The following is a 288,358-nucleotide window of genomic DNA, read 5'->3' as shown; positions in this document are numbered from 1 at the left end:
AGGAAAAGTGTTTGCTAACAAGTGGCCCTGTCTCTACCTCTTAAAGAATCAGCAAGCTTGTCTTGGGTTTGCCTTAGTGAGAGCAAGATGAATCACTGTCTTTTACCAGTAAAGGAAAACCCTCAAAGGTTGCCACCAAACTACTGCTGATCTCCAAAAATAAATAGCTCTTAACATTTCCTGGGAATTAAGGATAGATGGCTACACATTTTTTAATACCTCAATTTTTAGATTTATATAAGCTATTTATGACTCCATAATATGACTACATGTGTTATTTAAAAATAAATGCTGAGAACTGTGGATTTTCTGTGATTCATTTGGGAAAGGTTGTGGTTCTTTGTGGTTTGGTTAAAAAGAAAAAGGAACAGAAATTTAAAGATTAAAATAAAAAAAGATGGTATTCTCTGTTGTTCTGGACTGGTGCAGGCACAGTTTCTGGGCCTAAGATTTGATATAAGATTATTTCCTCTCTGTCCCATCCCCATCACTCCACCTCAGAGATTTTCACAGACTCATCTCCATGCCTTGTGATACAGCAGAGTAAAGCTTTGCAAACACAACAGACTGTTAGAAAGTGGATCCTGTATAAGAAACATTATGGAATTGCTTGCTTGTCTCTCCTCCTTGTATAGTTTTTTGAAATTCAGAGAAAACAAATCAAAATTTCTGAGGGAGAGAGTTTATCTTCTGAAGAAGAGAGAAAACATTCAGTTGCAACACGCTGTGAACATTTCAGGGCCTGCTTCTGATTCCAGCTGCATGGCGTGCCTGGCTACTTAAGACAGAAAATCCCCTGCCGTGTTCCCTAAGCAGGCACATTCAGCAGCTTTCATGAACTCCTGGGCACAGTTTAGACTTTGGCTCTTAATGCTCAGTCATTAAAATTGCTATAGGAGATGGAACTCTGTGGGGAGTTATTTGGGAAGATTCCCCCCACTCCCCAAATGGAATCTCCCCAAATATGGTGGGGAGAAGGAATGGAGCTCAATTCAGCAACAAGGAAAGTGTGTGCTTGGTATGAGGCTTAATCAGCTTGCTTTGGAAGATGCTGCCCTTTGAACAGAAAGCTTTGCTCCATTGCACCATCAACTTCAAAGATTCCTGAAACTCTCTGAACCTGGGGAAAAATGCTAACAGGCTTATGGTCCTTTTTGAGTATGGGGCTGAGACTGGGTAAGTCATGCAGCAGCACATGACTGACAAGCAACTGCTAGCAATTCTCATTTAGGAAAATCAGAAGATTTGCATGAGGACCTGGTGGCAATTGTAGCAATTATACAAATTGCTCAAGTGTGAAAGTTAAATCTCGTGAAAGATTCAGTTCTTGGTGAATGAAACCCTTCTGGATGCTTTTTAAATCATTTTTTTTTCATGACTCATTCTTCTCAAGACTAAGCTTTCATCATTCTCTCTAAAGTCATATTGTTTTCCCTGTGACAAACATATATCCATTTAATGAGGACACGTAGGAATTTGCAGCATAAAATAAGTCTTATAGTAAAAAAAATTTGTACTGTATGCCTGATTTCTGGAGGTGGTTTTCTTCTTATATTATTGCTGATTTTTGGATGTCTTACTCTCAACCCCTCATGTGCTTAACAGATTACTCATCTTTGAGTTGAAATAATCCATTAACTCTTTCACTGCAGAAAATCTTCCAGGTTGTTCCTTCCAAGGGAATGCGAGACTTAATGGTCAGATATTCAAACACATGTGATGAGGACACATCAAATTTACAGATGGACTCACCAACCTCCTTTCAAGAGCTACCAGTGACTAAATGTGCAGCTTGTATGTCTGGTAATCTAACTTATCAGGACAATACTCATTTCAAATATTTGATATATTTTTAAAAATTACACTCACTTCGTATTTTGTTTATATTGGTTAAAAATGCCGTGTGGAACCAAGAGGGAACACTTAAGATAGAAAAATAGCTGACTGATTTTGCCATTCTAGATACATAAGAAGCTATGGCTGGGTTTGCTGTAAAGGGAACAAAACAAAACTCTTCCCCAAGGGTAGAATATGTGAGACCCAGTGGGTCCTCCTGAATGACAATGTCCAAAGGTGAATTGCAAGTCCTGCAGTCAGACTGACTTTTATGAGTTCTGGAAGAAGTACACTGAAATAAATCGTAGATGAAGAGGTGGCCCAGGTTTAGGTGGTTCACTGGCAAGTTCTAGAAAGCCTTCAGGATATGGTAATTTCTATATTATTTGATCTATTTGAGAGTATACAAAAAGATGGAAAGTCTTTCAAGACATTTGACTAAATACCCTACCTAAAATCTCATTGAAATGACACAAGAAATATGAAAAGTCAGAATAACCAACAGCAGAACTAAGAAACCAGAAAGGGTACCATTAGCAGACTCAGAACAGGGAGAACAGTGAGAAAGTCTTGAAAATTATACAAGATAAAATTGGTATAAGTATATATATAAGTATACCAGTTTCCCAGAGTCTATTTCCTCAAGGAATAGACAATTCCTTAGTTATTTGAATTGTTATAGAGCAAAGACAAAGGAAGAAAACATCCCATCTAATGAATAAGGACAACATAACGATATTGATATTTCAGAGAAGGCAGTGACACCCTAGTCCAGTACTCTTGCCTGGAAAATCCCACAGACAGAGGAGCCTGGAAGGCTGCAGTCCTTGGGGTTGTGAAGAGTCGGACACGACTGAGTGATTTCACTTTCACTTTTCACTTTCATGCATTGGAGAAGGAAATGGCAACCCACTCCAGTGTTCTTGCCTGGAAAATCCCAGGGACGGGGGAGCCTGGTGGGCTGCCATCTATGGGGTCGCACAAGGTCGGACACGACTGAAGTGCCTTAGCAGCAGCAGCAGCAATGCTGATATTTAAGCTTAGCACAAAACACATACCAGTTAAAAAAAAAAAAAAAAAGATACAATGAGGTATCACCTCACATCAGCCAGAATTCCAATCATCAAAAAGTCTACAAATAACAAATGCTGAAGAGGGTGTGGAGAAAAAGGAACCCTCCTGAACTCTTGGTGGGACTGTAAATTGGCACAGTCACTATGCAGAACAGTATGGCAGTTCCTTAAAAAGCTAAAAGTAGACCTACAAGTAAAACTCAAAGTATGATCCTACAATTTCACTACTAGACACTTATCCGGAGAAAACCAGAATTCAAAAAACATACACGCACCCCAATGTTCACTGTAGCACTATTTACAATAGCCAAGACATGCAAGCTATTGTAAATAGCCAAATGTACATTGACAGAGGAATAGACAAAGAAGATGTGGTAATATATACAAAGGAATATTATTCCCATAATAATGAAAGAATGAAATAGGAAAAAAAGAATGAAATAATGTCATTTTCAGCAACATAGATGGACCTAGATTATACTAAGTGAAGTAAGCCAGACAAAGATAAATATCACAATATTGCTTATACGCGGAATCTAAAAAAAAAATTATACATATGAACTTATATATGAAACAGAAATAGATCCACAGACATAGAAAACAGATTTATGATTACTAAAGAAGGTGGAGGAGGGATAAATTAGGAATTTGGGATTAATGTAAACTCACTACTATAATATAAAATAGATAACCAGTGAAGACCTACTGTATAGCACAGAGAACTATACTCAATATTTTGTAATAACCTATAAGAGAAAAGAATCTGAAATAGAATATATTAAATATATAGAATATATAATATATAGGGAATATATATATATGTAACTGAATCACTTTGCTGTACACTTGAAACTAACACAACATTATAAGTCAACTACACTTCAATTTAAAAAAATAATTAAAGAAAGAAGAAAAAGAAATGACTACATCAATACAACTCATGTATCAAATATAAAAAATCTTAATAGCAAATCAAAATGCATTGCAGAAATAAAATACTGTAACCAACTAGTGTTAACATAAGAATGCAAAAATAAATTTAATAAATGTTAGGAAATCTGTTAAAGTAACCCATTACATATATAGGTTAAAAGAAAAAATCCACATAATCATCTTAATAGATGCTTCAACATATATCAAAAATGAATGTACCTTTTGAAAATTATTAGCAAGACAAAACTAGAAGGAAAACTTTTTATTTGATATCAGAAACAATAAATATTATCCATAAAAGTGAAATATTAGAAGCAATCCCATTAATTTTTTGAAAGGGTGCATATAATTATTACTAGTTAATAATGTGTTGGGTAATTGTAATAAGGTAATGAGAGGGATTGGGGGCAGGAGGAGAAGGGGACGACAGAGGATGAGATGGCTGGATGGCATCACTGACTTGATGGACATGAGTTTGAGTGAACTTTGGGAGTTGGTGATGGACAGGGAGGCCTGGCGTGCTGCGATTCATGGGGTTGCAAAGAGTCAGACACGACTGAGTGACTGAACTGAAATGAACTAAAGAAAAAAGATATTATTAATAGAAGTGGTAGAAATAAAAAGAAAAGTTGTCATTTGTAGTTATTATAAAAAGCTACTTAGGAAATCCAAGATAATTAATTGGAAAAAAATTAGAACTAACAAGAGTTAAAATTTACTAATGTGACCAGATATTATATTAATATACAAAAAACAAAAAGCTTTACTATAATTAGAATTCCAATTACAACAGCAACAAAACAGTACAAGAAGTATACAAGACCCATACAAAGAAAACTATAAAACTTAACCCAAGAGTATATAAAGGAAGAGCTGAATAATGGCAGAAATGCCCATGTTATTGGATGGAGAGACTCAAGATTATAAAGCTATTGATTTTTTCCTAAATTAATATCTAAATTTAATCAACTCCAATCAAAATTCCACTAGCATTATTTAAAATGAAATGGAGCTTCCCTGATGGTCCAGTGGCTAAGACTCTATGCTCTGAATGCAGGGACTCCTTGACTTGATTCCTAGTCAAAGAACTAGGTCTCACATGCTGCAACTAAGAGTTCACATGCCACAACTAAAGATCCTGCCTGCCCCAACAAAGACTGAAGATCTCACGTGCTGCAACTAAGACCCAACACAGCCAAATAAATAACTTTTTTATTTAAAAAAATTAAATGACATGCTCATTCTAAATGGCAAATGGGTAAAAATAGCAAAGAGAGCTGAAAAAGCAGAACAAGGAAAAATAACTGACATGTCTCAACCAAATACAGCATTTAAGTACATTATAAAGGTATAGTAATTATAAAAAGTGATTTTTAGCATGAAATAAATCAGTAGTTCACTAAAATGGAATTGAAGGTCCAAACAGTTTGTCATAAATAGGTAGATGAAGGATAGAACTTTCAATATATATCTTTTAATAATAAAGGTGGCATTTTAATGGAGGGAAAAATAGACTATTTGGTAATTGATATTAGAAAATTGCTATTCAATTAGAAAATAGTAAAGTATATCTTTACCTCATAACATACACAATAATGAATTCCATATACATTACAGAGCTATGCACTAAATATAAAAAAGTATTCAAAGAAAAAAAGAAGTGTTTTTTTATAATTTGGGGACGTTAAAGAGCATCTCTAAGCATATAAAAACTAGAAATTAAGAAAAAAAGGTTGACAAAATTGATCAAACATTTTCAATACTAGAGTATGGTTAAAGACTTCACAGACAAAGTTATGGGAGAAATACCTGCCATGTACATAACAAAGGATTACTACACATAATATATAAAATATTCCTGTAAATCTATAATAGTCAGACAATATGAGCAGTTAATTAACAGAAAAAAGACAAGTTGTCAGGATTCCAAGCTTCACTTGTAATAAAAGAGATGGGAAACAAAATGCCTAGGTTTTGAATTTTTCTTTTATCTTGTTTGGTATCTGTGGAGGGTTGCTGTCTATAACTGATTTTGGAAAATTCTCAGACATTATTATCTCAAATCTGTTTTATGCTCTGTTCCCTTCTCCTTCCAGTATTCCAATAACACACATGTTGGCCTTTTTGATATTGTCCCACCATTTTTTTTCTTTCTTTTTTCATTGGGGGATAATTGCTTTACAATATTGTGTTCGCCTCTGCCATGTATCAACATGAATGAACCACAGTTATACATATATCCCCTCCCTCCCGCTCCCATCTCCCACCCCATCCCACCACTCTAGGTTGTCACAGAGCACTGGTTTGAGTCCCCTGTGTGTGTGTGTCTGTGTGTGTAAGTCACTTCAGTCATGTCCAACTCTTTGCAACTCCATGACTGTAGCCCACCAGGTTCCTCTGTCCATGGGATTCCCTAGGCAAGAATACTGGAATCAGTTACCATGCCCTCCTCTAGGGGAACTTCCTGAGCCAGGAATCAAACCCACATTTCTTGTCTCCTGCTCTGGCAGGTGGGGTTCTTTACCACTAGCACCACCTGGGAAGCCCATGTTACACAACAAATTCCCACTTGCCATCTATTTTACATATGGTAATGTATACGTAGTCATGTATGGATGTGAGAGTTGGACTATAAAGAAAGCTGAGTGCCAAAGAATTGATGCTTCTGAACTGTGGTGTTGGAGAAGGCTCTTGATAGTCCCTTGGACTGCAAGGAGATCCAACCAGTCCATCCTAAAGGAAATCAGTCCTGAATGTTCATTGGAAGGACTGATGCTAAAGCTGAAACTCCAATACTTTGGCCACCTGATGTGAAGAACTGACTCACTGGAAAAGACCCTGATGCTGGGAAAGATTGAAGGCAGGAGGAGAAGGCAACAGCAGAGGATGAGATGGTTGGATGGCATCACTGACTCAAAGGGCATGAGTTTGAGTAAGCTCTGGGAATTGGTGATGGACACGGAGGCCTGGCATGCTGCAGTCCATGGGGTCGCAAAAAGTCGGACACAACTGAGCGACTGAACTGACTGAATGTATATGTTTCCGTGCTATTCTCTCAATTTGTCCCACCTTCTTCCCCTAGTGTCCACAAATCTGTTCTCTACATCTGAGTCTCAAGTGAAAGTGAAAGTTGCTCAGTTGTGGCCAACTCTTTGTGACCCTGGAATTCTCCAGGCCAGAATACTGGAGTGGGTAGCCTTTCCCTTCTCCAGGGGAATCTTCCCAACCCAGGGATAGAACCCAGATCTCCTGCATTGCAGGTGGATTCTTTACCAGCTGAGTTACAAGGGAAGCCCGAGAATACTGGAGTGGGTAGCTTATCCCTTCTCCAGTGGATCTTCTCGACCCAGGAATTGAACTAGGGTCTCCTGCATTGCAGATGGATTCTTTACCAACTGAGCTATGAAGGAAGCTCATTGCTACCCTGCAAATAGTTTTATCAGTACCATCTTTCTAGATTCCATACGCATGCATTAATATACAACATCTGTCTTTCTCTTTCTGACTTACTTCACTCTGTATTTTTGAATGTTATTATTTTTTTTAATTCTTTTTTCTCTTTGAGTTTCTGTTTTTGAAGTTTCTATTGGGCTACCTCAAATTCACTCTTTTTCCTTACTGCATCCAGCAGATGAGCTTACTGAAGAAAGTCTTCATTTCCATTACAGTTTTTAATTTCTAGTACTTCCTTCTGATTCTTACAGTTTCCATCTTTCTGCTGATGTTACTGAATTGGCTTTATATTTGGTTTTATTAGTGCTTTTAACATATTAATCATAGTTATTTTAATTCCTTGTCTGATAATTCCAACATCTGTATTATATCTGAATCTGGTTCTGGGGCTTTCTTTGTGTCCTCAGACTTTTTTTCTTGTCTTTTAGTATGCCTTGTAATTTTTTTGGTTGAAAACCTGATATGTTGTAGTAGGTAGTGAGGTAATTAGGCCTTTAGAGTAAGGATTTATGTTAATCTGGCTTGCAGCTGGACTATGTTTCATGTTTGTAGTAAAAGTTCCACAGGCTTCAAATTCCTCTGGTGCTCTTATTTTTCTATGCTCTCTTGGCTTCAGGCTTCCCTACTCCCACTCAGAAAGCCATGGGGCTTTGCAGATCTTTCAGCTGTAATCCATTGTAAGCTTATTGGAATGGCAGTAAGGTATAGGGGAAGGGAAGTTTTTATAAACTGATTAGGTTCATCTTTGGTGGGCCTGTGTCTTAAAAGTGTTTCTCTCCCTCTTCACTAAGTATAGGACTTTCTCCCATACTCCATTCCCAGTGTCCTATTAACTATATTTTGGGAGGTTGTTTTAGTTGAGACAGGAAGGCTAGGGGCTGGCTATGGTGGAAATGCCCGCCTCCAAGTGGGATACAGTTTCAGTATTGTCCCTGGAGAGTGAGACTTTACTATGGAGAAGGATCCAGGAGGGCTATATCTTTGCTATTCTTCCCATCTCCTCCCTCTGCCTCCCTATCCCATGGGGGAGGAGGAGGTTTTTCTCAGATCCTCACCGTAAGAATGTGGTGGGGTTCCTGGAGGAAGAAACACTTCAAAGCTGGGGGGCCCTCTGACCATTGGGGCCCCAGGTGTTTCTCAGTCACACTAGTCCATACTCTGCCTCCAGCAATTCGTCACAATTACTAGTTAAATTAAGTGGTCACACCCTTATTGGTCCACTGACTTCTGCTGTCTCTCTCTGGATGCACCTGTCTCTCCAGATTTCAAGGGTGTGGTTTACCTTGAAACTTAAATTCTGTGATGAAAAGTCATTGATTTTCAGCTTGTCCAGATTTTCCTTGTAAGAAAATGGTGTTTTCCAAGCTTTTTACATGTCAGAGTAGAAACCAGAAGTTTGCAAACTAGAATGAAATTCCATTTTGCCCATCAGACTGGCAAACTTCAGAATGATAATATTCAGAGAGGGAGGAAGTGAGTATTTTCATATGGTGTTGACAGGAAACTAAATTGGGTGTCATCTTTCTTGAAGGCAATTTTACATTTTCAAAGTTTAAAAGGCACAACTCCTTTGACCTAGCAATTTCACTTAAAGGATTCTAGTCCAGATAAGCCATACAAATGAGAAAATATATATGTACAAGAACATTTACTAAGTAATTGTCTGTAATATCAATACAAGTTCTAGTGATAGAAGAAGGTTAAAAAACAAGTACGATTAATTCTATAACTATTGTGTAGCACACTAAAAATGCAGTTAGATTAATATGCTGAAATATGTCCATGACATACTGCTAAGTAAAAAAAGTCCAGTTACAGAACAGTATGATATTTGTTAAAAAAACAAAGCAGACAAAACATTGGGTATCTATGGGACATGGGAGTGGGTATGAACAGATATGCATTTGTTTCTTCTTAGAAAAAAGACTGAGAAGTGTAGATACCAAATTCTAATTGCTTCTCTTCTGGCAAGGAGAAGAAGCTTCCCACTTTAGGGGAAATTAACACATTTTAAAGCAAGCCATGTGTTATTTTTGTAATTAAAAATATACACACAAAGAAGTAGATCCTATTCCTCGATGAAAGAGAAAGTTCTCTGGGAAAAGATGGCAATAACCTTTAGTTCCTATTTCCAAACAATTCCAGGAATCTTAAACAAGTTGCCTTTGCAAGTAAGTGAATGACCTCTTGTGAATGGAGCAGGGGAGGGACATCACAGTGGAACGGGCTGTTTAACCTTGGCCTGTGCAAGAGTGAGTGCAGGGACTGTGTCCACCTTGCTCATCATGGTCACTCCCATGTCTACCTTGTGTTGGGCACCTAGTTGGGCCTTTGTATATACTAGTTGAATTAACAAATGAGAAAAAAAAGGCAATGGTTCTGTGGCAGATTTATTGAACCGTGTACTATAGAGAAATTTGGCAATCAGTTGCTCGGAAGTTTTTCTGTTATTACTGGGTTCAGATACTAAATTCAAATTCTATAATTTAAATAGGAAGTTTCAGCACTGTCCCAGTGCTGAGGAAATTAACCAGGCTGAGAAACAGTGCTGCTCCCTGAGTGAGAATTTTTCTCATACTGTAACAGCAGAAGTTGCCTAGACAATTTTCTCTCTGCCAGCTCACAAAAAGGATCACTGATTCAGGAAGTGACCTATGAGTATAACATTTTAATTTTAACATTCAAAAAGTAATGTAGTGAATGGGGCCAGAACCAGAATTACCTGGGGTTTTAGTGGGTTAGAGTCTGTTACTGGAATGAAGAGAGATGAGACCAAGATTTTTTGAGGATCTCCTAGCAACTCATCGAGGCACGGGGTTAGTCACTCAGCACATGGTATCTCATTAAAGCTCACAGCAAGCTTGTGAAGTATCGTCATCATTAATAGAGGAGGAAACTGAGACTTGGAGAACTTGGGTAACTTGTCTTAGGACACATAGCCAGAAAATGGCAGAGCTGGGATTTGAAGACAGATGGCCTAGTTCCAAAGCCCCTGGTCACTGCCTGGGCCACTGGACTCTGTGTTGATTAGTGTTGGCATGCCTCACGTTTCATATTAACATGAGACCTGTCCCTGTAGAAGACTTGAAGGGTTTGGTTTCTAAGAACTGACTGGACTGGACCATCACTCCTGCAGAACTAATCCAGAGATTTTACACATATAAGTACAATTCCCACCCTATCTAATTTCTCAAAGCATTGGGGAAATGACTCAGTATTACCAAACAGGACTCTCCAAATCATGAATAAACACAGGTGTGCTATAGTTTTCCCCAAACTCATCCCAGGACACAGAGCAGCCCTATCTGAGACAAATCACGGCACCTGAAGAACTGTTTACAAGGGTGGCAGTGATGCAGAGACAGTCACGTGTTATAAATACCCTCATGGAATAAAGACCATGTATTTTTCCATGATATTTGCTAACTCAGATGAAATGAATTTCATCTTTATTTTCACCACAGCAGGAAGTTAACATGCCCAAGTGCTGCAGTTTTCAGCATGTTTATGACACCTTTGATTCTTCCTCTAATGCATTTTATATCCAGCATTTGGCCTCCATTTATAGTATATTAAGTACTACGCTTATTTCCTTGTTACTCTGTCCTGAACTTCTAATGTTGGAGTGCCTCATGGCCCAGTCCTGGGCTTCCTACTTTTCTCTCCTCCCATAGTTTTACATCATCTTTTACAAACCAATTGTACCTACTTTATTTCTCCAGTCTTCATATCTCCAGTCAGATGTCCAAAAGAAAAGAAAACTCCCATGTAACAAGCTGCAAAGAATTCTCCATTCCTACCTTCACATCAAATCTTTTCCTCTGTGAATTCACTTCTCCATCTTATGACACTGTCATTCTCTGTTGTTCAAACCTTAACATTTTTCCTGGTTTCCTACCTTTCCCTCACCTCCATATCTAATTATTCAGCAAGTTTAGAGGTTCTGCTTCTAAAACATCTCAAATCCATCCACTGTACTTCCTGTCCCTGCCAATATTAAGCTACTAATTGCTTATCACAATTACTTTAAGCTGGCCTTCTTGCTTCCACCTGTTTTCCATAAATTGGCCAGAATGATAAATCTAAAGCACAAATAATATTGATACCCCGCAGTCTTTCAATGTTATCCAGTTGTACTTTACTATAGTCTATCCAGCCCCTTCCCACCTGTATGACCTCACCTCGTAGATCTCTTTTAACTCAAAGCTCTGCAGGCAACTTGTCCTTCTTATTCCTTGACTACACCAAGGTTACCCCCTTGGGGATTTCCCTGAATGCTCCCCAGGTTCTTCCTTCAAATTTTCCATGGCTGGGGCCTTCCTCATAATTCAGGTCTAAGATCACATGTTGTTGCTGTTTAGTTGCTAAGTTGTGTCTGACTCTTTTGTGACCCCATGGACCGTAGCCTGCCAGGTTCCTCTGTCCATGGGACTTCCCAGGCAAGAATACTGGAGTGGGTTGCCATTTCCTTCTCCAGGGGATCTTCCTGACCCAGGGATTGAACCTGCATCTCCTGCACACATCCCCTGCACTGTAAGCAGATTCTTTTACCACTGAGCCACCAGGGAAGCCCAAGATCATACGAGACCTCCTGAGTGAGTCTTCCACAATCACTTTAGAGGAGTTATCCCTTACTTTGCCAGACTCTATCAAAAGCTCCTGTTTTTAGTGTTTTTTTTTTAATTACCGAAAATTTACAATTATTTATAATTATTTTTCAATTATTTACTTACCCATCTGCTTCTCTCTGGAGAAAGAAAGATACCTCCACATGGGGAGGGAACTTTTTTTCTTTTTAGGACTGTATTTCCAGATCTCAGTAGTAGAAGACGTTCCCTGGGCAATTTTCTCTCTGCCAGCCTACAGAAAAATAGGAAAAGAGCTTAAAGTATAACATATTAGTTTTAATTTTTGCATTAAAAATAATGTGAATGGGACAAGAATCAAGGTTCTGAATCAGAATCAGACTAGCACACAGTAGGTGTTCAATGAGAGTTTGTTGACTGCTAAATATGCAATTTTATTGCTTGCTTATGAAGACAAAGAACTGAAATACTGCCTTTTACTAAACTGAGGCTATAATTGTGGTAAAAGAACAGTTCTAATTTTAAGCAACATTCAAACTAAATGACAAATTCTGGCTTGTATTTAAAATATATATTGCACTGTGTCATGACTTACTGGATCATTTATCACATTAGTTGGACTTTGCAATGTTCACTGCTTGAATTCAAACAAAGAGGAATAGTACAGGGGAAATCTGCTTTCCTAACAGTGACCAGTTGCCCTTATTGAACATTCCTGTTTGATTTTCATCACTTTCCATGTCTAGCATCACTTCAGAATGCTGAGATAGCCAAATAAGGGCTGCCCTGTTTAATGACCTCCATTCCCCTTGAAAACAGTCCTTCCCAGCTAGTTAAACTGGAGCATGGCAGTCCTGGCCCCAACCTGATGAGCTGGCAGTAGAGATGTCTGGTTGCCTTTGAATGCCACCTTTCCTAAGCAGAGGTCCATGGTGAGGATACTGATCCCTCTTGGTAGGGGTGGCAGCAATGAATTTTCTCCTAAAAAAACAGTAATATATTATTTATTCTCAGCCTCATTCACAAAACATTATCTGAAAGAAGCCTAAGATTTCCTTTTGCCTCCTAAAGAGGACTTCTAAATAGAGGCATTTTATAAACAGCTGCATGTGCTTTTGGAGAGGAAATTGGAGGAACTGAAAAAAAAAAATGAAACATGGGGCTCTATGAATGCCTTTTCTTCTGACAAATTGTGGGTAAACCTGAAGGGGCAGAGAAGACAGCAGTCCTTTCATTATCTGCAAACTAAGCCCAGGGCATGTGGTACAGCCCAGGGCATGTGGTACGGCCCAGGGTGATTTCTCCAAATCAAAGTGAATACTTTAACTCTGGGCTAAAAACAACAACAATAGCAATATAAAATTAAAAACAGTCTTGATAAATTGCAAGGAAAAGCCATTCAATTCCATTAGATTTCTCCGGATTAGGTTCAGCTAAATTGGGCAACAATGTCTTTTGCAGATTGTAAGAGATTTATTTCAGGACTCTCTGTCAACAAAGAATGCAAAATGAGTTCAAGTCAGATTCCATAAAGATCTGGAGGAAGGAGAACATACAAATCATAATGAATAAAGTAGACACACATTTCCTGAGGTGTCACAACAGTTAATTCTTTGGGCTTTTTTTGCTTGTTTGTTTTTTTTAATCTGGACAGGGGGATGCAAGATGCCTTATACCTGCAAGGGAATTGGGTTGCGCTCTTTGTTCTTGAAACTCAGGGAAGACAAAAGCTAATTTGAGCTTCTCTGAGGTCTCTGCACATATCAGGACTAAAACATCTCAGGTCTTGGAAAGCCAGAGTTAGAAAGGTCTTTGGGGACCTTCTACTCAATTTATGGATGAGGCCACAGGTCCATGAAGCTTTCTGTCCCAAAGCTAGAAGTCAAGTCAGTTTTAGGCTTGCATCACTTTTCTCTGTCTATCTCTCTCTTCTTTAACTTGGCAATTCTAAGCCTGTTTGAAACTATAGTGGTCAGAAAACAGCTTAGGAAAGAATGCGGGCTAGACTTCATGTCATGTTGGAAACACATCTCCAATTACAAAATGAAAACTATTTAGGAAAAGAGAGTTCAACAGAGGGAACTCCTATTTAGACAAATTTTCATGAGTGTTTCTGTTTTATATATTAAGATTCCTTTATATTTTGGAGGTTTCCAAATAGAGTGAAATCAAACTTTGGTATGATTCAAGGAGGGTGGTTTCAGATGATTTTCATTTCTATTGACTAACTAATTATATATTATCCTGTTCCTCAAACTCCAACCACCCCGTTTCTAAGGTTAAATGCCACCTAATTTCTTTCTGCTTCTGTGTGCTCAAAGAGAAGCTGGAGACAATGAGGATTCAGGCATGTAGATATACTTGGTCTAGAATACTTGGACGTTAGTATCTTGATTTGGAAGTTATTAGGAAACTACTTTAACTTGTGAATCAAATTATTTCATTGGCCTTCTAAACACATGAGGACCCCTCTCAAACATCCTCTAAGTGTGTTAGTTGCTCAGTTGTGTTTGATTCTTTGCAACCCCATGGACTCTAGCCCACCAGGCTCCTCTGTCCATGGAATTCTCCAGGCAAGAATACTAGAGTAGGTAACCATTCCCTTCTCCCAGGGATCTTCCTGACCCAGGGAACAAACTAGGTCTCCTGCATTGCAGGCAGATTCTTTACCGTATGAGCCACCAGGGAAGCCCAATCATCCTCTAAACTACCATCAATGGCCTACCATCATTGACACCAACTGGGAAAAATGAAACTCCTCTTTTTTCCCCACTAACTCATATTCTACCCTTCTTGTAAGAAAAAGAAAAAAAACAAAAACTCTGTTTATGAGAAAACAACCTTTTTGCACAAAAAATACTCTACTGCATTGATTATAATAGTGAACTGGGAGAAATCTTCATATCCAATAAGGCAGTGACTAAGTAAATTGTGGCATATAACCCACATAAAGTATTGTGCAAAGACCAAAAATTATAATGGAAACTACAGTAGTATGGAAATGCTTATTTAATAATTATACATTGAGTGGCTACTGTATCCCAGGACTCTCCTAGACAGTGGAAATAAAGAAACACCACAAATAGCTTGCAGGGTAGTAAGGAAGTCAGACATAAACAAAGGATTTTAGGAAGAAAGTGAGACAGAAAGGAAGGGAGCAGGGCACGACCATTAAAAGAATGACACAACCGTTAAGAAGAACAGGATACAACAAAAACCAGTTAGAACATACAAGGCCCAGGATGGTGAAAGGTTCAACTCCCAGCAGACCTTGAGCCTCATTATACACTCATTGTAATACATTAGCATATTCTAAATGTCATGCCCACAGATGCCATGACAGTTCCAAGGTTGACCTTGAAAGGCCAAAAAGGGGGTGGTGCCCCAACCCTGGGAATCCCCACCCCTTCTCCAAAGTAGTTAGAATACTCCTCCCACTCTTTACTTTATCCTATGAAGTTATCCAGTCTGTAAAAACTAACCAACCCCTCACCTCAGGGTCCTCTCATCTTTTGAGATGGGCTGCAATCTGTCTATGGAATATGTACCTCCCAGGGCCACTCTCACCTCCTGAGATGGGCCACATTCTGTTCCTAGAGTGTGTATCTCTCTAAATAAACCAGCTTTCACTTTACTATGGCTTGCTTTTGAATTCTTTCCTGTGCAAAGCCAAGGATCTTCACTTGGCGGCCAGTGATAGGGATTCACTGGAGACCTGGAACATGACTATCCTCTCACACCCCATTTTTCCGACAACAAAAGGACAGTGAGGACGGAGGCCTGGAGGGGTGTTCTGAGAGCTGAGAGCCATACAATGTGGCTGAAATAAAAGGGGTGGGAGGGAGATAAAACTGAAGAGGAAAGCGCCAGATTGAGGGATGCTTTGGGATTTATTGTATAGATGAAGAGATGTCATTGTAGTTTTAGCAGGATAAAATACATGACTATTATAGTATTCATGCAATCATTTGATTGTTCATTTGTTAATTCAGGGACCAGTTATTGAGTGTATATTTACTGTGACAGGCTCAGGTACCATAAAGATGAATAAGACAAAAATCTCTACTTCTGACAGTCTAACCCAGGAATGGGACACTCATATAAGAAAGTCATTATAACATATTGTGATAAGCACTTCAAAGGAGTCATATGAAAGGTAGTGGGGAAGCACAGAAACAAACACTTTGATGCGGAGGGAGTGCATGAATGGTCCAGGTAGTCCTATGTAGGGAAGGAAAATCTTTTCCTTCTACCCATCCAAGATTTATTGGCTGAGACTCTGCAAACTAGACTGACAAAAGAACAGATTCACAAAAGAAAAACAAGCAAAAATCTATCAGTGCATGCATTGCATACATACATGGGAGCAGTCAGTGATGAATAACTCAAAGGAGTGGTTAGAACTTGTGCTTCATAGCATCTTGCCAAAAAAATAATAGATTTTTTTTAGAAAAATGACTAAACAAAGGGAAAAGACTTTGAGTTTCTAGGGCAGTAAATTGCAGAAGGTAAATGTATGGAGGAATTAATGGAACATAAGGGCTAGTCAGTAAGGTCTGTGAAGTAGATATCTCTGGGGTAATTAACTTCTTCCTGGTAGAGAAGGGAGTGGGGAACACCTTTACAAATTTATGTATTTTAGGCAAATAGGGAGAGGGCACAGGGCTTTTCTTGTATTTATTTCTTCTCAGTTTCCTTCGGCTCTAAATAATACTTATGTCAAAACGGCATATTTTGAGGTGGCATATTCTGCTACCTTTCACTTAACAGAGAACAAGTATCAGTCAGGGAAACAAAAGCACATTAAGAATTCCAACAGAGAAAATTTAATATTAGAAATTAGTCAGGTCTTGGAGAACTGAAAATGCAAAAAGGGAACACTGAGGTTTCATAGAGACAACAACTTCAGGAAGCAACCACCACCTCCTAGGTCTAAGCAAACCAAGGGAAGAGATCAGAGATATTAGAATATAGAAGCTGAATGAAACACTATGCACAGGTAGGACCCAGACCTTGGAGGAGGAGATATGGCTGGCTGGTGCTGGTGTTTCTGAGGAAGGTAGGATGAAGCTGGTTCTTCTAGGGATGGAAACAACTGCTATTGTCAAAATAAGGGTCACTGCTGGGTGACTTTACAGAAACAGCAAGCAAATAGGAAGGAACTAGTCCCTTCAACTTCCTCATGCCTTCCCATCTCCCGGTCTTCCTTTAGTGCCCCCTATTGACAGAAACCAACAGGAATTCTGATGGCTAAAAAGGAAGCTGGTTTGCACAGCTCCAACCTGAGAAAGGTGGGTTTGGCACTGACAGAAAATAGCTTAATCTCCAGTTTAGGAGTGTATCTTATAAAATGAGGAGGCAGGCTTAAAAGGAAGGTATTTCAGGCAAAAGGAAACCACATGTGCAAAGGCATGATGCCATCAAAGTGCTCTGTGCTCTTGGGAATTACAAGTATGAAATCAGTTGTAGCTTGAGTGCAAAATGCATTGATAAAGTATCAGGCAGAGCAACTGGAATGATAGAAAGGGATCTTGTTCTGAAGGGCAGGGAATCCTATGCTAAGAAGCAAAGGAAAATATTATTTTTAATATCTCTTGAATTTTTCAGTAGTTTATGTTTTTTTCACCCTCATTGCCATTAAAAGTATACCTTGAATCTAAGGCTTATTGTCCTAGGAAAGGAGGAGTATTTGATACAGCAGAGAACAAAGAGGTCACTGCCTAGATTTCTGAATTTCAAAATAGTTTTTTAATTACCTAGGGAGACAAAGGTCCGTCTAGTCAAAGCTGTGGTTTTTCCAGTAGTAATGTACAGATGTGAGAGTTGGACCATAAAGAAAGCTGAGTGCAGAACTGATGCTTTTGAACTGGTGTTGGAGAAGATTCTTGAGAGTCCCTTGGATTACAAGGAGATGAAACCAATCCTAAAGGAAGTTAAGTCCTGAATATTCATTGGAAGGACTGATGCTGAAGCTGAAATTCCAATATTTTGGCCACCTGATGTGAAGAACTGACTCATTGGAAGACTGTGATGCTGGGCTAGATTGAAGGCAGGGGGAGAAGGGGATGACAGAAAATGAGATGGTTGGATGGCATCACTGATTCAATGGACATGAGTTTGAGCAAGCTCCGGGAGTTGGTGATGGACAGGGAAGCCTGATGTGCTGTAGTCCATGGGGTTGCAAAGAGTTGGACATGACTGAGTGACTGAACTGACTGACTAACTGAGGGAGATAAAATAGCCCGAGGGTGAGATCTTTTGATCTGCAAAAATTTGGCTTTTTGAAATAGAAAATATCGACACTTTGTGACTCCATGGACTGTAGCCCACCAGGCTCCTCTGTCGGCAGAATTCTCCAGGCAAGTATGCTGAAGTAGGTTGCCATTTTCTTCTCCAAGGGATCCTCCTGACCCAGAGATTGAACCCAGGTCTTCTGCATTGCAGGCAAATTCTTTACCATTTGAGCCACTGGGGAAGCACACAAAAGGCTATGAAGAGCCAATAAACCATAGTTTATTCTAAGAAACCATAGAGCAGGAATACATTGGATAGGATATAAAGCAAGTTCCTATTCCACAGGACGAAAAAGTCTTCTGCAGCTGAGGGAGGAACCACCCACAAATTCAGATTCAGATTCCAGTGTTCTGTGTTCCTTCCTTGCCTCTCACCTCTGGGTCAGTCCTGGGCGGGGCAGGGCAGGCCATGTGTGTATGTGTGAACTTCTTGAAGACCTTCTGTGACAAATCACAGAACAAAAAGTTTATTCCTCAGTTCTTCAGTTGCACCTATTCAAACTGTCTACTCCTCAGAGAAGCCCTGTGTTGACATGGGTCTGCAATGATAACTTAAGTTGGGTTTTGGATACTGTTATCACCAAACACTGACTCAAAGGACATGAATTTGAGCAAACTCTGGGAGATAGTGGAGGATGGAGGAGCCTGGCATGCTACAGCCCGTGGGGTTGCAGAGAGTCAGATGTCTTAGTGGCTGAACGACAAGAACAAATCACCAAAAAATATGATGCATTATTATTATTTTTGGTTTTGAGTGTTATAAAAAATAGTATCATTCTCTATGTATGGACCTTGATTCTTCCATATTGTTTGATGAAGCTGCAGTTCATTCTAATTGTAAAACATTTACACTTAAACATAATGCATTATGAGAATGTTCTATATTAATCCATTTTCTGATCAGTAGATGTTTGTGTTGTTTCTCATTTGTACTGTTATGAAGAGTGAGGCAATGAACAAGCCATTAATTTCATTAGGATATTATCAGGGATGGAATTGTTCGGCTATGTGATTATTCTATTTTATAAAATAATGTTAATAGTTTTTCAAGTTGGTTTTACCAATTTGAAATCTCAGAAAATTTTTAAGAGTTTCTGGTTACTGCATCCTTTTCAATACCTGGTATTGCTTGACTTCCTAATTTTGTCAATTCAGCAGATGTAAAGTATTATCTCATTATCATCTTAATGTACATTTTTAAATTTATTAAAAAGGCTGGACATCTTTCCTGTCTAAAATACAGGAGACCTGGGTTCGATCCCTGGGTCGGGAATATCCCCGGGAGAAGGGAATGGCAACCCACTTCAGTATTTCTGCCTGGAGAATTCCATGGGCAGAGGAACCTGGTGGGCTACAGTCCATAGGGTGGCAAAGAGTTGGACACGTCTGACGGACCTAAACTTGTCTTTCCATATGTCAATTTGTCATTAAGGATTTCTCTACTATGAAATTTTTTTTATATGTTCTTTGCTTTTTCTGCCAAGTCACTTGTCCAGTGATATTGATTGGTAGGAGATCTTGAGATATCCTGGATTCTAATCCATTGTGGTTGTAGTTGTTGCAAACATTCCCAATTCTACTTTGTGATTTGAGTTTTCACTTTCTAAATGGTCTCTCTTGAGAAACAAATTGTTCTTAATTTTAATGCAAATTTATGATTCATTACTTTAATGGTTAGAACTTTATCTTAAGAAATTCTTCTCTACCATGAGGTTATAAAATTTCAAAAAATTTTCTCCTAAAGGACAAAATAATGTTGGCTTTCACTTTACATCCCTGATCCACCTGTGACTGATACACCAAATGATGTGAGGTAGGGATTCAATTTTACTCTTTCCATATAGATAACCAGTCATTCCATTGACCAAATAATCTGTCATGCAATGCCATGCATCAGTTCAGTTCAGTCGCTCAGTAGTGTCTGACTCTTTGCGACGCCATGGGCTACAGCATGCCAGGCCTCCCTGTCCATCACCAACTCCCAGAGCTTACTCAAACTCATGTCCATCGAATCAGTGATGCCATCCAACCATCTCATCCTCTGTCGTCCCCTTCTGCTCCCACCTTCAATCATTCCCAGCATCAGGGTCTTTTCAAATGAGTCAGTTCTTCACATCAGGTGGCCAAAATATTGGAGTTTCAGCTTCAGCATCAGTCCTTCCAACGAATATTCAGGACTGATTTCCTTTAGGATGGACTGGTTGGATCTCCTTGCAGTCCAAGGGACTCTCAAGAGTCTTCTCCAATACCACAGTTCAAAAGCGTCATTTTTGGTGCTCAGCTTTCTGTATAGTCCAACTCTCACATCCATACATGACTACTAGAAAAATCATAGCTTTGACTAGATGGACCTTTGTTGGCAAAATAATGTCTCTGCTTTTAAATATGCTGTCTAGGTTGGTCACAGCTTTTCTTCCAAGGAGCAAGCGTCTTTTAATTTCATGGCTGCAATCACCATCTGCAGTGATTTTGGAGCCCAGAAAAAGAAAGTCAGCCACCGTTTCCACTGTCTCCCCATCTATCTGCCATGAAGTGATGGAACCAGATGCCATGATCTTAGTTTTCTGAATGTTCAGTTTTTTTTTTTAAATTTTTTATTTTATTTAACTTTACAATATTGTATTGGTTTTGCCATATATCAAAATGAATCTGCCACAGGTATACATGTGTTTCCCATCCTGAACCCTCCTCCCTCCCCATACCATCCCTCTGGGTTGTCCCAGTGCACTAGCCCCAAGCATCCAGTATCGTGCATCGAACCTGGACTGGCGACTCGTTTCATATATGATATTATACATATTTTAATGCCATTCTCCCAAATCATCCCACCCTCTCCCTCTCCCACAGAGTCCAAAAGACTGTTCTATACATCAGTGTCTCTTTTGCTGTCTCGTATACAGGGCTATTGTTCAGTTTTAAGCCAACTTTTTCACTCTCCTCTTTCACTTTCATCAAGAGACTCTTTAGTTCTTTCTTGCTTTCTGCCATAAGGGTGGTGTCATCTGCATATCTGAGGTTATTGATATTTCACCTGGCAATCTTGATTCCAGCTTGTGCTTCATCCAGCCGAGTTTCTCATGATGTACTCTGCATGTAAGTTAAATAAGCAGAGTGACAATATACAGCCTTGACGTACTCCTTTCCCTATTTGGAACCAGTCTGTTGTTCCATGTCCAGTTCTAACTGTTGCTTCCTGACCTGCATACAGATTTCTCAAGAGGCAGATCAGGTGGTCTGGTATTCCCATCTCTTTCAGAATTTTCCACAGTTTGTTGTGATACACACAATTAAAGGCCTTGGCATAGTCAATAAAACAGAAGTAGATGTTTTTCTACAACTCTCTTGCTTTTTCGATGATGCAACGGATGTTGGCAATTTGATCTGTGGTTCCTCTGCCTTTTCTAAATCCAGCTTGAACATCTGGAAGTTCACAGTTCACATACTATTGAAGCCTGGCTTGGAGAATTTTGAGCATTACTTGGCTAGAGTGTGAGATGAGTGCAATTGTTTGGTAGTTTGGACATTCTTTGGCATTGCCTTTCTTTGGGACTGGGATGAAAATTGACCATGCATGTCCATATATGAATGTTCCATAACTATTTTAGATTTTTAACAAGTCTTGATGAAAGTGAAAGTGTTAGTCACCCAGTAATATCTGACTCTTTGCAACCCTATGGACTATAGACCGCCAGGCTCCTCTGTCCATGGAATACTCCAGGCAGGAATACTGGAGTGGGTAGCAATTCCCTTCTCCAGGGGATCTTCCCAACCTAGGAACTGAACCCAGGTCTCCTGCATTGCAGGTAGATTCTTTATACTGTTTGAGCCACCAGGGAAACTATGCAATGCCATGCATGTCCATATATCAATGTTCCATAACTATTTTAGATTTTTAACAAGTCTTGGTATCTTATATGAAAAAATCCCCCACTGATCTTTAAGAGTAATTTGGCTATTCTTGGCCCTTTTCTATTCTATGTACATTTTAGAATCAATTTGTCAATTTTTAAGAAATATTCTATTTAGATTTTCACTGCAATTGCATTACATTTATTCAATCGCTACCACTCCATTCTAGCTTTAATCTCTAGGACTCCAGTAAAATTGATATTGTCAAAATCTCCAGAAGTCTCCACATTGCCAAATCAAATGGATTTGTCTTCACTCTCACTTTATGTGACCTATTAACTGCATTCATAAGAACTGTCTCCTTTTTGACTCAATTTGTGTTCTGGACTTCAGAAACATCACATTGTCCTGGTTTTCTTCCTAAACCATTGAACTAGTCTCAGTTTTTATAGCTGGCTCTTTCTCCTCTGCCTGAAATCTGAAAGTTGGACTGTTGCAGGGTCTAATTTTCAATTATTTCTTCTTCATTTTCTTCTGGTTCCATGGCTTTAAATGTTACTATCTGTTGATGTCTCCCAGCTATGTAATTGACCTAAGCTTCAGACTTGTGTATCCAATTGCTGACATTTCCAGTTGAATTCCAAATAGGCCTTACAAACTAAATATGTTTCCTTCTCAGTCTAAGTATATACTCCCATCATATACCCAATTACTTAACCCAAAAAACTGAGATCTCAATCATTCTAGATTCTCCCTTTCCCTCATTCTCTGCATCTAATCCATTGGGAAGTTTGTATGTGCTACTTCTAAAATATACCTTGAATCCATCTACTCTAGTCCATTTCCACTGCCATCACTTGAGTCTAAGTCACCGTCCTCTCTTGGTTTGACTACTGTGATTGGATAGACTACTAATGGGTCTATCTCGTGCTCTTGCCTCACCATAGTTCACTCTCCACTAAAAAACCAGAGTAGCCTAAGAGTAACGACAGGATATGTACTACCTCTGGTTAAAATCTTCCAAAAGCTTCTTGTTGCACTTAGAATAAAATCTTAAGCTCCTCACCATGGCCTACAGGCCCTACTAAGCTGACTCCTGCCTATCTCCTGGGCCTCTGCTGACAAATCCCATTCCCGTTGGCCACCTTTTGCTTCCTTGAATATGTTAAGCTGGCTCCCACGCTAGGGCTTTTGCATGTGTTCCTCCCTATGCCTTCAGCTTGTTTGGATGGCTTGTATTAGTACCTCCTTTAACATTCTTCTATCAGTTCAAATGTCCTCAGAGGGGACTTCCCTGAACCCAAAAGGTCTGGGATTATTTTGTTTATTTATTGATTTACTTATTTATTCCCAACTAGAATTAAGTTCTTTGAGGACTGGGGCATTAGGCTGTCTTGTTCATAACCATGAAATGTTCAACAAATATTTACTGGATGGATAAAAACTTCTCCTAGTGGATAAGGAAAGAGGACAGGTGACTGAGGCTTATTAAGCATCTTACTTTTTTTTCCCAACCACTTGGTATAGAAAGAAACAAAGCAAAATAAACACAACTGTTGTGTTAGGGAATAAGTGTTAATGGTATTTCCTTCCTTCTAATATTGTTGTTATGCTATTTGGGTAATAAATTCAAATTAGTAGAGCAAATTAACTTCTCTGAATTTACATATTCTCATAATGAAATGGATAATAGTCAACTTAGGAAAACAATTTATATTTATGACTTTGGAAGAAGAAGTGAAACCTGTAAGAAGATGTTCAGCTTTACTGACAATCCAATTTATGTCCAAAATACTGAACCTAATATTTGTTTCAAAATCTTAAATAGTACCTTATTGCTAAGAATGTAACTCATATTTTTCATGTCTAGTCTATTTTAGAGAAGGAGAGGTTTTAAACAACTCTCAATATATTATTTTTCTCTCAGCTTTAATTATTGTCTCAGTAAAATTTGAGTCAGATGTATAACTGGAAGTGTACTATGACTAATATAGTATTTTGTTTAATAGACTATGCTGGAATAGTCAGTAAATGATAACAAACAGGTACTTGTAATTTTTACTTATTTAACAAATCCATACATAAAGCTTAGTATGCGCCTGGCACTGTTTTAAGGATTTTGAAATATGTACATGTTTAATTCAATTCTTATAAAAACTCTACAATCAGGCACTATTAACATCCTTACATTATATGTGGAAACTGATATAGAAAGGTTACGCAGCATTCCCAAGGCTCACAAAACTAGTAGGAAATGCAAAAGCTGGGATTAAAATCCAGGCTATTCTTGGCACTGTGTATTTACTACAACTTAATGTAATAGTGATTGACAGCTGGTTAAGTAAATAAAAATATGTTTTCTTTGTCTAGCTGAAATAATTTTGTGTTGAATATCTGCTTGTTCTGAATACAAGAAGAGCTAGTAAGACAGGCAGACTGCTTAAGTTTCATTGACCACAATGGCGTTCTGAAAGAAATCACTATTGTTTCTATGGTCAGGGTCACTACGGAGTACACTGTGACTCGTGCAATGTACAGCTCCAGAGGGCACTACCCACATAGGTTCTATGTGAGTGGCACCCCTTAGAGCTGTTCAAGGTACAACCATCCATGGTGGAACTGCCAGTGGTCTAAAGACTTATTGGCAATCTCAGAGTATAACTTTCAAGCAGGAGACCCTTCTCTCTACATAATCCAGTTTTAGTTTTACATTCATCAAAATTTATTACTGATACAGTATATTAAAATGCCACTCTGTGTACTGGATAATTGTCATGTCTCTTCCATTTTCAACTTACCAGAAATAAAGACATGCTTAAGTGTCTCCATATATGGTACACTATAGAAACCCTTTTCTTTTTTTTCTCTATGAAATGTTAGGATTTTAAATGCCTTTCCTGGTAATTTTGGAAATAGTAACAAATCTAAGCCAAGATTTCTTGAAAGGCCAAATCCATTTCATAGTCCATTTGCCTTTAGATACTTCTGATAACATCTTATTAAATTCTTAGTTTAGTCAACTGGCAATCATCTGGTTGGGTACTCTTGGCCCACTGTACTTAATGCCAAAAAGTGTGAATTGTCATTGCCAGAATGGGCAGAGCTGGAGGAGTCATGGGTACATGGGGTCTGAATGGTTGTCTGGCCTAATTTTTCCCTAGATGAAGAATCTGAGGCCTGGAAAGTTGACAGTAGTCCAAGTGTACACAGCTGGTTGGTGGCAGGAAAATAAGACTTGAATCTGAGATTCTAAACTCTTACTTTTTGGCCTTTTTCTGTTATATCTCACTATATCCTATACCCTGTAGAAAACACAGACGTTATTTTGTATAAATACTTCAAACCACTATGTTCCAACTTTGCTATTAGCCCTTGTCCACATTCACTGGTACAATCGGTACAGTTCTTTGAGCATTAAATGTGATCCATTCCATTATTAAGAAAGGAAAATCCATTACTAGTTCAGAAATATGGACTGGTGGTTTACTGGCCAGGTGTCAGGGCTCCACCATCAATTGTGTGAATTAATGAAGTGGTCAGTTAACTTCTATGGGCTTCTTCCAACTATGAAGAGAGGGCTGGAAAAGCGGCCTGCCATGTACTTTCTAGCTCTTATACTTTGTGTTCCTTTGAACTACCATTGTGATTCCCAACTATCCTGTTCTTAAGGTGCATTTGGAATATATAACACTCTCTTTAGGTCTTAACTAAATGAGATCATGTTTTTTAGTAGCCTTTTATTTTTCACATGTCGCTTAGCACCTTACACTTAAGTGAAGTCGCTCAGTCATGTCCGACTCTTTGCGACCCCATGGACTATAGACTACCAGGCTCCTCTGTCCATGGGATTTTCCAGGCAATAGTACTGGAGTGGATTGCCATTTCCTTCTCCAGCGGATCTTCCCAACCCAGGGATCGAACCCAGATCTCCCGCATTGTAGATAGACGCTTTACTGTCTGAGCCACCAGGGAAGTCAACCATGTATACAGTGACCTGTCCTTCTGTTGTGCCTAGTCTGGTCTTTGTTTTTGTTTTGGTTGGGAAAGAATTGTTGCTAAAAGGAGATGAGAAGGAAATCTCCCAGGTGGAGTCTTTAGCATGCCAGGGACCTGCCAAGGGTTGCCAGGGTGCTCAGGAGCACAAGACTAGTTAAACCAGGGGTTGTTGCCTGGTCCACAGGGAACTCATGAGGGAGCCCAGTAGATGCTGGGAAGTAGATGCTCAGAACTAGACAATAACCAATGGACCCAAACATATCCTCTCTTGGAGTCTTTGAATGGAGACAAAAAGTAGGTTACGGGCAGGAGAGAACAACAGAGATCCAGAGGGATGTGATTCAAAGTCTCAAAACAAGCGTTGAGGTAGTAGAAACCATGAAGTGGGGAAAACTGAGTCAGAAAGAAAGAGAAATAAATGAAGATAGACAGTAGCTGAGTCACAATAGTGGACTCACTAGAGCAAGGATAAATAAGCCTGAGGCAATGATCAGATGACCAGAGTTCTTGTATCATGAGGGTGTCAGAAGCTCTTGCTGTGCACTGTACTACATTCTGATTCTCTGTGAGACCTGGCCAGCTAAAAGTTGCTTTTTTATAGCTCTATAGTGCCCCATCTATTGTTCTAGTAATTTCCATCTCCTGAAGTATCCCAAATAGGCCCTCTGCATCTTGTCACTTGAAAAAACCTAAATATCACAGTATCTTTGTCAAATCCACGTCCCAGGCTCTTGGAGGGCCTGCAGGCTGCTTTGTGCCGTCACGCAGGCAGTTCTCCAGAGAGTCTGCTGAGTCAAGCTTTGAGATGTATGGAACTAGTTTGGGAGTGATCAAGTCCAAGTTAGCTGGTGAAAGAATAGTTCTGTATAAGGATCAAGGTGTGTTCAAAGTTATCTGATAAGTCGTGGGCTGGACCAGAGTGGAGCCTTGTGAGTAGATGAAGGAAGACTGGTTTATGTAGCAAGATTGCCAGGAAGCGCCCCTACCCCAAATAGTCTGCCTCCAATTTGCCACACTGCCTGAAATTTCACACTGAGAGATTAACCCCTTCTGATGGAAGTCAAAATCTCTCCAAAAACCTACTTATAAAGTACTTTATAAAGTTCAGAGATAGGATTAACAGTTAAAGTTATTACCAGCCTTTCACATCTCAGTGAGCATTCATTCAGCAAGCCCATTCCTTGCAGTTTATTCTCTTAAGGGGCTGAAGAAATTGGAGTTCTGATGGTGTCAGGTCATGGGGGGTAGAGAGGGGACACTTTCAGAGCATGATACACTACTGAAGGAAATTATACCAGACAAAATAAACTCTGGCTAATGTTGGTAAAGGGAAAAGTGGAGGAAACAGCAGGAATGAAGCCAGTTGTCAATACCTCCAAGCCTCACTCTAGAGGACCCAAAATACTAAATATAATGCAAAAAGGACAGCCTTCAAGGTTGATATATGCTTAAGAAGATCTGAGCTCTATGCCCATTCTCTACTGCTTGCTTAGTATACATATAGCTTAGAGTCTCTGGACCTCAGTTTCCCAATCCATAAAATGGGACATATCAAAAATCTATAATTCTTCAGATAGAGGTGGTCAGGAGCAACTAAGAGGATGGAGGTCAAATGACTTTGAAATTGTAAACAGCAGTATGTTGCTAAGTAGTTCAATCCAAGGGCTGATGGGGAGGGTCTTACCCTCAGGGTAGATCCTTCCTGCTACTAAACCCCACCCCTGCCTGGGCCCAGGAAGATACATAGATTGACTTGTCTCCCACCCACATTACTATGGTGGTTACTCATCACTGTGAAACATGTTTTTGCCTCATCCTGTTCTCAATAGCAATCACTCTTCTTTTCCTTACTCACCTTGGCCTTTTATATTTAGTTATAAAATGAACCTCCAAAGTAACCCATTAGATTTTCTCTTTATCCTCTTCCCTTTGTTTTATAAATGTTTTCTAACAGATAGGTATGGGACTTATGAAACAATCACAGAAAACTTGAATCAAGCTAATACAAACAACATGGGAGGTTAATGGTTTATATTGTTAAATGGTGTAGAGACAGAACTTTAAGCCAAGCTTGATCCAGCAGTAAAATGGTGACATCTGGGGCCTAGTTTAATTCAGTTTCTCTATTCTGCCCTCCACAGTATTTGCTTTATTTCAAGGCTGATCCCCGTTATGACCCTAATATGACTGCCAATTACTTCAGTGTTCTTGTCTACCAGGAAAAACAGAATGACTTTTTTCCCCAGAAAATGCCTCAAGATTCACTTTGATTGGATGAGCTTAGATCACATGCCCTCTTTGAATAAATCTCTGTGGCTGGGGGAGAGAATGCATTGAATAGTTTAACCTGACTCACATTCTCTATTCCTGGGACTGGAAGATTAAGTTTTTCCAGAGCCTAATGAATCTCCAGATATTTTCTGGGCTGCTAAGGAAGTAAATAGGGAGAAATGGACCTGAGGAGGACACTAACCAAAGACCACTGTAACAGGTTGGAAAGAGATACCATCCCTATGTGAAAAGCTGCAGTGACCAGCTGCTTAAAGCTTTTCCATTTGAAAATTAGAACACATGCTGTTTAAACCAAATTTGATGTGTCTAATGTGATACAAATTGACTTTCATCAGTAGGCATGAAGAACAATCATTAACCTTTGAATTTTGTGATTTTTATAAAGCACTGAATTCTATACTTCAGTGCTCTCATGAGAGAAGCTTTTTTGTTTATGCATTTTAGCCATTTCCAACATTCTTAAAATTGAAACAGAGAATTTTTTTTTCCTTCTAGTGTAAAACTGAATAAGCAACAGCACACTGTGGGAAGTCAGTCTAGACACAGCAAATCTGTACTTGTTTTTGTGAGAGAGGATGGGAAGAATGAATATTTGCCCTGTGGCATCAATTTCCTGTTTAATGTTCTCCAAGAGGCATTTGGAAAATGCCCAGCAACACAGATGTACGTAAATACCATACATAACTTGTTTTCATGAGTGGAAGGAGAAGTCTGTAAAATTATGACAAGGCTGATTTACCCTCACTGCCTGGTAGTTGGTGAGTCACTCTACCTTTTACTTAATAATTTGAAAGATGGATCATTCCAGAGTGTGGCAAGTATAGGAATAGCTTTGGCTTCTTAGCCCAAGTTCTTATTCATTCAGGGCCACTTAACATTCTGAAATTTGCATCTGCTTGTTCCTGCTGGAGGTTGCCTTCAGACTGCCTATAAGAAAAAAAAAAATTTATATATATATGTGTGTGTGTGTGTGTGTGTGTATATATATATATATCTCATGACAGTTTTCTAAAAAACAAACAAAATAACCTGTCCCAAACAGGAACCCATCTGTAAGGTCTGCAGACACGAATCTGTTTTCAAACCACAGAAAAACATATGCACATACCACATAGTATCTCTCAAGGTGTGGGCAGATGTGTTCTCAGTTCTGTAGTGACAAATTACCCCAGACCGCTTACACACCATTTCTGAACAACTTATTTAAAAGGTCATGGCTTGGTTGTAAAAGTCTTATTTTTGTTTAAACAACTAACCTCTAGGGCTGCTACATAATTTAAGAACTTGACATAGAAAGGAAGATTCAGACATGAAGAATCCATCTTCTAACTTATCCTTTTGACTCATTTTCTCACACAAGGCAAGGTGAGAAATAATAGTTATGATCTATTTAGCATCTACATAGTTGGGTGCTTAGGAAGACTATGAGAGGAATGCCTTTATATATCTCAGTGTTAACTTTTCTTATTTCCTACTGTTTGTTCACATCTCCACATCTTAGACATGAGGAAACTAGCACTTACAGAAAATAAAGTATAGCCCAGGGTCTCCTGAGTGGAGTCAGTAGTCAAGCCCAGAAGCCCATACTCTATTCTCAAATTTAGAAATTATTAATTTAGGATTCATGGATGGGCTCCAGAAGATTCACAAGAATCTAAAATTAAATTTATAAATAAATATATATACATTTTTTTCCTCTGCGGAAAGCATCTAAAACTTTCCTCAGATTTATCAGCTGTATTTTCAGAGCCTGTCATAGTCTGGAATACAGTACACACGTAATTTAAATATTTGTTCAATGAACAATATGGGTACATGACACAAAAAAGCATTAGTACCACTGCTTGACCAATTATTTGATCTACAGTTTAACAGATTTGAATTTCCAGTACTACTGGCTGTTTGGATACCTAAATTTAGTTGATAATCCATTTGAAACTATTTGATATTTCTATAAAGAGATTAAACATTTTTAGAAGCTATTGTCTAAGGAGATGTTTTTTCTTAAATAGACCTGGCTAATGCAAAGGACTGGAAACTATTTAGACCACTCTAGAATAGAAATACAATCTGAGCCAAAAAGGCAAGCCACATTTGTGATTTTTAACTTTCTTAGCCACAGTCAAAAATATTAAAAAAAAAAAAGAAAAAGGTAAAGTTAATTTTAATCATGCTTTAAGTCAATACATCCAAATTACTTTTATTTCAACCTGAAAGCAATGTGAAAAATTATTAATAAGATATTTTCCTTTTTTTCATACTAAGTCTTGGAGAGCCAGTGTGTACACTTACTTCAGACTGGCTTCATTTTTCATGCTCAGTGGCCACACTGGCTCCTGGCTGCTGTATTTAAGTGGTGCACATGAAGATCCAGGTAGTTGAAAGAAGCAGGCATTGTTGATGAAGCACGGAGGAAGGTAGGAAGAGAATGTGGCAGGTTTGGACATGTGGAAAGACACTTCCATAATCCAAGATACAGCAACGTTATGTTAGGTTGCCAGCTCATGTTGCCAAAATTGTAGTTTTGCAGGTGATTACTAAGACAGGTTCTAGAAAACAAAACAGTGCAAAATCCATCATTTCAACAGAAGTCTTTTCCTAGTCCAGCAGTCACCTTTTTTCTTGGTAACAACATGTAGATCCAGGGTACACATTTAGGGAAGATGTGATGCAGAGTGACTCAAGTTATGCCTAGTAATTATAATAATAATTTTGTTCTTTTGACCACACCTAGAGCAAAGGGTCTGTGAGTTTCACAGTACAGAGCTTAGGTTGTGTCCACTAACCAGGAGGAGCATTCCTCCATTTGACAGACCCAGGGAGGAGTCTGCGGAGCCCTGAGGTCACAGACTGCAAGAACAGACAGAGCCATAAAAGAGCCCAGGAAATTTTGTTCTGCACCCTACCCAAGCTTCATTCGTGTTCTTTTATGCGCTGTTTTGAGGTTGTCCTAAGGCTTTTCCACAGGGTGTGGTCTTAGTCTACTCTTCTATCTGCCTCTCCTAAGGCTGAGATTGAGCTCATTGAAATACCTTTTGCTCCTAGGTGGGCAGCTTGTGATCTCTAAACACATCCAGAAATTCTTTGTTGATATAAAGTATCTTTTAGAGCTACATTTCTTCTTCTAAATTGTTTAGTTACTCAACATGACAAGCATAATATTGTCTTTTTCCATAAATTACGTAGAATCCATTTAGGAGCTTACGGTCTTGTTAGCATAGGTACCATACCTAGAATTCCCAAGAACTGAGACATTACCTGAATCCATGTTATCCCTGGTGTTATGGTTTTTTGTGGCGTTTTGTTTGTTTTGGGGATTTTTGACAGCTGGGCTAGTAGGATTTTAGTTCCCCAACCAAGATCAAACCTGGGCCTATGACAGTGAAAGCACCAATACTGGACCACCAGGGAATTCCCTCCCTGGCCTTCTGTTAAAAGCATTTGTTTCACGCAAGTGGTGGAAGATCTTTTAAATTTTAAAGGAAAAAAATACAACCAAACATATGAAGACATATGCCACTTGAGGAATAGAGATACTGTTTGCTTGGGAACTTTCAATTTTAATATCATATGCTTCTGATAAACTATGAAACATTGGTAAGTTCAACTTATCAGAACGGAATGAAATCCCATGTCCATACAAATATTTGCTGGGTGAAATGCAGATGTAGTTGAACAAACTCTTTCCACCACCACTTGTCACCACTTGTCACCAATACCATCACTACCACCAGCACCACCACTACAGTTACCACCACCACCACCATACCTCTCCTTCCACTAACCTGCTTCAAGTGATTGGGGTAAAAGAGCCTAGGGAAAGAATGCTTCATGGGGAGTCACCTCTGTACTCAGGGCCATGTGCTCCCTCAAGTTACTGGGTCAGGGAGTGGTATGAATTGGAAAGAACAACATTTCTAAACCAATCCAAACACCAACTTCTTCCTCTATAACAACAGAAAGATATGTGGTGAAATAGACATTGACTAGAGTAATAGAAGAGTCTAAGAAAGCAAATAACTAGGAGGGTAAAAATACATGTCAGAGATGACTGTGGCTGAAAACCCTGGGGGAGTAAAGAGACAGGAAGTTCTCAGGACTCAATTCATAACGGAGAGTGTCCAGGGGTGGAGGAGGGGATGGATAGGGGATGATGCATATTCCCTGCAATGGGTACAGCCTCAAAATACTGAGGCTGCTTCTACAAAGGGTTTATGAAAACCAGTCTCAGAACTGCAGTCACTACTCACCAGTGACCATTGATGCTGTGCTGGTTAATTTCTAAGTTTGTTTTTGTAGCAAAATAGTGCCTTGTTAACCTAGTTTACAAGCAGAAGCCAAAAGGAAGAAGCTCTTCAACACGTATGATCTGTTTCTTAATTCTCTGAGCCTTAGTGGCTTTACCTGCAAAATGGGAATGCATGCATGTGTGCTAAGTCTCTTCAGTCATGTTCGATTCTTTGAGACCTTAGGGACTGTAGCCCTCCAGGCTCCTCTGTCCATGGGGTTCTCCAGGCAAGAATACTTGAGTGTTCCTCCTCCAGGGAATCTTCCTGACTCAGGGATCGAATATGCATCTCCTGTGTCTCCTGCATTGGCAGGAGAGTTCTTTACCACTAGCACCACCTGAGAAGCCCAAAATGGGAATAATGCAGGATAAATTAGAAAATGCATGATTTATTACATAGGATCTTCAACACATATTAGGAATGATCGTGATAACAGGGACCTTATTTACTAAGAGAACGCTTGCTTTATCTCTACTATCTTTATCTCGAAACATCCCTAGGAAATAGATACTATCACCCCCATTTTATAAACAAGACTCAGCAAGGTTAAAATCACACAGATTGCAAAAGATTTCTTCTACTCTACTTTTCACTGTTGGGTGCAACTAGATTTCTTTAATATGTAAACTGTGTGATTTGCAATGGTTTAGACATCAGTGAAAGATGAAAATTATCCAAACCCAAATACAAATACATACAGAAAAACTCACTAATTTGGACCAACTAGGCCATTTTGAAGGAAATGTAGCTTTATTACTTTCAAGTACATACAGTAACCAGAAAAATGACTAACAAGTACTGGCAGTTAAGACCTAGATTTAGTAAATAGATAAAAATAATTAGCATATCCAAGAAGGTCTGGTCTTGCCTATACTTTGAATAGAATGCTTTATAAATAAAAGAAATCTCAAGTGCTGGAAGACAAATTACTTTCTTTGGTAAGTAAATGCTTCCTTTCAAATATTATTTATATTATTCATTTACTTATTAAGCCATGTTTTCATAGATAGTATAAAAGTACACACCAACTCAGTCCCTGTACACATGATAGAGGTTAAAATGGTCCAAATTAACTGCTGATATTTTCAATTAGCTTAACTTTTTTGTCTTTTAATTCTTTAGAATATAATGTTCCAAATAAATGTAAATTTCTAAAATATTTTTCAAATATTACAATTATTCAAACTTCATAAAAAAGACTTATTCTGGTATTAATATGAATGGCACAGTATCAACTATGTCTTTTGTTACTGTAGACATTTTGAGTAATGCAGTCTTTTCTCAAATGAAATATTTATGTCATTTATGAGTACTCTTTATATTAACAGTAGGAAATGGAAAAAATTAAGAAAGTGTTCAGAATATAGTCTTTGACAACCCTGGCAACAAATCTGCCCTCAGTAATATATTCAACACTTCTATTTACTTCAGTGTACCATATATGGCCCAATCTGGGTGTGGACTCTAATATCTATTGCTGTTAATCCATGGAAAATATTTTAGTGTGATGTCTTCCCCTTAAAAGTTAATGGATTGTTGCAGAAAGAATAAAGGGATTTATTAAATATGGTGGTCTTGAACTATGCCAAATATTTTGTGGTTTTGTGGGAATACAGCAAAGGTAATAATTGGTATTATAACAAATGAGGGTCTCAGCAAGTCCCAGCTGTTGAACACATGACTGTTACTTGGGAGGGCAAATAGCAATATTTTTTTCACCTCTTGAGTACAATCTGCTCTTGATACACCCGCAGAACTACAATGAACTGTTAGTGGGAGCTACATACAGACAAAGAAGACTGAGAGACATTTCGTTCCTCCTGCCTATGTGAAACTTCATCTGGTTGATATCTGTCCAGAGTTAAATTCTCCATATCATATAAACTCTGTGTTAGTATTTTAATTACATTTGATATGATGTCTTTCTTTGTAAAAGCCAAACAAACATTTGTAATAAAGTTTTTATTAGGTAGTATTTGGTTTTTACTGCATATTTGTATATATAACTAAATTTAACATTCAACAAACAACTTTTAAGCATCTGCTTTATCTGAGCACTATAATCTGCATAAGCAAAGAAAAATAACCAGGCACTATCCTTCAAGGCACTATAACTTCAAGTCTTGGTAGAGAGATAAGATACATTTATCTAGAATCCTCATATGCTAGTAAAGTAATGCTCAAAATTCTCCAAGCCAGGCTTCAGCAATACATGAACCATGAACTTCCAGATGTTCAAGCTGGTTTTAGAAAAGGCAGAGGAACCAGAGATCAAATTGCCAACAGTCACACAGAGTTGGACACAACTAAAGTGACTTAGCAGCAGCAGCAGCAGCTGGATCATTGAAAAGGCAAGAGCGTTCCAGAAAAACATCTATTCCTGCTTTATTGACTATGCCAAAGCCTTTGACTGTGTGGATCACAATAAACTGTGGAAAATTCTGAAAGACATGGGAATACCAGACCACCTGACCTGCCTCTTGAGAAACCTGTATGCAGGTCAGGAAGCAACGGTTAGAACTGGACATGGAACAACAGACTGGTTCCAAATAGGAAAAGGAGTACATCAAGGCTGTATATTGTCACCCTGCTTATTTAACTTCTATGCAGAGTACATCATGAGAAACGCTGGGCTGGAAGAAGTACAAGATGGAATCAAGATTTCTGGGAGAAATATCAATAACCTCAGATATGCAGATCACACCACCCTTATGGCAGAAAGTGAAGAGTAACTCAAAAGCCTCTTGATGAAAGTGAAAGAGGAGAGTGAAAAGGTTGGCTTAAAGCTCAACATTCAGAAAACGAAGATCATGGCATCTGGTCCCATCACTTCATGGGAAATAGATGGGGAAACAGTGGAAACAGTGTCAGACTTTATTATTTTGGGCTCCAAAATCACTACAGATGGTGACTGCAGCCATGAAATTAAAAGACGCTTACTCCTTGGAAGGAAAGTTATGACCAACCTAGATAGCATATTCAAAAGCAGAGACATTACTTTGCCAACAAAGGTCTGTCTAGTCAAGGCTATGGATTTTCCAGTGGTCATGTATGGATGTGAGAGTTGAACTGTGAAGAAGGCTGAGCACCGAAGAATTGATGCTTTTGAACTGTGGTGTTGGAGAAGACTCTTGAGAGTCCCTTGGACTGCAAGGAGATCCAACCAGTCCATCCTAAAGGAGATCAGTCCTGGGATTTCTTTGGAAGGAATGATGCTAAAGCTGAAACTCCAATACTTTGGCCACCTCATGTGAAGAGCTGACTCACTGGGAAAGACCCTGATGCTGGGAGGGATTGGGGGCAGGAGGAGAAGGGGACGACAGAGGATGAGATGGCTGGATGGCATCACCGACTCAATGGACGTGAGTTTGAGTGAACTCCAGGAGTTGGTGATGGACAGGGAGGCCTGGTGTGCTGCAGTTCATGGGGTCCTAAAGAGTCAGACACGACTGAGCGACTGAACTAAACTGAACTGATAGATATATAGAGTTAGAAGGGACCTCAGAATTGATACAATCTTGGGGTTATATATTCAAACTCTTAACAGAGAGTTAGCATAAACAAATGAAGTGAAGTACCAGGCAACTAGGGCACCATGTCACATCAGAGAGTTCCTACCCTGTGTTAAGGGACAGTCACTTTTCCTTCTCAGTGGATTTGTTCCCATGTAGAAATGTAGGCTTCTTATTGCCCCATCTGTTGATTTCTTTTTCTTCTTTTTTGTCCAGAGAGGGTAGAATTCCAAGTTCTGCAAAAATTTCCCAGTTTTTTAACATTGCCAACTAATTTGAATTTTCCTCAGGCCAGATGAAACACATGTGTGTGTCTCATTCAACCTGTAGGCTGCCATTTTGTTCTAGACTAGACTAACACTTCTGTTCTAGACTAACTGTTCCATTTTATAGATGTGGGAAGTAGCCTGTTCAAAGTGGCCTGAAATTGTTCTCTAGGACTTCCAGTCTAAAGCTTCCATCACTTAACTACACCTTCTTTCAACAGGAAAACAATTTTAGATGACTTCAGAAAGCACACACACACACACACACACACACAAATTGCAGTTACAAAGCAACACACTGATCTATTTTTTTAAAGCACAAGATGATACAAAAACCATGGGGTGAATTTATGGGAGAGGAGCAATAGAATGCTCACATTAGGAAGAATTTAAGAAGGGTTTTTGCAAGCGGCGGCACTTGTGCTAGATCTTGAAAGTTAATGAAAATTGAAAAGTTAAATTGCTCAGTCGTGTCCAACTCTTTGTGACCCCATGGACTGTAGCCTACCAGGCTTCTCCGTTTACGAGATTCTCCGTCCATGGGATTCTCAAGGCAAGAATACTAGAGAGTGGGTTACCGTTTCCTTCTCCAGGGGATCTTCCCGACCCAGGGATCAAACCCGGGTCTCCCACATTGGAGGCAGATGCTTTAACCTCTGAGCCACCAGGGAAGCCCACTAGATTTTGAAGGAAGTGATTAATACAAATTCATAAGAAGGAACAATAGGGGAATTCAGTAGAAGGAAACATAATAAAGAAAATTCTTGATTATGAGTTTGTAAATGGACAGGCAAGACAGCACAGAGAATGGCTTGATTTAATTAGGGGGTAAAAATCATGTCACTATCATTCACTCAAGAAATATTTCCTGAGCTGCAACTGTGTGCTAGGCACTGTTCTAAGCCCTGCAGTAAACAAGAGAGCCAAGGTCCTGGTTTTTTGTGGACTGGTTTTTCCAATGGCACAGACAGGTAATAAACAAGTGAAAAATGATATAAAGTACTATGAATAAAATAAAACTAAACAAGGTGACAGTAGCAGCAGAGAATGCACATTCGATGGGATGATCAGGGAAGACTTCTCCGAGGAATCAGCAGTTGCTGACTGAGTCCCAAATGATGAGAAAAAGCCAGTCATACAGTGATCTGAGAACTTTCACATCAGAGGGAAAAGCTAGTGTAAAGCGCTTTGGGCAAGAAGGAACAGAAAGAAACAAGCGACCTGTGGCAAGCACAGTAGGAACAAGGTCAGAAAGATAGGCAGACACTTTATTAGGCCTTGGTAAGCAGTCTGGAGTGAAATGAGGTTTCCCATAGAGAAGCAGCATAATTTGATTATAAATGCTCAATTTTCAACAAGAAAGTAGCATAATTTGATAAGAAAAGGAGGTAGATAATGGAACTCTTAAATGGAAGCTGATAAAATGCAGTTAATTTTAGGGAATTGCTGAAGATTCCAGTGGGCAGAACAAGGATGAAAATGGTAGCTGAAGAGTCTGTTCTGCCTCCTGACTGCAGACTGGGTTGGGGTCAGGGGCTCTGGGTAGAGACTGTTGGACAATCCAGGCATAAGGAGGATTAGGATTCATTCAGGAGTGGTAGAAATGAAGGGGAGGAAGCAGTTATCACGAACTCTAAACAGAACAAATTGAGACAAATCAGAACAACCAGATGAGAAAAACTGTTGTGAGGGACTCTCAAGTGTCAGAGTTGAAGTGGCCTTGGTGATTAAGAAGGGAGAGAATTCTATCAAGATACTAACTCTTAGGGGATCATGAGACATCTATTATAAACAACAAAAAATATAAAATTAAAGAGGCTTTGGAGGTGACAGAGCAGGGCAGGAGAGAGGTTTGGAACTACTCTTTGTCTCAATAGAAATTGAGGCTAATAGACAAGCAGAACTCCCAGGAGGTAGTATAAAGAAGAGAAACAGATTTAAAAAACCTCAATCCTGATTTTATCCATAGTAAGGTTGAGAATACAGTGTAACTAGGTGTTTGTTCTTCTTTTTTAATTGATCTGCTCAACCAAGGACAAAAGCACAAAGCCCATCTGTCAACCAGGGTATGGGGAAAAAATAGTGTGCTAGAAACACGTAGCTATTCTAATCAATGTATTAATAATAAACACTAATATGTTTGACTATAAAAAAGTGTTATTTGGAGCAAAATTTAAAGGAATGTAAAACAGACTCATATGGCTTCTCTCTCATTTTCACTTACTATTGATGATTGGGCTTCCTTCATAGCTCAGTCGGTAAATAATCTGCCGGCAATACAGGAAACCTGGGTTAAAGTTCTAAGTCAGGAAGATCCCCTGGAGAAGGAAATGGCAACCCACTCCAGTATTCTTGCCTGGAGAATTCCATGGACAGAGGAGCATGTCAGGCTACAGTCCATGGGGTTGCAAGAGTTGGACACAACTTAGCGACTAAATCACCACCACATTGATGATTTCTTAATATTTGAATGTAAACCTGAGTGTTTTCCTAGAATCTTCAGCCTCTCTATACAGTCTGGGAAGGTTGATAGTCCTGAACTGGAAAGCTCTGAGTTTGAAAACAAAACAAAACAAAATTTTAGGCAGACTTTTAAACCAGCTCTTTACTCTTAATATAGCAAAGCACTGATTCTATATTTTAAGAAAAAAATTTTAAAACATTTATACCCACAAATATTTATCAGTACCTATGTACAAGAATGAAGAAGATATGGTCCCTGTTCTCGTGGAGTTTACAATTTTATCAACAACAAAGAAGTTTGGTAAGATCTTTACAGTTAGAGGAATAACTTTTAGCAGAGCAGAGAGAGTTAAAAGAATAAGCAGTTGATTGTTTTCTAGGAAGAACCATGGCTATTGTCAGTTCCCTTTAAGAAGAATCAAGTTCATAATATGAGTACAGAGGAAAAGATCAAGTACCTATTTTCCCATTAAAAATGCCAAATTGTGCCTGCCTCAGAAAAATTCTCATAAATTTTGCTTGGCCAGTGAGGAAAATTCTAGAAGATTTCCTTCAATTATTTTTAACAATGCATTCAAATTTCATTGTTTTGATTTTGAGGAAAATCGCTACTGCTTTTGTAGCCATTAACATGTTCATCAATGCTTGTCATGAAGAATTCAAACACTGAACATAGTACAAATACGAACACGAAAAAAATCATTCCACTTTCCACTACTTCATAATGACTTCATCATGATTATGAGTAGAAAAACATTATCTGGGTGCAGATAGAAAGATCAATTAGAAGGGTAAAAAGGAGGAGGGAGATAGAGAGCTATAACACTTTTATATAAATTAGGTTCTGTGTTGCTATTTTCAATAAAATATATTACATTTAATTGTATCTGAATTTCAACTGGGAGAAAAGGAAAACAAAAAGGTAAAAGTAGAAGAGAAAAAAAGGTGGAATAAAGTGTGAGAAAACACCACCAACCACTGAACTCTGGCCTCTGGTGCCATGGCACTCTATACTAGGTGTACTAATCTGTGACAGTAGAGATTTATTAGCTTTACTTACGTTAAGGTACACGTTTAACACTTTGCTTTCATGTATTACCCTTAACGTTTCGTGTTTAATCCAATTTGGTTGTAACATATGAGATAGCTTTCTATCATGAGAACATATTTTTCTACTGATATACTCTGAAATCTAACAAAGATACGTAGAATAGAAGGTCTTCTACATGGTTTCGATATGTGTGGATTTCAGCTATTACACATTAATTAATAATACTAGGCCCTCAATAACACAGTTCAAATCTTACTCGGCATGCTCTATGGTATATTAACTGTAAGTGCATAAAGTACAAACTTTGTTCCTAACACTTCAGTGCACCAATCACTATGTAAATAACAGATGTACATCACGATCCATGACTAATCACATCACTTCCTCCAAAGCCTGTATGGTCACCTTGCATCTGTTATTCAGTTCACCCAGATTTTTTTCTTATCACAGAGATAGTAAAGTGTGCAGTTGCCCTGCTTCCTTGTCTCCGAGAGATAAACCTCTGTGACATTTTACAGAAATGGTTAATCAAAAGAGGGAATTGATCAACAATGAGGAAAGTGCAGCCAAGTACAGAAAGAGATAATGCTGGAAGTAAAATCTGAATCCAGTGTGAATGGAATTATAGAAGAAATAACAGACTGTGGTGATGTTGGCATTGCTGCAGTGTGAGCCCTTCTCCATGTGCAGCCAGAGGCACCTAGTGAACAAACTAATGACATTAAAGAGGAAAGTGGTTGTGATGAAAAGGGTGACGAAGTCCCAGAGGAAGTGAATCCAGGAAAAGACGTCATATTAAAAAAGCTCTTGGATACATTTCACAACAGTGAACATGCAAGGGATAAAATGTTGGAAGCTGATCCAAACTTAGAAAGAAATGATAATTTTGCCAATGCATGGAAAAGATTTATAGCAAGTTATATGATAAGACTATAAGTACAGTTGAAACTACTCTTGATGTGGCTTTCACAAAGAAATAAAATACTTTAATCCTCAATATTTCTAATGCTTTATAGTTTACAGACTGTGAGTATTTACTACTTTTTTCTTTTTCCTATACATTTAAGAGGAGACTTGAGGATTTTTAATGTTTTCAGAGAAAATTTTAAATGTCTTGGAATAATCATAATGTTTCCCATTGATTAAGAAGATCACTTGGCACGGCTTCAGCTTGCATAGTCATTTTTACGTTCTACACTCGAAGCAAGGTGAGATCTGTCTGTATTTAATTATCCTGTGCAAATTAGTACTTAAATATAATCTGTCCCCATTTTTTGTATCTCGACTTCTCAACTGAATTTGAAACTGCTTAATTTCAGATATGGAGAAGGCAATGGCACCCCACTCCAGTACTCTTCCCTGGAAAATCCCATGGACGGAGGAGCCAGGTAGGCTGCAGTCCATTGGGTCGCTGAGAGTTGGACACGACTGAGCAACTTCACTTTCACTTTTCACTTTCATGCATTGGAGAAGGAAATGGCAACTCACTCCAGTGTTCTTGCCTGGAGAATCCCAGGGACGGGGGAGCCTGGTCGGCTGCCGTCTATGGGGTCGCACAGAGTCGGACATGACTGAAGCGACTTAGCAGCAGCAGCAATTTCAGATATAAGGCAAGCCCTCTTACTCCTACATTGCCTATTCCACCTAGCATAGCACTGAATATTTGGTAACTGCTGAAACAGCACTATGTTTATGCCCAAGTCTATGCCCCAACCAGTAATGCTGAAGAAGCTGAAGTTGAATGGTTCTATGAAGACCTACAAGACCTTTTAGAACTAACACCCAAAAAAGATGTCCTTTTCATTATAGGGGACTGGAATGCAAAAGTAGGAAGTCAAGAAACACCTGGAGTAACAGGCAAATTTGGCCTTGGTATACGGAATGAAGCAGGGCAAAGACTAATAGGGTTTTGCCAAGAAAATGCGCTGGTCATAACAAACACCCTCTTCCAACAACACAAGAGAAGACTCTATACATGGAAATCACCAGATGGTCAACACCGAAATCAGATTGATTATATTTTTGCAGCCAAAGATGGAGAAGCTCTATACAGTCAGCAAAAACAAGACTGGGAGCTGATTGTGACTCAGATCATGAACTCCTTATTGCCAAATTCAGACTTAAATTGAAGAAAGTAGGGAAAACCACTAGACCATTCACATATGATATAAATCAAATCCCTTATGATTATACAGTGGAAGTGAGAAATAGATTTAAGGGCCTAGATCTGATAGAGTGCCTGATGAACTATGGAATGAGGTTCGTGACATTGTACAGGAGACAGGGATCAAGACCATCCCCATGGAAAAGAAATGCAAAAAAACAAAATGGCTGTCTGGGGAGGCGTTACAAATAGCTGTGAAAAGAAGAGAAGCGAAAAGCAAAGGAGAAAAGGAAAGATACAAACATCTGAATGCAGAGTTCCAAAGAATAGCAAGAAGAGATAAGAAAGCCTTCCTCAGCGATCAGTTCAAAGAAATAGAGGAAAACAACAGAATGGGAAAGACTAGAGATCTCTTCAAGAAAATTAGAGATACCAAGGGGACATTTCATGCAAAGGTGGGCTCAATAAAGGACAGAAATGGTATGGACCTAACAGAAGCAGAAGATATTAAGAAGAGATGGCAAGAATACACAGAAGAACTGTACAAAAAAAGATCTTCACGATCCAGATAATCACGATGGTGTGATCACTCACCTAGAGCCAGACATCCTGGAATGTGAAGTCAAGTGGGCCTTAGAAAACACCTCTATGAACAAAGCTAGTGGAGGTGATGGAATTCCAGTTGAGCTATTCCAAATCCTGAAAGATGATGCTGTGAAAGTGCTGTACTCAATATGCCAGCAAATTTGGAAAACTCAGCAGTGGCCACAGGACTGGAAAAGGTCAGTTCTCATTCCAATCCCAAAGAAAGGCAATGCCAAAGAGTGCTCAAACTACCACACAATTGCACTCATCTCAATTCACACTAGTAAAGTAATGCTCAAAATTCTCCAAGCCAGGCTTCAGCAATATGTGAACCATGAACTTCCTGATGTTCAAGCTGGTTTTAGAAAAGGCAGAGGAACCAGAGATCAAATTGCCAACATCTGCTGGATCATGGAAAAAGCAAGAGAGTTCCAGAAAAACATCTATTTCTGCTTTATTGACTATGCCAAAGCCTTTGACTGTGTGGATCACAAGAAATTGTGGAAAATTCTGAAAGAGATGGGAATACCAGACCACCTGACCTGCCTCTTGAGAAATTTGTATGCAGGTCAGGAAGCAACAGTTAGAACTGGACATGGAACAACAGACTGGTTCCAAATAGGAAAAGGAGTACATCAAGGCTGTATATTGTCACCCTGCTTATTTAACTTCTATGCAGAGTACATCATGAGAAACGCTGGGCTGAAAGAAGCACAAGCTGGAATCAAGATTTCTGGGAGAAATATCAATAACCTCAGATATGCAGATCACACCACCCTCATGGCAAAAAGTCAAGAGGAACTAAAAAGCCTCTTGATGAAAGTGAAAGTGGAGAGTGAAAAAGTTGGCTTAAAGCTCAACATTCAGAAAACAAAGATCATGGCATCTGATCCCATCACTTCATGGGAAATGATGGGGAACCAGTGAAAACAGTGTCAGATTTTATTTTTTTGGGCTCCAAAATCACTGCAGATGGTGACTGCAGCCATGAAATTAAAAGACGCTTACTCCTTGGAAGGAAAGTTATGACCAACCTAGATAGCATATTCAAAAGCAGAGACATTACTTTGCCAACAAAGGTTCGTCTAGTCAAGGCTATGGTTTTTCCTGTGGTCATGTATGGATGTGAGAGTTGGACTGTGAAGAAGGCTGAGCTCCAGAGAATTGATGCTTTTGAACTGTGGTGTTGGAGAAGACTCTTGAGAGTCCCTTGGACTGCAAGGAGATCCAACCAGTCCATTCTGAAGGAGATCAGCCTTGGGTGTTCTTTGGAAAGAATGATGCTGAGGCTGAAACTCCAGTCCTTTGGCCACCTCATGCGAAGAGTTGACTCATTGGAAAAGACTCTGATGCTGGGAGGGATTGGGGGCAAGAGGAGAAGGGGATGCCAGAGGATGAGATGGCTGGATGGCATCACCAACTCGATGGACGTGAGTCTGGGTGAACTCCAGGAGTTGGTGATGGACAGGGAGGCCTGGCGTGCTGCGATTCATGGGGTCGCAAAGAGTCGGACACGACTAAGTGACTGAACTGAACTGAAACAGCACTTATTGGTTTACTAAATAGCTACTCTTAGGGTGAACGAATGAGAGGGATTTTATAAAATGTAAAGCCATAATAATAAATATTATTCCTTTCATGAGAGTGTAAGATTTACCCATTTTCCACTGTTAGAATAACAAAGTATGGCTCCCAAGATTGTATGCTCCTAGCTCACAGGTACAGTATTCTTTTGAATGATGGTCTTTGGATTTGCTTTGTATATGATCTGTGTAAAATCCCACAGGTAGCCCTGATATCTATCCCTAGCACCTAGAACAATGCCTACCTTACCAAAGGCACATGATAAACATTTGTCATATGAATGTAATTAGTAATAATCACTAGGGCTGTGCATAGCACACTACTTTGTGCCAGATGTTTTATACATATTATCTTACATCATCCTTACCAATCCTATGGTCACCATTTTATAGATGGAAAAAACTTGGCTCAGAGAGATTATGTGACTCACCCAGCAAGGGTCTACTAGAGTTGGAATGCAAATATAGGGCTGTTTGATACTAATTCCACTACACTAATAATATAGTGACATTAGTGACATCAAATGATATGAAAATGGATTAGAAAGAAAGAGATGATGCAATTTAAAATCTCTTCAAATTCATTTCCTTTTATCCCAGGCCTATTTTGACAAGGGGAGAACTTATCATCAAATTTATTTTTGCACAATTTTCCATTTATAATTTCCTTTGTGACATTCCTTTTCTAAAAACCAATTTTTAAAAAGAAACACAAAAATTTCCTATAATATTAGCTTAAAGCAGAAATGATTATTTAGAACAGTCTCTATGTAAGTTCATGAAGCTCTCTCCATATATGTGTGTGTGTCTATGTCTGTATCACCTTATACATTTTCAAACATGAACAAAAGTTCATGTTTTAAAAAATCATTTCAGACTTCCCTGGTGGCCCAGTGGCTAAGATTCTGAGGTTCAAATGCAGGTGGCCTGAGTTCAATCCCTGGAATCCCTGCCTAGGGAACTAGATCCCACATGCTAAATTCTGCATCCTGCAACTAAAAAAAAAAGATGCTGCAATGAAGACTGAAGACCCTGTGTGCTGTAACTAAGACTGGTACAGCCAAATAAATTAAAAAAAAAAATTTTTTTTAATCACTTTGTTTTCTGCTTTGATACTTCCCTACACAAACATTTTATAGGTACTTCATGGCTAATAAACTAGCAATTGCCAGAGAAGATGCATCACTGTAGTAGCACACACTACATAAATTTCTATTAATTTGCCATTCTAGTAGCGGCACCTCAGATCAACCACAGCAGGCTCTTCATGGGAAGGGTCAGGAGGCACATGAAACCTGAAAAGGCCATCATGGGCCATCAGAAACTGTGATAAACCTGGGCAAACCCACTATTATTGGTGGAGGGTTGTTATCACTGTCAACCCAGCAAATGTCCCTGCTTCAAACTTGAGTTAGTCTGAATTCACTGTTGAACAGAATATGGCTTACTATCTAATTTCTCTCCATCCCCTCTCTGTGTTTGTCTTTCTCTTTTTTCCTGCTTTCTCTCCCTGATGGTATCCCCCTGCTGCTCCATCCCTTTTCTCTCCCTAGGATTCTTTGCTAAAACTGCTTTTTAAAATTAAGCTTTTGTTCTTTGGTATTTTTTCTACTTTTAGACTTCTTACTGTGTGCCTTACAATGCTCTTTCCTGGCCATTTACTTTGTCCTCCTTCAAATCTTCATAGTTGTCTTCTTCTCTCTTTAAACTAGATCTGTTGCCTGAGCATTTAGTAAATGCTCTATTAGGGTAGTAGCTTGTGCTCAGGACCAGAAACAAACAGTTCTATCAGTGGTGGCCAGTTAGTGGGACTTTCCCTTCAATATTCTCTCTCAAATATCTCACTCTCCTTGGGACTTAAACTATATCCCCTCTGTAGAGATTCATTTATGGAGCATGACTATGTGCCAAGCCTATAGATATGATAGTAAACAGAACAAACAATTTCCTACCTTCACTGAGCTTTCATTTTAGTGGGGATGACATTGAACAAAACATCAGCTCAGTTCAGTTCAATCGCTCAGTGGTATCCGACTCTTTGCAACCCCATAGACTGCAGCATGCCCAGGCCTCCCTGTCCATCACCAACTCCAGGATAAACAATATAGATTTTGGTAGGTAAGTGCAATGATAGAGGAGGAAAAACTCTTCCTCTACTGTCTTACGATCTGTAGCTTGGACCTGTCTGACAAATGACAGATTAAGCGCAGAAAAACATACACATTTTATCTGATGTTCATATTTTTATATGGTATGGGGGCTTTAAAGAGGAAAGAGGTAAAACCGTAAAGAAGCAGTGAGACATGGGGGCTTATACACCATTTTAACAAAGAGTGATAAATTGTGGAAAAGTAACTAGAAAAGGAAAGGGTTTAGGTTTCTAGAGGTAGTAAATTGTGAAAATGTGACTAGGAAAAATATGAGAGGACCTAATGGAAGGGAAAGGTTATTATAATAAGATTTATTTGTGCAGATTCATCTTGGTATCAATTCATCTCCAGATAAGAATGTTTTATTTTTCTTGATACCAGGGTGAGATCTTTTTCACTGGAAATTTATGCCATGCTTTTAGGTAGAAAGGGTGAAGAGCAGAGAACCCTTGCTGCATCTGCTGTTTCTCAATTGTCTTCAGCTCAAAATAATAAATACGCCAAAGCAGTGTGTTTGGAGGTGCATGTTCTGAATCTCTGTGAAGGCAATAACTGGGTACTGTGATGGGGTAGAGATGCATTGCTTCAGATAGGGTGGTTACAGAAGGTTTTTCTTAGGAATTGACATTTGCTCTGAGAATTGAAAGCTGGTATCTTGGATAGTCAAGTGAAGATCCCAAGAAAGAAGTTTGCAGATAGAGGGAACAGCATCACTGCCCTGTGGCAGCAATGAGCCACAGAGACAGCCCTGCTAAAGAACAGAAAGGTAGCCAGAGGGGCAGAGGAAGGTGAGCAAGGGTGAGCATGGAGGAGATGAGGTCAGGGAATCATCAGGGGCTGGATCCTGTGAGGCCTTTCAGAGCCATGGGAAGGAATTTGGATTCCATTTTGAATGCCATGGGGGACCTCTGGAAGATTTACACTTGAGAGTGACAAAAGCCAGTGTACTTAAAGCTTACACAGAATATGTGTGGAAAGCAGATTTTAGGAGGTAGGATGGTGAAAACAGGAAGTCTGGGAGATGAATGCAGTAATCCAGGCAAGAGATGGTGATGGCTTGGACAAGATGGTAGCAGTAGCAACGGAAAAGTATATAGATTTAGAATACATTTTGAAGTAGAACTTCCCAGAACATGCTGATGAGGTAGACATATATGGGAAAGGGTGGAATGAAAAATGACACTTGAGCTTGAGTGGAATGAAAAATGACCACTACTATGGTGTATTTACTGAGATAGGAAGGATCAGGGAAGGAAGTGTTTGTGGAAGAGGAATGAAGAGTTCTGTTTGTACATGTTCAGTGTGAGTGGCCTATTAGATATCCCAGGGGAGCTGTGTAAAGCTTGAAGTTCAGTAGAAGTCAACATCTCTTGCCCTTAAGTTTGGCAGAAATTTTACTGAGCAAATAGTTTAAGAGAAATAACAATACATCTATACTGAAGTTAGAATTATCAATATATCTTCATTTATTAATGTTTGAGTCAATTGCCTTATTTTGGAAAGCAAATGACTGGTGACAACAGGTTAATGCAAGAGTAGGGCACTTTTGACATTTGCTGTTAAATCAGTGTACATAGTATTTTTCAGAGCAGGATTCTTAAAGTATGCACCTGGGAATGTTCCAAACAATTTACCAGTGGATTCTGATGTTTGACTAGATTTAAAACCCAACTCCATCATTTACTAACCTTATGGTTGTGGCAAGTTATTAAAGTTTCCACAGACCTGTTTTCTTGTGTGGAAATGGAGATAATATTGACCTCAGAGTGTAGATTTCATCAGTGGCCTCTTTAGTCTAATGTGGACATTATGCAAAAGGAGACAAGAAATCAATGAAAGTTATATTTGTCTATGTCTCCCAAAGCCGACCTAGATCCAAGCTGGACAGGCCCAAGAGATGCTAGCTAAGGTGCTCAGTACAACACTATAAGAAGGCCTGAGCCCTACCCATCACCTCCTCCACTTTGAGATGCATGAAGATAGTGAGGCCTGCTGGCAACCTGGAATGGATGATCATTTAATAAAATCAGAGGAGGGTGTGGCATTGATCCGAGTGTTAGCCTGGGACCATTAAGATGTGCCTTGAGAAAAAGACTACATGCTTGTTATTCAGACTGATTCCACTAAGGCAGTGGTTCTCAAATTTACTGCTACTGCTACTGCTAAGTCGCTTCAGTCGTGTCCGACTCAGTGTGACCCCATAGACGGCAGCCCACGAGGCTCCCCCGTCCCTGAGATTCTCCAGGCAAGAACACTGGAGTGAGTTGCCATTTCCCTCTCCAATGCATGAAAGTGAAAAGTGAAAGTGAAGTCGCTGAGTCTTGTCTGACTCTTAGCGACCCCATGGACTGCAGCCCACCAGGCTCCTCTGTCCATGGGATTTTCCAGGCAAGAGTGCTGGAGTGGGGTGCCATTGCCTTCTCCTCTCAAATTTAAGTGTGCATCAAATCCCTGGAGGGCTTATTAAAGTACAGATCACTGAGCCCCACTTCCAGAATCTTAAATTCAGTAGCTGTTGGATGAGGCCCAAGAATTAGCATTTCAACAAGTTTCCAGGGGATGCTGATGCTCTGAGAACCATACTGCCCTCCTGCATCCCAGAGAGCTAGGCTGTATGTATGACTGTGACCTCATACTCTGTACATGGTACAGGCAGGAGTTATCTATCTCAGCAACAATGTTGACAACACTCATAAAACAATTGTTATTGATTCCAAGTTTGGTCTGGTTGCTGCAAGACAGACCAATTAACCTAAGGGCTAGGCGTTGAGGCATCCTAAAAGATGATGCTATAAAAGTGCTGCACTCAATATGCTAGCAAATTTGGAAAACTCAGCAGTGGCCACGGGACTGGAAAAGGTCAGTTTTCATTCCAATCCCAAAGAAAGGCAATGTCAAAGAATGTCCAAACTACCGTACAATTGCACTCATCTCACATGCTAGCAAAGTAATGTTCAAAATTCTCCAAGTTAGGTTTCAATAGTACGTGAACTGAGAACTTCCAGATGTTCAAGCTGGATTTAGAAAAGGCAGAGGAACCAGAGATCAAACTGCCAACATTTGTTGGATCATAGAAAAAGCAAGAGAATTCCAGAAAGATATCTACTTCTGCTTCATTGACTATGCTAAAGCCTTTGACTGTGTGGATCACAACAAACTGTGGAAAAATTTTCAAGAGATGAGAATACCAGACCACCTTACCTACCTCCTGAGAAATCTGTATGCAGGTCAAGAAGCAACAGTTAGAATTGGACATGGAACAATGGACTGGTTCCAAATTGGTAAAGGAGTATGTCAAGACTGCATATTGTCACCTTGCTTATTTAACTTATAAGCAGAGTATATCATGAGAAATGCTGGGCTGGAGGAAGCACAAGCTGGAATCAAGATTATGAGGAGAAATATCAAAACTTCAGATAGGCACATGACACCACCCTTATGTCAGAAAGCAAAGAGGAACTAAAGAGCCTCTTGATGAAAGTGAAAGAGAAGAGTGAAAGAGCTGGGTTAAAACTCAACATTCAAAACACTAAGAGCATGGCATCTGGTCCCATCACTTTATGGCAAATAGATGGGGAAACAATGGAAACAGTGACAGATTTTATTTTTGGGGGCTCCAAAATCACTACAGATGGTGACTGCAGCCATGAAATTAAAAGACTCTTAGTCCTTGGAAGAAAAACTATGACAAACCTAGACAACATATTAAAAAGCAGAGACATTCTTTTGCCAACAAAGGTTCATCTAGTCAAAGCTATGGTTTTTCCAGTAGTCATGTACAGATGTGAAAGTTGGATTATAAAGAAAGCTGAGCACTGAAGAATTGATGCTTTTGAACTGTGGTGTTGGAGAAGACTCTGAGAGTTCCTTCAACTGCAAGGAGATCCAACCAGTCCATACTAAAGGAAATCAGTCCTGAATATTCATTGGAAGGACTGATTATGAAGCAGAAGCTCCAATACTTTGGCCACCTGATGTGAAGAACTAACTCATTTGAAAAGACCCTGATGCTGGGAAAGACTGAAGGCAGGAGGAGAAGGGGATGACAGGATGAGATGGTTGGATGGTCTCACTGACTCAATGAACAAGAGTCTGAGCAAGCTCTGGGGAGTTAGTGATGGACAGGGAAGCTTGGTGTGCTGTGGTCCATGGGGTCTCAAAGAGCTGGACATGACTGAGTGACTGAACTGACTGAAGTGTTGAACCAAGGAATACAATTTTATTTGGAGAGGTGGCTGACCAAGAAGATGGCAGATTAATGTCTCAAAACAACCATCTTGTGAGATCTAGATGCCAGGTTCTTTTATAGGACAGAGAAGGGGCAGTTTAAAGACTGTTGTCTTGCAAATGTTTCCTGGAATGGCCAACTTCAGAGAGGGGATGTGTTAATCTCTGCAGGAAGTGGGGCATGATTCCATGAGGCAGGTCATTATGTATGATTACAATAACAAAAGCAATGAAAAACAAAGGTTAAAGTCAAAGAAACCATCTATCATGGAGTTAGAATTGGCTCTTTCCTGCAACACAATGATGATTGCATACAATAATCCTCAATGTGTGGGAAAAACCTATCTCTAAATACAACTTCTCTCAGCTCCTGAGAGAAATTAGAATCCTGGCTTTCAAGATCAATTGGATCTGAAACCCATATGAAATGAAGAATATAGGAAAGTAAAAAACTGCCCTAAAATGCACCTCCCCATGAGCTGTACACCAATCCAGGGCCTGGGACCTGCAACCTCCATAGTTTGTATCTAACCACAGGAACTGGGCCCAGGCAGTAGGCTGAACCTGACCTACTGCAGCTCCCATTTTCTCTCTGAAATGGCCCTTCTTCATAGAGATTTTTGTGGGATACATTAAGAATTTCATCTGGGGCTTTCAATCATACCACAGGCAGTCAAACTTGGCCCAGAGGAAAGAAAAGGCTTGGAGTTTCACTTAGTCCTATCCCTCAAATCTATTTCATTTCTACCCTGTAGACAAGTAAGCATACGTTATTTTTGTTATTCAGTATATTCTAAATTTTATGTCCTTTTTCTCTCCTCCTATCTCCTGAAAGAAAGTCATTGTACAGGTTTGCTCCATTTGGTTCCTCTGATTCTGGATTGATCACTTACTCCTTGGAAGAAAAGTTATGACCAACCTAGACAACATATTAAAAAGCAGAGACATTACTTTGCCAACGAAGATCCATCTAGTCAAGGCTATGGTTTTTCCAGTAATCATGTATGGATGTGAGATTTGGACTACAAAGCTGAGCGCCGAAGAATTGATGCGTTTGAACTGTGGTGTTGGAGAAGACTCTTGAGAGTCCCTTGGACTGCAAGGAGATCCAACCAGTCCATCCTAAAGGAAATCAGTCCTGAATATTCACTGGAAGGACTGATGCTGAAGCTGAAACTCCAATACTTTGGCCACCTGATGTGAAGAACTGACTCATTTGAAAAGACCCTAATGCTGGGAAAGATTGAAGGTAGGAGGAGAAGGGGATGACAGAGGATGAGATGGTTGGATGGTATCACCAACTCAATGGACATGAGTTTGAGTAAACTCTGGGAGTTGGTGGTGGACAGGGAAGCTTGGCATGCTGCGGTCCATGGGGTAACAAAGAGTTGGACACAACTGAGCGACTGAACTGAACTGAACTGATCCTGGATCTTCCTGTCAGAGCCTATATTGTTCTCATTGGAGGTTTACCTGATGTCTGACTGGCACCTTAATCTCCTGTCTCGTTGTGCCACAATCTCCTTGACTTGTATTACCCCTCCCACACATCCCGACTTCTGTTCTCTCTGCCTTCTGGAATGAATGTCTCTTCAATTAGGTCAAGGTATTATGCTGCAATAACATGAAATCCCGATAGTCTAGTGGTTTACAACAACAAAAGTTGTTTTTTGATTTAATTTCTCATTCATGTTCTATTCCATGTCACTTTTATTTTGGGACTTGGACTGAAGGAGTAATCACTACCTGTGACACACTGGTCATTTTAGAGCAGAGAAAAAAGCAATGGCTGCTGCTGCTAAGTCGCTTCAGTCGTGTCCAACTCTGTGTGACCCCCATAGACGGCAGCCCACCAGGCTCCCCCATCCCTGGGATTCTCCAGGCAAGAACACTGGAGTGGGTTGCCATTGCCTTCTCCAATGCATGAAAGTGAAAAATGAAAGTGAAGTCACTTAGTCGTGTCCGACTCTTAGCGACCCCATGGACTGTAGCATACTAGGCTCCTCTGCCCATGGGATTTTCCAGGCAAGAGTACCGGAGTGGGTTGCCACTGCCTTCTCCGAAAGCAATGGCAGAACTATGCAATCTCTTTTAAAAGTCACGTGTCCCTTCTACTCATATTTCCTTAGTCAAAGCAAGTCAGAAAGCCAAGCCTAATACTGGTGTGTGGAAAATATAATCTTCTCTTAGTATAATTCCTTCTATAATATAATCTTTCCCTGTTGGGAGGGGCTGGCAGGGTGGAGCTGGACCTGTGTTTGTTTTTGCAAACTGATACAAATTAAATTCTAACTTTATGGACATGTAGGAGATCCAAGTTAGCAGTGATCTACTCCACCCTTCTTCCCTTTTTATTTTTGCAGCCTCCCTGTTTTCACTGGCCATTTTACTCATTTTCTTTCCATCCTTCAAGCCATAATCAGCTTCTTTGGACTCCACAAAAGATCGTAAGCTATCTTTGGTTGAGAGGTTGAGAAAAGGAAGAAAGAAGTGAAACAAGGAGAAAGAGGAAAGGAAACTACTTTATTTAAGAAGCTTAAACCAATGTACTTTCATAGATTTAAACAAAACTATGCTCCATAGCAAAATTTCATCTGTCCAGCATGGTACAGACTAATGATATTATCAGTTTTCAGTGGCCATTTTTTAGTCACTGCCATGTTTGCTGTGATCGTGCATAGATGTGGGGGTACTTTATGAAACCTCTTGACTCTGTTTTGTCCAGAGAGTACAAAGACCATGGGACTGTTGGAATAGCTGGTAAGAAGATGCATATGGCTGTGATGGAAACCAAAGTAGAGAGAATAAACATTTTAAATGAGGAGAAAATGATGAGAGTTGCATGTGTGTAAGGGATGAGTTGTTTCCCAGAAGGAATAGTTCTGAAGGACAAAGAGAATCAGGCAGCAATTGAAGAACTGGGCTTTTGCAATCAAGGGTAATCAGCAAGAGATGAGGCACGGTGATTAACAAAATGGAAAGCCTTGCCCACAGAGATAGATGATCAGAATCAACACAGATGTCCTTTAGCCTGTGTTAATTCAGGAGAAGGCCAAGAGTTTGTTTGAGAACTTAAAGGCTAAATATGTTTGTGGTAGACCAAGGCCGGGCCTGCCTACAAAATAAGTGGAAAACTCCTACACCCTGCCGCCCAGGTGTAGATAAGGAGCAACTGCCCCAGGCTGGGCACAGCAAGCATTTCAAGGTCTGGAATCTGGACATTAGCCTGCATGAAATGGCTTACTGAGTAACTACATTTTTGCCTTATATGGTAGCATAAATTATTTCTGGTTGCTAACGTGTCTGGAGGTATGAAAGATATTGAGCCCACACTTCTGGGCTCCCCTGACCTCCCAGACATCTCAGTCTCTTCAGGCTGCCAAGACGAACAAATTTGTGATGACTCTGTGAAAAACAAAGGAGGCACTGGACAGCTGCATCTGCCTTACCTCATGTCTATCCTTTGCACTGCTTACATGCTGCTTTGGAAGTAAATCAAAGTGTAGCATCTTTGAACTGAACTCAGAGTGTCACTTGCGCCCGTTCTCTCACCTAGACCAGACTCCGTGTTCTGACTCCGCGTGGGGTGAAAGTACTGCTAAGGAAGCTCCTGTTAAAAGCCACGAGTGGCCCATTAGTTTAAGGCCGGGCCCCATCTGCACTGTCAAATCACTAGGTAAGTGCAGATATTATATCTGCAGAGGTCAAGGGATTACTGCCTTGAAAGGTTTTCAAGGGTCTATTCTGGTGGAGAAAATGCCCAGTGGCACACATGTGTCAGGAGAGACAGGACAAATGATTTAAGTTTTGAGAACCGTCTAACTCCTATTAGATAAAAATATGCTTATTTATTACAAGTTTAAATTCCCAGTCACATTAAACAGTGGCAATGGGGCCCTAGTCCCACCTGCTTGGTATCTCCCTTTCCCTCTTACACTCTCTCCCCAGGCACCTTTACAAACCCCAGGCTCCTTTCAACATAATATGAACAGCACTGCCCAACTTTATTCAATATTAGTAAGTTATAGTACAAACTGGGGCATTTTTAACCATGGAAGAGAAAACTGTTGGTAATGATGCCAAACCATAGACCTAACTTGGGACCCTCATGGGAAAACTGGAATTACAGTCACCCTGTAGATGTCCTAATTCCAGTATCTGCCTGCTGAGGTTCCTTCTGAAGAGAGCCTGTTCTGTCCACAACCCCTGCTGGAGAGGCAGCCCCAGGCTCATCAGGCTGACCCTAAGCCACAAGACTGAATTCTAGTTGAGCATGTGACCCAAGGCTGGTAAACAACCCTAGGCTAGTGACTCTGGGAGACCTTGAGGCTTGGCTGGACATGATAAGCCTGGTCAAATGGATTCTCTCCTTCATAAATCAGAAATACTGACCAAAAGAAGCTGAGGGGGTGTGATGCTTCTATTTTTTCTGCCTCTATACTGTTAACATGGAGAACAAGCATTGCCATTGTCAGTAAGTAACTTCTGTCATTACACTGCAACAATTTTCAACTTCTTAGGGAGTGGAGTAGGGAAGTGGCAATGTAAAAGTCTCCAGCAATATCTGCTAAAATCACAAATGTATATCCTTGACCGAGTAATTTCAAGTAAGTCTAGAAATTTATCGGATATCCTTGCACATTTGCAAAGTGATATGCTGCTGCTGCTAAGTCACTTCAGTCGTGTTCGACTCTGTGCGACCCCATAGATGGCAGCCCACCAGGCTCCCCCATCCCTGGGATTCTCCATGCAAGAACACTGGAGTGGGTTGCCATTTCCTTCTCCAATGCATGAAAGTGAAAAGTGAAAGTGAAGTCGCTCAGTTGTGTCCAACCCTCAGCGACCCCATGGACTGCAGCCTTCCAGGCTTCTCCGTCCATGGGATTTTCCAGGCAAGAGTACTGGCGTGGGGTGCCATTGCCTTCTCCAGCAAAGTGATATAGGTAGATGTTATTCACTGTGTGCGTGTATGTATGTGCATGCTAAGTTGTGTCCAATTCTTTGCGACCCCATAGACTGTAGACTGCCAGGCTCCTCTATCCATGGGATTTCCCAGGCAAGAATACTGGTGTGGGTTGCCATTTCCTTCTCTAGGGGAGCTTCCCAACCCAGGGATTGAACCCATGTCTCCTGCATTGTAGGCAAATTCTTTTACCATTAAGCTACTGGGGAAGCCCTGGCATTTTATAATAGACAAATATAATGTCAAAGACATTAACTGTTTATTGAAATATATGAAAGACACAGGAATACCTTTGATTCCACCAGATTTTCATAAAGATTAATACTGATTCAGTGAATCCCCTCCCCAAACCATTTTGTTTTTAATGCCTGAGGTCATATAGCTGGACTTTTTATACTATTCCTTTTGCTTAAACCTGCTTTTGCAGTGAGGGTTTCCCAGGTGGCTCAGTGGTAAAGAATCCGCTTGTCAAGCAGGAAACACAGGTTTGATCCCTGGGTCAGGAAGATTCCCTGGAGAGGGAAATTGCAACCCACTCCAATATTCCTGCCTGGGAAATCTTATGGACAAAGGAGTTTGACGGGCTACAGTCCATAGGGTCACAATGAGTCAGATACGACTTAGCACTTAAAACACCACCACTACCACTTACGCAGTGAACAGAATTATCACCACACAGAAAAACATGGAGAGTCTGTCCTCCACAGTTAAGAAGAAAATGCGTTGTTTTGAGGATTTAACAACTATTGTACATATTTTATTTGTTCTCTTGGTGACTCAAAGCAATGTCAAGAAGACTATGCTTTTAGGCTGGTGTGTACTCATTAATATTGCAAGTAGTGTTTGTAATGCTCAACAGTTTTTGAAATGGACTGCGAACATATCAGAATATAATTATAACTGGAACAACTTCTTGGGAAGTTCCTTTGCTTATACAAGAAATGGTTCAAATATGATAGTGTACAGTTGCTTAATTACTCTTTGTTTTCATTTTTTATGAAATGCTTCTCTCTGGTTTATGATGTTGTGATGTAACTTTACCATTAGCCTCTACACACACACACATATATCCCAACTACTTACCACATTTCTAAGATAATTTTTCCCCTGAGTAAGATAAGACTTAAATGTTGAAAGAGGAGGGAATTCATGGGCTCTCTGCTAAAATTACAGAATATTTGTTGTGGAAATGGTTTTAGAGAATATTTGTCTAAAACTTTCATTTTGTAGATTATGAAAAATGAGATCCCAGGAGGCAAAATTACATACCCAATGTCACACAGATGGTCTGAGAGGCAGGACTGGAATCCATTTCTTCTGACTTTCAGGTTGAGATTTGGTAGACTGATCAGAAGGAGCAAACCTTTAAACAATTTGTGTTAAAGGTGCTACTTGGAACCCATGTTCCCTTGTTCCTGGTGACTTTCTGCCCCCTCCTGTTTCCTTATCAGTACTTTTAGTTGAAATGTACAGCCCAGACCCTTCTCTGTCTTTCACCTCCTTGCAGCCTTTCTTTTATCCTTCCCCAACTCCACTCCAGTTCTTATGTGTACCACTGCTCCTTCCTACTGTGCAAGGATTTTACAAATCTGCTCAAAATTCAAAGGAAGTCACTGAGAGAAGCATTATGTAATACAGAAGACTAATGGTTTAAAATAGACAGCAATGCAAGAGAGGTTTTTATTTGTTGATTACATTAATTAAGTGAATAATCTTGGTTGGAAGATGGGAGAGCTTAGTAGCATGGTTTTCAGCCTTTGAATAATAACCATCTAGTGCACTATGAATCACCAAACCTTACAACCACCTTTGTATAAAGTAAAGCTTAAAATCCATAGGAAAAATAAGAACTATGATTTAAAAGATTGCCCTTTAAGCCTATAAAACAACTAACGTTTTTAGAGTTCTTTACAGTTTATAAAGCACTTACACATTCCTTTTCCTCTTTGGGCTTCAAACAATCAGGTGAGCTCAGTAAGACAATCTGTGTTGTTATCTAGAGGAAAAACAGAGATTCAAAGTTAGAGTTACCCAGGTGAGAGTCAAATCTTAGTCTTCTAATTCTATAAATCCCATGTTTCTATCATCTTACCGTTCTGTCTCCCAAAAGTCCAACCACAAACCCTCACAATTTAGAAACTGAGGAAATTGGACCAAATCTGTTTAGAAGATATGATGGTTAATTTAATGTACTGTCTGTAACAGGTCCAGGCTGCTGTGCAAGGTGTTCTGCTGTTTGGGCCAAATGATCCTGGAAGGTTATATGGATAATATTTTAAGGTACTATTTCCTGGATGCTGTGGCAGATGAGATCAGAGCACAAGGCGTAGATATGCATGCTGGAGAGAACCTGGTTGGTTTGAGATGGTATAAATATGAGAGTATGCACTTGCTTACTTACTCATTTTTATGAAATGCTTCTCTCTTGAGTACATACTGACAGATTTTACTGATGAGAAGGCTGATATCTGACAGAGAGCTACCTCATTTAAAACCCCGGTATGAGACTTCTCTTTCTGCTCACAAGACCGAAAAAGGCCTCCTTCTGCCCTATTGGTCTTTGGGCCCAAAGGAGCAAAGAACATTCCCTTCAGGACAGCTCAGTCCTAAAGAAGGGGAGGTGCTGGGCTACTCATGAGCTGTTACTCTTTCCTAACTCAGATGTCGAGAGAGGAGCCAGGATTATTACATTTATTGAGCTCCCACCACACAGAAGGAGACATCAGGAGTGGAAAGACATGTTCCTCCTTACTAAAGTTAGGGAAGATTTCAAGACTTAATGTAGGTGAAATACTTAGGGCCTGGTCCAGAGCTAGTACTTGACCAATGCAAGTTGTGTTAATTAGAAATACACAGACTCATTTCTGATTCTAGCTCCTCCATTAACTGTGTGTTTTAAGGCAAGAAGCCACATCTGTCTGGTTCACTGTTGAATGCCCCAAACCAAGATTGGTGCCTTGTACAGCACCTGTAATAATAATAACAATAATTAAAAAAATAAATTATCCTCTTGGAATTTATTTCCTCATCCATAAAATGAGGAATTTGATGTCTTGATGATACTTAAGTTTCTTCTTTGCTCTAATTCTATAAGAGGGAGTTGCAGCAAGTCTAATACACCTATTTTGTTTTAAAAAAATATATAAAAGGATTTGCTGCCAGCATCTAGTCTGTGTATATTGAATCCCAATATTTTAAAAGAGCAAATTCAATTAGAATAGCAATATATGTACAATTCTTTAATAATGTTGGGGTTAATTAATTTTACTCTACCCTCCAAATATCCCAATTTTAGTAATAGTGCAAGTATTTTCTTTTATTCTTTATAATTTTTCAAAAAACTTTCATTTGGGGTACTAAAAATCTTAACCCTATCAGTAAATGTCCACAGCTATGCTACTATAAAATCTTCTCACTTTAAAAGTTTAGGATTTTATGGGACAAATCCAATGTTGCCAAGCATTCAGATAATTGTTTTAGAAAATAATCTCTTCCTTGCTCACCAAGCCAAAAACAAAACCATCCTCCTCAATCGTTATCATGTGAGAGATGAGAAAATAGGCTCAGGTAGTAATCTTGACCTTCTGAGCCACCAGGGAAGCCCTAGTAATGTGACCAGGGCACAAAGTCAGTAAGTGGCTGAATCTAGTTCTGAGCTTTTTAAGGTGGCTTTGTATCTTATTAATATCTTATCAAGCAATTGGTACTTATAATCATGTGCCCCACTGTCCACTACACTGCTAGAAATTTAACATGGTCTGGAAGAGAACACGCACTGAACATAGTAGAATTTAGATTTTTTCCATTAGAAAATACAAAGTTCCTTATTTACATCTGAATAGATTTGCCAACAAGGACAAATATCATAAATCTAAAGTGAACAGCCTTAAACCTGAAATAATCACATTGTTAATTGGCTATACCCTGATACAAAATAAAATGATGGCACTAAAAAAATTTTTTTTAATTAAAAATAAAGTGAACTGCCTCAAAAGGCAGTGAAAAATATCACAGAAGGTGACTGAATTCTGCAACTTCAAAAACAAAGTTTCTTCAAGACTCAGATCTCCTTTCTGCCCTGCTGTTTCAGTTTGGAGTCTAAAAGACTATCTATCTACTTTGTGTCTGACTTATTTTCCTGTCAGACAGGAACTGGAATTTGAACTTTGCTCTCCAAAAGCCAAAGGCCAACTAATTTAGAAGGAGACTCTCAAAATCAATGATAGTTTCTTCTAGTTTCATTAGTTTTGTCTAAAGTGATTAAAGGATTTGATTTCCAGATAGCCATGAAACTTACTGCTATTTTTACAAATCACATTAATTTCTATACTTAATTCTGATCACTTGTGGCATTCCTGAGGCAAGTCTGGATTCATGCAGCATTCCAACCCCAGTGCCTTTTCAAGTTTCCAACAAAATCCTGTGCCAGTGAGCGATGATACCTTTATTGTAGTAGCCCCAAGGTGTGGAAGTTGTTTCCTGTGGCCTAGACTCAGCCCAACCCCTCCACTTGTTGAAACATCTGCAAATACTTTGTTCATTTCAGAGGCATCTGACCACAGCTAGCCTTCCATCTGGATTGCTTCCTCTTTCCTGATTGCTCACGTAAAGCATCAATAATCTGGGAAGACACTCAGCAAGAGAGAAACTGGGAGGGCCTAGGGATTAGATTGAAGTGCTTGAAGTTGGTTCTTAGGAGTTTTCTCTCATACTCATTCATTAATTGATTCATTCAATCATCACCATTTATTGGGTGATACTAGTGATGCAAATATCAACAAGAAGCAGTCTCTGTCCTGAAACAGGAAACAATATTACATGCTACATTTATTGTCTCAAGTAAGGAATTATATTAATCAGTTTAAAATAATAAACTGTATTTACTAGGTGTCTTCTATCTGTAAAGTTCTACAATTGCTTTTATTCTTATCTTCAGTAGGTATAAGGTTTATAGAATCTTTTATCTGTTTGCCCACTTTGAAACTTATATAGTTTCAAACTGAAAGCAATACTCTCTAAAGGGTTTTGTAAATAATTGTTAAATAATTTAAGAAATATCCTAGGAATTTTTACTTGATATGTGAAATGATAAATTGTATTCCTCTGAGTAATCACATTCCTTAATATGTTGCATTTGCTTTAACATTTCTATATGTTAAAACTATTAATACAAAACTATCTGCTTAACTATTATTAGAAAAAGACTATATTTTAAAAGATTTTAATGCAGTTGGATTATTTTTATGCTCTTACGTGTTTTAAAAACATAAAATTCCATGTTTTAAAAATATATCTACATTGTGCACACATTTGCACATTTTAGTAAGTTTTTTATAATCAAACCATACAAAGATCTAATTAACTCATCCCAGGAGTTGCTGAGCAATAATTATACCTTCAAAGTACCAGAAGATTTAAGGCGTATACAGGGCGGGACCCATCCACCCAAGATTTCAAAACCACAAGGTTCTTCAGGTCCTGTTGGGGCTTATCTATTTGCACGTCTTCCCCTGCAGGAGTCTGGACTAATCAGGTCACTACATCTTGACTGTGGTCTCTACCATTCATTGTTTGCAACAGTGAAGTACTGTCAACAGACAGGGAAGTTAGCAACGGATAATGAAAAGGCTAATAGCAAGGCTGTGCCCAGGGTTCAGCAGGACATATGGCCTATGTCAAATCATCTGATATCAAATCCAACAAATGAGCTCAGCCAAAAGGTTGAGCCATGTTGCCTGATGGCATTGTGCCCTTGGGTTGCAATGCAGTACTAAGCAAACTGTTGCACGTTGACTGTTCTTTCAGTTTGCTAAAATGGAAAAGTCAGGTTGTTTCTCCAGCACTGTTTCTGTTTTGCTGCAAAACATTTCCTACAGCGTTCCTGCCTCAGCTAATCGTCATTGATCCAGATATTAATTGGTCATCTTGGAAGCAGACAGGGCTTCCTAGGTGGCTCTAGTGGTAGAGAATCTGCCTGCCAATGCGGGAGACAGGGGTTCAATCCCTGGATTGAGAGGATTCCCTGGAGGAGGGCATGGCAACCCACTACAGTATTTTTTCCTGGAGAATCCTATGGACAGGGGAGCCTGGTGGGCTCCAGTCCATAGGTTGCAAAGAATCGGTCACGATTGAAGCGAGCTAGCATGCAGCACACACGGAAGCTGACAGGAGTTGGTTCATTTCTCCTTCAGCCATGGCTTCTTCCCATCCCCCAGTGCTCCCTGTCTGGAGACTCATAACAGAGTAGTGCTATTAAATATAGTAAGAAAATACATGTCGAAGGGCAGATGAGAGCTAGGTGCCTAAGAACTCGGAAGAACAGAGAGCCCCTGAGCCTTATGGTACTTTGTTCAAATTTTTAAAAAAAAACACTACTTCCTGAGGTGGGTGACATGTATCTTAGCAGGTAAAGTTAGAGGATGGAGTTCAAAGCCTACCCACCTCCTCTGCCAGGCACCATTATGCAGTCAACAAACTGCACATGTATATGGTGGCCTGGCAGAAAGGGTATCAGAGCCTTCCAATCATAGATGAGAGCACTGAGAAAGATGAAGTCAAATTTGATATGAAGAATAATGGAAAACAGGCAGTCCTGGGTGGTTCTGTCTTATGAATCTCTAAATAGGAGAGGTTGTTTAAGTATGGTATCTGCCTTCTGATTCAACTTAAAACTATTTACCATTTTATGGTGACTCCTTTCCTCTCAGGAGATTTCTTCTAAAAGTTGAGATGAGGAGCAGGTTTTACATGTACACAAAGATGTACATATTATATTCCTATTCCTAAGGTGGTCTGCATTTAAACAGAGGCAAAAACATTTAAAAATTGGTTACTGCTCTGTCCCCAACACCTAGAGCCATACCTGAAACACAGTAGGTCCCTTAATATGTTGATTAAATATATCTCAAATCCTAAACATTCAGTCACTGAGCATTAGGAAGCAAGAGTTATCTTGCTTTCAAGATTCCACAGATCAAATTAGAAAGTCATCAAAATTAGTTTTCTCTTAGGCACGTCATAGGCCAGAGGTCTCAACTCGCTTATAAAATAACATCACCACAAATACTACTCAAATACCAATTATTTAAAACATCTCTTGAACATTACCAACAATAAAATGTCTACAAGCCAAACATTTTATATAAGGATGCAGCCTATATATAGTTCAGTGCTTGATAAGACTGTGAAATGTGTGAAAGTGTTAGTCGCCCAGTCATGTCTGACTCTTTGTGAATCCATGGACTGAAGCCCACCAGGTTCCTCTGTTCATGGAATTCTCCTGGCAAGAATACTGGAGTGGGTTGCCATTCCCTTCTCCAGGGGATCTTCTGGACCCCGCGATCGAACCCAGTTCTCCAGCAATGCAAGCAGATTCTTCTTGACTGTCAGAACAGGGAAGCCCGCTTGATAGACTAAGTACAAACAAAAAGTTGGTGGCAAAGATGCTTATAAACATTACTTTTTACTTTGTAATTTTATATATGGGGTTGCATAATCACAGTGTATTATTTATAATTGAATGTATCACCTTCCACCAAAGATTTCAAAGCACCTTTGGTGAGTAAGGTATAGTCCTCCCCACACATCTGGTGAAACAGGTATGCTATAAGCATTATTTTCATCAAACCAGGATCACACATGAGTCAATGGCAGGGCTGTATTACTCACTCAAGATACTTTAGTGTAGGGCTCTAACCCTCAGAGGATTGAGTACACATTCATTCATTCACTCATTCCTTTCTTCATTCAAAACATTCACTTGATGCCCTTTGGGAAGCACTTAGGCTCGAGTCCCTACTTCCTCACTGAACTTGCAGCATATGAACATTACAATATGTTAAAAAAAATTGTCATGACAAACATTTAAAATTTTTCTGCACATGGTGATTAATCCTAATTGTTTCATAGAGACATACCTACCAGCGAGTCACATGTATACTGAGGAAATGACCGAAATACAAAAAAATTTAAAGATCACTTCTCTCTTAAGTATGGATGTTAATCATGTGTCTATAACATAAGGCCTTTTTTGTTGTTTTTTTTTTAATGTTTGCCTGGTGCAACTAAATACTTGGCGATTTCTGTGTCTAATTATAAGTTTCCGCTGTGTGTTGTAGCTGAGTTGGTACAAGATGTTCAAAACCATGAAATGATGAATGTAATGGCTTCCTCGTGTCATGGTCGCAATTTTTTTTCAGTTCATTTGTCCTTTTAGGTAATCATACTGTTTGTACTCTGACTCTCGTACTGAATCCACAATTATCGCTCTTGCCAGACCATGCCTCCAGACTTGACTGTATAAATTAAATGTGTATTCCAATGCATGCATATGCAAGCCGTGTGCACTGCCTGTTGAACAAAGTAATGTAAGCAACTTAAAGGCACATTTTACTGACCTTTGAGTTCCCGTGTTACAGTGGTTTTTAGACAGTTACCTACTGGGCAAAGTATAGAACAAGTGATTCACAGAGGTCATTATCAGTGTGTGCCTCGCAAACCGGTTTGATCGAGGAATCCAGCCCCCTAAGTGTGCAAGCTGCATTCTCCACGATGTTCTTCTCTGGCTCCCCGTCCCCTAGAAGGGGCTGATTCACCCTCAGCTCCCTCTGCCGGAGCTGGCGTGAGGGGCGGTGCGGCCAGGCCGCCGAGGCAGGGCGGGCGCGCAGCCGAGGCCGGGCTGCGTGACAGGCTGCACTTCCCAGCCCGACGCTGTGGTAACTGCCTGAGCTCATCGCCGCTCGTCACGACACGCGCTGCTTCGCCTGCACGCGGCGTAGCGTGAGAGGCGCCGGGGCTGCGCCCACCCCGGAGCCTGCGTGCGGACGCGCCCCACCGCCGCTCGGAGGCCCAGCCTGCCCGTCACCACGCCGCCGGCGTTCTCCGGCTGCAGGAAGACGGCCCCCGGACGTCAACAAATAACTTGACCTCCCAGGCGGTAGCCTTCGCTCTTTTCAGCCTCGGAGGGCCCTTCTCTCACCACCCCCTAACACACAGCTGCCAACCCCCTTAGTGTGGGGAAGGCGCCGGTCAACCGGGTCAGTCGCCTGGCAGCGCCACTTGACTCCCGTGCGCCCTGAGTTCCCGGCAGAAAGGGCTGCGGTGGGGTACTAGGGGTGGAGGGCGCGGGACCCTCTTCCCGGGGCACAACACCGGGAGGGTGCAAGGCCTCCAGGCCGCTGTGGTTGCAAGGCAGGCGGCGAGCAAGCGTCGGGGCCGCTCAGGAAGCCGAGAACGGTCCGCGGAGCCGACTCGTGACTCCTTGACCGCGTTCCCCTTCGCCCTCGTCCCGCCGCCCGAGCTCTTTGCCTTACAGCAGCGGAGCTGGGTACTTTTCGGCGTTAAAATGAGGGCATTAGCCGCTCGGGCTTAAGTTGGCGGCGGGGGCCGGGCGGAATCAGGGATTCCTCACGGGATTAGGCGGCCGGGCCGGCACGCGAGGCGGACGCAGGGCCCGCCAGGAAGCCCGGGTTAGCGCGGAAGCGGCGAGCGCAGGCAGCGGGGGCGGGGCCGCGGGGTTGCGTGACCCGCCGCCCGGCGGCCGCACGCACTTCGTGCCCCGGGCAGCCCTCCCAGCCAGGCTCGTCGCCGCTGCCGCGGGGCGGGAGCGCAGGTGCAGGAGGGCGGTGCCGGGTTTCCACTTTTACAACCGCAGCGGGGAGGAGAGTCACGCTATATTTCTGGGACAGGGAGTGAGTTCACCCGGGAGGACACGGCGTCTCCTTGTTATCGGAACCTGGGTAACATTCAGTAATAAAACCCGCTCAGACAGGATGTATTAAACGAACTGGGAACCAGAGCTGCTCTATCAATAAGCAGTCGTTCCGGGGAAGCTTTCCAAGGAAAGCTTTACATTTTGAGGCTCGGGCACACAGGTGCGTTCGTGTGACATGCTTATACAGGAAGGAACCAGAGCGAGGACGGCGGCTTTGGGACGCAAGTTTTGTGCACTCTGCACAAAGATTAATAACAGAGTCGTGATGCTGGGCAACTATCATTCCTCCTAGAAGCGTTCTTGCCAGTGCTTTATTTTGCAAGGAGAGAGAGATGCCTGGTTTTAATGGCGTACAAACGGGAGAGACCTCTTGCATGGTGACTCAAGAGTCCAAGGATATTTGAAAAAGAAAAAAAAAACAACTGACTTTACAGGACACCACAATTCAACTTCCTTCTAAAGACCATGTGGGGGGAATTTTTTTTTTTCATTCAGATATGTTTATATAATTCAAATGTTTGTCAAAAATATTGACACCAAGATAGCTGAACACATAAAACCACTTGGGTCGGCTGAAAAAATTACATATTAGCTTATTTGTTTAAAATTTCATTTGGTGGATCTACACTTTTGTTTATTTCCCTATTATTACCTTTGGGCCAGTGGTGCCTAGTTTCATCCTCGCTTTCGTTACACAAGCAGCACACCCTCATGTAAGAGGGGCTTCTCCGGGGTTAGGGTACCTACATAAACTCCCAGAAGGCTCTTTCAGAATACATATGTTCACCTTTCAACTTACTACATGTGGAAGGATAGCAAGATTCACTTTAATTTTAAAATATTCTCCCAGTTAACTCAGATTCTCCCTTCTGTAGGTAAGAACATTTATTTGATTTGCCTTGCACTCCTGGCACTCTTCCTTTCTTCTAGGACAGAACTGCCCCTTCTCAGATTCTTCTCTCTCTTCTCTTCTAGACGTGTAATTAGAAAGGGAGGTACCATCCTGTATAGCCTGGCCTCCCTGGGAACCACAATTGGTTAGGAGACTGGTACCTGACTCCTCCTGGTTTCAGTGATTTGATCAAGGGATTGGGGTATAACTCAAGGTGTGCTAAACAGTCATTTCCTGGAATTTTTCTAACTGGAGGTTGGGAATAAAAGTCTCATTTCCTCTTGGTTTCAAAATGGTTATCAGCCACCACTGCCCTGCCACCGACAGAGACTGTAAAAGAGAAAGGAACCAACTTTGAGTTAAGTGGTAGATTCAAAGGGTTGAGACTTTCTATGGCTTTTTAGAGTTCCTAAAGTTCTCAAAGCAGTCCTGTTTCCTGTTTTCTTGAAGCTTGGTTATTTAGCTCTTCTGCTGATTCTGTGAGGTACCTTTAATATCCTAATAGAATATACATTGATAGTAATAAGGTGTGTATACACACACACACACACACACACACACACACACACACACTTAGAATGCTATTTGGAATACATTTTAAAAATTTATAATACTATTTGTAACTTGCCTTTTTTCATAAAAAAAGGAATAGAATCCATTGGGACATTCACCACCAATAAACTACATCATCATTTTAACAGCCGCACAATCTTCTTCTTTGATAATTTATTTTATTTTGATACTTCAGATTTTTAAACATTAGAAGCAAGACTGTGATGAACCTTAAGTATTTGTGCTAATAAGGAAGAATTTTTCAGAAGCTTATAGCCGACTTCCCTTGGAGTCTGGTCAGAAGTGGGTCATAGGCCCATTCCTAATTTAAATCACTGGTAAAGGGAAAGTGGTCAGCAGAATTGACCTAATCATTCCTGAAGTTGGGCTGATTCATGTGTGCCTATGGGTAGAGGGTGCAGAGGGGAGGATGATGAAGTCTGGATTCCTGAACAAAAGGAAGAAGGGAGAATCAGGTGCCCACTATAATAGTTTTGAACATTTCAAGGTGTTTAAAACATAATGTATTAATTTTTCAATCTTAAAGCAGTGTTTAAGAGTGCTAATTGTGGGACTTCCCTGATGGTCCAGTGGTTAAGAATCTGCCTTCCAATGCAGGAGGTGTGGGTTTAACCCCTGGTTGGGGAACTAAGATCACACATGCTGGGTTATTTGTAGAGTGCATTCTGTAACTAGAGAAAGCCTGCATGCTACAACGAAGACAACACAGCCAAAAATACAAATTAAAAAAGAGTGCTAGTTTCTCTATACCCTTGCAAACCAGGGCTACTATGATTCATCTTTTTCACATGTTTGATAGTAATGTTTGATTTTTTTTATCAGTAGTTCATAGGAAAATACTTTTCAGATGATTCACAACTCCTGATTTAATGGCATTAAAATATCCTATTACTAGAGATGTAAAAAAAAAAAAAAATGACAGGAAAATTACTCTAACTTGAGTCTTATAAATTCCATAGTTACCTAAAATTATAGGTACAGAAACATGAACTTCATCTCTATAAAGATAGAATGAAATCACTGCTGCCAATCACTTATCAAAACAAATGTTAGACGCTTCATTAGAATCTATGGAAATCTCAGAAATAAGTAATAATTTCATTAAAAAAGCAAGTTCTTTAAAAAGTTTTTAAAGTGTATAAGGCAATTATCAATTTTCAGTCTGATTTCATTGATATTTGTTATAGGCTAGATGTTGGATGCTAAGGTTAAAGAACTGTCAGTACAATAATTTTGAGCATCAAATTCATTAAAAGTATTAAATGAGTACTGTTAAAGCTTTATTCTTTTTGTGTTTTAAAATATATTCATGAAAATAAGTCCTGTGGATGTAGTGTTTCAGCACTGTGACTATAGTGAATAATACTGTACTGTTTATTTTGAAAGAAACTAAGAGAGCATATCTTAAAAGCACTCATCATAAGAAAAAAAAATTGTATTTATGTGTGGTGATGGATGTTAACTAGACTTATTGCCTTTATTTTACAATATAAACAAATATTGAATCATTTTGTTGGATACCTGGAACTAATGTATTTCAGTTATATCTCAATTAAAAATCAATATATTCATATGATAAATATTAACATATTTGGCACACAGTACATTTTTGGGTGAAGCTCTTATCAGTAATGAACAGGCCACAAGAGTACACGTTTACAATCATCAAAGGGTTCATTGTAGAGCTTGACTTTGAATATTTGAAAGTAGATGTTTATTTCTTCAAGGCCTAACTTGTCTCATTGGAAATTTTGTTCAATCATATTCTCATGGCTAAAAAGAATTTAGTATACAATTTATTGCTGAACAGATGACAAAACATTTGAACTCCTAGTTCACTTCAGTCGCTCAGTCATGTCCGACTCTTTGCCACCCCATGAACCGCAGCACAGTTGGATGGCATCACCAACTCAATCGACATGACCTTGAGTAAACTCTGGGAGTTGGTGATGGACAGGGAGGCCTGGCGTGCTGCAGTCCAATAGAGTTGGACACGAGTTAGCGACTGAACTGAAATGTTAACATGACAACACAAAGTTGTGTGAACCACGTGGAAAGCCCTAGGTTATCACTTTATATAGACTCCAAAAACTAGTAAGAATTTGTTTTTTCTTCTCTATATCAGGGGTCAATGACCCCTGAGAAAAATTAACAGAAGAAAAATTGTAATAAAGGGTCACAGTCAGTTCAGCCGTTCAGTCATGTCCGACTCTTTGCGACTCCACTGAGGGGTGAGAGGTAGACCGACTTTGTCCTCCACCTCTGCCACCGTCATTCCAACCCGCCTCTGGGCTAGAAATGTCTCCCTCCATCCCTGCAGCCGCCCCCACGACTCCAGCCGGCCCTCCTCTGCCTCGCCCTTAGCATCCCTTGCCTCCCACTCACAGTACCCAGCGTATTGCTAAGCCCGTTCTTTGACCCCAGCCAGGAGACTTCAAGCTTCCGCCCAGGACTTGGCCCGGGGCGGCGCAGGGGTGTCCTGTTTCCGCGTTGGCGAGCGGCGTGTGTCGTGACGTCACCGCGCCTTGACGTCAGGCTGACGTGCAGCACGGTCTCCTGGGAGACCAGGAAAGCCTTTTGCCCCCGGCGGAATCGAAGTATAGGTGAGAGAGACAAGGAAAGGCTTTCTTGAGCCCCGGAATGACCTGGTCCCGGCGCGCACTTCCGAAGAAGAGGCGTGCTGGCACCCCGGGGGCAGAGCCGGAAAGCCGAGCCGTGGTGCCGCGCCCGGAGAATGGGCCCCGCGCCTTGCCCCTGACCCCGGCTGCTGCCTCTGTCGAGTCTTCGCGAGCCCGTCCGGCTGGGCGCCCTCTTCTTTGAGAGCGTGGCCAGGATAGGCCTCATTCCCGCACCTTTTCTTCTTCCCGCCTCCGCGGGTCCCGAGGGAACGGGGTTATAAAGGGACAGATTTCAAAACCCTTGCAAGCCGATTTTGGCTGTACTTGCAGTTAGTTTCTATTTGGAAAATCCTGCCCCTTCATAATGTCTCAAGACGTGAACTCCCTCTTCACCTGACCTTGACCTCATCTGTGGTGATTCACACTAAAGAAATAGTTCTTTAGGGAAGGGCCTGAAAGCTGAACGTGAGTTAATGGCCCAGCGTGACACTGGTGTCATGCAGGGAATCGGAAGTGAACGACTAGGGACGGGTCTGTATTTTTGACATCTTCCTTGTAATCCTGTCAGAGCAGGTTCACAAATACCTACGCGGCTACCGCTGGTTATCACCGCACCTCATGTCGAAGAAGAGTCGAGAAAGTGTGTAATGTGAGAGAATAAAAGGGCCTCTTTGATTTAAAAAGAAAAAAGCAAAATAATGAAAGTAAATTAAAAGTTAAAAAAAAAACCTTTTTTCCCCCTTTTGTTAAAGGGAAAGAGACCTCTCCCATCCCTTTCTTGGGAAACTTCTTATGGCTGTGTGCTTCCTCTGTTCCTTCAACATGTATGTATGCAAATCTTTTGAAGACCCAGAATATTTTTCTGGAGGACTGGGGAGCCATTTCTTTAAAATGTAAACATCAAGGGAAACAGGGCCCATATCTCCATATTACTTTGGGAGTTTAGTGCTTCTAGTAACCAAGTGCTTTGTCTAGAGATATGTATTCATTTGAACAAACGCTGTTAGCTAGCACTTCAATTACCAGGTGAATTTAAAACAAACTATGAAATAGAGTATGGCAAGCTCTGTTGAGGACAAATTATCTTTTATCTTTTTTTTTTTTTTATCTTTTATCTTGAGAACATGTATGTAGTGGAGTGTATCTGCTTGGCTATATTAAAAAGTGGGATTTCTTTCTGTGTTTGTAATCTTATTAGATTAGCTGTGCCTCACAGTTTAGTTAAATGCTTATGTGATAATAAAACTGCTTTCTGCATTGTGGGGAAATTTTCTGGATGGCAGGATTTAAAATTTTTTCCTCCGTAATCACACCTACCAATTTTTCCCACTCAGTATAGTAAGGCCACAAAATTGGAATAGATTTACAGTAACGATACTGTGCCACTAGATTCATGCTCTCAAATACATTTAGGTGTGAAATTTTAAAAAGGAAATTTAGTTGGTAATTTTAGGAAAAATTCTGCTCACAATAGAGTTTCATTAAGATGAAGCCATATTATTTTACTGATGGTGAGCTCACTGTAAAATGACAGGAATGAGAATAATGAGCTTTCTGTGAATAATGAGCTCTTGCCACATCACTGTGACAGTCTGCCAAACATCAGATTATTATGTACTTGGCCATGTGGGCCAATGTTCACTACATCAGTTAACTTTACTCTCTCTGTCCATACACATTGTATTACCTTTATCTTTAGGTTGGAAGACAGCCCATTAGTTATTTATTTTAAACAGCAGCTCATTAAACATGGAACTTTGCTAACAAGGGGGATTGGAAATCCATCCTTCCACCAATACTTAGACAATTAAAAAAAACAGGAACTTTTGTCAATTACAGTTTTCTTGACATCTTGCTGTGTGGCTGGGGTTACTTTTTCTGATAGAGTACTATGCCTGTTTAGTCTCTGTTTGTCAAAATCTTGTCCAGATCAAATGTAAACCTCCTCACTCACCTCCTCAGGAAGCCTTTGCTAATTCCCCATTCCCATGAGGAAGATAAGACATTTTTTTCCTGGAACGTCTAGATTGTTCCTTGTCTACAGCTCCTGACCCTCACGTCTTTCCTGCTGTGGAATTGTGCCTATATTATCTTACTCTGCTGTCCCCCTTCACTTCCCATTTATATGTGTGTATATATATATGTATCTGTATATACCCATACATATGAATGAACATCTCTCACTCCTGAAACTGGACAGTTTATTCTTTCTCCTTATTTGGGAAACATTAAAAAAAAGAACTCTAAGTGCACCTTCATTAATCTTGTGTGGTTTTATGAAAGTAGTGATAGAGTTTTATATTGAATTGTTTTATTATAAAATGAAAATTATTAAAAGTAAAACATCTGCGTAAAAATTATATAAATGTCCACTTTTGGTAAAATTGGCACTTGGCTTCTTATGCTTTAGTGACTTTTCTGTTCAGTGCTTGCCTATCATATTTAACTTGATAACTCTAAATATTTTTTCCTGTACTTGATTTAAACCAGCATTAATGTCACAGTTGCTTTCTTTTATCTGCTAAACTATTCTATAGATATTTTTTCCAGCAGCTTTTCAGGCGAAAAACTTTTCTTTTAAATGAAATAAATGGATCTGTTTAAAATTTTGTGATCCTTAATCTGTATTTGCAAAACAAATAACTAGTTGTAAGCCACTACAGAAGTTACAATTATAAAGTTCCAAAGAAAGAAAATGTTATTTTTAATTCAGTAGTCTCTCTAGGTCCTTCCTGTTCTGTTGGCCTAATAACCACATGAGAAAACCTCATTTGTAGCTTTTAACATTGAGTTGATGAAACAAACATCTGTGAAAATAGTTATACCCATTGATTCCCAAAACTTGTAGGAATTGATCTTATTAAAATTTTCTTCATATTGTTTTAATACTAATTATCACCATCAATGTTTTTAGATTATTTTACTTCAAAGCTCCTTCAGTATATTTTGGGAAATTATGGATCGTCATGTTCCCATGCATGCATTACCTGAAGAAATCCAAAAGGTATGTTACTATGTTATTATAGCACAACATTAGAATTTTAACAGTTAATTCTAAAACATGGGAGAATGCATTCAGAGGTTTTATATTTGTTTTAGTCAGGGGATCTGCAGTGAATTGGTGGAGTGGGGAAGGGAATAATTATAATAGTCAAAACTGTAGAATTCACTTCAGTGCCAAAAATGTTCAGCCTGTGAAAGAAGCTGGATATATAATTCTGGCATGGTATTTGACCAGGTGTTTTTGGAGCCCTTGTAAGGGCTTCAACAATGGCCAAATACTATACTTAGATATTTATCTAGCAGCTTTTCAGAAAATAAAAGACATAAATGGGTCCGTTTCAAATGTTAAGTAATCCTTATTATGTATTTGCAAAACAAATAATTAATAGTAAACCACTACAGAAATTTTCAGTTCAGTTCAGTTGCTCAGTCACGTCGGACTCTTTGTGACCCCATGGACTGAAGCACGCCAGGCCTCCCTGTCTATCGCCAACTCCTGGAACTTACTCAAACTCCTGTCCATTGAGTCGGTGATACCATCCAACCATCTCATACTCTGTCATCCCCTTCTCCTCCCTCCTTCAATCTTTCCCAGCATCAGGGTCTTTTCAAATGAGTTAGTTCTTCACATCAGGTGGCCAAAGTATTGGAACTTCAGCTTCAACATCAGTCCTTCCAATGAATATTCAGGACTGATCTCCTTTAGGATGGACTGGTTGGGTCTCCTTTCAGTCCAAGGGACTCTCAAGAGTCTTGTCCAACACCACAGTTCAAAACCATCAATTCTTCGGCACTCAGCTTTCTTTATAGTCCAACTCTCGCATCCATACATGACTACTGGAAAAACCAAAGCTTTGACTAGACAGACCTTTGTTGACAAAGTAATGTCTCTGCTTTTTAATATGCTGTCTAGGTTGGTCATAACTTTTCTTCCAAGGACAAAAAATTTTAGTTTGTAACTTTTAAAAAAATAATTTTTATTTATTCATGTCTGTGCTGCGTCTTCATTGGTGTTCAAGGGCTTTCTCTAGTTGCAGGGAGTGGGGGCTACTCTTTGTTGCAGGCCCTAGAGCACACAGATTTCAGTAGTTGTGGCACACGGGCTTAGTTGCTCCGCAACATGTGGAATCTTCCTGGATCAGGAAGACCCATGTCCTCTGCATTGGCAGGTGGATTCTTATCCATTGTGGCACCTGGAAGTCCTAGTTTGTAACTTTTTATGATGTAGAAATTTTAAGAGTGTCTCTCTAAAAGGGTCTATTTCAGTTTCACCTTAATTCTTATCTTTTACCATGTTTTAAGGCCTTTTATAGATATCAACTCATTTAATCTGGTTAACAATCAATTCTTTTCACCATTGCTATGCTATTTTCCTACCTGTTAATTTATATCTGTCCTCAGACAAAATCATTTCTCCCATATTTACTGTGGCAATGCATACATTGCTAACAGCATAATTAAAAATATCTCTTTGAAATTGATTAACAAATTACGAATTAAAACCTCAAACCTTAACTTTCATTTATCATTCAGTTTTTAAGGTAAATCTATAGTCAGTTTAAGATTAATCACAGTCCATTAGTTTTTAATTAAAAACTGCAGTCAGCTCTCAGGTATATTTTTATCTTTTATGCGTGTAATGCCTGTTAGCATTAATCATGCCATTGATTTAACTTGATGGTTACTTCTACTGCATGTCCTTTAGATTTATATAAACTGCAGTCTAGCAGGTCCTAGAAGGGAAGTCCAGTTACCATAAAAAACCTTTTATACCATTGCATTTAATTCACTTCACCTTTAAAGTTAGATGTAAGAGAAAGTTCAGAGAGCTCAGCTATGCTATGCTTACCTGAGAAATGGTACCTAGATGTGTTTGAATACATGGAGTGTCCTCACACTCTCTCAGATGATTTCTTTCCATGTACTACTAGCTGGTGTGGTAGACATAAAAAGAAACAAAACAATCTGCAAGAAACAATACCCATACTCAGATACCAGTCATCTATTAGGAAGCAGATATATAATGACATGAAAAAAAAAAAAGACCCTAAAGACAATGTTTGATTTAAATGTCATGTAAGATACTATCTTTTCTGAAAATAGAGAAAGTGGGAAGAGGAATCCTTGAGTATCATGATGGTCAAGGGAGGATCTTTATGCAGGAAATAGAACTGGAATTGGCCCTTGAAAGCGAAGTACTCCTAGAGACAGACAGGGAAAAGGTTATTCTGGGCTAAGTGAACAAAAGCTCACTGGTAAGAAAAAATACTGGCCAGGGTAGAGAATGTTTAACAACTTCAGTGTTTTAAATGCATGAAAGAGTATGTCTTTAACAGAGTTTTTAATAAGTTGAAGAATGTGGTTTTTTTCTTGTTTAAGGTACTTATATAAGTAAATTTTTTAAAAATGCTAAAACCAATCATTTTTAAATACACATATATTCTCAAATCTTAAATGACAGGGAGCTGTCTGTTTAATGCAGAGAGGTGGGGAGGCCAGGAGTAGCTTAGCTGCCTAAGGCCCTGGACAAATGAGTTGATTGTAGCCCTTGGTCTGCTGAATGCTTAGCCTGTAAAGTGCATCTTTGCACTTTTTCAGACTGAAGTTAGATACACTTGTACGACAAGTATTTATCAAGTGCCTGTAGTGTGCCAGACACTGTTTTGGGTACTTGATTATAAAGCAACCAAAAGTATGCACATGCATCCCACAGCCTGTTAGAGGTTGTTTTGGGAATGTCAGTTACTCGTTTTCTTACCTAATATTTGATTCCTCTAGATTGTCCATAATGTAACTGGTTAAAGCATATTTATTTAGTCAGCTTGCATACATTATTCTATATGCAAGCACATTAAACAGATATATAAGCTTATAATAGTAATAAGAGTACTTCAGATCAGAACCATTTCATTATTAAAGTTTAGTCGCTCAGTCATGTCTGATTCTTTGCAACCCCGTGGACTGTAGCTTACTAGGCTCTTTTGTCCATGGGATTTTCCAGGCAAGAGTACTGGAGTGGGTTGCCATTTCCTTCTCCAGAGGATCTTCCTGACACAGGGCTAGAATCCAGGTCTCCCACATTGTAGGCAGATGCTTTAGCATCTGAGCCACCAGGGATTTCATTATTAAGATAAAACAAATCTTAGGCTTTCATAATGACTTGGAAATTGTGCTATATTTCTTTATGGGATAAGAATGAGGATGGGTGGATCAGTGTACAGTGACACAGAAGACTTTTAGAGGCTTTTTTTCTTGTTCTTTTGTTAACTTTTTACGTTAGTTTTTATGCTGGCTCTTCTTTCTAGGGGATTCCCTGGTGACTCAGATGGTAAAGAATCTTCCTGCAATGCGGGACATCTGGGTTCGATCCCTGGGTCAGGAAGATCCCCTGGAAAAGGAAATGGCAACCCACTCCAGTATTCTTGCCTGGAAAATCCCATAGACAGAGAAGCCTGGCAGGCTACAGTCCATGGGGTTGCGAAAAGTCAGACAGGACTGAGTGACTAACACTAATGGCTTCTTTCTAGAGAAGCCCCTGCTGTATTTCCTTTTTTTTGCTGTGTGTAGGCAAGAAAGGTTAGTGTAGAAATCAGGAAAGAGAAGTGAGGGAAGTATTTTTCTTTCTGTACTTTTGCTGTATAATATGGAAATAGGATGGTTGATCAATTACTCGAAAGATATATGATAAAGGAAATGGAAATGACTGTACTACACTGTACACACACTAGTAAAATAGGTAGCAGTAGATAAGAGTTGCAAGAGAATATAAATGTGGTGGGGGAGATGGCCAACAAAGGAAAAGTATGGAGAATACCGATAATACTAAGCTCTAGTTAGTCCATTACCTTATTAGAAAGAGAAGATTGTTAAATCCTCTTGCCACTAGTCTTATCTTCTTAGGAAATCTTAAGGAAGAAAGAAAAAGATAATCTTTTGACAACCACTCCCAGATCTTTTTGTTTTTTTATCACAATTTCTGACTGAGCATAAACACATTTCAGATTCCCATCTCCACAAGTAGCAGAAAATGTCAAACAGACTAATGGGCTGGAAGGCAAGACTATACTCATCCCCTTTGTCTGCTGCTGGACTCTACAGCTTACTTCTTTATGTACTTAGACTATATCTCTAAATATACTCTCTAGACAAAGTTGACTCCTGCCTGTTTCTGACTTCCAATAAGTAGCAGCTTTGCTGGAATTTTCATCTAGCAGACTGAAAGCAGAATGCACTTGTAATGATAGTACACTTTGTGTTTAGTATTTTATTGCCACAATTAAAATTAAAACACTTACAGATTAGCAAAATAATAATTATATATTTCTTCCCTTCCTGAATGTGCACCTATTTCAGAAACATATGGAGTCTTTTTAGAAAGAAGAACAATGAGTAATATTCCTTTTTGCTGTTTTTGCTAGAAGATATACACAGAAGTCAGAACCTCAACAAATCAGTGGAAAACTCAGTTATTTTGCAAAAGTAGAACTGATCTCTTGTTATTTTTTAATGGTGACAAAATGAGCACTTTTAATGGGATTTTAGCCTCAGGAGATATTTATTATCACAGGACACAAAGTAAAATAAAGAGACCAGAGTTGTTTATTTTATAATACAGAAGTGGCAGTGCAAGGGCTGGAGAGCAGGCTGTTCTTTCTGGGATAACAATCCCTTTCCCTACCAGCAACAGCTCATTTTGTCCTGTTTCAGTAATTTTAGTACTTTGGAACTTTGAAATTTATTCAGAATAACAGTTTTATATTTCCAAGCACAGGTTGTCATTGCCAGAGAAAATAAACTTAATTTTCTAGGTCATTTTGGGCCACTGTGGCTAGGATCAGATTTTGTGTTGAATTAAAGTAGAGGAAAAGGAGAGAATATCATTGAAACATTAGCGCTATTATCCTGAAAAAGTAGTGATATGTCTATATGTGTGGGGGTATATGTGTCTTTTTAAGCAATTGTAGTTTTGAAACTTACAAAAGACATAAGAAGCTATATAATTTTTGAAGAGACTGTTCACTTAATATTGTGACCCAAGAGAGTTCATTAGGGAAAACTTAAAAAAAAAAATAACTATGAATATTGAAAAGTCTGTATTTGTTAATTTGTAGTCCAAAATACCGGAGAAGGCAATGGCACCCCACTCCAGTACTCTTGCCTGGAAAATCCCATGGATGGAGGAGCCTGGTGGGCTGCAGTCCATGGGGTCGCTAGGAGTTGGACATGACTGAGCGACTTCCCTTTCACTTTTCACTTTCATGCATTGGAGAAGGAAATGGCAACCCACTCCAGTGTTCTTGCCTGGAGAATCCCAGGGATGGGGGAGCCTGGTGGGCTTCCATCTATGGGGTCACACGGAGTCGGACACGACTGAAGCGACTTAGCAGCAGCAGCAGCAGCAGCAGTCCAAAATACTTTTGCTGCCTGGCCATAGAGAGTCCCAGAATTTACTAAGGTGAAGTTTTCTAGAAAAATAGGTGTTAGGGTAAATATACTTTGGAGGTATATTTAAATCTAAACATAGTCATGTCATGTATAATTTGTATATGAAGACAACACTTCTTAAAATTGCTTATTGAAATTTCTCTGTGGATTAATCTCTAGCATTTTATTACCAGCTTTATTTATATTTTATTATTTTGAAACCAAACCTTTTATTTCAAGATCATTGTAAACTCACAAGCAGTTGTGAGAAATACCAAGACATCTCATGTACCCTTCCCCCAACTTGCTCCAATGGTAACATCTGGCAAAACTCCACTAGATATCACAACCAGACATTGACACTGACACAGTTAAGGATTCTGTGACAACAAAGATTCCTCATGTTGCCCTTTTATAGCTACATTCACCTCAACCTCTGCTTTCACGTGCCTCCACTATCCTACCCCCAATTCATGACCTCTAGCAACCAGTGATCTGGTCTCCCAATAATTTTGTCACCTCAAGAATGTTTTAAAAATGGGATTATGCAATATGTAGTCTTTGGGATTAGTTTTTTTTTTTTTTTTTTGAATCAGTGTAATTATCTGGAGTTTTACACATATTGTTGCTTATATTTGTAGTTAATTCCTTTGTGTTGCTGAGTAGCATTCCATGATATAAATGTACTGCAATTTATTTAACCTGTTGAAGAACATCTGAGTTTTTCCTGTTTGGGGCTATTATGTATAAAGCTGCAGTAAATATTAGTGTACAGGTTTTTATGTGAACTTGTGTTTTTATTTTCATAGGACAAATGCTCAAGTACAATTGCTAGATTGTTTGGTAGTTGCATGTTCAGTTTTCTAAACACTGCCAGAGGGCTGTAACATTTTACATCCTCACCAGCAGTGTATGAGTGATCCAGTTTCTCTGCATGTTTAGTATTTGATGTCATTGGTTGAAAAAAGTTTTATTGGGATATAGTTAATGTACAAAATTATATGTTTCAGGTGTACAGCATAGTAATTCACAATTTTAAAGGTTATATTCCATTGATAGTTATTATAAAATATTGGCTATATTCCCTATGATCTATAATATATCCTTGTGGCTTATTTATTTTATATATAATAGTTTATACCTCTTAATCCCCCATCCCTAACTTGCCCCTTTTCCTTTCCCCCTCCCCAGTGGTAACCACTAGCATGTTCTCTTTATCTGTGATTCTGTTTCCTTTTTGGCATATTCAGTAGTTGTATTTTTTAGATTCTACATATATGTGATATCATATAATATTTGTCTTTGTCTGACTTATGCCACTCAGCATAGTACCCTTCGAGTCCATGCTTGTTGTTGCAGATGGCAAAATTTCATTCTTTTAATGGCTGAGTAATATTCCATTCACATCTTCTTTATCTGTTCATCTGTTGATGGACACTTAAGTTGTTTCCATATCTTGGGCATTGTAAATAATGCTGCTGTGAACATTGTGGTGCATGTCTCTTTTTGAATTAGTATTTTCATTTTTTTCTGGATATACACCCAGGACTGGAATTGCTGTATCATATGATAGTTCTACTTTAGGGGTTTTTTTTTTTTTTTTGAGAAACCTCTATTCTGTTTGCAAAAGTGGTTGCATCAATTTACATTCCCACAAACAGTGTCTGAGGATTTGTTCTTCCTTGCATCTTCGCCCACTTTTGTTAATTTTTTTTTTATGTTGGCCATTCTTAATAGGTGTGAGATGATATCTTTGTGATTTTTAATTTTCATTTCTCTGATGATTAACAATGTTGAGCATCTTTTCAAGTGCCTATTTGCCATCTGTATGTATTCTATGGAAAAAGATTTATTCAGGTTTTCTATTTTTAAATTGGGTTTTCTTTTTATATCAAGTTCTATGAGCTGTTTGTATTTTGATTATTAATCCCTTATCAGTCATATCATTTGCAAATTTTTTTCCCATTCCATAGGTTGTCTTTTTGTTGTTGTTGAAGGTTTCCTTTGGTATGCAAAAGCTTTTCAGCTTGATTAGATCTCATTTGCTTATGTTTGCTTTTGTTTCCTTTGCTTTGGAAGAAAGATCAAACAATACTGTTATGATTTATGTCAAAGAGAGTTTTTGTCTGTTTTCTTCTAGGAGTTTAATGATTTCTGGTCTTACCTGTAGGTCTTTAATCCAGTTTGAGTTTATTCTTGTATATGGTGTTAGAAAATGTTCAAGTTTCATTTTTTTTACATATAACTGTCCTATTTTCCCAACAGCACTTAATGAAGACTGCCTTTTATCCAATTTTCTACTATATATTCTTGTTGCCTTTGTAGTAGATTAATTGACCATAAGTGTGTTGGTTTGTTTCAGGACTCTCTCTTCTGCTGCAGTGATCCATGTGTCTGTTTACTGTTTTTATACCAGAACCATACTGTTCTATTGCTGTAGCTTTGCATTATAGTTTCAAGTCAGGGAACATGATACCTCTAGTTCTGTTCTTTCTCAATATTATTCTAGCTATTGAGGGTCTTTTGTATTTCTATCAGTTCAGTTAAGTTCAGTTGCTCAGTCATCTCCGACTCTTTGCGACCCCATGAATTGCAGCATGCCAGGCCTCCCTGTTATCACCAACGCCTGGAGTTCACTCAGACTTACGTCCATCGAGTCAGTGATGCCATCCAACCATCTCATCCTCTGTCGTCCCCTTCTCCTCCTGCCCCCAATCCCTCCCAGCATCAGAGTCTTTTCCAATGAGTCAACTCTTCGCATGAGGTGGCCAAAGTACTGGAGTTTCAGCTTTAGCATCATTCCTTCCAAAGAAATCCCAGGGCTGATCTCCTTCAGAATGGACTGGTTGGATCTCCTTGCAGTCCAAGGGACTCTCAAGAGTCTTCTCCAACACCACAGTTCAAAAGCATCAATTCTTCAGCACTCAGCTTTCTTCACAGTCCAACTCTCACATCCATACATGACCACAGGAAAAACCATAGCCTTGACTAGACGGACCTTTGTTGACAAAGTAATGTCTCTGCTTTTGAATATGCTATCTAGGTTGGTCATAACTTTCCTTCCAAGGAGTAAGCGTCTTTTAATTTCATGGCTGCAGTCACCATCTGCAGTGATTTTGGAGCCCAAGAAAATAAAGTCTGACACTGTTTCCACTGTTTCCCCATCTATTTCCCATGAAGTGGTGGGACCGGATGCCATGATCTTCGTTTTCTGAATGTTGAGCTTTAAGCTAACTTTTTCACTCTCCACTTTCACTTTCATCAGAAGGCTTTTGAGTTCCTCTTCACTTTGTGCCATAAGGATGGTGTCATCTGCATATGTGAGGTTATTGATATTTCTCCCAGCAATCTTGATTCCAGCTTGTGTTTCTTCCAGTCCAGCATTTCTCATGATGTACTCTGCATAGAAGTTAAATAAGCAGGGTGACAATATACAGCCTTGATGTACTCCTTTTCCTATTTGGAACCAGTCTGTTGTTCCATGTCCAGTTCTAACTGTTGCTTCCTGACCTGCATATAGGTTTCTTAAGAGGCAGGTCAGGTGGTCTGGTATTCCCATCTCTTTCAGAATTTTCCACAGTTTATTGTGATTCACACAGTCAAAGGCTTTGGCATAGTCAATAAAGCAGAAATAGATGTTTTTCTGGAACTCTCTTGCTTTTTCCATGATCCAGCGGATGTTGGCAATTTGATCTGTGGTTCCTCTGCCTTTTCTAAAACCAGCTTGGACATCAGGAAGTTCACGGTTCACGTACTGCTGAAGCCTGGCTTGGAGAATTTTGAGCATTATTTTACTAGCATGTGAGATGAGTGCAATTGTGTGGTAGTTTGAGCATTCTTTGGCATTGCTTTTCTTTGGGATTGGAATGAAAACTGACCTTTTCCAGTCCTGTGGCCACTGCTGAGTTTTCCAAATTTGCTGGCATATTGAGTGTAACACTTTTACAGCATCATCTTTCAGGATTTGAAATAGCTCCACTGGAATTCCAGGACCTCCACTAGCTTTGTTTGTAGTGATGCTTTCTAAGGCCCACTTGACTTCACATTCCAGGATGTCTGGCTCTAGGTCAGTGATCACACCATCGTGATTATCTGGATCGTGAAGATCTTTTTTGTACAGTTCTCCTGTGTATTCTTGCCATCTCTTCTTAATATCTTCTGCTTCTGTTAGGTCCATACCATTTCTGTCCTTTATTGAGCCCATCTTTGCATGAAGTGTTCCCTTGGTATCTCTAATTTTCTTGAAGAGATCTCTAGTCTTTCCCATTCTGTTGTTTTCCTCTATTTCTTTGAACTGATCGCTGAGGAAGGCTTTCTTATCTCTTCTAGCTATTCTTTAGAACTCTGCATTCAGATGTTTATATCTTTCCTTTTCTCCTTTGTTTTTTGCTTCTCTTCTTTTCACAGCTCATTGTAAGGTCTCCCTAGACAGCTATTTTGCTTTTTTGCATTTCTTTTCCATGGGGATGGTCTTGATCCCTGTCTCCTGTACAATGTCATGAACCTCATTCCATAGTTCATCAGGCACTCTATCAGATCTAGTCCCTTAAATCTATGTCTCACTTCCACTGTATAAGGGATTTGATTTATATCATACCTGAATGGTCTAGTGGTTTTCCCTACTTTCTTCAATTTAAGTCTGAATTTGGTAATAAGGAGTTCATGATCTGAGCCACAGTCAGCTCCCAGTCTTGTTTTTGTTGACTGTATAGAGCTTCTCCATCTTTGGCTGCAAAGAATATAATCAATCTGATTTCAGTGTTGACCATCTGGTGATGTCCATGTGTAGAGTCTTCTCTTGTGGTGTTGGAAGAGGGTGTTTGCTATGACCAGTGCATTTTCTTGGCAAAACCCTATTAGTCTTTGCCCTGCTTCATTCTGTATTCCAAGGCCAAATTTGCCTGTTACTCCAGGTGTTTCTTGACTTCCTACTTTTGCATTCCAGTCCCCTATAATGAAAAGGACATCTTTTTTGGGTGTTAGTTCTAAAAGGTCTTGTAGGTCTTCATAGAACCCTTCAACCTCAGCTTCTTCAGAGTTACTGGTTGGGGCATAGACTTGGATTACTGTGATATTGAATGGTTTGCCTTGGAAACGAACAGAGATCATTCTGTCGTTTTTGAGATTGCATCCAAGTACTGCATTTCGGACTCTTTTGTTGACCATGATGGCTACTCCATTTCTTCTGAGGGAATCCTGCCCACACTAGTAGATATAATGGTCATCTGAGTTAAATTCACCCATTCCAGTCCATTTTAGTTCGCTGATTCCTAGAATGTCGATGTTCACTCTTGCCATCTCGTTTGACCACTTCCAGTTTGCCTTGATTCATGGACCTGACATTCCAGGTTACTATGTAATATTGCTCTTTACAGTATCGGACCTTGCTTCTATCACCAGTCACATCCACAGCTGGGTATTGTTTTTGCTTTGGCTTCATCCCTTCATTCTTTCTGGAGTTATTTCTCCACTGATCTCCAGTAGCATACTGGGCACCTACTGACCTGGGGAGTTCCTCTTTCAGTATCCTATCACTTTTCCTTTCCATAGTGTTCATGGGGTTCTCAAGGCAAGAATACTGAAGTGGTTTGCCATTCCCTTCTCCAGTGTATCACATTTAGAAATACATAAATGTATTCCTATGCAATTTATAAAACTGTTGTAGTTATATGAAAAATGCCATTGATATTTTGATAGGAATTGCATTGAATGTGAAGATTGCCTTTAGTAGTATGGTCATTTAAACAGTATTCTTACAGTTCATAAACATGGTATATATCTTTTCATCTGTTTGTTTCATCATCAGTTTCTTTCATCTGTGTCTCATAGTTTTCCCTACCTCCTCAGGTAGGTTTATTCCTGGGTTAATTTTATTCTTTTTGATATGACTGTTTCTTTAATTTCTCTTTCTGTCTTTTAAAAAAATTATTTATTTATTTTTAATATAAATATATTTATTATAATTGGAGGCTAATTACAATATTGTATTGGTTTTTACATACATCAACATGAATCTGCCACAGGTGTACACGTGTTCCCCATCTTGAACCCCCTCCCACCTCCCTCCCCATACCATCCCTCTGGGTCATCCCAGTGCACCAGCCCCGCGCATCCTGTATCATGCATCGAACCTGGACTGGTAATTCTTTTCACATATGATATTATACATGTTTCAGTGCCATTCTCCCAAATCATCCCACCCTCACCCTCTCCCACAGAGTCCAAAAGACTAATCTCTCTTTCTGATAGTTTATTGTTAGTATATAGAAATGCAACAGATTTCTGTACATTCATTTTCTATCCTGCAACTTTACTGAATTCATTGATGAGCTCTAGTAGTTTTTTGTTGGTATCCTTAGGATTTTCTATGGACAATATTGTGTCATTTGCAAACTATGACAGTTTTACTTCTTCCTTTGCAATTAGAATTCTTTTATTTATTTTTCTTACCTAATTGCCATGGCTAAGACTTCCAATACTATGTTGAATAAAAGTGGCAAGAATGGGCATTGTCTTATTCCTAATATCAGAGGAAATACTTTCATTATTGAGTATGATGTTAGCTTTGGGCTTGTCATACATGGCCTTTATTATGTTGAGGTATGTTATATCTATACTCACTTTGTGAGAGTTTTTATCATAAATGGGTGTTGAATTTTGTCAAGATTTTTCTGGACTCCAAAATCACTGCAGATGGTGATTGCAGCCATGAAATTAAAAGATGCTTACTCCTTGGAAGGAAAGTTATGACCAACCTAGATGGCATATTAAAAAGCAGAGACATTACTTTGCCAACAAAGGTCCATCTCGTCAAGGCTATGGTTTTTCCAGTGGTCATGTATGGATGTGAGAGTTGGACTATAAAGAAAGCTGAGTGCTGAAGAATTGATGCTTTTGAACTGTGGTGTTGGAGAAGACTCTTGAGAGTCCCTTGGGCTGCAAGGATATCCAACCAGTCCATCCTAAAGGATATCAGTCCTGGGTGTTCATTGGAAGGACTGATGTTAAAGCTGAAACTCCAGTACTTTGGCCACCTGATACAAAGAGCTGACTCATTTGAAAAGATCCTGATGCTGGGAAAGATTGAGGGCAGGAGGAGAAGGGGACGACAGAGGATGAGATGGTTGGATGGCATCACCAACTCAATGGACATGGGTTTGCGTGGACTCCGGGAGTTGATGATGGACAGGAAGGCCTGGTGTGCTGCAGTTCATGGGGTTGCAAAGAGTAGGACACGACTGAGCGACTGAAGTGAACTGAAGGTGATCATATGGTCCTTATTCTTCAATTTATTAATGTGGTGTATTACATTGATATACAGATATTGAAAAATCTTTGCAACCCTGGGATAAATCCCACTTGAGCATGGTTTATGATCCTTGTAATGTATTGTTAGATTCAATTTAATAATATTTTGTTGAGGATTTTTGCATCTGTGTTCCTCAGTGATATTGGCCTGTAGTTTCTTTTGTCTGGGTTTAGTATAAGGGTGATGCTGGCCTCATAGAGTGTGTGGAAGCATTCCTTCCTCTGCAGTTTTTTGGAATAGTTTGAGGAAGATAGGTGTTAACTCTTCTCTAAATGTTTGGTAAAATTCACTTGTGAAGCTGTCTGCTCTTGGACTTTTTTTTTTCCCTGAGTTTTAAAATAATTGATTCAATTTCATTACCAGTAGTTTGTCTGTTATAGTTTCTGTTTCTTCCTGTTTCAGCCATGGGAGTCCTGTTTCCTAGAAATTGTAAATTTCTGGGAATTTGTCCATTTCTTCTAGGTCATCCATTTTATTGGCATATATTTGTTCTTAGTAGTCACTTACAATCTTTTGTATTTTTATGATGTTGGTTGTAACTTATTTTTCATTTCTGATTTTATTAATTTTTGTCTTTTCTCTTTTTTCTTGGTGAGTCTGGCTAAAGGTTTATCAATTTTGTTTACCTTTTCAAAGAACCAGCACTTAGTTGTACTGATCTTTTCTATAATTTTTAGAGTCTCCATTTAACTTGTTTCTTCTCTCATCTTTATGGTTTTTCATTCCACTAACTTTGGGTTTTGTTTGGTTTTCTTTTTCTAGTTCCTTTAGGTGTAAGGTTAGGTTGTTTATTTGAGATATTTCTTGTTTCCTGAGTTAAACTTTTATTGCTACAAACTGTCCTCTTTTTCTGTGTCCTTTTGTTTTGTTTTCATTTTCATTTAATTTTTGTAATTTTTAATTACAAAGTAATTTTAAATTTCTTTTTTTTAAATTAAAAGAAATTTAAAATTTCTTTTTTCCAAGTAATTTTTTAATTTCTTTTTTTATTTCTCCAGTGAACCATTGGTTGTTTAGTAGTATATTGTTTAGCCTCCACATTTTTTTTTTTTTTAAGTTTTTTTCCATTGTAATTGATTTGTAGTCTCATAGTATTGTGGTTGGAAAAGATACTTGATATGATTTCAGTTTTCTTAAATTTTCCAAGTTTTGTTTTGTGGCCTAGTATGTGAACTGTCCTGGAGAATGTTTCCAGGCACTTGAAAAGAAGCATATTCTTCTGCTTTGTAATGGTGTATGTTCTATGTATATCTATTAAGTTCATCTGGTTTAGTTTGTAATTTAAGGCCAGTGTTTCCTGATTAATTTTCTGCTTGGATGATCTCTCCATTGATGTAAGTGTGATGTTAAATCCCCTACTATTATTGTATTACTGTCAATTCCTTCCTTTATATCTGTTAGTATTTGCTTTATGTATTTAGATGCTGCTTTATTAGGGCTTATATATATTTGTGATTATTATATGTTCTTGGATTTAGCACTTGATCATTTAATGTCTTTGTCTCTTGTAACATTCTTTATTTTAAAGCCGATTTTATCTTATGTAGGTATTGCCAACCCGGCTTTCCTTTGATTTCCATTTGCAATGAATACCTTTTTCTATCCCTTCATTTTCTTTTTTTTTTTTTTTTTTTCTCCAATTTTATTTTATTTTTAAACTTTACATAATTGTATTAGTTTTGCCAAATATCAAAGTGAATCCGCCACAGGTATACATGTGTTCCCCATCCCAAACCCTCCTCCCTCCTCCCTCCCCATACCATCCCCCTGGGCCTTCCCAGTGCACCAGTCCCAAGCATCCAGCATCATGCATCGAACCTGGACTGGCAACTCGTTTCCCACATGATACTTTACATGTTTCATTGCCATTCTCCCAAATCTTCCCACCCTCTCCCTCTCCCACAGAGTCCATAAGACCGTTCTATACATCAGTGTCTCTTTTGCTGTCTCGTACACCGGGTTATTGTTACCTATCCCTTCATTTTCAATCTGTTTGTGTCTTTAAGTCTGAAATGAGACTGTTGTAGGCAGCATATATACTGATCTGGTTTTTGTTTCCATTGAGCCACTCAAGGTGTTTTGATTGGAGCATTTAATCCAGTTATATTTAAAGTAATTACTGATACCTATGTTCTTATTGGCATTTTGTTAATTTTTTCAGATCTTTGTTGTTCCTTTCTTCTTTTTTTGTTCTTTTCTCTTGTGGTTTGATGACTATCTTTAGTGCTGTGTTTGGATTCCTTTTTGTGTGTGTATGTTTGTATCTATTATCAGTTTTTGGTTTGTGGTTTACCATGAGGCTTATATATAGCTATATATATATATGTATATATGTATATATATATGGAAATGGCAACCCATTCCAGTATTCTTGCCTAGAGAATCCCTTAGACAGAGGAGCCTGGTGGACTGCTGTCCATAGGGTTGCACGGAGTCAGACACGACTGAAGTGACTTAGCATGCATGCATGCGTTGGAAAAGGAAATGGCAACCCAATCCAGTGTTCTGGCCTGGAGAATCCCAGGAATGGAGGAGCCTGGTGGGCTGCCGTCTATGGAGTTGCACACAGTTGGACACAACTGAAGTGACTTAGCAGCAGCAGCAGATAAATATATATACACACACATACATATATATAGTGGCTGACTATTTTTCTGGGCTCCAAAATCACTGCAGATGGTGATTACAGCCATGAAATTAAAAGATGCTTACTCCTTGGAAGGAAAGTTATGACCAACCTAGATGGCATATTAAAAAGCAGAGACATTACTTTGCCAACAAAGGTCCATCTCGTCAAGGCTATGATTTTTCCAGTGGTCATGTATGGATGTGAGAGTTGGACTGTGAAGAAAGCTGAACACCGAAGAAGTGATGCTTTTGAACTGTGGTGTTGGAGAAGAGTCTTGAGAGTCCCTTGGACTGCAAGGAGATACAACCAATCTGTCCTAAAGGAGATCAGTCCTAGGTTTTCATTGGAAGGACTGATGTTGAAGCTGAAACTCCAATACTTTGGCAATCTGATGTGAAGAGCTGACCCATTTGAAAAGACCTTGATGCTGGGAAAGATTGAGGGCAGGAGAAGAAGGGAACGACAGAGGATGAGATGGTTGGATGGCATCACCGACTCAATGGACATGGGTTTGGGTGGACTCCGGGAATTGGTGATGGACAGGGAGGCCTGGCGTGCTGTGGTTCATGGGGTTGCAAAGAGTTGGACACGACTGAGCAACTAAACTGAACTGATATGGTCTTAAATTGTAGACCTTTTAATTTCAAATGTATTTTAACACCCTTGCATTTGTACTCTCCTCCCCTCATTATTACTCTCTTTAACACAATATTTCACATCTGATTGTTTTGTGTATCTCTTAACTGCCTATTTTGGGTATAGATGATTTTCTTACTTTTGTTTTTTAACTTTTCTACAAGCTTTATTTCTGGTTCATTTCCTTTCTTTACTATATATTTGCCTGTACCAATGGGCTTTTTCTCTTTGTAATATTCATATTTCTAGTTGTGGCCTTTTTTTCTTTTTTACTTATAGAAATCACATTAACATTTCTTGTAAAGTTGGCTTGGTGGTGTTTTAAGGTCTTTTAGCTTTTGCTTATCTATAAAACGTTTGATCTCTCCATCAAATCTGAATGAAAGCCTTCCTGGATAGAGTATTCTTGGTTGCAGTTTTTTCCCTTTTATCACTTTAAATATATTGTGCCACTGTCATTAATTTTTATTATAATCTTTCTTATAGGTGTGCAGTGATAGCTTATTGTTGTCTTAATTTGCATTTTCTTAATGACTAATGATACTGACTATTTTTTCATGTGCTTATTTGGCATCCATGTGTCCTTTTAGGTGATCTATCTCTTAACCATTTTCTAATTTGATTTTTTTTTAACTGTTGAGTTTTGAGTGTTCTTTATATGACCTAGGTACTTGTCCATTGTCAAATATGTGGTTGCATATCTTTTTTTCCAAGTCTGTAGCTTGTCATTTCATCCTCTTTACAGAGTGTTTTACAGAGCAGAAGTTTTAAATTTTGCAATTCAGATTATCAGTTTTTCCTTCTATAGATCATGCTTTTGGTATCAAGTGTAAAAACTGTGCCTAGTTTAGATCCTGAGGATTTCTTCCTAGGCTTTTTTCTTCTAAAATCATATTTTTATGTTGTTCAGTTTAGTCCATGACCCACTGTAAGTTAATTAAGTTAATGGAGTGTGAGGTTTAGTTTGAAATCCTTTTATTTTTTATTTTTATTATTATTTTTAATCTATGGGTATCCAATCGTTCCAAGACCATTTGCTGAAAAGGTGGTTTTTCCTTTACTGAATTGCTTTTGGTACCTCTGCCAAAAATCAGTTTGGCATATTTATTTTCATCTATTTCTGGGTTTTCTATTCTATTCCATTTGATCTTTGCTTCTATCCTTTCACCAATACCATGTTGTATTGATTACTGTAGCAATACAGTATTTACCCTGTATTAATCTGTAGCAATACAGATTTACCTTGAAATCAGGTAAAATACTTTTCCCACTTTATTCTTGTTTTTCAGTACTCTTTTAGCTTTTCTAGTTCCTTTGCCTTTTCGTATAAATTTGAGAACAGTACTGTTTATATATTAGAAAAGCACATATTGCTGGAAATAGGGGTTTTGGGTAGATGGTCTTTACCAAAGTGGTTTTTAAGTTGGTAGTACTGCCAGTTGACTTGTTGAAAGGAAGGGTTTTGATGGCCTTATGAACTGGTCAGGCGGTCTGTGTTACTAATGACTCAAAAAGTCTTCTGTTCTGTCTGAAAATGTTTCTCCCAATCTGAATGAAATTCACTAGCTAGACTAAATTCAGTACCTTTGAGTAAAGGTATCTTTTTTAATGTAAAACTTATTAGAAAGGTTAACATTTTGTATGTGCTGTCATTTTTTCAGCAGTGAAATTTTTCCTATTTCTTTCCTCCTTATGCAAGCATAGAAAGCATGGAATGGGTGGGGAAAGGAAGGGAGAACAATTTTTTGAGCAGAGAATGCTTCACTTGGGCACTAGGAGGTTACTGAGTGTTTTTTCCACTTGAAGCATAGTTAGGAGCTTTGAAAAGGATCTGAAGCCTAATTTAACCTTTTAAAAAATTTGCATCATTTTTATATTAAATAACTATAATTTGAAAAGTACAAATATTGCATTTGAAAAGTATAGTTTACAATTTATTTTTAAATGGCTCCGCATTTGTTTAATATACTGCATTTGTTGATGCCTTCTCCAAAGTGCATCTTGTAAAAAGCAAAAACATCCTGCTAATGATAGCTCTTTTCTCAGGAATGACAACATGTCATTATTTTACTTACAAAACGACATGATACAACACCAAGTTATAAGAATGAAGCGCAAATTATATTTCACAAGAAACAGCTAAGGTTTACTTACTTCATTTGGGAACATAATTATAGTATTTCATATCTTCTCAAGTTTCACAGAAATGTCCTAAGTAATTAGCCTATACAGATACAAAGAGTTTGAAAGTGTTATTATATTTTACTGTTGTAGTTTTACTTACTGAAAACTATTTACAGTTTAATAGCACTGAAACCTTTGTTCAGTATACTTGTTTCATGTAGATCATCAGTGACTTAGGTTGTACTAAATGAAACCTAGAGACTACTCTTATGGATTTATTATTTATTTTGTAATTGTTTTGTTTCCTAGATTATAGTAAATATCATATTTTGGCTTCCTATGCTGAACATCTAGAAGCCTGTTTTATAGCATGTATATTTCACTTATTTCAGCTTTTCCCACCACGCTTGCTATGGTGGAATAACATTCTAATAATTTTCAAAATTTTGAAGTTTATACAATTTGTGTTTTGTACGTCAGGCTACAAATAAGCTCTATCCAGCAAGAGTTTTCTTTAAAATAAGGACATGACATTTTCCCAGGAGCAGGGAAAGAACTGTGATTAATAGGCTAAGGATGAAAGTTCTTTAGAGTAAGAATTTTTAAATTGATGAGAAGGAACCAAAACTCATGATGGGCAAAGGGACTGTAAGAAAATATGCGTATGTTCTGCATTAGTTCAGGTCTCTTGACCTGAATGATTTATATTCCTGGGGACTGATAGTATATTTCAATAGGATTGCCGAGCCACTCTTGATGATCTTTGAAAACATGTAGAGAGTAAGAGGATAACATACAAATACCATTCCATGTATAGAATGACCATAAATTACTACCAGTGAACTCCCAGACAAGATTCTAGACTGTATTAAAGGGCAATTTGTGAGCATGTGTTAGAAAAGACAATAACCCTTGAGCCAGTTTTATGTTCTTGAACAGAACTAGCATGTAGGCTTTGCCATTCCATTTTGTGCAGAGTCACAAGATTTAGGGACTGTAGTTGACATAGAATATATGTAATTTATGAAGGCATTTGACAAAGTTTGTCTTAATATTCCTAAAGGCCATATGAATAAATATAGACAGGTTACACAAGTCATTGGGTTGTTTAGCAACCAGTTGAAACACTGTATCTGTAATGTGCTGAGTAATGGATTTAGTATTAACCAAGCAGATATGGAGAAGGCAATGGCACCCCACTCCAGTACTCTTGCCTGGAAAATCCCATGGACGGAGGAGCCTGGTAGGCTCCAGCCCCTGGGGTTGCTAAGAGTAGGGCACTACTCAGCAACTTCACTTTCACTTTTCACTTCTATGCATTGGAGAAGGAAATGGCAACCCACTCCAGTATTCTTGCCTGGAGAATCCCAGGGACAGAGGAGCCTAGTGGGCTGCCGTCTATGGGGTCGCACAGAGTCGGACACGACTGAAGCGACTTAGCAGTAGCAGCAAGCAGATATGAGAAGGAAATGGCAACCCATTCCAGTATTCTTGCCTGGAGAATCTTATGGACAGAGGAGCCTGGTGGGCTACAGTCCATGGTGTTACAAGAGTCAGACATGACTTAGCAACTAAACCACCCCCAGACCAAACCAAGCAGATATGACAAGCTATAGAGTTCTACCCTCAACCTTATACTGAGGGTAGAACTCATGTTCAACATTCTTTATCAATAATTAGATGGATAAAACAACTTGCCAGAATCAGTTTGCAGAATATACAAAGCTTAGAATTTTCTGGATACAAAGTCACTTAACTAAAGTTTGAGTCTAAAACATACATACATATGTGTATGTATATACATTAAATTTTATTTATTTATTTATATTTACAATTATATTTGTTTTTCTGCACTTGTATCTGAAAAGCTAAATGCTCACATAGGAGAATGAGGGTTATTGGTTGTAAGGAATAGGTAGCTTTAGGGGGAAAAGTGAGAATAGTGGGAGAACATGGGGTATGGATTCCAAAAGGCAAGTAGGGCAATTAGGTCTTAGCAGGGACTGGAGTGAGGAAGTGGAAGGTCATTGGGTGTGAGACAGTATCTGGTTCCAATTTCTTTCTCTCTTACACTGGATCTGCAATGTCTTTTTCTCATCTTCTCTCTGTGTGTTTGCTTATTCTCTCTCATCCCAGTAATGTGGCTTACTCTGTACCTTGCATGTGATCCTTATATATTCTGGCTGTGCTAAAGATGTCCTAATTGCCTGGTCTTCAACACTTATAGTCTCAGCTGGCTCATCCCAGCTCAGGACTTGGTTTTTCTAGGTTAAATGTCCAACCTTCATTCATCACTCAGCCATGCTAGGGTGGATTGTTGGAGGGGGTTTTAGTCATATTACCAGAGTAGCCAGGACTATGGAAGGTGGATTCTCTACAAAAGGGGACATAGTGGGAAGGAATGACTTGGTATATTCAGTATAATGGGACATGGTTTTACACTGCAATGTGTTTTTGGGTAGGGGTTTTATTTAACATAAAAGCCAGCTTTAGTATATAATAGCAACATATAATTGATAAAAATACAGAAGACCATTGTGATCTGATTGCATTAAATTGTGTTACTAATGGTATTATTGAGATCTTATAATGAGGGAAATACGGGTCCACTCTTATTCTGCTTTAATGAGACCAACAGTAGTATTCAATTCTGGACTCCGTACTTTGAAATAGATATAGAACACTGGAACATGTTTAGATAAAATTATCTAGACTGAGAAAGAAATTCAAAACCGTCATTATGTGAAATAGCTGAAGGAATTGGAAGTGTTGACCTAAAGAATTAAAAGATATGTAGTGTTCCTAATAGCCGTCTTTAAATATTAGAGAAAGATCTGGTTATTCCTTATGGTTACTAGGTGGTCTAGGACTGGTGGATGCTCCAGGAAGCAGATTTGGGACCAGCATGAGAAAGAATTCCCTCATAGACAAAACCATCAGAAGATGAAACAGGCTGTTTTACAAAGTAGTTTCCCATCATTTTTGAGTGCTGAGATAGACTCTGGATAACAACTTATCTAGGTTGGAATAGTCTCAATGAACAGATCCACGCTTGAGCCAGGTTATCTTTATGATTTCTTTCAAACTTGTTTCATAAATCTATAAATTTGGTGTCAGTCGCAGTTAGATGACTGATGTACTCATTCATCTGTATCTTGTAGTATTATATCATAGTTTTTAATTTGAAATTTTTATTAAGTTTAAATGAAAATAACTATAAAAGTTATTATTAGTTTGTATCAAGTAACTCTTTTATAATGGCATGGATAGGCACATATGGTAGATGACATTGATAGGCATATATGGTGGCATTGCTCTTAGTTATAGGAGCAGTTTCTATAGTCTTAACAAAGTTGCATTAAGAGTAGGCATTCTTTGTATAGTCCAAGAGTTGCTTTAGTTTTAGTGCCCTGACGCAAATGTTTAATGAATCTGTCTTATCTTTATGAAAAGCAAGACAGGTAGAGGCTGCTTGAGGAATATTTGTATACTTGATACAGAAAAAAGAATTACGTCTCTCTTGACTTCACTAAAATTCTATTTTTCACTCCCTGTATCTGGCCAAAGATATATAAGCATTTTATCTGAAGGAAGTAAGAGAATTTAGCAGACATTCACATGGTAGATAAATATGATACAAATGATTACAGGCATAAGTGCTGGTTTTAAAATAGACTTGGGTTTAATGTCAGCTTCTCCACTTATCAGCTGGTTATTTAACTTCAGTAGTCCCTATGTTCTTATCTGTAAAATAGGTATAACTATACCTACCTGAGGGGGAAAAGAACTGATTAGGGAGAAGAGATTAAGTTCAAAGTGTTTCTTCTATTTGTGGTTTTATGACAGAATGTTAAATTCTGTGCAAATCATAAAATGTTAAAACTGAACAGGAACTGAGAACTCATTTGGCCCAATGCCATAATTGTATAAATGAGGAAAATGAAGTCTGAATAAGCTAAGAGCCATCTCCAGGATCACAGTGCAGTTGGCAGTGAAAGGCCAATGATTTCTTCACATATCAGGGAAAATTCATCTTAAAACAAGAATTGTAAAGATATTTTCATCAAAAAGTTTTATCTTATGGCAGATATTTCAAGGGTAAATCTTTCTTAGAGATACTGTGGAGAAATTATTACTCTGAAAGACCCTATTCTAATTTCAAGATTTTGTTAGAGTCAATATCATGCCATTTTTTTAAATTTTATGAAGTGTTGTAATTATTGCTCCATGGCAGAGCACAATATACATTTATTTTATTTGGCCAAGATGGTTGAACTTTAGTTTTTAGAAATAAAAAAATATCATTTCAGTAAATGTATGTTCTATTTTATAGATGTCTCCTGAAGAAAAAGTTTGTAAGTACTGTGGAGTCAGCTATCTAATTCTACATGAGTTTAAGGCTATGGAAGAAAAAGTAAAAGCAATGGAAAAAGAGATGAAATTTTATCAAGGAAGTATAGAACGTGAAAAGAGACTTCAAGAAAAACTACAGTCTCTTAGCCAAGATTTTGAACAGTACAAAATTGACAATGAATCCCAAACAGAAAGGTTAGAGTATGTTATTCTTTTCTATCATTTATTTAGTTTGGAAGAAAAGTACAGAAAATAGATTTGACTTTTGTTTTTCTAGAATTTCTCTATATCAAGTATAATTTATACCTTGGTACATTTGAATTTGTTCATTAATTATTACTGATTACTAAGTATAATTCCTAGACATAATCTGAATATTCCTTTGAGGCTGTGTTTCTATCTGAATCATTGGTGGTGGTGGTTTAGTCGCTAAGTCATAACTAACTCTTGTGACCCATGGACCACAGCCTCCTCTATCCATCTGAATAACTAGAAACCAATTAATTCAGTAACTATAGGTTGAGATGGGTTGACTTTTACTTTTCTCCAGATTTATATCTTAATTTTTATCATTAGAAAGTTTTGTCTATAAAAAATCAGGTGAATTTTGATAATTTTTATATCTAATATTTTTTTTAGATGTCCTTGACCATTTAGATTTATAGAATAAAGTTTTCATGTTATGCAAAGGTTGCCAAAACATTAAAACTGGCACATGATTCTAAATCAATAAAGCTGGAATAAAATCAACTTTATTGATTTAGAATCATGTGCCAGTTTTAATGTTTTGGCAACCTTTGCATAACATGGAAACCTTATTTATAAATCTAAATGGTAAAATCAGAGTAAAATCAGAGATTGAGTTCCTAATGCTGGTCAGGTCCAATCAGCAATTTATTCTGCCTAAAGACACCTCATGGAGCTTATATAATACAAAGGATTTTTGCTGTTATTTCATGACTTTTCCTTTGAATGAATATTTTTCCACTTTAAAATATTGACAGTTGATGTAATAAACAATGAACTAATGAATATATTGAACATTGTATCCTTGTAGAAGTTTTCTTAAATCTCTTAGGATTAAGTACTTGTCTTAAATTTTATTACAAATTTAAATAATTATATTAAATATCAGTTCTTAGTCTTTGGCTAGGAAACTTTTGTTTTCTTGAATTTCAGGTCTGAAAAAGTATTTAATCATATTTGAGTGGAGAAATAAAAAAAATTAAAGTATTTAGTTTAAAAATTTAAATACGGAGGGTTTTTGCTTGTCAGATTCTTTTGTTTAGTGTTATAGTTTACTTTCTTTAGTAATTATATGAATACTATGTAAACATACAAAATAAAAGAAATATATAGAAGAAAATTCAAGAAAGTCCTTTTTTATTCTTCTGATTACTTTCACTGGAAATAAAAAGTAATACTTTTAATGGTTTGGTGTATGTTTCTAGATCCTTCATTGTTCTTTAAGCTTTATTAAAGATATATTTTAAAAATATTTGTAATATATTATATTTAAGCTATGTAGTTTTAAAACTATTTTTCAATAGACTAGTTTTTAATATAAGTAATATATTAAAAGTATGTGTGATTTTTACCACTTAATTTTATATTCTGGAAATTGTTCCATGTTATACATATAGATCTATCTTATTCTTAACTGCTACAATGTCTTCCTTACTAAGAATATGCCGTAATTTACTGAACCATTTCTCTTTTCAACATTTAGATTATTTCCAGTATTTATGACTACACATAGTATTTATATTTATATTCTTGTGTACATATGTTTTTCTATAGGATAAATTCCTGGAAGTGAATTTGCTGAAAAGAAAGTAAATGCCAGTTTAAGACTTTGATGGACATTATTCCAAATTGTCCTTTGAGAAGACAGGGTTAATTTATATTTGGCCAATAGTTTATAAAGTGGCCATTTTCTTAGATCTTGTTAGTATTGCAATTTTCTTTTCTCAAATTCTCACTTTTTTTCTTGGTAAAAAAAAAAGTTACTTCATGATTATTTAGTGTTTCTTTATTGCTGCTGCTGCTGCTATGTCACTTCAGTTGTGTCTGACTCTGTGTGACCCCATAGACGGCAGCTCACCAGGCTCCCCCGTCCCTGGGATTCTCCAGGCAAGAACACTGGAGTGGGTTGCCATTTCCTTCTCCAGTGCATGAAAGTGAAAAGTGGAAGTGAAGTTGCTCAGTCGTATCCGACTCTTAGCGACCCCATGGACCGCAGCCTACCAGGCTCCTCCATCCATGGGATTTTCCAGGCAAGAGTACTGGAGTGGGGTTCTTTATTGCTAGTGAGGTTGAATTTTTTTTCATATGTTTATTAGATATGTATATTTCTTCTTTTATGAATTACTTGTTCATATATATTGTCCAAATTTCTATGGTGCTATTTCTATGTTTTTGTTTATGTTAAGGAGTTTTTAATATAATATGGACTTATACTTTATTTACACATTGCTAATATTTTCTCATGGTTTATCTTATTGTTTATTGTATGTTTTTTGGTATAAATTTAAAAAAAATATGCCGAGTTCTGGAAAGGGTTCTGTGTCAAGTCCTTTTGGTTGCAAACAACAGAAATTTGTTCTGGCTTTTGCTAACCTAGATTCAAGCAAGTTGAAAAATAACATATATTTAAAACTTTTATGGTATTGTTTTGGTAAGTCTTTTAATCTGTTTATTAGTTGGATTTATGATTTCATGTTTTTTATTGTTCTTTTATAAATATTTATTTATTTTTTGTTCCTATACACCTATAAGGGCTTCCCTGGTGGCTCAGCAGTAAAGGATCCGCCTGTAATGCAGGAGATGCAGGTTTAATCCCTGGGTTGGAAAGGTCTCCTAGAAAAGGAAATGGCTACACACTCCAGTATTCTTCCATGGAGAATTCCATGGACAGAGGAACCTGGTGGACTACAGTCCATAGGGTCACAAAAGAGTTGGAAATGACTTAGCAACTAAGCAACAACACATCTATAACTTCTCTCATTATATACACCCCATATCACAGAGAAATATTTGTTATAGTTAATGAGCTTGTTTTGGTACATCATTATCACCGCAAATACATGGTTTTACATTAAGGTTAGCTTTTTTTTTTTTGCCACTTTATTCATTTTTTTAATTGGAGGATAATTGCTTTACAGAATTTTGTGGTTTTCTGTCATACATCAACAAGAATCAGTCATAGGTACACCCATGTCCCTTCCCTTCTGGACCTCCCTCCCATCTCCCTCCCCATCCCACCCTTCTAGATTGTCACAGAGCCCCTTTGATGTTGTAAATTCCATGGGTTTTGACAAATATTAAATACCATATATCTGCCATTGTAGTATCATACAGAATAGATAATGCTGCCCTAGAGATCCTGTGTTCTGCCTGTTTGTCCCTCCCTCCCCTCTAAGGATGGGCAATCACTGTTCCATTGTTGTCTCCATAGTTTTGCCTTTTTCAATATGTCATATTGTTGAAAATGTCCATTGACAGAAGAATGCATAAAGAAGATATGGTACACGCATGCAATAGAATATTACTCAACCTTTAAAAAGAATGAGATAATGCCATTTACAACAACATGGATGGACCTGGAGAGTGTAATACTGAGTGAAATAAGTCAAAGAAGGAGAAATACTATATGACGTCTCTTATATGGAATCTAAAAAGAAATGATGCCAATGAATTTACTTACAAAATAGAAACAGACTCACAGAGAATGAACTTTTTGCTGGTGGAAGGAGGTGGGGAAGGAATAGTTAGGAAGTTTGGGATGATTGACATGGACACACTGCTACTTTTAAAATGGATAACCAAAAAATACCTACTATATAGCATATGAAACTCTGCTTAATGTTATGTGGCAGCCTGTATGGGAGGGGTGTTTGAGGGAGAATGGATACATGTGTATGTGCGGCTGAGTCCCTTTGCTGTTCACCTGAAACTATTACATTGTTAATTGGCTGTACCCCAAAACAAAATGGGCTTCCCAGGTGACACTAGTAAAGAACCCACCTGCCAATGCAGGAGATACAAGTTTGATCCCTGGGTTGGAAAGATCCTCTGGAGGAGAGCATGGCAGCCCACTCCAGCAGTGTTGCCTGGAGAATCTCATGGGGTTGCAAAGAGTCAGACATGACTGAAGAAGAAAGAGAATGTCATATGGTTAGAGTACTATAGTGTGTAACTTTCTAAAAATTGGCATCTTTCAGTTAGTAATATACATTTAAATTTACTCCATGTCTTTTCATGGCTTTATAGCTTGTTTCTTTTTTTTAGGACTGAATAATATTCCATTCTCTGGATGAACCACAGTTTATCCATTCACCAAACTGAAGGACACCTAGGTTGCTTCCAAATTTTGGCAGTTATGAATAAAGCTGCTGGAAATATCTATGTGTAGGTTTTTGTGTGGACATGTATTTTCAGCTCATTTGGGTAAATACCAAAGAGTATGATTACTAAATCATATAGTAGAAGTATGTATAATTTTGTGAGGAGCTACCAAATTGTCTTCCAGAGTGGCTCTCTCATTCTGCATTCCCAGCAGCAATGAATGAGAGTTCCTGTTACCAGATTCTCAGCAACCTTTGGTGTCGTTGGGGTTTTGGATTTTCACCATTCTAATAGGTATGTGATAGTATCTTGTGTTTTAATTTACATTTCCTTGAAGACATATGAGGTTGAATATATTTTATTATGTCTGCTATCTGTATGTCTCCTTTTCTGAGGTGTTCGTTCAGGTCTTTTGCCTATTTTAAATCATATTGCTTGTTTTCTTATTGTTGAGTGTTAATAGTTCTTTGTATATTTTAGACAATAGTTCTTTATCAGGTGTCTTTTGCAAATATTTTCTCCCAGTATGTGGCTCATCTTCCACTTCTGTTGATATTCTCTTTTGTAGACCAGAAGTTTTAAAATTTAATGAAGTCCTGCTTCTTGTTTATTTCATGAATCTTGCCTTTGGTGTTATATTTAAAAAGTCACTGCTGTACTCAAGGTCATCTAGGTTTTCTTCTATGTTACCTTATAGGAGTTTTGCAGTTTGTATGTTATATTATATCAACTCAAATATATGTATATTTGAGTTGATATTTGTGAAGTGTGTATGACCTGTGTCTAGAATCCTTTTTTTGAGGATGGAGGAGGGGGCATGAGGATGTTGTCTAGTTGTTTCCAGTTTAAAAAGACCATCCTTGCTCCATTACATTGCTGTTGCTCCTTTGTCAAAGATCAGTTGACCATATATTTATTTGGTTCCATTTATGGATTCTGTCCTGTTCCGTTAATCTATTTGTCTATTCTTCCACCAAAACAACACTATCTTTAATATTGTGTAGCTTTATACTAAGTCTTAAAGGCAGATTTTGTCAGTCTTTCAACTTTGCTCTTTTCCTTCAATATTGAGTTGTCTATTTGGGATCTTTTTCCTCTCTATGTAAATTTCAGAATTTGTCCATATCCACAAAATAACTTATTTGGGATTTTGCTTGGAATTGAATTAAATCTGTAGATCAAGTTGAGAAGAATTGATGTCCTGACAATGTTGAATCTTAATAATCCACAGACATTAAATATGTCTTTTATTTAGTTCTTCTTTGTTTTTGTTCATATGAGTTTTATAGTTTTCCTCATATAGTTCTTATATATATTTCATCAGTTTGCACCTCATACCTACATTTTTGGAAGGCACTAATGTAAATGGTAATGATTTTAAACTTCATGTGTTCATGGTATGTAAGAAAGTTACTGACTTTTGTGTAATTAACTTTCTATCTTGGAGCCTTTCTAAAAGTACTTGTTAGTTCCAGGAGTTTGTTGATTTTTTCAGTTTGTTTGTATAGGTGATCATGTCGTCTGTGAACAAAGTTTAATTTCTTCTTTCCTAATCTGTATACCTATATTTTCTTGTCTTCCTGAACAAGTTGGGACTTCTTATACAATGTTAAATAGCAGTAGTTAGAGCAGACATCTTGTTCTTGCTCTCAGCAGGAAGCCTTCAAGTTTTCCGGTATTAAATATGACATGAACTGTAGATTTTTTGTAATTTTTTTTTGTCTGTGCTGCGCAGCATTTGGGATCTTAGTTCCCTCACGAGGGATCAACCCTGTGCCCCCAACAGTGGAAGCACAGAGTCCTAACCACTGAAACTTCAGGGAATTCCCTAAATTTTTTTTTTTATAAAAGTGAGGAATTTTTTCTTTATCCTAGTTTGCTGAGAGTTTTATCTTGAATGGATGTTGGATTTTGTCAAATGTTTTTTCTGTACCTGTTGAAATGCTTGTGTGATTTTTCTTTAGCCTGTTAATGTGATAGACTAATTGGTTTTTGACTGTTGAACCAGCTTTGATACCTAGAATAAATCCCATTTGGTTGTGGTATATAATTGATTTTTACATATTTTAATATTTTATTGAGGACTTTACTTCCATGTTCATGAGAGATATTGATCTGTAGTTTTCTTGTAATTCCTTTGTATGGTTTAGTATTAGGGTAATGCTGGCCTCATTAAATGAGTTGGGAAATATTCTCAATCTTTTGGAAGAGAGAATGGACATAATTTTTTCCTTAAATATTTGGTAGAATTTACCAGTGACTCCATCTGGGCCTAGTGCTGTTTTGGAAGTTTATTAATTATTGATGAAACTTTTTTGAAATTTTTTTTATGGTTAAGCTATGTTTAGATTGTCTGTTCTTGTGTGAGTTTTAGCATTTCTTCAAGGAATTGATTTATTTTATCTTGGTGATCAAATTTGTGGGCATAGAGTTATTCATGGTATTTCTTTGTAAAATTTTTTGTACTTTTTTCCTTTTCTGTTGAGATATAGTTGATGTATAATATTATATGTTACAGTTGTATAGCATAGTGATTTATACTTTTTAGAGGTTACAACTCCACTTATAGTTATTATAAAATATTGGCTGTATTCCATGTCGTACAGTATATCCTTTTAGTTTATTTTATACATATTAGTTTATATCTCTGTATCCCCCACCTTTGTATTGTCTCCTTTTCTCTCCCTGCTGGTAACCACTAGTTTGTTCTCTGTGATTCTGTTTTCATTTTGTTATATTCATTAGTTTTTTGGGTTTTAGTTTCCGCACATAAGTGATATGTTATTCGTATTTTCTCTGTCTGACTTATTTCATTTAGCATAATGCCCTCCAAGTCTATCCATATTGTTACAAATGGAAAATTTTCATTTTTTTTTATGGCTGAGTAGTATTCTATTGTATAACTATAACACCTCTTCTTTATTCATACATCTCTTGATGGACACTTAGGTAGGTTTCATATTTTGTCTATTGTAAATAATGCTGCTTTGAATACTGGAGTGTATGTATCTTTTTGAATTAATGATTTTGTTTCCTTTGGTTCTATACCCAGGAGTGGAATTGCTGGATCATGTATTTTTAGTTTTTTGAGGGATCTCTATTGATGATTTCTCTTTAACTTCTGATATCAGCAATTTGTAATCTTCTCCCTTTTCCTTTGTTCACCTTATCTGAAGATTATAAATGTTACTGAGCGTTTGGTTTTATTGATTTTTTTCTCTGTTGATTTCCTACTTCAATTTTATTGACTTCTGGTGAAATTTTTATTGTAGTTATATAAATTATTATTATTTCTTTTCTTCTGCTTACTTTGGATTTAATTTGCTCTTCCTTTTCTAGTTTCCTAAAGTGGAAGTTTAAATTGCTGATTTTAGATCTTTCTTTTCAAATAAATGTTTTCAGTGCCATAAATTTCCCTGTAACCATTGCTTTTGCTACATCCCACAAATTTCAGTAAGCTGTATTTTCACTTTCATTTAATTCAAAGTATTTTTAAATTTCATTGTGATTTCTTCTTTGATATATCTGTTAATCAGAAGGGTGTTGGTTAATCTCTTAAGTATTTTGGGATTTCCTAGCTCTTTCAGTTTAATTTCTAACTTCATCTCATTGTTAGATGTTTGAGTGCAGACATTGTATGATTTTTCATTCCTTTAAATTTGTTAAGATGTATTTTATGGTCCAGAATGTGTCTATCTGGGAGAATGCTTCATGTGAGCTTGAAAAGAATGCATTGTACTGCTGTTTTTGGGTGAAGTCATCCATGCATGTCAGTTTATATCAGTTGAGCGATGATACTATTGAGTTCAACTTACAGATTTTCTGCCTCCTGGATCTGTCCATTTTTGGTAAAAAGGTGTTAAAGTCTCCAACTGTAATAGTAATTAATCTGTTCTTCCTTGTAGCTCTGTAGCTTTTGCCTTACATATTGGGTTGGCCAAAAAGTTTGTTTGGGTTTCTCCATAACATCTTATGGAAAAATCTGAAGGAACTTTTTGTGTCAACCCTATATTTTCACACTCTGTTGTTAAGCTCTCTTGTTAAGGATTGTTATCTCTTCTTAGAACACTGACCCCTTTATCATTATATAATACCCCTCTTTATTTCTGATAATGTTCCTTGTTTTGAAATCTCTGTCTGAAATTTCTTTTGTTTAGTGTTAGCATGATGTATCTTTTTACACCCCTTTATTTTTAGTCTGTGTGTGTCTTTATATTTAAAATGTGTTTCTTGAAGACAATGTGATAGTTGACCTACTCTGACAGTCTGTCTTTAAATCGGTGTATTTAAATCATTGATAATCAAAGTAATGACTGATATAGTTGGATTAATACCTATCATTTTTTGGTTATTGTTTTCTATTTGCTGCCCTTTTTCTTTGTTGTTATTTTTGTCTTCCACACTTTTTCTGTCTTTTGTGGATTTAGTCAAGCATTTAATATAGTTCCATTTTATCTTTTTCAGAATATCAGTTCTATTTCTTTTGCTCACTTTTTAAGGTGTTGCTTTAGAGGCTCCTCTGGTGGCTCAGATGGTGAAGAGTCTGCCTGCAATGAGGGAGACCCAGATTCAATCCCTGGGTCAGGAAGATCCCCTGGAGAAGGAAATGGCAACCCAGTCTAGTATTCTTGACTAGAAAATTTCATGAATGGAGGAGCCTGGCAGGCTGCAGTCCATGGGGTCCCAAAGAGTCGGACACAACTAGTAACTAACACACAGAGTTTGTGATATATTTTTATAACTAAGCCAAGTCAACTTTTAAGTAACACTTCACTGCTTTATCGGTAGTGCAAGTGCCTTATAATAGCTAAATATTCCTAATTTCCCCCTCCCATCCCTTGTATCATTGCTGCAGTTTATTTTACTTATAAATAAGCATACATAAATATGTATATATGTATAAATATATATGTGCATGTGTGCTCAGTCACTCCAGTCATGTCCAACCCCTTGCGACCCTATGGACTATATCCTGCCATGCTCCTCTGTCCATGGGATTCTCCAGGCAAGAATACTGGACTGGGTTGCCATGCCCTCCTCCAGGGAACCTTCCTGACCCAGGACTCAAGCCTGCATCTTCTGTGATTCCTTGCATTGCAGGTGGATTCTTTACCACTGAGGCACCAGGAAAGCCCATGCTAAGCCTTAGTTGGCATTTATCCTGCTTGGTATTCTCTGAAGTTCCTGGATCTGTGGTTGGTGTCTGACATTATTATAATTTAGAGGAAATTATCAATCATTATTTCAAATATTTCTTCTTTTCCTTTCTCTATATCTTCTACTTCTGGTATTCCTATTAGGCAAATGTTATGTCTTTTATAGTTGTCCCAGAGTTCTTGGATATTCTATTATGTTTTTAATTTTTTCTTTGCTTTTCAGTTTTAGAAGCTTTTTAATTCTATTGTCATATCCTCAGGCACAGAGATTCTTTCCTCAGTAATGTCTATTCTAATGAGCCAGTTAAAGGCATTCTTCATTTCTGTTAAACAGTATTTTTTTTTAATCTCTAATTTCTTTTTGATTCTTTCTTCAAAGTTCAATGTCTCTGCTTATATTATCCATCTGTTCTTTATATGTTGTCTCCTTTTTGTATTACATCCCCTTTCACATTAATCATAATTTAAAAAAATTTCTGATCTGATCATTCTAACACTCCTGCTATATCTCACTCTAGTTTTGATGCTTGTTCAGTCTCTTCAAACTCCTTTTTTGCTTTTTAGTATACACTATAAGTTTTTGTTGATAGGTGGACAAGACATAAAGGTGTAAAAGGAATTGCAATATATACCTTTAGTAATGTGGTGGTAATGTCAAGGGAGGAGAAGTATTCTGCAGTCCTGTGTTTATGTCTCAGTCTTGTAGTGAGCCTTTGCCTGTGGACTGTGAACTTTACAGATATTTCTCAGTTGCCAGATCTTGCATCCCCCCACCCTGCCCTTAGGTGACACAGTATTTCTAGAATGAGCTAGAGCTGGGTTTTTCCCTTTGTCAGGTCAGTTAGGCTCAGATATTATCCCAGTAGGTTAAGGTCTGCTAAAATAGTTTCTCCTGAGGGAAGGCCGTGTTAAACATAATAGAAAGCTCTGGCATATTTAAAATATTTGCTATTCCCCTCCCTCTGACAGGAGCTCAATCAGGTTTTTCTTTAAATGTTAGGAAGTGTCACTTACAGATTTACTCTCTTCACTGCTTCAGTTGTGCTGCACACACTCTGATATGTTGTATTTTCATTTTCATTCAGTTCTATGTGTTTTTGTATAATTCTTTAGTTATCCTTTGAGAGTTTTTCTTTGACATATGGATTATTTAGAAGTATGCTATTTAGTTTCCAAGAGTTTATAGACTTTCCTGTCAGATTTCTATTAATGTTTTCTAGTTTGATTCCACTATGGTCAGAGAACATACTCTGTATGATTTCAACTTTTAAAATTTTGTTAAAATTGTTTTATTGCCAAAGATATGCATCTGCCTTGATGACTGTTCCATGGGTACTTGGGAAAAAATGTGTATAATGCTGTTGTTGGGTGGAGTTTTCTAAAAGTGGCAATTAAAACCTGGTGATTGATGTTTTTGAGTTCTTTCATTTCCTTGCTGATTTTCTGTCTAATGAGTCTATCAGTTGCTAAGAATGGAATATTGGAAATTCCCAAATCTGATTGTGGATTTGTCTATTTCTCTTTGAGTTTTATAATTTTTGCTTCATGTATTTTGTAGCTCTTTTGTTTGGTATGAACATATCTAAAATTTTTGTTTTCCTGGATTGATTGTTGTATCATTATGTAGTATTCTTTGTCTCTAGTAATTTTCTTTGCTCTGAAGTCTACTTTATCTGATATTAATATGGCAACTACTGCTTTTAAAAACTGTTTATTACATGGTATACTTTTTCCATTATTTTACTCTCAACCTACTTATGTCATTGAATTTGAAGTCAGTCTTATAGACAACATATTTTTGAAGAATATTTCTTTTTTACTCCACTCTGCCTATCTCTTTTAATTGGTGTATTTAGATTTACATTTATATTTAGGTAATTCTTTATATGTTAGGGTTTATGTATGCCATTTTATTTGTGTCCAGTTTATTTCCTCTGGTTCTCTTACTTCTGTTTCTCTTTTTACTTTCAGATTGGTTTGCTGAACATTTTTTAGGATTATATCTTGACTTATAGTGTTTTAAATATATTGCTTTGTATAGGTTTCTTAGAGGTTACTCTAGTTATTGCAGTATATATACATAATTGATCATAGTCTGTGGTTTAATTATGATGGTCTTAACATGGATTTCTTTGGGTTTATTCTATTTGTATAGAAAAGAATCTTTCCTACAGCTTGTTGCATCTGTAGGTTTATATCTTTTGCCATTAGAAGTTTTCAGCCATTATTGAATATTATTTAATCATACTTCCTCTTTCTTCTCTCTTTCTTTGACTTAAATCTTATGAATTTTAGCTTTTTGTTGTTGTTTTGTCACACAGGTCCCTGAGACTCTGTTAATTATTTATTCTATTTTCATTCTTGTCCACATTGGGTGAGTTCTGTTGATTTGTCCTAACATTCTCTGATTTTGTTTTCTGTCATTATACTCTGCTGTTGAGCCTGTCCTATGAGGTTTGTTTCTTTTTTTCTTTTGCTTATTTTATCTTTCAGTTCTATCATTTCTACTTAGTTTTTTTTAACTTATATTTCTTTGCTGAGATTTTCTATTTTTTTCTTTTGTTTCTAGAGAATTTTTAATTGCTTTTAAAAGAATTTTTATGATGGCTGCTTTATAATCCTTATCAAATAATTCCAACATCTGATTCATCTCAATGCTGGGTTTGTTGATTATCTTTACTAATTAATGTTATGATTTTCTTGGTTCTGGCATGATGAGTGATTTTCTATTGAGTCCTAATTGTTTTGGAAGTTACACTATGAGACTGGATCCTATTCTCTCTCTTTCTCTCTCTCTCTCTCTCTATATATATATATATATTTAAAACACACACTCCCCTTGTTGTGGTAAAGCATGAAAGCCAAATGGGTGTGTTTGTTCAGCTTCCTGCTGTGTCCACAGATACTACTTTTCAAAAGTAAGGTTCCGGGTGTAGGGGTGGGGGGTGCTAAAAAAAACAAAAACAAAAGTAAGGTTCCCCCTGCCTTGTATCAGACTGGTGAAGTTGAAGTTAACCTATCACCCTTAGCCCCACTCACACCTTTCTGGCAAAAGTGAGTCACCGACTTGCAGGTTCTTGTGTCTCTGCATGGGAATATAAGATCAGTTCCCCACTGAACTCACTGACACCAGAAGGGGAGAACCAAAGAGCTGTCTTACACTTTTTTGTAGCAGAGTAGGGGCAGAAGTTTGACTTCTTTCTGTGTCCCATTGATACCAAAGGATGGGAGAAGTTAGGTGCCAGCCGGCTCTGATTCTGCCTTACTGATGCCATCTGGGAGTAAAGGCTCAGCTCCCTCCACATCCCACTGGCACCAGAGGATGGGAAGCAAACTGACTACTCTTGTCTCACACCACCTTCTTCTATCTCACTGATGCTGGTTGGGGTTAGAGGCTTCTAACCGAAACCCTGTGACAGGATATGTGTAGGGAGTCAGAATAAGAGTGCCACTAGTCTTGTTTTTCACTGCTTCCTTTGGTCTCTTTGCTGCCAATTGGGTTTGATTCCCCACTGGGCCTCACTGACACCAAGAATATAAGAAAAGTGGACTGTGTGCTCAGTCACTCAATCATGTCAACTCTGTATGACCCCATAAACTGTAGCCTGCCAGGCTCCTCTGTCCATGGAATTTTCCAGGCAAGAATACTGGAGCGGGTTGCCATTGCCTACTCCAGGGGATATTCCTGACCCGGGGTTAAACCCGCATCTCCTGCATCTCTTACGTTGGCAGGCAGATTCTTTATCACTGCGCTACCTGGGAAGCTCAAAATGGACTATTTACTACTAACAACTTGTACTACTTTGTTCGGATTCATTGGTGCAGGGTGGGGGTGGAGGCTCAGCTCCCCATTGACCCCACTGACACTACCCTGGTGGGGGGTGTTGGAGCATGTCTTGCTTCTACAGAGGGGAATGAAAGATCAGCTCCTAGCTTACCCCACGGATACTACACCAGCCAGGAGACTTGGAGTGCACCACCTGCATCAATAGGGCAGGGCTGTGGTGGTATGGAATATCAACTCTGCTCAGTTGTGTCTGTCTTGAAACTATGAGCTGGGGAGGTACAGTTTACAGTTGATATTTGGCTTGAGAAGGTGAATATTACCAAGATTGTTTTCAATTATTTAGTCACACTTTACCTGATCAGCTAAGTTGATCAGACTTTTTTGAAGCTTTTTTTTTTTTTTTGGTCTCTGGCTGTTGGTGTTTCTGGGTTGGAACTTTCTATAACACTCATCTGGGATATATGGGAGATAATAATAAAACTCAGGAATCTCATTGCTTTGGTGTTTCTCAAATCTTGAAGTCAGTAGGCCACCTGCCATCTTCTTTTTGCCTTTCATGGTTTTGCTGTGCTTGTCTTATATGATATCAGGGTTTTTTAGTTAAGAGATGGACTTGGGAGTCGAAGAGCTACTCCATCTTGGTTGTGACCTTGGGTTGATTTTTTAGTAAAATTAAATATTGTTCTGAGTAACTAAGAACATTTTTTTTTAAGTAATGACTTAAAATTTAACAATGTTAATAGCTAGCTCACAAAAGTCAGTAGTTAGATATATGCATCACTACATGCCTGCTAAATAATTCCTTTTCAATTTCTCTTGCTTACACCAAATTGAGATGATCCATGGAAATTTGAGCAAAAAAAGGATAGGCCTGTCTATAAGGAATTAGACTTAGGAGTTCTGTTGATAGTTGGCCATTCTCACAAATCAGGTAAGCTGTAGAAGTCAAGTCTAGACTAGTCAGCTCAAGGAAAGGGCATAGGTAGGTACCAAGGGTTCAGAGCCCACAGTTTGGAATCAAATTAATAGAGTGTAGAGACACTGAGTTTATAAATGAAGACAGTTGGAGGAATAGATTTACCTGGCTGGAGTAGAGGATAATAGGGTAAACGTGGCAGATTTTGTGAGTCATCATCTTCCTCTGCCAAAACTGCCTCCCTCATAGACCAGTTATGTCAGATAGTAACACTTTCTGCAGCAAATGGCTTACATGAACAAGGATTTGTTTGTTTCTTGAGTTAAGAAGGGGTGTAGGCAACTCAGAATGTCACCAGGGATCTAGCCGTTTCCATCGCTCATTACATCTTTCTCACTGAGTAGGCCTTCAGTCTCATACTGATCCCTTCATGATCTCAAGATGGCTTTTGCACTGCCAAATGTATACTTCTAGGCAGAAATATGAAGAGAGAAGCTGTCAGGGGAAGTGCCTGTGATAGGAGGTCAGAAGCTTTCCCACAACTGCCGGGTAGTTTGGGGAACTTACTTCAGGGAGTTGGCTTGTTGCTTTCTGAAATAATAGGTTCTGTTGTAAGGAAGGGGCTTCCCAGGTGGCTCAGTGGTAAAGAATCCACCTGCCAAGCAGGAGACGCAGGAGACCCAGGTTTGATCCCTGGGTCAGAAAGATCCCCTGGTGAAGGACATGGCAACCTACTCCAGTACTCTTGCCTGGGAAATCCCATGGACAGAGAGAGTCTGGTGGTCTACAGTCCACAGGTTCGCAGAGTCGGCCACGACTTGGTGACTGAACAGCCGTGGAAGTTGTAAGAAAGAAGACACTAGCAGGGCCTCCCTCTCTGTGCATTACATTTCCCTCCAGAAAATCACATATTCATGCTTGCTTTAATTCCCGAAGAAGGAAAAAATTAGTGTCTCAAGAAACTTATCCAGAGCTCCATTTTTTTTTTTTTTAAGGTCTTTAAGATATCTAGGCTCAGCTTTTTCTACTTGTACCGTATTCTCTGTTGTTTATGGAAACAATATAAGAGGCATACATGTTAAAAATGTTTGGGACAATGGATTTGGGTAATCAAGATTTTATAGAACAAAGAACTGATGGAAAACTATAGCTCTCATTGTTTGCGCATACTTCTTAGACAAAGAGTTGGACATGACTGAGCGACTAATCACAGCACGTAGACAATTATTTCAAATACCTAGGGGCCTTCTCAAACATTCATTTCTCTCCAAGGATTCTTATTTACCTTTTGGGGCCAAGTGGGAATCTCTGCAGTGAAACAGAAGCTGTTACTGATGAGACTGTATTTGGGAATGTGAGCATGGGGAGCACTGGAAAGAAAAGGTTGAGTACCATTTGGAAGAGCATTGGTTCTTTTCAGGCCACTGAAAATTGACTCCAATAGACACAGAGTGTTATTAGCAAGTAATTTAAACCTGGACATCTATTTCATGTTTCTCTTAGTCTAGATGTATAGATATGAATTTATTATACTGATATTTATATTATGGATTTCTTAAACATTGAGAAACCTGAACAATTTTTATTTATACCATGTAGTCCTAAGACCAGGTAATCTTTTCATTATATTTCCATTTTTTCTCCTCTACCAGCACTAGATTGTGTTCCAGACTAAAGTACTTAGGCATGGAGAATACTCTTTTCCATTCTTCTTTTTTCTCTGTGGACACATACACATAGTAAATGCTAGAATTTGACAGCTCTTTTTTACTATTGGTATAAATAATGTTTACATGGGTTTCTCATTACCAGATCTGGCAAGGTTATAGAGACTGATATTTATTCAACAACATTAATAGACCTTTGTATTCATGTATATCTTTTATTACCAGTGTAACTTTGAAAGCTCTTCTGTGTATCATCATGTTGTTACTATAGCAACATGGTTACCAAAATAAGGTACACTTCTTCCTGCTTTGTGTTTTTAAAGGAGAGCTTTTTTCCCCTCAAGCTTTTAATTTACTCTGTAGAGTTTCTGTCCCAGACATTCAGTATCCCTTCTATTTATCTTTTCCCCTTTAATTTCCCTTACTTAAAATTAGTTATCGTTATAATACAAAATACAGTTTTTATTGGACTAAATCCTAGTGGGACAAGAATAAAGGAAGGGAAGCAGTGTATGATATTGTACAGACAGTAGAGGCTCAGCTATCGTTTAACCCCCGGCCTTGCCTGCCTCATAATCTTTTTGTACTTTTAGCATATAGCTTTTTTTTGTGTGGCTTGTGGGATCTTTGTTCGCCAGCTAGGTGTTGAACCTGGGCTCTCAGAAGTAAAAGTGCCAAGTCCTAATCACTGGAGTGCCAGAGGATTCCTTCTTTTTGTGCTTTTGATTCTTCATTTATAAAATGGTCAGAGAAATAGCTACTTCACAGGCATGATACACACATTACTCTGTGCCTGGCAGCAATTTGGTTCTGTTTCACTTCTCTCACCTTTTTTTCCCTTTCTGTGTCTGTTAACCAAGGTTGATAGTGTACAGTCATTCATCCTGCTCCTCGCCACCATAGATATCATCACATTCCCATCTACTTGGTTTTTTTTTACTTATTTTTAATTGGAGGATAATTGTTTTACAATGTTGTGTTGGTTTCTACCATACAACAATGTGAATCAGCCATAAGTATACATATATCCCCTCCCTCTTGAGCCTCCCTCTCACCCCACCCTCATCCCTCTAGGTTGTCACAGAGCCCCAGGCTGAGCTCCCTGTGTTATACAGCAGCTTCCCATTAGCCATCTATTTTACACATGGTAGTGTATATATGTCATATGTAAATGCTACTCACTCAGTTTGCCCCTCCTCTTCTTCCCCTGCTTTGTTCATAAGTCCATTCTCTTCATCTGCATCTTTGTTCTTGCCCTGAAAATAGGTTCATCACTACCATTTTTCTAGATTCCATATATGTGCATTAGTGATATTGGTTTTTCTCTTTCTGACTTAACTTCACTCTTTATGACAAGGCTCTAATTTATCCACATCACAAGGGACTCAATTTCATTCCTTTTTATGGCTAAGTAATATTCTATTGCATATATGTACCACATCTTTATTCATTCATCTGCTGATGGACATCTGGGTTGCTTCCATGACCTGACTTGTGTAAATAGTGCTGTGATGACCATTGGGGTACATGTATCTCTTTGAGTTAATGTTTTCTCAGGATATATGCTCAGCAGTAGGGCTTCCCTGGTGGCTCAGATGCTAAAGTCTGCCTGCTGTGTATGAGATCCAGGTTCAATCTGTGGGTCGGGAAGATCCTCAGGAGAAGGAAATGTCAATCCTCTCCAGTATTCTTGCGTGGAGAATTCCATGGACAGAGGAGCTTAGTGGATTATAATCCATGGGGTTGCAAAGTCAGACACGACTAAGTGGCTAATACTTTCACATGCCCAGTAGTGGAATTGCTGGGTCATATGGTAGTTCTTTGTTTAGTTTTTTAAGGAATCTCCATACTGTTCTATACAATGGCTGTATCAATTTACATTCCCACCAACAGTGTAGGAGGGTTCCTTTTTCTCCACACCCTCTCCAGCATTTATTGTTTGTAGACTTTTTGATGATGGTCTTCCTGACTGGTATAAGAAGATACTTCATTGTAGTATTGATTTACATTTCTCTAATAATGAGTGATGATGAGCATCTTTTCATGTGCCTCTTGGCCATCTGTATGTCTTCTTTGGAGAGATGTCTATTTAACTCTTCTGCCCATTTTTTTGATCGGGTTGTTTTTTTGATATTGAGCCCATGTGCTGTTTATATATTTTGGAGATTAATCCTTTGTCTGTTACTTCATTTGCAAATATTTTCTCTTATTCTGAAGATTGTCATTTGTCTTATTTATGGTTTCCTTTGTTGTGCAGAAGTCTATAATATAGTACTTATATTTTCAAACAAATCATTTAACAGTAGAGTAGGTACTGTCTTATTTTATGTTTTTGTTGATGGTTGTCCTTAAGTCTTGCCTTTTAATATGTCAAAGTCCTTGAGGGCAGTAACTGTCTTTATCTCCCTCTGAATAACCCATAGGACCTAGTACCTAGTGGTGGATACATGGGCCTGCGTGCTTAGTCACTCATGTCTGACTGTGACAGAGGAGCCTGACAGGCTGCAGTCCATGGGATTGTTCATGCAAGAATACTGGATGGGTTGCCATTTTCTACCCCAGGGTATCTTTTCGACCCAGGGATTGAACCCACATCTCGTGTCTCCTGCATTGGCAGGTGGATTCTTTACCACTGTGCCACCTGAGTGTATGGGAGGTATTTGCTAATTTGCTGAGTGATTGAGATGTATGATATTAATCATGAAGCCATGGTTTTTGTAATGTATTTCATTTTTATTTTACCACTGTACATAACATAGAAGTGTTTTCTGGAAGGTACTCAGGCATATGTGATGTTCTGTATTATAAATGATATTCATGTCAAGAATGGAGAAATGGAACAGTATATCTCTTGCTGCCACTTCTGTTTTCTGTTAACAGTAAATGCATGTAGGCTTCTAAATGGCTGTCTGCCACGAATTGCATCATTTACAATGGCTCTTAATATGCCTCCTGGCATTTCAGTTTCTGTCTCAGCAGGCAACCTCACTCATGCTGAATGCTTTAATATTTGTACCCAGATAAATGCTTAGATTGCTGTGAAAGATACTCTCACTTTGCTTCTACATGTTTCAGATGAATGTCAATGACACATTGGAAAGCACATCATTCAAACATAATTTAAAATATTGAATCATAACAATTTCCTAGAATTTATATTCCATTTTTCTGTTAATGGACATGAGTTTTTATATTGAGTTTTGTCACCTGTATATGATTACTCCTGGGTTTTATCATTCTCTGCTCTCAGAAGAGGAGAAATGTATTTTACCTGCTGCCAGCTGGCGCCTTGTGGAATACCTGTGCTTGAGTTCAGAGTAGGGAGCAGAGAAACAGAGAGAGGAAAAATGGAAAATGATTTATGATATTTTCCTTGCCCAAATTCCAGATGGAGTATGGCAAGGAGCCTGGGAAGAAGGAAAATACATATTTAAATGTGGTATTAGCTTTTAATTTATTAAAGCTAAAGAGAACAAGAAGAAATTTTATTTTGTAATTATACATTTTTAATGTATCAGTTATGCAGAAGAACTTAACATACATCTTTTTAAAGCTTTTTTTTTTCTTCAGGATCCTTTGTGTTTAGACTCATATTGTATGTGAGATAAAGGTAAAAGAAAATCACATTTATTTTCATGGAAAACATTCTTTTTCAAATTATCTATTAGTAAAATAGTAGATTGGTTTTCTTTTCAGGGAGCAAGACTTCATATTTAAAATCAGTATTCATAAATATTACACATTATTTTTTAGATGTTTTGTGTGGTCATCAGAATCGTACCTATGAATTCTGAATTCTCTATTGAAAACTACTTGAAAAAAAGGAGAAACCTGAATGATTATATATTCTGCTTTATTGGTATATTAACAGAAATACCCTGGTTATTACTCAAGGGAGATTACTCAAATAACAACTCATATAATTATATGTACTTTAATCCTAATGTTGGTCTAATTTGGAATCATTTTTCTCTACTAGAAAATTTTAAAAAAGTTTAAATGGAATATAATTATTGTGGTAAGGTGCTGGGATCAGGGTAATCCTTCTGCCTCTCCCCCTGCCATTTGAATAAAAATCTATGGATAAAGATTTAGGTTAACTCATTCACTCATTTATTCATGAATGACTCATCACTTTCTAATTTTTTCCTAGTGGTATATCTTAAGAAAAGTATTTGAATATTCATTTATATTTATTTTGTATCATTCTGTAATTATTTTGACAAACTTGAGTTGTTCAGTCCATGTTCTGTCATTAACAGGCAAATAAGAGTTGTGATAACAGTGAACATAATGATACAAGGAGGGAATGGAAAGAATGTCTTCATTTTCAGTATGTTACTATATCTAGTAACATTCTGGATGATGAGAATGAGATGGTTGGATGGCATCACCAACTCAATGGACATGAGTTTGAATAAGCTCCGGAGTTGGTGATGGACAGGGAAGCCTGGTGTGCTGCTGTCCATGGGGTTGCGAAGAGTCAGACACGACCAAGTAACTGAACTGAACTGAACTGAACTGATTCTGTCTAATATGCGATCTAAATTTATGTAGCTTTTCTCTCCATCTAATGCAACTATCCAACTGAATCCTATTGATTTAGAGATGGTCAAAGGAGGTAGGAGAGTTTGGAGTAGGAGAGAAGGGACAAAAGAGTTGGTCAACACTTAGTTAAAAAGCAAGTGTACCATTAGGAGGCAAGACCAATCTTAACAGCAGAATATATCCCAGACTTAGGCTGAGACTGAAAATACAACATGGCTCAGGAAAACTAGTGCCAAATTCACAACACTTTCACTAAGCCATGTATAGATCTGTGATTTATGTTTTGTTTATCCTTTTGTTAATAACCTTGGTTTTGTAAAATAAGTAAATTTGTGAAATGAAATTAATGGCTTTCTTTTGATAGTAAGTCAGAAGATTTTGGAGAGGCACAGAGAGAGTAGCAAAAATAAAATGATTAAAAATACCTATTTATTGATAGAATATCCAGCCATCTTGGGGGCTGCTAATCTGAGGAAAGATAACTAGCTCAACGTGCTGTGTTCTTTGCTCCTTTCCTTTTGCTTAGATTTATTTGTTTTCTCTCTCTAATCTTTTGCTTTTAACCTGTCATTTTTTTCTCTTAAGCTGTGTCTGTTAAAGGCAGACTTTTCTTGGAATATTTATCATTATTGTTCTTCTGTGTCAGACTTTATCCAGTGTTTTCAGGTCTTTCTTACCAGTGTCATATTCCAAACACAAGCCTGTCTCTTTTTCTTTTTTTAACTTCATGAAAAACTAGAATATGAGCTGAAAAACATATTATGTTCATGCCTCTGTAAAAAGAAACATTATTGTAACCTGTTTTAGAACTCTTATTTTCTGAAATAGAAAGTTTATTTTCTTGTAAATGTTAAATCCTAGATTTCTTTATTAATATTGTTTTCTTTGGCTAGATATTTTATTCACTCATATCTTTACATCTAGACGAATAGGTTATAATTTTCTCTGTTTCCTATCACTTTTAGAGGAAAAAAGTTAGCTATGGAAGTAAAACTTAAAATTGTCAACAAGTTAGAAGCCAATCATTTAGTACCTCATTTATACTATAATATTAGCCTACGGTTTTACACTGTTGTGAGAGGGAAGTCATAGCTCAGCTCGAGAGCTTTCTAGCTTTGATAGCAAGAATTATACTAAAGAAAAATATGTTTCATATAATTATGAGCATGTTTTGTTTGTCACAGTAGAAAAAGAGAGAAACACCAATAACCCCCTGTGCTTCTTTCCTCCAGTACCTTTCTTTTGCCCAAATCTGAAGCCAGTTTGGAAGGAGTTAGAAGGAGATGAAAGAGATTTGCTGTGGAAGCTAGAATATTAAGTGCTTTGGCAAGCATTTGTATTTTCTCTCAGGAGGAAAGGAGCGGAGCAGTATGCCAAATTCTTACGGTGCTGAAAGACAGAGACTAACTGGGGTTGATTGTGCAAACATTTTATGCCCATGAAAATAAAGTTTCTTGAGAATTACCACTGAACTCTTTCCCTCTGTGAAGTCCTGGGTTTTGTGAGGGGATTAAAAAAAAAAAAAGTATGTTTGGGAATATGTGTAAAGTTAATCTTCTGCTTAACTTTCCTTCATGTGCATAACATTTTTAGCTGCAGCTCACTTCCCTTTCTTGATAAGGCCATTTCCCACTCCTCAATTCCTGTCAATCTCCAGTAAGTATCAATTTAATCAAGACAGAAGTCAAAGTACAATATGCAAATAAAAATCCATCTTCCAAAGTGATATGCAAATAAATAATCACACGCACAAAATCAGAGTAAAGTATGGTCAACTCCATGTCAGTAGCAGGATAGGTTCAAATCCTGGCTTGATCTTTGCTGGTTGTATGACCTAATTCAGCTTGCTTACCTCTCTGCCTCTTCATTCCCTTGTCTGTCAAATGGGGCTGGTAATGAATTAACCTCATAGGAGTATTGTGATGTTTCATGTAAATATTTAAGCACAGTGTCTGGCACTTGGTAAATGCTCAGTGGAGTTCCTTATTACTTTTGTTGTTATTGTTGTCATTGTTATAAAAGTTTTCTGAACTGTAGGAAAAGATGATTTTGAAAAATAAACATTTTAATATCAATACAAGGGCAACTGTATTGTATATAAGTTGTATATATAGTGTATAAATTGTATATTGTATATAAAGCAATATAAAGTAGCATACTGAACTAACTCATTTATTTAAATGCCAAAATTAAGAGAAGTGAAATCTCACCGTTTGTAATTGACCTCAAAATTCAGCATTATTTGCCAAAAGCAATCTAATTTTAATACATATTCAGTTTTAATTCATTGAGTATATATAAATAATAAAACCAGGATGACAAAGCATTATGTGCTTAATACTTCACCACTTTGATTTAATAACCCTTAACCTAATGTTAAGGGTTATTTAATTAACCCTTAAGGGTTATTAGGTTAACCCTTAACCTAATGTTAAGGGGGAGCCTGGTAGACTGCCATCTATGGGGTTGCACAGAGTCGGACACGACTGAAGCAACTTAGCAGGAGCAGCAGCAGCAACCTAATGTTGGGTTTTCTAGGTAGAGCATTGGTAAAGAATCAACCTGCTAGTTCAGGAGACACAAGAGACGTGGGTTCTATCCCTGGGTCGGGAAGATCCCCTGGAATAGGAAATGGAAACCCACTCTAGTATTCTTGCCTGGAAAATTCCATGTACAGAGAAGTCCATGGGGTCACAAAGAGTCAGACATGACTGAGCACACACACACAGCACAAACCTAATGTTATACTTTTTACTTACTTCTAAATGTAAATAGTTCGTACTTATTCTGAAGTTGTAAGTCATTATTAAATTAATGTTTCCATCATAAATAATGCAGATAAACTAAAGTGCATTCTTTTGTTCCAACTGTCAGAAATTCCTCGTTAGTATATTTGGAGTCAGTTAAGTTGTAATATTACATTATATTTATCAGGCAACTCTGAGGTGTCTCTATGCTGTTAATTGAGATCAGCATTATCAGTTCACCCCTGATATCAAAGAGCATTTCTTTGACAGAAGGTATGTAAGAAAAAAGGCAGCAACCTTGAATATGGGCATTTATTTTCTAAAAGCATGTTTCTATTTTACCAAAGCACAGTGCAGTATTTATGGGAAACTAGATAGACATCTTTATATTTGTTTATACTGTGACACTCCAGAAGAACCTTTTTTAAGTTATATAAGTTTCAGGTAAACAGAATTATGATTTGACATGTCTATACACTACAAAGTGATCATCACTACAAATCTAGTAACCATCCATCACCATACAGTTGACCCCCTTTACTTGTTTTGCTCACCCCTCAACATCTTTCCCCTCTGATAACCACTAATCTGTTCACTGTATCTATGAGTTTTTGTTTTGTTTGTTTGTTTTATATTCCACATATGAGTGGAATCATAATCATAAGCATTTCACTTAGGGCTTCCCTTGTGGCTCAGCTGGTAAAGAATCTGCTTGCAATATGGGAGACCTGAGTTCGATCCCTGGGTTGAGAAGATCCCCTGGAGAAGGGAAAGGCTACCCACTTCAGTATTCTGGCCTGGAGAGTTCCATGGACTGTGTAGTCAATGGGGTCGCGAAGAGTCGGACACGACTGACCTACTTCCACTTTTATTTCACTTGGCATAATGCCCTCAAGGTCCATCCATGTTGTCACAAAATGGTAGGATTTCATCCTTTTAGTTGTTGAGTAGTAGTCCATTGAGTGTACATACCACAGCTTCTTTATCTGTTTATCCTTCAGTGGACACGTAGGTGGTTTCTATATCTTGGTTATTGTAAATAATACTGTAGTAAACACAGGGCTGCATTTATCTTTTTGAATTAGTGTTTTTGTGTTCTTTGGATAAATACCCAGAAGTGGAATAGCTGGGTCATGTGGTAGTTGTATTCTTAATTTTTTGAGGAATCTCCTTTCTGTTTTCCATAGTGGCTGCACCAGCTTATAGTCCCACCAAAAGAATATGAAAGTTCCCCTTTCTCCACATCCTCTCCAATATTTGTTATTCCTTGTCTTTTTGATAATAGCCATTCTAACAGGTATAAAGAGTCACCTACAAATTGGTGCTTGCCATCTACCTCAACAAGAATCAAATTATGAGCCACTGCAGCTGTTGACCTTCAATACCCCCGAAAGGAGTTCAGTATGGAGATCAGGAATGATGCACTCTGTGCTCTGAGAAAAACTGGTGGAACAGGAGATAGATACTTTCAGGAGACAATTTTATGAACCCAATTCTTGCATCTCCAAATATCTAGAAAAGCAGTCAAATCCTTCATGGTGACATCTGCTCCTCGTAATATTCACAAGACTAGCAGAAATCTTTTGCAAAATAATATGAGGATGATTGCATGTACCAAAATCACGTATATACTGACCTTCCCCGCTACCTCTTTGGAGCCATTTCTCAAAGCTGAAATGCTGTCTCCTGGGCTATAGTCCTCAAATAAAACTTAACTCACAACTCTCATGTTGTGCATTTTTTTTCAGTCAACAGAGGTGATACCTTATTGTAGTTTTGATTTGCATTTCCCCGATGATTAGTGATACTGAGCACCTTTTCATATACCTATTGACTTATTTGTATGTCTTCTTTGGAAAAGTGTCTGTTCAAGTCTCTTGTCCATTTATAAATCAGGTTATTTGTTTTTTGAGATTGAGTTGTATGGATTTCTTATATAGTTTGGAAATTAACCCCTTATTGGATATATGATGTGCAAGTATTTTTCTCTTCATCCATAGGTTTGTTTTTTTTTTTTTTTTTGTCAATTTGATGATAGTTTCCTTCACTGTGCAGAAGCTTTTTAATTTAACATAGTCCCCATTGGTTTATGTTTGTTTTTGTTTCCCTTGCTTTTGGAGACAGGTGCACAAAAACATGGCTAAGACTAATGCAATGAGGTTACCACTATGTTTTCTTCTAGGAGTTTTATGTTTTCACATTTTACATTCAAGTCTTTAATTCTATTGAACTCAGGCCTGGAGTCAGAATCGGTGTTAGGAAACAAGCAGGAGAGAGAGGAGGGAGGGGAAAGGCTTGAGGGCAGGAGTCGAGTCTCTAAGTGGGGGAATCACATGGCAATAGTTGTGAAGTAGAGTAAGCACTGACTGATGCTCTCAATCAGTGAAAACATCTATAAGTTGAACTGTATAGGCGAAACAAGATTCTAAAGGAGAGGACTGATAGGAGGCGAGGGTTCTCCTCACATGTTCCTGAATTTCAGTCTCTGTGCAAGTTTCTTAGTGACTTCTGACAGAACAGTCTTTCTAAAAGGCAAATCTGATTCCTGCCTCAAATCCTCCAGTGCCCTCTAGCACTGAGGGAAAAGTGTACATTCCATAACATGGCTCACATGATCTTCAGTTTGCTCTTAATTGTTTTCACTCCACAGGAACCACCAAGAATTAACCAGAATATGCTCTTCTCTCAAGCTTCTCTGGTTTGGCTAATACCCTTCTGCAATTCCTCGCTTGTTAGGCCCTCCTCTGCCCTACACTAACCCTAATTCATCTTTTACCAATATAACTTCCTTGACTGAATTCTTCTCTGTGCTTACATAAAATTCTATGCATGCCTGCTGTTATAGTACTTAACCTTTAGTGCCAGTTAACCAACCAGCAAGTCTTCTGAATTAACTGAAGTTTTTTGATAAATGAATAAATGAATAGATGAGACTGAGTGGAGAGAATTATTGCTAATATTTAGCCTGGTTTGATGGTCAGGTTGTTTGAAGTGCCTCAGGTCCGCTAATGATAGCTTCCTGTTTGCAGTAAAGTAGCTATTCAAAAACTTTCAAGAGGTCTTCCTTAGTCGGCTTCTGTTTTTCAGTAGAGCCCTTTGTGGGATACTGGAGCCTTGTAAGATCAAGATATATAGGAGAATCTCCATTACTGAGGGGCTCTGGAATTCTAACTATGCCTTTGCTGTCAGGGGAGGTTTCAGGTTCTAAATTTTGGAGAGTAGAGAAGTCTAAAATAATGTAGTTTTGTATTCAAGATCATGGTGAAGAACTAGCATTGGACAAACCTTCTTTGGCTCTTAATTTTTATTCATAAATCTTGAAGTTCATGGCATGGGCCTCTTGGGAAATAATCTGAAAATCAGATAGATCAGACTTTGTGAATTTAACTATGGGATAACTTGTGGGTATGAGAATATACTGTTCACTAGGTCCCTTCACGTGTCTTTTGGATTGGCCTTCAGTTCAGTTCAGTCGCTCAGTCGTGTCCAACTCTTCGCGACCCCATGAATCACAGCATGTCAAGGCTGTATATTATCACCCTGCTTATTTAACTTATATGCAGAGTACATCATGAGAAACGCTGGACTGGAAGAAGCACAAGCTGGAATCAAGATTGCTGGGAGAAATATCAATAACCTCAGATATGCAGATGACACCACCCTTATGGCAGAAAGTGAAGAGGAACTCAAAAGCCTCTTGATGAAGGTGAAAGTGGAGAGTGAAAAAGTTGGCTTAAAGCTCAACATTCAGAAAACAAAGATCATGGCATCCGGTCCCATCACTTCATGGGAAATAGATGGGTAAACAGTGGATTGGCCTTACTGATCATTAATAATCAAAATATTAACATTCAACTTCACCAAGGTTATAGGAACAGCATCCTTAAGTGCAGTACTATCACTCTTCTTTGAAAATCAAATAAATTGTCTAGGTTTGGGGTAGAAAATTGGTTTTTGGGTAGTGAATGTGCCCCAGTTGTGTCCTGCAGGTTAGGAACAGGATTTGGCTCATTGGCCTGCCCAAGGAGTCTAAGTTGAAAGCAGTGGATCAAGGGTGAACTTAGAGATGAAAAAAAGGGTCTGGAGTTGGAAACCACTTTGTTATCAAGAAAGCTTGTAGAGCCGAGCCTGAGACAATCCCTGAAATATTGTGTAGGAGAAGGAAGTCTTTAATGGAGCAGAATACCTCCTGGGCAGGAGTCCCTCTGAAGGGGACAGCTTATGTGGCCAGATGTGAGTCCTTTTCAGGGCTCAGTAAGGAAAGAAGAATCTCTGTTCTTGTTGGGAGTACCCGCTGATCTGGTCGACTTTCTGCCTTTCGTGGATGTGTTCTGACACTCTATTGAAATGAACATTACTTTAAACAAAAAGTTATCACATAGAATGGTTATTAATACTGAAAATAGAACACCCTCAAAGTATGTTCAAAGGGATTCCTGAGAAATATTACTAAAGAAGTATTCTGTGGTCAGATTTTAAGTTTGAAACATACTCTACATCTGTCTTCTTTTGGTGATTTTTTTTTACATATTAGCATACTAAAAGCTGTGAGAAGTCTTACGATAAAGAAATCTGTTTTTTGCAATCATAGTTTCCTATGAAACCATTAATTGTGGTGGAGGCGTACTGTAGAACACACCTTGATAACACTAAAATAAGGGTTAATGAAACATTTGGTATGGTGAGGAAACTGCTAAATATCAGGCAAAAATCCCTTAATTGGTACTAAAAGGAGATTGAGAAGCTGGAGCTAAACCGTAAAAGCTTAAATTAGAACATCTGTAAAGCATGTTGCATTGGGCCATTTGCATAGTTGGTGCTTGGTCATTTCTTTCTGCAGTTTTACTGTGTTTGTTGTTTCATGGGAAAGGAGATGAAAATGCCTATTCTTGCCAGCTATATGACAGCCAAATTGCTGTCAGCAGGGTAGATATCAACTAATCTTTCAATTAAGGAACCACTGCAATTTTGAAGCAGTCATGGTTTCTCCTTGCCTTCAAGTTTTAATATCTTGGTAACTGTCAGTATAAATTTAGGTTTTTCCTCTATGGTTGTTAATGTTCTTTCTAGTTAGATAGACAGATAGACAGATAGATATATAGATAGAGATAGGTATATACATTTTTATTTTTCAAAGTAAAAATAGAATTAATTTATTCTACAGGATTCCTCAAGTGAGTGACAGACAACCATCTTTTGTAATTTTGAAAGAAGAAAATATTTGAAGTAGCCAAAGGCTCATTCAGCTGGCCTCATTTTAGAAGGCAGAAAGGCAAATCAAATTCCTGTGGAGTAAAACAGGTATCCAGAATAAGTGAATTAAACAGGCTGGGTGGGAACTACAGTGCTCAGAAAAGCACATGTTCATTGCATGAGGCAGCTGCTCCAGGAGACAGAATTGTGGGCTGTTGTTTCTGAATTGCTTGATTTTTACAGAAAAGCAGAGAATATGCATCTTTATGTAAAAATCCCTCAAATTTTAAAGTAGTTCTCATTAAAAAAAACAGACACTCTGCAAGTCAAATAAAACATATTCAGGAACTGATTTGCAGCTTCTAAATTAGGCAAACATAAGATTGTTCATAATGAAGCAGGCCAAAGGCTAACAGTTTTGCCAAGAGAATGCACTGGTCATAGCAAACACCCTCTTCCAACAACACAAGAGAAGACTCTACACATGGACATCACCAGATGGTCAATACCTAAATCACATTGATTATATTATTTGCAATCAAAGATGGAGAAGTACTATACAGTCAGCAAAAACAACACCGGAAGCTGACTGTGGCTCAGATCATGAACTCCTTATTGCCAAATTTAGACTTAAATTGAAGAAAGTAGGGAAAACCACTAGACCTTTCAAGTGTTACCTAAATCAAATTCCTTATGATTATACAGTAGAAGTAACAAATAGATTCAAGGGATTAGAGCTGAAAGACAGAGTGCCTGAAGACTATGGACAGAGGTTCGTGACGTACAGGACGCAGTGATCAAGACCATCCCCAAGAAAAACAAATGCAAAAAGGCAAAATGGTTGTCTGACAAGACATTACAAATAGCTGAGAAAGAAGAGAGAAGCTAAAGGCAAAGGAGAAAAGGAAAGATATATCCACCTGAATGCAGAGTTCCAAAGAATAGCAAGGAAAGATAAGAAAGCCTTCCTCAGCCATCAATGCAAAGAAATAGAGGAAAACAATAGAAAGGGAAAAACTAGAGATCTCTTCAAGAAAATTAGAGATACCAAGGGAACATTTCATGCAAAGATGAGCACGGTAAAGGACAGAAATGGTATGGACCTAACAGAAGCAGACGATATTAAGAAGAGGTGGCAAGAATACACTGAAGAACTATACAAAAAAGATCTTGACCCAGATAATCACGATGGTGTCATCACTCACCTAGAGCCAGACATCCTGGAATGCGAAGTCAAGTGGGCTTTAGAAAGCATCACTGCAAACAAAGCTAGTGGAGGAATGGAATTCCAGTTGAGCTGTTAAAAATCCTAAAGATGATGCTGTAAAAGTCCTGCATTCAATATGCCAGCAAATGTGGAAAACTCAGCAGTGGCCACAGGCCTGGAAAAGGTCAGTTTTCATTCAATCCCAAACAAAGGCAATGCCAAAGAGTATTCAAACTACTACATAATTGCACTCATCTCACATGCTAGCAAAGTAATGCTCAAAATTCTCCAAGCTAGGCTTCAACAGTACGTGAACTGAGAACCTCCAGATGTTCAAGATGGGTTTAGAAAAGGCAGAGGAACCAGAGATCAAATTGCCAACATTTGCTAGATCATCGAAAAAGCAAGAGAGTTCCAAAAAAACATCTACTTTTGCTTTATTGACTATGCCAAAGCCTTTGACTGTGTGGATCACGACAAACTGTGGACAGTTCTTAAAGAAATGAGAGTGCCATACCACCTGACCTGCCTCCTGAGAAATCTGTATGCAGGTCAAGAAGCAACAGTTAGGACTGGACATGGAACAATACACTGGTTCCACATTAGGAAAGGAGTATGTCAAGGCTGTATATTGTCACCTTGCTTATTTAACTTCTATGCAGAGTACATCATGAGAAACGCTGGACTGGAAGAAACACAAGCTGGAATCAAGATTGCCAGGAGAAATATCAATAACCTCAGATAGGCAGATGACACCACCCTTATGGCAGAAAGCGAAGAAGAACTACAGAGCCTCTTAATGAAAGTGAAAGAGGAGAGTGAAAAAAACTGGCTTAAAACTCAGTGTTCAAAAAACTAAGATCATGGCATCTGGTCCCATCACTTCATGACAAATAGATGGGGAAACAGTGGAAACAGTGACAGAATTCATTTTCTTGGGCTACAAAATCACTGCAGATGGTGACTCCAGCTGTGTAATTAAAAGACACTTGCTCCTTGGAAGAAAAGCTGTGACCAACCTAGACAGCATATTAAAAAGCAGAGACGTTACTTTGCCAACAAAGGTCCATGTAGTCAAAGCTCTGGTTTTTCCAGCAGTCACGTATGGATGTGAGACTTGGACTATAAAGAAAGCTGAGTGCCGAAGAATTTTTGCTTTGAAATGTGATGTCAGAGAAGACTCTTGAGAGTCCCTTGGACAGCAAGGAGATCCAACCAGTCCGTCCTAAAGGAAATCAGTCCTGAATATTCATTGGAAGGACTGATGCTGAAGCTGCAACTCCAATACTTTGGCCACCTGATGAGAAGAACTGACTCATTGGAAAACTCCTTGATGCTGGGAAAGATCGAAGGCAGGAGGAGAAGGGGACGACAGAGCTTGAGATGGTTGGATGGCATCACCAGCTGATGGACATGAGTTTGAGTAGGCTCCAGGAGTTGGTGATGGACAGGGAAGCCTGCTGTGCTGCAGTCCATGGGCTCGCAAAGAGTCGGACACGACTGAGTGACTGAATTGAACCAGGGTAATGATTCTTCAGGATAAAAGTAAAACTGCTTTGGCAGAAGAATATATTTTGATAACCAAGTTAGAACTTTAGCAGTAAGATATAAATATCACACTAATTTTTTTAAATAAAAGGAATAGAATGCCACGCAAGAGGAAATTGTGTTCACAAATAATTTTGTCTTAAATATTGCTACTCTTCTATACAGTAGAACTTATATGTTAGTGACATTTCCGATCCTCTGTAATCTCTTGTTGACATTGTTAAAGTTGCCAAAGGTCCTGATAATAGGTAAAGGAGCTTGGGTTCTGCCTCTGGGGTTTTACAGAGTGCTTATGACTTTTCTCTGCAAAATAAGAATTCTTTCTAGTTTAATTGAATCCTACGTGATTTACCTACCTACATACGTGGGCTTCCCACTCTCATTGTCTGTTTTCTGGAAAGGTAATGTAATTTTCTGGATGCATTTAGATAGTGATTGATTCCAATAGAGTGGTTACAGCAGCCACTTCTGGTAGTCATATGTCAATGTCTAAAATCCATTTCCCAAGAACTCTTGAAGTACTATCTTGTTTTGATTGATTTCTCTGTTGCAATTCTAATTTTCCCCTTGATAGTTAGATGCCTTTGCCTGTCAGGTCTTGGTAGGACACAATCCTGAAAATCCTCCACTCTAATTTTTTCATACCTTGAACTTCAATCTGTCATCTCAAATTGCTGCAAAACCAGTTTGATGGAAAGACTAAAAATAAGTGAATTCTTCGAGCCAAGAGCTTGACAAAAAGAAGTTTAGGCTTCAAGTGGTAAAATACCCGATGATGTGATTGGCTTTCTTGTTGTCTTTTCTAAAGCATTTGACTACAGAATGGAGGGAAGTTAAAAGGACATTTAAAAGTATTTTCCTTTAGAATATTCTCATTATGAATAATGCCGATAATGATCCAAATGAAAGTATGTAAGAAGAGACAATAATACCTTTCCCAAATTTGTTTTAGAACTCTGGGATTCTTACCACAATCCATTTTAATCAAGTTGGCTAAGGGAAAAACTGGAAAATAGATAAGGGTAATGACTGTGTTGTTCTCATGGTTGCATTGGCAAGAGGGTTATAATACAAGTCATCTAACTCCCAGTACAGGACTCTGTCCACTACAACATGCTGTTGGTCTTAACTGTTTTCAGGAACACCCTCTGACGAGACAACAGCATGTCCTCACATCAGTCAACATAGTGTTCAAATTCCATGCAGTATTATGACTCTTAGAGAAAAGCGTGTGCTTGCATAGTACATATTGGATTACAATATTTTATGAATTATTTATTTCATAAACAATATATACAATAAAAGTGAACATTAATACCTTTCATGAATGTCATTTTTAGCCACATCAGTTTGATTGAAAGAAGTAAAGTAGCGTTAGCAAAGACAAAACAGAGTGAACTAATGTGACCTAACTTATCAGGGAGTGTTGTCAGAGGGCTTGAGATGTGATTTACAAGTAATATTCATTTGGGGAATATGATGTTATAAAGTTTTAATGTGTATTTTTTTTCCTAATTACAAATAGGAAAATGTTTGTAAAATCTTCAAGTTCTTTTAAAAAATATGTATTGTTTTTGGCTGTGCTGGGTGTTTGTTGCTGTCCTTTTTGTGTGTGTCGGCTTTCTCTAGTTGCGGTGAGTGGGGTGGGGGCTACTCTTCACTGTGGTGTGCGTGCTTCTCGTTATGGTGGCTTCTCTTGTTGTGGAGTACAGTCTCTAGGCACACAGTCTTCAGTAGTTGCAGGACACAGGCTCAGTAGTTGTGGCTCGTGGGCTCTACACCTCAGGCTCAGTAGTTGTGGTTCACAGGCTGAGTTGCTCTGTGGCATGTGGAATCTTCCTGGACCAGTGATCCAACCTGTGTCTCCTGCATTGGCAGGTGGACTCCCATCCACTGAACCACCAGGGAAGTCCTAGAATTATTTTCTGGGTAAATCTTAATAGCTGCAATGGGCTTTTTAAAAGAATTTAAATTTTTATATAATTTTAAAGGTTATACTCCATTTACAGTTATTATAAAATATTGGCTATATTCCACATGTTTTATTAAGGAATGTTTATACAAATTTCATTTAACCCCAAAATATACTAATGAGATTAAATTTTATTCAAATATTTCTGGACTTTTTAACCTATTTATCAACCTTAGATAAACACATATAATGAGATTAGGTGCTTTTTTAATTCTATTTTATTTTTATAAAATTTACTGAAGTATAACATATATAAGAGAAAAATGCACAAATAATACATGTACAGCTAAAACTAAATTTCACAAAGTGAATTTCTCATGTAATCAGCACCCAGATCATGAAACTGAACATTGACATCCCCCTAGAAGCCCTCTTGTACTTATCTCAGTCATCTACTTAAAGGAAACTAGCCTTGACTTATAACACCACGGATTAATTTTGCCTATTTTTGAACTTTATGTAAATGGAATAATAGGGTGTGTATTCTTTTGCCTAATTTTCTTTACTTAGCATTATGTTTGCGAGATGCATCCCATCTTGTTATGGGTAACTGCTGTTCGTTCATTCTTATTGCTATTCAGTTTTCCATGGTATGAATATACCATGATGGATTTATCTATTCTGCTATGAATAAGCATTTGGCTGTTCACACTTTGGGGCTGTTAAAATCAGTGCTGCCATGAACATTTGTATGCATGTCTTTGGTAAACATTTAAGCACATTTTTCTATTGGATATGTACCAGGTGTGGAAATTCTGGGTCATGGCATTATGCATATGGCCAGGTTTCATAGGTCCTACTATTTAGTCAAAGTAGTTGTGCAATTTACATTCACACAAGGAGTGTTTGGAAACTCTTGTTGACCTGTAAATTACAACTTGCTTTTTGTTTTTTTTCTTGTTAAGTCTTGGCATTCTTTCCATGCCAGGACATAAAGATCTACTTCATTCTTTTTTTAAAATATAGTATTCTATAGGAACATAGGTTACTTAATGTTTCTCTAATATTGACCATGAAGGTGTTTCATTTTTGTTATACCTTTTTACAGCATAGTTTGTAACACAGATACATTCACATGTACAAATTATTCATTACATATATACAAGTGATTTTATAACTTTTTATTTTGAAATAATTTTAGACTTGTAGAAGGTTGCAAAAATAGTACAGCACTATACCAAGCCCCTCCAATGTTAACATGTTCCGTCAATGTGGTACAATTATAAAAATTAAGAAATTAGCATTGGTATAATACTATTAACTAACCTACAGATTTTATTTGATTTTATCAATTTTTCCACTGACATCTTTTTTCCAGTCACAGTTCAATTTGGGGTCAAATTGAATTTAGACTGATTGCATTTAGACCTCGTATCTTTTAATCTTCTTTGATCTGTGACAGTTCCTCAGTCTTTCTTTGTCTTTTGTGACTGGAGGTTTTTGAAGAGAACTGGTCAATTGTTTTGTAGAATCCCCTCAATTTGGGTTTGTCTGATGTTTACCCATAGTTTTATAGACAGTATTAATTTTTTAGCAAGAATACTACAGAAATGATGTGCCCTTTCCAGTGTATCAAGTCAAAGTGTAATAACCTCAATATGTTTTTTTGCAGATGTTGTTAAACCTTGATCACTTGGCTGAGGTGGTGTTTCCAGCTTCCTCCATTGAAAAATTATCATTTTTCCCTTTATAATTAATAAATGTTAGTTAATTATAATTAATAATATTCTCAAAGTTATTTTTGAGAATATTCAAATGTTCTATTTCTCCTTAAACTTTCACCTACTTTTTACCATAGATTTTGCTTACAACAGTTATTATTGTTCTTGTCTAATGCTTTTTCTTTTTCTCATTCCTTCTATATTTTTTAATTGGAGTTTTTCTGTAAGGAACAACTGTTTCTTCTCTCCTATTTATTAAATTATTTGTTAATGTCAATATGTTACCATCTTTCTAAATTCCATATGGGAGAGGGAGAGGGTGGGAAGATTTGGGAGAATGGCATTGAAACATGTAAAATATCATGTATGAAACGAGATGCCAGTCCAGGTTCGATGCACGATACTGGATGCTTGGGGCTAGTGCACTGGGACGACCCAGAGGGACGGTATGGGGAGGGAGGAGGGAGGAGGGTTCAGGATGGGGAACACATGTATACCTGTGGTGGATTCATTCTGATATTTGGCAAAACTAATACAATTATGTAAAGTTTAAAAATAAAATAAAATAAAATCACAACCTAAAAAAAAAATGTCAATATGGATTCATTTACTTTTATTTTGTGGGTTATAATGCAACATTACAGTTATATATTTTGTTGCTCAGTCGTTCCAGTTCAGCCATTAGGAGCTCTTTCACATGGCACCTGTGCCCTTTCAAAATGCCTCTGTCTTCCCTTGAACTCTTCCTTACTTTCAGGCATCATAAAATGTACTAGACTCATCTTAAATTTTTCCTGCTCCACCCCTGCCAATGCAGGAGATGTAAGGGACATTGGTTATATATAACCTTGTCCTGTATTTTCCAAGTCTCCTGTAAATATGTTGTCATACTTTCATAATTTAAAAAAAGTTAAAAAATACTGGATTATATAAAAATAAACATATGGTAAAGAAAAAAACGTGATCATGGCATAACATGTAATGCACTAGTGAAGAATAACATCAACACTAGATAGATTATTTTAACTGTATTGGGAGGATGAGGGGAAGAAGGCTCTGTCTGTGTGCATGTGGTGTATGTGTGTGCGTGTGGTGTGTGTGCATATGTATATATCTCTGTAGGCGTGTAGGTATGTACAGGAGAGTTAATTCTTTTTAGGATTGTGTTAGAGACTGCAAGCTACCCATCCCAACATACATTCTCCTTCCTTCCTTTGTAATAGAATTATGGATATATCTGATGGTTAATCTTTCCAGTTAAAACATTACATTTTTCAGATTCACTTTCAGCTAGGTACAGTCAGATATTTAGGTTCAGGAGAGGTATACAGAGGTACTTCCAGGAAATCTCCTTGAAAGGGACTGAGGAGCCTTCTGCTGCTTGGTGGTCTGGAATAGGAAAGTAATGGTCAGTGTTTTTGCCATTATCATAGACTATGAGAATAATGAACACACACCAATCATAGTAGACAAGAGAGTTGAAAGGATCCTGGGGCTGTGATGATACGTTCAAGCTATCATATATTAGCATTGGACTGGCTACCAATACGTTCATCTTTTGTAAGATAATATACTTCTGTATATTTAAGTCATCATATTCAGGTCTCAGTTAAGTAGCAGAACCAGAGCTTAACTGATTTGTAATTCACTAGGTAATATCTAAAATGAAATTTAAGAAATAACAGTGTAAGTATGTTATTTAATAATGTAGAGGTAAATACAAGAAGAAAAAAGTTGAAAGTAATTATTTTTGGCAGTAAAAATTGGGGTAAAAGCAAATGATTAATATTTTTTCTAACTCAGTAATATTTGACATTTAACATATATTACTTTGATAAAAGTTAAACTGTTTAGGTACATTTTAATTAGTATTTCAAGTAAAAATACATCTTCACTGCAAAAATTCAAACAATACAAAAGATAAAGAGTACAGGTTATGCTTCCCTTCAATATTTGTTGCATTTCTCCTGCCTGTCAGTTCTACTCCGTCCCCAGGGATAATGGCTATTTGGCATGTATCTCTGCAGAAAGCAATGGCAACCCACTCCAGTACGCTTGCCTGGAAAATCCCATGGACAGAGGAGCCTGGGAGGCTGAAATCCATGGGGTTGCGAAGAGTTGGACACGACTGAGCGACTTCACTTTCACTTTTCACTTTCATGCATTGAAGAAGGAAATGGCAACCCACTCCAGTGTTCTTGCCTGGAGAATCCCAGGGATGGCAGAGCGTGGTGGGCTGCTGTCTCTGGGGTCACACAGAGTCAGACACGACTGAAGCAACTTAGCAGCAGCAGCAGCAGCATGTTTCTCTGTATACTTTATCTATATATTCACTTTGCCTATAAAAGAGGCATAGTTTTCTCCTTTTATTTTTATTAAAAGTGGATTTAATTTTTAAAAATTTTTATTGGAGTATAGTTGATTTATGATCTTGTGTTAGTTTCATGTGTACAGCAAAATGAATCAGTTGTACATACACATAAATCCACAAAGGTCCATCTGGTCAAGGCTGTGGTTTTTCCAGTGGTCATGTATGGATTTGAGAGTTGGACTGTGAAGAAAGCTGAGCACCGAAGAATTGATGCTTTTGAAATGTGGTGTTGGAGAAGACTCTTGAGAGTCCCTTGGACTGCAAGGAGATCCAACCAGTCCATTCTGAAGGAGATCAGCCCTGGGATTTCTTTGGAAGGAATGATGCTAAAGCTGAAACTCCAGTACTTTGGCCACCTCATGTGAATAGTGGACTCATTGGAAAAGACCCTGATGCTGGGAGGGATTGGGGGCAGGAGGAGAAGGGGACAACAGAGGGTGAGATGGCTGGATGGCATCACCGACTCGATGGACATGAGTTTGAGTGAACTCCTGGAGTTGGTGATGGACAGGGAGGCCTGGTGTGCTGTGATTCATGGGGTCGCAAAGAGTCGGACACGACTGCGCAACTAATCTGAACTGAACTCATTTTAAAATATTATTTTCCAGTATAAACATTAAGAGTATTGAGTAGAAGTCCCTGTGCTGTACACAGATTCTTATTAGGTTCTTATTAGTTATTTACTGAGATGGCCAAAAAGTTCATTCAGGTTTTTCCTTAAGATGATATGGAAAAACCTAAACGAATGTTTTGGCCAACCCAATATTCTTTATATAGTACTGTGTATATGTTAATCCCAATCTCCCAATTTATTTCTCCCCCTCCTCATTCCCTGGTAACTGTTTATCTTCTATATCTATGACTCTACTTCTGTTCTGTAACTAAGTTCATTTATACCCTTTTTTTTACATTCCACATATAAGTGATATCATATGATATTTGTCTTTCTGTGTCTGACTTCACTCAGTATGGAAATTTCTAGGTCCATCCATGTTGATGCAAATGGCATTATTTTGTTCTTTTTTATGACTGAGTAATATTCCATGTCCTGGCTATTTTAAGTAGTGCTGCAATGAAAAAAAAAGGTTCTAAAGTTTTATAAAGTACTGATGAGGACATATTTAGATTTATAATAGTTGTTATTTATTTATATTTTTAGGATTCAAGATGCAAGCATGAAGTTAAAAAGTTACCAAGATGAATTTCAGAGGGTACAGAAAGAATTGAGTCAGTTGCAACATGAGTTAAAAATTAAACAAAAACAATCACAAATCTTCAGGTAAGATTACCTTAAAAAATGGAAAGTTATAGTATTGAAAAGGTACACTCATTTAATACTAAGTTTAGAAACATTCAAACACATTTTAATAATATAGTTTCTGTTTTTATATAGCTTAATATTACAGTGTTGTTAAAACATGTAAACACTTTTTTTTAAGCTATTATGTCAACTGAATATTTTCACCAGTAGTATTTTTTGGGGGGCTGAACTAAAAAGCCTCTTGATGAAAGTGAAAGAGGAGAGTGAAAAAGTTGGCTTAAAGCTCAACATTCAGAAAACTAAGATCATGGCATCTGGTCCCATCACTTCACGGGAAATAGATGGGGAAACAGTGGAAACCGTGTCAGACTCTATTTTTGGGGGCTCCAAAATCACTGCAGATGGTGATTGCAGCCATGAAATTAAAAGACGCTTACTCCTTGGAAGGAAAGTTATGACCAACCTAGATAGTGTATTGAAAAGCAGAGCCATTACTTTGCCAACAAAGGTTCGTCTAGTCAAGGCTATGGTCTTTCCAGTGGTCATGTATGGATGTGAGAGTTGGACTGTGAAGAAAGCTGAGAGCCGAAGAATTGATGCTTTTGAACTGTGGTGTTGGAGAAGACTCTTAAGAGGCCCTTGGACTGCAAGGAGATCCAACCAGTCCATTCTGAAAATAAGCTCTGGGATTTCTTTGGAAGGAATGATGCTAAAGCTGAAACTCCAGTCCTTTGGCCACCTCATGCGAAGAGTTGACTCATTGGAAAAGACTCTGATGCTGGGAGGGATTGGGGGCAGGAGGAGAAGGGGACGACAGAGGATGAGATGGCTGGATGGCATCACCAACTCGAGTGAGTCGGTGGACGCGAGTTTGAGTGAACTCCGGGAGTTGGTGATGGACAGGGAGGCCTGGCGTGCTGCAATTCATGGGGTTGCAAAGAGTTGGACACAACTGAGCGACTAAACTGAACTGCACTGAACTGAGGGGCACGTGCTGAGTCCTTGTTGCAGCGTGGGTGATTCTCATTGTAGTGGCTTCTCTCTTTGTGGAGCAAGGGCTCTAGAGCATGTGTGGGCTTCAGTTGCTGTGGGTTGTGAGCTCAGTAGTGTGTGGCGCATAGGCTTAGTTTCTCAGAAGAATGTGGGATCTTCTCAGATCAGAAATTGAAGAACCCATGCCCTCTGCATTGGTAGGTGGATTCTTAACCACTGGACCACCAGGGAAATCCTTCCAGTAACATTTAAATCAGGCAAACACCTTGTTCTTATTTTGCAGGGACATTTAGAATGAAAGCACAGTGATGAATTCATTCTCCTCTTGACCAGTATTTCTTGGTGTACGTGATCTCCTGATAGTTCAGTGACATGAAAAGAATAGAATGGAGAAATTTTCTAACTGGATAGTAACAGACTTCTAAATTTCAAAGTTTCCAACATAAAAGGTGTTAAATCTGTTTTTATATAATCTTCGGAGGGTTTACAATAACTAAAGGTAAAACCCAACATTCTAAAGAAAATGGAAAGTATTTTTAAAAATTAAGTATATTGCACATATCAGAAAGAATGATTAATTTTAAATTGAGTAACTTTTAGCTCTTAGAAAAGTGGAATAAGTTAAATGAATATTACAAAAAGACACAGGTTCAGGTTGACTAAAATAATATGCCAGGTGAACATTTTTAATGTTCTTATTTTTTCCAAACTACTAGTTATTATTAAGAATGTTTTTCTGTTAAAATAATGATCTGACTAATAATTTATATGGAGTGTCTGGTGAAAACCTGTTAACCATCTATGTTTCATTAAATCCTTACACAAAACTGATGCTTGAATGAATGAATGAGTCTACTCACAAAACAGATGGCAACTTTTGTCATCAGAAATCTCTGCCTTTTCCTAGAAATCTATATTGAACCAGCAGGATACCACCCAGGTGACCTCAACTCTCCATTTTAGTCAGCACCATCAGTATTCAGTCTTGGCTCCAACAATAGCTTTGGCCCAAGTCTGCTAGGGAAATCCATTTTTTTAATGCACAAATGCCATTATGGATGGCAGGATTGACTACATTTCAAAGGTGAGACTAGGACTAAATTAGATAATTAATGCTGCTTCAGAATACTATGGACATTATGGACTGATACAGCTAGTCTTTATTATTTACATTTTACATGTAATTTGTAGTATTTTAAATTCTTGAAAAAACTTATACATCTTTAAATGCTATTTTTATTGTGTTCTAATTTTGTCATCATTTTACTGCTTATTTTTTCAAATGTTTTCAAAATGTCTATGATTTTTATATGAAAGTGAAAGTCACTTAGTTGTGTCCGATTTTTTGTTAACCCCATGGACTGTAGCCCATCAGGCTTGTCCACGGAATTCTCCAGGCAAGAACACGGAGTGGGTTGCCATTTCCTTATGAAAGCTAAAAGATCACAAATTGGGAGTATTGAATCTGATTTATTTTAAAAAGTAGCACACTAGAAATTTTGAAAGTAACCATATAACTAGACACGATGTAAATAAAAGTTTGTGACTGATGAATAAATGTAATTACTGGTTTTATTAATGCTCTTAGTAGTAGGTACATTGCATGGGAAAAAGCAGTCAGGTGGAAATAAAATCAAACCCAAAGTTGTAGAGTTCAGTGATTTTGTTGCCTTACTAAAGGCTCATTTTAAACTAGTTTTCTGATTATTTAAAAAGTATCTACTAGAACATAAAACTTTGAGTTTGCTGTGGATAAAGAAAAGGAGCTTATAATCTCTAAGGTGGTAAGGAAAAGAAGCTTGAGCTTTAGCTACTCAGATGTAATCGTCTTTACCTATGGAGCCCAAAAAGAACTTTCAAGAGATTAGTGAACTATGTCTTTGAGTCACTTTGCTCATCTTAAATTATCCTCTCATTTGGTTAATTGCGATCAGGTTTAATCACCTAGCCTGCAACAAAGTGTTCTTCATGCTTTGTATTTTCCCTGACATCATTTCCAACCTGTCTCTTGCAAAGGGGTGATGAGGAGTAGCTGTGGTTTGCCTCAGTTAGCTCAGCACATCTGCTATTCAGAGTAAAGTGTCTTTTGAGAATGGAAATTAACTTTTGAAAATCTGTAAAATAGATATTAAAAAACAGTGTGAAATATAGGTATACTTCACTTTATGTAAAGAGGGAATGGCAGCCCACTCCAGTATTCTTGCTTGGAGAACCCCATGGATAGAGGAGCCTAGCAGGCTGAGGTCCATAGGGTTGCAAAGAGTTGGATATGACTGAAGCAACTCAGCATGCATGCATGTGTATAACTCCAATATTCCAAATCAATCTATATTTGAAATATTTTAAACTAATGCTTACTTTCAAAGGATTCCTATTGTGAATCTTCTGTAAATTGTTTGAAATACACTTATCCTCTAATTTTTCTTCTTTGTAAATAAATCCAGAGTCTGTCATTTCTGAAATTTTCAAGCCAACTCCCCAAATCTCTCACTTTCACAACTCTTCAGCCACATTAAAACTTCTAGTATTTACCTTTTTTTGTGATTCTCCCAACCATTACTGACTTTGCTTTGTTTTATACCCTTGATACTGTAGTTACTAACCTTATATATTTAAATAGCTTTTGAGATATAAATTACAAACTACAAAATCCACAACCTTTTACGTGGATAATGTAATGATTTTTAGTAAACCTACTGAGTTGTGCAACCATTACCACTTCCAGTATTAGAATATTTGAGTATCCCGAGGAGACCCTCATGCCATTTGCAGTCAGTCTCTATCTTTACCACCAATCCTAGGCAATTACTTATCTTCTTCCTGTTTTTATAGATTTGTATTTTTCTGAACAATTCAGTTACATGGAATCCTATAATATGTGTTCTTTTATATCTGATATCTTTCACTGATATTTTTGATGTTCATCTATGCTGTATTTTTTTCCTTTTCATTGCTAAATGGTATTCCATTGTATGAATTTACCCCATTTTATTTTTATTAGTTGAGAGACATTTGTTAGCATTTATTAGTTGAGAGACATTTGGATTCTTTCTGCTTGTTGGTAGAATACTGTTACTATAAACATTCACATACTTTGTGTGGATGTATGTTTCATTTCTTTTGAGTAAATACCTAAGTATCAATAATTCGGAACTACTGAGTTGTAGAGAACACACTGGTCATAGCAAACACCCTCTTCCAACAACATGAGAAGACTCTAAACATAGACATCACCAGATGGTCAACACTGAAATCAGATTGATTATATTCTTTGCAGCCAAAGATGAAGAAACTCTATACAGTCAGCAAAAACAAGACCGGGAGCTGACTGTGGCTCAGATCATGAACTCGTTATTGCCAGATTCAAACTTAAATTGAAGAAAGTAGGGAAAACCACTAGACCATTCAGGTATGACCTAAATCAAATCCCTAATCATTACACAGTGGAAGTAAGAAATAGATTTAAGGGCCTAGATCTGATAGACAGATTCCCTGATGAACTATGGACAGAGGTTCGTGACATGGTACAGGAGACAGGGATCAAGACCATCCCCAAGAAAAAGAAATGCAAAAAAGCAAAATGGCTGTCTGAAGAGACCTGACAAATAGCTATGAAAAGAAGTGAAAAGCAAAGGAGAAAAGGAAAGATATATGCATTTGAATGCAGAGTTCCAAAGAATAGCAAGGAGAGATAAGAAAGCCTTCCTCGGCGATCAATGCAAAGAAATAGAGGAAAACAATAGAATAGGAAAGACTAGAGATGTCTTCAAGAAAATTAGAGCTACCAAGGGAACATTTCATGCAAAGATGGGCTCAATAAAGGACAGAAATGGTATGGACCTAACAGAAGCAGAAGATATTAAGAAAAGGTGGCAAGAATACACAGAAGAACTATACAAAAAAGATCTTCATGAGCCAGATAATCATAATGGTGTGATCACTCACCTACAGCCAGATGTCCTGGAATGTGAAGTCAAGTGGGCCTTAGGAAGTATTACTACGAACAAAGCTAGTGGAGGTGATGAATTCCGGTTGAGCTATTTCAAATCCTGAAAGATGAAGCTGTGAAAGTGCTGCCCTCAATATGCCAGCAAATTTGGAAAACTCAGCAGTGGCCACAGGACTGGAAAAGGTCAGTTTTCATTCCAATCCCAAAGAAAGGCAATGCCAAAGAATGCTCAAACTACCGCACAATTGCACTCATCTCACACACTAGTGAAGTAATGCTCAAAATTCTCCAGGCCAGGCTTCAGCAATACATGAACCGTGAACTTCCAGATGTTCAAGCTGGTTTTAGAAAAGGCAGAGGAACCAGAGATCAAATTGCCAACATCCACTGGATCATTGAAAAAGCAAGAGAGTTCCAGAAAAACATCTATTTCTGCTTTATTGACTATGCCAAAGCCTTTGACTGTATAGATCACAATAAACTGTGGAAAATTCTTCAAGAGATGGGAATACCAGACCACCTGACCTGCCTCTTAAGAAATCTGTATGCAGGTCAGGAAGCAACAGTTAGAATTGGACATGGAACAGCAGACTGGTTCCAAATAGGAAAAGGAGTACGTCAAGGCTGTATATTGTCACCCTGCTTATTTAACTTCTAAGCAGAGTACATCATGAGAAACGCTGGACTGGAAGAAACACAAGCTGGCATCAAGATTGCCGGGAGAAATCTCAATAACCTCAGATATGCAGATGACACCACCCTTATGGCAGAAAGTGAAGAAGAACTGAAGAGCCTCTTGATGAAAATGAAAGAAGAAAGTGAAAAAGTTGGCTTGAAGCTCAACATTCAGAAAACTAAGATCATGGCATCCAGTCCCATCACTTCATGGGAAAGAGATGGGGAAATAATGGAAACAGTGTCAGACTTTATTTTCTTGGGCTCCAAAATCACTGCAGATGGTGACTGCAGCCATGAAATTAAGAGACGCTTACTCCTTGGAAGGAAAGTTATGACCAACCTGGACAGCATATTAAAAAGCAGAGACATTAGTTTGTCAACAAAGGTTCGTCTAGTCAAGGCTATGGTTTTTCCAGTAGTCATGTATGGATGTGAGAGTTGGAGTATAAAGAAAGCTGAGCGCCAAAGAATTGATGCTTTTGGACTGTGGTTTTGGAGAAGACTCTTGAGAGCTCCCTTGAACTGCAAGGAGATCCAACCAGTCCATCCTAAAGGAGCCCAGTCCTGGGTGTTCACTAGACACACTGATTTTGAAGCTGAAACTCTGATATTTTGGCCACCTGATGCGAAGAGCTGACTCATTTGAAAAGACCCTGATGTTGGGAAAGATTGAAGGCAGGCGGAGAAGGGGAGGACAGCAGATGAGATGGTTAGATGGCATCACCGACTCAATGGACATGAGTTTGGGTAAACACTGGGAGTTGGTGATGGACAGGGAGGCCGGCGTGCTTTGGTTCATGGGGTCGCAAAGAGTCAGACATGACTGAGCGACTGAACTGAACTGAACTGATAGTAAATTGATATTTAACTTTTAAGAATCCTCCAAACTATTTTGCAAAGTGGCTGTACCTATATTCCTACCAGAAGTGAAGATTCTACTTTTTCTTTGTTCTTGCCAATAGTCATTCTCAGTTCAGTTCAGTTCAGTTCAGTTGCTCAGTCATGTCCGACTCCTTGTGACCCCATGAATCACAGCACACCAGGCCTCGCTGTCCATCACCAACTCCCGGAGTTCACCCAGACTCACGTCCATCGAGTCAGTGATGCCATCCAGCCATCTCATCCTCTGTCGTTCCCTTCTCCTCCTGCCCCCCAATCCCTCCCAGCATCAGAGTCTTTTCCAATGAATCAACTCTTCGCATGAGGTGGCCAAAGTACTGGAGTTTCAGCTTCAGCATCATTCCTTCCAAAGAAATAGCCATTCTAGAAGCTGTGAAATGGTACTTCATTGTGTTTTGATATGTGTTTCCAAAATGACTGATGGTGTTGGGCATCTTTTCATGTGTTTATTAACCATTTGTATGGTTATTTGCTGAAATATATTAAAATATTTTGTCTATTTTTTCACTGGTTGGTTTTATTGTTATCAGATTGTAAGAGTTCTTTGTATGTTCTGGGTACAAGTCTGTTATTTGAAATATGATTTGCAAATTTTTCTCCCAGACTGTGGCATATCTTTTCATTTTCATAATTGTGTGTTTTTGAAGAACGAAAGTTGTTATTTTCAGTGGAATACAATTTAATCAATGTTCTCTTTTATGGATTGTGCTTTTGGTAATGTATCTAAGAACTCTGCTTAACCAAAGGTCACAAGATTTTTTCCAGGAGTTTGTTCTAAAGGTTTTAGAGTTTTAGGTCTTAAATTTAAGTCAGTGATCCATTTTAACTTTTGTGAATGATGTAAAGTAAGGATCTAAATTCATCTTGTTTTTATGTTCAATTGTTCTTTATAAAGGACTTTACCAATACTCCAGCTACTTTTACCGCTGCTTATTTACCCTTAAAATCCTCATCTTTATACCTACATATAGGTTGTTAAACACCAGGTCCTCAATTTCCCCCATACTATTCTAAATCTTCAATATTCTGCTTAAAATTCTTTGTGCTACTTATCTCTCAGCAGCTATGTGTCTTGCCTTATATATTTCATAAAGAGAATTGAAAGTTATCAATACAGGCATATTTCCTGTGACTCAAATGATACTTACGTTTCAAAGCCCCCCCGCCACCAAGTTTCTGGTAGTGCCCCTGGCAAAAGTAGGTTGGTTTTAAATTGTAGGATAAATTTAAATTATAAAAACTCTGTCTCTGCGTTATGATTTCCCTTATCTTACTTTGGGATAGTCACTGGCATTTGGAGGATCTGAAAGGGAAAGTCAAATTGGGAATATACATTGTAACTGCCATTTAGAAAGACATTTTAGACTGCTTTAATTACACAAGCAAGACATTGAAGATTAAAAATCAGGGTGTATATGAAATTTTTTAAATTAATGAACTAAAAGCAATGAAGATGAACAATTTAAACAATAGAAATTATTCTGTCATGAAGAAACAAATTTTAACTTCTTTTTAGATTATGTCATAAGAGATACATTTTCAGTAAAATTTCTTGGATTATTTTGTAATCCATTCAATGAAGAGGAGTTCAAAATTTGAATACATTGGGGAGAAAGATTTAAGTTTCTTGCTGATTTGACAAAAGCTGCTAACATTGCTGAATATAGCATAGAATCATGGTATACTATTTCAGGACATCTGAGATAAACTGGTTTATGAGTTTCATCATTTCAAATATAATTTAAGATGTCATTTTCTGATAAAACTTGAAATTCCAAAAATTTATCATATATGAAAGGTTTTCGTAAGGATTTTTCCAAATTTGACAATGCTTAATATTTAAATGATATTTCCAATAATGGACTATAAAGCTAAAAGAATCTTTCTAAATTACCACTGAAAATAAAACTAATGGCCATGCTAGATGAAAAGCTGTATAATTTTTATATTCTCTCTGCATAAAGTATTATTATACAGTGGTTCTCATATGAAAAGGTGCTTGTAAAGCATGTAGCCAAAAATTGTAGGCGATAAGTATTATAGAGCTGTTACTTAAAAGTTATATCCTGTTTCGGTATTTTGTGATATTGATGGGATTTATTAACTTTTACAATTGTTTTTATAATGATTTTTCTCAATCTACAAATAAGTACACACTTTTAAACCTAATTTTTGTAGTCATCTTTTAGACCAAAGCCATCCTTCTATCCACACTGATCATGTAAGATCTAGGCTCTACAAAATGTGATGGAAATGCTCTTATTTAAGAAGGTTGAATTTTCTGTTTCCTGCCCTTTTCCCTGCAGAAGCACATGCATCCACATCCAGTCTTTCTTCTATTAAATATCTCTCTAGGCCTTGACCCCCAGGTACATTGCTTGCTCCCAGCACCTTACATTGGGCCCATTAGTCCCTTAATCTTTACTTAGTTCATAGTTCTTGTCTCTTTTTCTTACCACTTACTGGCTTTATGTTCAAAACCCGATTCTCACTATTGGGCCCCTTGATTTAGTGATCTATATGGACTCTTTCTTTGATTTTTTGTTTTTTAAATGAGGTTTGAGTGATTTACAGTGTTGTGTTAATTTCTGTTATAAAGGAAAGTGACTCAATTACCTATATATATATGTATACATTCTTTTTTTGTATTCTTTTCCATTATGGTTTATCTCAGGATATTGAATATAGTTCCCTGTGCTATTTTTATCTGTTCTAAAGTAATAGCTTGCATCTGCTAACCCAACCTCCCAATCCATCCCTCCCTCACCCCACCCTTTCCTTTGATTTCTTTTTTTTTGAAATCAACGTCTCTCTTAGCTCTGAGGTCTGCATGCTGATTGAGGATCCCCTGTGGCTTTTGGTCACTCACATGGACCTTAGTAATTGACCACACAAAATGACACCACCCTTCTTCCTAACAAAGGCTAATCTTTCAGCCTTTGTTTTACATCTGTCCTTTCTAGCTCTTTGCACAAGAGGTGATCACATCTCTTGCATGTGTTTTAGTCTCTGTGACTGCACTCCTACTCAGCTATGTACACACTCCGATGTCTCCCATCCTAACAAACTATTCTACTGTGGATTTTCTTCTTTCTCTCCTGTTGCCTCAGTCAAGGTTCTTGATTGCTGGTACCACATAACTATTTCCTCATTTCTGCTTTACTGCTCAGTCTTTTCCTACCTGATATCGCTGAAATCACCAAAGGCCTCCTCAATACCAGACATAATGGACTTTTTAGCCTTTATCTGAGGACTTAAATACTGACCACTCTCTTTCTTTAAATTCTCTTACCCCTGGCCTTTCAGACATTATCCTTTTGGTTTGTTTTTGTTTTTTGACACACTGATTGCTCCTATCTCATCTCCTTTGAGAGATTGTACTCTGTTTTATTCCCATAAATACTGGTGTTGCCCAGTATTTTGTCCTCAGTACTTCTTTACTTCTTACTTCTTTATCCCTCAACTGAGTGATTTTTTTTCAATCATTCATTCATTCATCAGTATGTGTTGAGTATATACTATGTGGTAGGTACTGTGCTAAGTGCTAGGGAGACTGTGATGAACAAGACAGATACACTCTCTGGGTAATAGGTCTTAGTCTACTTAGAGAGATAAATATTAACAAAATAATTAACTGCCATGGCTTCAGTCCTCTTCTTTTTCTGATAACACTCAGATCTGTCTGCATCTTGCTTGATTTGTTAGGTAAACGTTAGCCAGGACATCTGAAGTAATAAAAATCATTGGGATGGCAAAACACATGTGGTTACTTTGAGTTGTGGCATTTGATGAAGCAGAAGCACTGGATCAGTCACTTAAAAGGTTTCACTTATTATTACCCCATGTTTTACACTGCCTATAGGGCCATAGCACAGGAGAATGTTGTCTACAAATTTGAGATTCTCTTTTAGGCTCAGTGACTGAGTCACTTTTGACTTAATTTTCTTCAAATGTTTGCTGTTAATTATAAGAGGATAGTTAGCTATCTTTATTTATAGTTGAAAATAATAACACAGTGGAAATGAACTGGGATGATCATATTACCTCAGTCTTTCTGGAATATCCCATTTATATGTTATCTCAGCATAATGTAGATAGCACCTCCTTTCACTTTCAAAATTGTCTCCATTTGAACTGTAGATTATATGGTTACTGTAAAACCATTTTTCAAAGAAATTTTTAAAAAAAATATTTGTTATTATGCCTGCTATTTTTTTAAATCCTAATTTTTTCTTTACTACTTTACAGTCAGAGATTGATGGAATACAAATATTTCTGGACTAAGACTCTTGCATTACTTGCTTTTACTAAAAGGGAGCTAAACAGCATTAAAAATGAAATATATGATCATTTTAAAAACTGGACTTCACTGAAGAGAGAAGTTTTTCTACAAATTAAATCAATAAGTGAAACAGCCTTGACAGGTTTGTTAAATATATTTAAAATATAACCATCCTTCTTTTGTAAATTGCACATCATAAGTAATGGAATAATGATATTTCATTTTATGTGATGGGAATTATGATTAATTTTAAACCTATTATTTCTTTAGATGACCATTAAAATCTATTCCAGTCCCAAAATTCAATAATTATAGGCCTGATCTAAGATAAGCTCTGATATGTCAGTCTTGAACAGTGACTAGAAGTCTGGTTATCCCTGTTAAGTGTACAAATTTGTATTTTAAAACTTTTTCTTCTGTTAATGACTGATCAGATTAGATCTAATTAGATCAGATTTCCCACAGATAACAACTATAAATTCTGGACAAAATTGCTACTTGAGAACACTGGAGAGTGACCAAGTCTAAACACATGGAAGAAACATTAAAAAAAAATTGAAAGAAGGTCTGTTACTGTGGAGAAGGCAATGGCACCCTACTCCAGTTCTCTTGCCTGGAAAATCCCATGGAGGGAGGAGCCTGGTGGGCTGCAGTCCACGGGGTGGCTAGGAGTCCGACACGACTGAGCGACTTCACTTTCACTTTTCACTTTCAATTGAAATTGAAAGAAGAAAAATTGAAAGAAGGTCTGTTACTGTGGAGAAGGAAATGGCAACCCACTCCAGTGTTCTTGCCAGAATCCCAGGGATGGGGGAGCCTGGTGGGCTTCCGTCTGTGGAGTCGCACAGAGTCGGACATGACTGAAGTGATTTAGCAGCAGCAGCAGCAGCAGCAGCTAATTACTGTTTGAAAAAAGCCAATCTAAAAAGGCCATACACTGGATGATTCCAACTATATGATGTTCTGGAAAAGGTAAGACTGTGGAGATAGTAAAGAAATCAGTGGTTGCCAGGATAAGAGGGAAGGATAATAGGTAGAGCATGGAGGGTTTTAGAGCAGTGAAACTATTTTGTGTGCTACTATAATGGTGAATATGTGTCTTTATACATTTTGTCAAAACCCATAGAACTACATCACTGAGAGTGTACCCTTAATGTAAATTATAGATTTATGATAATGATGTGCCAGTGCAGGTTCATTAATTGTAAAAAAATGTACCACTCTGGGGCAGGATGTTGATGGTGGAGAAGCCATGCATATGTCGGGGGCAGAGAGTACATGGGAATTCTCTGTACTTTCTGCTTAATTTTGCTATCAATTTAAAACTGATCTAAAAAAATATATTATTTTTTTAATTAAAAGAAGAGAATAGCACTGGTTGAATTCCCTGTTTGTTGTTGTTGTTTGTTTTGGTGTTTATTAAATGACTGTTAGATTGAGGGCAGTGTACAATCTAATCCATGCAGGGAAGCTAAAACTTTGATAAAATCTGTTGTCTTTTTGGTTTGAAAACTTGTGGACAGCTATCAAGGCAGCCCTAGCTTTGAGAAGTGCGAGGATACCCTCAAAAAGAGATAGAAAGAGAGCTCAACTTTTGCTTATAAATTCTTCCCAGATCTCTGGCTTATCCCTGAAATAGACTTTAAACAGCTCATCTAAGGTTAAACTGACATTACTGCTACTTACCCTAAGGGGAAACAGTCTTAAGTATTTGAATTCAGCCAAGTTAACTACTTGTTAAGGCAAGACTACTAGAGTGGGTTGTCATGCTTTCCTCCAGGGGATCTTCCTGACCCAGGGATAGAAACCATGTCTCTTGCATTGCAGGCAGATTCTTTACCTACTGAGCCATTGGGGAAGCCCACTAAAACAAAGCAATACCAAAAAAAAAAAAAAAATCAATACTCTAGAGGAGCATAATAGAATCCAGCATCTCCATAACATAACATCCACAGCATTTAGGATAAGAAATGAGAAGATGCCTTATACTCAAGAGTAGACAGTCAATACAGACCAGCCTTGAACTGGACTAGGTGACATAATTAACTGACTAGGATTTCAAATCAGCCATTAACTATATTCAGTGACATAGAGGAAAATAAGCTAATAATGAATGAAAAGATAGAAAATCTCAGCAAAAAACTACTAAACATTGGAAAGTCAAGAATTTAAAAATATAATATCTAAATGGGAGAATGGCATTGAAACATGTAAAATATCATGCATGAAACGAGAGGCCTGTCCAGGTTCGATGCACGATACTGGATGCTTGGGGCTAGTGCACTGGGACGACCCAGAAGTCTGGGAAGTTTACCCCAGAGGGATGGTATGGGGAGGGAGGAGGGAGGAGGGTTCAGGATGGGGAACACATGTATACCTGTGGCGGATTCATTTTGATATTTGGCAAAACTAATGCAATTATGTAAAGTTTAAAAATAAAATAAAATTAAAAAAAAAATCTACTGGATAGACTTTTATATCATATTGTGATTACCAAAGAAAGAATCAGTGAATTTTAAGATAGATCAATTGAAATTATTCAATTTGAAGAAGAGAGATATACATTGAAAAAAATGAACAGGAAAGGATTAAAATATACTATAAGTAATAAATATCAGTAAATATGAAATTCCTTTTTCCTTTAAATTGAAAAATGTCTACGCTCATTTAAAGTAAGAATTATAACACTATACTCTGGGGCTCATAAAGTATTTTCATTTAAGTTTTAGCATGACAACTGGAGCATAAAGAACAGAAGGATGGGGTAATAGATCCATATAGTTGCACGCTTTTGTATTTTATGTGACATGGTGCAGTATTCAATATATGTAGACTAAGAAGTTAAGGATGTATAATCTCTACATCAACCACTAAAACACCAAAAGCTATTAAAAAGCTAATAATAATGGATAATTAACATCACCCAACTTAAGATTTATTATAAAATAACAGTAAACAAGTCACTGTAATACTGGCATATGAATCAACAATAGATCAGTGAAACAAAATAGCCTTGTAAATGACACCTGTTGATATGACCATTTCACTTTTGACAAGGCACCAAAACAATTCAATGGGAAAAGAAAGTCTTTCAACAAATTGTGCTGGAACAACTAAATACTGATGTGGGAAAATATACTTTGACTCCTACATCACATTGTACATAAAAATTAATTCAGGATATATCAGAGTTAAATATAAAAGCTAAAACAAGGAACACCAAAATATCTTCATGAATTGATAGTAAATAAAGTTTTCTCAGAGGACAGAAGTAAGAACTACCAAAAAAATTGATTAATTAGACTTCATCAAAATTAAAAACTTCCACTCATCAAGAGATACATTAGGAAAATGAATAGGTAAATCTCAGATAGAAAATATTCAAAAAATCTGTGACAAAGGACTGCTGTCCAGATTACATAAAGAACACCTACAAGTCAATAGTAAAAGGACAAACAATCCAATCAAAAATGCCTAAAAGATTTGAGTAGAACACTTTACAAGAAAAGATATACCAATGACCAATAAGGACGTGAAATGGTACTTAGCATTGTGAGTCATTAGGGAAATGCAAATTGAAACCAGTGAGATACCTGTACATACCCACTAGGTTAAAGTGAAAAAGACTTGACAGCAGCAAATTTTGGTGAACAGGGCAACGGAAACTTTCATACAAAAAAGAAAAAAACTTTCATACAAATTGATCAAAGTATAAAATGCTATAGTCACTTTGAAAAAAGATCTGATAATTTTTTAATAAAACTAAAGATACGTCTGTCTGATAACACTGAAATTCTTCTCTTTGGAATTTATCATGTCCCGCAAATGAAAGCATATGTTCATAAAAATATTCAGTAACTTTATTCAAGCTTTATTCAAAATAGCCTTATGGTAAAAGCCTAGAAGTACATCACTAGAATGGATTATGTAAAAATAAACAACAACTGAACAAACAGTGGAATATAAAATGGACTATAGTAATGCAGTAACCTGGATAAGCATCAGAAATATTATGCTGCCTGAAAGTAACCTTATACAAATAATTGCATATTGTAAGATTCCATTTATATGATGTTCTAGAATAGGCAAAACTGATCTACAGTTGGGAAAAAAGACAGAAGCAACACTAGTTATCTCAGAGGGGAAGATTGACTCAAAGGGACATGAAGGCACTTTTTGTGGTGACAGTAATGCTTTCTATTTTGACAGAGGTTTGGGTTACACGATGGATGCATTCTTCAAAACTAATCTAATGATACATTTGAGGTTTGTGCATTTCTTTATAGGTAAAATTCCATTAAAAAATTAGAAATCTATATTTAATGCTAGTTAATAATGTGTTTAGGGAATCAAATATATTGACTTATCTTGAAATGCATAAAAATGTAAGTTGAATAGATGAGTAGCTATGTGATAAAGCAAATATAGTAAAATGTTAATTGAAGAATCTAGGTGTTGTGTATATTTGGTTCAATACTTCCAACTTTTCTGTGTATTTTAATTTTTTTTTCATTAAATATTAGAGAAAAGAAAGTATCCTAACTGTATAACAACTTCAGCTAATTTTATTATATGATGTGTGCCTTTAGAGGTGAATTGTGTATGATAATAAAGTACTCCTAAATTTTTTACTTAATTTTGAGGATTAAATTTAGACAAATACAGATAACTATTATAACAACCATGTTTTCAGCTGCAAAACTAACAATTTTTAACATTTTACTTTAAAAAATATATAATTGTTTATACTTTAATATGTATGAAAAAAGAAAAGTGAAAGTCACTCAGTTGTGTCCGACTCTTTGGGGCACCATGGAATATACAGTCCATGGATTCTCCAGGCCAGAATACTGGAGTGAGTAGTCTTTCCCTTCTCCAGGGGATCTTCCCAACCCAGGGATCCTGCATTGCAGGTGTATTGTTTACCAGCTGAGCCACAAGGGAAGCCCAAGAATACTGGAGTGGGTAGCCTATCCCTTCTCCAGGAGATCTTCCCGACCCAAGAATCAAACTGGGGTCTCCTGCAATGTAGGCAGATTCTTTACCAACTGAACTATCAGGGAATCCCAAATATTTAAAGGTAAATGGAGAATCCCATGGACAGAGAAGCCTACTGGGCTACAGTCCATGGGGTTGCAAAGAGTCAGACATAACTGAAGCAACTTAGCACGCACGCAGAAATCCTACTGGCAGGGCTCTTGAGTCAGAGAGCCAAAGTTCACATACTGACTCTACCACTTACAAAATCTCTGGACCTCATTGTCATCATCTGTAAAATGCACATGCACGCACATACCACAATATGCCTATGACAGTAAAAATCAAGATATGTCAGCTTCTATTATTTTATTCTTTTTATTCTAAAGTCTATGTTCCTTCTGTTGTATTAGATTTTCACTTATCCTACAGAAATGTTCATTTGGTTGTCTTGTAGATTTTCTCCTAAATAATGGAACAAAATTAATGCTCTTCACCTATAGTTTAAATATATGTATATATATGTGGTGTACTGGTTTAGTCGTGCAGTCATGTCCAATTCTTTGTGACCTCAAGGGCTGTAGCGCACCAGGCTCCTCTGTCTATGGAGATTCTCCAGGCAAGAATACTGGAATGGGTTGCCATGCCCTCCTCTAGGGGATCTTCCCAACCCAGGTCTCCCGCATTTCAAGTGGATGCTTTACCATCTGAGCCACCAGGGAAGCCTTTCTCTCTCTCTCTCTCTCTCTCTCTCTGTCTCTCTCTCTCTCTCTCCCTGTGTATATATATATATATCTCTCCAAAGAAAATGAAAACACTAACTCCGAAATATATCTGTACTCCCTTGTTCATAGTGGCATTATTTACAATACATGCAAACATGTCCAAGACATGGAAATAACCTACGTTTCTGTTAATAGGTGAATGGATAAAGAAATTGTGAGATATATATAACACAATATTATATATCATATAATATTATATATTATAAATTATATATATACATATGAAGAAGAAGTGAAGTCGCTCAGTCGTGTCCGACTCTTTGAGACCCCATGGACTGTAGCCCGCCAGGCTCCCCTGTCCATGGAATTCTCCAGGCAAGAATACTGGAGTGGGTTACCATTGCCTTCTCCAGGGGATCTTCCTGACCCAGGGATCGAACCCGGGTCTTCTGCATTGGAGGCAGACGCTTTAACCTCTGAGCCACCAGGGAAGCCCATATATATTTATATAATTGGATATTATTCAGCCATAAAAACTGAAATCCTGCCATTTGGAACAACATGAATTGACCTTAAAGAGGTTATGATAAGTGAAATAAGCCAGAGAAAGATAAAAACTGTATGATCTTCTTATATGTAGAACCTAAAAAAACAAAAAATAAACAAGAAAAGCTACTAACCAGATGCATAGGAAAGAGATTAGATTTGTGGTTATCAGATGTGGGATCGAGGGGAGGGAGAAGGGGAGTTGAAGTAAGACTGTTAAAGTTTAACACTGCTCTATGATATGTAGGAAATTTGTTAAGAGAGTAAATCTTGAGAGTTCTTATCACAAGGAGAAAATTGTTATTCTTTTTATTGTATCTATATGAAACTATGGATATTATTAAACCTATTGTAATCATTTCGCAATAAGTATAGATTAGACCATCATAGTGTATACCTGAGACTTATACAGTGATGTATGTCAGTTATTTCATAATTAAAATTTGAAACTAAATATATATGTGTATGTATTTATTTAGATCCATACAAATATGTTTAACAAGGTATTTTTTTTGAGATATAGTTGATGTACAATATTATATATAGTTTCAGGTATATAACATAGTGATTCACAATATTTAAAGTTTATATTCCATTTACAGTTATTATAAAAAGTTCACTATATTCCCTGTGTTTTGCAGCATATCCCTGTAATTTATTTGTTTTGTACAGCCCAAGTGGTTCTTGATAAGAGTGATAAGGTTTTTGACAAGGATGCACAGCAGAGGAAAGATAGTCTAGCCTTTTCAACAAAGGCTGGATGGTTCTGGGTATCAAAGACTTTGATCTGAACCTCATACCTTATATAAAAATTAGCTCAAAATGAAACATAATTTTAACTGTAAAAGATAAAGTTATTAAACTTTTAGGGAAAAAGGAGAATCTTTGTAACCTCGCATTCTTAGACTGAAAAGCATATACATAAAAGGAAAAACTGATAGAGTGGACCCCAGCAAAATTAAGAACTTTTCCTCTGTGAAAGACCTTGTTAAAAGGATGGAAAGGCAAGTTACAGACTGGAGAAAATACATATCTGGCAAAGGGCTTTTATCTAGAATTTATTTTTTTTTTTAAACTTTCAAAGCTCTACATCAGAAAAATAGTTCAGTTAGAAAATGGGCAAAATACATGAGCAGAAATTTCATTGAAGAAGATATGCAGGTGGCAAATAAGCACAGAAAAAATGTTTAGCATCATTAGTCATTCAGTTCAGTTCAGTCGCTCAGTCGTGTCCAACTCTTTGCGACCCTCAATAACCTCATATATGCAGATGACGTCACCCTTATGGCAGAAAGTGAAGAGGAACTAAAAAGCCTCTTGATGAAAGTGAAAGAGGAGAGTGAAAAAGTTGATTTAAAGCTCAACATTCAGAAAACGAAGATCATGGCATCTGGTCCCATCACTTCATGGGAAATAGATGGGGAAACAGTGTCAGACTTTATTTTTTTGGGCTCCAAAATCACTGCAGATGGTGATTGCAGCCATGAAATTAAAAGACGCTTACTCCTTGGAAGGAAAGTTATGACCCACCTAGATAGCATATTGAAAAGCAGAGCCATTACTTTGCCAACAAAGGTCTGTCTAGTCAAGGCTCTGGTTTTTCCAGTGGTCATGTATGGATGTGAGAGTTGGACTGTGAAGAAGGCTGAGGGAAATGCAAATTAAAACCATGATGAGATACTATGAAATATCTCTTACAATGTCTAAAATTTTAATTGAGTATAGAAGTGTTGGCAAGGAGAAAAGAAACCAAATCACTCAATATTGCTGGTGAGAATGTGACATGGAATAGCCATTCTAGAAAATAACTTTACAGTTTCCTCTAAAGCTAATAATGCACTTAACACATGACCCAGCAGTTGCGCTTTTAGGCATTTATCCAAAAGAAATAAAAATCTAAGTTCATGAAAATACCTGTACATGCGTTTTCATAGCAGCTTTATTCATAATAGCTCAAACTGGAAATAACCCAAATGTCCTTCAATGAATGAACAAACTGTCCTTTGTCCATAACATGGAATACTACTCAATAATAAAAAATAAATAGATTATTAATACATGCTCAAGGGACTAGGCTGAGTGAAAAAAAATCTAGCCTCAAAAAGGTTACATATTATAAGTCTATTTATATAGCATTCTTGAAATAAAATTCTAGAGAAGGAGAACAAACTAGTTGTTGCCAGCAATTACAGCTGGTGGGGATAGGAGTAGATGTGGCTATAAAGGGATAGCAGGGTAACTTTATGGTGATAGAATAATCCTGTATTTTGATCGTATTGGTATGAATAATTATATAAACCTACATATGTGATAAAATTGCAGAGAGCTACGCATATGTGCATGTGTGTGCGCACACACACACAAATAAAGGTGTGTATAGATGGTCAAATCTGAATTAATTCTGTGGATTATACCAGGATCAGTTTCTTAGTTTTGATAGAGTACTGTAGTTATACACAATGTGAGTATGGGAAGAGGAGGAATAAAAGCAGCACAGGACCTTCCCATACAGTTCTTTATAACTTCCTGTAAATCTCTATTTCAAAATAGAGGTGTTTTTTTTTTAATCTATATAGTGTTTTATGATCCCTTCGTTAAATAAATAGTCACTATTTTAATTCACTATTCCATGTCACATTAAAATAGAGGTGTTTTTTTTTTTAGTCTATATAGTGTTTTATGATCCCTTCATTAAATAAATAGTCACTATTTTAATTCACTATTTCATGTCACATTAAATAGTAAATCTAGCATTTCAGAGTTTTTAAATATTATTTAATATCAGTATGCCTTGGTGATAAGGTTATATATAGAGGTTTCCTAAAAGCTTATTTACTTAACATATTTTTATGATACTTTGACTAAGCTAACAGGACTAAGAACAACAAAAAAGTCTTATCAAGGCAAATAAATTGTATGAGATTAATTTTGATATTAATAATTATACTTGCATCAGGTAGCAAATTATATCACACCTACTTTAAAGCTTTAAAGTAACTTTAAAACTAAAAACATCCATTGGCTATAAACTTGGACAATATTACATTTTATTTTATTTTATTTTTTATTTATTTTTGGCTGTGCTGGGTTGCTACACACGGGCTTTCTCCAGTTGTTGGTGAGCTGGGTGCTTGAGCTTCTAATTGCAGTGGCTTTTCTTGCTGCATAGCACAAGCTCTAGGTGCAAGGGCTTCAGTTGTCGATGCTCACAGGCTCTAGACTGCTGGCTGAGTAGTTGTGGTGCATGGGCCTAATTGTCCCACGGTGTGTGGAATCTTCCTGGACCAGGGATCAAACTCATGTCCCCTCTATTGGCAGGCGGATTCTTTACAACTGAGCCACGAGGGAAGCCCCACAAACATTTTAAATAATATACTTCTTTTTTCAATAGTAACTTTTGTGATCCACACTTTTTGTAAGATTGATGAAATTAGAGATAGAATAGGCCTAATGTGCTTATCCTATTTAAAATGTTTCCTTCTTTTAGATGTGTGTATTTACTGCCTTACCAAGTCTGACATTAAATAATTTAGGGCTCAAAATGTTTGCCTCTGAAGTGAAGGGAGAGGTAAAATAAAGACATATGTGGTATATTAGAAACTATTAGAAGCTTTGCTCAATAATGCCTTTACTCATTTAGTAGATATTTATTGAGCTTCTGTTAATTCTATGATATTGTAGTAGAAATTATAGGAGGAATAAAAAATGAATAAGATACTGTTGTTCAGTTGCCAAGACGTGTCCGACTCTTTGTGACCTCATGGATTGTAACACACCAGGCTCCTCTGTCCTCCACTAACTCTGGGAGTTTGCTCAGATTCATGTCCATTGAGTCTATTACCCCTGGCCTAAAATAACTTGCAGTCTAATAGGAGACCAATGTTTACATATGATCAATGCCATAGAAATGGTGTAACTGGTGTAACATATCTGGTCAGGAAACATTTCAAGGCAGAGGTAGCACATGGGATAGTGAAAAGATAGGGAAAGCATAAAGTGGGTACAATGACCAGAATAAGTAAATCATAATTTCTGAATCCCAAATTGGGACACATAACTGACAATTATGAAGTTGTATTAATGACAAAGGTAGGATTGAGTATTTGACACCAGGATTGCCATAGGTATAGGGAATGTATAGTTTGCCAAGGGTGAGTTAATTGACCCCATTGTGTTTACTCTTCTAATTCCATGTTAGAAACATTGTGCCTCCTATTAGTTTTTAAATCTTGCTGTACTTTTCCATGTGTCAAAATATATTTCACAAATGAATTTTATTGCAGATTCTTATTTTAATATCAAATAGAAAGTCACACTGACACGAGTAGTTATTTTAGAGACAGATAGTAGTGTACACTGAGAGAGTCAGCTGCAAACCTAACCAGTATCATTCTGGCAGACGATAAATAGGTCACAGCATGTGTGTGCTCCTCTGCAGTGTCATTCTGACTTCATCTTAGATAGATATGCTTAGGGTACGGTACAATTTATTCAGCCATAAGAAGCCACCTTTATGGCTACAAAAATACCCAGGAAAATTTTTTTTTAGGCCTGAAGAAAAATTGCAACCTCCTTGTTTTCTTCAACTGTATTCTTTTAAAGACTCTATGTACTGTTAGTAGTTTTCCTCACACAAATGGCAACATACCCATAAAATTTCAGAAGCATAGAGCTAGTCTTAGGGGAAAAAATTCCCATGTAAAGGAACCCCCTGGAATATAATAGACCCCCACTTATTTGGTCTCTGCCAAATTCTTTATCTAGGTTTTCCATTTTGACTAGGAATAAAAGTGAAGGAGGTGCCAGACCCCTTGTGTTCATGCCCTTGGTCTACCTTAAGTGCCACTTTTTCTTCCAGATGTACTATCTTCCCACAGAAAAACATTTTGCTTTTCTCTCCTTAGACCATTCCTGATCCTACTCATCCCCATCCCTTGGGGCATGCTCTCTTCTCTCTGCTCCATTCAGCATACTGCTTTATTTCTCTTGTAACCTTTTACTGGCCATGTTGCCTCTGCAGACATGTGTATCCCATAGAAGTCTACTTCTCGTCTTCACTGGCCCATGTGGCTACTATTTCTGCTCCAAGACCAGTAAACCAAGCCGCCTTTCTTTGACACCCTATCACACCCTAAACCAATCACATAGTCCAGGATGAGCTAAACAAGGAAGAGAATGCCACGTGAACTCTCTAGAAAAGCAGACTGTCCAGATTTTTATGTAGATCACATCTTCTTCAATTCAGTTAATTGTGGTTGTACAAATTTTATAGTATTTTTTATTATTGCATGTGTGTTTATATGTTTTAATGGTGATTTAAGGCAGCAGTGCTGAAAAGACTGATGGAGAGCTTGATAATTATCATTCTGACAGATAAAATGTTCTATGAATTTCACAAAATTATATAAAATTAGCACATTAAAATCTACATAATGCTGTGAAGGCATATTTTTATTAAACTTAATCTAAGTAGATAGAGTAATAAGAAGTGATTGCTATGATGAAATTCTAGTCTCATTTTGAGTGGAGAGTGTTATTAGAATCATTAAGATATACTAACTAATACTTTCTGCCCATAAATTTATTAGTTTTAAACACTGGTTCCTTTTATTTCTCTCCAACCCACCACCTTTCTTCATAATTTGTGTAGAATATAGCCTAGTTATCTCCCAGAAATTCCTCACAACCAGCTCATGCTAGCACATTTAAATTTACTTTTCTGAATTATGTTGCCAAGAAAACAATTTAATTTCAATAAAACCCAGAACATTACAGAGATATTATGCTATTTATTCATATGAGTATTTAAAAAGCAGGCAGGATTGTCATTTAACACAATTTAAAGGCTTTAAAAAAACTACTAAAAGGTTTCCTGTATCATTTTGCAATACAGTCTTTTTTCTCCTTTCTTTTTCAGAATGACTACTAAATTAAAACTCAACTTTTTGGTTATACTCTCTATACTCTCAGAGAAGTCATCTTGGCTTTCAACTATCAATTTTCTAAAATAAAATAATCATTTTTTTAAAAAAATGTTTTATGATCCAGTGTTGTCTATTTGTAAACTTTGAATTTTCTTTATAGAGATAAAGATGCTAAATAAAAGTTTGACAGTGTCCCAGAGAAACAATGTATGCCTTGAAGAGGAAATGAAAAATCTGAAGTTGTTGTCAGATGCAGCCATATTGAGATCTCAGCAGATTCAGACATCCAAACAACAGGAAGTAAACTTGCAAACCAGATGCCATGACTTGCAAAAGGAAGTACTAGGTAAAAGAGAATTATGTTTTGCTGTCGTTAGCAACTAGCTGTAATAAGGAAATGTATAAATTTTTATTTCTCTTATAATCACAACAAAAATCTTGTTTTAACTAGTTTGTGTTACGCTGCTGCTGCTAAGTCGCTTCAGTCGTGTCCAACTCTGTGCGACCCCATAGACGGCCGCCCACCAGGCTGCCCCGTCCCTGGGATTCTCCAGGCAAGAACACTGGAGTGGGTTGCCATTTCCTTCTCCAATGCATGAAAGTGATAAGTGAAACACGCTCAGTCGTGTCTGACTCCCAGCGACCCCATGGCCTGCAGCCTACCAGGCTCCTCTGTCCATGGGATTTTCCAGGCAAGAGTACTGGAGTGGGTTGCCATTGCCTTCTCCAAGTTTGTGTTATAAATATACCTAATTATTACTATGCCAATAACTGATTCTGTTATAAATGTTTGCTATCACCCATTCCTAATCTGCCATTTAGAGTGGCAAGTATTAGTGAATACAATAAAGACTTTTCAATTACAGTGAGATTTCAGGAAAACAAAGTAGGAGTTGCTTTTGTATATCATCCCCAGTGGGTGGTGGTTTAGAATACTGAAAGACTATACAGTATATGCTGTTATATAAGGTAAGTCCAAATTTTTAGATGTTCCTTCATTTTTCCAAATGAAAAGATTAAAAATTATGTTTTGAGAGCCTTGGACAAGGTTTTAAAGTGTTTACCTTAGAACATTGAGTATATCAGCAGTAAGGCTATGGGGATTTGTACTTTTTCCTGAAGGCAGTAAGAAATCATTGACAACTGGTTATCAGGAGAATGATACAACACAAGAAGTGTTTTAGCAAAATTAAACCGTTAGCACTGTATGGAGGTGTTCCGAACATCAAAGAATTGGAGTCAGATAGCCATTTAGAAAACATGTTTGCTGGTAACCTAGTCCCTAGACCAACCATAAGACACTGAAATAGGGTAGAACATAGAACACTAACATTTTTTTAGGTGGTAGCATGTACTAGGGGCTTTCCAGGTGGCTCAGTGGTAAAGAATCCACCTGCAATGCAGGTGATGCCAGTTTGATCCCTGGGTTGGGAAGATCTCCTGGGGAAGGGATAGGCTACCTGCTAGTATTCTTGCCTGGGAAATCCCATAGACAGAGGAGCCTGGCAGGCTCTATGTTGTTGTTTTTGTTTAGTCACTAAGTCCCGTCCGACTCTTTTGCGACCCCATGGACTGTAGCCTGCCAGGCTCCTCTGTCCACTGCAGTAAAAAGAAAAGTGAATGCTGCCAACAACTTTGAAATCTTACATGAGATGGACATATTATTAGAAAAATATATCTTACCATAACTTACTCAAAAAGATTAAATGTTCCTATAACTATTAAAGAAATCAAAGCAATATTTTCTCACCAGAAAAAAGCTAGATTATATTTTACAAGCAATTTCTGCCAACTTTGAAGGAAGGGACAATATTTTCTAAAAAGCTGAAAAATTGGAAATATTTCCCAACTCATCCTATAAAGCCAGGGTAAACCTGTTACCAAAATCAAGACAAAAATATTAAAGTAATATTATAGATACACTTATGTTATAAACATCAGTGTAACAATTTCAACTGTATATTTGATACTTTCAAAATATTTTGAACCACTTGAATATATTCCTCATTGATAAAATTAAATAAAATTATGTAAAATAAAACTCTTAATATGCCATTCTGTTATTTCAGACTTCATAGAGGAGGACAAATTTAGGATGGATTTGCTAAAACATACATTTCATAGTTATAAATAACTCTTAAAAAATGCAGTCCCCCCCAAATTAAAGGTTATTATTCTTATCTCTCTTTTATTTCATCATTTAATCTGATTTCTGCTGCTGCTAAGTCGCTTCAGTCGTGTCTGACTCTGTGCGACCCCATAGATGGCAGCCCACCAGGCTGCCCCGTCCCTGGGATTCTCCAGGCAAGAACTCTGGAGTGGGTTGCCATTTCCTTCTCCAATGCATGAAAGTGAAAAGTGAAAGTGAAGTCGCTCAGTCGTGTCCGACTCTTAGCGACCCCATGGACTGCAGCCTACCAGGCTCCGCCGTCCGTGGGATTTTCCAGGCAAGAGTACTGGAGTAGGGTGCCATTGCCTTCTCCAAATCTGATTTCTAAGATAAGCCATTTCCTTAAATGTTTTTGTTTCTTGAAAGAACAGTAAAACATTAGAGAATGTGTCTTATATTGCATGTAACAGGCAGTTAAGGGTTAAGTCAAGTAACTACCTTTCTATATTTGAAGAAAAGAAGTAATTTACTGACATAAGACAAGAGAAGAAAAGGAGAACATTTTCACTAACTAGGAACCCTCTCTGCCAGTCATTTGACTAGCACATGACTGAAGCGACTTAGCAGCAGCAGCAGCAGCAGCAGCAGCAGCAAGCATCTTTCATCTAATCCTCATAGTATTCTAATGTGTACACGCAGTCCTATCCAATTCTTTGTGACCCTATGGACTGTAGCCCTCTAGGCTCCTCTTGTCCATGGGATTCTCCAGGCAAAAATACTGGAGTGGGTTGCCATTTCCTTCTCCAGGGGATCTTTCTGTCCCAGGGATTGAACCCAGGTATCTTATGTCTCCTGCATTGGCAGGCATATCTTTACCATTATTGCCACCTGGGAAGCCCCATTCTAATGTGTAAGCTTTTATTATTCTTATCAGACATAGAGAAGTAGGCCATGGTCACACTGCTAAGATTCAAACTCAGGTCTCTGTTGGACCAAAGCTTGTTAGCTCTTTAATCATTTCACTCAGTTCCAAAAAGGCATATGAAAACACTGAACTCCTTTTCTGTGTTAAAAAAAAAAGGGGGGGGGGATGAATTTCCACCCTCCACTTTCCTCTTACAAAAATGGACCATTAGCTTAACAAGTTTTCTCAGAATTAAAGCTAAGGAAGTGTTTTCCAAAATTGCCTGACCATAAGAATATCCAGAACTGTGGAAATTTGTGTGGCAAGATAATAAAGGGACCTATTGAAAGTGTATATTCTTGCACATCAGTTCAAACACATTAAGTATCTCCAAGATTCTAAGATGCTGTACTCTTAATAAATGCTCAAGGTGATTTCTGTGATGAGGCAAATTTTGTACTAGTTTGAAAATAAGGAAAATAGGAAAAAGCATGTTCACATTTCAGCGTAGTAAAAAAAATAGAAAGGCTTATTTTAAAAGGAGTGTTTGTCACTGGTTCCGCCATCATTTGGCTTTTTAAGATTCTCATGTCTGGTCTCTTCACTCTTTACTCAGATTTTAGCCTTACAACGGGAGAGTCTCTGCTCTTAACACTTTGATGAAGGCTGGTTAACTGTGAAGCTGATGTGCTGAAGAAATTATTAGGAATGAAAATTGTATAGCAGTAGTAAAAAAGATGAAGAACCAGGATGCTTAAATTTAACTTCAGGAGCCAGAGTAGGCCCGTCCCCTCAACCATCAAGGATACTGGGGTGCCAGGTCCTGGGGCTTTCCACCCTCTGCCATTTGAGAATTTGTACTTTTTAAAACAGAAAAATGTATATTATTTTTATTTACTTTTTTTGTAAGTGATTTTCCATGTTCTTTTGAGGTTTAGGGTTATTCTTTGTCTGCACTGTTTACAATAATCGTTTCACTCTGATTCATCACTTGTTGAGGATCCATCAGTTCATGGGAGGCATTGCCATAACAATGTTAATAAAATGTCTTTTTGTTTGTAAAAAACATATATATAAAATAAACAGAATAGATTAAAATGAGCATTAGTGAGATTTCTTAGTTGCAAGTACTAGAAATTAATTATCAAAGGATTTTATTGAAAAGATATTATGTAGATATTCAGAATCTTTGAGAACGTGGTTAGAAGATGGTTCGAAAACTGTGAAGCTAGAACTGCCAGAAACACAGCCTTAATCATGCCCCGCCAAAACCATCTGGAGAGGGTGCAGCTGCTATGTCCTCGAAACACTGGACACCCAACATGATCCCCTACCTCCTCTGGTCCTGAATACTGGTTGATCTTGGAATAAATTCTCTACTGCTTCTGCTACTTTGTGTTGGTTGCTCTCATTTCAGATCTTGGGAAAATATATTTTTAAATAGTCTGGAAAGCAAGGACGGTGTTTAGCTCCCTAGGTCTAGCATATTTGGAATAGGTTGTTATAGGAGTGTTTAGCAGCTGTAAAAATAACCATGTGTATTTTTAGAACAGAATAGAAAATCCAGAAGTAGAATCAATTTTAATGTAAGTGTTATTAGCAAATGGGAAAAACAAAATTATGTAATAAGTGGGATAGGGATAACTGAAGCAAAATAACCCAAAGACACCAAAATAAACCTCAAATTAAATAGGAAAAAAATAACAGGAAAAACTAGCACCAAAAAAAGATATAGAACTTACCCTAATTATAGAGGATAAAGCAGCACTTTAGAAATTACAAAGAGTAAAATTGATAGGTTTTGCCTATAAAAATGTAGAATATCTGAATTAAAAAACCTGCCAAACAACATAAAAATAGATGGAAAAAAATTTATATCATATATGATATGCAAAGGGTTACTATCCAATCAATATAAATAATTTATTCAAGTATGTGAGAAGACTCCAAGCAGGCAACTGCTAAAAAACAGAAACAAAATTAACACCAGAAATATGGTAAACAAGCAAGAAATATTTAATTACTACTGCTACTGCTAAGTCACTTCAGTCGTGTCCAACTCTGTGCGACCCCATAGACGGCAGCCCACCAGACTCCCCCGTCCCTGGGATTCTCCAGGCAAGAACACTGGAGTGGGTTGCCATTTCCTTCTCCAATGCATGAAAGTGAAAAGTGAAAGTGAAGTTGCTCAGTCGTGTCTGACTCTTAGCGACCCCATGGACTGCAGCCTACTAGGCTCCTCTGTCCATGGGATTTTCCAGGCAAGAGTACTGGAGTGGGGTGCCATTGCCTTCTCCATTTAATTACTAATAACAAAATTAAAAACATTCACCACTTCCTTTTATATTAATACAAAGACTTTAGTGGTAAAGCTTCTCCTTTTCTTTGGTGATAGAAAAATATTATATTTTTATAACCCAGAAAACATTATACAAAATGACAGGCTGGATAAATCACAAGCTGGAATCAAGATTTCATGGAAAAAAGCAATAACCTCAGATATGCAGATAATACCACTCTAATAGCAGAAAGTCAGATGGAACTAAAGAGCCTCTTGATGACGGTGAAAGCTGGCTTAAAACTCAAGATTTAGAAAACTAAGATCATGGCATCTGGTCCCATCACTTCATGGCAAATAGGGAAAAAGTGGAAGCAGTAACAGATTATATTTTCTTGGGCTCCAAAATCACTGTGCATGGTGACTGCAGCCGTGAAATTAAAAAACACTTGCTCTTTGAAAGGAAAGCTATGACAAACCTAGCCAGTGTATTAAAAAGCAAAGACATCACTTTGCCGACAAAGGTCCTTATAGTCAAAGCTATGGTTTTTCCAGTAGTCATGTATGGATGTGAGAGCTGGACAATAAAAAAGCCTGAGTGCTAAAGAATCAATGCTTTTGAATTGTGTTGCTGGAGAAGACTCTTGAGAGTCCTTTGGACTGCAAGGAGGTCAAAGCAGTCAATCCTGAAGGAAATAAACTCTGAATGTTCACTGGAAGGTCTGCTGCTGAAGCTGAAGCTTCAATATTTTGGCCACCTGATGCGAAGAGCTGACTCGTTGGAAAAGACCCTGATGCTGGGAAAGAATGAAGACAAAAGGAGAAGAGGGTGGCAGAGGATGAGATGGTTAGATAGCATCACTAACTCAATAGACATGAATTTGAGCAAACTTCAGGAGATAGTGAAGAAAAGGAAAGCTTCTCATGCTGCAGTCCATGGAGTCGCAAAGAGTTGGATATGACTCAGTGACTGATCAACAAACCCATAAAGATGTTTGTGATCAAATAATCTCCTTCTTTGAATTTATGTCTAGGAACAGCAGAAGTTTATTTACTTGCAAAGATCATATTTTTAATTGTGAGTGGCTAGGAATAATTTATCCCTAACTCTAATGAAATGGGTAATAAATTATCATATGCCATTACTTGGAACATTATTTAGACTTTTAAAATAACAATATGAACACTGGGCATCAGCATGGGAAATGATGTAATTATAACATTACATACTAAAAAAAAATAAAAAAATTGTGTATACCTTAGAATTATGTCAAAATAGGTATGTTTATGAATAGAAACTAGAAGAGAACAATAAAGATGAGAATAAATTTTAATGTGATGGAAATATGGGTGATTTTTCCCTTATTTAATTTTTTCTGATTATAAAGAATAAACTTTCTTAACAAAAAGAAGAAAAGTCTACAAATATTTTAAGACTCAGCTCACATTCCACCTCCTACAATTTAAAAAAAACAAAACAAACTCACCAAAATAATTCAGTGCTGGTTAGACATAGTTGTTATATTCATTAACTCCTCACTTTCATTAAATGAAGTCCATATACAAATCAAAGGTGCAGCTGATCTGTTCAGTTCTTCATGTAGAAGTTGTGTAGTTATAGATGTAATACAGGTTCGTCTGAAGGACAGTGTAATTGCAGAGCAAAATAGCACAAAATTTCAAGACTGAATTAGGTTTCTGCTGCTCATATAGAATAGATTCACTCCATGGGTAACAGCATTCAGACTGTGTTAAGAAAGAAAGAAACCGTCTTAAAAGGCTATCTGTTACCACTCTCTTGGTTGAAACCATTGGAAATCAATAGGTCATAGTGGACAGGATCATTAATGCTTTTCTTTTTTTTTTTAATTTTATTTTATTTTTAAACTTTACATAATTGTATTAGTTTTGCCAAATATCAAAATGAATCCGCCACAGGTATACATGTGTTCCCCATCCTGAACCCTCCTCTCTCCTCCCTCCCCATACCATCCCTCTGGGTCGTCCCAGTGCACTAATGCTTTTCTTAACTCAAGATGACAAGTACCGCTTCCTATGAACCTACCCATGAAGGGAATTAGGTTTGTTGTTGTTGTTTTGCTTTTGGATTTTTTTTTTAACCCCACAACAATCTTATTTCCATATCAAGTTCTCCATTGAAATTGTTAGAGCATTTGGAATGTTTTTTAATGTCCCTCTTACTTTATCCGCAAGTACCCTTGGGGGACCTTTGTTGGCAAAGTAATGTCTCTGCTTTTCAATATGCTGTCTAGGTTAGGAAAGCCATAGAACTACAAGTGCAGGAAAGACAGCAAAATTTCCATCTCAGGTCTTGGCAGTATTGTATTCCCATACTTGGTACACTTTTTTTCTTCCATCTAGGGTCCATGGGGGAATTTTACAGGTGTTCCCATTTCCAGTGGTCCAAGACAGCCCCTCTGCTACCCTCTTCTCAGTACCTGTTTTCTATTTGCTATAATCTGCTTTTGTCTGTGCTCACTATCCATTGACCTATATGCCAGGCTCTTACCGCAACTCATCTTTTTCCATCAATTGGTGCTGGGCTGACCATATCCTGGGAATAACTTCATTTTTTCAGTAACTATTTATTTGGCATTAACCACATACCAGCCAACTGGCCTCATCTTCACTTTGACTTCTGGTGTGCAGATGCTCTCCACCTCTTTACAGGTCTTCATGGGATGTCTGATTCCTAGCACCACACTGGTTATATGTGCCAGCACTCTTAATTTTAGCCATTCTTAACAGCCTTTTTTTGTCTTTATATTAAGAACATGCTATAAATTTCTCTAGCTCCAATTTTGTAGCCAAATTACTTTTACTTTCTCTACTATTTTACATTTACTTTCATAATTTTCATAAACTTCAACAATCTTACTTCTTAGTCTGCTTTCTTTTAAATACATGCCTAATTTTTCAATTACTAATGAATTAATGTGCTTAAGATTTTCCAATATCTCAATACTCATCATTGATAGCTTTTCCAGCTTATTAATATCTTTTCAGAAATCATGTCGATTATTTGAGAAGAGGAAAAACCATGCATCATAGTCAATATCTTCTCCCCAGACGAATCACTGGATTAGCATAATGAACATGGCATTTTACAGTTTGTTTGGGCAGATGAAAATAAGGGCAGACTGATACTGTTCATCTCTTGACTCTCCCTGCGTCTTGTTTTAAAGAAGCATAATTATTTGCTCAAAGAATACAATAAGAAGTATTTAAATACATTTTTTGATATGAGCTTTGTAAATGACTTTTTATAATTAGTAATCTTAAATCCAGTTTTTAAGTATTTGCATTGTTTATATTCCTTCTTACAAGTCCTTTTCCTGGCTTCTCCACAGTTGCAGAACCAGCTTTTAAGTGAGTGATAAGCATCACAGTAAGGCTTCCTTTCTAGTACTAGTTAAACTTCTCCCCTTCTGTTTTCTAGCCTAATTTATCTGCCCTACCTTCTGTCCCCCATTTTTTCCATCAGAGCATTCAAAGGTTTTACTATTAATTTCCCCTGTATCTTGCAATCTCTAATTTCGTATCACTTGCACTTTTATACTGTGGCTTCTTATTTATGCTTTTAGTTGTTCCTAAATCTCTCTTAGCTTCTCTCTCTTAATAAGTGAATTAGCATGTTATACTTTTAACTAGCATGAATTTTTTATATTCTGAATTTTTAAAACCTGTGCTGTATACTGTGTCATTACTCTGTGTACTTATAAATAGAATTTAAAAGTTCTAATGTTTCATATAAATATTTTTATTTTTACACTGATACTTTTTCTTTTAAATCACCATTGAACAATTTCAACTTTAATTCAAGTATATAGTCTTTATGATCTTTACTTTTCTACATAAAAATTTTTCTTTGGCCCACATTTTCCCTTTGTCTTTTGAAACATAAATGCTTGAAAATGTAAGTTCATACAATAATTCTAGTCCATATATTTGATAGTGGTGTAAGAGTAAATCATAGGCACTAATTAGCAGCTTAATCTTAATGCCAAACTTTCATCTTTTTCATAGGAAAGCTTATAATATGAAATTTTAGAAGCTAAATTCTCAGTTCCCTTTTAAAGATTTATTTACATACTTTTGTAATTTTATGTTTAGCTCACACTAATATAGCTTCCAAATGCATAATTTATCTCAATTGATAATACTCCTGTTAGAGGTCATTGTGACCCACAAACCCATCCATTTAAATGATTTTCCTTCCACCTAGTAGAATAGTGTCCTTTACTTTTGTCAGCATTCACAAATATTAGAAGACAGAATTAAGATAAATCACTTTAGCATTAATGTTCTTCCTAAAATTTATTTGACCAACTTTAAAATTTATTCCTAGTGAAAACACTTTTGGGTATTCTTTCAGGAAACTTTTTGATGTAATAAATAATACATAAATATTTTACTTAAATTGTTTTGCACATATGTTTTAACATCCTAGTTGAACTTTTAAAGAATAGCCTTATTGAGAAATATCTTAAATATAATAAAATTTATGCATTTTAAGTGTACAAATTCAGTGGTTTTTAGGATATTTACAGAATTTATGACCATCACCATGATCTAATTTTAAAACATTTCTATAACCAAAAGAAACCTCCTGGTCATTTATTTCCCTTGCCCTCCTGCCCCTCCCCCACAAGTCATTCATTTGCTTTCTTTCTGTATAGATTTCCCTATTCTAGACATTTCATATAAATAGAATCATATAACATGATCATTTAACGTGATCTTTGTTGTCTGGCTTATTTGACTTATGTTTTTGAGTTTCATGCATGTTGTGTACTGTATAAGTACTACATTCCTTAATTAGTAGCTCCTGTGTTAAATTGGAAAAAAAAAAAAAGAGTGACGTGGTTCAGTTTTAAAAACGTACTGATTCAGGAGTCAAACACTTCTGCTTTCTGGCAAGTTTATGCCTTTTACAGGACTTCTGAATAAGTTATCAATTTATTTGACTCAGTTACTTCATCTATAAAATGGGAATATGATCAATTCAGTTCAGTCGCTCAGTCGTGTCCAACTCTTTGCAGCACACCAGGCTTCTCTGTCCATCACCAACTCCTGGAGCTTGCCCAAACTCATGTTCATCAAGTCTGTGATGCCATCCAACCATCTTGTCCTCTGTCATCCCCTTTTCCTCCTGCCTTCAATCTTTCCCAGCATCAGTGGTCTTTTCTAATGAGTTGGCTCTTTGCAACAGGTGGCCAAAGTATTGGAGCTTCAGCTTCAGCATCAGTCCTTCCACTGACTATTCAGGATTGATTCCCTTTAGGATGGACTGGTTGGATCTCCTTGCAGTCCAAGGGACTCTCAAGAGTCTTCTCCAACACCACAGTCCAAAAGCATCAATTCTTTGGCACTCAGCTTTCTTTATGGTCCAACTCTCACATCCATACGTGACTACTGGATAAACCATAGCTTTGACTATATGGACCTTTGTCAGCAAAGTAGTGTCTCTGCTTTTTAATATAGTGTCTGGGTTTGGCTCAGCTGGTAAAGAGTCCACCTGAAATGCGGGTGACCTGGGTTCAATCCCTGGGTTGGGAAAATTCCCTGGAAAAGGGAAGGGCTACCCACTCCAGTATTCTGGACTGAAGAATTCCATGGACTGTGTAGTCCATGGGATCGCAAAGAGTTGGACACAACTGAGAGACTTCAGTTTCTCTTTCACTAGGTTTGTCATAGCTTTTCTTCCAAGGAGCAAGCGTCTTTTAATTTCATGGCTTCAGTCACCATCTGCAGTGATTTTGGAGCCCAGAAAATAAAGTCTCTCACTGTTTCCATTGTTTCCTTATCTATTTGCCATGAAGAGATGGAACTGGATGCCATGATCTTAGTTTTTTGTATGTTGCGTTTTAAACCAGCTTTTTCACTCTCCTCTTTCACTTTCATCAGAGGCTCTTTAGTTCCTCTTCACTTTCCTGCCATGGTGGGAGTGTCATCTGCATGTTTGAGGTTATTGATACGTCTCCCGGTAATCTTGATTACAGCTTGTAGCTTTCCTTAACTACCGTGTAGTGTTCAGAGTCAACAAGAAAAAATGTAGGAACACAAAAGAACTGCACAAACAGAGAATATTAAACCACCATTTAAAGTGGTTTTTCCTGCTGTGAGAGCAAACCAAATGGTTATATTTAGGATAAAAGTATTAGAATTTCCTTAAATACTCCTTTAATAACCAATGAAAACTATGAATTTTAATTTACTCAAAAATCTGCCTCCACTAATTTATTTTCAGTCAACAATGGCTAGTTGTAACAGCAGTTTGTCTGCTCTTAGAACACATTGCTGAAGAAGGGAGTGTCTGTGATTAATTCAGGAGTCATCTCATGCATGGCAGATGGAAGACTCTCTGAACAGAGTTCCACTGTGACCTTACCTGCAAGGCATGATTTTCAAAGGGAGTCCACTGTAGTGAATTGACCAGCCCTATGATTGCTTTTGAAGCCTTGAACTCCAGAAGGAATAACATAACCTTGTCTTCCAAAACAGGAGAAGTGATGATTTTACAAACAGAAAACTAGGGAGGTTTAAAGTAATGGAGGTTTAAAGTAATCCTTAGTTTTGCTAAATCCAACAGCTGTTTTTTCTTTAATGGAAAAAAATTTTTTTTGTTTCAAAACAGATTTTCTCAAAAAGATGGAAGTAGGAGTAGAGGTAGGGAAGGAGGTAACACTTTAAATTCTTTTTTTTTTTTACTTCTTTTCCATTTTGGCTTATCATAGGATATTCCAACAGATCTTAAAAGAGGCTAACTTGACATTGGGATACTGTTTGGGATGCTTCTATACCCAAAAGCAGGGATTGCACACACCCACACCCCCACCCCCACAAAAAAATACATGGATAACCTACAGACTCTAGACAAGTTGCAAACCAGATGATATCAACTAGAACCCAGAGAGTTCTTACATAAAAACAGATCACAATTGGAATATGGAGACTAATAAAAGGGCCTATTGTAGAAGCCACTTCATCTTTGATCACTGGAGTCTTAGAAGAAGTCTTTGTTTCCTTTGTCGTCTGCTCCTGACTTTGAGCTTTCCTATAAATATTATTTCTATTTTACATATTTTCTTCATTTTACAAATGTTCAAATCTTAGAATTTTCTTCACTTCTCTTAGGCATCCACTCCTTAGGATGGTTATCTCTTCTCTGAGATTCCTTTCTCACCTTTGGGATAGCTGTTATTCTGGTTCACTGTCTAGTCATGTTTCACCTGTGCCAAGGCAACCTTCTTCCTCTCCCTCCTTCCCCTCTAGTGTGATTTTTCTCTTTTAAGGCTAGATCTTAGCCTTGCCACTTTCTCTGACTTTTCTTTGACTGCACTATCGCCCTCAGGTCCTTGGGTTAAATTTAGACATCTTTTTTTTTTTTTTAAATCCTGTGGACTCTGCACTTTGCTTTAATTCCTAAGTCTGCCTCTCTCGGAATGATTAGCACCATTCATTCTTTTTTCATTATTGAAATATAATTGATGTATATAACATTGTGTTAGTTTCAGGTGTATGAAATAATGACTTGACAATTGCATACATTATGAAATGATCACCACACTGTCTAGGAACCATCTGTCCCCATGTAAAGTTAATATAATATTTTGTACCATCTTCCTTATGATGTATATTATAGCCCATGACTTATTTATTTTATAGCTGGAGATCTGTACCTCTTAATCCACTTCACCTATTTTCCTCTGGCAACCACCCATTTATTGTCTATGAATCTATTTTCATTTTATTTTTAACATTCTGCATGTCTGTGAAATCATGTGTATTTGTCTTTGTCTCATTTATTTTACTTAGCATGTTTGGTTCAGTTGTGTCTGACTCTTTGCGATCCCATGGACTGTAGCCTGCCAGGATCCTCTGTCCATGGAATTCTCCATGCAAGAATCCTGGAGTGGGTTGCCATTCCCTTCTCCAGGGGATCTTCCTGACCCGGGGATTGAACTGGGGTCTCCTGCATTGCAGGCAGATTCTTTACCATCTGAGCCACCAGGGAAGCCCCCCTAAAACCATCTTTGTTGTTGCAGATGGCAAAATTTCATATTTTTATGACTGAGGAATGTATATATGTGTGTGTATGTATATTTATATAACATACCTTTTTTATCCATTTATCTGTTGATTTAATGTGGTGTAGAATATTGATTGATTTGCAGATATTGAACCATCCTTGTACCTCTGGAATAAATCTGAATTGATTATAATGTATTATCCTCTTAATATATTGTTGAATTTGGTTTGCTATATTTGTTGAGGATTTTTTTCTATGTTTATCTGTAATATTGGCCTTAATTTTCATCTTTTTTATTTTTATTTTATTGTATTGATGGTGTCTTTCTCTGGTTTTGGTATCAGGGTGATGCTGAGCTCCTAGAAAGAGTTTTGAAGCATTTCTTCTTCTGTAATTTTTGGCATCATTTGAGAAGGATAGGTGTTATCTTTTTTTTTTTTCTAATGGTGTGTACAATTTGCCTGTGAAGTCATCAAGTCCTGGAATTTTGTTTACTGGCAGTATTTTTAATCACTCATTCACTTTGATTACTGGTAATCAGTCTGTTCATATTTTCTGTTTCTTCCTGATTCAGTCTTGGGACATTGTATGTTTCTAGGAACTTACTTATTTCTTCTCCATTGTCCATTTTATTGGTATGTAGTTGTTTGTAGTAATCCCTTATGATACTTTGTATATTTTTGTGGTGTCAGTTGTAACTTTCATTTCTGATTTCACTTTTTTGGGCCCTCTCTCTTTTCTCTAATGAATCTGGCTTATCAATTTTGTTTATCTTTTCAAAGAACCAGCTTTCTGTTTCATTGATCTTTTTGTTTTCTGATTTATATTTCTCCTATATCTCTCTGATTGTTATTATTTTTTTCCTTCTGGTAACTTTGGTTTTTGTATTTTCTTCTTTTTCTAGTTCTTTTAGGTGTAAGGTTAGTTTATTCATTTAAGATTTTTTTTTGTTTCCTGAGGTAGGCTTGTGCTACTATGAACTTCCTTCTTAGAATTGCTTTGCTGCATCCTATAGACATTTCTATTTTTACTTGTTCCCAGGTATTTTTTGTCTGATTTCTTTGGTAATCCATTGATTGTTTAGTACCATATTGTTTAGCTTCCACATGTTTTGTGTTTTTGCAGGGTTTTTTTTCCTTATATTTGATTTCTAGTCTCATGATGTTGTGGTCAAAAAAAGATGCTTGATGTGATTTCAATTTTCTTAAATGTGTTGAGACTTTTTGTGTGGCCTAGCATATGATCTGATCTGGAGAACATTTCATGTCCACTTGAATTTGTATTCTGTGGCCAAGCGTGTGATCTGATCTGGAGAACATTTCATTACACTTAAATTTGTATTCTGTTGATTTCAAATGAAATATCTCTATATCCATCAATTCATTTAGTTTAATATGCTGTTAAAGCCAGCGTTTTCTTATTTATTTTTCTGTGTGGATGATCTATCCATTGTGTAAGTGGGGGTTTTAAGTTACTTACTATCATTGTACTACTGTCTGTTTCTCCTTTTATGTCTACTAATATTGGCTTTATATATTTAGGTGCTCCTGTACTGTATGTGCACAAACATATACACATACATATATAAACATATATATGTATATTTTAATGAGTATTTCAAGTTAATTATCTCTTAAGTTCAGTTCAGTTCATTCAGTCGCTCAGTCATGTCTGACTCTTTGTGACCTCATGGAGTGCAGCACGCCAGGCTTCCCTGTCCATCACCAATTCCCAGAGCTTACTCAAACTCATGTCCATTGAGTTGGTGATGCCATCCAACCATCTCATCCTCTGTCATCCCCTTTTTCTACTGACTTCAGTCTTTCCCAGCATCAGGGTCTTTTCAAATGAGTCAGCTCTTCACATCAGGTGGCCAAAGTATTGAAGTTTTACCTTCAGCATCAGTCCTTCCAATGAATATTCAGGACTGATTTCCTTTATGATGGACTGGTTGGATCTCCTAGCTGTCCAAGGGACTCTCAAAGTCTTCTCCAACATCATAGTTCAAAAGCATCAATTCTTTGGCACTCAGCTTTCTTTATAGTCCAACACTCACATCCATACATGACTACTGGAAAAACCATAGCTTTGACTAGATGGACCTTTGTTGACTAAGTAATGTCCCTGCTTTTTAATATGCTGTCTAGATTGGTCATAACTTTTCTTCCAAGGAGTAAGCATCTTTTAATTTCATGGCTGCAGTCACCATATGCAGTGATTTTGGAGCCCCTAAAAATAAAGTCTCTCATTGTTTCCACTGTTTCCCTATCTATTTGCCATGTAGTGATGGAGCCATATACCATGATCTTAGTTTTCTGAATGTCGAGTTTTAAGCCAGCTTTTTCACTCTCCTGTTTCACTCTTATCAAGAGGCTGTCTAGTTCTTCTTTGTTTTCTGCCATAAGTATGGTGTCATCTGCATGTCTGAGGTTATTGATATTTCTCCCGGCAATCTTGATTCCAGCTTATGCTTCATCCAGCCCAGCATTTTGCATGATGTACTCTACATCTAAGTTAAATAAACAGGGTGACAATATACAGCCTTGATGTACTCCTTTCCCTATTTGGAACCAGTCTGTTGTTCCATGTCCAGTTCTATTGCTTCTTGACCTACATACAGATTTCTCAGGAGGCAAGTCAGGTGGTTTGGTATTCCCATCTCTTTAAGAACTGTCCACAGTTTGTTGTGATCCACCCAGTCAAAGGCTTTGGCATAGTCAATAAAGCAGAAATAGATGTTTTTCTGGAACTCTCTTTTTTGATGATCCACAGATGTTGGCAATTTGATCTCTTGTTCCTCTGCCTTTTCTAAATCCATCTTGAACATATGGAAGTTCATTGTTCATGCACTGTTGAAGCCTGGCTTGGAGAATTTGGAGCATTGCTTTGCCAGCGTGTGGCGACAGAATGATCTCTGTTCTTTTCCAAGGCAAGCCATTCATTATCACAGTAATCCAAGTTTATGCCCTGACCAGTAATGCTGAAGAAGGTGAAGTTGAATGGTTCTATGAAGACCTATAAGACCTTCTAGAACTAACACCCAAAAAAGATGTCCTGTTCATTACAGGGGACTGGAATGCAAAAGTAGAAATTCAAGAAATACTTGTTACTCCGGGTTTTGCCAAGGCAATTTTGGCCTTGATGTACAGAATGAAGTAGGGTGAAGGCTAATAGAGTTTTGCCAAGAGAACGCATTGGTCATAGCAAACACCCACTTCCAACAACACAAGAGAAAACTCTACACTTGGACATCAACAGAGGGGCAATACCAAAATCAGATTGATTATATTCTTTGCAGCCAAAAATGGAGAAATTCTATACAGTCAGCAAAAACAAGACCGGGAGCTGACTGTGGCTCAGATCATGAACTCCTTATTGTCAAATTCAGACTTAAATTGAAGAAAGTAGGGAAAACCACTAGACCATTCAGGTATGACTTGAATCAAATCCCTTATGATTATACAGTGGAAGTGACTAATAGATACAAGGGATTAGATCTGATAAACAGAGTGCCTGAAGAACTATGGGCAGAGGTTCATGACATCATACAGGAGACAGTGATCAAGACCATCCCCAAGAAAAGGAAATGCAAAAAGGCTAAATGGTTGTCTGAGGAGGCCTTACAAATAGCTGTGAAAAGAACAGAAATGAAAGGCAAAGGAGAAAAGGAAAGATAACACTCATTTGAATGCAGAATTCCAAAGGATAGCAAGAAGAGATAAGAAAGCCTTCCTCAGTGATCAGTGCAAAGAAATAGAGGAAAACAACAGAATGGGAAAGACTAGAGATCTCTTCAAGAAAATAAGAGATACCAAGGGAACATTTCATGCAAAGATGGGCTCGATAAAGGACAGAAATGGTATGGACCTAACAGAAGCAGAAGATATAAAGAAGAGGTGGCAAGAATACACAGAAGAACTGTACAAAAAAGATCTTCATGACCCAGATAATCACAATGGTGTGATCACTCACCTACAGCCAGGCATCCTGGAATGCAAAGTCAAGTGGGCCTTAGGAAGCATTACTATGAACAAAACTAGTGGAGGTGATGGATTTCCAGTTGAGCTATTTCAAGTCGTAAAAGATGATGCTGTCAAAGTGTTGCACTCAATATGCCAGCAAATTTGAAAAACTCAGCAGTGGCCACAGGCCTGGACAAGGTCAGTTTTCATTCTAATCCCAAAGAAAGGCAATGCCAAAGAATGCTCAAACTACTGCACAATTGCACTCATCTCTTAAGTTCAGATGCATTCTAATAAGTGTACATTTTCACCCCCCTACCATGTTTAATGCTTCTGATGTTGAATTTTTACATCTTTTGGATATGTGTATCCTTAATTATTTTTATTGTGGATATAGATGATTTTGCTACTTTTTTCTTTTAATCTGTTAGTTTTATAAATGTTGGACCTATTGCCTTTATTATATGCTTGCCTTTACCAATGAGATTTTAAAATTTCTTTTACAATTTTATTATTTCTAGTTGCAGTCTTTTATTTTCCATCAGAAAAGTCCCTTTACTATTTCTTGAAGAGCTGGTTTAGTTCTGCTGAGCCCATTCAGCTTTTGCTTATCTGTAAAATTATATCACCTTTAAATCAGAATTATACCCTTGTTGGGTAAAGTATTATTTCTGAGTTTTTTTCTTTCAGCAATTTGAATATATTATACCACTCCTTTCTGGCCTACTTTATGCTAAAAAGTTAGCTGATGGTCTTATGGGGGCATTCCCTTGTATGTAACTAGTAGTTTTTCTCCTGCTGCTTTTAATGTCTTTCTTTATCTTTAATTTTTGCCATCTTAATTATAATGTGCTTTGGTATGGACTTCTTTGGGTTGATCTTATTTGGCCTTCTCTTTACTTCCTGGATCTAGATGTCTTTTTCATTTCCCAGGTTATGAAAAATTCTAGCTATTATTTCTTCAAATAATTTTCTGCCCCCTTTTCTCTCTCTCTTCTCCTTTTGGGATCCCTATAATGCAAACGTTCATATACTTGCTATTGTCACAGAGGTCTCTTAAACTACCCTCATTAAAACAGATGGATTTTTGTTTTGGTTTCTGTTTAGCTTGGATGATATCTATTTCTTTGACTTTCAGATTAATAACCTGTTCCTCTGTATCATCTAATATGTTGTTGCTTACATCTAATATATTTTTGTCAGTTATATTATTCTTTGGCTCTGTTTGGGTCTTCTTTTATATTTTCTAACTCTTTGGTAAACTTGTCTCATGTTCATCCATCCTTCTCCCAAGTTCCTTAAGCATCTGTAATTGTTTCCTTGAACTGTTAGTGGGTAGATTTCTTATCTCCATTTTGTTTAGTTCTTTTTCCTCAGTTTTTTTCTTGTTCCTCTGTTTGGAGAATATTCCCCTGTCTCCTAATTTGACTTAATTCTCTATGTTTTTTTTATGTATTAGGTAGGCTGATTATATCTTCTGATCTAGGAGAAGTGGCCTTATGTAGAAGATGTCCTATGGGGCCCAACAAGCACACTCTCCTCTGATCATGAAAGCTATACTCTGTATGGATATTCTTATGTAGACTGTGTGGGCCTTCTGTTGTGGCAGTGCTGACTACTGTGGGTGTGCTGGTAGTTGGGGCTGGCAACTGGCACTGTGGTAGACAGGACTGGGTCCCAGGGCAGCTGACTGCCAGGCATGAGGAGCCCATGACACCAGGGCTGGTGTCAGTTTGCTGATATGTAGTTTAGCCCCCAGAAGTAACAGTCTAGAGGGGGGACTCCAAAATGGTACTTGCCAGTGTCCTTCTGGTAGAATAAACTCCCCAAAATGACTGCTTCTGATGTCTCTCTCTCCATGGGAAGCCCCATTTGCCTCCTGTATCTCCAGGAGGCTCTTTAAGATAAGCAAATAGGTCTGACACAGGCTCCTTTCAAACTCCTGGCTCTATACTGGGACTTATGGCATGTGTGATTTTGTATGCCCCATTTAAGAGAGGAGTCTCAGTTTTCTACAGCCATCCAGCATTTTCATGTGCAAGCCCCACCAGCCTCCATTGTCAGATGTTCTGGGGACTCGTCTTCCTGGTGTAGCACTCCCAGGCTGGGGAGCCTGATTTGGGTCTTAGACCTCTTGTTCCTTGGGGGAAAATTCTGCAATTGTTTTTATCCCCTCATTTATGGATCACCTACCTGAAGGTGTGGGTCTTGACTATTTTGTGTCTCTGCCCCTCCTATTTGTATTATAATAGTTCCCTTATGTCTTTAGTTGTGGAAAATCTTGTGTTAGTCTTCAGGTCATTTTTATAGACAGTTTCTCTGCAAACAGTGGTAATCTTGATGTGCCCATGGATAGGAGGTGAGCTCAGGGTCCAACTTTACTATCTTAGCCACTCCTTACCCCCATTATTCTTTCTTCTTACTTGTGGCATAAGGTGATGCAATCCTCTTTCCTCTCCCTCCTAACCTAAGTAATCTTCTGCCCATCCAGTCACCAATCATCTATTAATTTGGTCATTCAGCATTATTAAATAGCACCTGTGTCATTAAGTCTAGGCTTGATTAGGAACAGATCTTCTGTGTTATACATGGCTTCTATGCTAAGCATGATGCATTTTCAAGGAAGCTCCATCTGAGTAGTGAGAGGAGGGAACTAGCCTCCGCCCTGTCCCTAATACCCACATGGACATACTCATGGCAACACTTACAGCAGTCACTCTTTCACACATAGTACTCTTTTACCCAGGTACACAGCATACCTGCTGCTCATAGACATTTACAAATCATCCACATTATGGGCCAGTAGCATGAGTATTACTGACACTATCTGAGTGAAAAATAAATGATCCACCCCCCTTCCCCAACCGATATTCAATGTCTCATGTCTTATGAGCATCTCTTTCCTACTAACTAAGCATTAATTACATGTCAAACACAGTGAAGCCACTGTGTACCCTCTTATTATCATTCTCCTGGGTTAAGCAGTTTTTTATTATCTCCAGTGTACAAATGAGATTACTAGGGTATAAAGGAGCTAAGTCATTCACCCAAAGCAACACAGCCACTAATCAGCAGAATTGGAACCCAAGTCCAGAACTATGCTGCCAAAATTTGGGCTCTTAACCTTTGAATCGGAGAAGGCAATGGCACCGCACTCCAGTACTCTTGCCTGGAGAGTCCCAGGGATGGGGGAGCCTGGTAGGCTGAAGTCCATGGGGTCGCTAAGAGTCGGACATGACTGAACGACTTCACTTTCACTTTTCACTTTCATGCATTGGAGAAGGAAATGGCAACCCACTCCAGTGTTCTTGCCTGGAGAATCCCAGGGATGGGGGAGCCTGGTGGGCTGCCGTCTCTGGGGTCACACAGAGTCGGACACGACTGAAGCAACTTAGCAGCAGCAGCAGCAGCAGCAGCAACCTTTGAATTCCACCACACATTGTTATCATTAATTTATACTTCAGAGAAAGCTACTTTATCAGGCTACTTCCAGTACTCTTAGTAAAAACAAGTTTCTGTAAGGGGAAGGCAGAAGAGGTTCCAAGAATAGTAGACACCTGGTGGTGGAGTACACAAATGATCAGTAGGTTATGAAATAGGCTATACGATGGGTATAGGTATTATTATATGATTCAGTGCTATGCTACTTTAATACGATTCTTTTATTCTCTTTTACCAAAATAATCCATATTTACTATTGATCAGGAAATTCCAATATTTGCATAGTATCATAAGCATTCCAATATATGTCCTCCTAGATTTTATGTTTTAAATGTATAAGTTTTTATGAGTGGAATAATAGAGATTTATAATCTTCAATTGCTCTCAATTTCTTCTATTATGAAATCTTTCCATGTCAAAAATATCCTGATATGGGATGAATCATAATTTTTAATCATATCTTGTTTTTGTACAGTTGTTTCACTTTTTTCTGTTAAAATGATATTGTGATAAATAACACCACACCTAAGTCTTTTCACATGTACGTTAGTGTTGCCTTCCCTTGCTTCATTCTTAAAATTATAAAATGTTTTGGTTTTGTGCTTTTTACCTTTAAGCTCCATAATTGTGGGATAGAATTTTTAAATGCAATTAGTACCAATTAGTTTTGTAGCATGAAAGACTCTTTTGAAGAAATTCTTGCCCTGTGCCTATTTTACTGCCGTCCCAGCACAAGAAAAAATGGCGCAGCAAAGAGAATCAGTACCCTGTGAGCCTGAAGATGTGTTCCATCTCCTTCCCAGTTTGCATAGAATCTGCTGCACACAGGAATCTCTCCAAGCATTCTGACTAGAAAACACACCAGTTGATGAAAGAAAGTTGATGTTTATATAATTATGTGACTTTATTTGAAAAATTTTAAAATATTTTTAGATTTAAACTTCTCTAGATTCCATTTACTTTATTAATAATCCTGTCTTCTTCTTTTTTATCCTGTAAATGTTTTCAGCTAATATTCTGTTCAATATAGGTCCCTATCCTTCTGCTTGCTTCACACTAGTCTATCCATATCTATTACTAATATATTTGTCTTGAAAAATCTCATTATTTCATATACAAAATAATACATAAATACCTATATAAAATGTATAATACATAAAATAATGAGATATAATTTTGTGAATTTATTTATACAAATTTATCAGAAAACATAATAGAGTTCTGTTGTATTCAGAAGTTCCTAAATCGTGAAGATTGCCAGTTGATAAAGAGTGGCTAAATGATTTAACCAGGGTAAAAAATAGAATTTAAGGCTCCTTCCATGATTTGTTATATTTTATAAGCCCCTACCAATGACAGTTATCTTTATATTTGACTAGTCTTCAGAATAAAAATACAGTGGAGGTTTATAAGCACTTTTTTGCATTCTGAAGCAAATTCTTGATTCTTAGTATTAGACTAAAATTATTTCCAAATTTTAAATATTTGATTATCTCCCAAGCTTGATTTCATCTACTCTCTCTTTCCCACACACACCCAGATAAATAGTTTTCTGATTTTAATATAACTACTTCTGGACCAAATTATAACTTTTTAGCTGAAAAGCCACACCTGTTCTATCATCTGATTTATAAAAATCTCCAAATGTTATTTCAGTCCCTTCTGGTATTATGCAGAAAATGTTAATGTACTTCAAGTATACTGTTTCAAAATAGATGTGAATCAAACCTCTGAAATACAGCCTCTAAAATGAACTTTCCAAGTGGCTGTATTCACCATCTGAGCTTTATAAAATATTTGCTTAAATTAAAAGATGTTAATGTGCAATTGATATAGTTGAATACTCATTAAAGAACTTTCTTTTATTATTGGTATACATTCTTACATCTGTAAAGGTTTTCTCTGTTAATGCTCATTAAAAAAATTAAGTGAAATACTACTTTTGTGAAGCTCTGTGCTCAAATTGTGGTACAATAATATATATATATGACATCTAAATGCAGCATACTGATTGTATTCATTCACATGTTACATCTGATCAGAAATCCCACAATTTCAGCCACATAATTAACTGAAAATCTAACTCAATAAAGTCATTTAAAATGGTAGGAAAATAAAACAGGTTGAAGTTTAAAGGAGTTACTGATTTGTCATTTAAAACATAATTTATCATTCATGAAGGAAAATGAGGCATTTGATTATGATTTCTCTAAGGACAAGGAAATATATCTTATTGATAGGTAGTCAATAAGAGTCTATTGAAATAAAATAACATTTATAAGAAAGTTACACTTTAATGCCAAGATATATATAGGTATTACCAATGAAAACTGCACAACTCTTTCAGTTCCATCCACTTTAATCTTTGATACATAATTTTAAAGGCTTATTTGCTGGAATTCTTATTTCTAGTATCTCCAAAATTGCATTCTTTGAACAGTAATTTTTTGAGCACCTCCTTTGTTGCAGACACTATGAGTATAAAAGATAAGGTTCCTGCGCTCATGGAACTTACATTCTAGTTAGTTTACATTGGGAAGATTAAATGAGGTTCTTGCCTGGAGAATCCCAGGGACAGGGGAGCCTGGTGGGCTGCCATCTATGGGGTCGCACAGAGTTGGACACGACTGAAGCAACTTAGCAGCAGCAACGCACTTAGAATGTACTCTTGCTTGGAAAATCCCATGGACAGAGGAGCCTGGTAAGCTGCAGTCCATGGGGTCGCTAAGAGTCGGACACGACTGAGCAGCTTCACTTTCACTTTTCACTTTCATGCATTGGAGAAGGAAATGGCAACCCACTCCAGTGTTCTTGCCTGGAGAATCCCAGGGACAGAGGAACCTGGTGGGCTGCCGTCTATGGGGTCGCACAGTCGGAGACGACTGAAGCAACTTAGTAGCAATACACTTAGAATGTAGTGTCTGGCACATGGATTCATCTTGTTTGGGTTCTCTGTGCTCTTTGTGCTTGGATATCTATTTCCTTCTTCAGGTTAGAGAAGTTTTCAACTGTAATTTTGTTAAATACATTGTCCCCCTTTCTCTCTCTCTTCTCTTTCTGTGACCCCCTATAATGCAAATGTTAGTACACTTGATATTGTCCAAGGTCTCTTAAACTATTCTCATTTTTTAAAATGTGTTTTTCTTTCTGCTGTTCTGAATGGGTGATTTCCACTGTTCTATCTTTCAGACTGCTTATGCAGTCTATATCCCATAATTTTGCTGTTATTTCCTTCTAGTATATTTTTCATTTTAGTTATTATATTCTTCAGCTCTGACAGGTTGTCAGTTTTCTAGTTCTTTGTTGAAGTTCTCACCATATTTGTCTATTTTTTTCTGAAGTTCAGTTAGCATTCTTATTACTATTGCTTTGAACCTTTATCAGGTAATTATCTGTTTTATTACGGTTTTTGAGGGGTCTTTATCTTGTTCTTTCATTTGAAGGATATTCCTCTCTCTTCTCGTTCTGTTTAAATTTCTCTGTTTTCCTTTATGAAATTAGGTGAACCACTTACCTATCCTGATCTTGAAAGCATATTGTCATGTGCAAGTGTCCCTATGCAGTTTGCATGTGCCCAGTGGCTTTGCTAGGAGGGCCAGGTCTGAAATGAGCACAGGCCAGATCTTGCCCCAAGGTGTATTGGCAGCTTCCACCATGGTGGAAGGTCATGCTGGATTTGGAGGGGATAGGACTGGAACCAGGTGTGAGCCAGGGCTCTTCCTAGGCCCCATGGAAGTCAGCATCCTATGGGGGCAGGGCCAGGGCCTAATGGACTAGAGCACAAGCCCCAAGGGTATTCAGCTTCTCCCTCCTGGGATGGCAGTCTCCAATTTAGTTGGGGGCATGGCTGAGGGATTCAGCCTGCACTTCTGAGCTGGTTCAACCTTTCCCCTAGTATGCACACCTTGGTTAGAGGCTTGGTTGGGCATAGCAGGGTCAAGTCACACTACTGAACTAGTCCTACTCCTTCCCAAGTGTGTGTTCTCAAGGGCATGCTGTGATTGTAGTTGCCATTGTGGAACTGGTTCTGCTCATGCTTGAGTGTCAAGGTCCTTGTGCTCTGCCATCTTGTTCCCACCTCCAGTAAGAAGCTTTTGTTGCAGGATTATTTGTTGTGACATACTGGGCTTCCCTTGTGGCTCAGCTGGTAAAGAGTCCGCCTGCACTGTGGGAGACCTGGGTTCGATCCCTGGGTTGGGAAGATCCCTTGGGGAAGGGAAAGGCTACCCACTCCAGGATTCTGGCCCAGAGAATTCCACAGTCCATGGGGTCGCAGAGAGTCAGATATGACTGCGCAACTTTCACTACTGGGCAAGCAACTTAGATTTCATCACTATTGGACTAGATCAGTAAAATTTGGTACATGCACACAATTAAATATTATATATCAAGCACCTCAAGCATGGTGATATACAAAGATTGGGTCCTCAGTGAATAATCTTTTCCTGAAATGAAATACCGGGACAAAACCAGTCTCTTTACTAACATGTTAGATGATATAGCCTGGTGCTGAGAGTGTGACTATGAAGAAAAGCACATTTAGACAAATTTTAATTCTCAGTTCTGCAAGAGGAGATGAGAAAGCGTGGGCAAGAGCTTTTGGAGGAAATAGGATGGTCTCAAAATAGACTGGGTGTCACACATTTACAATCACATGGAGCTGGGACCAGGCTCCAGGCCCGAAGGTGGTAGAGGGACTGTGCTTGGAATGCTCACTGCAATGTTTCCAAGTCCTACTTCTGCAATAAAAAATAAATAAATAAATAAATATTATATATCAGTCAAAAAGGAAAATAAATTTTATCTGTGTATAGCTACCTGGATAGGTCTCAAAACATAGAAAAACCAATAAGAATTAAGATGAAATTTATAGCCTTACATCATTAGTATAGTTTTTTAAAACACCTGCAAAAAGTACTATTTTCACATGTTAAGTACAGATTAGAAGGCAAACATTAAATTCATAAGTGTGGGTACCCTCTAATTAAATGCAAATAAATGTCCCAATATCTTAAAACAAAACCAAAATAAGAAAATCTTTTCTTGTTACCATATCCCCTTCAACTGCAATTCAATTTCTCTCCTCCCTATTCACCAAACCAGTGAACCAAACCTTGCTATTCACAAAACCGGTTGCTTTTGGTTTCAACCTCATCCTACACCCCCACCAAGTTCTAGCCATCTTGTGTTCTTTTGTACCTTGGACACACAGAACTGAGTTGATGAGACTTCTTAGTACAGAACATGCTATCCTTGACCTGTACAAGCAAGACCCCTCCCTAAACAATAAATCTATAGAATATGTCAAACACCAAAAAATACAGTGAATAATACAACAAATGTGAATACAGGTGAATTCATCACCTGTATTTTACAAGTTTTAACACTTTGTCATAGTTAACTCTGTAGATTATTTTTTAAGTATATAGTTAAAACCTTCATATTTACCCTTCCCTGTACAAAGATAACCGCTGATGACACCAGGTCCAACTATAGGAACAAGGTTCACAGGTTAAGAAGTGATGAGATTCAGAGCAGAAGTAGGGGGCAAGGGGTGGCCTTACTACCACTCCCCATGATGATAACCAGTAGTTATGTAGTGCCCACTATGTGTCTGGCACTCATCTCCTCTTTACCTATATGAAGTGTCATAATTCCCAGAACAATCATATGCTGTAATAACCATTTTATAGATCAGGAAACTAAAATACCCGAAGTCGCTTAGTTTACAAGGAGCAGAGCCAGGATTTGAAGTTAGGCAGGTGGCTTTAGCATTCATGCACTCCACCTCTCTGTTATCCTGTCTTAGGAATGTGTTCAAAGAGTGGTGAGTTTTTGTATTTCCTTTTCTTCAATTGTCTCTACCATTTAAACAAACAAACTATATACATATATATATATAGCTTTCACATTTTCATTTAAAAAAAATTCTCCTAGATCTGGATCTCTGGGTGCCAGCTCTCCTGGCTGTTTGTTCTTCTGTTCTGTTGCTTGAACCTGGAATCATTTTCCTTCATATTGTACTTTCAATCAGATTTTAAATTCCTTTGGTGTGCATTCTCTTTATCCAGAAAGTTTTAAGCTTGAAATATCTCTCTACTATAAAGGTTTTGTTTATTGTTTTCTCAAACATTATGCTTACTTAATATACTCTCCAAATGACTATAAAGTTTTATATCCTGCTATAAAATAGCTAACTATGGATACGTTTTATATCTGTAGATTCTAGAAACCTTTTGAAATAATAGGATTCTCTTAAATGACTAATTACCCGAGGTCTGATGCCTGTGTAATGCTATCTAGCAAGCAGCTGTCTTCGTATGAAGAGAGGCTAAGAGCTCCTTTTTGTCTTGTTCATTTGAAATCATTTGGTTTTTATTTAATATTTGCAAAGAATGCAGTTACCTTATAGTAGAATTTGCTGTTGTAAATTTTGGATTGTTTCCATGGGTTCTGCCTTACATCTGCATGGTGTTTAAAGCCAATGCTTCCTTTCTTTTTGTAGGCATTCAGGGCCTTTTGCCTCATAATCCAACGACATGCTGAATGACCGAAAATTGAAGTTGAGTTTATTTGACTATAGAGAAGGACTACACAGAACAATACGCCTATTTAAGAACTCCTTATCTCAAGGACTGAAGGAGCTGTCTTATGCAGGTGGCTCTCTGCTGCTAAGACTAACTGTGTGCTTTTATTTATTAAGGACAGGAACTGGGCACTCTGCTTCCAGAAACAAAAAGACCCCACTGATCTATCAAAACCAACAATAAACCAGTTGGATGCATACACCTCATTCAGAACAGTAAAGATATGTTCTTTATATTTTTAAAATAATTCTTATTATTTGTTTATTATAGAAAATTTAACCAAGTTCTTTAAAAAGCTATGAAAATATATTAGCCAACTCCTAAGTATATAACTGGTGGGCTGCTTACATTATAGATTATTCATAACGAATCTTTTTTTCTTGATTCTATGTGGTATCTTCTCTCCTTAAGTAAAATGATTTATTCGTTGACATTACTTATATTTCTACCTGACAGCCTCTAGTGGTTTCTGTGTTTTAAAGTAATAAAACATTTATTTACTTTCTCTGTTTTTTACTCAGAGGTGCTGTAAATACCTAGTGAATAATCTGAAGGAACTGGCTTCCCTGCTCATTGGGTACTGTGATTTAAAGACTGAGATAATCTATGTTTATCTTGAAACAGGGAGAAAGGGAGATTTAGGTGGGTATGTAGAGAAAAGACTATTGGAAAGCATAATAGCTTTTCCTTTCTTGATTTGAGTCATGATTGTGTCACTTATTTTCCTTTAAATCTATTAAGTTCTAGAACTTTGATGCAGAAGTATATCTAAATGTGATCCTAAGAAGAATCTTACATGCTATAAAAATGGGTTTTGAATTAGCTATCATTTTTACTGTCTGCTAAATTATCTACCAATTATCAAGTAATTGAAAATTAACTGCATAAAATTCATATATCAGGTACCAATTCTTTGGATTTATTTTTAAGATAAGTTCTTCCTCTTAACAATAGCTGCATTTAGAAGCAATAATATAGAATTTATCATGTGGGCTCAGATCCATGCTTCATCTCATTTAGGATTATATCCTGACAAAAGCATCAAGGGACGTTTAATGGACTTCCCTGGTGTCTCAGATGGTAAAGAATTTGCCTGCAATGCAGGAGACCTACGTTTGGTCCTTGGGTCAGGAAGATCTCCTGGAGAAGGGAATGGCAACCCACTACAGTATTCTTGCCTGGAGAATTCCATGGACAGAGGAGCCTGGCAAGCTATAGTCCATGGGGTCACGAAGAGTTAGACACATCAGTACTGTAGGCAGTCACAATGATACTGTATTTGTCTTAATGACTTTCATCAATTATATTAACTTTTAAACTTTCAAAAATTAAAATCCATATCACCTCTTGGAATTGGACATTACACTAATTTAGTACCTATTTTATGTATTAATAAATAATATTTTTCATTTACCTTAAAGATTCTAGGATATGCTAAACAAATATATGGCCATACTGACCACATTTTCATGGACAAATGTCATATCACCTTGAAGCTTATATTTTTGACGGTCCATGTAGGAGAGAAAGATCAAGACTTTGGGATGAAGCCAACCTCAGTTGAATCACAGGATCACTTCTAAATAGCTCTGTGACTTTTTATAAGTTAGTTAATTACTCTGATTCTTAGAACTTTCTGGTAAAAATAAAATGTATATCTGTTTTTCATGATATTCGTGACTATGAATTAAATGATGTAGGAGAGAGCATCCTGCACAGCACCTGGAATAGTATATCGTCAACAAATGTCAGCTTCCCTCCCTATTCTTCAGAGGATGGGCAGAAATGTTTTAGCTGTGCCTGTGTGACTAGAACCCTCTGTAAGCCCACATGTTTTTAATAATAAAGTAACACATTATGCATATTCTTTAGAGATTTCCTTGTTTCAAAAGATTATACTCAAAACTAAACTATGTGTATGTTATTTTATCTTTTCTCTCATATAATGATATCACTTGGTAAGTGGAAAAGATATACCACACAAATACTATCTATCAATTCCATGTTGAATTATTTATTTAAATAAGGAGCTGTACTCAAATAGATCCCCTTACCCAAGTTTAAAATCCTGTCAGTTTGACTGCTGGCTAAAACATTTACTCACTGTAAGATACTAAGCAAGATAATCAGAGATCTCATTTTTCATTATCTGAAAAATGGGGCTATTTGCATTTATGTGGCAGTTTGAGGGATAATATTAATATATGTGAACATGCTGGACAAACATAAAAATTTATACCAATACGTAGTGAATTCTAATTAAAACATTTGTTTAGAGTGAATTTATTTTCTGATTTAAGGAACTGGCTTATCTTCATAAAACAAAGTTAAGAAGGCAGATTAAAGATACATATAGAAATGTTATATATTTGTATAGATGCATAAGCTAGATTCAAGATAGGCAGGAGAAACATCAACAACCTCAACATCAACAACCTCAGATATGTGGATGATACCACTCTAATGGGAAACCGAAGAGGAACTAAAGAGCCTTTTGATGAGGGTGAAGGAGGAGAGTGAAAGAGCCAGCTTAAAACTAAATATTAAAGCAACTAAGATCGTGGTATCTGGTCCCATTACTTCACGGCAAGGATAAGGGAAAGAGAGGAAGTAGTGACAAATTTCTTCTTGGGCTCTAAAATCAGTGCGGATAGTGACTGCAGCCATAAAATCAGGCAGGAAAGCAATGACAAACCTAGACAGTGTGCTGAAAAGCAGAGACATTACCCTGCTGACAAAGGTCTGTATAGTCAAGGTTATAGTCTTCCCAGTGGTCACATATGGATGTGAGAGCTGAACTGTAAAAAAGGCAGAGTGCCAAAGAATTGATGCCTTTGAACTGGAGAAGACTCCTGAGAGTCCCTTGGACAGCAAGGAGGTCAAACCAGTCAATCTGAAGGGGAAAAAAACCCTGAATACTCATGGATTAATGCTGAAGCTGAAGCTCCAGTATTTTGGTCACCTGATACGAACAGCTGATTCACTGGAAAAGTCCCTGATGCTGGGAAAGACTGAAAGCAGAAGGAAAAGAGGGTGTCAGAAGATAAGATGGCTGGATGGCATCACCGATGCAATGGACATGAACTTGGGTAAACTTCGGAAGATGGTGAAGGACAGGGAGGTCTGGTGTGCTGCAGTTCATGGGGTCTCAAAGAGTTGGACGTGACGGGGTGACTGAACAACAACATGGGTGTATAAAGATTTTAAAGTTTACTATTAAAATACGTAATTAAAACACCTGAATAGGTGTAACAGAAATTTTATAAATTCCAGTGTTTTAAATTATTTTCTTCATAGAAATCATTTAGTCCACCCATGTAAATTGTTTTCCACCTCATATCCAAAAAGAATACCAAGAGCTGTTATTGAGTGTAGGGTTCAGGCCTTAGTCCACACACACAGGCTATTGGTGGGACTCAGATCATTCAAGCCCTATGTTCTTTCTGCTCTAGTTTCAGTTCTATATCCACACATGTAAGATGTGGCTACCTGAATAATCTTCCTCAAACATTACTTGAATTCCCCAATTCAAGACTCTATGGAAGCCAATTTCCTGCTTGTATTTTCTTGGCTTTGAAAGTCATTAAAATGCCTATTAGATGCTACCCAGAGTTAAAAGATTCTTTACCAGAAGCCTTGCACATGGTTTATCTATTTTGGTTCTTACTGAGAGTCCTCAGCAATACTTCTCAGTTTCAGATCGCAAGAGTGAGCTCAGGCAGTCAAGTGTTTCAGAAGTGAGTCACATGATCAAAAATTCATATGTGTGCTGCAACATAAATTGCCTTTGAAAACATTAGTAAAATTTAGCCAATTAGCTGTTAGAAAATTAGCATGATGTTAGGGGCAGAAAGAGGCTAATAAATGGAGTCTATCAAAACCCAGTAATTCTGTTGGGTTTCAGAGTACAGATGAGTATGGTAATCCAAGTGAAAATAGAATAAACAACTGCATTATTCTTCAGGAGCTGAGTGGCAACTCTAGAAGAATGTGTTTTTTTTTTTCTATAAAAATATCTGGACATTTAAAATATACTAATCAGAAGAATACATATGTCATTCCAGATTTACAGTGTCAAGTAGAAGCACTTGGGCTAAAACTTCAGAAGGCAGTGACTGAGATGGACAACTACAAAGAAAAGCTCATGTAAGATGGTGAATATTGAACAACCTACAAGAATTTAGAAAGACCCTCATGTATTCACTGTGACCCAGGACAGTAATTTGGTTGTGTGGGTATGGTCTACTGCTATTTTTCTCACTTTTCTGGCTTATATTGAAGGCCCTATACATATTTTTAAATACATGAAATATTTCTTTACATATCCAGGGAAAAGTATTAAAGGTTTCCCTGTTTATTCAAATGTAGCAACTTAATATTCTCTGAATTTTTCTCTTTTCATCTATTTATTATCTGTCCAGAAGAAACAATATTGAAGTTGTTTCTTAAAACTATCAATTTTAGATTCAAAAAGACAGTTGGTGCTGCTGCTAAGTCGCTTCAGTTGTGTCCGACTCTGTGCGACTCCATAGATGGCAGTCCACCAGGCTCCCCCGTCCCTGGGATTCTCCAGGCAAGACCACTGGAGTGGGTTGCCATTTCCTTCTCCAGTGCATGAAAGTGAAAAGTGAAGGTGAAGTCGCTCAGTCGTGTCCAACTCTTAGCAACCCCATGAACTGAAGCCTACTAGGCTCCTCTGTCCATGGGATTTTCTAGGCAAGAGTACTGGAGTGGGGTGCCATTGAGTATCTTTGAAATTCTGGAGTGCTCGTGCATTACATAAGTGAGAAAGAAAATACTGGAAAACAAATGATAAGACAATGCCTTTGTAAAATATCCAGAACAATATTTCTTTTTAAAATGGTTTTATTTCAGAAATTTCAAATATTATAGTGTAAATATTTGTGCTTGATTGCTCAGTCATGTCCAACTCTTTCCGACACTTTGGACTGTAGCCTGCCAGGCTCCTTTGTCCATGGGATTTTCAGGCAAAACTGGAGTGAGTTGCAATTTCCTCCTCCAGGGAATCTTCCCAACCTAGGGATTGAACCCACATCTCCTACTTCTCCTGCATTGCAGGCAGATTCTTTACAGCTGAGCCATCAGGGAAGCCCATAGTATAAATATAGTACATCTATAATTATAAAAAGAATTTATATAATCTTTGAAACGTAAGTAAATTTTTTACTTTGTGGTATATGATCTGGTAGCTTTGGTTTTCAGTTCCTATATTTTAGAAGGATGAGCCTCATAAGAAATATAAATATTTAGAATGCTTAGCAACTGAATATTGTATTGACCTTGAACTACTCCTAAGAAAAATGTGTTCAACAAAATTCTTAACAAGGAAGAACAAATTTAAAAAATACTCTATCAAATTAATGTATACTTTGACTATTTGCCACAAAATAATTTATTTTCAAAAGTCAAAACCAAATATTCATGATTGACAACACTGTGGTCAATACTGCAGTAAACAATAGTTCAGTTCTCTGTGTACGATGGCTGGGGTTGAAGGAATGAGAGGACAAGTGGTACTAGCATGACTCACTGGGCCCAGCGAGGAGCTTTCTGATGAGAAGAAACACGAAAAAGAGAAGCAAGATGGGAATTGCCAGTAAAGAATCATTAGTTTCTACCCTCTAGTAACATCAGGGAAGAGGGTTCTGACCACATGAATGTCTGATCTGGAGGGCTGCCAAGTCTGGCCACAACCCATTTAATATTAATACATGCCTTGTGATATTTTTTGTTAGTTAATTTTTAATATAATTTATAACATGAGTGCTGAGAAATGATTAGAGTCAAAGGAGACTGAAGTTGGTGGGAAAGAATACTACGTCACTAAAGTCCATCAAATGAATTACCTGAAGGAAGTCACTATACAATTGCAAAAATGATGCTGTTGTTTCAGTTTATAATAAACCTGGTTATTCCTATATGAGAACTTTTTTTTCCTCTACTGTTATTTATTTTTATTTTATTTTTTAATATAAATTTATTTATTTTAATTGGAGGCTAATTACTTTACAGTATTTTATTGGTTTTGCCATACATCAACATGAATCTGCCACGGGTGTACACGTGTTCCCCATCCTGAACTCCCCTCCTACCCACTCCCCATACCATCCCTCTGGGTCATCCCAGCGCACCAGCCCCAAGCATCCTGTATCATGCATTGAGCCTGGACTGGCGATTTGTTTCACATATGATATTATACATGTTTCAATGCCATTCTCCCAAATTATCCCACCTTCACCCTCTCCCACAGAGTCCGAAAGACCGTTCTATACATCTGTGTCTCTTTTGCTATCTCTCAATCAGGGTTATCATTACCATCTTTCTAAATTCCATATATATGCGTTAGTAAAATCAGTACATCAAGGCTGTATATTGTCACCCTGCTTATTTAACTTATATGCAGAGTACATCATGAGAAACACTGGACTGGAAGAAACACAAGCTGGAATCAAGATTGCCAGGAGAAATCTCAATAACCTCAGATATGCAGATGACACCACCCTTATGGCAGAAAGTGAAGAGGAACTCAAAAGCCTCTTCATGAAAGTGAAAGTGGAGAGTGAAAAAGTTGGCTTAAAGCTCAACATTCAGAAAACGAAGATCATGGCATCTGGTCCCATCACTTCATGGGAAATAGATGGGGAAACAGTGGAAACAGTGTCAGACTTTATTTTTCTGGGCTCCAAAATCACTGCAGATGGTGATTGCAGCCATGCAATTAAAAGACGCTTACTCCTTGGAAGGAAAGTTATGACCAACCTAGATAGCATATTCAAAAGCAGAGCCATTACTTTGCCAAGAAAGGTCCGTCTAGTCAAGGCTATGGTTTTTCCTGTGGTCATGTATGGATGTGAGAGTTGGACTGTGAAGAAGGCTGAGTGCTGAAGAATTGATGCTTTTGAACTGTGGTGTTGGAGAAGACTCTTGAGAGTCCCTTGGACTGCAAGGAGATCCAACCAGTCCATTCTAAAGGAGATCAGCCCTGGGATTTCCTTGGAAGGAATGATGCTAAAGCTGAAACTCCAGTCCTTTGGCCACCTCATGTAAAGAGTTGACTCATTGGAAAAGACTCTGATGCTGGGAGGGATTGGGGACAGGAGGAGAAGGGGACGACAGAGGATGAGATGGCTGGATGGCATCACCGACTCGATGGATGTGAGTCTGGGTGAACTCCGGGAGTTTGTGATGGACAGGGAGGCCTGGCATGCTGTGATTCATGGGGTCGCAAAGAGTTGGACACAACTGAATGACTGAACTGAACTGAACTGATACTGTATTGGTGTTTTTCTTTCTGGCTTACTTCACTCTGTATAATAGGCTCCAGTTTCATCCACCTCATTAGAACTGATTCAAATGTATTCTTCTTAATGGCTGAGTAATACTCCATTGTGTATATGTACCACAGCTTTCTTATCCATTTGTCTGCTGATGGACATCTAGGTTGCTTCCATGTCCTGGCTATTATAAACAGTGCTGTGATGAACATTGGTGTACATGTGTCTCTTTTAATTCTGGTTTCCTCAGTGTGTATGCCCAGCAGTGGGATTGCTGGGTCGTATGGCAGTTCTATTTCCAGTTTTTTAAGGAATCTCCACACTGTTGTGGCTGTACTAGTTTGCATTCCCACCAACAGTGTAAGAGGGTTCCCTTTTCTCCACACCCTCTCCAGCATTTATTGCTTGTAGACTTTTGGATCGCAGCCATTCTGACTGGTGTGAAATGGTACCTCATTGTAGTCTTGATTTGCATTTCTCTGATAATGAGTGATGTTGAGCATCTTTTCATGTATTTGTTAGCCATCTGTATGTCTTCTTTGGAGAAATGTCTGTTTAGGTCTTTGGCCCATTTTTTGATTGGGTCATTTTGTTTTTCTGGAATTGAGCTGCAGGAGTTGCTTGTATATTTTTGAGATTAATTCTTTGTCAGTTGTTTCATTTGCTATTATTTTCTCCCATTCTGATGGCTGTCTTTTCACCTTTCTTATAGTTTCCTTTGTTGTGCAGAAGCTTTTAATTTTAATTAGATCCCATTTGTTTATTTTTGCTTTTATTTCCAATATTCTGGGAGGCGGATCATAGAGGATCCCGCTGTGATTTATGTCAGAGAGTGTTTTGCCTATGTTCTCCTCTAGGAGTTTTATAGTTTCTGGTCTTACATTGAGATCTTTAATCCATTTTGAGTTTATTTTTGTGTATGGTGTTAGAAAGTGTTCTAGTTTCATTCTTTTACAAGTGGTTGACCAGTTTTCCTAGCACCACTTGTTAAAGAGATTGTTTTTTCTCCATTGTATATTCTTGCCTCCTTTGTCAAAGATAAGGTGTCCATTGGTGTGTGGATTTATCTCTGGGCTTTCTATTTTGTTCCATTGATCTATATTTCTGTCTTTGTGCAAGTACCATGCTGTCTTGATGACTGTGGCTTTGTAGTAGAGCCTGAAGTCAGGCAGGTTGATTCCTCCAGTTCCATTCTTTCTCAAGATTGCTTTGGCTATTTGAGTTTTTTGTATTTCCATACAAATTGTGAAATTATTTGTTCTAGCTCTGTGAAAAATACCATTGGTAGCTTGATAGGGATTGCATTGAATCTATAAATTGCTTTGGGTAGTATACTCATTTTCACTATATTGATTCTTCCAACCCATGAACACGGTATGTTTCTCCATCTATTAGTGTCCTCTTTGATTTCTTTCACCAGTGTTTTATAGTTTTCTATATATAGGTCTTTTGTTTCTTTAGGTAGATATATTCCTAAATATTTTATTCTTTTCATTGCAGTGGTGAATGGAATTGTTTCCTTAATTTCTCTTTCTATTTTCTCATTATTAGTGTATAGAAATGCAAGGGATTTCTGTGTGTTGATTTTATATCCTGCAACAAGAACTTCTTAAAACTAGAAAATGAGCAAAGTAACCACTTTTAGAAAACCTGAGTTACAAAAGATAGAGCCACTTAAATGGTCCCAACTTGCTAGAGACCTTTCTCTGTGCTGCCCATAACTACCTTTTCCATCTCTACTCTGTCTATGCTCCTTCATTACTAGGATGAAGTTGAGTAGGTTGGGTGTTTGGGATCAGAGTCCAAGACAGCTTAAGGTACTCAGAGCTCAGTAAGTCTCCAGTAGTATTTAAATACTATTTTATTAATAGGTTAAAACCAAATTTGCAACTTGGCCATTGTTTCATGATAAATTCAGTTTAAAGTCAAAATAATCCACTCAAAAATCCAGACATACGATTTCTTAATAAATTTGAGGTTTTCTCTACATTCTCAAACCTGTTTGAACTTCCAGAAATTGGAAGGTGCTATGAAATTTGATTTTTAAAAAAATTAAATTCCTACTCTTTATGTGTGTGTATGAGTGGTGGGGTGGGTGGGTGCAGGAATGAGTTTCACCTATCCAACTTAATATAATTGTTTTGTTTAAAGATTTTTAAATGTTTGGATATAAATTTTGTGGATTTTTATTTATGGGAAAAGGCAGTTTTTAAATGGATGAGTTGAGGTTTTTTTTTTTTTCCTAAGATGTATAAGGAAATATTTTCCAAGGTTTAGAAGAACTTGTTACATATTTGAAAATAGAGATTTTATCACTTAGGATGCTTTGAGCTATAAGTAATAGAGAGAGGGGTTTCAAGTTTAGTCAATCCACCCACTCAACAACATCACTAAGGATCTTGATGTTCTTTCTGTCTCCATTCTGCTGCCCTCAGCACTGGCTTCACCCCAAGGCTAAGTCTCCTAACATCATGAAATGGCTGCAGGCCCAGGTATCACATCCAAATATAACCACCCCAGGGGCCGGAAGGGCCTGTTTTTCTGGAGTCTTCTTAGAAGTGAGATAAAAATTTTCCAGAAGCCACCAAATAGCCCTCTCATTACATCTCTTGGCTAGAACTCTTTACAACCCTCCCCTAAATGAATCACTGGCAAGGACAACAGGACTACCAGAGTTAGGTCAAGCAGAATTTGTCCTGAGAACAGATGATAATGGGGCTCTGATGGCCATGAAGAAAGCTACAGTACGTGTCCAGAAGGTAACCAGTAATGTTTACTGAAGAAGTAGAGTGTTAGTGATGCTCTGAAAAGTAATGACATTTTCTACAAATTTCGTGTCACATCTAGATTAATTTAGGGAAGACCTCCCTAAAGTAATAAAAAGTAAAGATGCTGTCAAATGCAACTGTATTAGTTTTAACTATATGTGTATATATAGAGAACTAGGAAATACAGTTTCGTTTTATATATATAAAGAAGAGAGTTAAAAAGTTGACTTAAGGCTCAACATTCAGGAAACTAAGATCATGGCATCTGGTCCCATCACTTCATGGGAAATAGATGGGGAAACAGTGGAAACAGTGTCAGACTTTATTTTTGGGGACTCCAAAATCACTGCAGATGGTGATTTCAGCCGTGAAATTAAAAGATGCTTACTCCTTGGAAGGAAAGTTATGACCAACCTAGACAGCATATTAAAAACCAGAGCCATTGATTTGCCAACAAAGGTCTGTCTAGTCAAGGCTATGGTTTTTCCAGTGGTCATGTATGGATGTGAGAGTTGGACTGTGAAGAAAGCTGAGCGCCAAAGAATTGATGCTTTTGAACTGTGGTGTTGGAGAAGAGTCTTGAGAGTCCCTTGGACTGCAAGGAGATCCAACCAGTCCATTCTAAAGGAGATCAGTCCTGGGTGTTCATTGGAAGGAATGTTGCTAAAGCTAAAACTCCAATACTTTGGCCACCTTATGTGAAGAGTTGACTCATTGGAAAAGACTCTTGCTGGGAGGGATTTGGGGGCAGGAGGAGAAGGGGATGACAGAGGATGAGATGGCTGGATGGCATCACCAACTCGATGGACGTGAGTTTGAGTGAACTCCGGGAGTTGGTGATGGACAGGAAGGCCTGGCATGCTGTGATTAATGGGGTTGCAAAGAGTCAGACACAACTGAGCAACTGAACTGAACTGATATAGGATAAGATGGAGAAGGCAATGGCAACCCACTCCAATACTTTTGCCTGGTAAATCCCATGGGAGGAGCCTGGTATGCTTCAGTCCATGGGGTCACTTAGAGTCGGACACGACTGAGTGGCTTCACTTTCACTTTCATGCATTGGAGAAGGAAATGGCAACCCACTCCAGTGTTCTTGCCTGGAGAATCCCAGAGACAGGGGAGCCTGGTGAGCTGCCATCTATGGGGTCGCACAGAGTCAGACACGACTGAGGCGACTTAGCAGCAGCAGCAGCAGCATATAGGATAAGAAAGGTAAATAAGACTAACAAGAAAGACTGCTATAAAAGGTGAGAAATTTTTAGAAATTTCTAAAAGGAAAGACATAGGAAGGACAATAAAAAGGGTCAACTCTACAGAGGAATAAACTAGAGGAAAAGCAGTTGTGTGGTGGGCATGTGACAGGCAGGACTCACTTGGAATCAGTTAACACAAACAGAAGAGAGTGGGATCTCGCAAATCATCATAAGAGTGGTTCTCCAACTCCAGTCTACAGAAGAATCCTGGCGAGTTTATTGAAACTGTGTGTTACAGTATGACCTCCCCCACAGACCCAATCCGAGGATCAGTGTCTGGGCTCCATTCCCACAGATATTCTGGTTTTACTTTGGGGTTTGGGGTGTCTCTGAGCAATCTGCATTTAAAGCACCCCTCCCCACCCCACCCCCCCCGCCCCCACACACACGATTCTGATTCAGGTGATCCAATGAAACCTACTCTGAGGAATCATATTTGGAACATTTAAGCCATTGGCCACTCAGCGAGACACCTTTCCCCCAATCAACAGTTCCTGTGTGAAGCAGCTTTAGCAAGGCATCTGCACCCAGAATAAAGCAATGAGTGTGAGGACTGGAGCTGGGGAGTCTGGCAGCTACTAAATCCCAGAAGGGCCCAGGTTTCCCACATCCTACGACAAACCTCCAGTACCCCCAGCATACTCTGCGCCTTCATCACCAACCTTTAAAAACAGTCTGCTGCTGCTGCTGCTGCTGCTAAGTCGCTTCAGTCGTGTCCGACTCTGTGCGACCCCGTAGATGGTAGCCCACCAGGCTTCCCCATCCCTGGGATTTTCCAGGCAAGAACACTGGAGTGGGTTGCCATTTCCTTCTCCAATACATGAAAGTGAAAAGTGAAAGTGAAGCCGCTCAGTCGTGTCCAACTCTTAGCGACCCCATGGACTGCAGCCTACCAGGTTCCTCCACCCGTGGGATTTTCCAGGCAAGAGTACTGGAGTGGGTTGCCAATGCCTTCTTCGAAAAACAGTCTAGGCAACAGTAAACAGCAAAGCAGATGAGAAAACAGAGAAACTTAGGCTTAGGGTAAACACCCAACCAAAGATTACCGGGTATGTGAGAAAAACCTCCCCCTAGCCTTGTTCCAGATGGCTCTGAACTCACACAAGAAAATTTTAACACAAACAGAAATTGTTAAATAGCAAACGGAAGATATTAAGACAAGTGTTTAAAGTTAGTATATCCTTCAAAGTACATCCAGGATTGTAACCATGAAAGAATAACAGCCTGTTACAAAAAAAGCTATTAGGAATTTTAGAAATAAAAAATATGATTAGAAAAATGATTATGCTCCTGTTAAAAAATGTATATGAAGGTACATAAAAATATATATGGATTCAAATTCATTGAATAAATGATTGGTAGAATTGCAATAGTTTCTTCTGGAAGTGAGACTCAGCGGTAGGCAGAGACTCTTATTTTACTCTATATATATGTTTTACTCTATGTACTTATATATTGCTTAAATAGCTTAGTGTGAATGTATTCATTTTTACATATGTAATGAAAAGAACAAAATTCACTTAAAATGATTTTATCAGTTACTGGTGAATATGTCAAAAACGGTTATATAAAATATGCTTTCTAATTTGAGGACCTTTGTAACCTACTTATACTTTAATTTTATTAGCAGCCACCTCCTCCTCATTTAACTAATGATTGTAAGCAATGATCAGCCATGACCAGCATGAATTTCTAATTTATAAAGCTCTTACTTGACCAAATAAGAGTAACATTTCACAGAGTTGAGGTTAACTAGGAACATTATCATTGCTTTCTGAGATATAATGTTCTCCTGATTTTCCTAAATGGAACTAAAATGGACTGGAATGGGTGAATTTAATTCAGATGACCATTATATCTACTACTGTGGGCAAGAATCCCTTAGAAAAAATGGAGAAGCCATCATAGGCAACAAAAGGGTCCGAAATGCAGTACTTGGATACAACCTCAAAAATGACAGAATGATCTCTGTTCATTTCCAAGGCAAACCGTTCAATATCACAGTAATCCAAGTCTATGCCCCAACCAGTAATACCGAAGAAGTTGAAGTTGAATGGTTCTATGAAGACCTACAAGACCTTTTAGAACTAACACGCCCAAAAGATGTCCTTTTCACTATTGGGGACTGGAATGCAAAAGTAGGAAGTCAAGAAACATCTGGAGTAACAGGCAAATTTGGCCTTGGAGTACAGAATGAAGCAGGGCAAAGGCTAATAGAGTTTTGCCAAGAGAACGCACTGGTCATAGCAGACACCCTCTTCCAAAAACACAAGAGAATACTCTACACATGGACATCAGCAGATGGCCAACACCAAAATCAGATTCATTATATTCTTTGCAGCCAAAGATGGAGAAGCTCTATACAGTCAGCAAAAAAGAGACAGGGAGCTGATATGGCTCAATCATGAACTCCTTATTGCCAAATTCAGCCTTAAATTGAATAAAGTTAGGGAAAACCACTAGACCATTCAGGTATGACCTAAATCAAATCCTTAATGATTATACGGTGGGAGTGAGAAATAGATTTAAGGGCCTAGATCTGATAGACAGAGTGCCTGATGAACTATGGACGAAGGTTCGTGACATTGTACAGGAGACAGGGATCAAGACCATCCCCAAGAAAAAGAAATGCAAAAAAGCAAAATGGCTGTCTGAGGAGGCCTTATAAATAGCTGTGAAAAGAAGAGAAGTGAAAAGCAAAGGAGAAAAGGAAAGATATACGCATTTGAATGCAGAGTTCCAAAGAATAGCAAGGAGAGAGAAGAAAGCCTTCCTCAGTGATCAGTGCAAAGAAATAGAGGAAAACAATAGAATGGGAAAAACTAGAGATCTCTTCATAAAATTAGAGATACCAAGGGAACATTTCATGCAAAGATGGGCTTGATAGAGGACAGAAATGGTATGGACCTAAAGAAGCAGAAGATATTAAGAAGAGGTGGCAAGAATACACAGAAGAACTGTACAAAAAAGAGCTTCATGACCAAGATAATCACGATGGTGTGATCACTGACCTAGAGCCAGACATCCTGGAATGTGAAGTCAAGTGGGCCTTAGAAAGCATCACTACAAACAAAACTAGTGGAGGTGATGGAATTCCAGTTGAGCTATTTCAAATCCTAAAAGATGATGCTGTGAAAGTGCTGCACTCAATATGCCAACAAACTTGGAAAACTCAGCAGTGGCCACAGGACTGGAAAAGGTCAGTTTTCATTCCAGTCTCAAAGAAAGGCAATGCCAAAGAATGCTCAAACTACCACACAATTGCACTCATCTCACACGCTAGTAAAGTAATACTCAAAATTCTCCAAGCCAGTCTTTAGCAATACATGAACTGTGAACTTCCAGATGTTCAAGCTGGTTTTAGTAAAGGCAGAGGAACCAGAGATCAAATTGCCAACATCAGCTGAATCATCAAAAAAGCAAGAGAGTTCTAGAAAAACATCTATTTCTGCTTTATTGACTATGCCAAAGCCTTTGACTGTGTAGATCACAATAAACTGTGAGAAGTTCTTCAAGAGATGGGAATACCAGACCACCTGACCTGCCTCTTGAGAAATCTGTATGCAGGTCAAGAAGCAACGGTTAGGACTGGACATGGAACAACAGACTGGTTCCAAATAGAAAAAGGAATATGTCAAGGCTGTATATTGTCACCTTGCTTATTTAACTTCTATGCAGAGTACATCATGAGAAATGCTGGGCTGGAGGAAGCACAAGCTGGAATCAAGATTACCGGGAGAAATATCAATAACTTCAGATATGCAGATGACACCACCCTTATGGCAGAAAGTGAAGAAGAACTAAAGCCTCTTGATGAAAGTGAAAGAGGAGAATGAAAAAGTTGGCTTAAAACTCAACATTCAGAAAACTAAGATCATGGCACCCGGTCCCATCACTTCATGGGAAATAGATGGGGAAACAGTGGAAACAGTGTCAGACTTTATTCTTCTGGGCTCCAAAATCACTGCAGATGGTGATTGCAGCCATGAAATTAAAAGACGCTTACTCCTTGGAAGGAAAGTTATGTCCAACGTAGATAGCATATTCAAAAGCAGAGACATTACTTTGCCAACAAAGTCTAGTCAAGGCTATGGTTTTTCCAGTGGTCATGTATGGATGTGAGAGTTGGACTGTGAAGAAAGCTGAGCATCAAAGAATTGATGCTTTTGAACTGTGGTGTTGGAGAAGACTCTTGAGAGTCCCTTGGACTGCAAGGAGATCCAACAAGTCCTTCCTAAAGGAGACCAGTCCTGGGATTTCTTTGGAAGGACTGATGCTGAGGCTGAAACTCCAATACTTTGGCCCCCTGATGTGAAGAGCTGACTCATTTGAAAAGACCTTGATGCTGGGAAAGATTGAGAGCAGGAGGAGAAGGGGATGACAGAGGATGAGATGGTTGAATGGCATCATCAATGCAATGGACATGGGTTTGGGTGAACTCCGGGAGTTGGTGATGGACAGGGAGGCCTGGTGTGCTGCAATTCATGGGGTTGCAAAGAGTCAGACACGACTGAGTGACTGAATGGAACTGAAACCCCTACATTTATGGTAATTTGTTACAGCAGCAATAAGAAATGAATATACCAGTGTGTCCAAAGTCTAGTGAGGATTTTGGATTTTTGCAGAGGGAAACTATTGAGGGGGAGGGTTGGCAAGAGAGTGAATTGATCTGATTTGTTTTAAAAGGTTGGCATGGCTATTACATAGAAAATGGACTGACATGGATATGCAAGAATGATCAGGGAGATGAGGTGGGAGGCTGTGGATTCATGCAAGTAAGCAGTGGCTGGGTTAGTGTTGGCCTAACATGGAGTTGGAAAGAAATAGAGGCCAGGGATCAATCTAACAGGATTTACTGATGCAGTGAATATGGTTGGGGAGCAAGAGGACTGGAAAAGAAAGGAAATAATAAAGAATGAGGTTTGGGGCTTTTCAGCATCTGAGTAGACAGTTTAGAGGCAATAGAGTAGAGTGACTAACAGCCTAGAAGCCAGATGGAAACTGCTGGGGTTCAAATCCTAGCAGTACTACTTAGTGGTTATATCACCTTGGGCATATTACTTACCTCTGTTCTCAGTTTCCTCTACTGTAACAAGGGCTGAATAAGGGCTGGTTTGAAGGTAGTGGGAGATATGTAAGGTGTTACTATTAGTATCATTATGTGTTGGTGCCATTTATTGAAGTGGGGGAATCTGTAGAAGAAATAGATATGGCATTGAGGGAATTAGAAAACACTGCTTTTGATCTGTTAGATTTGAGATGCCTTTTGGACAGCAAAGTGGAAATACCAAGAAAGCAGTTTAAGAATAGCTGTTTCACATAAACGAGTGGAACGTAAGACCCTTGCCTTTCAAATTAGAGGAAAATATCCAATTATTCTATCTTATTTCCCTTGCTTTGATTGGCAGGAGCAGCAGGGGCCTTTCCTTAGGTTTATTCAAAGTAGTTGAAGAGAAAGGATTAACACTGTTGAGAGTAAAAGAAGGAATGTGTGTTAAAAGAGATGTAGGCATTCTTTCTATTCCTTCCAATTCCTCCTCTTCTAATGAAGGTGAAGATAACAATTGGGCAGTGAAGGGCTGACCATTAAAAGAATGGTATGGGGGTGGGAGATGAACATGAAGAGAGTTCTTGGGATGGTAGACTCCCCAGGGAGCTTTTTTCCAAATTGCAGCCAAAATTAATTGTCCACATAGTAACATAAACACTTAAAATAGTTCTGCTGTCCCTGCCTCTAGTTTCAGAAAAGTGTATGAGTCTGAACGTAGAACGAAAGTTGTGGTTAGGGCTGCTGAGTCTCAAAGCATTTCTAAAAGGAACATTTTTATTTGATTTCAAAGTAAATGCATAAAACTTTGGAAATACAGAAATACAAAAAAAACCATCGTCTTTATATTTTGATATATTCTTGTAGTCCATTTTTCAAAGTAATGCATATTTTAAACATATTTTCACTTAGTAATATATCCTGGATATTTTCCCATGTCATTGCATAATACACTTAGTTTTCAAATGGCTATATCTTTTTATGACATGGACATTTTTGAAGAATGCAGAATCCTTCATACTTTTTTTAAATAAAAATTTTTCCATTTTGTATTTTTCTCTTGATTGGATTAAGGATATGTACTCTCAGCCAGCAAACCACATAGGTGAGCGAGCACAAGCACTTCTCAGAGCATCACAGCTGAAGGCACATGAGCATCTGCTTCTCACTGGTGATGTTAATTTTGATCACCTGGTCAAAGTAGAGCTTAGTTCTTTCACTGAGGGTTATTGCTGAGGGTTTTTGTTCTGTTTCAACCAGTAAACAGTCTATAAGAGACGCTTTAAATACATACACATGCTCTGATTTTCATCAACATTTATCCATAAATGCAGCATCCATTGATGATTTTTGCCTCATCCAGTCCTTATCCAGTTGTTGTTAGATGATTTTTCCAACTTCAGATCTCCCTCCTCATTTATTAATGAGCCCTCTGCATTCTACTTTAAATAAGAGCCTCCCTTCTTCCCATGATTTATCACTTATTGGTATGGATTCCTGAACTTTATTTTGTTCAATGGTTCACCAATCATTACTGTACTTAATTACTTTGGCACACAAGTTAGCTAGTGGAGGCCCCTTCAAGCTGATTCTTACAATGCTGGAACACAATCCCATCATCTTTTATAAGTACTTCTTTACTTTCATTATAACAAACTGTTTCAGGAATACCTACTGTGCCCCAGCCTTGGAATCAGCTGTTTCTCTGAGCAGTCCTGGTTCCTTTGAGTGGGAATGGTATTAGAAACCAGTATCTAGGCTCTAAGTATGCTCAAGTACTACTTGATTTTAGAGATAGTTTTTATACATATGTCAAATCTTTCAAATTGTGTGAGTTTATTGTATGTTAGGGGCTTCCCTGGTAGCTCAGCCCTGGGTCAGGAAGATACCCTGGAGAAGGGATAGGCTACCCACTCCAGTATTCTTGGGCTTCCCTGGTGGTTCAGCTGGTAAAGAATCCATCCGCAATGCAGTTGACTTGAGTTTGATCCTTGGGTTGGGAAGATTCTCTGGAGGAGGGCATGGCAACCAGCTCCGGTATTTTTGCCTGAAGAATCCCATGGACAGAGGAGCCTGGCAGGCTACAGTCCATGGGGTCATAAAGAGTTGGACATGATTGAGCAACTAAGCACAGCACAGCACAGCATCATATGTTATGTTATTGAGTGTTCTGTGATCACTCAACTACAGTCAGACATCTTGGAGTGCAAAGTCAAGCTGACCTTAGGAAGCATCACTATGAACAAAGCTAGTGGAGGTGATGGAATTCTAGCTGAGCTATTTCAAATCCTAAAAGATGATGCTGTGAAAGTGCTGCACTTAATATGCCAGCAAATTTGGAAAACTCAGCAGTGGCCACAGGACAGGAAAAAGTCAGTTTTCATTCCAATCCCAAAGAAGGGCAGTGCCAAAGAATGTTCAAACTACTGCACAATTGTGCTTATTTCACATGCTAGCAAAGTAATGCTCAAAATTCTCCAAGCTAGGCTTCAACAATATGTGAACCAAGAGCTTCCAGATGATCAAGTGGGATTTAGAAAAGACAGAGGAACCAGGAATCAAATTGCCAACATCTGTTGGATCATAGAAAAGGCAAGAGAATTCCAGGAAAACACCTGCTTCATGGACTACACTAAAGCCTTTGGCTGTGTGGATCACAACAAACTGGGGAAAATTCTTAAAGAGATAGGAATATCAGACCACCTGACCTGTCTCCTGAGAAATATGTATGCAGGTAAGGAAGCAACAGTTAGAACTGGACATGGAACAATGGACTGGTTCCAAATTACGAAAGGAGTACATCAAGGCTGTATTAAGAACCTTTTGATGAAAGTGAAAGAGGAGAGTGAAAAAGCTGGCTTAAAACTCAACATTCAAAAAACTAAGATCATGACATCTGGTCCCATCACTCCATGACAAATAGATGGGGAAACAATGGAAACAGTGAGAGACTTTATATTTAGGGGCTCCAAAATCACTGCAGATGGTGACTGTAGCCATGAAATCAAAAGACGTTTGCTCCTTGGAAGAAAAGCTATGACAAACCTAGACAGTGTATTCAAAAGCAGAGACATTACTTTGCCAACAAAAGTCTGTCTAGTCAAAGCTATAATTTCTACAGTAGTCATGTATGGATGTGAGAGTTGGGTCATAAAGAAGGCTGAGTGCCAAAGAATTGATGCTTTTGAACTGTGGTGTTTGAGACGACTCTTGAGAGTCCCTTGGATTGCAAGGAGATCAAACCAGTCAATTCTAAAGGAAATCAATCCTGAATATTCATTGGAAGGACTGAATCTGATGCTGAAGCTCCAATACTTTGACCGCATGATCCTAAGAGCCAACTCATTGGAAGAGACCCTGATTCTGGGAAAGACTGAAGGCAGGAGGAGAAGAGGATGACAGAGGATGAGATGAATAGATGGCATCACCAACTCAATGGACGTGAGTTTGAGCAAGCTCTGGGAGATGGTGAAGGACAGGAAAGACTTGGCGTGCTGTAGTTCATGGGGTCAAAATGAGTCCAACATGGCTGAGTGCCTGAACAACAATTACAATTGTATGTTAGTATAATACTTAAATGGAGAAGGCAATGGCACCCCACTCCAGTACTCTTGCCTGGAAAATCCCATGGACAGAGGAGCCTGGTAGGCTGCAGTCCATGGGGTTGTGAAGAGTCGGACGTGACTGAGCAACTTCACTTTGACTTTTCACTTTCATGCATTGGAGAAGGAAATGGCAACCCACTCCAGTGTTCTTGCCTGGAGAATCCCAGGGACGGAGGAGCCTGGTGGGCTGCCGTCTATGGGGTCGCACAGAGTTGGACTCGACTGAAGCAACTTAGCAGCAGCAGCAGCAGCAGCAGCATAATACTTAAATAAGCTATTTTACAAGTATTAGTGGAGAATGTTAGTGGAGACTCAGCCCTGAATTTTCACTGAAAGGACTGTTGCTAAAGATGAAGCTCCAATACTTTGGCCACCTGATGTGAAGAGCTGACTTTTTGGAAAAAGACCCTGATACTGGCAAAGATTGAAGGCAAAAGGAGAAAGGGGTGGCAGAGGATGAGATGGTTAGATAGCATCACCCACTCAATGGATATGAATTTGAGGAAACTCTGGGAGACAGCAGAGGACAGAAGAGCCTGCAGAAGGCTCTGCTGCAATCCATGGCATCTCAAAGAGTCGGACACAACCTAATGACTGAATAACAACAATCAGTGGAGAATAATGACTTTGACAGGGCAATTTTGTATACTTTTTTATGTCTACCATTTTAGAACGAATGTGTATTCTTTTCTCTCAATGGCATCTAGAGAATATTTATTATTGAAGCACACACTGAGGCTGTTCTTAACAATAGGATGTCATCATGCCTATAAATGAGTCATCAATCTGCATGGAATTCTTGAAGAGTTTACTATTATTTTTAAGGCACATATTTGATTTGGGAGCAGATGTCCATCATTCTGAAATTTTCAAGGCCTCTGACAAGTACAAAAAGGAACCTGGTTACCAGATGTTTAATATATCTGAGAGAGAAAGATTAATTCAATGATATAGTGGTCTTTTCTGAAAAATAGCATTAAAAATTTTAGTTATCATAGTCTTGAATAATAACTTCCAGTGTTTTTTCATAATGAACCTTTTTCACTGACCTGAATTTATGGCTTGTTTATTATTTTTATATTGTAGTGCTAGTGAAGTTGTGGAGAAAATTATATACCTAGACATGTATATTTATACATATACAACCTTTTTCGATCTTTGGCCTTCATATTCCTAAATTTCATTTATTGAAATTTTAAAACATCAATAAATCAGTTCTCACAAATATTAACTCAAAATAATAATGTGTACTTAGTAGCAAAGTTAAGTTTTATGAACTTGTAATTTTTAATGTTTCTTTATTTTCCTGATGCTATCCTAGAACTAAGTGATAATTTAAACTTTAAGAAATAGTATGAAGTTATTCAAATAAATGTTTGAAGTTGAAATAGTTAAAAAAAAGTAGATAATAAAAGAAACGTGTTCTAAAAATTTTTTATAAAAAGAAAAAAAATTAAAGTGTAGTGTTTAGGGATAAAACTTGGGCAATACAACTCCAAAGAAAATCAAAGTGATTACCATAAAATTTATGAGAATGATTAGTTTAGGGGAGAGGGAGTTGACTATGATCGAGTCGAGGGTATGAAGCTTCTAGACTAGCTGATGAGGTTTTATTTTTTTATCTGGATGGTAGTAATTAGAGTTTCCTCAAAATAATTCATTATATAAATTGTTTGCATAATTTTCTGCAGCTTACAATTTTATCATATTTTACAGTAGAAAAGAAAATGAATAAAAATAAATGAATGCTGTTCATGTTCATTGTATATTAGGAATTAAAGTTACTCTGCAAGTAGGGCAAACCCATCAATAATCTAACATATTTCTTTGTACATTCATAAACTTATTGAAATAACTTATAAAGCTATTTTAAAGTATATTCATATAATAAATTATTAATGAGAAACCTATACAAATTAGAATATTAATCTTTCTTAATATATTAACTTTTGAATATTGTTACAAACCCAATCATATAAGATCAAGATAAATATTTATTTTGTTTTAGAATTTCCATTTCATTCTTTTTATTTTTAATTTTTTTTCATTTAACTTTTTATTGTTATGATAGTTTAAAGTCCACAACAGAGCAACTCAGCCAAACATATACATGTATCTATTTTCCCCTCTCATCCAGGCTGCCATATAATATTGAACAGAGTTCCCTGTGCTATTCAGTAGGCTCTTGTTGGTTATCCATTTATATATAGCAGTGTGTACATGTCCATCTCAGACTCCCTAACTCATTTTGTTGTTTTTAATGGTTTTTATTTCTCTGCTGAGATTTTTTTATCTTTTCAAGAACTAGAGTAGATTTTCCTTTATGTCTTCAAGCAGAATTATAACAGTGCTAATTTCAATATCTGGGTCATCTCAGAGTCAGTCCCTTTTAACAGTCTTTTCTCTTTAGAATAGATCCTGCTTTTCTGTTTCTTCCTATGTTGAGTAATTTTTAAAAACATATTGTAAACTCCGTGAATGTTATGTTACAGAAATTTTAGATTCTGTTATATTTCTGCAAATACTATTGATGTGGTGGTGGGGAAGAGATTGTGTGGCTTTATATAGGCAATTAATTTGGTTGGCCTAAAACTACAACTCTGTTTCTATGGCAACAGCTAAACTCTCAGTTCAGTTCTTTCATCTTTAATTAGGCTGCTTGGAATCTTCCCCAGGTCACCTGTAGTTTAGGGCTCAACCAGACATATAGACAGAGTTTATAAGCAGTATTTGGGATTCCCTCTCTCTGGGTCACTCCCATTAAGGGTTCACTCTTTACCTCCCAGCAGCTGTGGTTGTCCTCAAACACTGTCCTGTAGTTCTTCAAGCCAGAATGACTGTGAGTTTTCTATTAGAATTTTGGTTCTCCTGTATGGTGCAGTCTGGGGCCTTACTCAGGCTTAACATCATTTAAAAACAAAAAACAAAAACCTGACCCCATGGCTGTCACCTCATTGGAAGTATCAGCTTTCCTCCAGAATCGTCCTGCTTTTGGTCACTTGCACATAGGGGTTTTTCTTTTCTTTCTTCTTTTAATGTTGTCTAAATTTTAGACATTTTATTTAAATGCAGATCTGCCTGATAGGAGATTACTTGGCCAGTACAGAAATGGACTGAATATTTATTTCTTTAAAGAAATGGTAATATAAAGATGCTAAGAAATTTTTAATGGATAAATAAAATAATGATATAGAAAAACACATATAGTTGGACTAATAGATTAAGGTATTTTTGGCAAACAGAAACCTTTTGAGTATGTATTCTAATTTTAAGGAAATCTGTGTATGTAACAACAAGCAGAATATAAAGATAAGAAAAGTAATAAAGGAAAAGTATATCTTAACAAAAGGGAAAACATTTTCACTTTATTTTGAAATAAAATATTTGAACCTATTTTGTATTATTTTAGGAATAAATCTAATGAAGCTGATGAGTGTCAAAGAGAACTTAGAAAACTGAAGTTTGAATCCATTATTTCTGACTCACGGTACACATTGAAAATTTTTTATTTAATATTTTTAATAATTGAATTTGAAACCATATTTTAGATAATATTTAAAATGTACTTAACTTTTTTTTTATAGTATTGCTTGTGTAAATAATACCTAACCCTAATTTATAATGTATTGAAGCTGTTCAATGATTTTTGCCTCTGCCTAGATAGGAAAATTTTTAAATCACAGAACTATCTATTTATGTAGCATTCTTATTTTAAAAATTAAAGTTATACTCTTATTTTTAAATGAGATGTTTATATATTTTTGATAAACATAAAAATATAGTATCAAATGCATATTGGTTGAGGTTTTTTTCCTTATTCCATTTTAGGCACACCAGATTGCTTAAAGAAAAAGAAGACTCTTTAATGACTTGTCAACAAATATATAAAACTTTACAGGAAGAACTGACTGCAAAAGAAAGGCAAGAAGATGACTTAAAAAGAAGAATTAATCTTGCAGAAAATGAACTGGAAATAACCAAAACTCTTCTGAATCAGACAAAGGAAGAAGTTGTAACACTGAAAAGTGAAAGGTACAGTCAAGAATAATTTCTTCCAAATATATTTTATGTTTAAGTCAGTAATCCATATATATTTAAAACATCAGGGTCCTATATATTTTGATAACAGTGAAATCTAAGATTAAAGATACATTTCACATGAAAGGTCATCCTATCCTACCACCCCATTTTACAGGTGATTAAACTGAACCCCAAACTGGTTAAAGGACTTGCTTAACTTCACTGAGTTAGTACAAGTAGGATGGAACCCACATGGCATTTGGTGTTAGATTTTTTGTTGCATTGAAAAGATCATGTGTGGTACTTACACTACTAAATTTCACTTATGCCAGTAATTTTTGAATTCTGTCATCTTCCAACAGAAAAACATCTCTTTATCACTTTTTCCTTTGTAAGCTCCTACTTTTCTTCTTTCTTTGTTATTTGTCAACACCTCATATTGAAGACTCCCCAAAAGCACAGATACTTCTGGTATTGAGTTAATATCAAAGATACTAAGAAGCATATTCCTCCAACCATCCTGGATATTTTTGCTCAGTTACTTTGTCTTTACTTATCTGTACTTAATATCTCAACCGTGCTTTCTTTCAGTTTTCATTTGCCTGATAATATCTTTTATTATTTGAATCCTTTTGTTTTAAATCCATATTGGTATATAGCATAATGTTAGGGGTTTTCCTTTTGTTTTGAATTCATATTGGTATATAGCATAATGCTAGGGGTTTTGTTGGCTTTTATTAAATCTAGGAGTCTTTAATGGGAGGTATTATGCCAATTACATATTCCATAAGAATACAAGTTTCATGAGGATAAGAATTTTTGTCTTGTATTATTCTCTGTGTATAGAAGGCATAATTAGATATTTGTTTTTCATTTTTTCTGTCATTTTTCATTTTATTCATTTTATTTTATGAGTATTTGATTGCTTTCTATTTAGAAGATTTATAATCTTGTTTTTGTTCTTTCTGAAGGCAGCTGTTTGCTCCCAGAGGTGGAGTTTGGGAGTGAGGCCTTGGAAGTGGATAGCAGGCACCTTAGAATTAGGTTGTCTCCGAACTTTCTCACCAACACTATGCCCTGGATTGTATCTGTGTCTACTCCAAGCTAGTCAGAGGTCTGTCTAGTTCACAGAGGAACAAGGTTTATCTCTTGTCTCCCCTGAGATAATATTAATTTACTTCTCTTTGGTTGAGTTAGATGAACAATTGCAGAGCTTATTGCCACCCACCACTTATTCCTCCACCCTGCTACACCAGTAACATGCCTTTTGCTAAGGTGTTGCATCTTGTAGTTCTGTGAGTCTTCATCCCACCCCAACTTCTGCCATTTCACAATTTTCTCATTGTTAATCCCAGTACATATTAGAAGCAGCAATTTTATAAGCAGGAAATTTGCAAGAGCCAGATTTACTAATAGTAACAAGAAGTGATGGCAGCTGAAAGACCGACCATGCATAAGAAGAAAGAAAAACTAAGTGCAAACAAATATCTTTAAAAGCATTGCAGTTAGGCCTAATATGCAACAGAGACAAGCACCCCTACACATACCAGTAATCTTGAGTGCCCCTTTGTTTATAGATCGTGTGTGCTGTGCGTGCCCAGTCACTTCAGTCATGTCCAACTCTTTGCGACCCTATAGACTGTGGCCCACCAGTCTGCTCTGTCCATGGGATTCTCCAGGCAAGAATACTGGAGTTGGTTGCCAGGCCCTCCTCTGGGGGATTTTCCCACCCCAGGGACTGAACACATCTCCTCCATTGCAGGCGGATTCTTTTCTGCTGAGCCACTGCGGAAGCCCGTGTTTATAGTATGGGTTAATAATTAATGGCCATAATGATGACTGCATCAGAAAGATTAAAATCAGCTATATACTCTATGTATATGAAAGGTACAGAATACCCCACTTCCAGTGATGTCAGATTAATTAGATCTAGCTGTTTATCCAGATGAATTCTGTCTCCTTCATAGTGGTCATTGAGAAGATTCTGTCTTTGTTCAAACATTTCTGGAACTCTTTTCTGAGGATTGGCTTAAGTGTGCATGTTTTAGAATATCCTCAGTATGATGAATCTTTGACCTTTAGGAGTGAATTTGATTTTTAAAACAATCTCAATAGTTCCAGTGAAAGCAAGTTCAAGGAGAATGATGGGAAATCAATCTGGGAAATATCATTGGGGATTACAAATAAAGTAAAATGTTTTCTCTTTTTTTGTATGCTTAACAAACTATCTCTGGCAGCAATTTGAAGATGGCTGTTTCATGAATGTTTTCAGGATTAACAACATTATTAGAATAAATATAGAGCTTTCTTAGGGGACTGTTTGCTTTGAAATAGCATACCAAATTTGCTGTTTTCTTTCTTTTTTTTAAATTTAGTATGACTCTAACCTTATCTTCTATTATAAGTGTTAAAGATAATTTAAGTTTTCTGAGAATAGAGACATCACTGGACTATTTTCTCCTCTTCTTTTCCTCTCTTCCCCGCCCCTCTTTTTTCCCTCTTACTGTTTTTCTTTCTTTATTCTCTATACTTTAGTCTATTAAAAAGCAGGCAAGATATTCCTTAGTTGTTTAGTGGCACCAAATGTACTGACATAATGTCTGTCACATAATAAAAATTAATATGTGCTTGTAGCCCAGTAAGTTATTGTATTATCATAGGATTACTCCTAGATAGAAGCACTGTCTTTTTTTTCCTTGTCCAGGGTTTCCTTCACATTTTGTCTGCCTTGTCTTTTATTATATCCTCAGAATCTGGTACATGTATCCACTCAGTAAGTATCTGTGGGGTGGATGAATAACTTGCTTTGGGTAATTCAGCTAACTAACAATTATTTGTTGAGCATTTACTATATGCCAGGTACTCTGTACCCTGGGGATACAGTGGTGAATCTGAAACATTCCTTTCCTCTAAAGCTTACATTCTAATGAGAGAGACAAACAGTAACAAATAAATAAAGTAGAGAACTAACCAGAATAATTATACATTGTGATAACAGATATAAAGTAAAGGGGTGTTGTAGTAGAGACAGCAAGAAGGGATATCTGCTTTGGAAAGGGTGATTGTAAAAGTAACTTCCAAAATGATGCATAAAGGAAGACAAGTAGAGGTTCCCATGCCAAGGGCCAGGGAAAAGTTTTACAAGTGATAAATGAGCTTGGTGAGTTCTCAGAAGTGGCAGTGTGACTTGAAGCCTAGCAGATATGAGGGACACGGGGGAGGGCCAGGTCGTGCAGGGCCTCACAAGCCTGTTGTAGTACAGGTATTAGTTCCAGTGCGATGAAAAGAAACGACTGGAGGGATTTAAGCAGAGGAATAACACTGTGGAAGGATCACTCTGACTGCTGAGTGGAGAAGGGATTGGCAATAGGCAGTAGGAGCAAGTCAGGTCATTTACTGTTTTGATACTAATCAAAGGGTTTTGTACCAAGCAGATGAGAGCAAATAGCCAGGGGCTTACTCCATGTTGAGCCAGAGGAAGATGGGAGAGCCAGGGTAAAAAGACATCCTTAAGAACAAGTGACCTTTCAGAGGCTTTGACATTACTGTCTAAACCTGCCTCAAAATTTTGACTTCATAGGCAAGCTGTTATCCTGCCCCTTTCCTGTCTCTGTTTTGGTTCTTTGTCCTCCCCTCCTATGATCATGTGACAGCAGATATTCCTTAAAGTTTATAGATGAACTTGGCTTTCCTCTCTCCACTTTCTTTCCCCAGTTAACTGTCTCTCAACTGAGCAAATTTGCTCTTGGAGCTCTGGTTTGAAGTACCAGTGGAATTTCTAAATAGAGGTATCCTTAAGCAATTGGAGATGTGAAAGTCCTTCCAGAAAAAGAAGCTGGGCTCAGGAAAAAAAAAAAAAAAAAACTTAAAATAGGGATATTTGATGAGACCCATAGAGATTCTAATTGAGTAGAACTAGGCGGTGCCTGGGAATCTGCCACACAGCAAGGTCCCAAACCTCTGCCTTGGAAAGACAGCAACCAACAGGCTACAAGATGTGCTCTCCAGAGGCCAGAGCCCAGCTCGCTTAGGGTACCAGGGTGGGCTTTGCAAATTCAGGCACTCTTCCCACACTGCCCCTCCTTCTTCTCCCCTCCCCACAGCAGAGCTGTTTGCCATGGTTGCACTGGGACCATTATGGAAAGTGTGAGACTTATAAGCTATGTAGCTTTAGAAGAGGAGGAAAAAAGATATGAAAAGCCAGAACTGGCTCTAGAAAAAAATTGGCAGAATTTCTGAATTTGGAGCAGGAAAGGAGTTAGTGACTAGGAAATAATTCATCCTTAATACAAATCTAATTAATTATGTATTGCTTTGTCCTCCACACTCAGCTGAGGAGGCTCCCTTAGGAGAAGAGGCTCCACTGGAAGGAAGAGAAGTAGGTCCTCAAGATCCTAGATGCTCGGGGTAGAGAAGGTCTGGCCAGCTTGGTCACAGGCACACTGGGGCTAGAGAGAGGGGTCTCCTCGGGGCATGGCACAGGAACAGTGTCAGAGAAAAGTGTGGCTGTTTTTAAAATTCTGTGTAAAGAGAGGCCTCAACTGTCCTGCTTCCAGGCTATAAGGTCTCTTACGCCAAGGCCAGAACTCGACCTGGAAACATGAATTTGTGACACCACTTCAAAAGTATTACAGATTAAATAGGGTTTTATGGGCTGGCCTGCAAACCTAATTCCTTTTTGGAAAATTACTGCTATAGTAAAATGTGTTGGGAATTTCCTGTAACCAACTTACAAATACATTTTAGAAGAACATATGTGTTTAAACTTGAAGGCTGCCCATGTATAACACTGAGAAATTCATTTACGAGTAATGTGTGACCTACAGTGGTACCACTGAGACACGCAGCTGTTTGTAACAGCTCACGCCATATACCTTCATCCCCAGGAGCTGTGTAGGCCCTATCTTGGTAAATTCCAAGAAAAAAATATAGAATTATTGTGATTTATTTGCCAATAACATGACAGGATTAGTGAAGAATGTTGTTGGAGGAAAAGCTTCATTGTGACCAAAGTTAGGTGCAATTTTGTGAAATAAATAATATCTATCTGTATCTCAAGCTATCTAGCTCTTTACCTACCTTAACTGAAATTTACCTAATTGCTCCCTGTCCCCCCAAAGCATATGTTTGAGGCTGTAGGGAAGGATTTTATTCCCCTTCTCACACACACATTAACTTCTTTCGCAATTTATTCATCCTCTTCTCTTTCTCTTTTATAATTGAGAGCTATAGACCCTCACCTCAGAAAAATAGACACAAAGCCTGGCAAATTATTTCAGGAGATTCATGGAGTTTCCTGTTCTCCTGTATATGACATGACCCCTTGATTAAACATATCTGCTTCTCCAGGCTCTCTCTTCCCCATTCCTTCTTTTCTTTGTTCTCGCCTCCCCTGTTTCTCCCTCTCAAGCTCTCTCACCAGCCCCAGGTTTCACAGTCGTGGGGAGCCCTCTGAATGCTTCTGTGGACATGATTTTGTTTTCACACAGCCCCAAGCAAATGCATCATTGTGTGGTACTCATTAGAAGGAATCAGGAATCTGAAAACCATCCTGAACTCTGCTCTCCTTACCACTTGCCACAGAGGAAAGAGCTTATTTTTCCTGTATAATTGTGCCATTCCCTCTTCACCAAGCCCTGTGTCCCTATGTCTGGTCTAACTCAGAAGGAGCTTTTCTTCTAATTCACCAACCCAGAGGGAAAGCCATTTTCAAATTTGCACAAAGACTATGGCCAGCAGAGTTGTGGCCCTCTCTTTAGAAGCAGGTATTATTTTCCACATTTTTCTCTTGAGGAAACTGAGGCTAAGCAAGGCTAAGTGTCTCGCTCAGGTTAACATAGTTAGCAAAGACAGAATTCAAAATCTGTTGTATCTAGCTTTTAACCCATGCTCCCCCCACTACAGTTTATATAGTTCTCTTAGCGTTTGTCCTGAAGGGATCCATTCTGTCAGCTTCTCTTTCTCAATCATGTTGTAACACTGAATCTTCAGGGATCTTCCAGCCCTGCAGAAAGCAGAAAATCCCAGAGTACCCCCTCTCCCCTTCCCCTTGCTTTCTTACCCCACCTCTCCACTCTTCCAGGATTCTTTCATTCATTTAATAAATATAATGTGGTGACTTTTGTCTTCCTTTCTGTAGTGCCTTGACAAAATCAGAAGTAGAACTATATCTTCAAAACAGAAGTAGAATAAAAACATTTCACAACACATTCTATAAAAAGATAAACTTGGTGTTTAGTTACTTTTTTGAGGTTTATCATACTTTCATGAAGGCTAGAAGCAATAACAATATAAAAAAGGATGAGGAAGCAAGGTTTCAAGGGTTCTGTTACCTCGTAGTAGTGTGACTTCAGTTCAGTTCAGTTCAATCGCTCAGTCGTGTCTGACTCTTTGCGACCCCATGAATCGCAGCACGTCAGGCCTCCCTGTCCATCACCAACTCCCGGAGTTCACTCAGACTCACATCCATCGAGTCAGTGATGCCATCCAGCCATCTCATCCTCTGTCATCCCCTTCTCCTCCTGCCCCCAATCCCTCCCAGCATCAGAGTCTTTTCCAATGAGTCAACTCATCGCATGAGGTAGCCAAAGTACTGGAGTTTCAGCTTCAGCATCATTCCTTCCAAAGAAATCCCAGGGCTGATCTCCTTCAGAATGGACTGGTTGGATCTCCTTGCAGTCCAAGGGACTCTCAGGAGTCTTCTCCAACACCACAGTTCAAAAGCATCAATTCTTCGGCGCTCAGCCTTCTTCACAGTACAACTCTCACATCCATACATGACCACTGGAAAAACCATAGCCTTGACTAGACGGACCTTTGTTGGCAAAGTAATGTCTCTGCTTTTCAATATGCTTTCTAGGTTGGTCATAACTTTCCTTCCAAGGAGTAAGCGTCTTTTAATTTCATGGCTGCAATCACCATCTGCAGTGATTTTGGAGCCCAAAAAAATAAAGTCTGACACCGTTTCCACTGTTTCCCCATCTATTTCCCATGAAGTGACGGGACCAGATGCCATGATCTTCGTTTTCTGAATGCTGAGCTTTAAGCCAAGTTTTTCACTCTCCACTTTCACTTTCATGAAGAGGCTTTTGAGTTCCTCTTCACTTTCTGCCATAAGGGTGGTGTCATCTGCATATCTGAGGTTATTGATATTTCTCCTGGCAATCTTGATTCCAGCTTGTGCTTCTTCCAGTCCAGCGTTTCTCATGATGTACTCTGCATATAAGTTAAATAAGCAGGGTGACAACGTACAGCCTTGATGTACTCCTTTTCCTATTTGGAACCAATCTGTTGTTCCATGTCCAGTTCTAACTGTTGCTTCGTGACCTGCATACAGATTTCTCAAGAGGCAGGTCAGGTGGTCTGGTATTCCCATCTCTTTCAGAATTTTCCATAGTTTATTGTGATCCACACAGTCAAAGGCTTTGGCATAGTCAATAAAGCAGAAATATATGTTTTTCTGGAACTCTCTTGCTTTTTCCACAGTCCAGCGGATGTTGGCAATTTGATTTCTGTTTCCTCTGCCTTTTCTAAATTGAATATTGAAAGAATGGACTTTTAAGTTAAGCAAACATAAATTTAAATCCCAACTTGACCAGTGTCAAGTTTGGACAACTAGCTTAACCATTTTAAGGGTCATTGTCATTTTCTGTAAAATGGGCATATTAATAACAGCTACCTGCTTGTAAAAATTAAAGCATCTAGTATCATGCCTAGTAGGTTCCTTCTTGTTCATCTTCCCTTAGGTTGTTAACCTCTTAAAGCATCATATTTTATTAATTTTTATACCCTGCACTGGTGATTTAGATATTCAGTGAATATCTGTTGAGTTCAGTATTATCTGCTTTACTTTTAAAGTTGTAAAGATTAGTCCATGGAGTGGTTTATTTTGGATGCACTTCTGTTAGTTTAAAGCATTAAGAAATGAAGTGTTCTAGTAATATCATTCTAAAATAACAAATCTCATCTGATATTTTCCCCCAGACTTACCTCTTTCTCTGATTTCCTGTCTATCAATAACTTTCAGAACAAGAGACTTGCCAAACTTCTTATGATATCACAGACACTACTTTTAACAGAGGCAGAGTTTGTGCAAAATCAAAATTGTCTCTTTGATTGACAATGTGAAGACATCGCTAAAAGAACAACTTGTGAAACAGAATTTAAAGCTGTCATTTGGCATTATGGTTTGACATTTGTTTGCAGTTATGTTTTTAACTACAATTAAGGGAATCTAGCTTTTTGCATATATGTATGAAATTAGATTCACATTTTCTTTTTACTCTAAGAATTTAAAAGTTAAAAGTTTTTTTAAATAAATACTCAATTGTGAGTAGATCCAAATTTTCCTATTAGGCGAACCCCAAATGTTGTTTTTGAAATGTATTGATAATACAGGGAAGAGAGCCCTAAGCTGGTATAAGCTTGAACCAGCTCTGCCTCTTGTGAATCATGTCACTTTAGATAGTCATTTACTACTCAGGATCTTCTAAAAATTAGGGAATTGCATTAATGTATCAGCAAATGGCAAGAAAGAATGACTATATCCCTAGAGCCTGAAACAGTGCCTGATACATAGTGGGTACTCAATAAATATTTGCTGGTTGGATGTATGGATGAATGGGAATGAATTTAATCCCAGCCAAACCACTGATCACAGAATTTAAAACTTGGAAGCTCTCATTGCTAGCAAGTCAGCTTCTGACTTGCCAAGTATCAATTCAGACTCCTGGATTCTAGAGATGACCTTCTTTATTAGATTCTTAGTAAAATCCAAATATAGGACCTGAATCTGTGTTGTTTCTTATTATTCTAAAGCATCAATATCTCTAGAACTGGTTCTACAGAGGAAATTGGATATGTGTATGATATTCAAAAATAGTTACACATTTTCAGCTTTTTAATATATGAATATACCTCTAACAATATTTTATTTCTTGAAATCCTCTAGGTTTCTCCCAGAAAGTCTCACTAGAGTAAAAGTCAAAACTTCATAGTTTCTTTCAAGACAAGAGTGGTTTTTCTTTTTCAGTGTCTTAAGATGGTTTTATATTCCTGAATAATGTGCAAGCTCTTTCTTGAGTGTACTATATAAGTGTGTTTTTATTTTTAGTATCAAGATTATCTTTTTCATACATATAATCATCTCTGTATACATTACTCAGTGCCCAGCCCATGGTAATCAAGGACAGCATGTTTGCAACATCATGTGTAATCATTCTTTCTGTCTTGTCTCATTAGAGAATTGCACTGAAGAGTCAAGAACAGAGACTCAGCAGGAATCAAAGAGATATGAAAGTCCTAATTTCTGTAGCTATAATATCAAGCAAAATTATCATCCCACACAAGTTCATAAATTTTCTAACAGTTCTCAAAACATCTTATATTTTGTGGAAATGTCATAAAAAAATCACAACTCTGTCAATTTCATGAATGACTATCACTTCATTAACATTGTTTGAACCTTGGCTTACCATATTTTAACTTCTATAATCTACTAGCCTTTCAGTTTTTATTCTAAACAGATAGATACACATATAACCCATTGTACTGGGTCCATTGGAGGAATGTATGTGAAATGGATTCTACTTTTGTTGATATCAAAATTATAACTGTCTCCAAGAGACTAAAATTCAAGCACCTCAAATATTCAATACCATCCATTTAATAGTAAAGGTAACTTCTAATGTACTCATAGGCACCCATCTGAAAATGTTCACTGGAATTTTCTAATCAATAAAACCTCTTTTCCAATAGGAAACCTGCCTTATGCCATATTTACACACTCTGTGGATTAGAATATGAATATCTTTGAAGGCAATTATTTAGCCCACCACAACTGTGACAAGTTAAAGATAGCTATTATCAACCCTAGAGCAACCATGAAATAAAGCTAAACAGAGAGTTATAACTAATATGGCAACAAAGCAGATGCAAGTGAATCATAAGCCATATGTTGTTGTTGTTGTTGAGTCTCTAAAACTCTTTGCAACTCATGGACTGCAGTACACCAGGCTTCCTTGTCTTTCACTGTCTCCCAGAGTTTGCTCAGATTCATGTCCATTGAGTCAGTGATGCTATCCAAAGAAGGCAAAGAAGGCAAAGCAAACAACAGATGGGACAAATAGGCAAGATAATGGATTTAAGTCTACTCTGTCACAATTCAATTAAATGTAAATTGTCTAAGCTTTAAAAGACAGAGATTTTCAAATTGAAAATGAGTATACTACCCAAAGCAATTTATAGATTCAATGCAACCCCTATCAAGCTACCAACGGTATTCTTCCCAGAACTAGAACAAATAATTTCACAATTTGTATGGAAATACAAAAAACCTCTAATAGCCAAAGCTATCTTGAGAAAGAAGAATGGAACTGGAGGAATCAACCTGCCTGACTTCAAGCTCTACTACAAAGCCACAGTCATCAAGACAGTATGGTACTGGCACAAAGACAGAAATATAGATCAATGGAACAAAATAGAAAGCCCAGAGATTAATCCACGCACATATGGACACCTTATCTTTGACAAAGGAGGCAAGAATATACAGTGGAGAAAAAACAATCTCTTTAACAAGTGGTGCTGGGAAAACTGGTCAACCACTTGTAAAAGAATGAAACTAGAACACTTTCTAACACCATACACAAAAATAAACTCAAAATGGATTAAAGATCTCAACGTAAGACCAGAAACTATAAAACTCCTAGAGGAGAACATAGGCAAAACACTCTCCGACATACATCACAGCAGGATCCTCTATGACCCGCCTCCCAGAATATTGGAAATAAAAACAAAAATAAACAAATGGGACCTAATTAAACTTAAAAGCTTCTGCACAACAAAGGAAACTATAAGCAAGGTGAAAAGACAGCCTTCAGAATGGGAGAAAATAATAGCAAATGAAGCAACAGACAAACAACTAATCTCAAAAATATACAAGCAATACCTACAGCTCAATTCCAGAAAAATAAATGACCCAATCAAAAAATGGGCCAAAGACCTAAATAGACATTTCTCCAAAGAAGACATACAGATGGCTAACAAACACATGAAAAGATGCTCAACATCACTCATTATCAGAGAAATGCAAATCAAAACCACTATGAGGTACCATTTCACGCCAGTCAGAATGGCTGCGATCCAAAAGTCTACAAGCAATAAATGCTGGAGAGGGTGTGGAGAAAAGGGAACCCTCTTACACTGTTGGTGGGAATGCAAACTAGTACAGCCACTATGGAGAACAGTGTGGAGATTCCTTAAAAAACTGGAAATAGAACTGCCTTATGATCCAGCAATCCCACTGCTGGGCATACACACTGAGGAAACCAGAAGGGAAAGAGACACGTGTACCCCAATGTTCATCGCAGCACTGTTTATAATAGCCAGGACATGGAAGCAACCTAGATGTCCATCAGCAGATGAATGGATAAGAAAGCAGTGGTACATATACACAATGGAGTATTACTCAGCCATTAAAAAGAATACATTTGAATCAGTTCTAATGAGGTGGATGAAACTGGAGCCTATTATACAGAGTGAAGTAAGCCAGAAGGAAAAACACCAATACAGTATACTAATGCATATATATGGAATTTAGAAAGAGGGTAACAATAACCCTGTGTACGAGACAGCAAAAGAGACACTGATGTATAGAACAGTCTTATGGACTCTGTGGGAGAGGGAGAGGGTGGGAAGATTTGGGAGAATGGCATTGAAACATGTAAAATATCATGTATGAAACGAGATGCCAGTCCAGGTTCGATGCACGATACTGGATGCTTGGGGCTAGTGCACTGGGACAACCCAGAGGGATGGTATGGGGAGGGAGGAGGGAGGGGGGGTTCAGGATGGGGAACACAGGTATACCTGTGGTGGATTCATTTTGATATTTGGCAAAACTAATACAATTATGTAAAGTTTAAAAATAAAATAAAATTAAAAAAAAAAGAACCCAAGATAAACATAAGAAAGTAAATTATAAAGATCAGAGCAGAAGTCAGTGACATAGGAAACAAAAACAATACAGGATATCGATTTAAAAATCAGTTTCTTTAAGGAGGTCAATAACATTAATAAACCTCATGTCAGATTCACCAGGACAAAAGAGAGAAGACAAAAATTTACCAATATCAGAAATGAGAGCAGTGACATTATGTTCTTCAGATCTGAATACATTAATAGAGGAATATATTTTAAACAACCTTATGCCATTATTTTTTTCATTCAAAAATATTGCTAAAAAATTCTACCCATCACCTGAGCCTTCAGTGAGTCTTGGTAATAGCATCAAAAATCACTGATCATGGATCATCATAAATATAATAAACATGAAAAATTTGAAATATTGGCAAGAATTACCAAAATGTGACACAAAGTGAGCAAATGCTGTTGGAAAAATGGCACCACAAAGCCATTTGCTTGACTATGCCATTAACTTTGACTGCTCTGAAAAAATGGACACAGTTTTTTGAAATACAAACTTCCAAAACTCACTAAAATGAAATAGATAACCTGAATTTAGAGTTTAAATTTTTTCCACAAAACAAACTTTAGGCCCAGAAGTTTTTTCAAGCATTTAAAGAAGAAACAGTACTAATTCTACTTAAACTCTTCCACAAAATTAAAGAAGAAGGAATAGTTAACTTATTTTATGAGGCCACTATTACCTTGATACCAAAATATGACAAAAACATTATAAGCAAATTAACAGACCAACATCTGCCATGAGCATAGATGCAAAAATTCTAAAGAAAAATTTGGCAAATTGAATCTAGCAACATGAAAAGTGAAAGAAATCATGAATGTGTGGGGTTTATCTCAAGGATGCAAGATCGGTTTAACATTCAAAAATCAATTATTGTTATTCAAAAATTTAAAAAGAAAAACTATGATTATGTCAGTAGAAACAAAACAAGTTGGCAAAATGCAATGTTTGTCCCTAAATTTTTTAAAAAACCTCAGAAGAGTAGGAATAGAGGAGAACTTCTTCAGATTGATACAAGGCATCTACAAAAACCTACAGATAACATCATACTTAATAATGATAGACTGTATACTCTCCTCCTAAGATTAAGATCAAGAAAAAAACATCCACTGTCATCAGTTCTGTTCATTGTGCTGAAAGTTCTAGTCAGTACAGTCAGGCAAGAAAAAGTAATATCAGACTGGAAAGGAAGAAATAAAATTTTGTATTCACAGATGATATGCCCACTAACATGAAAACTATAGAATCTACAAAAAAAGTTACTAATAGATGAACTATTATCTATAGTTCTATATATAGAAGAACTAATAGATGAGTCTGACAAAAAGTTACAAGGAAAAAAGTCAACATCCAAAACCCAAATTAATTCCTATATATTTTCACAGAACAATTGAAATTAAAAAGCTGTATGTATAAAAAATATTTCAAAACACATGAAATAGTGATGAATCTGACAAATAATGTGCCAGACCTATATATTAAAAACTACAAAACATTGATGAGATAAATTAAGAGGATCTAAATAAATGCAGAGAACAGAAGTCTCAGTGTTGTTCACATTTATGGATTTATAACTCAGTGCAATCACAATCAAACTTGCAGCAAACTTCGTGTAGAAATTAACAAGCTAATTCTGAAATTCATATAGAAATGCAAAGGACCTAGAAAAACAAAAATAACACTGAAAAAACTTTGAGCCGAAAGATTAAAGTCACTACCTGACTTCAAGATTTATTATAAAGCTATAAATAATCAAGGCAATGTGGAATTAGTCTCAAGATAGACAAATATTAATAGGTCAATGGAGCAGAATTAAGAATACAGAAATAGGCACACATGTGCCTAACTGATTTTCTACATGAGTGCCAAAGCAGGCCATTATAGAACATACAGTTTTTGTGACCATTGGTGGAACAAATGTATACCCATATGCAAAAAAACAAAACAAAACAAAACAAAACTTTGATTCATAGTGTGAAATATATATAGAGAGATTAATTCAAAATAGATCATAGATCTAAATACAGAACATAAAATTAAAAAACTTCTAGGAGAAAACAGGAGACATGTCTTTGTGACCTTAAATTAAGCAAAGATTTCTTAATATTCAAACCCAAAAGCAAAAAAACAAACAAACAAACCAAAAGCACAATCCATAAAGAAAAAAAACTTGATAAGTTAGACTTCATCAAAGGTAAAACTTCTGTTCTTTAAAAGGCATTGTTTAGAAAATGTAGACAAGCCATCATCATAGATTTGTACAATACATTGATATATGTCATAAAGGACTTGTTTTCAGAATATGTAGACTTATTTTCAGAATATGTATGAACTTTAGAAACTCAGGTGACCATAAACAACCAATAAAAAAAGAGCAGAAGATTTGACCAGATACTTCACCAAAATATACAGATGGCCCATAAACACATAAAAAAAGATACTCTACATCATTAGGCATTAGGGAAATGCAGAATAAAACCATAATGAGATACAACCACACACTTCTGTTTTTAAATATTTTTTATTTTTCTTTTTTGCCCACACCTCTTGACATGTGGGATCTTAGCTCCCAGACCAGGGGTTGAACCCATGCCTCCTGCTGTGGAAACATGGTGGCTTAACCCTGGACCTATAGGGAAGTCCCATGACCACACACTTTTAGAACAGCTAAAATTAAAAAGCCTGAACATTATCAGTTGTTGGTAAAATGTGGAAAGACTATACCTCTCATATTCTGCTGGCTGGAATGTAAAACAGTACAACGCTTTGGAAAACAGTATGAAAGTTTCTTAAAAAGTTTAATATACACGTACTTACCTTGCTACTTAGCCATTTCACACCTAGGTATTTACCCAAGAGAAATAAAGGGAAATATCCATACAAATACTTGTACACAGATATTAATAGCTATGTTTCTAAGAGCGAAACAACCTAAATGTCCATCAACAGATGAATGGATAAACAAATTGTGGTATATCCATTTGATGAAACATTACTCAGCAAAAAAAGATAATGAACTATTACTTCATGGTACAACATGGACAGATTGAAAAGGAATTATGCCAAGTAAAAGCTACCAAACAAAAAAGAATATACTGTATGATATATGGAGAATTTTTATAAAATTCTGAAAATACAAACCTATGTATAGACAGAAAGCCAGCTCTTGATTTCTGAGGGCAAGAAGGCAGGAGTGAAGGATTTTAAAAGGGCATGGTGAAACTTTGGGGGATAATAGAAATGTCATTATTTTGATTTTACACACATTATTTTGGTTTTGCACACATATGTTTATATATACCTTTAAAACTCATCCCTCTAGTATATGCTTTTAAAATGTATTTTATTGTTTTCAACTATATCGAAAAAAATCTGTTTTTTTTTTTAATTCTCTCAAAACCATTTCTCCTCCAAATCTATGGGTAGGAAATAAGTGGGAAAAAAGCTATCTCTCAATGGGGCAAAATCTCTAATGCCCCCTTCTGATGTGGTAAGACTGTATAATGAAAAAAAAAAAAGTACATCTCAGATAGGAAAGCCAGGAGCTGTGGTGAAAAATGGACTGAGAAATTACTCCCAAGTGAAAGAACCACAGTCTAAGCAAGTATTTTTCTTCACCTTCAGGGTAGAAATCCTCAGGTTGCTTCCAATAGGATTTCAGAGTTGTGATGGACTCCACAGGGTGCCAGTTGGTTTACTGTGCACCTCCTAATGATAGGACTACTGTCCACACCTGATTCACATCAAACATGTCCATTTGATTTGTTCTTGCCATGGAAATGTGAGAGAAGTGACATGCACTGATTTCTGAGCAGAAGCTTTAACAGATCCTATGTTTGGGCAATTTTTCTTTTCTGTCTGCCACAAAAACAGCATTCCCAGGTAGGAGTTGCTCCTTGGGCTACATCCCAGAACAAAACATGAGGAGTAGAGCAGCAGATGACATATAAGCAAAAAAATAAACTTTGACATTGTAAGCCTCTGAGATTACAGACATGTTGAGTTTTGGATGATTCTGAAATTAAAAGAGCAATCAGGTGGAGAGTTGGAAACATGAGTCAGATACTAACAGAACAGATGTGCAGTGGAGATAAAATCTGGGAGTTGTCAGCAACTATATTGCATTTTAACCATAGGCGTGGGTAAGATCAGTTAGAGAAAGGGGAGAGAGAGAGAAAAAGAGGCCCCAGAATGAAGTGCTGAGGAACATGAACATGTAATTGACAGGCAGATAAAGATGAGTCTGCAAAGGAGACAGGACTGGCCAAATATTTGGAAGAAAGCCACAAACGAGGTTTTAGTGTAATCCTACTTTTGCTGTCCTCATTCTTTTGTTCCTTCTGCTTCACTTCCTCTTCTCTAGCCTAGAGACTGCTGAGCAAGCATCAGAACCTGCTAGATCTGCCTCACATTTTAAAAGATAAATCTTCCTTTTATATTGCTGGATTTTGAGCCCCATCTGGACAGGGACCCTGTCCTCATGCACCTCTTTCTCTCCAGGGCTTGATGACACTGTCCTGTCCATAGTGTGCCTAGTGGGCAGGAAAGTCCACCCTGCTGCTTGCCAATTTCTTCTCCTTGGTCTTTCACTTTAATATTCTTTTCTCCTAATACCCATACTATTCTTGCTCAGGCTTTGTCACTATTTGTATAAATATTGAGTAGATACGTAAAGATTTAGATGGGTTTAAAGTGTGATGCTGGATCATTGAAAAAGCAAGAGAGTTCCAGAAAATCATCTATTTCTGCTTTATTGACTATGCCAAAGCCTTTGACTGTGTGGATCACAATAAACTGTGGAAAATTCTGAAAGAGATGGGAATACCAGACCACCTGACCTGCCTCTTGAGAAACCTGTATGCAGGTCAGGAAGCAACAGTTAGAACTGGACATGGAACAACAGACTGGTTCCAAATAGGAAAAGGAGTACGTCAAGGCTGTATATTGTCACCCTGCTTATTTAACTTCTATGCAGAGTACATCATGAGAAACGCTGGACTGGAAGAAGCACAAGCTGGAATCAAGATTGCCGGGAGAAATATCAATAACCTCAGATATGCAGATGACACCACCCTTATGGCAGAAAGTGAAGAGGAACTCAAAAGCCTCTTGATGAAAGTGAAAGAGGAGAGTGAAAAAGTTGGCTTAAAGCTCAACATTCAGAAAACGAAGATCATGGCATCTGGTCCCATCACTTCATGGGAAATAGATGGGGAAACAGTGTCAGACTTTATTTTGGGGGGGGGCTCCAAAATCACTGCAGATGGTGACTGCAGCCATGAAATTAAAAGACTCTTACTCCTTGGAAGGAAAGTTATGAACAACCTAGGTAGAATATTCAAAAGTAGAGATATTACTTTGCGAACAAAGGTCCATCTAGTCAAGGCTATGGTTTTTCCAGTGGTCATGTATGGATGTGAGAATTGGACTGTGAAGAAGGCTGAGCGCCAAAGAATTGATGCTTTTAAACTGAGGTGTTGGAGAAGACTCTTGAGAGTCCCTTGGACTGCAAGGAGATCCAATCAGTCCATCCTAAAGGAGATCAGTCCTGGGTGTTCATTGGAAGGACTGATGCTAAAGCTGAAACACCAGTACTTTGGCCACCTCATGTGAAGAGTTGACTCATTGGGAAAGACCCTGATGCTGGGAGGGATTGGGGGCAGGAGGAGAAGGGGACAACAGAGGATGAGATGGCTGGATGGCATCACCGACTCGATGCACATTAGTTTGGGTGAACTCCAGGAATTGGTGATGGACAGGAAGGCCTGGCGTGCTGCGATTCATGGGGTCGCAAAGAGCCAGACACGACTGAGCGACTAAACTAAACTGAACTGCAAGTGTGAAGAACTACAATACAGTGACCACTCAGTTTAGGAAAAAGAAGCTTACCATTAGCATTGAAGTCCCTTGGTGCTTCACCCTAATTCCACCACATGGCATCCTTGAAGAGAAGGGTAATTCCTCACACTGATTAAAGGCATCCACAAAATACTACAGAAAACATCTGTTGTTCCTTTGCTTCACTCTATAATTTTACTGAAGCTTCCCCAGGTAGCAGTAGTGATAAAGAATCAGCCTGCGAGTTTGGGGATGCAGGAGACATGGGTTAAATCCCTGGGTCTTGGAAGATCCCCTGGAGAACAAAATGGCAACCCACTCCAGTATTCTTGCCTAGAAAACTCCATGAACAAGAGCCCTGGTGTGCTATAATCCATGGAGTTGCAAAGTCGGACACAACTGAGCATGCATGCATGTAATTTAACTGAGTATGTCTGTATTCCAAAGAAAAAGATTTTGCATATATTTTGTCTTCATGGAAATAAAATTATACTATATGCATTACTCAGTGATTTACTCTTTGTGCTCAAGATATGTCCCTGGGATTTTTGTCCATGATGTTACATGTAGCTGAAAATCTTCATTTCTTCATCTGCATTATGTTCTAAAGTATACCACAATTTACTTATCTTTTTTGCTTTAGCTATATTTCATAACTTTTGATGTGTAGAAATTTCACTATTATTCAATTCTAAGTATTTTAAATGTAAATTATGATTTTTCATTTGATCCAAGAGTTAATCAGAAACACATTTTTTTTTTTAATTTCCAAATACATGGAGATATTTATCTTTTCTTACTGATATTTCTTGTATTCAGAGAATATAGATTATCACAGTGCTGTTCAGTAGAGGTATAATGTGAGCCACATATGTAATTTTTACAAATTTAATTGCCACATTAAAAGAGTAAAAATAAACAGGTAAAATTTATCTTAATATATTTTAGTTAACCCAGTATATCCAAACTATTATTTAAATATCTAATCATTTATTAAAATGATCAGACATTTCAGATTTTTTTGAGTTTTCAAATCTGCTGTGTATTTTACATTTATAGCACATTCTAATTTGGACAAGTATTACTTTAATTGCCTGGAAGCTACATATGACTAGTGGCTACCATTTTGGACTATACAGGTTTATAGTATTTAACAGTTATTTAAAATTTGTTGCAATTTATGTTCTGGCCTAGTGTGTGGTCAATTCCATGTAAACTGAAAAATATTTATATATTTTCCCACTAATTGGGAATATTAAATCAATATCCCTGAAATTATCTTATTTGCATTAGTTCAGTTCAGTTCATTTCAGTTGCTCAGTTGTGTCCGACTCTTTGTGACCCCATGAATCGCAGCATGCCAGGCCTCCCTGTCCATCACCAACTCCCGGAGTTCACTCAAACTCACGTCCATCGAGTTGGTGATGCCATCCAGCCATCTCATCCTCTGTTGTTCCCTTCTCCTCCTGCCCCCAATCCCTCCCAGCATCAGAGTCTTTTCCAATGAGTCAACTCTTCTCGTGAGGTGGCCAAAGTACTGGACTTTCAGCTTCAGCATCAGTCCTTCCAAAGAACACTCAGGGCTGATCTCCTTTAGAATGGACTGGTTGAATCTCCTTGCAGTCCAAGGGACTCTCAGGAGTCTTCTCCAACACCACAGTTCAAAAGCATCAACTCTTCAGCGCTCAGTCTTCTTCACAGTCCAACTCTCACATCCATACATTACCACTAGAAAAACCAGAGCCTTGACTAGATGGACCTTTGTTGGCAAGGTAATGTCTCTACTTTTCAATATGCTATCTAGGTTGGTCATAACTTTCCTTCCAAGGAGTAAGAGTCTTTTAATTTCATGGCTGCACTCACCATCTGCAGTGATTTTGGAGCCCCCCAAAATAAAGTCTGACACCGTTTCCACTGTTTCCCCATGTATTTCCCATGAAGTGATGGGACCAGATGCCATGATCTTCGTTTTCTGAATGTTGAGCTTAAAGCCAACTTTTTCACTCTCCTCTTTCACTTTCATCAGAAGGCTTTTTAGTTCCTCTTCACTTTGTGCCATAAGGATGGTGTCATCTGCATATTTGAGGTTATTGATATTTCTCCTAGCAATCTTGATTCCAGCTTGTGTGTCTTCCAGTCCAGCATTTCTCATGATGTACTCTGCATAGAAGTTAAATAAGCAGGGTGACAATATACAGCCTTGACGTACTCCTTTTCCTATTTGGAACCAGTCTGTTGTTCCATGTCCAGTTCTAACTGTTGCTTCCTGACCTGCATACAGATTTCTCAAGAGGCAGGTCAGGTGGTCTGGTATTCCCATCTCTTGAAGAATTTTTCACAGTTTATTGTGATCCACACAGTCAAAGGCTTTGGCATAGTCAATAAAGCAGAAATATATGTTTTTCTGGAACTCTCTTGCTTTTTCCATGATCCAGCTGATGTTGGCTATTTGATCTCTGGTTCCTTTGCCTTTTGTAAAACCAGCATGAACATCTGGAAGTTCATGGTTCACGTATTGCTGAAGCTTGGCTTGGAGAATTTTGAGCATTACTTTACTAGCGTGTGAGATGAATGAAATTGTGTGGTAGTTTGAGCATTCTTTGGCATTGCCTTTCTTTGGGATTGGAATGAAAACTGACCTTTTCCAGTCCTGTGGCCACTGCTGAGTTTTCCAAATTTGCTGTCATATTGAGTGCAACACTTTCACAGCATCATCTTCCAGGATCTGAAATAGCTCAACTGGAATTCCATCACTTCCACTAGCTTTGTTCATAGTGATGCTTTCTAAGGCCCACTTGACTTTGCGTTCCAAGATGTCTGGCTCTAGGTGAGTGATCACACCATAATCACAGAAAACTAGTCAATCTAATCACACTAGGACCACAGCCTTGTCTAACTCAATGAAACTAAGCCATGCCCGTGGGGCCACCCAAGACGGGCAGGCCATGGTAGAGAGGTCTGACAGAATGTGGTCCACTGGAGAAGGGAATGGCGAACCACTTCAGTATTCTTGCCGTGAGAATCCCATGAACAGTATGAAAAGGCAAAATGATAAGATACTGAAAGAGGAACTCCCCAGGTCAGTAGGTGCCCAATATGCTACTGGAGATCAGTGGAGAAATAACTCCAGAAAGAAGGGATGGAGCCAAAGCAAAAACAGTACCCAGTTGTGGATGTGACTGGTGATAGAAGCAAGGTCTGATGCTGTAAAGAGCAATATTGCATAGGAGCCTGGAGTGTCAGGTCCATGAATCAAGGCAAATTGGAAGTGGTCAAACGAGATGACAAGAGTGAACGTCGACATTCTAGGTATCAGCGAACTAAAATGGACTGGAATGGGTGAATTTAAGTCAGATGACCATTATATCTACTACTGTGGGCAGGAATGCCTTAGAAGAAATGAAGTAGCCATCGTGGTCAACAAGAGTCCGAAATGCAGTACTTGGATGCAACCTAAAAAATAACAGAATGATCTCTATTCATTTCCAAGGCAAACCATTCAATATTTGCATTAAGTGCTCTATAATTTTTACTGAATTATTTGTCTGGTTGACCATAGGTTGCTACAATAGATATTACAGGAGGACCATTCACATAACAGCCTAGAGTTGTGCAGTGTACACTTCCATGCCTTATACATTGGTCCCAGATTGACTTACTATAACTAAGGAAGCTATGTTTAATTCTGCAGCTATGGTGTGGGTTTGACAGTGTTTCCTTTAAGTTCCAAAAAGTTTTGCTTTATATATTTTGAGGGTATTTTAGTAGGTGCTATAAGTTTAGAATATTCATAGTGAATTATCCTGTTAGTATTATCAGCCCAGAGTAATGAACTTTTGTCTTAAAGTCTATTTTGTCTGATATTAATATAGTTGCATACTTCTTTTTCTTTAATATTTCCCTGTTAGAAATCTTTTCATGTCCTTATGTTTTAGGAATGTCTTTTACAAAGAGTCTATTGCTAGAGTTTGTATTTATCGAGCCTGTTTCTGTCTTTTAACTCATGAGTTTAGTTTATTTGCCATTATTATGATTGTTACTCTAAGCTTTCTATTTCTCCCTCTTTTTCTGCACTCTTTTCTCCTTTTGGGCCTTGGACAGGGGCAGTATTGTTAGAGTTTCTTTTATGTTCTTAGTGCATCTTCTTCTAGTGGCATATTCTATTCTTTTAGTGGTTATTTTTGAGATTTTTACCATGCATACTTAATGAAGTGCAAAATTAATGTATCCTGAATAATGCAAACTTCTCTTGAATATCTCAAACTTCTCTTGAATAACACTTGAGCTCTGATAGTTGCCATCCTGACATACATTCTACATTTTTGTTTAGTGTTCTACTTCTGATCTTTTGATAGCCCCACTAATTATATGCAGTCAAAACCAATTTTTTATACAGGTGATATTTATTTAGAAGGACCTACATACAGAGTCTCTACATAATTTTCAAGGTCCAGCACAATATGAAAATGTGGAGCCTCTTCAAAAAAAGACAAAGGAACTTTTCCTTTCCTTCACCATCTTCTCTCTCTCAACTGGTCATGGTCTTTTTTTGTTTATTTGTTATTGAATCTCATGCTCCCTTGGGCACAGAGAAATCCCAGCATGGATGCAGGCTCTCACAGGCACCAGGGACCTGCCCCAGACTCAGCAAACGGGACACAGTTAGCAGACCCAACCCTCCCCTGCCTGTGCCCAGGCCTGCATTCTCACTAGAAGCAGAGGATGGCAGGAGGTGGGACTATGTGTGAGCCAAGATTCCAAGCCCCTAGTACATGCCTGACTGTCCTATCAGACCTCACTTACAAAGCACAGATTCAAAGATAAAGTTAACTTCTCAATGGTGACCACAGAGCATTAAACCTGAAGTGCAGTCTCCTTCAGAGTATAGGCCCTATACAACTATCCTGATCACACACACAAGAAGCCCTCCCTGCCTGTATGTTTGCCAGTTCCTTTGCTCACCATTTTTTCTTGATCATCTGCCTTTCCTTCTGAAATCATATTCCTTCCTGCAAAGCATATTTTTTAGCAGTCCTTTAACCATCAGTAAACACAAGATTTTATTTTTCTGAGCATATTTTATTTCAGCCTCTTTCTGAAAGATAGTTTTACTGGGTACCCAACTTCAGGTTGATGGTTATTTTCTCATGGGATTTTTAATGTTGTTGTCTTTGTCCTTCCTTATTTTTACTGAAGAGTAAGCTTTCAATATGTTTGAGTTCCTTTGAAGATAATGTTTTGTTTCCTCTCCATCTTCTTTTGATGTCTCTTTAACTTCAGTATTCTTCATTTTCACTACCAGGTCCCATGTATGAGATTTATTTTTATTTATCTTGCTTGGAATCCTTTGGGCTCCCTAGTTTGTTGTAATGTCCTTCCTCTCCCTTTCTCTTTCTTTTGCTTCTGAAATTAAAAATAGATAAATATTAGATCTTTTCACTCTGTCCTCCACATATCAAGCTCTTTTTTATTTTACATATTTTTTACTTCCTGTACTCAGTTCAGTTCAATCACTCAGTCGTGTCTGACTCTTTGCGACCCCATGAATTGCAGCATGCCAGGCCTCCCTGTCCATCACCAGCTCGTGGACCTTGCTCAAACTTATGTGCATTGAGTCGGTGATGTCATCCAACCATCTCATCCTCTGTCAGCCCCTTCTCCTCCTGCCTTCAATCTTTCCCAGCATCAGGGTCTTTTCCAATGAGTCAGTTCTTACATCAGGTGGCCAAAGTATTGGAGTTTCAGCTTCAGCATCAGTCCTTCCAATGAATATTCAGGACTGATTTCCTGATGGACTGGTTGGATCTTCTTGGAGTCCAAGGGACTCTCAAGAGTCTTCTCAAACACCACAGTTCAAAAGCATCAATTCTTCAATGCTCAGCTTTTTTTATAGTCCAACTCTCACATCCATACATGACTACTGGATAAACCATAGCTTTGACTAGACAGACCTTTGTTGGCAAAGTAATGTCTCAGCTTTTTAATATGCTGTCTAGGTTGGTCATAGCTTTTCTTCCAAGGAGAAAGTGTACTTTTAATATCATGGCTGCAGTCACCATCTGCAGTGATTTTGGAGCCCAGAAAAATAAAGTCTCTCACTGTTTCCATTGTTGCCACATCTATTTGCCATGAAGTGACGGGACCAGATGCCATAATCTTAGTTTTCTGAATGTTGAGTTTTAAGTCAGCTTTTTCACTCTCCTCTTTTCACTTTCATCAAGACATTCCCCAGTTCCTCTTTGCTTTCTGCCACAAGGGTGGTGTCATCTGCATATCTGAGGTTATTGATATTTCTCCCAGCAATCTTGATTTCAGCTTGTGCTTCATCTAGCCCGGCATTTCACATGATGTACTTCCTGTACTGCACCGTGTATAATTTTTTGAATCTCTTTTTCAGCTTATTACTTCATTTATTAACTGTGAGTAATCTGTTATAGGATTATCTACTGTGTTTTTCATCTCAATTATTATGTTTTATTTCTACAAATTCAATTGGTTCTTTTCAGATTTCATTAGTCATTTAAGTTAATCTTTCATTTCTTCTAACATACTGAATATCCTTATTTTATATTCTATACCTGAAAATACTTTAGAATTTGTGACTCTGATTACGCTATCATTTGTGTCTGCTCATCCTTCCTCTTCAGTTCAGTTCAGTCGCTCAGTCGTGTCTGACTCTTTGCGACCCCATGAATTGCAGCACACCAGGGCTCCCTGTCCATCACCAACTCCCAGAGTTCACTCAGACTCACGTCCATCGAGTCAGTGATGCCATCCAGCCATCTCATCCTCTGTCGTCCCCTTCTCCTTCTACCCCCAGTCCCTCCCAGCATCAGAGTCTTTTCCAATGAGTCAACTCTTCGCATGAGGTGGCCAAAGTACTGGAGTTTCAGCTTTAGCATCATTCCTTCTAAAGAACACCCAGGGCTGATCTCCTTTTACTGGCTTTTTAAAAAATAAATTGGTGAGTTTTAAAATTATGATCTCATGGGTCTTGAATTTTAGTCTGTAAGAATTCTTTGAGTTTCAGATTTAAGTTGGTTTCTCCCCAAAATGTTGGTGTTTTTCCTACCAGGCATCTGGAAGCAAGGTTATCTTAGCATCATTTTATGATATCTCCTCAATTTGAAGCTTTTTGGGACACTCAGGTAGTGTGAGTTCAGGATAAAAATCTGCATTGGTATTGGCTTGCATTTACAAATTCTTGCGAGAGATTTGTATTTTCCCCTCCATCTAGCACCAAAATTCAAGCTAGAAATTTGGGTTTTGTTCCTTGACAGGAGATGTTATTTGTATTTTGTACATACTGGGTGTGAATTTCATATTCTGACATACAGTATGACAGAAATGACATACTGCATATGTTGCTCTTTGAGATACAATTTTATGCAGATAAGTTTCCTCTCAAGCTCTTCCTTTCTCTCCTGACTCCAGTGCCCTTCATGGCTATGAAATTTAAGGCTCAAGTACATCATATTTGGAAAGTACTTTCAAAGTGAGAGTTGGCTTTAATTCTCAACTTATTGTTGGAGTTATTCCTTTCACTTCATTTTTTTTTTAATGAAATTTAGAGTAATTTTGTATTTACAGAAAAGTTAACAAAGACAGTAAAAGGATTTCTTTCCTGGTCCCATTTTTTATAACCATGGCACATCTGTAAAAACTAAGAAACTAATATGGGTATAATACAATTAACTAACCTACAGACTTTATTCAAATTTCACTAGTTTTCCACTGATAACCTTTTCCTGTTCTTTTCTTGATTTGTGTGTCCTTCATCTTCCTAACTTTTTGTCCAGGTCACTAATGAATTTTAAGACTTTTTTTTTAATAAGTGAAAAAACATTTACTTATTTTCAGTAGAAAAGTTGTCAAGGTACCTAGTCTGACACATTTCTAAAAAGAAGTCTAAGGAGTTTTATCCTTTTCAATCATCATCACTTGAATAATATTTGTAATCCTGGTTACCAAGTCCAGCTGCCTTTGTGACCTCAAAATTTTCTAGCCCAGAAATGTAGGCACTATTTTTATTAAAAAATGTTTAACAATATTCTAAGAGTGAGGCAAGAATAGAGATCAAGCAATAGATTGACAATCTATCACAATACTCTAGGTGGGAAATGAAGTCAATAACCTTAACTGTTGGTAGTCATAAAGGAAGGGAGGAAATAGTTTGAGGTACACCAAGGAGCAGAATACATAGAACTTGTTACTGAATGGAAGGGCTTCCCTGGTGGCTCAGATGGTAAAGAGTCTGCCTGCAGTGCAGGAGACTGGGATTCAATCCCTGGGTCAGGAAGATCCCTGGAGAAGGGAATGGCTACCCACTCCAGTATTCTTGCCTGGAGAATCCCATGGGCAGGGTAGCCTGGTGGGTTATAGTCCATGGCGTTGCAAAGAGTCAGATGTGACTGAGCAGCTAACACACACACACATACACACTGAATGGATGTGGTAAAGCAAGAAGGAAGAGCCAGCAATGACTCAGGGATTTCTTGCTAAAGATTTTGATTGTTGAAGCTTTCAGAGTCCAAAAGAAAGGCAACATTGTGGAAGATGAAGTTGAATTTCTTTTTTGACATGTGGACTCTTTAGTGTTAATGGCTCATCAGAGTGGAGATGTTTAACAGGAAGTTATAAATGAAAGTCACAAATCTGAGAAAGAGGATGATGATGAAAAGCAAAGGGATTAGAAAGAGGAATAAGCAATGGAGAAGAATCACTTACACAGAAAATAAGAAAGGTTATGGTGATTATAGAAGGGGGTGTGGGACTCCCTGACTGAAAGGCATGCTTTTGCCACAACTTGTGGTGTAGTATTAAATACTGGGAGTGAGTAGCCTTTCCTTTCTCCGGGGGATCTTCCCAACCCAGGAATTGAACCCAGGTCTCCTGCACTGTGGGTAGATTCTTTACCAGCTGAGCCACAGTGGGGCTGGATCATCAAAAAAACAAGAGAGTTCCACAAAAACATCTACTTTGCTTTATTGACTATGCCAAAGACTGCGTGAATCACAACAAACTGTGGAAAATTCTTAAAGAGATGGGAATACCAGACCACCTGACCTGCCCCCTGAGAAATCTGTATGCAGGTCAAGAAGCAACAGTTAGAACTGGACATGGAACAACAGACTGGTTCCAGATCGGGAAAGGAGTATGTCAAGGTTGTATATTGTGACCCTGCGTATTTAACTTATATGCAGAGTACATCATGTGAAATGCTGGACTGCATGAAGCACAAGCTAGAATCAAAATTGCCAGGAGAAATATCAATAACCTCAGATATGCAGATAACACCACCCTTATGGCAGAAACCAAAGAAGAACAAAAGAGCCTCTTGATGAAAGCGAAAGAGGAGAGTGAAAAAACTGGCTTAAAACTCAATGTTCAAAAAACTAAGATCATGGCATCTGGTCCCAGCAGTTCAGTTCAGTTCAGTTCAGTTGCTCAGTTGTGTCCGACTCTGCGACCCCATGAATCGCAGCATGCCAGGCCTCCCTGTCCATCACCAACTTCCGGAGTTTACCCAAACTCATGTCCATCGAGTTGGTGATGCCATCCAGCCATCTCATCCTCTGTTGTCCCCTTCTCCTCCTGCCCCCAGTCCCTCCCAGCATCAGGGTCTTTTCAGATGAGTCAACTCTTCGCATGAGGTGACCAAAGTATTGGAGTTTCAGCTTTAGCATCAGTCCTTCCAATGAACACCCAGGACTGATCTCCTTTAGGATGGACTGATTGGATCTCCTTGCAGTCCAAGGGACTCTCAAGAGTCTTCTCCAACACCTCAGTTCAAAAGCATCAATTCTTTGGTGCTCAGCTTTCTTTATAGTCCAACTCTCACATCCATACATGACCACTGGAAAAACCATAGCCTTGACTAGACGGACCTTTGTTGGCAAAGTAATGTCTCTGCTTTTGAATATGCTGTCTAGGTTGGTCATAGCTTTCCTTCCAAGGAGTAAGTGTCTTTTAAAATCATGGGTGCAGTCACCATCTGCAGTGATCTTGGAGCCCAAAAAAATAAAGCCTGACACTGTTTCCACTGTTTCCCCATTACTTCATGGCAAATAGGTGTGTAAACAATGGAAACAGTGAGAGATTTTATTCTTTGGGGCTCCAAATCACTGCAGATGGTGACTGCAGCCATGAAATTAAAAGCCCACTTTCTTCTTGGAAGCAAAGCTATGACCAACCTAGACAGCATATTAAAAAGCTGAGACATTACTTTGCCAACAAAGGTCCATCTAGTCAAAGCTATGGTTTACCCAGTAGTCATGTATGGATGTGAGAGTTGGACTATAAAGAAAGCTGAGTGCCAAAGAATTGATGCTTTTTTTTAAAATTTTATTTTATTTTTAAACTTTACATAATTGTATTACTTTTGCCAAATATCAAAATGAATCTGCCACAGGTTTTGAGAAGACTCTTGAGAGTCCCTTGGACTGCAAGGAGATCCAACCAGTCCATCCTAAAGGAAATCAGTCCTGAATATTCATTGGAAGGACTGATGCTGAAGCTGAAACTCCAATACTTCAGCCACCTGATGTGAAGAACTGAGTCATTAGAAAGGACCCTGATTCTGGGAGAGATTTAAGACAGGAGGAGAAGGGGACGACAGGGGATGAGATGGCTAGATGGCATCACCAACACGATGGACATGAGTTTGGGCAAGCTCCAGGAGCTGGTGATGGACAGGGAAGCCTGGTGTGCTGCCGTCCATGGAGTCACAAAGAGTCGGACACGACTGAGCGACTGAACTGAAGTATAGTATTTAAAGGCTTAATTTCAGTACCTCTGTGACTGTTCTCATAAATCTCTCGCACTTGCTTCCACTCAGAGGGTCACAAACTTAGCTTTAAGAGCCAATTACCTGGATTAAAAGATTAAAATGTTCTTTGTGTTTTCTCTCCTGTTTTCTATTATGTTTTGTATTATGCTACATCTCAGACATTAATTACCCTTTACTTAATTTGGTTTGTTCCTATTAGCATTTGAGATAAATGAAAGAAAAATAAATCTAGCAGAAACCACAAATGTGCTGATTTTGTGGCACAGCCCAGCATATTTTCCTTTTTTAAAGAAACAAAATATTATCTATTGTCTAGTGTCAGAATTTAATCAGAAACTTTGGAACCACAATGTATAGTATTTTATTATATTTGTGACTCTACATATGTTGTTACTGTTTCATATAAAAAAAATAATAATACTTATTAAGCAAAAATTAAGCCTGACCTTGTTGCCAGTGTTTTAAAATTGCTATTAACAGTTAAAATGGTATGAAATATCATATGTTTTTTTCTAAGGGGAAGAATATACAGATTGAGTTGTGAAATAATTTCTAGAGCCAGGAATTGTAATTTAGGAAGAGTGTTATGGGTGTATCTTGACTCATTTGTTGTGTTTACGGTTTTCAGGGAGTTGATGCTGATTTCACATCAGAAAAGCATCGAGCAGCTGCAAGAAACCCTTAGACAGAAGCTGCTGAACGATGATAACTGGAGGGAGAAGGTAACGAAAATGTGACTTTCAGCAGTATGTGTCTTATTTGCTTTTTAAAAATTCTGTCCGTTTGCCAGACTACTTCAAATAGGTTTCTTTGTTTCTATGCACGCCTTTGGTTCCTTCTGGAACTTCCTAGATCAAACATGCTTATGACATATGTTTTTTCCAAAATATTAGACAAATAGGAAATTAAAAGGTAAAAATAGAATTTGAAACCTTAATAGTTTAAGATAGCTTTTCATTCTCATGTAAAAGCTTAATTTTTACTTTTGAATATTTACTGTTTTTCCCCATAAAATGACAGAATCTGCATTTGACCATATCCTTAAAAACAGGGGAACATTAATTCATTCTTACAGTTCCTGCCTTTAAGAAGATAATAAAAGAGAATGAAAAATGACTTAAAAATATTCAGTTATGAACTTTTGGCAGTGAAGTAAGTATTTAGCTCACTATTTACAGAGAAAATGTTTGCTTTTATAGTATGAAAAACTTTTTCATTGATTTTTGTCTTCAGAGTTTTCTATATTTTCAAATTTTCAGCAGTGAATATATATTTCTTTCATAACTTTAAAGAATACAAATTATACTTTTAAAATTCTTAGCCTCTGCTTTCTCAGGCCTTGCACAGCTCTAGTCATTAAGGCTAGACATCATCTCCCTGTTATAAACTACAGATATTTTTTGACTGATCCCTCGGGTTTATCATGCATACTGTGCTGAAACCTTTGCAACCAGCTGTGTCTCTTCCCCTACCAGTACCTAATCCTAGCTCTAGCCTTCTGTCTCGTTTTTCTGATTATGTCTCACATGTGCATCAGAACTAGAGCTGGCTACTGAAATTCAGATAACTTGACTGAAGTCCTGACAGACTGTTTGGTTATCATTAGATTCTTCTCCTCGGTGACTAGACCTCATAACTTGTAACCCTAAGCAACAAGCAGTGGCCACTTTCAAACTAACATCTCCACCTGGAATCCCCCACTCTGTCATCTACAAATGAAATCGTCTAGGTGTTGTTGCTGGCTCAGGTCAATTCTAAATTTGTCACTTTCGTCTCCAGCCTTCACACAGTTGGTCATATCCAGTCTGGCCCTGTGTATGTCAATCTCCCTTCCCTTGTTGTTTGGGAATGTGTTGTAGCACACTCGGGCTATAACAAAGATGATCACTACAACAGCAGTTCCATATGGGCAACAGTAAAAATGTGAGAATATGGACTATGTATCTCATTCTTATTTTATTTTGTGGCATAGGCTTTTTCTTCTCTTCCTTCTCTAAAGACCACACCCCTTTAATTCTTTAAATATTATTTTTAGCCTCAGTGTACTCAGTTGGCTAATCTATTCCTATTCACTTCCCATATCCTTACCAATCCATGTTTATGTGTGAAAAGATGATCTGCCTACCTTTAATAAAAATCTAAAAAGTTCAAATTAAAGCAATGAGAGATAATTTTTTACGGCTTCTGTATTGTCTTGTGATGAAGGTCATTAGACAGTCTTTCATTCATACTCTTTAAGGGACTGAAAATTACAACACTTTGAAGGGTAGTTTGACTATATGTATGCGTGCATGCTCAGTCACTCAGTTATGTCTGACTCTTTGTGACCCCATGGACTGTAACCCACCAGACTCCTCTGTCCATGAGATTCTCCAGGCAATAATACTGGAGTGGGTTGTCATTTCCTCCGCCAGGGGATCTTCCCGAACCAGGGATCGAACCTGCATCTCCTGCATTGGCAGGCAGATTCTTTACCATTGAGCTGCCTGGAAAGCCGTGGCTATATGTATAAAGAGATATTATAAACATTTCATCCTTTTCTTTTTGGTCTCATCTTGTGAGTCAGAAATTTCACTGATAGACTTCCCTGGTAGTCCAATGACTAAGATTTCACACTCCCAATTCAGGGGCCCAGGTTTGATCCCTGGTTAGGGAACTAGATCCCACATGCTACAACTAAGAGTTTGCATGCCACAACTAAAAGATCCCTCATGCCACAAGTAACACTCCACACAGCTAAGTAAATAAATAGACATTAAAAAAGAAAGAAATTTCACTGATGGAAGTAATGTCTGTAGAGATTCATAGATCTTTCCCTCAAACTCCTTAGTTCCTCTTCGACTGAGAGAGTGAACTTTCCTGCCTTTGCTTATGTATAAGTTCCTCGTCTCCATTATCACACATCACCAACATCCTTCAGATATTAATCCATTGGAGAAGTCTCAACACTTATCATCCAGTCTAGTACTGTTGCTCAGTGTGCCCTGTGCCTAAAGTGCTAACCACAGCACGTAGACCAAGTTAGTGTTAGCATCTGACCATATAAGTGTACAGGGAGGCCTGGCGTGCTGCGATTCATGGGGTCGCAAAGAGTCGAACACAACTGAGCGACTGATCTGATCTGATATAAGTGTATGCTCTTGCTTTATGCTAAGTTAATTTGTTGATGAAAATAAATCTATATAAGATTCTCTAAGTTCTTATTAAGATCATGGATATCTTTCTAATAAATTAATTACATCATAGATGTATTTGGCTCATATAATTTTCTATAATATAAATGGATATTTCATTTTTTGAGAGGACATGACTTTTTGTTAATAAATTTTATCATTTAGTTTAGCAGTAAATCAAGATCCAGACCAGTAAAGCCAATGAATGATAATTATCCTTGGCTGAGTTAGTTATCGAGACTATGAATAAAAAGTTCCCTGAAAGTCCTCTCATGAGAAAGAAGAATCACTAATATGACATTGTCATCTCTTTCTTGGGTCACTGTGCCTTTGCGTAGGAATGAAATGTTCCCTTTACAAATATATAATACACATATTAGAATAAACTTCATAACTTAAATGCTTTTAACATTCAAAAAGAAGTAGATAGCAATTTATGTCTGTGCTTAATTATTTTAGAGTATGTAAAAAGCACATAATAGAATCAATAGTTGCTATGCAACAAGGATGGCACATTTTAAAATAACTGAGTATTTACTAATTGTCATGGATTTTTGTTTATTTCAAGTATTGCTTTTATGTGAAGAAAGCAAATTAATGTGCAGGCTGAACATTTTAAATTGGCTCCAAATGCAGTGTTGGTACTTTTCAGTTAAAATGTTGTAATTAAAAAATGTCCTACAGCCAGACTGCTTACAATAAGTGATGGTCATTTACTGCCTATCACTTTGTAGTGCCCTAAACAAATTCCAATCAAATATTTTTTTGGATTATTACTAAAACATCACATTATGGGGCATTTTAAATTATACTAATCATCTCATTTTAAGCAGTACATACAGCTTGTAGAAACCAATAATTAAAACAAAGAAAACCTTACTTCCTCACTAAATGAATGGGAGAACAAGTTTACTTCCAGAAATAATCAATTCCAACTTTAAAGGGGGAGGCAAAGAAAATCTCAAATTCTTCTTTAAAATAGAAGAGACAAATGACCTAGTAATTCCTAATGTATTTCAGTGTACTGTTAATCAAATTTATAAGAAACAAGTTATAAAATAAAATTTTATAGGAATAAAGTTGTCCTTTTAAAAATATCAATTTTCCTTTATGTATAATAAATGTATGGCTAAAATGAATATTGAGGGTACACTTTAATTTTTTAAATTGTGCGACATATTAATAATTTCCAAAATTGAATTAATAAAATCATAAGATTTTAGATCAGAATAGCCTGCAAAGATCATCTGATTTAAACCCTTAATCTAGATAATAAATATAGTCTCCATTATTAACATGTTTACTATATGTCAAGCCTTGTGCTGAATGCTTTTCATCAATGTAATCTTAATCACTCTAACATTATTATTCCCATTTGCACATAGAAAAAAATAAGACTCGGAGAAGTTAGATAATTTGCCAAGTTTATATAGCCAGGAATTGAGAAGTGATACAACCCCTCCACCTTCAAAAACTGAGAGCTAAACACAAAGTCCAACATGTCTGTATTTGACTTAGGTGGACTAGTAGGAACCAGATTTACCTTCCTTTCTGAAACAACTAAAACACTGGAGAAAAGATAGAAAACAATGGTTTCAAGACTCTGGACATCAGGCAGTGAAGGACAGTGATTCCTAGAGATAAGAGACAGACAAGGTAACCCTTATCATTACTCTAACTTAGTACCTTGAAATAGATTTAAGGCTATGGTAAAGGGAGTGGGAATCCAGGTGGAGTTTGGCAGATTCTGAGTTGAGGAGACTTTGCTAAGAGTCCAGGGAGATCTATGTGGCTAGAATTCACAGTTGAGTATTCTCAGAAGAGAGCTGCCCAGAGAAAGAATGTTGGATATCTGCAAAGAATCCCCATTAAGTATATGTGACCCGTGCATATATACGGGGAAACTACCTAGAGCCAGGGAGATGGATCTGAAAGGATTAGAGATAAGAGTACCAAATACTTACATGAGGTCAATAATTATGTCTGTTCTCACCAGCCAGACTGGAAAGGCAACAATTCACAGGGGACTGGGTAAAGTTCTCAGAAGGGTCTTGCATGAATTGTAGGGAATAATTAGCCCTGGACTAAATGCTGAGCTGGTCCTGCCTAACAAATTTTAAAAGGAAGACCTTAAAAAATATCAGGCTGATTCCAAGAAACTTAACTGCTCCCAGAAAAGAATTCAAGATTATTTATAAGAATACAAAAATATCCAGCAAATTCACAATGCAGCCAATGAAAAAATTGCCATGCATGGGAATAGGAAAATAGAACTCATAGTGAAAAGAAAAATCAACAAATAAAAACTGACTCAGAAAGACACAGATGTTAGAATTATCAGACAAGGACATTAAAACAGGTATAACAACTGTATTCTTTATGTCCAAAAACTAGAGGAAAAATTGACCATGCTAAAAAGAGCTGTAGAAGATATAAAAAAGATCTAAACTGAATTTATAGAGATGAAAATTACAATATCTGAAATGAAAAATACACTGGATGGGATTAATGGAAAATTAAACATTCCAGAAGAAAAGTTTAATGCACCTGAAGACACAGCAATAGAAGCTATACAATGAGATAAAAGAGACTCAGAACAAACAAACAAAGAGCACCAGTGAGCTGTGAAACAAATTCAAGTGGCCTAATATATGTATAATTGGACTCCCCATAGGACAGGAAAGAGAGGACAGAAGAAATATTTGAAGCAATAGTGGCTAAAAACTTAAAGTTTAATGAGAACTATAAACCCACAGATTCAAGGAGCTCAATAAAGCTCAAGCACACCAAGAGACATTATAATCCAGTTGCTCAAAAATGTCAATTAAAAAATCTTAAAAGCAACTAGAAAATAAAAGACATATATAGAGGAACAAAGATAAGGATGAGAGCAGATTTTCTAAAAATCATAAACAATGTAAGCAAGAAGATAGTGGGGCTGAAAGTACTGAAAGAAGGGTTGGGCAGGGGTGAGGGGGTGGCAGTGGGAGCTGCTAACTTAGAAATTCTATACAAAGTGAAAACATTTTTCAAAACATGAGGGTAAAAGAAAGGTCATTCAGAATGAAAAAGCTGAAAAAAATGTATCACCAATACACCCACACTATAAGAAATGTTAAAAGTCCTTTATTCAGAAGGAAAATTATACCAGATGGAAATAGGGATCTATACAAAAGAATGCAGAACACCAGAAATGGTAGCAATGTGAATAAGTATGATATTTTTATCATTTAAATTTCTTTATAATTGACTGTTTTTTAAAACTAATAATCTATTATGACATCTATAGCATGTAGAAGCAAAATATATGACAATACCACAATAGCTTGGAAGGGAGAGATGAAGTATGCTGTTGTAAGATTCTTTAAGTGAGAATATAATTTATTGGCTGTCTTAACTGTTCAGTGGTGAGCTACCTTTAGGCACAGCTGGATTCAGGGCTCTCAAGCTGGTTTTCTGCCAGATTGGCTTCTTTTTCAGACTCAGGGTTGTCCCTCCTGATGGCAAAAAGGGAGCAGCAATGTTTCCCATCACTTTTCTACATTCTTAGCAAGAGACTGACTGTGGCTGTCAGATTCTAACTGAACCATGCGCTCAGTCTTGGACCAACCATGACAGCTGGCAAGACTGGGTATATTGGTTCACTCAGGCCTGGGTCACGTGCTCATCCTTGGCAAGACAGAATCCCACTCAGTCATATTGACTGATAGTAGGAGAAGAATGAATCACTACAAAAAAGGAAAATATATACAAATATCCCCTGAAGTTCTCGGGTAAGAGATGGGCCAAGAGATAGGGCAACAGGTGAACAAACTGACAATGAGCTGGGAAGTACAGTGGATCCTTCTGGGGTATCTTCCTGGCAGATTACCCTTCTCTCTGAGAATTTCTCCACGTGCTGCATGGGTTGAATCAGATTCCTTTCATTTTGCCCCCCTAGGCCCACTCTGCACCCTTGAAACCCTGCTTTCTATCCCCAAAGCCTGAATTGAATGGATGAGAGTAGTAGTTCCTGGACCCTCTAACTCTTGATTGGGATTGGTGAGTAGGGAACAATGGCAGAAGATCTAAGGAAAGGAGGAAGGGATCCTTTCATTCTAGTTATATCCGCTAACCAAACCACCACAGCTCCCCCTTTCCCCCAGCTTTATAGAGATATAACTGACATGTGACACTGTGTAAGTTCATGATGTACAACATGATGATCTCTCTCACACACACACATACATACATATATATATATAGCAAAATAATTACCACAATAAGATTAGTTAACACATTCTTCACACAATTATCTTTGTTGCTTTGGTAGCGAGAATATTTAGATTCTTATACAATATATAAAGTGATATATCACTAGAAGATAGACTGCATAAAGTTAAAAATATATTCTGTAAACTCTAAACCAATTACAAAAATAGAAGAACAAAGAGTTATAGCTAATAAACTAGCAAAGGATTGGAAATTGAATTTTAAAATAATGCAAAAGAAGACAGAAAAAGAGGGGAAAACAATGAGATGGGTCAAATAGAAAGCACATAGCAAGACAGATTTAAAGCTAGTCACATCAATAATCAAATTAAATATAAATGCTCTAAACCAGAGATCAGCAAACTTTTTCTATTAAAGGTCCAATTAGTAAATATTTTTGGTTTCTGGACCATACAGTCTCTGTTGCAACCACTCCACTCTGCCCCTGTAGCTTAAAAGCAGCCAGAGATGATATGCAAATGAATGGGCATGGCTGAAGTTTAGTCTTGGGCCATAGTTTGCCAAGCCCTCATCTAAATATCCCCATTAAAAGACAGATTGTCATGTTGGATAAAAATGCAAGATTCTACTATATGTTGCCTATAAGAAATGTATTTTTATATAAAGAAATATTTTAACAAAAAGGCTAAAAGTAATGGATTGAAAAAGAAGCTAGAGTTGCTACATTATAATCAAAATAGAGTTCAGAGAAAGAAACCAGAGTATTTAGAATATTACCAAAGATAAAGAAAGTCATTTCATAATGATAAAGGGGTTGGTTCACCAAGAGGACATTTAACCCTAAACATTTTTTCACCTAGAAACAGAACTTTAAAAATTAAGCAAAAAGTGATAGAACTGCAAGGAGAAATAGACAAATCTTTAGAGTCAGAGATGTCAATAGCTCTCTCTCAATACCCAGAAAAACCATTAAGGATATATACTATGGAAAATAGTAAAATAGTTTATTCTTAAGAAATATTAACAAATATGACTTGATACATATAGAATTCTTCATTTAACAGCAGAATATTCATTCTCCTCATGTGTGCATGGGACATTTATTAAAGTAGATCATATACTGGGAATAAATGTCTTAACAAATGTAAAAGAATTCACTGGACATGACTTTGAATAAACTCCGAGAGACAATGAAGGACAGGGAAGCCTGGCATGCTGCAGTCCAGACATAACTGAACGACTGAACAACAACAACAACAAAGAATTCAAGCCATACGAAGTATTTTCTCTAACCACAATGGAATTAAATTAGAATTCATTAACAGAAAGTTATCTGGGAAAAAATACCCCAATATTTTGAACTAAATAAATACCAACTCCATTCCCTTAACCACTGTGCCATGTAAATGTGTGGGGAAACAAGGTGCCTGGGAAAACTCACCACACTGAGCTACGGAGTCCACCAGAGACATCTGAGTGCACAGCCTGCCCCACCTCGTGGCAGCTCTAAGATCTTGGTGAAGATACTAAATTTCTCTGAGCCTATTTCTTACTCTATACTGTGGGAACAATAATTACTATACATTCTTTCAGAATTGTTGTAAGAATTAAATGAGTTAGTAGAGGAAAAGAGCCCTATACCATACAACCTAGCTTGTATGAGGTACTCAGTGAACATTGTCTCCTCTGTCCTCAGTTTTCCTCGGTTCTTGGCAGGACTTCAATACTTAGTCTGATTCCTTAGCATTTGCATTTTTAATTACAAAGTCTAGTGTTTGAATAATCATCTACTTTTATAACATAGTTATTCAGTGGTTAATTTAGAAATAATCTGAAATACTAGTTTTCAATTACAATTTGTTTCTAACTTTTAGAAAATAGTATAATCATTTTTGGGCTTCCCTGGTGGCTCAGATAGTAAAGAATCTGTCTGCAGTGCCAGAAACCTGGGTTCAATCCCTGCGTCAGGAAGACGCCCTGGAGAAGGGAATGGCAACGCACTCCAGTATTCTTGCCTGGAAAATTCCATGGATGGAGGAGCCTGGCGGGCTACAGTCCATGAGGTTGCAAAGAGTCCAACATGACTGAGCAATTTTTACTCATTCATAATCATTTTCAGGATGTATATTAATATTTTGTTTAATGATAAATGTACATCAAATATAAACAAGTGGTCTGATTTCTAAATGACATCTGAAATTTCCTTGATTTTAAAGGAATCATCAAGTAATAAGTGATTATGTTGTAACATGGTGTCTGCCTCCATGAACAGTGTCTCACTGTATCTTACTGTGCACAATGTTCATTGAACCCATGCTAGGCAAGGCACAAGCAGGGAAGCTGGAAGAAAACACAAGGAGTCGTAGGAATTGCAAACACATTTATTTTCCCCTGACTGGCACAGCAGCACTAGCAGCAGATACGCTGTATTCTCTCCTCTTGTGGTTGACCCAGCTGTCACAGCCATAACACAGCCTCACCGCCATAACGCAGCCAAAACGTAACTGCAAGGGCTTTTTCAGGTGGAGCTTATATATGCTTACAGAACAAAGGTAGCCAGTGGCCAAGTGAGTACCTTGTGATGTGCATGTGTGGTGCTATAAGTGAGCTCAACTGTTATATAATCATTATTTACAAAACATGGGGCAAGAGTGAAAGGACATGGTGAGAGAGTCTGACCACCACCATCTTGGCTAATTTGCTCTTTCCCTACAAACAGAAAATGATATCAGAATCAACCAGAAAGATCTCACTTGGGAAACAGTGAAAAGATAGCATTTTGCACATTAGCATTAGAAACAAATATTATAAAACACTAATTATGCATTTCAACACAAACAAAAAGGATTTAAAAAAACAATACACTAGGAATGCTTTGAAGTCTTCAGAAGGCCTTCAGAAATGAGACAGTTGAGCTAGAGGAAGATATGGATGAACTAAAATCTGGAATGTGTACACAGACAACAATTGATTTTACTTTCTCTAACTCCTGAGCTCATATTTTTATTCATGCTTTTTTTTTTAATTAGAATTTCCTCAGATTATCAGAATTACTATTATATAAGGAGATCAGTCCTGGGTGTTCATTGGAAGGACTGATGCTAAAGCTGAAACTCCAATACTTTGGCCACCTCATGCGAAGAGTTGACTTACTGGAAAAGACCCTGATGCTGGGAGGGATTGGGGACAGGAGGAGAAGGGGACGACAGAGGATGTCATCCCCCCATCCAGGGCTGGATGGCATCACCGACTCAATGGACATGAGTTTGAGTGAACTCCGGGAGTGGTGATGGACAGGGAGGCCTGGCGTGCTGCAATTCATGGGGTTGCAAAGAGTCGGACACGACTGAGAGACTGAACTGAACTGAACTGAACTGAAAGCAGTTCATATTTTATGTATGCACCATCACCTAATTTATTTAATTTTCATAAACATGAGTCCTGCCATCTAAGATTTTGTAAACAAACAGCTGTTATCAACATGTAGAAAACATAAACATGACAATTTCGCATGAATTCATCTTCTCAATAACAGTATACCAGCTTAAGCAAGTCATTGTTGGTGGGCTCATCGTTTTGTTCAGACTCTTCAGTTCTTGAAGGAACCGGTAGTGTCATCTCTCTGTGCTACAGTCAACACATTCAGATGGCTTTTGATTTGCCATTGCAGCGTCCTTAAATATTTAGAAGTTCCACCTGAAGTTCATCCCTTTGCTTCTCTTTCTCAGGTTGTACAAATTAAAAATGAAATCAGTATATCACTCTTCTCCTTTCTATCTGTAGTGCTTTTTCTTTCCCACCCTCTGTCAGTTCCTTCCTTTTTTCCTCTCTCCTTACCTATACCTGTTTATTCCAAGGAATAGTTCAGGGGCAAAGAGCCCTTTCTTCCTGGATCAGGTAGAACAGAACATTCTACTCACTCAACCAGTCAGCCACCCCCTTTCCTTCCCTGAATGCATCCTTTGTTTCATCTTCAAGGGACTCTGCTGATTTGCTAAATGACCTTTCCCTCATAATTTAAATAACTTCTGTTTTTAAAAGTTCTTCTCAAGTCCTTCTGTCACCTAATTTACAATTTGTCCTGTCCCACCTTGTTTGTGCACGTTCTTCTTCTCTTAATTTGAGTCCATATTTTGAAAGATGTCTTTCTATCCTAAAATAGCTATTTGGCTCTATGAATTAACTACACAAGCAAAATTTTTTGAACACTTGACATTTTAGTACCTCAGCACAAATTTTTCTTTAGCTTCTCAAAAAATGTTTATTTACTCTCTTTTTTAAAATAGTGTCAACGTATCTTGTGGACTGTAAACTCAAAGTTTTCTGAATGTTTTGTATTTGATTTCCTCCTTTCATGTGTTCTTAACATATCTATTCCAGCATGGCTAGAACACAGTAGTCAAATGGGAAAAACAGGTTGAAAGTCAGGTTGGAGAAGTCAAGGGCTGCCATACGTGGTATCCTGCTTGTGCCATGAATAATACACGGGCCAGGGGAGAGAAGGGAGCTGAAACCAGGCTTGGGCTCTGCTCACCATGCCCTGCCCAAGGCTGTGTTTATCTAAGGAAGGTGTGCTTTGTTGATTCTTGTAAAGGTGTCATAGGGGCTGGTGGTGTTCTAGTAGAAGATAATGTATGGGAGTTTGGATTTTATAATGCAGTGAAAAGCCAGCAAGAGGGAATAAAAGAATTCAATGTATAGTTTGTGAAGAACACTCTGCTGTGTATCAGGGGTTGGAGAGAGGCAGGAGTAGAAGTAAGGAGGCCAGTCAGGAGGTGGTGGTGACCACAAGTATGGTGGTGATCGTGGTGCAGAGAAATCAATAGATTCAATGTATCTTTTGGAGGCAAAATGAGCAGGGCTTGATGGTGGATTAGGTGTGGAGGGTAAAGGAGAGAGAAGTGTGAAAGGCAATTGCTCCAGTTACTGACTTGAATAACTCCATGGGCGGTGGTGCACATCCTGAGATAGGGAGCACTGAGGAAGGAACAGGTTGGGGGATTGTGTCAAGATCTATGGTACAGACAGTTTGAGACACCTATGATGTATCTATATGGCTACCAGAAGGCAAGAACAAAAGTAGCTGAAATTCTGAAGAACATCTGCTTTTTTCTCTGAGTGCCCTGAGGCTTTCCTTGCTTTTCACAATCTGATAGCAACCTATCTGAACAATTCTGTCCTGTGCCTAAATGATTATCGGTATTCTTTCCTCCAGACAATCTAGAAATTTATTTTGAAAGAGCCAAAACAACTCCGGTGCAGTAAGTATAAGCGTAAATGCTTTGCCTTGAGGCAAATGACCAGTGCAATAAGCCCCACTGACCCCATACTGAGGCTGGTCTTCTGTCTGCATTTTATGTAATTTAAAGAGCTTCCTGCAAAGTTCCTTAGCAAACTTTCTGTTTCCCAGTTTTAGTTTTCCCATGAGAAATTCAAGTTGACCTCGCTCCTTCTCTTACTGGCTTGATAATCACAGTCACAGTAAGTCAGGTTTGACAGTTTTTCTCCCAAGTTATCTGCATTTACTTGGTCTTAGAATTTATAATCTAAATAATTTATAATGGCACAATGTAAATCTAGAGCCAACCTGTCACTGGGATCCCTTCTCTAATCCACTAGATAAACTCCCAGGCGTGAATGACTCCAGTACTCATGGATTTGTTCTCTCTTGCTCAAGTAGGCAGAGCCAAAACCAATGACTAAAAACCACAGGGAGAGAGATGTTGGCTCAACTAAAGGAAAAGCTTCCTAATGTTTAGCGCTGTCTGAAAATGGAAGTGCCTGCTGGGGAAGGAGTGAGTTATGGTTTCTGGTGGTGTCAAGGCATAGAGCAGATAATCATTTGGTGCAGATTCCATGGTAGAGATTGAAGTCAGGGTATAGAAGTAATCTCCACTGACTATTGAATTCCTGCTCCTGCAAGAGCTTTACACAGATGTTTCGTCTCATTTAATCCTCATAACAACCCCCAAGGGAATCAGTTATAACCCCACCGGGAGAGGTTACAGTCACAATTTAAGATCACACAGCTAGAGTGGCAGAGCCAGGATTTAGAGCCAGGATTTAAACTCTGAGTCCAAAGCCTTTGTTTATCCTTCCACAATTCATGGAAGCTTGAGAAAATGAACTAGGGGATTTTTAAGGTCCCTTCCAGCATTGTGGTTCTGAGTAGAAATATGGATTCAAGCATCACTGACTATGTTTTCCTTCAATCACCCTTCTGGCCTCAATCTCATTAAAATGATAATCTATGACTCCAAAACTGTCTGTGGTCTCCATCAAGAAAGGCCCATTTAAAAAAAATCAGCATTTATATGTTGTTTCCACTCTTGAGTTTTCAACAGAACTTAGTGTGAGAGCCTCAAAATCTTTTTTTCTTTTTTTTTCCTTGGCAAAGGACAGAGTTTACATTATAAATGTACAGAAGACTAAGCTTTTAGTATTTCTGAAAACTTATATTATCTTAACTTCTCTACTCATTTTACAGGTCTTAAAAGTCTTAGAAGATCTGAAGATATTTGACCCAAGGTCAACTTCTCTGGTCCAAGTTCTGAATCAGATTTTTTTTAACATTAGAATTTAAAAATTCATGTTAGAATTAGAATTTTTAAATGATTAGACCCTAAGAGTTCTCATCACAAGGAAAAGTTCTATTTCTTTAATTTTGTTATCTATATGAGATGATGGATGTTCTGTAAACTTTTGTGATAATAACTTCAGGATATATGTAAGTGAAATCTTTATAGTGTACACCTTAAACTTATATGGTACTATATGTCAATTATATCAACAAACCTGGGAGAAAAAAATGAGTCTGAAAATAGGCTTAATTTACTTATATGGTGTTAAATTTACTTATGATAATATGTGTGTTAAATGCTATTTTCTAGATTGAAGCTGAATTTGCCAAGGAAAGAGCCCAACATTTGGTTGAATTTCAGGAGCAAGCTCTTCTCTTTAAGGAAGAAGCTAAACTGGAACTTGATATTGAAAAGGAAAAACACCAAGAAATAATCCAAAAGTATAAGAAAGAACAAGAAGAACTACAAATGAAGGTCTGTCCTTATGGTACTCATCATTATTTAATGGATTTGAAACTGTAGATGTTAGTTATTTCCTCCTAAGGACAACACTATATTTCTAACTCCTATAGATTTCCTCATGGTCATCACAGCTTATTTTTAGATAGAATGATTTGGCTATTCTCCATAATGAATGACTGAGATAAATTACATAAGAATATAATCCAGCTATGTATGGAATTTTTCCTACTAAATAAACATTTATTTATAAACATATTTTTAAAACAGCATAAATTATGTAACTAATAATTAACATGGTTAGATATTCTAATACCTCAAATGTCCAACAAAAGATAATGATGTATTTTACATAACTAAATTTTACCAACAACTAAAGTCTATCCCCTTTAGTTTCAAATATTTTCAATTTTAGTTTTGAATGAAGGGGAAATATTTTTTAAATATCAGACTTCCATAATTTCTTTAACAGCGTATACTAAACAAAATATAAGGTTTTGACAAGGTTCCCTTGTTTTCATAAGACTTGAAAGTAGAGTGTGTGTGTGTGTATCTTTTGTGTGCGTATATTAACCAAGGCCTACTGGTAAAGTTATATTTTGAATAAACTCATTAAGAGTTTATGTAAATTAGCATTAAATGAGACTTACGGCCTCCACTTTGTTGTACAGGGGATATGGTAGTTTTTTCAGTAGCTCACTGTGAATAGGCAGGGCCAGCCACATGAATGTGGTATCACAGGTCCCCATACAAACCTTGCAGGTTTAATGCTCTGCAAATGCTGTCTTGAAATTCTTAATAATAATTTAATCTCTGAATTTGTGTTTTATAAGTGCAGTCCTATTTGGGACAATGGGACAACGGAGCATGCGCTGGGAGTTGTAGCCTCGGCTCACCTAAGCCCTCTCCTCCTCTTCTGGACAGTTCTGTCCTAGACATGCCCTTACTTCCCGGCTCCTGCCCCCACTCCCCTTTTCCCCTCACCCTGTGACTGCTGTTAGTTACTCTCCCATGTGGCCCAGGACCATCAGCAGGGGAATGCTGAAAGGCAGGCCCCAACTTGCCGGGGCTACAGTCTTTCAAGAGCAATCCTAAGTCCAGATTTTGTGAGTGAATTCTCTTGATTTTTTTTTTTACTGTTGACTCCCTTATTAAAAAATCAAAGCATGTGAGCCTCCTCTTCCCAAGATAACCTGCTCTGTTTGAGTGGCAGCTCTCCTCTGGATGAAGGAAACTACTGCTCAGACCCAGGAGTGACCCTCTCCTTCCCTGGGTTAATTGAAGAAAATGGAATATTCATTTATAAAAACTGTGGTGAATAGATTTCTTGTAAAAGTTATTGTTAATGTAAATTTAACATTTGAAACAAATTTGGGGTACATAACTCTTAAGTAATGGTTCACAAAATCCTTGGAACTTTAGTCTGTAAATGCTTTCCAGATTCTTCATGGGCTGATTTCTTGCTGTACTAATATTTATAATATGACAATATCCGTAGCATAAATAATGATATGTTTTGTCAGAAGCAGCTTTGCTCTTCTTGGTATGTTTTGTGTTATTTGTTTTGCTTTTTTAAGGAGAAAAATAAGCAGTCTTTTCCCTTCTAAAGATGCTGTGACACTGAGAAGTTTCTCAAGTTGTTCTTTCCTCTCTTTGTCTGGAGGTACCACCTTCAGAAGCAGTATATTTTCAAAGTATTCTGGTATCCTCTAGAACTGCATTGTTTAATATAGTAACTTATGTGCCTACTTAAGTATCAATTAATTAAAATTAAATAAAATTGAAAATTGAGTTCCTCACTCATGTTTGCCACATTTTAAGGGTGCAATAGCCCATACTAGCAAGTGAGAGCCTACTGTTAACATTTCTTCTCAGTTTAGTGATCAGTGATTTCACCTTCATAGCTTGGAATTGGTCATGGTGAGAGTGTTTACATCATGGAAATTGAATACAAATCTGACTTCTGTGTGTGTGTGTGAGAGTCCATTGTTAAATATTTACCAATGCAGTCGTGTCTGACTCTTTGCAACCCCCATGGACTTTATAGTCCATGGAATTCTCCAGGGCAGGGATCAAACCCAGGTCTCCCACATTGCGGGTGGATTCTTTACCAGCTGAGCCACAAGGAAAGCCCAAGAGTACCACAATAGGTAGCCTATCCCTTCTCCAGCAGATCTTCCTGACCCAGAAATCAAACCAGGGTCTCCTGCATTGCAGGCTGATTCTTTACCAGTTGAGCTATCAGGGAAGTATTTACCAGTACCCCACTATCAATAGTCACATGTGGGTAGTGGCTACCACATAAGACAGTGCAGAATATTTCTTCTTGTTGTTCAGTCACTAAGTTGTGTCTGACTCTTTGCAACCCCATGGACTGCAACACACCAGGCTCCCCAGTCCTTCACTGTTTCGTGGAGTCTATTCAAATTCATGTCCATTGAGTCGGTGACTCTATCTAATCATCTCATTCTCTGCCGCCCCCTTCTCCTTTCAGCTTCAGTCTTTACCAGCATCAGGGTCTTTTCCAATGAGTCAGCTTTTCTCATCAAGTAGCTAAAGTATTGGAGCTTCAGCTTCAACATCAGTCCCACCAGTGAATATTCAGGGTTGATTTCCTTTAGGATTGACTGGCTTCATCTCCTTGCTGTCCAAGAGACTCTCAAGAGTCTTTTCTAGCACCACAGTTCGAAAGCATAGGTTCTTCAGGGCTCAGCCTTCTTTATGGTACAGCTCTCACATCTCTACATGATTCCTGGAAAAACCATAGCTTTGATTATATGGACCTTTGTCAGCAAAGTGATGCCTCTGCTTTTAAATATGCTGTCCAGGTTTGTCATAGCTTTTCTTCCAAGGAGCAAGCATCTTGTAATTTCATGGCTGCAGTCACCATCTGCAGTGATTTTCGGAGCCCAAGAAAATAAAGTCTGTCACTGTTTCCATTTTTTCCCCAGCTATGTACTGTGAAGTGATGGGACCAGATGCCATGATCTTAGTTTTTTTAATATTGAGTTTCAAGCCAGCTTTTCCCTCTCCTCTTTCACCTTCATCAAGAAACACTTCAGTTTCTCTTCACTTTCTGCCACTGGAGCGGTATCATCTGCATATCTGGGGTTGTTGATATTTCTCCAGCAGTCTTGATTCCAGCTTGTGCTTCATCCAGGCCACCTTTCACATGATATACTCTGTATATAAGTTAAATAAGCAGGGTGACAATGTAGAGCCTTGAGGTACTCCTTTCCCTATTTTGAAACAGTCCATTGTTCCATATCTGGTCCTATATGTTGTTTATTGACCCACATACAGGTTTCTCAGGAGGCAGGTAAAGTGGTCTTGTATTCCTATCTTTTTTAAGAATTTTCCAGTTTGTTGTGATCCACATAGTCAAAGGCTTTAACATAGTCAATGAAGCAGAAGTAGATACTTTTCTGGGGTTTCTTTTCTTTCTCTATAATCCAACAAATGTTGACAATTTGATCTCTACTTCCTCTGCCTTTTCTAAATCAGCTTGTACATCTGGAAGTTCTCAGTTCACATACTGTATGGTAGTTTGAACATTCTTTGGCATTGCCCTTCTTTGAGACTGGAATGAAAACTGACATTTTCCAGTCCTATGGCCACTGCTGACTTTTCCCAATTTGCTCATGTATTCTGTCACTGAAGAAAGTTCTATTGGGCAAGGCTACTATAGAAGGTGTGGTATCTAGAGTACCTTCAATCATCATATACAAGGATGAAAAAAAAAAATACATCAAAGGAAACCTTACTAGTATGATTTGAGTAGACTGTAGCACTGAAGAATTGATGCTTTTGAACTGTGATGTTGGAGAAAACTCTTGAGAGTCCCTTGGACTGCAAGAAGATCCAATCAGTCCATCCTAAAGGAAATCAGTCCTGAATATTCATCGGAAGGACTGATTCTGAAGCTGAAACTCCAATACTTTGGCCACCTGATGTGAAGAACTAACTCATTTGAAAAAACCCTGATGCTGGGAAAGATTGAAGGCAGGAGAAGAAGGGGATGACAGAGGATGAGATGGTTGGATGGCATCTCAATTACTCAAACTCAATGGACATGAGTTTGAGTAAACTCCAGGAGTTGGTGATGGACAGGGAGGCCCAGCATGCTGCAGTCCATGGGGTCACAAAGAGTTGGACAGGACTGAGTGACTGAACTGACTGACTGACTGTAGCTATGATGCTCTCCTACATGCATCCCCAAACATCAGGTCCCAAAGTCACCCTAAAATGAGTCCAGACAGGCACTTGATCAAGACTTGAGTTGTCCTTGGTAGTTCAGTTCAGTTACAAAGATTTAGGTATTTCAAAGTATGTTCAAGTGATTAATGCAATTCCATTTTCGGTGATAAAAATAAAATCTTAGTCTTAACTTTTAAAATTGTGAAGGCCTATATGTGTCATAAGATTTGTTTTAATCAGATCAGAAGAGAACACCAATTATTTAGAATAAACCTCTTAAAACCAAGAGAATTCTGTGGATACCTAGAGACTATTACCTATAAACTAATGCAAGACTTATCTTACAGATATCCAACTTAATCGAAGCTGCTACTAAAGATCTAAGACTAAAACTCGCTGCTCTTGAAGAAAAACTCCGTGAATCCCATGTTCAATATACTGAGGAATCTGCGTTAAAGGAGAAAGAAATTGAAAACCTTAAAAATTTGGTTGTAGAATTTGAATCACGTCTGAAGAAGGAAATTGACAGTAATGGTTCCGTTTCAGAGGACCTGAGGAAGGAAATGAAAAAGAAGTCAGATGAACTGGAAAGAGTAATGCTGGCACAAGCACAACTGATAGAGCGATTCAACCAGTCCCAGAAAGAGGTAGGAAGCGGGTGATGGTACCAGTGCAGTTAGTGAAAGAGTGCTGGTCTTTCAACAAATAAACAAACAAAGACATGAAATGTAGCTTGGTGTCATGCAGAAAGTTCTGGACTATTAGTCAGAGACCTGGGGTCATATCCTGGCTCTGTCCTTAACTTCAGTTCAGTTCAGTTCAGTCCAGTTCAGTCGCTCAGTCGTGTCCGACTCTTTGCGACCCCATAAACTGCAGCAGGCCAGGCCTCCCTGTCCATCACCAACTCCCAGAGTTCACCCAAACCCATGTCCATTGCATTGATGATGCCATCCAACCATCTCATCCTCTGTTGTCCCCTTCTCCTCCTGCCCTCAATCTTTCCCAGCATCAGGGTCTTTTCAAATGAGTCAGCTCTTCACATCAGGTGGCCAAAATATTGGAGTTTCAGCTTAGGCAGGCATTTAACCTCTCTGGACCTGGCTTCCTTTTCTGTAAAATAAATAATACATTTATCTATGTAATCTCTAAGGTTTCCTTGGCAAGTTCTACTGTGTTGCAAATGACCATTTAAAACCTCTAAGATTAGAAATCTTTATATATTTATGTCTTATTTGTTGAAACATTACATTTTTGCCAAAGAAACTTTTAGAGTATTTGCTGTTTAATATTTTAGACAGTATATTTTAAATACAGTTATTCTTTAGGGTTTTATTTTTCTGTCATTCTAAAGTTGTAAGATAATCTACATGTATTGGTCTTCTTTCCTGTGTATGCATAATTATTTCAGCAGTGTTTTATTTAAACTGGAGTAGACAAGTTCATGTCCATGGCATCAGCAAACTTTGGGAGATGGTGAGGGACAGGAAGGCCTGGCATGCTGCAGTCCATGGAGTTGCAAAGAGTCAGACACGACTAGGCGACAGAACAACAACATACTTAATTTGGGGCTTCCTTGGTGGCTTAGTGGTAAAGAATCCACCTGCAATGCAGGAGACCCAGGTCTAATCCCTAGGCCAGGAAGATCCCCTGGAGAAGGAAATGGCAACCCACTTCAGTTCTTGCCTAGGAAATCTCATGGGCAGAGGAGCCTGGCAGGACACAGTCCATGGGGTTGTAAAGAGTTGGACACAACACAACAACAACAGACTTATTTTGATTTTAATTTTGTTTTCCTAACAAAATCTTATTTCTGAACTGCTGACCATTTTAGAAATGGTGGATGCTACTGACTGAATGTCTTCCCAAATTCATATGTTAAATATAATCACTAGTATGATGTGTGGAGATGGGTCTGTCAGAGGTGATTGTGTCTTGAGAGATGAGCTAATCTCCTGAATGGAATTAGTGCTCTTATGAGAGAAAGCTCCCTCTTCCCTTTCACCATGTGAGGACACAGTAAGAGGATGGCCATTTTGAATCAGGGTCCTTACCAGACACCAAATCTGTCGGCGCTTTGATCTTGAACTTCGCAGTCTCCAAAACTTTGAGAAATAATATTTGTTGTTTGAACTATGCAGCCTCTGGTATTTTGTTGTAGTAACCCAAACTTATTAAAACAGTGGGGCAATTTTCCAATAGCCAAGAATTAGAATATTGTCATATTAGAATATTTGATCCTATTTATAACAGTATAACAAATAAAGGCAAATGGAGCAAGATTCTGAATGTTAGTGATAAATAATATTTATTGGTTTCATTGGTGTCTTAAAGATGAATAAAAGGAAAGTGCTAGTAGTAATATTGATTATTAATAAATATACCATGTTTTCTTGTTATTTGTAAATTGTCAACCAAAATTCAAAGTTTATACCATCATTATAATTATGACATAGTGAACCTATTCCAAAGAAATTTTAAGTTAAAATGTGGAATGAACAAAATATTGGATCAAAAATAATACCTAAAAACCCTATTAAAGTAGGAATTGCTTCCATGTTACAGATGAGAAACTGACTCAAGATGTTTGAAAAATTTCTAAGATGACCCAGCATGGTGGAGCCAAGATTCAAATTTGAATTTCTTAGATTTGGATCTCTAAATTTCATCTCCATGAATTTCTATATTTCCTCTTTTAGGATACTTGAATTTTAGTGATTCTGCTTCTAAATTTCAAAGTGACCTAAGGCTTGGCACTCAAATCTTCAGGATACACACACACACACACACACTCTCTCTCTCTGTTACTTTTAGAATAATAATAAACACACTAATGCTTACTCTACCAGATGGTTAGGGTGTTGTGTGATTGAATGTCTCCTGTTGGAACACAGCACCACAACCTCCCTTGGAAAAGGGGGCTGCTCCTCCAGTCCAGGCAGGAGTGGGAAGAGCCAGCATACACATGGACTCAGCTCTGCTGGAGAAGGAGAGAGGTGATGCTTCAACTAAGACAGCAGTGTTGAAGTTCTAGAGGTGGGACAGCAGGTTAAAGGAGAGAAAAGCCAAATTAACTAGACCAGCAGGTTTTCTAACTCTTAAATCTCCCAAAGAAATGGCAATATGGAAAGTGATGAGTTATTTATAAACTGCTGCTAAGCTGCTGCTAAATCTCTTCAGTTGTGTCCGACTCTGTGCGACCCCATAGACGGCAGCCCACCAGGCTCCCCCGTCCCTGGGGTTCTCCAGGCAAGAACACTGGAGTGGGTTGCCATAGGACATTTATTTATTCTAGGAATTTATAAACTAGAACAAGACTATAAAGGGTCAAATCCAGGAAATATATAATAGGCCCGTGCCTATATTCAAGTGCCAGGCACTGTGCTAGTCATCAATATGCAATTATGAACATGACTGACAACTGCCATCCCATGCTTTCAAAGAGGAATTTAGAGAAAATATTATGTTGAGCAGTTAAAGTGACATCCAGAGGCAAGAATGACCTAAAAGAAACTTCCCATGTAAAAAACACAGACTAAAAGTTAACAATCTGGCCATAGGACTTGTATTAGTTAGGTATTGTTATATAACAAATTGTTATATAACAAATTGTCATCAAAATCAGTGGCTTCAAACAGCGAACATTTATTTCTGAGTATCAGAGATCTGAATGTACGGCTTAGCTGGATGCCTCTTGCTCAGTACCTCTCATGAGGTTGGTGTTAGGGTTGTCAGCTGCTGCAGTCTCATTAAAAAGGCTCAACTGGGGGCAGGTTGACTTCCAAGCTCACTTTTGTAGTTGTCAACAGGATTTACTTCCTCATGGTTGTTGGGCTGAGAGCCTCAGTTCAATGTTGGCTGAAGAAGGGGAAGAGAAGAACCCCTCACTTCCTTCCAACATGAACTTTTCCATAGAAGAGCCTGGCAACATGGCAGCTAGTCTCTTGCAAAACAAGCGAGTAAGAAAGAGAGAGTGCAAGAGAGGGTGCCCAAGATAGAAGCTGCAGTCTCTCTAACTTAATCTCAGAAGTGGTATCCCGCTGCTTTTGCTGCATTCTATTCATTAGAGATGGAACAACAACTCCAGGCCACACTCAACTCAAAGGGGTTGCAGAAGGCTGTGAATAGCAAGAGGGCAGGGATAACCGGGGGCCATTTTATAGTTTGCCAACTCAGGGCCTCTGAAGGTAACTTTGGCAAGAGAAGCTAGACTAAAAGTGAAGAACGAATATCTTTTTCACACAAAAGCAGCTACATTTGGAATTCTTCCTGCCTGTTGGTTGTAACAGGAAACCACTCAGAGATGAAATTTTTTTACATGCAGATTTTGGAAAGATACGATACTGAGTTGGTATATAAATGATTGTAGATCATTACTGGGAAATAGAAAGGGATTGTAGCAAAAGTAAAGTTATCTTGGGACATGGCTGAGGGCAGACTTCCCACTAGAAGTTAGACAATTACAACTGAACTATAAGAGTAAATAATTAAGACTGCTTCTCTGTTTAAGAATGCTAAAGTCCAGAACATTCTTATTAAATTGGAAATGAATTAATACAAGTGATAGGAATTATGAGCCAGAGAGAACTGAGGTTGTTAGCATGTAAAGTAAAAAGTACTACTTTTTGTGACCATGCATTCCATACACTTGAAATTTCTCAGATTCTGGAGGAAAACAGCCTCATTTAAGTGGAGAACAAATTCCCATTTGAAAGAAGATAAATTAATGGTCTGATAAGAAAGCTAATTAAGGAGAGGAAAACCCCACTCTCATTCAGGAAGCCAGAAAATAGGTAGAACTTTGTTTTTAATTGTGTAAAGAAAGTTCTCAAGGATAGGAGGAAAGCCATAGCCTCAAAAGGGCAAAATGGATATTCCTCCATGGAGCAGGGATTAGTGGAGTGCTGCCACAGAAACGAGGGTCAAGAAGGTGAAGCAACAAAAGGTTCAGGTCAATAAGAAGAGAAAAAATAGGAAGTAAAACTAAATGGGAAATTTAAATGTAAAAAAGGGGCTCCTGAAATTCTTTACAGGAAAAAGACACAGACATCAAAAATTGGAACAGTTTAAAAAAATAAGAAGCCAGGAAAGAAACATAATATGTTAGAGAACAGGACAGTATCATTTAAAACCAGCTTAAAATAGATCCCATGCTTTTTGCTGCCAGTTTTCCTTCCTTACTAGCTCCATAAGCTAGTAAGAGCTCCACTAGCTCTTGAGCACTACCAAGACAGTGTGGCTCCACTGTCTGGGGCCTTGGATCCAAAAGGAGAATGTGAAAAACAGATCAAAGTAAAGCCAGTGCAGAGAGTTCAATATTTTTGTTGACTTAAAACTATAGATAAGGAAAACATAAGGAGCAGAAGTTTTAAATTCTCCCACTTCCTATAGCTATCTAATGAAGATGAAAGATATTCAAAAATAGAAGGTAATGCTCTTTGTTAAACATGAATGATTAATTGCATATGTTTATCTCTGCATCCATCCCCAAATACCCTAAAATGACAGTAAATTAATTAAAATTGAATAAATACATAAGGAAAAAAGAACAAGAAAGGAGATGACATTTGATGAAAAAAATGTTGACCAAAATTTGGAAAACAGAAAGTAAGATATGGATGAGAGGTAATCAGCAGGCTATGGATATTGAAACCTAATATAATGTGGAGAGTGTGGGAGTGCATGGAATCCTAAAAAGGAGCAAACCCAATCACATTAGAAAGGCTCAACAGATATCTCTCAAAGTGGGAGAGAAGTGTAGATCTGAAAACAGGGCTGTTTGAATGGTTTTTAAAGGTGCAAACAGATGCTTAGATGCCCTCTGCAACCCCAGGCAGCCTCCACCTACCGTCCTGGCAGGATCCTAAAGGTTTACACTCTAGAAAACCTGAATGCAAGAGTCTTTGGACCTGAGGATACACAAAAGCGGGATATAAGGCAAGAGCTAGAGTGAAGGTCTGTATATTTCAGGGTGAGACCTCCCAGTCCCTGTCACCCACTCACTTCCCAGAACACAGACAACCAAGCTTATATATCAATACCCAGGAAATTGGAGGAGCCCTCTGTGGTAAAATGAGCTAGCTCAAAAGAAGATACCTCTGGCTTGGGAATAAACTTAACCAATGAATTGAAAGACTTATACACTAAAAACTATAAGACACTGATTAATTGATTAAAGAAAGTTTAAAAAAAGAAAATACCTCTCGGTATCAACAACTATTAGTACCTCTGGGCACTAAATAACTTTTAATTAAAAGTTATATGCATGTCCAATGAAACATATACCAGTAAACAAGCCCTTACCTAGTAGGCACACAGAGTTTCCAGTAACATTTTGAAGACTCATTTTTAAACACAAAAACCAAGAATAACCAAGCATTTGAGGAACACTTCTAATATGAAAGACAGAATCAGGATCAAACAAATAAGCAAAAAAAGAACAATGTGGGAAGAAAAAGTGTCAAAAAAGAGCATAATTCATATCCTTAGAGACAAAAGAGAAGATATTATATCCATGAAATGTGAGGGAGGCTTTCTTATCTCTCCTTGCTATTCTTTGGAACTCTGCATTCTGATGCTTATCTTTCCTTTTCTCCTTTGCTTTTCACTTCTCTTCTTTTCACAGCTATTTGTAAGGCCTCCTCAGACAGCCATTTTGCTTTTTTGCATTTCTTTTCCATGGGGATGGTCTTGATCCCTGTCTCCTATACAATGTCACAAACCTCCATCCATAGTTCATCAGGCACTCTATCTATCAGATCTAGTCCCTTAAATCTATTTCTCACTTCCACTGTATAATCATAAGGGATTTGATTTAGGTCATACCTGAATGGTCTAGTAGTGTTCCCTACTTTTCTTCAATTTAAGTCTGAATTTGGCAATAAGGAGTTCATGATCTGAACCACAGTCAGCTCCCGGTCTTGTTTTTGCTGACTATATAGAGCTTCTCCATCTTTGGCTGCAAAGAATATAATCAATCTGATTTCGGTGTTGACCATCTGGTGATGTCCATGTGTAGAGTCTTCTCTTGTGTTGTTGGAAGAGGGTGTTTGCTATGACCAGTGCATTCTCTTGGTGAAACTCTATTAGTCTTTGCCCTGCTTCATTCCATATTCCAAGGTCAAATTTGCCTGTTACTCCAGGTGTTTCTTGACTTCCTACTTTTGCATTCCAGTCCCCTATAATGAAAAGGACATCTTTTTGGGTATTAGTTCTAAAAGGTCTTGTAGGTCTTCATAGAACCGTTCAACTTCAGCTTCTTCAGCATTACTGGTTGGGTCATAGGCTCGAATCACCATGATATTGAATGGTTTGCCTTGGAAACGAACAAGATCTTCTGTTGACCATGATGGCTACTCCATTTCTTCTAAGGGATTCCTGCCCACAGTAGTAGATATAATGGTCATCTGAGTTAAATTCACCCATTCCAGTCCATTTTAGTTCGCTGATTCCTAGAATGTCAACATTCACTCTTGCCATCTCCTGTTTGACCACTTCCAATTTGCCTTGATTCATGGACCTAACATTCCAGGTTCCTCTGCAATATTGCTCTTTACAGCATCGGACCTTGCTTCTATCACCAGTCACATCCACAACTGGGTATTGTTTTTTTCTTTGGCTCCATCCCTTCATTCTTTCTAGAGTTACTTCTCCACTGATCTCCAGTAGCATATTGGGCACCTACTGACCCGGGGAGTTCCTCTTTCAGTATCCTATCATTTTGCCTTTTCATACTGTTTATGGGGTTCTCAAGGCAAGAATACTGAAGTGGTTTGCCATTCCCTTCTCCAGTGGACCACATTCTGTCAGACCTCTCCGCCATGACCCATCTGTCTTGGGTGGCCCCACATGGCATGGCTTAGTTTCATTGAGTTAGACAAGGCTGTGGTCTGTGTGATCAGATTGGCTAGTTTTCTGTGATTATGGTTTCAGTGTGTCTGCCCTCTGATGCCCTCCCGCAACACCTACCATCTTACTTGGGTTTCTCTTACCTTGGACCTGGCGTGTCTCTTCATGGCTGCTCCAGCAAAGCGCAGCTGCTGCTCCTTACCTTGGATGAGGTCGCCCCTCCTGGTACTTCCCTTGCAGCCTTTCTCAGGAAGCTCCACAATGAGGGAGTAAACTAAGAAAGGAGAAGACACAGGAATCAGGAAATGAGCATTTCCACACAGGAGAGAGGTAGTGGGAATTCCCAGGTCCAGGACGATGGTGGGAAAAAATCCAAGGATGACAGCAGTGTAACAGACTTGGAGAAAACCAGACTGAGTTCAATAAAAGAATAGCAGATTTTTAGAAATATGTCTCTGAGGAAAAAAAAGAGAATGGATAGATTACATGGAGTGCTTAAATGTGTTGAGAGGATATTTACACTTCTGTAAGTAGGTTTGGTGAAAAATTGGTTATCAATACCTAGAAAACTAAGCAGATAAATAATGGGATAATAATAAACTCCAGAAGGGAACTGTGAAAGAAAGGAAGTGTAATCATAGTACACTGCATGGCTGAGGTGTACATATACTTATATACTATAATCATATAAGGTGGAATATAGATTTGACTAAAAATTGTGGTAGAAATTGGGAAGGTTTTTCAATAAAATTGTGATAGGAGCCTCTCCTAGGGGAGCAGAAACATCTTCTAATGGAAGGTGAAACAACTGTAAGGAAGCTAAATCCTCATCTTTGATTCTATGAAATCAGTAGATAATGACTTCAAAATTGAAAACCATGAGGTAGCTGTATAATAACATTATTTAGGACTATGGATATAAATATCATTAGAAACAGCTTAAAAACCTGAAAATGATTGTTCCTGGGAGGCAGAACCTGAAAGTGTGAAGAAGTGCTTTATTTCATTATAAAGTTATAGTATTATTTTAATCTTTAACTATGTGTAATAAACTAATTTTTAAAAATAATTTAAAATAATGGATAAGAGTAAATGATATAGAGGACCTGACAGAGAGGGAAGCAGAGGAAAGGATAAAGGACAAAGTTATAGAAGAAGGAACAGGAAAGTTGTAAGTACAGCAAATAAACAACAGAATATGAACCTTAATGAGATATTTTTTAAGATTAGAGAAATTTTTAAAATAAAAACAAAGCAGATTCTAGCTTAAATTTTAGTAACAGGTACCTGAAACATTTCTGTTTATTCTTCAAGTCCAAACAAAAGGAATACTCTTCAGTGAACCCACAGAATCTACATCCAGCCTAATACAGCTGGTTGTTTTTGTTTTTTAATCTTTTTCTACTGAAGTAGAATATATATATCGGAGAAGGCAATGGCACCCCACTCCAGTACTCTTGCCTGGAAAATCCCATGGACGGAGGAGCCTGGTAGGCTGCAGTCCATGGGGTCGCTAAGAGTTGGGCACGACTGAGCGACTTCACTTTCACTGTTGACTTTCATGCATTGGAGAAGGAAATGGCAACCCACTCCAGTGTTCTTGCCTGGTGAATCCCAGGGACAGACAGAGGAGCCTAGTGGGCTTCCATCTATGGGGTCGCACAGAGTCGGACACGACTGAAGTGACTTAGCAGCAGCAGCAGCAGCAGCAGAATATATATATACACACACACATACATATATATGAGGTGTTATATTCGAAGGGATGGTCAGAGGTCTCTCTGAGAAGATAATATTCAAGCAGACCTGAAGTAAGAAAAAGAGCATTCCAGATAGAGTGAATAGGAAGTGCAAAGGCCCTGTGGTAAGAAGCACCCTGGGAACCTTTGAGAAACCACAAGGAAGTCAGCAAGCATTGCTGGAGCATAGTGAGCAAGGAGGGCATGGTAGGGAGCAAAGTTGGAGGGGCCAATTCATGTGGAGTCTTTGAAGGCAGTAAAGACTTTGCACACCTTCCAACTTTGGCTTCTCTTCTGAGAGTCCCTTGGACTGCAAGGAGATCAAACCAGTAAATCCTAAAGGAAATCAACTCTGAATATTCACTGGAGAGACTGATGTTGAAACCAAAGCTCCAATACTTTGGCCACCCGATGCAAAGAGCCGACTCATTGGAAAAGACACTGGGAAAGACTGAAGGCAAAAGGAGAAGGGGGTGACAGAGGATGAGATGGTTAGATAGCATCACCACCTCAATGGACATGAATTTGAGCAAACTCCAGGAGACAGTGGAAGACAGAGGAGCCTGATGTGCTGCAGTCCATGGAGTTGAAAAGAGTCGGACAAGATTTAGCAATTGAAAAACAACGAAGACATTGGATTGTTGGACTTCCCTGGTGGCAAAGTGGATAAGAACCCACCTGCCATTGCAGAGGACACAGGTTCAATCCATGATCCAGTAAGATTCCACATACTATGGAGCAACTAAGCCCAGGAGCCACAGCTACTGAGTCTGTGTGCACAGCTACTAAAACCCAGGCACCCTAGAGCCTGTGCTCCACAACAAGAGGAACCACCACAATGAGAGGCCCTCGCTCCACAACTAGAGAGTAGCCCTTGCTCACTACAACTAGAGAGAGCCCATGCACATCAGTGAAGAACCAGTACAACCAAAAATAAATAATTATTTTAAAAGACTTTGGATTGTTTTCTAAGTGTGGTGAAAAGCTACCTGGCAATGTTGAACAAGGGAGTGACATGATATGACTTATTTTTAGAGAATCACTCTGACTACTGTGTGGAAAATAGGTTGAAGGGGGCAGGGCAAAATGAAAGCAGAAAGACCTATTACAAGGTCCTTGAAAAGGTCTAGAAAAGCATTCTCGGTCATCATCATAAAGGAGGTGACAATTGGCCAGATTTGGAATACATTTGGTATAAATTTCCTAGGTGGAGGTAACAGAAGTTGCTGATGGGTGGGATGATGAAGAATGGTAAGAGGGGTCAAAGATAACGCCAAAGTTCGGTGTCTCAACAACTGAGTGAATGAAAGTGCCATTACTAAGATGGAAAACACTAGTTAAGGAATACAATTTGGAGGAATATCAAGAATTTGATTTGGGAGAAATATCAATAACCTCAGATATGCAGATGACGCCACCCTTATGGCAGAAAGTGAAGAAGAAATAAAAAGCCTCTTGATGAAAGTGAAAGAGGAGAGTGAAAAAGTTGGCTTAAAGCTCAACATTCAGAACACTAAGATCATGGCATCTGGTCACATCACTTCATGGCAAATAGATGGGGAAACAGTGGGAACAGTGGCTGACATTATTTTTCTGGGCTCCAAAGTCGCTGCAGATGGTGCTTGCAGCCATGAAATTAAAAGATGCTTGCTCCTTGGAAGGAAAGCTGTGACCAACCTAGACAGCATATTCAAAAGCAGAGACATTACTCTGCCAACAAAGGTCCATCTAGTCAAGGCTACGGTTTTTTCAGTGGTCATGTATGGATATGAGAGTTGGACTATAAAGAAGGCTGAGCATCGAAGAATTGATGCTTTTGAACTGTGGTGTTGGAGAAGACTCTTGAGAGTCCCTTGGACTGCAAGGAGATCCAACCAGTCCATTCTAAAGGAGATTGGTCCTGGGTGTTCTCTGGAAGGAATGATGCTAAAGCTGAAACTCCAGTACTTTGGCCACCTCATGCAAAGAGTTGACTCATTGGAAAAGACTCTGATGCTGGGAGGAATTGGGGGCAGAAAGAGAAGGGGACGACAGAAGATAAGATGGCTGGTTGGCATCACCAACTCGATGGACTTGAGTTTGAGTCAACTCCGGGAGATGATGATGGACAGGGAGGCCTGGTGTGCTGCAATTCATGGGGTCGCAAAGAGTCAGACACAACTGAGCGACTGAACTGAACTGAACTGAACTGAATCTTAACATACTGTTCATACTGTTCATGGGGTTCTCAAGGCAAGAATACTGAAGTGGTTTGCCGTTCCCTTCTCCAGTGGACCACATTCTGTCAGACCTCTCCACCATGACCCGCCCATCTTCGGTAGCCCCACGGGCATGGCTTAGTTTCATTGAGTTAGACAAGGCTGTAGTCCTAGTGTGATTAGATTGACTAGTTTTCTGTGAGTATGGTTTCAGTGTGTCTGCCCTCTAATGCCGTCTTGCAACACCTACCGTCTTACTTGGGTTTCTCTTATCTTGGACATGGGATATCTCTTTATGGCTGCTCCAGCAAAGTGCAGCCCCTGCTCCTTACCTTGGATGAGGGGTATCTCCTCACCACCGCCCCTTCTGACTTTGAATGTGGAATGGCTCCTCTAGGCCCTCCTGCGCCCTCACAGCCACCGCTCCTTGGAGGTGGGGTTGCTCCTCCAGGCCACGGCCCCTGGCCTCGGACGTGGGGTAGCTCCTCTCGGAAATAGTGTCAGTCTTTATTTTTTGGGGCTCCAAAATCACTGCAGATGGTGATTGCAGCCATGAAATTAAAAGACGCTTACTCCCTGGAAGAAAAGTTATGACCAACCTAGATAGCCTATTGAAAAGCAGAGACATTACTTTGCCAACAAAGGTCCATCTAGTCAAGGCTATGGTTTTTCCAGTGGTCATGTGTGGATGTGAGAATTGGACTGTGAAGAAAGCTGAGCTCGGAAGAATTGATGCTTTTGAAATGTGGTGTTGAAGAAGACTCTTGAGAGTCCCTTAGACTGCAAGGAGATTCAACCAGTCCATTCTGAAGGAGATCAGCCCTGGGATTTCTTTGGACTGATGCTGAAGCTGAAACTCCAGTACTTTGGCCACCTCACGCGAAGAGTTGACTCATTGGAAGACTCTGATGCTGGGACACAAAGAGTTGGACACGACTGAGCGACTGAACTGAACTGAACTGAACCTTAACATTTCTGTTAGATATCCAAATGGAGGTGTTGAATGGACAATATGTTCAGGGAACACTGAGGAGAGATACTGATTTCAAAGACATCCACACATCCTAAGCCTTGGAACTAAACGAGGTCACCCAGGGCATGGGGCAATAGAGGAAGGTTGAGAATGTGCCAACTCTGAGAGGCTGGGAGGAGGAGGAGACTAGGGCAAAGGTGATGGAGAGGGAACATCTACTGAGGTGGGAGGGAAACAGGAAGAGTCTGGCAAGGACTCTAAGGAATGGAAGTTAAAGAAGGGAGCCTGCAACTTAGACTCACAATCTCCTGTACAGGAATTTTGATTTCAGATAGGTTTTGAAATTCAGTTTTGAATTGTTGAAAGTTAATAAAATGCATATGCTCCTGGAGATCTAGGGTAGCCTCTTCCATTTGTTGTTGCTGTTGTTTAGTTGCTAAGTCATGTCTGACTCTTTTGAGACCCCATGGACTGTAGCCCACCGGGATCCTCTGTCCATGGGATTTCCCAGACAAGAATACTGGACTAGGTTGCCATTTCCTTCTCCAGGGAAATCTTCCTAACCCAGGGATCGAACCCAGGTCTCCTGCATTGGCAGGTGGGTTTTTTTTTTTTTTACCACAGAGCCACCAGGGAAGCCCCTGGATGAGTTTTAAAATTTTTGGTGTTATCAATATTTTCCAAATGTAAAGTGAAAGTGAGAGTGAAAGTCGCTCAGTCATGTCCTACTCTTTTGAGATCCCATGGACTGTAGCCTGCCAGGCTCCTCTGTCCATGAAATTCTCCAGGCAAGAATACTGGTATGGGTTACCATGCCCTCCTCCAGGGGATCTTCCCAACCCAGGGATCAAACCTAAGTCTCCTGCATTGCAGGCAGATTCTTTACCATCTGAGCCACCAGGGATGCTCCAAATGTGAAGCCTATTTTTTAAAAAAGAAGGCCTATTTATTTAGGAAATGTTACTAACACATCTGGTAAGGATGGATTTATGTAAACTCTAAGATTAAATTTTAGGAATACATACATTTGAAAACATAAATAGCTTTTCTGCAAGAAGAATATGCCTAGTTTTAGGATATGCATTTGTTTGTATATTTATTTGATGTAGAGAAAAATGGCACACATTTCTCTGGTAACTCCATTTATGAGAAACCAAAGAGAGTCAATTAAAAAGTGAGTAGTTCTCATTTTTGAGAACTACTCAATTTGAACCTAATAAAGAGAACGCTGGAGTGTCTTCCAAAGAGTAAAGGGTTAGTAAATGGAGGCTCTCTGCCTTCCAGCTTCACAGGGAACAGGGGCAGATGGGGTGGTGGGTGGAGAGGGGCTATTCTGAGGGGTAGGGGGCTCAGACCAAGGGTCTCCAGTCATGGAGAGGGAGATCCAGGCAAAACTGTCTTTCACGTGTTGGAGAGTCAGCCCTGGTATGGAGTATGGATGCCAAAAATTTGACAGAATGAGAAAAATATGGAGAAACTGTTTTTGTTGTATCTAATTAATGTTAATTAAGTCTCAACTAAAATTAGCTTACTGACTTAGAAAGTAAATCCTGAACACTATGTCTTCATAGCCTCTTCCTCTCCATTCTAAAATCTGCTCTTGAAGGCTATCAGTTCAAGGGACTATTGCCCTCCATCTCTTCTTCTGTTTTAGTATGTCTGCCATGGTTATTTCAGTGTCCATTATGTTTGCAAGCATAGAAAACAATTTTAAGAACAACCCGCCTAACATCCATTTTGCTTCTTTCCTGGGAATTTATTCAGATTCTCCTCCCTGCCTTACCAAAAGGCCATTTCCACTATTTTCCTGCAGTGTTTTGGCTGATCAGATTAGCTGAACAGAAGTCTTAAATGGAAGGTTGGGCACATCCTTTGCTAACACCCACTCATCTTTCTGGTTTCCACACCTTTTCCACAGAGTCTCCTTTCACCTCAGCTCCCCACCCAGTTGGCCAGCCACCCACTCACCCTGGGAGAGATCTAGTTTGGGTTGGTGGAAATTGTAATCTGATCACTGCATGACTGGTTCAGACCTCACTGGGTATAAAGCATGGACAAAGATACCCATCTGTGCTGCTTCTTCACTGAGAACTTGCTTTCCTGGCGTGTTCCCCCCAAATTATGCCAAATACAGCGGATTGCCATCACAAATGGAATTCTCACCTTCAGAATGATCAAGTTGTCCAGCAAAGCCTTGTCTTGCTTCTTCCACTGTGTTTGGAATTGAAAGCAATCCAGCTGTCTCTAAGGATAAAAAAGAAAACAAACATAAAAATAAACCATTCTTACATTACAAAGAGTGGGGGAAATTGACCATTTTTTTTAATACTAGAAATTTCATACAGATGGTGAGCTAATTTATATTTTCATTTTGACATTTATTTTCCCAGTAGGAGTGCCATATTTTAAGTCTGTTCAAAGTGGCCATCATCTGAAAATGTTGTAGGCATATCTATAGATAATGTTCTCACCCAATTGGCATGGGTTAAGGACTCAGGAATGCTAGCTCCCCTTCTCCTAGACCACCCCAACCAAGGGGCACTTGGGATATGAACCTGCTGCATGAAAATTGACCTCCTATCCTTCCTTCTTCCCATCCCTCCCCACTCAGGGCTACTTTCTACAGAACTGGCAAAGGGATCTTCCTTTATTGTAAATTTGACCATGCCAGCCCCTGCTTAAATAAATCTTTCAGGACTGCATATGGCCCTCAGAATTGAGTTAAAACTCTACTATTAGCAGGGTGTCAAAGTCATCCTTGATCTGATCCTGCTTGCTCTCCCTGCCTCAGCCCTGGTCTCTCCAGTTCTCTGCACTCTGCCCTGGGGTCATACTAAGCCATGTATCTTCCAAGATGTGACTCTCCCTCTCTCACTGCCGGGCATTTGCATCACTGCCCACTCTGCCTGGAAAACCCACTGCCTCTCTTCATCTGACTCATGCCTTCTTTTCCATTTTGACTTACAGTTTAGTTGCAATCCAGTGATAACACTATTTTGCCATATTAAAATATGGCCAAAGATGCTTTTACCTAAAACTTTTAGAATGCTGTAGCTTCACTGATTATTCTCGTATGTGCCCATGACTTTCAGTCTTACTGAACATGTTCCATCTTAGATATTTTCCCATGTTGTTCAATGAAAATACATATTAAAATTCTAAAACAACCTAACCTGACAAAAACATCAGCAATCCCATCTACCCACAAGTAATGATTCTTTTTCACATATGGAACTTTCCACTAAAGTGTCTCACTGACTCTGGCCACATCCACGTGTGCTCCTGTCATGCCCTGTCACATACACTCCAACTCTGAAACAGCAATCCCCAAAACTCGATGTGTTCTATTTCATTTATTTATTTCACAATTGAATAAATTCTAACACCTGAACTACAAAATTGAGTTATAATCCAAATGTTAAAGAAGGTGGTAATATTAAGTGTCAGAGGAGATACAGGTATGTGAGATTCATCTGAGATTTCTTAGTGTTTACAACAAAGACAAAATAGAAGACCTATCTTTGGATCCTATTCTCAGTTTAGAGGTTCTCCCAATTTGGGGAATAATGAAGAGAATTTGTCCTTTGTTCTGGAAGCAAATAGCCTTGAAGAAGGATGAGTTCCAGAGCAGTGGGCCCAGCACTTCCAAAATTCAGTCTGGAGTTGGCAGGTACTTTTCTCCCACTGTACTTGTTACCAGGACATCTTTGGGTTCACTCCACCTTTTCGTTTTCTCCTTCAATGGAGTGTCACTTGCCTGAAATGGCTTTTGAGTAACTTCCTTTTAAGATGTTTTCCACAGAGTACTACTCCTTTCCTTTGAGACTTGAATTTAATTTTGTAAATGGATTGAGTTTTCTTTTCCTTTTAATGAGAGCCCTTGTTGTCATATCGTCCATCACTTTATCCGTCCATATTTGTGCACCTTTTATTCACGTCACCCATTTATTGACCACATTGTTAACTTCTATAATTTCTTTTATATATATTTAAATAAAATTAACTCTTTCCCATAGCTTTCTTATTTGAGGAAATTTCTATGCTAATTTATTTAAGGCCTCATAAATCTAACCACTTCAATACATTTTGCCTGCTTACACTACTAGTAGACAAAGAACAAAATGCATAGATGCTTTTTCCTTTTAAAAGAAAGTTTAAATTTAGAAAAGTTGGACAAAACCAGATGCGATGTCTTACTGTTTTTTATTGCTTCATTGTTCTGGAACAAAATGGCCCCTGCCTGCTTGATATAATTAATTAGACACTTAATTTAGGCATAAGCAGCTTGGAGCTGGCTCTAGCGGCAAACAGGGGCCCCACCATTTCCAAGCTGGTTACTCTCAGCAAATTACAAAGCAAGTATGGGCTTCAGTGTCTTTCTTGGTCAAATATAATTGTTGGGAGCAGGAAATGAGAAGACACCTAACAAGGCACTTTATTAACCTCTTGTCTAGCCCTCCTTCTCCTGCCTTTTCAACAAGTATTTCAGGAAGAGTTAATGAGAACTAGATGATAAAGCCACAAACACCATCCTTGGTCTCCTGTCCCTAAAAAAAAAAAAAAAAATTAACTGGAATTGAGTAATTAACCCCTATTATTTAAAAAAAAATATGTGAATATGTGGATCATGTATGTCTACTGCTAATATATGTAAATGATGAGAGTTTGTTTGACCCAGACATGCCACTGATTTGATAGAATATTAGTGTGCAACTGTTAATCTGGAATTGCTCCATATTCCTCAGTTTTGATTACCAAATTTGGAATCAAATGGAGTTCTGACTGTAATCACAAGGAGCTCAAATACAGGAAGATGCTACTTTCCCTGATGCTTTGTTTTTAGTTCTACTGACAGCAGATTAGTCAGTAAGCACTTGGGAGGACGCTTTCCACCGAGCGTCAGCCTTGGGAATGCCTTGGCTGTTTTTTACAAACAAGCTAACCAGGTAGAAAGTCATTTTCAGCTGAAGAATCCTGTAGCATGATCACTTTAACTGTAGTTACTTATTTGGATATCATTTTCTTTCTTTTTTAAAAATATTTATTTGTTTCTTATGGCACACTGACTCTAGTTTTGGCCTCTGGGCACCAGAGTGTGCAGGCGCGGTAGTTGCTGCCTGTAGGCTCAGTTGCTTTACAGCATGTGCGATCTTCATTCCCTGACCGGGGATGGAACCTGCATCCCCTACATTGCAAGGCAGATTCTTAACCACTGGACCAGCAGAGAAGTTCCTGGATACCATTTTTAGTTATTTACTTTTCAATCTCTTTTCTGACATCCTGCAGACATGAATGTCAAGACATTAGGGAGATCCAAGACCCAATTTTTACCACGGAGCTTGAAGTAATTTTGATGAATTCCATAGATGAAAGATGGCTATCATTCTTCAACTAGAAATGCAGAGTCTCACTGTTTGAAGAAGTTGTAATGATCTCTAGTCTAGTCACATATTTGAAGCTTAAATTTGCTCCAGTACTTCCCAGTCAAGTGAGATTCAACCCTTCAGAGTATCCTTAGACAGCTCTGGCTACGAAAAAATTCTTCTGTCTCTTTAACCCCCATTGCTTCTACCCTTGGCTCCAACCTCTGTTGGGGATGTAAGAAGCAGCTCTACTCAAACTTACAATGGTGCAAACTTCTTGAGAGCAGGAACTACATCCACTATAGCTTCTAGTAATTTGATATGTGATTGCTGAATGAAGTTCAAAGCAGATTTTGTTCTTCATTTTGATATATATATCTCACAAAAGAGCAAATTATCAGTATATTTAAGTTCTGAGAAAGCATCACATAAAATCACTGATTTTATTATCTAAATGCTACAGCTGATATATTTTATTCTCTCAATTTTCTAATTCAAGCAATTTTTATCTGTCTTATGTACTGCAGTTTCCCTTCATTATAAAATAACATAATGACACTACAGATATTTATTAGACATCACATGTGCAGGACAGACTGTCTCAGGCACAGAGGAGTTGAAACCCTACTGAAGTAGGCATTCTGGGTTCCAGCACCACTAACATCTGAGTGACCCTGACTCTTGATTCCTCTTCTGCAAACTGCAAGGGTTAAACCAAATATTCTCTTAAAGTTCTTTCCATCTTCACAAACCATTTGCATTTTTGACTCATTTGTCCCTGTCAGAGAACACAGACCTCTGATTTCCAGTTCAGTTATCAATTTATATTGCCAGTAACTGTCCATATGTACACTATTAAAAGCTATGGCTGCTTTTTCTTTCCTTTTTCTCATTTCAGAACACTTTTCTTCAGGAAACAGTGCGTAGAGAGTGTGAAGAACGCTTTGAACTGACGGAAGCTTTGAGTCAAGCCAGAGAACAACTCCTGGAGCTCAGGAAGCTGAGCGGACAGTTGCCGCTGTCACCGTGCTCCCTCAGCCAGGGCAGCCTAACCTCCTCTGCTGCAGCTGGGAGTGGTCAGGGAGAGAGAAGGCTTGCAAGACTGCACTCTGAGAAAGTAATCAAAATCCCTGGCCTGCCTGGAGTGTCGAAGCCCACCACTTCTCCAGCCTTTTCTCAGCCCAACAGGGTCAGCAGCTCAGGTTTGCCCACAGTCCCCCAGCCACATCCTCCCCGGGGTCGATCATCTTCAGTCAGTGAGACCAGGCAGAGACTGGCTGCTATTCTGAGGAGGAGACTGAGTCAGCAGTGATGGAGCCGAAGTCAGGAGCAGCTCCACACAGAGTCTCTATCTTTGCCGGAGTTCACAGCCCCCACTGTAATTAAGAATGACAAACTTCAAATTATTTCTGCAGATTGAGAATGCATACTTAAGATATTTTTAACAATTGGACAAGCTAACAAATTGTGAAGCCACGTTTTCTAAGAGGCCCTTGAAACTGCAACAGATAATGAAGTTGTTGGTATTCCAGACACCCAATCTCTGTATTTATGTATTGTGTGTTTCGATGTGCTCTATGAATATGCCCTTTTAGAGATAATAGGTAAAATTTTTCACCCATAGCATCTTTTCTACTTTTTTGCACTATTATAAGCAGATCTATTTCTACACCAAAAAAAAAGGTTATATTGGTTTTGTTGGTGGTTGTTCATTTGTTTGTTGAATAGGTTAAATAGATGAAATTAGCATTCCAAATAGCAAATGAAAGGACTTTAGTCCTTAATTTGATCATTTTCAAACTGCTTATTAGTTCAAATATTCACAAACTTCATCATCACCAAATTTTCTCCATTTCACCTCACAATCTAATTGGTTAATCTAATTTCTTTTTAAGCAAGGTCAGTTGTAATGATAGGTAATCTTCAGGAAGACAAAGGGACAGCAACTCCTGTTCAAGAAAAAGATGGGTTATTTCTAAAACTATGGAGATTATTTTAAATAACAAGGAGCCTAGCCATGAAAGTCTTACTTGGTAGAGATTTTCTCCATTAAATGCTCTCTGGTACTCCAGGTCAAGTTTTGGGTTTAACTGGCATTCTGTAGCTATTGTAGAGAACTAATTCAAGACAGTTTAGTAGAGGCACATAGTGCTAATTTGTGATTCAAATTTTATTACCCCTGGAAATGGTCATCTTGTTAGCATGTTTTCTATTTTCAGAGTGAAAAATTAAAACCAGAAACCAGACCAACTATTTTACATAATCATAAAGCTTTAGACTCCTCCTGTTTGTAAAAGGCAACTCTTTACCTTATGCTAGTGTTTGTCTATCCTTTTCTCCATGTAATAAACATGTATTTTTCTTCTATAACTGATTTTATTCAAATCTTTCATCTGACTGCATCATGGATTCCCAAGCTTCTTACTCTCAGATTAGGATGATACTAACATGTGAAATATGGCACATAAAACTCTCTGTGGTTTGGCCACCATGTAGATGAGAGAATCTAAAGATACCTGGAATCCCTCCCATGTGCAAAAAAAAAAAAATGTTACTAAGCCAAATCAAGTCTATCTCCAGTTTTTCAAAGGATTGTTCTAATCAATCCTTTCAAAGGATTGATCTAATCTAGGCTGTTTCCAGAGAAGGCAATGGCACCCCACTCCAGTACTCGTGCTTGGAAAATCCCATGGATGGAGGAGCCTGGTGGGCTGCAGTCCATGGGATCTCGAAGAGTCGGACACGACTGAGCGACTTCACTTTCAGTTTTCACTCTCATGCATTGGAGAAGGAAATGGCAACCACTCCAGTGGTCTTGCCTGGAGAATCCCAGGGACAGAAGAGCCTGGTAGGCTGCCGTCTATGGGGTCTCACAGAGTCAGACACGACTGAAGTGACTTAGAGAACATATCATCTAATGGTGGTGTGCCAGAAAGGATCTTAGAGGTCACCCCAATAATCTTTATTTTTGCCAGTTTATTCATGTTTTGTTGATGATTGTGTGCTCAGGCCTTGACTGTGTACTTCTGTGGTGGGTACGGCTGCTCCTTCCAGTGCTGCTTCTTGGTCTTCAGATTCTCTTCCTGCTTGTTGAAGCAGTGGTGCATGGCACAGATCCAGGGATTTATACTTCTTGCCCTTAGAGAATTTCCTGAGGTTCTCTTTCTGAGTCTAGTTAATAACAGTGAGAACATGGGCGATGGATTTGCTAGGAGACCTGGGTTCAATCCTGGGTTGGGAAGATCCCCTGGAGAAGGAAATGGCAACCCACTCCAGTATTCTTGCCTAGAGAATCCCATGGACAGAGGAGCCTGGCAGGCTACAGTCCACGGGGTCGCAAAGAGTCGGACACGACTGAGCGACTTCACTCACTCACTCACTCACTCACTCACTCACTCACTCAGGTCTTGGAGAGTTTGGAAGCCTCACCACCTATCGCTTTAGCGACGCGCAGCTGATACAGTGCCACCTTGAGGTCCTCCGTTGTTTCAGCAGTTTCTCCTTGCTGCCAAGGTCTCAGGACTTTAATCTTAGCCACGGTTGTACAGGGGGCCACAGATGACTTCTTGCAGGGAAAGAGCAACAGTCTCTTTACAAATAAGAAATAGATGCGCAAAAAAATCTGACTTGGGTATGGTGATTCAGCTAGTTAGTGACTGAGCTTCCCACCTCATTTTTCCACTTACCAGAGAATCCCAAATCTCCATCTGACTTTTGTCAGAAGCTAATGAACTCAATTTTTAAGCTTAAATTTGTATGAAAAGGAAGCTTGACCCAAGGACGAATAATTATAAAGTAATAAGCGGAATACACTTTAAGATAAGTGTATATCTAGTAAAATACAAAATGTTGTTTTTCCCTGTGGTCATGTATGGATGTGAGAATTGGACTGTGAAGAAGGCTGAGAGCCGAAGAATTGATGCTTTTGAACTGTGGTGTTGGAGAAGACTCTTGAGAGTCCCTTGGACTGCAAGGAGATCCAACCAGTCCATTCTGAAGGAGATCAGCCCTGGGATTTCTTTGGAAGGAATGATGCTGAAGCTGAAACTACAGTACTTTGGCCACCTCATGCGAAGAGTTGACTCATTGGAAAAGACTCTGATGCTGGGAGGGATTGGGCAAGAGGATAAGGGGACGACAGAGGATGAGATGGCTGGATGGCATCACTGACTCAATGGATGTGAGTCTGAGTGAACTCTGGGAGTTGGTGATGGACAGGGAGGCCTGGCGTGCTGCAATTCATGGGGTCGCAAAGAGTCGGACACAACTGAGCCACTGATCTGAATATTTTCTTGTATGATGTCAGCAGTACTCATGCCACACTCTGGAGAGCGCTCCACCAGACCTCAGTGTTTCTGATCTGGTGTTTGCATGTTCAGATTACAAATACTTATGACATAAAGTGGATGGCAAAAGCTGGTGGAACTTTTGGTAAAAGCACAAGAGAGGGAAGGGGGTTCAGGATGGGGAACACATGTATATCCATGGCGAATTCATGTTGATGTATGGCAAAACCAAGACAATATTGTAAAGTAAATTTTAAAAAAAGAAAGAAAAAAAAAGCACAAGAGAATATTTGGACATCAGTCTTTGTTATATTTTACATGCTTTTCCACAGTCTTGCAACTTCAGCTCTCTCTTCAGGAACCATGTGTGTGTGCATGCATGCTAAGTCACTTCAGTCATGTTCAGCTCTTTGTGACCCCATGAACTGCAGCCTGCCAGGCTCCTCTGTCCATGGGATTCTCCAGGTGAGAATAGTGGAGTGGGTTGCCATGCCCTCCTTCAGGGAATCTTCCCAGGGTTCAAACCCAAGTCTCTTATGTCTCCTGCATTGCCAGGTGGGTTCTTTATCACTAATGCCACTAGAAAGCCCATGGAGATACATTTGGGGAGGGGGGCTTGGGTCTTAGTTGCAGCAGGGGGAGATCTTTGAGTGCAGGCTCTGGAGCACTTGGGCTTGGTTGCTCCGCAGATTGTGGGATCTTAGTTCCCCAAACAGGGATCAAACCTGCACCCCCTGCATTGCAGGGTAGATTTTTGACCACTGGACCACTAGGGAAGTCCTCCCATAAGCTTTTCTAAAGTGATATAAAGACCATGCATGAAAACCTGGTTTCTTGGTTTGTTGTTAACACTGTTGTTTTCCAGTGAGTAACTGGGTAAATATCACTCTGAGAACAGACTCATGATCTTGCAGTCAGGCTGCATTATATTCCACAAGTGTGTCAGAGAGGTGATTCCATGCATAAATAGAGACAATATTTACATTTATTTCAACCTAGACCATTTAAAGCAGTCCAAGTTGTGTGCTTATATCTTTTGAAAAAGACACTTAGAGAGGAGAATAGCATTAGAGTATGTAACCTAAGGGTTAAGCACACATTCAAATCTCCCTTGATTTTCACGCTGATTAACTCCTGGCATGAAAAAAATATCAGGAATATCAAGAAAGTAGTGAATATTTTGATAAAATAGGGGTCTCAAATGCATATAATGGATATTAAGTCTAACAGTTTTAATTTCCCTATAAACATTTATTTTCCATAACCTCAATGGAAGAATTTATAGGTATCTAGAGAAAAGAATATCATAGAAAATATTCCTTAGAAAATTATAATAGTTTGTTTTTTTTTTCTTAAACTAGGATTGTAGACAACGATGGGAGAATTCTTCTATAGTTAATAGATTTCTCAAGCAATTTTTTTAAAGTTTATTGATTTAAATGACTATATTTATAGTTAGAACTACTTAAAAGTTATATGTTCTGGTTGACTGGAGGAGATATTAATATTGAAAATTATGTTAGACTAAGATCTTTTAATTTTCTATTAATCTAAAGTTTTATAGTATTATATATTAGTTATAGCTCATTGCTTTTGATTAAGCAACAAATTTTCTCAAGTTTTATTTTTTAAAGTTATTACAATTATTATAATATTGTACTAGTAGACCAAACTAGTATCCTAAAAGGGTTAATTTTCTGAAGCTGAAAATTCCTAAACATCATGTTGACTTTTATTGAGCACAGAAAATCAATTTGGTATGTGCCCAAAGTTCACAAATCCTACAATAATTATGGATTTTTTTTCTTTCATGTTTCAAGAAAATAACAGTTTTAATGATCTCAAACCATGATAGACAATAATGGGAGCATTCCTAAGGCAGTGCTTGTGGTACCTTAAGGAAGAAATTCTACTTATTCTTTAGAAAATATTAACCCTTTGATTTCTGGTTCCTCTGCCTTTTCTAAATCCAGCTTGTACATCTGGAAGTTCTCAGTTCACATACTGTTGAAGCCTAGCTTGGAGGATTTTGAGCATTACCTCATTAGCATGTGAAATGAGTGTAATTGTGCAGTAGTTTGAACATTCTTTGGCATTGCCCTTCTTTGGGATTGGAATGAGAACTGACCTTTTCCAGTCCTGTGGCCACTGTTGAGTTTAATAATAAACTGTGAAGCCAGTATAATTGTGTTACATCTGTAGAATATGAAATAAAAATTATTCACTTTTGTATATTCTGAATTAACAGACAGAAATTTTTAGCAAATTTTTGAACGTTAGTTCAGTCTGAAACACACTAATCCTATGACAATATTTCATGATCCAGAAAGTTGAAAGTTCTCTTTCTTCTCTAGCATATAGTATAGTGCTTTATATCCATCAAGTGAGCAAAAAATGTACTAAAAATCCTTTACCTTCATATATATGTATATGAATACTAGATCACAGAGATTATGTGATTTGTCCAAAATAAACACTACATAAGACTAATGCTGCAGTTTCTGAGTATCTTGACCCATAGATGAATACTTAGGCCATATTCACTCTTTTCTTCAACAGATATGGAGAATTTAAAAAGCATTATGAAAGTTACAAAGATAATTAAGATGTACTACAGAAGCCCAAGAATTGTATAATGGAGGGCAGTGAGGAGCCGTATGTAAAGGTTATAATATAAGGAGGCAGGTGTAAGGAAGAATGTGCTGTATTAGTTCAACTTCTTGGTGGAAGAATCAGGGAACACTTTAGGCAAGAATTGGAATTTACAATAGGTCTTAAAGAATGGAGTAGGGTTTTATAAAAGAAAGTATACCAGGTAGAGGAGATATGTAAACAGAGCTGTGGATATGTAGAAAATACTTGGTTAAGGGAAGAAATGGGAAACTGGAAAAGGTAGATTGACTCCAAAGCATGGAGGTGTTGAATAAGAACTCATCACAGAATTTTGACTGGAAGTGGCATGCAGTTTGTTGAAATTTGGGAACGTTGCTCTGGTAGGGCTGAATTGCAATAATTATAGAGTGAAAAGGCTGGAAGTGGAACACCAGTTGGTAGATTAGTAAAGTAGCCTGGACAAGAGTTAATGTTAAATTCTGAATAAAGATGTTGATAGTAGGAATAAACAGGAAGCAGCTGACTCAAATTCTATTCAGAAAGGGAAAGAATTTGTTCACTGTTAAATGCACTTTGAAATCATATCAGCCATTGCTACTTAGCAGTGGTGCAGTGTCTGAAATTGGTTCTAATTAAAGGAACACCCTTTATTTACAAACATTACAGCTTCTCTGAAAAATGTGAAATAATAGGAACTACATTTTTATTTGGGCAACAGAAAACTAACCCACAGATAGATTCAGTAGTCATAAGAATTCTTAAAGCAAAATAGAAATCTTATTAGTGTTCTAGAGAATTATGAGAGAGGAATGTGGAAAGTGACATGAAAAATAGGTATCATCTTGGCTCAAAGAATGCACAGCACACTCAGTGATGACCTTTGGGAGTGATACAATGCAATAAAACGTTTTTCCAATTTTTGCTAACCATTTATGAGGGGAAATACAGAAAATAGCAGCCAAAATAAAAATAAGAATTATCTTAAATCCTTAAGTTTTATAGTTCTGAAGGGACCTGACCAGATCTGTAATTTTACAGGAGATAATAGGTCCCTTAGAGGTTGAATAATTTTCCATTATTTTAGCTGCTTGACAGCCAGCTTGATGAGACAGCCTGGGCCTCCAACTCTTGGCCACCTCTAGAATGAAAGAACAGTATCAGTGCTCTAAAGTTTTGCTACCTACAGTATTCCAGCAGGATCAGTGTCTCCTGGGAGCTTATTAGAAATGCAGAATATCAGGCCTCACACTCAAATTTGCTGAAAGAAATCTGATTTTAATGAGATCCGATGGCTCAAACAGTAAAGAATCTACCTGCAGGAGAACTGGGTTTGATCCCTGAGCCAGGAAGATCCCCTGGAGAAGAAAATGGCAACCCACTCCAGTATTCTTGCCTGGATAATCCCATGGACACAGGAGCCTGGCGGGCTACAGTCCGTGAGGTTGCAAAGAATTGGATACAACTGAGCAGCTAACACTTTCAGGTGATTCATATACATGTTAAAGCATGAGAATCACTGCTCACAGTGGTGCCATTACCCTGGCATATTTCACCTCTGCAAGCTACGTGTTAGTGTTGGACAGAAATTGCCTCATCATATGCAGCTCCCTTAGACCTAATCTAAGACCACCACCCCCCACACCATGTGATCCCATTCAGCACCTCAGCTTCCAATGCACTCAAATTCTACTTCTTTGCCTCTTGACTATGAATCTGTAACTGTCCAGGAAAACTAGTGAATTAAAGGAAATTAGTACTCAGCCAATGTTCATAAATATCTTATGTCATCACCCAAATTTCTGAGCCTGCAAAGAACTAAAAATTTGGTATTTTTAAAACTCCAATAGAAATATTTTGATCATTGGCAAGTCATTGAGTAACCTTACATTTTAATCTCATAATAATATATATTTAGATATATGATTACCAAAAGAAAATTTGACAATGCTGTTTGTCTTTTGAGGCTTCTGAAACATAGAATATTTAGATAACTTCTTAGAATTATGAAGGAACTTAATGTTAATTAATTAATATTGCTGCTACTGCTAAGTCACTTCAGTCTTGTCCAACTCTGTGCGACCCCATAGACGGCAGCCCAGCAGGCTCCCCCGTCCATGGGATTCTCCAGGCAAGAACACTGGAGTGGGTTGCCATTTCCTTCTCCAATGCATGAAAGTGAAAGGTGAAAGTGAATATTAATTAATATTAGAATATCATTATTCCCCCCAAAGTAGTTCCAATCACTTAAATATAAAACAGTAATTTGCAGTATTACATCTAGATCCATTTATTTTAAAGGTAGAACTAATAGCAACTGAATGAGAATTTGATTCAGATTCTCAAGGTATAAATCTGTATTTAATACAATAAGGCCCTATGTTCACTTGCTTGTGAGTGTTGTCAACTCATTATACAGCAGGGTGGCCACCTTCTTTAACCTTTTTGAATTCAGAAAATAATGAAAGGAATTGACTTCATTTGCCAGTAAAAAGTTTTGAATACTTTTTATTAACATACTTATTGCTGATATTTAACTTGTATGGTTATTTGTTATTAATATTAATCTATAATAATAGTTCAAACCCAAGAATTAGATATATATAATTTAGAACATTGAAGCATTTTTAAGGAGAGGTTTTCATATGACTTAACACTGGAAATATTTTTGTTTTCTGAAAAAATATGAACTGCATCATGGAAAAAAAAAATCTACCTTTCTCCCCCAAGTGAGCTTGATGTGGTCTAACACATTAAAGGGATACCTCTGCCTTCTTAAAGTGAATAAATTCTACAGTTGCAATTTTCTATCTGAAACCTTAAATTTCTAGGGAGTAAAGTTTACTGCCAAGATTTAATTATAATTTATTTATCTGTTTTTGTCTGCATTGGGTCTTTGTTGCTCCACTGGGGCTTTCTAACTGACGGCAAATGAGGGCTACTCCAGCTGTGGTGTGCAAGCTTCTCGTTGCAGAGGATGAGCTCTAGGCGCTTGGGCTTCAGTGGTTGCAGCACGTGAACTTAGCAGTGTGGTTCTCAGGCTTAGTTGCCTCGTGGCAGTGGGATCTTTCCAGACAAGGGAGTGAACCCATATTCCTTGGATTGGCAGGCAGATTCTTAACCACCAGACCACTAGGAAGCCCTACTTCTTTTATTTAAAATGGAATTTCTAAAACCCAGGGCAGCCAGCTTTCCATTCTCTTTTGTTGCTTAGTCACTCAGTTGTGTCTGATTCTTTTCGACCCCATGGACTGCATTCTCTATTACTAGGCTTTCGAATGGTTGAAGTTTAAGCTGGGATCTCATGGGATCTCGAAATTAGAATGCTTTTGTTCTTCCAAGGGGCGCATGGTACTCAGTATAGAACTGAGGTTAGTGAGAGGAGATGAAGTTAGGGGGAAAGAATCCACTACCTTATTTAATAGAAGTGATTAGGTAAGGACTTATTACACATTCTTTCCAGAATTGTTAGTCAATATTTTTGCCAGTGTACCCTGAAAAAGAATGTTTTTAACTGTTTTAGGTTGACATCTAAAACAATTCATTATAAATTTAAATAGTTGCAAAGGACATTGTAATGATAACCAGTAAATTATAAATATGGACATTTAAAAATAAAACTGTTACTTTATTTTTATAATTGTAAACCTTTTATTGCTCTCCTATCCTATTGTTGTTTTTGTTCAGTCACGGAGTCCTGTCCTATTAAATTACTACAAAAACACATACATAACTTTCCAAAGTTCTTCTGGATTGAGTTGTTACTACAGTTATATTTTTTAATGTGGAAGATTTTTAAATTCTTTATTGAATTTGTTACAGTATTTTTTCTGCTTTATGTTTTGGTTTTTTGGCCTCACAGTATGTGGGATCTTAGCTCCCCAACCAGGGACCCCATGCATCTCATGCCCTGAAAGGTGAACTCTTACCTACTAGACCACCAGGGCGTTCCTACAGTTATTATTAATATGCTACTGTTACAAAACATAAATAAATACTAAATTTTTATAAATAATTATTAAGCATCAAAGTTAGGTTTTGTTGACAATGCATTTCTTGATAAGAAGAATCAATACCTAATGTTTCCCTTTACATGTAATGAAAAAGCAGGTAGATGCAGTCAAACATAATTAGTCTATACATAGGATCTTACTTGGGCCTTCCCCAGTGGCTCAGCAGTAAAGAATCCATGTGCGGTGCAGGAGACACAGGAGATGCAGGTTCAATCCCTGGGTCGGGAAGATCCCTTGGAGAGAAGGGAATGGCAACCCACTCCAGTATTCTTGCCTGAAAAATCCCATGGACAGAGACAGAAGGGTCTGGTGGGCTATAGTCCATAGTGTCACAAAGAGTTAGACACAACTAAAGTGACCAAGCACACACACACACACACACACACACACAGGATCTTATTTACTTTATATTAGTTCAGTTCTGTTCACTCAGTTGCCAGACAAGAACACTGGAGTGGGTTGCCATTTCCTTCTCCAATGCATAAAGTGAAAGGTGAAAGTGAATATTAATTAATATTAGAATATCATCCGACTCTTGGCAACCCCATGGACTGCAGCACGCCAGGCCTCCCTGCCCATCACCAACTCCCAGAGCTTGCTCAAGCTCATGTCCATAGAGTCGGTGATGCCATCCAACCATCTTATCCTCTGTAGTCCCCTTCTCCTCCCACCTTCAATCTTTCCCAGCATCAGGGTCTTTTCAAATGAGTCAGCTCTTCACATCAAGTGGCCAAAGTATTGGAGTTTCAGCTTCAACATCAGTCCTTCCAATGAATATTCAGGACTGATTTCCTTTAGGACTGACTGGTTGGATCTCCTTGCAGTCCAAGGGACTCTCAAAGAGTTTTCTCCAACACCACAATTCAAAATCAATTCTTTGGCGCTCAACTTTCTTTATAGTCCAACTCTCACATCCATACATGACTACTGGAAAAACTATAGCCTTGACTAGACAGACCTTTGTTGGCAAAGTAATGTCTCTGCTTTTTAATATGTTGTCTAGGTTGGTCATAACTTTCCTTCCTAGGAGTAAGCATCTTTTAATTTCATGACTGCGGTCACCATCTGCAGTGATCTTGGAGCCCCAAAAAATAAAGTCTGCCACTGTTTCGCCATCTATTTGCCATGAAGTGATGGGACCAGATGCCATGATCTTAGTTTTCTGAAGGTTGAGCTTTAAGCCAACTTTTTATTAGTAGGAGGAAGAAAATATTAAACATTTTATGGTGAAATAAGATGAGAATTTTACTGTATTATAATAAACATTTCAAACAGTATTAGTAAAAAATTGTTTTAACTACTTCATTAAATAATAATGGCCAACTGGAAAGATTTCATAGAAATTTTATCTAGCATATCTCAAAAACTTCCATAGTCTAAGAAAACATTCTAACGACATTTAAAATAATTAGTAATGCTCTGCTAACCTATACTGCATTGCTATTTAAAATCTCTTTTCTTTCCATCTAAGGATGTATCCTGGAAACAAATATCCAGAAGACCTGAAAAGGCTACTTACATTTAAATGCATTGCAGGAAGGGGCATTTTTAACACTCAGCTTTTCTTACTAATGTTAATTTTGCCTGACTTTCCTGGAACTATCCTCCAAGGGCATACTTTGATGAAACCAAGTCATAAAAAAAGAGACTCATTAGTCTAAAATTGTCTGACTCCCATTGCTGCAGTCTACCTTGTATGTGAACTCAAAAAACCCCAGCATGGACTAAAATATTGTTCCTAACATGACACATTATTTCAGAGGGAGTCAGGGAAACATAGGAATGTCTATGAACTTAAGATCATCAATTCCTTCAAGTATCCCTGGGGTACACATGCCTCATGTTACAGGCCACTGTTCTAACTTAGCAAGTCAAGTCAACCAGAATCTTGTTTGCATCAAAGCATTAGAACTTCTCGGCAGAACTGAGTAGAGTACCTCTGGTCAGAAGGTTGGACTCTCAGACCTCAGATACAAGACAAGAATCTGTGTTCCCCTCCCGCCATGAGTGCAGAATGTCAAGAAGAGGACCTGACAGCCACCTCCTGCCTCTTCTGGTCGTGAGCCGAGATCACAGAAGAGGAAATTTCTGAGTGCAGCATCACCGGGGCCTTATGGTTCTCTGTGACCATGTCCCTGTGGACTCTTAATATACTCTTTTTTTCTTATTTTTTTTTCTTAATATACTCTTAACCAGAGAGACCCCAGAACCAACCAGTATAAGGCAGACCTGCAAACACCATGAAGAAAGTTCCTCAAAATCCAGCTGGCAGCAGGAGGAGAAGCAGTGAAGAGAAATGTGAGCCACAAAGACCTAGTTCGGGGTCAGGGAGGGCTTAAATTCTTTGTAACTACACGGGTGGAACGCTGAGCCAGTACATATTACTGTCACCAAATTCTTGATATCTACATTGTAATAACTTGGGGGAAAGAGATTATACTTGTTTTTTTACCATTTGTGCCCTAGGCATAGTATGTTGGTAGAGAAAGATGGAAAGAGATAGTTTTCCATGTTGTGATTTAAGTATTTATGACTCAAATTTAGTCATACAACCAATATGAGAGTTCGTTTTGTTTATGTACTAAGGGCCCTTGAAAATGTTTGTCAAACCATCTGTAATTTGATGCTTTAAGTTGGTAATGATGCATTTCAGCAGCATATGTAGATAGAATCTATATTGCTGTTTCTACTTTAGTTACTGATATCCCAAATGTTTCTAATACTAACTTCATAGGTGCACTCTTTAATTATCAGTGGCCCCCAGATCCCCAGAGTTTCTGCAACCATCCCCACCCCTCCAGGATCAGGACATCTGTTGGAAGGATTCCAGGAAGGGTGAGCATCTGGCTGGGTCTGAGGGTGTGATCTGACTGTATGATCCTGACTGTATTTCAACCTATAACATCTTTATGAACTGTCAGTTTATTTTTGTTGTTTGTGCCTCTTCTGATCGTCTTAGTGTAAAAGCAGCTGAACTTTTAGTGAAGAAATTGTATATTCATACAATATTGAATATACATTTTTATATTCAATTTTGTATTCAAATTGTGTATTCATAGAAAGCTTCCCAGGTGGCTCAGTGGGTAAAGAATCTGCCTGCCAATGCATGAGATGCAGGTTCAATCCATGGGTTGGGAAGAGTCCCTGGAGAAGGAAATGGCAACCCACTCTAGTATTTGCCTGGAGAATCACATGGACAGAGGACCCTGGTGGGCTATAGTCTGTGGGGTCACAAAGAGTCGGACTAAAATTCAGTCATTAGAAGTTTAATGCAAACTTTAGTCTAAATGTATTACCATGAGTTTCAATATAGCTCTTCTCATAAAGGTTCTGAGCTTGTCTGGAAATATGACAAGAATATTGTCTCAGCAGTTTCCCTTGGTTGAGTGCCTTTGGACTAGTACTCCAGAGGGGATAATTTACCTCAGATCTTCTAACTTACTGAAATGTGTGTAAAAATGAGACTATTATTATACTCCTTTAGTCAACTCAGGTTTGACTGGGTTTTTGTTCATTACCAAAAGAGTGTGATTTTGAAAGGCATGGAGTCCTCCAGGTCTCCACTGGCATCAGGCCTATGCCCTCTCTTTGTGTCCCTGGTTTAAAAGCAGAAAGCCGACTTCCAGTGTAAAATGGCATGGCATCTGACTAACAGGCCATGGTGTAGCCCCTTCCAATAGCCCATTAAAAACCCTGTGATGGAAAAGGAAAGTCACATACGCACAGCACACAGTCAGCCTGGCCCCCCACTGCTGTGCCACATGGGTGCCACTGCTCAAGGTCCCTGAGCCACCTTGCTGGGAACACTCTGAGATGGTCATTCCTAAAAAAGGACTCTTGTGTGAGTGGCAGTAAGGAGGGAGAGATGGGTAGAGATGCACTGTAGCCTGGGAAGTGGGATTCTCTCAAATAGCAGTGGGTCAGCATAACAGACTGAGCAGCTGGGTAGTGAAATGTACCCAATGGTACTTGAAGGAGTAGTAGTAGCAGCAGTAACAGCAACAAATCAGTAGAAGCAGTAGTAGCAGCAGCAACAATAAAGAAAATGGTAATGGCTGATATTTGTTGTTTATGAGGAGCAATGGATAGTATTAAGAGCTTTAAAAGTATTTCATTTAATCCTCCCAGGAGCCCAATGAGGTTGACATATTTACTAGCTTCCTCTTACAGATGATAAAACTGAGGCATAGAGAGGTTAAGCAACTCACCCAAAGTCACACAGCTAGGAAGTGGCAAAGCCTGGACTGGTGAATAGGCCCTGTAAGCTGAATGCTGGACCAGGTACCAGGAGTATCACCTCACCCCTCTTCCCATTTGTGTCTCTAATAAGGGATATGACCCTCACTCCAGGGAAAATTTGAGAGATAGCCCTGTACCCTGTTCATTGAAATAAAGATCTAGCTTCATCTGAGAATGAGAAATCAAGAAGGGAGGAAAGAAGGAAGGAAGAAACAGTTTCAGTTCAGTTCAGTTCCGTCACTCAGTTGTGTCCGACACTTTGCGACCCCATGAATTGCAGCACGCCAGGCCTCCCTGTCCATCACCAACTCCCGGAGTTCACTCAGACTCACATCCATCGAGTTGATGATGCCATCCAGCCATCTCATCCTCTGTAGTCCCCTTCTCCTCCTGCCCCCAATC

At 38.1% G+C, this 288,358-nt stretch overlaps 1 protein-coding gene, 1 long non-coding RNA gene and 1 other non-coding gene across 6 annotated transcripts; 1 reads left to right on the top strand and 2 right to left on the bottom strand.

Moving 5' to 3' along the window:
- Positions 1-19,853: 19,853 nt before the first annotated feature.
- On the bottom strand, positions 19,854-64,260 carry LOC101902535 (uncharacterized). 2 transcript variants are annotated; one of them, XR_009495344.1, is made up of 6 exons: positions 63,901-64,260; positions 62,184-62,296; positions 57,435-57,500; positions 32,716-32,937; positions 30,604-30,860; positions 19,854-29,238 (listed from the first exon to the last, which is right to left on the bottom strand). It is a non-coding gene; the product is annotated as an uncharacterized lncRNA (long non-coding RNA). The 2 variants fall into 2 exon arrangements; XR_009495345.1 differs by lacking the exon at positions 62,184-62,296.
- Positions 64,261-69,180: 4,920 nt separating this feature from the next.
- Positions 69,181-283,335, top strand: LEKR1 (leucine, glutamate and lysine rich 1). 3 transcript variants are annotated; one of them, XM_024995787.2, is made up of 13 exons: positions 69,181-69,284; positions 72,214-72,303; positions 94,758-94,972; positions 133,057-133,176; positions 143,927-144,102; positions 156,293-156,478; positions 187,532-187,613; positions 206,848-206,925; positions 207,267-207,470; positions 236,697-236,790; positions 250,344-250,508; positions 255,038-255,337; positions 273,707-283,335. In XM_024995787.2, the coding sequence occupies exons 2-13, from the start codon at positions 72,256-72,258 to the stop codon at positions 274,118-274,120; spliced, it is 2,082 nt and encodes a 693-aa protein (XP_024851555.1). In that variant the 5' UTR covers positions 69,181-69,284; positions 72,214-72,255; the 3' UTR covers positions 274,121-283,335. The 3 variants fall into 3 exon arrangements, with proteins under 3 accessions (XP_024851555.1, XP_059744802.1, XP_010799757.1); XM_059888819.1 differs by lacking the exon at positions 255,038-255,337; XM_010801455.4 differs by lacking the exon at positions 94,758-94,972 and having other exon boundaries at positions 69,182-69,284.
- Positions 150,081-150,153, bottom strand: TRNAW-CCA (transfer RNA tryptophan (anticodon CCA)). The gene has a single exon. It is a non-coding gene; the product is annotated as a tRNA-Trp (tRNA).
- Positions 283,336-288,358: the final 5,023 nt, after the last annotated feature.

The sequence above is a fragment of the Bos taurus genome, chromosome 1 (genome assembly GCF_002263795.3).
Source record: "Bos taurus isolate L1 Dominette 01449 registration number 42190680 breed Hereford chromosome 1, ARS-UCD2.0, whole genome shotgun sequence".
Classification (NCBI taxonomy): Eukaryota; Metazoa; Chordata; class Mammalia; order Artiodactyla; family Bovidae; genus Bos; species Bos taurus.
The sequence above is the reverse complement of the archived record's forward strand: the minus strand, read 5'-3'. Positions and strand labels throughout refer to the sequence as shown.

What these genes read in the sequence shown, in the direction of transcription:
- LEKR1 (XM_024995787.2), top strand. Translation starts at nt 72,256, where the DNA reads ATGGATCGTCATGTTCCCATGCATGCATTACCTGAAGAAATCCAAAAG. An exon ending in AAACAATCACAAATCTTCAG is followed by an intron (nt 133,177 to 143,926) that starts GTAAGATTACCT and finishes ACTACTTTACAG; the next exon opens with TCAGAGATTGATGGAATACA. An exon ending in AACTACAAAGAAAAGCTCAT is followed by an intron (nt 187,614 to 206,847) that starts GTAAGATGGTGA and finishes GTATTATTTTAG; the next exon opens with GAATAAATCTAATGAAGCTG.